This window comes from Rhinatrema bivittatum, chromosome 15 (genome assembly GCF_901001135.1).
Source record: "Rhinatrema bivittatum chromosome 15, aRhiBiv1.1, whole genome shotgun sequence".
Lineage (NCBI taxonomy): Eukaryota > Metazoa > Chordata > Amphibia > Gymnophiona > Rhinatrematidae > Rhinatrema > Rhinatrema bivittatum.
This window is the reverse complement of record NC_042629.1, coordinates 30,838,072-31,126,429: the sequence shown is the minus strand read 5'-3', so window position 1 is coordinate 31,126,429 and position 288,358 is coordinate 30,838,072. Positions and strand designations below refer to the sequence as shown.

Sequence of the window (288,358 nt, the reverse complement as noted above, 5' to 3'; positions counted from 1 at the left end):
TAATGCTCAGCTTTTAGTAATGTGAGATCAGAAACCTTTAATTACCTAGCTTATTACATCAGGCTCTTACTAGCGATGGGGCCCTGGCAAGAATGCTGCTGCTGCTGCTTACCACGTGGAGATCTAGGGCCCTTGGGGGACAGTTACAGTAAGGCAGGAAAGTGAGGCCTGGGGAAGGCACCGCATGCGTCCTACCTGCAGGCTCTTTTCAGGTCCTGGCACTGGGCATGCCAGCAGACGGAGACCTCCATTTCAGGAAGGAGTTTAAAGCTGAGGAATGAAACTTCCAAACTGTTTCGACTGTTGATACTAATACAAAAAATGATATATATATATAAAACAAAACAAGGAGATGTAGTAGCTGTTGTGTAATCTGCACCCAAAGTGGGAGAATTGTTGTGTTTGGAAAAAAAAATGTATTTGCTCACAGACATAAATTAAACTTGTAAAAGTTATCTACAGCACTTCAAACCCCCCCCCCCCCCCCCCCCTCAGCATGAACAAGTGGGCAGGCCTGGATTTATGCACAGGCCTTACCAGTAGGGCAGCCACTGGACAAAATGCCGCCCAGGGCAAGGGCTGCTTTTGGTGCTCACCTTCCTGTCTGGGCTTCTAGGCTCACACAGGAAGGTCTGTGAGCCTAGAAGCCCCCCCCCCCCCCCGGTTTGGCACACAGGGCAGTCACCCTTCTTGCCCATCCGTTGCGACAGCCCTCCCTGCCTGCCTATGGTGGGAAAAATCTAGGTGTAGCAAAGTTTCCGTCCGACTGTGGAGCACCTGTCCCTTTTCTCTTCATCCCCCAGTGCGTCTCCAAAGTCCGATCCCTCTCTTTGTTGCAAGCATCAGGACCCCGGCCACGCTGTCCACAGAAAACAGCGAGTGCAGGGGCAACATTATACATCAGTATAAATAGAAACATGCAGGCCGATACAGAAAGAAATGCGGGAGAACGGGCGAGCGCACAGGCCAGTGCCCTGTGCGCGCGATACAGTAAATAAAAATATGCTAATTAGGGCCTGCAGTAAAAGGAGGCGCTAGGGACACTAGCGCGTCCCTAGCACCTCCTTTTTGACAGGAGCGGCGGCTGTCAGCGTGTTTGACAGCTGACACTCAATTTTGCCGGCGTCGGTTCTCGGACCCACTGACAGCCACGGGTTCAGAAACCGGACACCGGCAAAATTGAGCGTCCGGTTTTCAACCCACGAGCTGATTTTAAATTTTTAATTATTTTCTACTTTTGGGACCTCCGACTTAATATCTCCATGATATTAAGTCGGAGGGTGCACAGAAAAGCAGTCTTTACTGCTTTTCTGTGCACTTTCCCAGTGCCGGAAGAAATTAACGCCTACCTTTGGGTCGGCACTAATTTCTGAAAGTAAAATGTGCGGCTTGGCTGCACATTTTACTTAGTGAATCGCGCGGGTAAAGGGGTAAAGCTAGTGTGTCGAAAACGCGCGTCCAACCCCCCCGAAACTAATAGTACCGTATCGGCCTGAGAGTCAGCAAGAAGCATTGCAAGCTAAAACCTGTCAATGCAAGAGGGTCCCTACAAAGTGAATTCCCAGCCTGGTTCTCCCGCCCGGCACATATAAAGGCTCTCGCAGTGTTCACATCCCTGCTAGCTTTGATGCTTTTCTCCGTCTGCAGTGCCCCATTCTTCTTTTTTTTATTCTTACCAGGAACTTCCGCACTGCCTAGCCTGCTGACGTATGCCTGTTAATTATCATTGGGCAATAATTCACGACAAACTGTTCCTGTGCAGTTTGACCCTAAACTCCACTGCCTCCTTCCACTCAGCCCTTCCTGCTGGACTCTGAGGCTCTGCTCTGTATTACACAACCTTCATGGCAAAGTTATGCAGTCAAGCCTGAGCTGGTATTTAGCAGAAATCAGCGAGAGTGTGTGACGGGGGAGGCTGCTCCACTCGCCCTCTCTGTGATTAATGTCACCCCCCCTCTTTACAGCCTCACACCATTGCTCCCCTGGCCTAGAACTTTTTTTTCCTGCTGAAAAATCCTTCTGCCTTGTACATCATTCATCTCTGAATGTCCCCACCCCAGCCCCCTTCATGTCCGGCAGGAGGAGGGATGTGACAGGGATACTCAGACACCTTCCATAATGCGTACCTATGTCATTGTAGAAGTTATAATACAGCTTGAACCTTTGTGCTACAGCGCCTGCTTGAATCTGACCACGTTTTTCTAATTCCACCTTTTGGCACCGGCCAGCTCCTTCTAAGGCAGATTGCATTCAGCTACTGTAGGCATGTCCCTGTCCCTGGAGAGCTTACAGTCCAAGGGCCAGATTCATTAAGGCTTTTCTCCCTTAGTACTAAATTTGAACCCAAGACAATGGAAGGTTAAGTGACCAGACTAAAGTGGCAAGGCTTGGCAGTGGGATTTCAGCCCTGGCTTCCCTGCTTCACAGCTTGCTACTCCTCCACTCGTAGCCTTAACATAGCAGTTTCCTTTTTGCGTCTTTTTGGGCTGCCATATCAGATCAGAACAGGCACGAGAAGCCTTCATTTTCAGCTACCTGGGGAATTTTTCCCCTATTAATCATTATCCCTGTCCTAGCCCCTTCAAAACAGCAACAGTCCTCGGCAAGGTGCCCACGCACCAGGTAAGGTTGCCACCTGGCTCCATATTATAAGGAACAGGCTAATCCAGTCCTGGTTTTACCACATGGCCTCCACGGACTTGTAGCTCTGATTGTCCTGTTGATCTACCTAAGAAAATCAGAATTGCAGGTCCTTGCATGCGGTAGAGGAAAATCAAGACTGAACGAAGCCAAGTGGCAACCCTGCAGTCATGGGCCCCACTTCCAGCCATTAGGTGTCGCCCTTGTGTGGGACTCCTTCTAGGGACCCATGGGGAACAGAAGAGCTGAGCTGGGAAATGCACATCGGGTCAGCCCAGGACTCTAATATTTCCCATACATTTATTTATTTACTTACTACTTGGCTTCATTACCCATTTTTTGCAGCAGCCTATAAATAAGAGTTCATTTGCATCTTCACGATAAGGAAATGTGTATAGCAAAAATCTCGTTACTACTTGGCAGTGAAAAGGTATCTTAAGACTAACTTATAGAAACATAGAAACATAGAAACATAGAAATGACGGCAGAAGAAGACCAACCGGTCCATCCAGTCTGCCCAGCAAGCTTCACACATTTGTTCTCATACTTAACTGTTTCTCTTGGCTCTTAGTAACCTTATGTTCTAATTCCCTTTTCACCCCCACCATTAATGTAGAGAGCAGTGCTGGAGCTGCTTCCAAGTGAAATATTAAGTTTGATTAGTTGGGTAAGCGGCAGCATAGCTCTCTGCCATGAAGCAGAGGGCAATGCTGGAAATGTGTGAAGTATCAGTTTTTCTTTTCCCCTGTCATTGAAGCAAGGAGTCATGCCGGACATGCACCGAAAGTGAAGAATGCCTTGAAAGTCACATTAACTATCATCAAATATTGAAAAGCCTAATAATTGGTAATACCTATAAGCCCATGAACCCATCCCTGTTTTTTTTTCTTTTTTTCTTTTCTTTTTTTTAATTGGGAGATGGATGCCCTTCATCCTTCTACTCTGTGAAGGTGGACACCTACCACCGGCCACTGGCATCCCGCTCCGTTAATGCCTCTGTGGCTACTGCCGCTCCATGCAGTGTTTTACTACCTGCTCTTTATATGCGTCCTCTAGAACTGATGGATCCCATCCCTGGGTTTTTTTATTATTTATTTAATTGGGAGATGACAGCCCTCCATCCTTCCGCTCCGTGAAGGTGGACACCTACCACTGGCCACTGGCATCCCGCTCCGTGAATGCCTCTGTGGCTACTGCCGCTCTGTGCAGTATTTTACTACCTGCTCTTTATATGGACACCTACCACTGGCCACTGGCATCCCGCTCCGTGAATGCCTCTGTGGCTACTGCCGCTCCGTGCAGTATTTTACTACCTGCTCTTTATATGTGTCCTCTAGACCTGATGGATCCCATCCCTGTTTTGTTTTTTGTTTTTGTTTTTTATTTAATTGGGAGATGACAGCCCTACATCCTTCCGCTCCATGAAGGTGGACACCTACATGAAACTTGAAATAGATCAGCAAACCCTAACTAAGCTCTGCCATCAGCACAGCTGAAATACTCATAAGATTAATATTTTGCCTCATTTGGTTTATGAGTTAGTTAGTCTGTAGCAATATGTCTAAGGCATTTGAGATGATGCCAGGCAGATTTCCGTAGTCAATTAAGCATCTTTGAGTTCCTGGATGGGCATTCAAAGTTTAACAAAAGAGCCAGGCTTTTATTTGCTTCCTGACATGGGAGTAGTCGTACATTTATCAGAACTTTCTGGGAGAGAGTTCCGGAAAGCAGGAGCTGCTCCCAGAACCGGTTTAAGGGTGGGTGTGTTTGGGGGGGGGGGTGGGGAGGGACATCAGGGCACAAACCAATAGGACACTGAAACCTCACTGGGGGAGGGGGGTACACCGAATTACCAGTCTGCTTCTAGGGGCCAAAATGTCTCAGTCCATCTCTGTCTGCTGTGGGTGAATGTTCTTTAGACTTCTTTTGATGGCAGAATTGGCACCGAGGATCCCAGTGAATTTGGACTGATATGGATTCAGCCAGTTTTTATCTGCTAGCCCATCATTCAGTTGTATTAATTTCCCTAGGAAAGGGATATTGGACACCAGATAGTAACTTTATCTTTTTTTTAATTAGTGGCTACACTATGGCTTCTTTTAGATCTGTTGGAAGCAGGCCCTCAGTTAGGGAGGAATTAATAATTTTGGTTGCCTTCACTTGCTAGCTTTACTAACTTGGACAGGCGTGGATGAAGGAAGCATGTTGTTGGACGTAAGATGGCCAGAGTCCTTCCGAGACCTTCCTTGGTGATTTGGGTTAATGATTCCCATACGTCTGGTGTAGTTGGTGGGGTCAAACTGATCTTTGGCGCCTGATGGGCAATGTCTTGTTGGTGTCAACGAAAGTCCTTGATCTTGTTTTCAAAGAAGGAAGCAAGTTCATCTGCTGTTAGTTTAGAGGTGTGACTTTCTGGTGGTGGATTTTAATCAGGCCATTTACTATTTCAGATAGGTTCTTGGTTGGGTTTGGGGCTTGCACGATGAAATGGAAGAAGTATGTTTTTCTTGGCCTTTGTCACGGCCTTATGGTATGTTGTCATGTAATCTGCACTGCAGTCTGGCTTTTTTGGGGACTGTTGTGTGCCATTTCCTTTCTTGTTTCTGCTCTTGAAAGCTATGGATCGTCATACTGGGGAAATTCATAAGTTCGTTTCTAGTCTGTGAGATATCTGCGTGCACAGCTGTGCGGCATTCTTCCAGGAGCCACACATCAGCCCACACAAGACCTGGCAGGAGTTGTGCTACCAGCCTATCCTGCAGTTGTCAACTGCTCTGACTCCTCTTTGCCAGCACGGTAAACAACTTCAAAACTTGTGGGCCGGCACTTAAAGTTGTGTCTTAGTTATGTCAGTCAGTTTCAGACAATGTCCCATTTATTGAATAATAGCAGTTCTTTGTCTCCATATAGGTCTGCAGCATCCATCTTGCGTTGCTCAGATTGGTTCAGTTGGCACACACACGCACACACACACACAGCTCCTTTAAGGGTGACCTGGGCTAGGCCCTACAGTGCTGGCCTGTGGATTTTTAAGCTGCTTGTAGAGTTGGCACAGCCAAGTCGGCAGTCACTGGCCAGGCTCCTTCCGCTTAGAGCTGATGCAGCAGGGAGCAGATCCTGGGAAAGAGTCAGGGAGGAGCAGATACTAGGAAAGAAGGAGCAAGAGGGGAGGAGTGGATGCTGGAGAAAGGGTGGGCAGGAAGTAGGAAGCAGCAGCTAGAGAGAGGGGGACAAGAGGCGAACAACAGATGCCAGCAATGGGTGAAAGAGGCAAGGGGCAGATGCTGGGGAAGAAGGGGAGAAGCAGGGGGACTTGCCAGGGGAAAGGGGCAGGAGGGTGAAAGCTGGGGAAGAGAGAAATGGAGCATTGGCAAAGAGTAAGAAAAGGAAAAGGGGCATTATTTTTTGCTATTTCATCTTTATGGCATTTCACCAATTCAGACACGTAGCATTTGTTCCCGTCAACCCTGCTAGCAAATGTACAGTAATTAATACAAGAATCCAAAACACATTGGAAAACAGACCTCAAATACAAGGGGAAAAGAAAGAGTAAATAAGGAGCTTAAAGAAAAAAGGAAGAGGCATTAACATGCAATCACCCAGACATAATCCGTTCACCGAGATCCTCCGGCTATTTCTCCAGTTGTCTCCAGTGCTCATTGTACAATCAATAAAGAAACAGACAAAATAAAGAAACAGACAAAAAAAAATTGGATATCTAGCTCTAGTGTATTTAACAATACAATTACAGGGGCAATGGAAAAAAAATCTGCTCCAAGAGCTCTAGTGTCTTGGCGATTAGCCAAAACCAATTTTCTTTTTTCTTGAGTAACCTTGGAAATCTATCCAGATTTTCTGACCCAGAAATAATGCTTGTGCTTTATGAGAATACAGATGCATTATAGCATTATGGGCTTGCTCAAAAACAAGAGACACCAACAAGATTGCCCTAGCCAGGCCGCCCCATTCAGACTCCCAAATAAAACTGGGGACTAAATAGGCCCTTCCCACTGACTCCCTCCATCCTTCCTTCCAGTTAGAAAGTAAATCTTGTTGAGTGGTGGGTTAGCCTCTGAGAGAAGCCAGAACCTTAAGGATGGTAGCCCTTGCAGAGGACTCTGCAACTCTAGGGAAGTTCAAGAAATGGAGATTAAGATGTCTCCACTGATTTTTCATCCGCTCAGATTTCCTACGCAGCAACCCTATATCTCATATCAGAGCTGCATCCAAGGATTTTAACTCCTCTATCTCCTTTTCTATAGTCTCAAACTTCCTATTGAATTCCAGTACATTGGCATCCTGTTTCTGAGTCAAAGCATCAGAAACTTGGGCCAATAAGCACATATCTGAAGCAGATACTGAGGCAGTTGGTATCCAATCAGATTAGAGCAGTCCAAATAGCCTCAAGAGTGACCACTCATCAAACTCAGTGCCACCTCCATACAATGTTCTTGGGGAAAAGCCTGAATTCCTCCAAGCTCCTTCTCAACCTTCTCCCAATGGATCTTCAACCACCAAAGCTGGCTCCGCCCTTCCAGGCTGGACGGGTACACCCCCTTTCTACACTCCTCCAGCCCCGAGGACTATGCTCTGCACGCAGACGCGATCAGACAGCATCACTTGCTGAGTGAAACCTCTGCTTTAGGCAGCTCATCTGCTCCTCCCAACGCCACCACCAGGAGCCCTCAACCACAGAGGGTATCCCGGGAGGAAGAATGGGGAGGTCTGGAGGATAGCCCTTCACTTTTCCTTTCCTTTTAGATGGCATCATTCAAGGAAAAAGAACATAAGCGAGGAAACTAGAGAGAGGAAATCAAACACCGCCGGTCATGCCGCCATCTTGTCTCCTCCCTTCAAAGGGGGGCACTGGATAAGGAATGAGGTGGAGGAAGAGGATGGGAGGCAAAGAAGAGGAATAGAGCAACAGGATAAATTAAAATGAAGTGAGAAAAGAGATGGCGATGAAAGGAAGTTGGGGCAGAGAAAGATGGGGGAGAGATGGAGGAAGAAAGATGGCGCTCAGCTCCCTGGAGGGGGCAGCTCGAGGCGAGGGATTACACAAGATGAGGGGACACCCCACCTCCCCCCCCCCCAGAACAGTAAGGCGCACCCAGCAAATATTCGCGGGAACATTGTTCATTTTCCATAAATGAACAATCATGGCATGGGCCTTGCAAGTTTTATTACCAAACATTATACTAAAAAAAAAAAAAAAAGCACGTCACACACATCCTGTTCTGCAGGTCCAAGAAACTGGACTTTGCCAGATTATTATTTGTTTATCTTTGCAGTCTAATAAAAGGTCCAGCCTAGGACACAAGTGAGAGAAAAGCAATATTCAAGGTCAGGGTGTGAGTCTGCTTTTTTACCCATTCATTTCCTTTACTCTCTGATTATGAAATCCCAAATTCCTGCACGCTTCAATCATCCTAAAGCTTTCAGACAATCTGCTCCATTAAACTGCCTATGGCCGCCGGCACTGTTTTCAACCTCTAGACTCTCTGAACTGCTAGCCTAACTCTGCTGCAGACATTGATGATCTCCAGGACTGGTTTTCAAACGGATGGCCAGCACGAGATTGCACTGGGATGAGTTTGAAAACCAGGATTCACTTCCACTTTTATCAAATTGTACAGAACCTAAAGGATCTACTGTTCACAGGGGCAACAGAAGTAGTGATAGTGTTGTGTTCTAGCTCCCCTATGTGGAAGGGTATATGGTAGTGTCCCCAGGGTATATAAAATCCAGGCCATCTTTTTAGGGTGTGGACTCTTTAGGGGCAGCATTTTATTTATTTTCCTAGGGAAGGGCTCGTGGCTCTCTAAGGATGAGTCCCAGGCTAGGAAAAGTAGAGGGGGTTGCAAAACTTTCCATGTCTTTAAGTACCTTTTGGTTTAGGAGAAGGAAGATTTTCCAACCTTCTTCTTTTAAGGATATCGGGTTAAAGATTTTATTTTTCCAACATGCCAGAGTACCCTAGGGCCCCTCTGAGGAATATCATCTCTCAGAGAGCAAACCAATGGACTTCTGTTAGTCCTAGAGAGGGAGAGAGGAATCTGGAGAAGAAGGAAGATCTGTGGTAGCCACCGGTGTAAACCACATCCACATCATCTGGGTACCAACAAGGGAAGGGGTAAAGGAGGGGCATTCTGAGGTCACCGGACCAAGGCATGAGAAACTGAATCTGTTTGCCAGCCATTAGGAGGAAGCTTGAAAAACTACCCCCTTGAGTGGAAAGGAGTATGATTAAAACCTCTACTAGATTTCAATGATTTCCGCTCAGTGTTACAGGCTCTTATATTTTCTGCACTAGATTATTGTAATTCACTACTACTAGGCCTGCCTCAATCCTCGTTACGTCCTCTTCAGGTACTACAGACCTCTACGGCTAGAGTCCTAACTAACTGCAGGAAACGTGAACTCATCACCCCAATTTTGATAAACCTTCATTGGCTTCTGATAACACAGAGGATATGGTACAAAACCTGTTGTATTCTGCATAAGGCCATCTACGGACAAAAAACTGACTGGTTAAACTTCCCAATTCATTTACACACTCCTCACAGATCATTGAGATCAGCAAACAAAGGGCTCCTTCATGTTCCCTCAATAAACACAGCTCATTTGGCCCTAGTCCGGGATAGAGTTCTCTCTATTGCAGGGCCAAGCATCTGGAATACCATGCCGGCAGAAATAAGACTGGAGACAGAGTTCAAAACATTTAAGAAAGGCCTAAAGACCTGGCTCTTTGAGCAAGCCTATACGGACAATCTACAAACAGGTCACTAACTTCAGTGAGTCTACCATACTTGATTTTTCTATGCTGTACATATCTTTTAAAGTTATTGCCTTTTGCCTCTTTTAAGATTACCAATGTTCTTTTACAGTGATGTATTTTCTTTGATTGTTTTAATGTTTTTGTAAACCGTTGTGCTGTAAACGCGAACGACGGTATATAAATGTTTTTAAAATAAATAAATAGCTTAATTGATTTTATCAACAGAACAAATTAATTAGAAGTATAAGGTCTCAAATTTACTGAAGATCAATTGTGTACCAAGACTGTAAGGCACAAGAGCTGTAACTGGATCATCTCATCAACTTTCCATGCTTAATCAGTAAAAGTTAAGTTAAAAAACAATTCAACTTCCAGCATGATTATCATTGCTGTTTACAAGAGATTGGATAGACTATTGAACAATGCTCAGGACCCAGGAAGTAATCTCTCCCCCCCCCCCCCCCCCATACCCCTGACAGGGACTCTTGAATTTTCAGAGGGGGTTACCATCAGGAGGAAAATTAACACATAAGCCCAGAACTTGAGGACTGGTCTTTTGGGTCCATGAGGAAACCCTAGACCAAAGGGTTCCAAAATGTATTAAATATATTTTCTTATTTATAACTTTTACAATATTTTCAAGATAAACATGTTGCAATAATATAACAGAGTAACCAAGAAAAAACATTGACATGAAAAATATGAAAAAAAAAAAAAATTTCAAAATTTGCCACTATTCTGAGATACAAGTTCTCAGTATTAGTAGGAGGTCCAAAAGTAAGGGAAAATTTCCCGATTTAATGTAACTAACCTTTGGTTCAATTAAGGTTAACGGTAAAGTGGTATGTTCCATTATTCCCCTGCCTGTAAACTCCTAGTGGTGTAATCCAATGTGTGGGGTCTGGGATGTGCTAACCAGAAAACCCAACTGACCACATCAGAGAGTGGGAAGGAGAAGGAGCTGTGAAAATAGAGGATTGGGCTAGAGCAAGCAGCCAGCATGGAAGAGGGAGACCCGATCCAGCTCCCATGCTGGGCGAATTGATGTTCCTTGGAAGTTCATGCTGAATGGCACAGTTGAAACCTCCAGCACTTGGTTCCAGTTGAACCCCCTACATTCCAAAGCATGAGTAGCACGGGGTGTCCTTTCAGTAAAGGAATGGAGCACTAAGCTGTCAAGCCTGTAAGACTGGCTGCAGAGTAGTAAGAGGAATTAAGGACAGCTCTGCATAAGTAGATTGCTCCAAAAATCTTCAGTATCTTAGCTTAAGTTCACAGAAACTGAGAACTGTTACAACTCGGTTTCCTGTGACATGCAGCCTGTATGGAATTATGTTTATTTATTTAAGTTTTACTCAGCTTTCCTCAAAGCTCAAGGTGAGGTACAATAATACCAAAGAATAATAAACACTTTGGAGTCACATCCTGTTGACTATGTCTATAATTATTGGGAGTCAAAAGACAGGATTTGCATCTGTAGCCAGAGAGAGGAAAAGTGTCTTTTCTCTGTGTTGCGTCCGTCGGTCACAGTCGGCTGCGACTGCTCTGCCTCACCTGTCTTTTACCTTTCTTCTCCTCCTTCAGGAAGAGGCTGCCTCCGCTGCTGTTTGCCGAACCTCTCGGCGTCTCCGAGCCAGCATGGGCGTCCCCATCCGCCATGCTTCTTCCTGAGGCCTCCTAGGGCACGTGAGCGTACGCTGCTCACATTCTTATGCACGTCATGGCAGGAACCTCGGGGGCGGCCCCACCGCCTGACGTCAGTACCTCCGGGTATTTAAACCTCCGCTCCGCCCCAATACAATGAGTTAGCAAGGACTTCGGTTTTGCTACTCTGACCACTTCTAAGCTGCTCGCTTGGATTCCTCACTACCCTCCGGGGTATTTTGCTACCTAATGAAGCTCTGGGTACCTGCTCCTCGGGGGCCCCTTGCTTTTATTCAGCCTAACCTTCAGGACACCCGCCCCTCGGGGGTCTTATTTGGTTTATTCCAGGTACCCTCTGTGCTCCTAGGTACTCGCTCCTCGAGGACCTATCCTGCTCTGGGTATCCTGCACCTCGGACCACGGGTCCTTCTCTTCACTCGACTACCGAAGGAAGCTATCATTGCTGCTACCCTGTGAGTACTACTACGCTCCAAGCTTTCCTCGCTCCACCCTTCAGGTTCATGGCCTATCCTGCGCTGCGGAACACTACCAGACCTTCACTACATCTGGGTGAGATCATCAACTACATTACTACTGAGACTATCTGGAGCCTTACCGTGATATCGCTGGACTACCGCACTGACTGTTCCTTGGACAAGTATCATCTTCATCTTCATCACAGCAGTATAATAAAGCTTCCTTTCCTGTGTCCGCGTGCAGTCTAGCCTGCTGTTGTGGTTCCCCATGGGCCCCATTGCCACTTTGACCAAGAGTCCACATTATGCCACAAACCCAACAAATTGCTAACTCCATGGAGCTGAGTCCATGGAGTTAGCAATCTGTTGGGTTTGTGGCATAATGTGGACTCTTGGTCGAGGCCTAGCCCAGCGGATCACTGAGCAACAAAAGTCTCTGGAAAACCTGGCTGCCGCTTTCAATCAGTTGCATGCACATCTGAACACTTCGGCAACTCCAGTGAAAGAATTACTCACTCTGGTGGTGACTGTCAAGACTACCGTACCGTTATCCCTGCCTACCCGCTTCACAGGAGAAGCACGGATGTGTAGAGGGTTTGTCAACCAATGCAGTATGCATTTTTCACTGCAGCCTACCCTCTTTCCTACAGAAGCATCCAAGACCACCTATATCCTATCTCTACTTGAGGGGAGAGCCTTGGCTTGGGCTTCACCATTATGGGAACGTGAAGATCCTATCCTGAATGACATATCAGGATTTCTGAAACTTTTCAAGTCTGTCTTCGACAACTCGGCCCACCACACTATCGCTGGATCTGCTCTGCTTCATATCCGGCAAGGTAATAAGCTGCTAACAGACTATGTGATTGAATTCAAGACTTTAATATCTGAACTACACTGGGACCTAGGATGTTTGCATGCTATCTTTATGGAGGGTCTCAACTCTCATTTAAAGGACGAACTGGTACTCGTGATCTGTCTGATACCCTTGAGTCTCTCCTGGAACTGGCCGGGAGAATTGACCGCCGTATTCGAGACCAGACTCAAGAGGCTAAGAGTCTTCGGAAGCCCGTTCCGGGAGCTAACCGTCCTAAACCTGTGCCAATTGCCTCGAGTCTACCGTCTGCTCCCATAGAAGAAGATGAGCCTATGCAACTAGGACAAAGTCATTTAACTTCTAAAGAGAGATGATTCCGCAAACGCAGGGGCTTATGCAGGTACTGTGGCCAATCGGGCCACTCCATCCAAACTTGTCCCATCTGTCTGGGAATCATACAGACCTAGGATCCACAGGAGGACTCTTCCTAGGCCTCACCGCTCCAACTCCTCCATCGTCTCTACCAGTCTCACTTATCTGTGGAAGTCTTGAGTTTCAGACCCTTGCCCTCGTAGACTCCGGGCCAGAGGAAATTTCATCTTAAAACGCTTAGTGGAACATCTACGGATTCCTACCACACCAATAGCTACACTATTGCTATTATCTTCAATCCATGGAGAGCCACTTCCTGGAGAAGTTTTGCTGATTACCCAGGCCATTGGCCTGCGCACTGGAGCGTTGCACTCTGAAACCATTCCCTTCCTTGTATTAGAAAAGGCCATGCATCCGGTGGTGCTCGGACTGCCCTGGCTACAGGATCATATGCCACAGTTTAACTGGGCAATGCTGGAATTATCCTGGTGGGGACCTGGCTGTCAGGGCCGGTGTCTCACGGACGTTTCTCCAATGATATGCATGCCCACTACACCATCTTTACCAGGCCTACCTCCACAATACGCCTCCTTCCAGGATGTCTTCTCTAAACAAGTAGCAGATGTACTTCCACCCCACAGGGTTTTTGACTGTGCTATAAACCTGAAACCCAATTTTGAGCCTCCAAAAGGAAGGCTCTATCCTCTTTTCGCAACAGAGACTAAGGCCATGTCCGCCTATATACAAGAGAACCTTCAAAAAGGATTTATCAGACCCTCCAGATCCCTGGCTGGTGCAGGATTCTTTTTTGTGGGAAAAAAAGATGGCACTTTATGTCCCTGCATCGACTATAGGGGTCTGAATGAGATTACCAACAAGGACCATATCCCCTGCCCTTAATTTCTAAACTATTCGACAGGCTCCAGGGAGCCAAGATATTTTCTAAACTGGATCTCAATGGGGCTTACAACTTGGTGTGCATTCGTGAGGGCGAAGAATGGAAAACAGCCTTTAACACCCGTGATGAACACTTCAAATATCGCGTCATGCCCTTCGGATTAAGTAATGCACCTGCAGTTTTTCAAAATATGATGAACGACATCTTACGGGACTTACTATATCAATGTGTAGTAGTGTACCTTGATGACATCCTGATCTTCTCCCAAGATCTACAAACACATCAAGAGGACATCAAGAAGGTTCTAAGACGCCTGCGGGAGTACCACTTATACACAAAACTAGAGAAGTGCAAGTTCCACAAGGAGTTTTTACCCTTCCTGGGATACATTGTTTCAAAAAACGGGTTTCAGATGGACCCCAAGAAATTAGAAAGCATCCGAGATTGGCCCCAACCTACAGGCGTAAAGGCACTGCACTGCTTCTTGGGCTTCACGAAATACTACCGTTCCTTTATCAAGAACTATTCATCATTGACGGTCCCTCTCATTGCAATGACCAGAAAGGGGGCCAACCCTGCTAACTGGTCTCCTGAAGAAATATCGGCCTTCCTGACTCTCAAAGAGGCTTTTCAAAAGAAGCTGTGCCTTCGCCATCCAGATCCGCATCGCCCATTCATCATCAAGGTCAACGCATCAGACGTCGGCGTGGGAGCGGTTTTGAGCCAGTACAACAAATCCAATGTGCTCCATCCCTGCTCCTTCTTTTCGAGGCGGTTCTCACCTGCCGAAAGAAATTACGGAATCGGAGACAAAAAGAGTTACTCACAATTAAGCTGGCCTTTGAGGAGTTGCGTCCTTGGCTGGAAGGTGCACAACATCAGATAGATGGAATCACCGATCACAAGAACTTGGAGTACCTCAGACATGACTCAATCACCATCAAGCAACATGGTCACTGTTCTTTAACAGATTCAATTTCCTTTTGAAATACCGTCCGGGACAGAAGAACACCCGGGCTGATGCCCTGTCACAATCCTTCTCCCCTCAGGATGTGCCTGACGAACCCCGTCACATTATTGATCCCGAGAAGGTGGTTCTTGCAGCCACTCATGTTGTACCCGTTGGGAAGACAGTCATGGATAGAAGTCAAGGGAAGAAACTGTTGAAGTGGGCGCACGCCATCCTGGACAGAGTCGTACCTTGGCCATGTTACAGCGGTATTACTGGTGGCCAACCATGAAGAAGGATGTACAAACTTATGTGGGTTCCTGCACTGTTGCGCCAAGCAAAAAACGCCAGCCGGACGTCCTTGGAGTCTGTTACAACCCCTGCCAGCACCAGATGAACCCTGGACACATATAGCAACCGATTTCGTGGTAGATTTACCGTTCTCCAACGGGAACAATACAATTTGGGTCACCGTCGATCGCTTCTCCAAAATGGCACATTTTGTAGCCTTGCCAGGATTATCCTCTGCCGTGGAGTTAGCGACTCTTCATCAAACATATCTTCCGTCTTCATGGAATGCCTAAGCCTATTCTGCCAGTCAGAGGAGTACAATTCACTGTTAAGTTCTGGGGCAGCATGTCACTATGCTGTGCCCTGTTCTTAGGGAAGGAATTTTGGGTCTCTAGGGTTGAGGCCTAGGTTTAGACTAGTGGAAAGAGTGTCTTTGCCTAACCTTAAGATGTCTCTTCGGCAACCCTTTCTTTTTGGAATTGGAAGTTTGTCCATCCCTTCCTTTCTCGCTTTTCATTTGCCCTTTTGCTGAGGTTTTCTTTTTACATCCTGGGTACCCTCAAGGCACGGGGCACAGTGTGGTGTAGGGAAGAGGAGCGGTGTCTCTCAGCCAGGGAAGCATGGATGGGGTGTCCTGTGGAGGAATGAATCTGGGAATTTGTCAACATTCATCCATTCTACCTGCGCCTGGGGCAGAAGCCATTTAAGGATTGATCTTATTCAAATAATAACAATGAAACAAGCTTATATAATACTCATCAAGAGGCCATAAGACTTTACACCTCACCAGCCCCTCGCGCTGCGGGGAAACATGGCCATCATCGGTCTCATAAAATTGTGTTATTGCTTTTTTTTATAACTGCGCATAAAACATTTTAAGACCTGTATTTTCTCCATCGCTGCACCTGTCTTTCGGAACACGCTTTCATTTCAGCTCAGGGGAACTGAATGTTCTAAACTTTTTAAAAAAACAAACTATTGAAGCAGGCCTTTTCTTAAGCAGATATTTTCAAGCTTGTGCTTGAGCGATCCTATCTGCTCCGCTCCGCTGATGCTCTTATTTTATTTTTAATTTTCAACTTTCCAACCATGTTTTTATAAGTATATTTATTGTTTTGTCTTATCATCCCTGATGTACTACATTATGTTAACTTTCAAACTGGCGCACGGGTGTAATGTGTGCACGTCCGTTGGCCCGCGCCCAGGGATGCGGCTATTTTATAACATGCGCGCATATAGGGCCAGATTTTAAAAACTACGCGTGGGTGTAGATTTGTGCGCACAACCCGGTGTGCACAAATCTACGCCCGATTTTATAACATAAGCGCGCAGCCGCACGCATGTTATAAAATCCAGGATCGGCGCACGCAAGAGGGTGCACAATTGTGCAACTTGTGTGCGTCGAGCCGCGCAGCCTTCCTCCGTTCCCTCTAAGGCCGCTCCGAAATCAGAGCGGCCTCGGAGGGAACTTTCCTTCCGCCCCCCACCTTCCCCTCCCTTCCCCTACCTAACCCCACCCCCCAGCCCTACCTAACCCCTCCCTTACCTTTAAGTTTTAAGTTGTGCCTGCCTCTGGGCAGGCGTAGGTTGCGCACGTCGGTGACAGCCGGCCCGCGATCCCGGGCACAACGGCAAATGGCTCTGGCCATGCCCACTTCCCGTCCCCTTTTTTCAAGCCCTGGGACATATGCGTGTCCCAGGGTTTGCGCGCGTCGCCGAGCCTATGCAAAATAAGCTCGTCGCGCACAGGAGACTTTTAAAAGGGTTACAAGCGTATATTACACACGTAACCCTTTTAAAATCCACGCCATAGCTTGGCTGCACGTACGTGTGCGCCAAATTTTAAAGTGGCTGCACGCAAAAGGATAAATCAATGGATTTTAAAAGGGGCACGAGTTGACGCCATTTCCAGTTTTACCAGTTCATCCCCAGTTCACCCAGTTAAGAGACAGGTCTTCCAAATCTCACTGGTTTAATAGACTTCACTCCCACAATTATTCCTGACCCTTTAAACCCCGCCGATCCGCCTATTTATCCTTATTTTATAACTTACACGACATCCATAGCAGAAGTATAAACTTGGGCAGCAGGGGGCCTCGGTGTGCGCCAGATCACGTAAGTATTTACGCGCACATCTCAGCCGCACGCCCCAAAACGCCCATGCCCCGCCCAGACCACGTCCTGGCCCCTTCTTGAAAATTTTTCGAGATGTGCGCGCTACGGCGTTTACTACGGCAGCTTTTAAAATCTGCTCGTCGCGCGCCAGCCCGACAGATCCGCGCATCCCCTAAATAGTGCGCATGTCGGGCTTTTAAAAATTCACTTTTCTGTGTGTTTACTTTGCAAGCCGCTGCAGGTCTTGGTATCAGCGGTATTATAGATACCAAATAAGCAAATAAAACTAACCCCTTAATTGGGCAGGATCAGAAATGAGATATCAATTGACATCAGCAACAGAATACATTAACTGGAAGCCGAAAGTCAGAAATGTTTTAGAAGATCTGAAGCTGTCAAAAGAAATGTAAATAACAGGAACTTGTAAAATGTTTATCAAATTTCCATCATTAATCGGTAAACGTTAAGTTGGAAACTACCAAATGCTTCCAGTGTGATTATTACTGCTGTATGCAACAATGTTGGAATAACTATGAAACAATGCTCAGGGTCCAGGAAGTAATCTCCCCCACGCCCCTACAGCAACCTTGGATATCATATTTCACTTAACTTCAGGAGAGGACTTTAGTAGGTTAAACCTTATTTGAGGTGTGGTCCTTGGCTTCTTGTGATGGAACACCAGCCCAGGGGTTACATAAGAAAGGAGCGGCAGCGATCCCATCAGAGTAAATGTACTCAGGTATTTGGGGGATCAGACCTCCTGAGCAGATCTGCGCGGGGTGTTAACGATACGTCTACAAATCTCAAATCTATTTGCTCACATCATGCCAAGAGAGAATGAAAAGTGATTTAAGAAAACTTGAAGAGTGATTGAAGATTTGGCAACTGCAGTTTAATGCCCAGAAGTGCAGGGTCATGCATCTGGGGTGCAGTAATCCAAAAGAGCTGTATGTTAGGTGGGGCGAAAGATTATTGTGCACAGACCAGGAGAGGGACCTTGGGGCATTTGTGTCTGGTGATCTGAAGGCAGCGAAGCAATGGGACATCAAGGCTGTAGTTAAAGCCAGAAGGATGCTGGGCTGCTTAGAGGTATAACCAGCAGGAAAAGGGAGGTGATAATGCCCTTGCACAGAGAAGAGTGACCAAAATGGTGTGGGGCCTGTTTCAGAAAACCTACAAGGAGATGATGAAGGATCTAAATATGTACACCCTGGAGGAGAGGAGGTGCAGGGGAGATAGCCGACAGGATTCAAGGATGCACAAACTTCAAATCTTTTCCACTGGAAATGAAAGAGTAGAACTAGAGCGGTCATGATATGAAACTCCAGGGGCACAACTAACAACCAAAATCAGGAGATTTTTCTTCACAGAGAGGGTGGTGGATGCCTGGAATCCCCTCCCAGAAGAGGTGGTGAGGATGAGAACAGTTAAATTCAAAAAGACATTGGACAAACACTGCAGACCCTAAAGACTTAAATAAGGGTAACCCGCACGGAATGGCAGTTACTACCCTTAACAGAACGCATGGGGGTAACCTGAATGGAGCGACAGTTACTACCCTTAACAGAAACATGGGGGTAACCTACATGGAGCGGCAGTTACTACCCTTAACAGAGCTCATGGGGGTAATCTGCATGGAGCGACAGTTACTACCCTTAACAGAACGCATGGGGGTAACCTGCATGGAGTGGCAGTTACTACCCTTAACAGAGCTCATGGGGGTAATCTGCATGGAGTGACAGTTACTACCCTTAACAGAGCTCATGGGAGTAACCTGCACAGAGAGGCAGTTACCACCCTTAACAGAACGCATGGGGGTAACCTGCATGGAGCGACAGTTACTACCCTTAACAGAACGCATGGGGGTAGCCTGCACAGAGAGGCAGTTACCACCCTTAACAGAACGCATGGGGGTAACCTGCATGGAGCGACAGTTACTACCCTTAACAGAACGCATGGGGGTAACCTGCACAGAGAGGCAGTTACCACCCTTAACAGAACGCATGGGGGTAACCTGCATGGAGTGGCAGTTACTACTCTTAACAGAAACATGGGGATAACCTGCATGGAGTGGCAGTTACTACCCTTAACAGAGCGCATGGGGGTAACCTGCATGGAGCGGCAGATACTACCCTTAACAGAACGCATGGGGGTAACCTGCATGGAGCGGCAGTTACTACCCTTAACAGAAACATGGGGTAACCTGAATGGAGCAACAGTTACTACCCTTAACAGAAACATGGGGTAACCTGAATGGAGCAACAGTTACTACCCTTAACAGAACGCATGGGGGCAACCTGCATGGAGTGGCAGTTACTACCCTTAACAGAACGCATGGTGCTAACCTGTACAGAGCCACAGATACTACCATAAGCAAATTTCTGGGCAGTCTAGATGGACCATTTGGTCTTTATCTGCCATCATTATTATGTAACGATGTATTATTTTTTAGTCGAATATCTATTTTTGTACTGTTTGGCCTTTTCTCGCAGTTCACCCGCAGGTGGCCAAAAATAATGCGAGTGATATTCTGGATGCATACAGTTTTCAATACAATACAGTCACCAGACAACCAGGACTAGATTAATATGTCATGGCACCAGTTTAGGAAGGTAATGCAGGGCTCTTCCGGAGTTTCTGCTGGGGATGTGACAGCAGGAGGGAATGCGTATCTGACTCCCAGAAATCCAGCAGTTGCCTGGGAAACCTCTGCCCCCCCCCCCCCCCCCCCGGGATGCACACATAGTGCAGTGCTGCCATCTAAGGGCTCTAGACAGGATTACACTCGTTGCATCCAGAGCTCCCTAGAAATAAAGGTTAAGAAATACAAATATATATCAGGTGTCAGGTGATAGCTTTTTGTAAACATCTTTTTATTAACAAACAGGGTCACAATATTACTAGGTACCTACAACAAGTACTTCAGAAACAGCCTGGCCATTTATCTTAAATCCCACATTACACATTCAGAACAACATCTAAATAGCAGAATGGAAAGGGACATTATCACAAAAAGATGCTGGAAGACTACATAAGAACATAAGGCTTACCATACTGGGTCAGAGCAAGGGTCCATCAAGCCCAGTGTCCTGTGTCCAACAGCAGCCAATCCAGGTCACAAGTACCTGCAAGAACCCAAACAATAAATAGATCCCAAGCTACTAAAGCCAGTAATAGCAATGGCTATTCCCTATTGATTAATACTCTCCAGGAACATATTCAAATGTTTTTTAAACCCAACTACACTAACTTCCTTAACCACATTCTCTGGCAATGAATTCCAGAGCTTAATTGTGCGTTGAGTGAAAAAGAATTGTCTTTGATTTGTTTAAATGTGCTATTTGCTAAAGAGTAAATAACCATGTCACATTTACCTGTTGAAGTCCTTTCATGATTTTAAAGACCTTTATCATATCCCCCTTAGCCATCTCTTCTCTAAGCTGAACAGCCCTAACCTCTTTTGCCTTTCCTGATAGGGGAGCTGTTCCATCCCCTTTATCATTTTGGTAGCCCTTCTCTGTACTTTCTCCAGTGCAACTATATCTTTTTTGAGATGCGGCGACCAGAACTGCACACAGTTCAAGGTGCAGATTTACCATGGAGCGATACAGAGGCATTATGTAATCCACGATTCTATTCGCCATTCCTTTCCTAATAATTCCTAACATTCTGTTTGCTTTTTTGACTGTCACAACACACTGAGCCAATGATTTCAATGTATCATTCACTATGATGCCTAGATCTCTTTCCTGGGTGGTAACTCCTAATGTGGAACCTAACAATGTGTAACTACAGCAAGTATTATTTTTCCCTACATGTATGCATCACCTTGTACTTGTCCACATTAAATTTCATCTGTCATTTGGACATTCAATCTTCCAGTCTCACAAGATCATCCTGCAATTTATCACAATCTGCTTGAGATTTAACTATTCTGAATAATTTGTGTCATCCGTAAATTTGATCACCTCACTCATCGTGCCCTTTTCCAGATTATTTATAAATATATTAAAAAGCACTTGTCCTAGTACAGATCCTTGAGGCACACCACTGTTTATCTTTTTCCACTGTGAAAACAGACCATTTAATCCTACTCTTTGTTTCCTGTCTTTTAACCACAAAAGGACATCGCCTCCTAGCCCATGACTTTAGTTTTCTTAGAAGCCTCTCATGAGGGACTTTGTCGAACACCTTCTGAAAATCCAAATATACAACATCTACCGGTTCACTTTTGACCATATGTTTATTAACTCCTTCATAAAAATATAGGAGATTTGTGAGGTAAGACTTGTCTTGGGTAAATCTATGCTAGCTTTGTCCCATTAAACCATGTCTATCTAAATGTTCTGTGATTTTATTCTTTATAACTGTTTCCACAGTTTATTCATGCACTGAATTCAGTCTCCCTGGTCTTTAGTTTCCTGGATCTCCCCTGGAGCCCTCTTTAAATATTGGGGTTATAGGCAACCCTCCAGTCTTCAGGAACAATGGACGATTTTAATGATAGGTTACAAATTTTTACTAATAGGTCTGAAATTTCTTTTTTTTTTTTTGTTCTTTTAGAACCCTGGGTTGTATACCATCCGGTTCAGGTACTTTACTACTCTTCAGTTTGTCAAGCTGGTCTACTACATCTTCCAGGTACACCATAATTTGGTTTAGTTCATCTGAATCATCACCCTTGAAAACCGTCGCCAGAACAGTATTCCCCAACATCCTGTTCAGTAAACCCTGAAGCAAAGAATTTGTTTAGTCTTTCCATGATGGCCTTATCTCCCCAAAGTGCTCTTTTAACCCTTTGATCATCTACCGGTACCAACTGACTCCTTCACAGGCTTTCTGCTTAGGATATATTTAAAAGTTTTTATTATGAGTTTTTGCCTCTGTAGCCAACTTCTTTTCAAATTCTCTCTTAGCGTGTCTTATCAATGTCTAACATTTAACTTGGGAAAGATACAAAGGGAGGAAAGCCCACACTCCATGTGCAATAAAAAATACAGAAGAGTGTGGAAACTGTAATCATCCTTTAATTGAATAAAGATGTGCTTTCAAATCAATTATGATTCTCATTTTTAATCAAAGGAACTCCTGAATCTTTAAAACATTCATGTATTCAGATCAAAGTATCCCTCGACATAGACACCATGTTTCGCTGAGAAGGCTGCATCGGGAGGGACAATATGGATGTAGCTCATCCACTATAAAGAAACAAAATAAAATCTACCTTATAAATGGGCTCTGACCGACGGCCCGCAAATGCGCAGTAGAGAACAGCTCTACCGCGCATGCGCGGGCGAGCACATCGGTCAGAGTTTGCTTGTTAACAAAAATGGCGCTGGGAGGACCAATAGCGGCAGCGGCAAGGACCAGTAGCAGCAGCGGCGGTGGCGGCGGCAAGGACCAGTAGCGGCTGTGGCAGCGGCATGCACGAGGGAGGGAGGGGCCTTCCCTCCCCCGGAGATCTTCCGTCTGTTCCATCCAAAGGGGTTGTGAATGAGCTGGGAGAGGAGGGGATTGAGAGAGGGGAGTGACTGAGGGGAGGGGGGAGAGGAGGTGGAAGGGAGAATGAGGGGGAGGTGGAAGGGAGAATGAGGGGGAGAGGGAGCGGGAGGTGGGAGGGAGAATGAGGTGGAAGGGAGAAGGAGGGGGAGGTGGGAGAAGGAGGGGGAGGGAGAATGAGGGGGAAGGAAATGGACCGAAAATTTTTTTTTAATGTAGCCCGTTGTTACGGGCTTAACGGCTAGTGTTGTTATAATATAAAGGACAAAACAAAAGGGTTTAAACACCAAGGGACAACATTACTGTTACAAATGCATTCAATGAGTACCAGGAGCCCTTACAGAAAGTAAACAAACTGGCAAACGAAGACACCAATCAAGGCACTAAAACGTGATGCCCAATCACATAGGGTCATATGGTAAGCTGGTGGGCCAATCAGTATAAGAGAAGTCATATCATGGTTAGAAAACACTGACACATAACAACAAGGTATTTCCGCAATAATAGATAACAGCGATAGATACAGAAGTGCTTACAATACTGTGTCACTTGTCCATATACAAGATCATGTTTAAACTGAAACATATCTAAACAAAATCATGTCTAAACAAAGTGTACCTACTCAATATCCAGACTGAGGCCATTGGGGGACAGCGATTGAAGTATGCAATCTCTTGCAGGATCTTTATCCTGTAGAACTCTATGCCATCCCAGACTTAAAGCATCACCCTGCCACCAAGTTGCTCCTCTCTATCATTGCGATATAATTTGTACCCTGATATAGCACTGTCCCATTGGTTATCCTCCTTCCACCATGTCTCTGAGATGCCAATTAAGTCTATGTCATCTTTCAGTGCTATACATTCTAATTCTCCCATCTTACTTCTTAGACTTCTGGCATTAGCATACAAACATTTCAAAGAGTGTTTTTTGTTTGTATTAACATTATCTCTGACAACTGAAAAGCAGAATTTGGAATCTTTTAGCTTAGGTGATTCTTTATTTATAGGAACATGGACTACTTTTCTTTTTATTGGAACCTCTCTGTTGGGAGTGCCCTAACTCTAATGCTTCATTAGTATCCTTCGAAGATCCCTCTCTCCAAACCATATGCTGATGAGCGACTGTTGGCTTTCCCCTTTGTTCTAGTTTGAAAACTGTTCTCTCCTTTTTAAATGTTAGCACTAGCAGCCTGGTTCCACCCTGGTTAAGGTGGAGCCCATCCCCTCGGAAAAGACTCCCCCTTCCCCAAAAGGTTCCCCAGTTTCTTACGAAACTGAATCCCTCTTCCTTGCACCATCGTCTCATCCACGCATTGAGACTCCCGAGCTCTGCCTGCCTCTGGGGACCTGCATGCGGAACAGGGAGCATTTCAGAGAAAGCTACCCTGGAGGTTCTGGATTTAAGCTTTCTACCTAAGAGCCTAAATTTGGCTTCCAGAACCTCCCTCCCACATTTTCCTATATCATTGGTGCCCACATGTACCACGACAGCCGGCTTCTCCCCAGCACTATGTAAAATCCTATCTAGGTGACGCGTGAGGTCCGCCACCTTCGCACCAGGTAGGCATGTTACCAGGCAATCCTCATGTCCACCAGCCACCCGACTGTCTACATTCCTAATAATTGAATCACCAACTATGATGGCCGACCTAACCCTTCCGTCCTGGGCAGTAGCCCTGGGAAACACATCCTGGGTGCAAGACAGTATCCTGGGTGCAAGACAGCAGGTCCTTCCTACAGGATCATTTCCTGCCACACCAGATTGATGCTGTCCAATCATGAGACCTTCCTCCTCCAAGGAAGCACTAGGGCTGCCAGACTGGAGTTGGGATTTAGCTACTATGTCCCTGAAAGTCTCATCTCTTCCATCTCCCCTTCCTACCTCTCACATTGATTGTTCTCTTTCATCTCTTTCCAAGTTAGATTTCATCACTATTCCAAGTTAGATTTCACTCTTCCTCTCTCACTCTCCAGTCCCAATCTCCCTCTTTACAACTTCTTACCTAATCATCATCTTTTTTCTCTCAGCTCAGCTCCCCATTTTCTCACCCCCTCCACAGTCCTCCCATCCTCCCCCCATTCTCACTCCTTCCTCAGTACGTTTCTTTCTTGGTGTGACAGACCTGACGGTTGTATCACCATTATGACCTGGATATTCCTGTATTCAGAAAGCAGTTTGGTGTAGGTTAGAGATAAGGGGAGGTATTATTCTAATGCATCCTCTCCCTTTGAGGATGCTGAGAGTTAACAAAAGTAAAGCTCTGGGGGCAGTGCAGCTTTGAGTTGAGCTTTTTCTGAGTTGGACTTTTCAGGCCTGGTCAGAAGAGCCAAGCAAACTCTGCCTGGGGAGACTGACCAGGGTCAGGAGTGGTTTCCTTTTCCAGTCCACTCCCTGGCTGCCTAGGATTTCCCCTCTAGGTTGTTTTTGGGTTTTCACTTTTTCATGGTAGGAGCCTTGCGAGAGCCTGAGAATTACCTGGGCTAAGGGCATGGGGAACCCTGGGTCCGAGGCTGCTCAGATTAGGGACAACCTGCCCTTCCCAACCATCAACAAGGACCGGAGGAGGTGGTGACCCGCAGCAAGGAACAACTCAGGTGTTAATATCAGTGTTTGGGATAAAAATAATTTTGTTAGAACATCTGGGAGGAAGATTTTGTCTGTCCCCTTCTTCCTACCCTGATAAAGGAACATCAAGAGCTGCGAGTTCTAGAGGATTCCCCTCCCAACCTGGGAGATTGAGAAAGGGATGAGGAAACTGTGAGCAAGACATCAGAGGGACACCCCCCCCCCCCCCCCCCCACACCTCAGAGCCTTCAGCTCCTGGGAAGAGAGATAAGCAGGGATATTGTGCAAGAGACTGTGTGATCGATTTTTGGGCCAGCTTGAAGGAGATTTTCCATCCCAACAAGGATATCCCTTCCCAATTGGGAACCCTCATTAATTCAAGCCCTGGATGGTGAGTGTGTCCCTTGTCCCTGAACCAAAGTAAAAAGATCCTTGCACAGATAGAAAGAGAAAGACCTGTATCAGCCACCTGTGGAAACTAATGGCATTAAGTTGGATTGTAACAAAACGAATCGATTACTGCCACCACTCAAATCATTCAAAGCAAATTAAAGTAGACGCAGAAGTGATAAATCGGCCATCACACTTTAAGCTCAGCCTTTTTTATAATCATCGGTCAATAAGATTATAAAAGATTATAGTGTATAGTGAACATTACTATGTTTTATTTTTATATTGCAATTAAAATCAATTTTGCAATGTTTAGAGGGAGGTGAGGGGGAGAAAGGCAGGGGAGGGGACAACTGAGACTTTGGGCACGTCACAGAAGATTTCAGGCATGGACCTTATATGCCAAGAGCTAACGACACCCCTACTGGGACTCACAGTTTATATCTATAAAATCTTTGTTTTATTTTATAGCTATAATTTGTCACTTTTTGTCCACATGGATGTCTGCAAGACATGTAATTAACTTCCTTATGACCATTGCTAGGTCTAGGTCTGGATCTGCTCATAGAATAAGCTGAACACTGTCCACAGAAATGTAGGATTTTATGTCAATAGATTGAATCAACTGGGCTAGTGGCCTGAAGTAGATGTTGAAAAGTACTGGTGATAATATCCAATCCTGCCCAAGGCCACGGATGCAGGCGAGGTACTAATAAACTGTACAAACTGTTCTCTGTCAGACAGAAAGGATTTGAGCCAAATTAGGACCTTACCACACAAACTGGCCTCGGACAGTCGTGATAGGATGATTACGTGACCTAGTGTACCAAAACCTGCTGAGAAATTCAGCAACACTAGCTTGGGCTTTGAGGAGATCATTTCCCAGGGAAACAATGACAGTCTCTGTTCTGTATCTGTGTCTGAAGCTGGATTGGCAAGGATTCAGCCGGATTCTTTTTGCCAGTCAATAATTTACTGGAATTCAGACTGTTTGTTCTATGAGTTTTCAGGTTTGTCTTGATCAAAGGGAACATTTTTTGGTAAGGAAAGTACCATGACTCTTTTCAGATCTAATGGTAGCAACCCTTAGAAAGAGGAGTTGACATTTTTGGATATCCATCTTTTGAGGGCCTCCTCCCCCTTGCTAATTTCACTAGCTTAGATGGGCATGGGTCAAAGGAGAAAGATGTTGGCTGTAAAGCAGCCAAAACCTGTTCAAGACCCTTTTTATAATTGGATTATATATGCCGAAGACTTCTGGTGTACTCAAAGAGTCTGTGTTCCACCTTTTTTGGATCACAAGCAGAGGATTCATGTGGTCATTGTGAGTTCCCTGTCAGAGGCCTTTTGATTTTGTTCTCAGAAAAGGAAGCAAAGGCAATGGAGATAAATTTAGATTGAGAGGTAGGGTTCAGTTGAGCTGTGGATTGTAGAAGGCCATTTACTATTTCAAATAATTTCTTGGTTGAAATTTGGGGCCTGATCAATATATCGGGAGACAGTTTTTTGGCTTCTGTTATGGCTCTGTGGTCATCATGTGTAATTTGCATTTTAGCCTGTCCTCTTCGAGGTGAGAGTTACACCATCTACGTTCTAGTCTTTGCCCAAGGTGCTTTAGTGCTTGGGAGTACTAGAAGGGGCATGGAACCTTTTTTTGCAAGGCAATTTTGTCCAAGGTCTATTTTGTATCCCCCCTTCCTAACTTGCTTAGCCCTATCACAGGAGTAACAGTCCTCAGCTCCATCCACTTCTAGAACTCTGCAATCCTGGGTCTTAAATTCAGCCCCTAGGTATTGTCACTGTACAATGACTGGGACTCCCTCCCCACAGGAGCTGTGAGCACTGTCTCTGAAGGATTCCCAGCCTTGGCCGATCTAGAGAGCAAGAAACCTGACCAGGAACCTCTTCCATTCAGCATTAATAAATCACTTGGGGACATTCTCGAGGAGGGTGGACTATGCAACAAAGCACATAGGTTTATATAATCAAAACTATGCTTGTGATTTTCGATGGAGAACTTACCCACAAGAAAAATGGGTGCAAATCGCTGCAGGTAATTTTAACAGAGGCAAAACTATCTGAATAGTTAAAAGTACCCCAGGCAGTTTGATTATTGCCTCTGGGATTCTTCTTATCCTTTTAGAGTGAGGATAGCAGGAGTTGCTTACCTGTAACAGATGTTCTCCTAGGACAGCAGGATGTTAGTCCTCCCAGATGGGCAACATCATCAGATGGAGCCCCAACACAGAAAACTTTTGTCAAAGTTTCTAGAACTTTGACTGGCACAATGATCATACCAACATGCCACTATCTACACGTCCATGCGAGATCCCTCTTCAGTCTCGTAACATAGAATTCACAAGCGAAAGAATAAAATAAAATGCAGGAGAACCCAATTCTACAGGGTGGTGGGAAGGTTTCCTGAGGACTAGCATCCTGCTGTCCTAGGAGAACACCTGTTACAGGTAAGCAACTCTGCTTTTTCCTAGGACAAGCAGGATGGTAGTACTCACAGATGGGTGAATACCAAGCTACAGGCTGCTCCCTGTCACAACCATTACCAATAGGCACTGAACTGGGTGCCACCGGGCACAAAACTAACTGCGGTGCAGTTGGTAACATAGGGAAACAGCCTGAACCCGAACAATGGTCTCTAGGCAGGGAGAGTTAGGTTTAAGCCTGGAAGAGGATGCAAAGGACAGACTGGCCATAGCTATTGTCATGTCGACCGTCCTTGACCAAGCAGTAGTGGGCAGAGAATGTGTGTCAGGAACTCCATGTTGTGGCCTTGCAGATTTCAACAATGGGAACCGTTCACAAGTGGGCAACTGGTGCTGCCATGGCTCTCACAGAATGAGCTTTTATTCGGCCTCCAAGCTAAAGACCCGCCTGTGCATAGCAGAAGAAGATACAGTCCGCCAGCCAGTTATACAGAGTTGGCTTGCCCACCGCATCACCCAGCCTGTTTCTGTCAACAGAAATAAAGAGTTGCGTGGACTGCCTGTGGCCTGCTGTGCGTTCGAGATAGAAAGCTAAAGCCCTCTTGCAGTCCAAACTGTGCAGAGCCCATTCACTTTGGTAAGAATGAGGCCTTGGAAAAAAGGTGGGCAGAATGATGGACTGATTTAGATGAAAATCAGCACCACCATAGGCAGGAACTTAGGATGGTCCTGCATATACACCCTATCATAAAAGAATTTTATGGAGGGCAGATATGTAACCAGCACCTGAAGCTCACTTACCCTGTGCACCGAAGTGACTTCCACCAGGAAGAGAAACTTCCAGGTCAGGAACTTAAGATCGCAGGAGCTCAAGGGGTCAAAAGGCACATGAGCCATGCCAATATACGTTGAGATCCCAGAACACAACAGGAGGCTGAAGGGGAGGCTTCAACTGAAGTATGCCCCGCAGAAACCGCCCCACAATGGATTGCACAGAGATGGGTGTACCACACAAACCCTGATGGTAAGTGCTGATGGCACTTAGGTGTTCTCTGACCAAGTTGGTTTTTAACCCAGCCTCTGAGAGATGCCACAGATAGTCAAGCAACTTCGGAGTGGGGCAGGTGAAGGGATCCAAGCCATGACCCTCGCACCAGACGGAGAGCCTCCTCCACTTCAGTCTGTAAGACTTCCTGGTGTAAGGCTTCCTGGAAGCTACCAGCACTTGAGACTCATCGTCAGAGAGGTCCAGGAGTTGCAGGACTAGGTGCTCAACAACCAGGCCATCAGAGCCAACTCACTTCATGTTTTCCTGCCTCCAGTCCCAGCTGTACTACTGCTGAGAACGCATCCTGTTGCTGATGTGGCAGGCGCTCTGTCAGCTCCTGGACCTGCTTCCACAGGTTCTGGTTATACTGGGCCAAATATAACTGGTAGGAAGCGATACAGGCGATGAGCATAGCATCCTGATACACCTTCTTACCCAGGGCATACAACACTCTGTGATCCCAGCCTAGAGGGGCAGAGGCATGGATGTGGTAGTGCTTGGCTTTTTTTTAGGGCGACCTCCACTACTGCCAATTGGTGCGAGAGGTGGCACCTCTCAAACCCCAATGCCTGTTGGACCAGAAGATGGCATCTGCCTTCCTATAAACTGGAGGAACAGACACAGGATGTTCCCAGATCCTAAGGAGAAGTTCCTTAAAAATATCATGGACTGGGACAGCCGCTTCTTCCTTTGGGGCATCTACGAACTGGAGAACCTCCAGCATTTTATGCCGGGCATCCTCTTCCGTGAGGAGCTAAAATGGGATGGCTTCAGCCATGGCCCAGACAAAGCCTGCAAAAGAAAGATCTTCCGGGGGAGATCTACACCTTTCATCTGGCAGAGAAGGCTCCAAAAGAACATCACCGGAGTCCTCCAAAGAAGACTCTGAGGTGTCATCCCCCCATGGATCATATGGGGTCTCTTCCTCACTAAGGTCCTCTGGGGGCCTGCATGGAGGGTCCCTGCCCAAGCTTCTCAGTTTGGGGACCAAGGGCATCGATGACCCTGAGGGCATTGATGGCACTGAGATCCCTGATGGCCCAGGAATGGAATTGGGAAACTCCAGCTGCAGGACTAGAGGCCCTGAAGGCACCGACAGCTGCAGCAAGTCTTCCTCCTCAGAGGACCCAATGATGGGTATCGCTCCAGAGGAGGACACTGGGAACTGCTGAGGAACCGATGGTCCTCTGGGCACCGGCTGCATCAGAAGGATGCCTAGAAGGACATCCAAATGCTTTAGCAGGGGCACCAGTAGAAAACGGTTCAGGGTCCATCACCAGCATAGAAACTGGTGCTGGTTCAATACCCTGCAGGGCTCAAAGCACCACCATCTGAACCCTGCGGTCCAACTCCTCCTGAAAGTTCAGTGAAGTTAGAACGGACGGAGGAGGTGTAGTGTGAGCCTCCTTGGAGCCCCGAGTACGCTCGGTGCCCAGCACCAACATTAGTGGGGAATGCCTTGGACTCCCGGGTCTGATAGAGGACGACACCTCTTCCCTATGGGGTCGCTTCAGTGGCAGCTGATGCTGCATCAGTTCTGGAGCTGTGCGGTCTTTCCCCGGCGCCGAAGAAGCTGAAGACCCCAATATTTTGGAGTGCGATGACACTGGCGACAGCCTATCACCGGCTCCCCTCTCTCTCGAAACGGGCCCGCTGGGGAGAGTAGAAAGGAACTGTATATCTAATGGTTCCCCTCGGCCTCAAGATATTGATGCCTCTGATGCTGGAGAAGATGAATCAGACTTTTTGGACTCAAAAAGCTTCTTCATTTTGTCCAGCCGAGCACAATAGCCTTTAGGGGTCATTTCACTGCACAGATGGCACCAGCGGACTTTGTGTGACGCTCCCAAGCAGAGTATACAGACCTAATCGGATCAGTGATAGACATGGTCCACCAGCACTGGGGGCACCATCCAAAACTGGATGGTGCCATAAAAAACAGCCGGCAAGCAGTTGATGGCTGGCAGCCACCGAGGAGCGACATGCCAGGAATTGACCGCAACAAAGGGAAATCAAAAACACAAACACCTGCCATGCCGCTGGATGGGGCACCGACCAGAAAAGAGGGACCCGGCGCAGACAGAGAGAAAAACTTTGAAAAGTGACTATAGAGCAGAGCTCCACCACCATGAGGCAATTACTTTGCGGAAAAAAAAAAAGAGACTGAAAAGGGATCCCACGTGGACAGTGGCATGCTGGGGATGCTCAGTGTGCCAGTCAAAGTTCTAGAAACATTGACAAATGTTTTCCATGCCGGGCTCCATCTGATGATGTCACCCATCTGTGAGAACTACCATCCTGCTTGTCCTAGGAGAAAGGAGAGGTAGCAGGAAGGAAAGGGGAGGCCTCATTCTGAACAATTCCTCCCTTCAGGTTGCAGGAATGGCTGGCCCCTAGGCAGTCCTGTAAGAGTGGGTGGTGTAGCTTCAGTTTTGCAAAATTGGAGGGAATAGGAGATTCTTGGTTGGAATTTGGGGCCTCTCTTGGGGGCCAGGCTCCATTAGTCTATATCCCTGAGATGGAAGTGAGGGGGAATTTCTCTACCAGTCACTTCCTGTTTGGCTGGGTGTCCTCCAAAGCATTTTTTGGGACTTTTGATGTCGTTGGAGTTTTTTTCAAGATCCCTGGTTCTCGGCCTGAGAAGAGATTACGAGAAGGTCTCTTTGCCGGGGTGGCCAGGATAGGGAAGACTCTTCCCCCTCCATCCTCAATCCGAGGGTGCTGGCCTTCTGGTGACCTGCTACAATAAACTTCCAGAGTTTGTTTTGAAGGAGACTTCGGAGGAAGGTTTTTGCTGCCACCCTTCTTCCCTGAAGGTGAGACATCTGGAGAGCTGCAGTGTGTTCCAGGCTGGACTTTTCCTAATGAAAATTCTGTCAAGACATCTGATGAGAAGAACTGCGAGTAAGACCTTTTGAGACATTCTGAGGATCCCCATCAGGAATCCTCACTCTAGCAGACAGAGAGAGATTGTGGGGAGTCCGTGCCAAAACTGAGCTTTTACATTTTGTCATCAGAATTTGGAGAGGGGTTTTTCTGCCCAAACAAGGATATCCCTGTCCATTGGGGAACTTTACTTGTCCAAGACCTGGAGTGTGAGAGAGTTTTCCTTGCCCTGGTATTGAGAGAGAGACCCTTGCACAGATATTGAAAAGCGTGAAATCTGTAAATTCCTTCTTTATGCCCAGAACTGATGTGAACAGTGCCAACTATCCATGCACGATTAGTTTTGGATACTCAAACTCCGCATCCAGAGTCATTTGTTTGGCATTTCTAGCTCCTAAAGGTGAAAGAGAACTGAAGCCTCTCCCAGGTTTAGAGATACCCCCTCCACCTGGGGCCTTGGAGGAGAGATCCCTCTCCCCCCCCCCCACCAGAAAAGACCCATGCCCTGAGGTCCAAGAGAACTGTGTGAGAGTGGGGCATCGAACCCTCTGTGCCCCTACACTTAGGTTACACCCCCAAGAAGCATTGATTTAGGGCAGACAGGAGCAGTCTCTCCTGTCACCCAGGACCAACACAAGGTTTCCAAGGACTATAGCAAGATTGTCATTTTGCTGGCCCTCACCTTCCTGCTGGGGACCAAGCCCCACAGCAACTCCTCTCACTCCAGGGCCTCCAGTCCACCGTAACCAGATTGAGAATTACTTACCCTAGTGGGGTGTAAAGCCTCCCATCTCAGCATGTCCACGGGCCCGCGCAGCCTTACCCGGACAATCTCTTTATTTATATTGCACCTTTGGTGACATTTCAGAGTGGATTGCATTCAGGTACTGTAGGCGTTTCCCTGTTCCCAGAGGGCTCACAATCTAAGGGCTCTTTATTAAGCATTTCCCCCACAGATACAGAATGGGAGACAAGCATTAGTAAATCAGGCCCTAAGTTGGTACCTGAGGTAATGGAGGGTGAGGGGACTTGCTCAAGGTCGCAAGGAGCGCCTGCAGGACTTTGTAGTTCACTGCACAGGGTTGGTGCAAAAGTATTAGGTGCCCTAGGATACCTTATAGCCTGGTACCCCCCTTAGCCCCAGACTTGCCCACACACAATTAAAAAATTGTTCACTTTGTCCTCTCTGGGGTACACCAAGGCTTTGCTTTAGCAGCAGCAGCTCTTTTTAACATCTACTTAACCCCTCTGTGCCGACTGCTCGCTGGACATTATAAAATTATATGCCGACGACATTCAATTTCTTTCCCTTAAAATCCACACGGGCACTAACTGAACAGCTTCTCTCTATTTGTTTATCCACTATTCAAGACTGGTTGAAACATAATAAGCTTGCTTTAAACGTCAATAAAACTGAAATCATGATCTTTTCATGTTTTCCGCCTACAAACACCCCTGACAAAATACTTTTCAGTGGTCACAATATTCCCACCTCAACCCCTGTTCGTAACCTTGGTGTCTTTCTTGATTCTATCTTGTCCATGCATGCCAACATTAAATCTCTGACACAGTCTTCTTTTTTCAAATTACTTTACTCGACCCACCTGATGTCCAGATAGTCCTTCAATCATTCCTTTTCTCTGGTCTTGATTATTGTAATTCTCTTTTCACTGGTCTCCCTGATTGCACTATTCATCCTTTACAAATAATACAGAACTCTGCTTCTCCCCTTCTAACTGGCACCTCTATATGAGATCATATTACTCCCATTTTGCTATTCTTCCATTGGCTTCCCATTGCCTATCATGTTCAATACAAACTTACTGTCACTATTCACAACATTTCTTCCTCATGGATAACAGCTACATTAAAACTATATGCTCAATCATGGACACTGAGATACTCAAAACAAGGACTACTGGATGTCCCTTCCCCAAGGCGTGTTTGACTCAATGACACCAGGGAGTGTGCCTTCTCAACAACTGAACCCATGCTGTGGAATTCACTTCCATTAGAAATAAGGTCTATCACTGACCAAAAGGTCTTTAAGAAAGTTGTCAAAACGTTCCTCGTTCAAAAGACATATGCCTCAACCAGCTGACCCTTCTGGCCTGGCAGTTGCCCGCTTCGACTGTTTCTGTCATATACTTGTATATATGCAAGTCTTGTTTTTATTATGGATGTACCTGTGTACCCCACCCTGAACTCTGGAAGGCGGGTAGTAAAATGTTTTAAATAAAAATAAATAAATATGTATTTATAATAAAAGATTGTATATGAAAAAGAACATTCAGATAAAAATACCACATATAATATATAATATATCTGTGACAGGACTACATCAGTCACTAACATTATGCCTATGTGATTTTTCTTTCTAGAGGCAGTAGGAGGGGTTTGATATTTTTTTATTCCTCCCATTGCTTTAACTCCACCTTTTTGGGATATAAAGTCCATTGGCGCATGTCAGTGCTTCAGATGGATTGGGGGAAGGTGACAGAGGAAGAGATAGGAATCACTGCTAGAGATTCCTCCAGGAATTCAAAGCAACTGGATAGGTGGCTAGAGATTCACCTAGAATCTCAAAGTGAGGGAGCTGAAACCTCCCCAGGGTTTCAATATAGAGAGGATTGAAGAAGATCAAGATATTTCCCCAGGATCTCAAAACAAGGTGGTTGGAGAGCTGGAGATTCCACCTGGATCTCACAGAAAGCAATTCAAGCATTTTTGTAAAGAGTTTCTTTGAGGAAAAGCTTTGTGAGATAATTTTTGGATTTTGACTGACCAGTGTCTGAGGTAAGGGCATACCCCCAGTATTCCAAGGGACTGGGATACTGAGATCTTTTGACCTATTCGACCAGTTAACAGATTGGGTGAAGAGAAGAATGTAAACTTTTGAGCCCCCAACTCAAGAGACTTGTGTTTTTAATAGTTGACTTACAATTAAAGATTTCTGACTTGAAACCCTTTTTGGATATTTTTGCTTGGGGATATTTTTCTTCTTTCAACCCAGTTCATGTCAGAACTGGAATTGCACTCTAGTTATCTCACTTTCACTGGTGAGAATATTTTCAATTAGGATGAAGGTACAAGAGCAAGAAGGAAAGTGAATAGAAGGATGGACAGAGAAACCATTTGCTTTTTTATTTATCATTGGATGTGTGATGATTCTTATTTTTGTCATCTTGATTTGGATCCTCAAATTATAGTAAAGTCTATCTTTTATTTGAACATCAACTACAGACTCTAGTGTTTATTGTGTTTTACTGTAAAAGGTTAGGCTGAGTGGTGATATATAATGCCATGGAACACACACTCACACAATCTTGTACTAAATATGGTAAATAATTAGTAGAAAACTGTTAAATCAAAAGCAAATAGCAATAGCACACAGCAGCACATTAAATATTAAGAACATAAGAACATAAGAAATTGCCATGCTGGGTCAGACCAAGGGTCCATCAAGCCCAGCATCCTGTTTCCAACAGAGGCCAAAACCAGGCCACAAGAACCTGGCAATTACCCAAACACTAAGAAGATCCCATGCTACTGATGCAATTAATAGCAGTGGCTATTCCCTAAGTATAATTGATTAATAGCAGTTAATGGATTTCTCCTCCAAGATTAATCAAGACAAATAGTAACAAAGATAGAAATAAAGAAAAATAATCTATACAGGAATTACTTTCTTCATAGGCCTTCCTGTCTACAAGATAGCATCTTCACAAAAAACGGAAGGCTGTTTGAGGCCGGGAACTCCACAAACCAACTATTCATGCTCTGTCTGTGGGCCAAAGAACACTGTCGCTGTAGTTCCTTATATTATTTCCTGGCTTTATTCCAGGGTCTGTAAGTTAGGTGTTCTACTTTGCCCTCATAGCTCTAACATTAGCCAGGCCAGCTGCAACTTATTAAGGTATGCCAATTAAAAAACTTACAGTTTCAATAGATTTAAAGCCTGGCTATGGCTATTAGGTAACGGCAAGATGTTTCCCTAACTCCAGGCATCAGCCTTCACCAACCTTATCTCTTAGAAAAACAAGAGTATCCTGGCTTATCTTTTAGCACATTAGTAACAAGCAACATGCCTAAAGAAAAACAATGATGACATTCTGCACTTTCAGGCCTTTCTCGGGCTAAGCTATATGCAATGTACATATATTGATCCACATTTATCAATTATTGGGGACTGTTTTGATACATAGCTAACCCCACCTTCGCGACAAGTGATCTTCCGGGAATCTAGCTAACTGCCTAAAATAAACTTCTCACATTTACCCAAGTGTGGACTTAATGGAATGAATGGGACCCTTTTGTGAGTCCTGGATTCTCCCTGTTTTGCTGGTTTTGACTTCCCTGCTTTTATTTTTCACTATCTGGCACCTTCTGGAGATTTTTGATATAGAGTGTGAAGTGGTCACAGAGATTGTGATCGATAGCACCAGGGGCCCTTGAAGAGAAATCTTTCCCCCCCCCCCCTTCCCCATCCGGACCTGAACCCAGACCCATAGCACTCCTAGTAGAGGATAAAGTACAGATGCGGAGGCCTGGCTACCTATTTACCCGGTGGTGCCAATCAGAAAACTCTGCCAAAAAAGAAACACTTGAAACCCATATGAAATTAGGTCTATTGTAACACATATTCAGGCTGATGCAATATAGGCACATAGAAGATGGGCACTCCATGCTGAGTGTTACGATCCCCCCTGTTGCTGCGCTACAGGTGGCCTCTCACCTTCCACCGGAGGCTGCTCCGAAGCCAGGGCCTCGCCTGTGTTCCATCCGGGACTTGCTCCAGGGCCTGAGAGGCCTAGCTGTTCCTGTGGCTTGCTTGGCTGTTTGGACTTCCTGGTTTCCAGCCACGCCCGTTTCCCTAGGGGCTGGCCCGCAGCTCTCCACCTTACTCATAGGACCAGTGAGGGGCAGTCCTGGCAAACTCCTCCCAGGGAGTTGCCTACAACCTCCAGTATATAAGGACTTTCTTGTCACTTGCAACTGGCCTTCGGATCGAGTGCTCCAGTTGCCTGTACCTCTTCCTCGATCCAGGTCTTCCGTGGTCTGCCTTGTATTGATGGCTTCTTGTCCTGTCTTACCTTGATGTTTGCTTCCTGATGTTACTGACATCTGCCTTGATGTGTTCCTGATGTCCTGATCCTGTTCCGCTTGTTCTGCCCTACGTCCTGTCTGGCTCCTGAGCCTTCTGGCCTGTTGGGCCCTGGAGTGGCCAACAGGTGGGATTCTTCCCTGCGCTCTGGAGCTTCCCTGCCTGCCAGCCGAAGGGGCTTCGGATGTCAGTATCCCAGCATCGGAGTTCCTGCTCGCCTGGATCTTCCCTGCACCCTCCTTTCCTCAGCGTGGTCTGCGACCAGCCTTCCTGGGCTGTGTAGGGCGCGTCTTGGACGGGGTGGTCCGCGACTCAGTCCCGTGGGTGGGCTGAGTAGGGCGCCCTGATGGACAGTGCCATGTTTCCTTCCAGCCTTGTCTGCAATGTCTGCATCTGCCTTGTCTACGATGTCTTCAGTGTAAAGGACTCTGTCTGCCCTCGCCTCTGTCCGGCCTGCTGCCCATTGCCGTTCCCAGCAGCAGGTCCGAAAGGGCCGGGAACAGTCGGAGGATCGTTCATCAGTCAACTTCCCAGTGTTGGCTACCATGGGCGTGCAGGTCCGGCTGAGGGTCGGACTCCCTGCTTTTGTACCCGCCTGGCTCCCCATGCCTGCTCAGCTCACCTCCCACGGTGTGGCTTTGGGCTCCTCCTTGAGTCCTGCCGTGGCCCAAGGGCTCACCACCCGCTGGAGACGACCGCGCCTGCGCGCGCTCGTAACACTGAGTGCCCGCTTTCCTAACATGCGATCCAATATTTAAATAACGGGTCGTGCTAAAATGGAGGTGCTAGGGAAAATTGTGCAGCCCTAGAGCCTCCTTGGCATCGAGCACCGGGGAGAAGATGCTGTCAGTGTGGGTTAGGAAAACGGACACTTAATACAAGCATCCATTTTCTCCCGCTGCCGGCACAATGCACACTGCACAGGATACATGGTTTGGATCGTGTATCTTCTGCATGTACACTGGGCACCCAGAATTATTTTTTTTTCCCCAAGACTTTTTTTTTTTTTAACCTGGATCTGCTTTCTGTGGCTCCTCCTACTTAGTACCCCAACGACATTAAGAGGCAGAACCACAGAAAGCAGGATTTTTTTGTTTTTTGCCAATGAGCCCTTGAGCACACCAAACCTTTACGCCAGTCCCGGACTGGTGTAACATTTGCCGCATTGCAATGGGCGCATTGGCCACGTGGGAAATGTTTTCAATCGTGGGGATTGGCTAATAGACTCATCTACATGTACTTTTCATGTGATGAGCACTGTTAGCTTCGCGGTGGTTTGGCTGCACGGTTTGGATGCACTAATCCCTGTATTGCATCGGGGGTTATGGACGCACGTCCAATCGTATGTAAAGCAGTGTGCTCAGCTGAGCGCACTATATTGTATTGGCCCGATTGGGTGTACTCAGAAAGTCAAGAGTAAACTGAATTGCAATTATAATATAGTAAATCTCCCATGCCAAACCATCACCAACTGCCAGCACTCAAAACAGTAACAACCCTTCCTGTGAAAAGGTAACACTGCAAATATTACACCAAGCCCTAAACACAGAAAACAGAACAAGCCAGGCTGCTATAGATCCTTTCACAGAAACTACTTGCTAGCAGAATACCTCACCTTCATCACACAGACAGATCTTCCAATACAGAATAAAGAGACCATAAAGAATAAAAAGAAATGTGCAGACAAAAACTGAACTGGAAAACACAACAAGCCAGACTCTGTATGCAGTGCAACAATGGAAAAACAGAATCTTATTCTTTGATAATCTTTTATACTGGTCAGAACATCCTGGATCTAGTAGTCAGAGGGATGTGATATGTTCTATAACACTGGAAATATTTTCCAAAAAGGTAAATATCTTATGTAACAAAAGGTTGTGCACTAGACTTCCTTTTTTTGTCTTGCATTGGTTGCAAAGATTTGCTGTAGTTATGTTCATTTTACAAGCCCTGACAGACTATGATGCAAGATTATAAATTGCTTCACCTTGAATTGTTCATCTAGACACATTTTATTTGCTGCAGTAAAGACATTTCTCACCTCATTTGGCAATGTTTCTTGACTTGGCACTCCCTGCTTATCTCTCTCTTATCATTTCCACTTCTGGGCTATTTGTCTTCCATTTATATCATCAATCAGTTAGATTATATTGTCCAGTTGCCCAATTGGTCTCTGCATATCAACTAAGGTTTACAGGTGCGTGCTGAAGGTGATTCACGTAATATCTCAGCTGCAAACACACCGAATTGTCTGTGTGCTGTCTACTTCAATCTCAGCCGTTCAGAAGAACACATGATATCTCTCCTTTTATCAGCCACGCTAGATAATTTTGCTATTCCTTTTCCTCCCACTCTTGGAATACCAGATGTTTAATTCCCCGTTAGCAGAAAAACCTCTAGCTGAACATTTTGTCCACCACCCTTTAAATCAAGCAGTAACAACGGCATGGGAAGTAAATGGTTGGAGACAGACTGAGCAGAACAGGTCAATCACGTCAACCATGAATCTCACTTAATCTCCGTTTCAGCCATGTGCATTTGGTCCAAAACCAATGGGAATATTCCTCGGTGTGTAACCCCCCCCCCCCCTGAAGGGGCACGTGAAGTGCAAGTGTGCGATGCCTGTTCTGAGGTCCAGCCTTTGCCGTGGACCTAGCACAGAAGCAAGGGGGGTTGACAGGGAAAGCCCCACGGCACACTCCTGACTGCCCCCCACCCTCCCTACCTTGAACTGTCAGAACTCTCTTGAATCCAAACCATGGGATAAAAGGGGGGGGTCGAACACAAAAATCAAAACAACAGGTTTATTTCTGGGGGGTTCCAGCCGTCAGAATTGAGCAATATTGAAATTCACTGATGAAATCAAGGTTACCACGCTCTTGCAGCCTCTCCATCCCGAGTCATTTCCCAGCACCTTCAATCCTGGATCCCCCTTTCCCCTTCTTCTATGGCCTCTTTCTAAATCCTTATTCTCTCACCCATATTTCCACTCCTTGAGCTCCCATGGGCCCCTTCCTCTGACTCCTTTCTGGCCCCTTCCTGGGTCCTTCTATCCCTCTCCCCCTCCACCCCTTCCTGGGTCCTCCTTCTTCCTATCCCTCTCCTCCACAGCCTCTTTCTGGGTCCTTCTCCCTCTTACCCTGATCTTAAGCCTCCCAGAGGACTTCCAGCCCTTGAGCCACACTATGGTCCCTCCTACCCCTCACCCATATCCCCTTCCCTTGTCCTCTCCCTCCTATTCTCTGCAGCCCCTTCCTGGAATCTCCTCACTCCTACCTCTTCCTCCCCCCATGAACCCTTCCTACGTTCTCTCCATCCTCTCCACTTTGCCCCTTCCCTGTTTCTACCACATCCACACTGCCTTTCCTCTCTTCTAAGGTATAGAAATCTTGTCTCATATGGCTTTTGGGACAGACTCGGAACTGTTTTGGTGGCCCTCATTCACTGTCTTCATTCTTTCAGTGATATTGCCTCAAAAATTGTATTCAGTACTCCGAGTGAGATCTCAACAATGACCTATGTGGAGACATTATCATTTTCTTTTTTTCTATTGGTTAAGCCTCTTCCTAGAAAACCTAACATTCCTCTTCCTCTCAGTACTAAAAATATAGGACATGAACATAGGAAGAAAAGATGTGCCATGTTGGGTCAGACCAAAGTCCATCGAGCCCAGCAAACTGTTTCCAACAGTGGTCAGTCCAGCTCACAATTATCTGGCAGATCCCAAAAAGATCTTTCTTTTTTTTTTTTTAATCACTCTCAGGGGTAGCAATGGCTTCAGGGGCGGCTCAAGGCAATCTGCTGCCTGAGGCAAGGGATGAGATGGCGCCCCTCCCCCCTGCCCCAAAGGCAAAGCACAGGTCAAATCATCGAGAGGGTCATGGGGGGCAGAGGGTCCCCTTGGAGTCTGGCCCTTCCGGGGATTGGAAATGCTACAGAAGTGGGAAGAAGGGTCAGAATTTCCAGTGCATTACGGATGATATTTCTTGGAAGCTGGCAGCCCTGCCACGCTCCCAGGAACACTACAGCCTGCCTCCCACATTTCCACAGCATTTGCCCCCTGCACTGACACACACACGCTCACACACGGTCTCCCACACCCACACAGCCTCCACCTAAACACACAGGCTCTCACCCCCCTCCAACACAAACGCAAGCAGCCACCTATCTACCCAGGCAGGCAGTCACCCACCTGCACACTCCCAGGCATACATATATACACACACGCCCACAGGGCCTAGGCCTTTTTCTCAGCCACCGCGTCCTCCTCCTCTCTTAGGTCGATGCGTTTATCCTGACGTCGTCTCCTGCTGCCACAGGGCCAGTCTCATGGCAGCAGGGGATGACGTCAGAATAAACGCAACTCCTGTTGCCATTCAGCGGATCGGGCAGGGGTTTGCTTTATCCCTGCCCGATCTGATGTTTGACTGTGCAGGCAGGGTGAGGCGGCGGCTGCGGTAGAGGTGTTTTGGAGGGGCACTTTTTACCGCTCCAAAATTTTGCCGCCAGAGGCAGCCGCCTCACCCTGCCTCATGATAGAACCACCCCTGGATGGCTTCCCTCAAATCCAGCTTGCTAACAATTGTTTATGGCCTTTTCCTCCAGGAAGTTGTCCAAACCTCTTTTAAACCTCGCTGTGCTAGTCGCCTTAACCACATCTTCTGGGAACAGATTCCACAGCTTGATTGTGTACCGAGTGGAAAACGTACTTTCTAAGATGAAAACCCAGAGGAAGCAATAGAGCCAAGAAGGGGGAATCTAATGCTGCTTTATGCACAGCTTAACTCCCATCCCAGTCTCAGAGGAAACAAGAACATGTCAATATGAAACTCAGAGGCAAGGAAGCCAACTTCATGTTAATTTCCTCTACTGCTTTTATCCTTGTCTTATTCCTGCTTTCGCCTGCAGCCCCTGAATTCTGACCAGGCAGACACAGGACACCACAATTGAAAGTAAAAAAAACAAGGTCACACAGGACACCAGGAGGCGCTGTTGCACAGAGAATTGACAAAGAGCAGAGATTCTGCACCTGCATCTTTCACTTGTAAAACCAGTTCTTGCTGTACAAGGCAGCACAGGTCACTCTGTATTTTATTTATTACAAAATGTATACACCACCCATTTAAAGTTCTGAGCAATTTAAAGATACACATTCACAATTTGATAAAAACATTAAACAAATCCCATAAAGAGTCAGATTAAAATAGTAAAACTCTGTACTGTGGGACCAGGGGATCCCGTCCCAGCCTTTCACCTCAGCATTGGGTTACGGGGAACAGGAAGTGCTGCAGTGCCCTTCACGTCAGATACAATAAGACTGGGCTCCTGAACACTATATACAGAAATGTAATATGTCATGATTATTATTGCCAGCTGTTAGATTTCCAATTATGTAAATAAAATTATAACTTCCCAGAGACTATCTAGGTCGAGGTAGCAGGTTGGTGGTGTCAGGGTACCATTTGGAAATGCCACAGGGCCATAGGAGGTCAGATGCTCAGGCAATAGCCAGATTAGTATTGGTAGCTAAATACATAAGAAGTGCCAGGCTGGATCAGACCAATGGTCCATCAAGCCCAACGGCCTCTCTCCGACAGTGGCCAATCCAGTTAGATTAGGCTCTGTCTGGCAGGCTGCATGTACAGTAGAAACCCAGGCACTTACGTAGCTAGGACTAACTGGAAGGCTACACAGGGGACCTAGAAGGCCAGATATTCAGGTAAGGCAAGAGCCTCACTAGTATTAGTAGCCATTTAGATAGACAGTGATGACAGACAAACTACCAACTACGTCTGTTTGCAGGCTGCAAATACACAATTAATTCGAAGTTCTAGTGGAATACAGATAGCCACATAGCCAGGTCTGTCTGGCAAGCTACGCAGGGGACCTAAGCAGCCGCGTTCTTAGGCAACAACCGCTCTAGCTTTGCTAGCTATTTAGATTATTACAGAGCTTTATGGCAGAATGAGGGAAGGAAGGGGTGCAGGGTGTGAACTAAATGGGGGATCTGTCTAAGATGGCAGAGTACAAATGGGAAAGATGTCAAGAACTGTGCTGGCTAAGGGCTTCCAGTCTCCCATGAGTCTGTGGCTGCAGGAAGGGCCACAGAATCTGCCCCTCTCCGAGAAAAGACTCGCTCAGTCGAGCAGCAGCAGCAGCACTGGTGTCGATCCGTGTATTTCTCACTCTGGCCTCCGACTGCCTATCTGGGTTTGGCAATTTGAAAACAGCAGTGCTTTCTCTTCCCCTGCTGCCTGAACCTGGATGTCACACTTTTAGTCACATGGTACAAAGTTTAGACACTACAGCCCAGACAGCAAAGGAAAAAGAAACCCTGCTGTCCTCAGATTATCAAGCTTGGATCACTGGAGGATTGAAGCGGGAGAGGTATTTGAGTGAGAGGATCTGCAGCAGGGATAGAAAACTGATGATGGCAGAGAGAGTGGAGAGAGGAGATCAGTGATGGAGTGGTATTTAAGGTATGTGTGAGTGAGGGGATCAGGGAGTGTGTGTGTGTATGTGAGACAGGGAGAGTGTGAGAGGATCAGAGGGGCTGTGGGGTGTGTGTGAGTATCAGAGGGACTGTGTGTGTGTGTGTGTGTGTGAGTGAGGGGATCAGAGGGTGTGTGTATATGTGAGAAAGAGAGAGTGTGAGAGGATCAGAGGGGCTGTGGGGTGTGTGTGTGAGTGAGGGGATCAGAGGGTATGTGTGTGTGAGTGTATCAGAGGGGCTGCTTATATGTGACTGAGGGAAGGAACTGGCATTAGAAGGAAGGGTGCGAGAGAGTGGATGCCTCTGCTTTCTCCTTCCCCTTCCCCTCCTGATCCTGGATCCCTCTCTTTCTCTTCCCTCAGCATATGAACACCCCAAGACACCAAGAGAGAAAGGGCACCAGCAACAGTGGCTGAACACCCCAATGCACAGAGTGACAGAGTGAAGGGTAAGGCATCAAAAAGAGTGGCATCAACAGTTCAAGGCAGAGAGTACAGAGTGAGGCTCAAGATGATTGGAATCAACACTGCAAGACTCTGAACCACAAGAGGCACGGCATGAGAAGCAAGAAGGGCAGTGACAGAAAGAGTGGCAACTGGCAATACGGCAAGGCGCAGAGGCCAAAACTTATGGGCATTGGCTCGGTGTAGCCATGCACTCAGTCCTCCTACGCACATGGAAATTCAGAGAAACCCCTGCTGCAAGTAAAAGCACATGCAAAAGGTCAATGACGGAGACAGATGTAGGGAAAGAGGAGAGAGAAGAAATGGCAAATGGACAGGAGAACCTGGAAAGAAAATAGGAGAAGACAGAGGAAAGTGAAAGAGAGAAACTGGGACTAACACAATGAGAAAAATAAAATGCCTAGCATTTCATTTTCAGTTTAGTGATTGAATGTGTCAGCTCTGGGAATGTGCATCTCTGATGTGTATTTTGTGCAGAACAAGAGGAAGTGCATTTCTGCAGCACCACTGAAAATCATAACAATCCACCCCAACTCCTCTAAACCATGCATAGCGGGTCGCCTGTTTTGGTGCTTTATCCGTAACTAGGGGTGCTAGGGATCTGGGTTCAAGTCCAGGCCAAGAAGAAGAATTATCTTCCAGGGCCCACTTCACACTCTAGTTTGAACAACTCCAGAAGGTACCAGAGGGGAAAAACATAAAGATAGGGGAGCCAAAATCAACACCGCAGGCAGAAACCTTGAAGCAAACCAGGGCCCGTCCAACCCTTTCAGATCCAGAAAAGGAGCGTTCCTGCAAGAATCCAAAACTAGGGTTCAAATAAAAAAGCGACTGTACTGTAATCTAAAGAGGATCCACGCCAAAATCACAAAAACAAGAAACAACATACATCCAATGATCACCCAAAGACAAATGGTTTCTCCGTCCACCTCCCTTCCAGCTCTTGCCACTTCATCTGTTGACAAAAAACTCTCCCCAATTAGAGCTGGGAAGCTAAAGTGTAAACTCCACCATCCACCAAAAACAAATGGAAAAATATCACCAAAATCCAAGAAATTATCAGAATGGTTTCCAAACTTTCAAACTTCAACTGTAATCCAATTATCCAGCATTTCAGGCTCCTGATTCTTATTCAAAAGGCTCTTAAATTTCTCTCCACTCTCGCTTTTACTGCACACTTAGGCAAAAAGATCTCTTGATGCCAATCCTTAGGGAGTCAGGGGGTAACCCTTCCCCTCAGACTGCTTTAATGCAAACATTTCTAAAAAGCCAAAACACTTCTTAAATTGAGACTCTGGATGAATCTCTTACTCCCTTCTCCTTCTCTCTTCACTGGGCATGCCCCCAGGGATTATAATCCCCTTAACTTGCCTTTCCCCCCCAAAAAAGGTGGGAATTCCAACCACACTCACTCTGCCTATTACCCCTAGCCTATTACTCTGGTCCCCATCACACATTGTTTTCCTGAAAAACATGAGACGACGATAAAGAATCTGCTGAAAATAGGAAAGAAGATGGAAAAATTCAGGAAAACAAGAAGACAGGGGAGAGAGAGAGAGAGATAGGAAAACCATAAATGAAAGCACAAATTCTTTATTACTCCAGTGCCACACCACCAAACAGCTATTCCGCAATGGCACCTCCACAAGAATGCACTGATAATGCCCAACGCACAGAATACGTCCTTAACAAAATCAGCCAGATATTGGTTTAATCACCCATAAAAGAAGACTATAAGCCCATATCAAACAAAACGATAACAAGACAAAACGGAACCCAGAACTACCCAGCAACCAGAAAAAGATCATCATCATGCCCCCAAGAGGAAAGGGGGGGATAGGTCCCCAAAAAGAAATAGAAAAATAGTTTGCTTGCTTTAGGACTGGTGTCGGTGCAAGAGAGGCCTCCAGCAGGAAAGAAGATAGGATGCCAGAGCAGAGAGGCTGCTGGCCTGTAAGAACAGCATTTACTGGATTGAAAGCTTCCTCGGAGCCATTGGGATGCATTGGGGCATGCATGGGATTCTGGGACAGGGGAGACATGGAAAACCCGCACTGGGAAAGTATTTTAAACTACTTGTTTCAGGCAGGAGTGGTACTGGTCTGCCCTGCACATGTCCCCTAACCTGTGCCAGGGTGGTTTTCTAAGGTTTTGGTGTCTATAAAAGTCCCTGAGACAGCACTCCAGATTCAACAGGGATCCGGTCCTGGTTTTGTCCTATAAAGCACTGTGATCAATTACAGCCTTTCCAAACAGCACTGGCATTCCTCATGGTCTTTTGTAGGCGAGAAAGCCAGTGAAGGGTTACAATTAAGGAGGTAAAGAGACCAGACCCTAGAAAAGCAATGTGAATTAAACACAGCTGGCTGGCGCCTGTGCCATGCTATGGGGAAGCTGGACAGTGATAACATTGGAGAGGATGAACAATTTTAAATCTGGGACTCTTTGTTAAGATGTCAGAGATGTGTTGATCCCTCTAGAACAGGGGTCCCCAACCACCGGTCCGCGGACCAGTACCGGGCCATTGAGGGTTTTTTGCCGGTCCGCGGCACCCTTCTCCCCGGCTGCCGTTCATTGGCTGCCTTTGCTGCGGGGAGGCGGGGCAAGGTTGGAGACCCGCCTCCTCCAAACCCACGACCTGAAAAGCCAATTAGCGCGTCACGACTGAGCGGTTAACTATGTTGCCAGAACCGCGCAGGCAGGAAAAAGGAGCATCAGCCACTGCAGGTGCTCCTCCTACTTCCTGCCCACCCTGCCCCGGAAGAAAAATGTTGCCGGAGCCGCACGGGCAGGAAGGAGGAGGAACTTCAGCTGCGTGCAGAAGAGGAGCAGCATGGCCCGAGAAGACCAGGGCCGCTGCAGAGCCCATCCTGTGGCGACCCATAAAGAAGAGGCCCAGAGGTGAGAGAGAGATATGTGCGTGTATGACATGAGTTGAGAGATTGTGTGTGAGAGTGAGTTGAGAGACTGTGTGTGTTTGCAGAGACAGCATGTGAGAGCCTCTGTGTGTGTGTGAGAGAGACAGCATGTGGGAGTGAGAGACTATGTGTATGAATGATTGTATGAGAGAGAGCATGTGAGAGTGAGAGCCTGTGCTTGAGCAAGACAGCATGTGGGAGTGAGAGCCTGTGTGTGAGAGTCAGACAGCATGTGCCAGTGAGAGACTGTGTGTATGAATGATTGTATGAGAGAGCATGTGAGAGAGCCTGTGTGTGTGTGAGTGAGTGAGAGAGAGAGAGAGAGAGAGAGAGAGCATGTGAGAATGAGAACTTGACTGTGTGTTTGAGGGAAGAAGACAGATGGAGAGAAAAGAAATAGAAAAAAAGGCAATATAAAAGGAACTGGCAAAAAAATAAGAAAGGGAAGGTGGGAAAAAAAGCCTGTGACCAACCAATTAGAAAACTAAGATCAGACAGCAGATGTAAAAAAAAATAAATTACTTTTTACTGATTGGCACATGTAATCTTTGGGAATGTGCAAGAGAAACACTTTCTCTATGCGGATCTCACAATGTACGAGGCAGCAAAATGGGCTTCAGTGCCAGTAGCCAATCAGCACCTCCCCAATAGCCACGTGGCAGCAGTGACAGTGGCAGCAGAGGAATGAGAGAGGCTCTGAGGTTGTGAGGGAGCCAGTGAGAGTGAGAGCATGAGTGTGTATGAGAAAATCCAGGGGAGTAAGAGTGTGTGTGTGTGTGTGGGGGGGGTGTGGATGGGGAGAGAGTATCTTACAGCCTGAGAGTGGGTATAAGAGCATGAATGTGTATGTATGCGACAGTGTATGTGTGAGAGAGAATGGACATGTGAGTATGTGTGACAGAGAGAGGATAACCTCCTAATCTTCGACAATATCAGGGTGACTGGAAATCAAGAGCTCCCATGCATGGGCAGCAGGGGCTTTTTAAAATCCTTATTAGTTTTAATTATTGTTTAATTATTGATATATGTGCTATTTTGAAATATTTTGTTGGTGTTTGGGAAATTGTAAAAAATAACCCCGCCCCTATATGACCAAAGCCACGCCCCTGCTCCACCCCCCATCCTGCTTTGCCGGGCCATGGAAAAATGGTCTTGCTTGAAGCCGGTCCCTGTTGCAAAAAAGGTTGGGGACCACTGCTCTAGAACAGTGGTTCTCAACATTTTTCCCATCGTGACACACCTGATGGACAGTGTAGTTCACATGTGTGACACACTCCTTATTATAATCCACACAGAATTTTAAAAAAGGCCCAAATTATTTTTATTGTTAAGAATGACACAAGTATTCTTCCTGAACAGAAATTACATAAATAGTAAACCTCCCATACCAGAACAGCACCAACTTCCAGTACTCAAACAGTAACCATCTTACCTAAGAAAAGGCAATACTGAAAATATCACACCAGGCCCTAAAACACCAATACTCCTCCTATTAGGAAAATGGACTATAGAGCCCTACACAGAAACTACACGCCAGCAGAATACCTCACCTCAGTCACCTGTGCAGACCCTCACCTAACAAAGAATAAAGAGACCATAAAGCATAAATAGAAACATGCAGTAAAAAACTGCAACAAGACAGAGAGATTTTATGCAGTATAACAAAGGAAAAAGAGAAACATCACCAGTCCTCAAAACAAATCAAGAAATATAAAATCAACAGCAGTAAAATCATAATAATAAAAAAAACAGATTATTTCAAAACAGCAGATGAATGGAATATCCAATAATTAAAATTCATATACAAAATTTATAGACACCAATAAAACATTTCAAAACAGCAAACACAAAGACCAAATAATTAAAAATGATAAGGATAAAAAATATTCTGCTCTCCATATCTGGGAATGTTTAATATCCAGGTGCCCTGAGACTGATATGAATTAGCAGGGGGGGGGGAGGGGGCTTCTTGCAACTTTCTCCTCTCTCAGTTACACACAGACTCTCAATCATGCATATATACACATGCTCTCGTTCACACACAGGCTCTCAATCATGCACATATACACATGCTCTGTCTCTCTCACTTACATAGGCTCTTAATCACATATTTACACACATGCTGTCTTTCTCACACTTACAGGCTTTCAATCTCACACTTACATTAATGGTATCTCTCTTTCTCTCACTTTCACACATAGGGTCGGATTTTAAAAGGGTTACACGTGTAACCGCGAGTACCCGCTCCTGCAAGCACCGAGCCTATTTTGCATAGGCCCGGCGACGCACACAAGCCCCGGGAAGCGCGTATGTCCCAGGGCTTGAAAAAAGGGGCGGGGAGTGGGCGTGGCAGGGCGGTCTGGGGGCGGGGCGGGACTGAGGTCTCCGGCACAGTGGCCATGCTGGCGGATTGCACACTGGCACTCGGCAGGTGCACGCAACTTATGGAACAAAGGTTAGTGGGGGGGGTTTAGGTAGTGCTGGGGGGCGGGTTAGGTAGGGGAAGGGAGGGGAAGGGAGGGGAAGGGGGGCAGGAGGGAGGGAACAGGGAAAGCCATCGGGGCTCCCCTAGGGCTCGGCGCACGCAAGTTGCACAAGTGTGCACCCCCTTGTGCACGCCGACCCCGGATTTTATACATGCGCGTGGCTGTGCACACATGTTATAAAAATCAGGCGTAGATTTCTGTGCGCCAGGTTGCGCGCACCAATCTACGCCCGCCCGTACCTCTTAAAATCCGGCCCATAGGCTCTCATTCTCACACTTACACACATGCTCTCTTTCTCTTTCTCTCACTTATACACATGCTGTCTCTCAGCCACCCAGGTTCTAAATCACACACAGACACACATACTTTCTCTCTCACTTATATACACAGGCTTTTAATCATACATACACATGCTCTCTCTCTCCACATAAGCTCTCAATCACACAGTTACACATACAGATTCTTAATCACAAACTTACATACATGATGTTTTACACACACACACACACACACACAGGGTTTCAAACACACATACTTACTAACTTACTCTTTCATTCTCTTTCCCCCCACTGAAGTACAACTGGCGGTTGCAGCATCCTCTTCCTCTTCCAACCCTCGCCGCCTTAAAAAAGGAGTTCCATCGGCCACAGGGGCTGACATTGTTCCCTTTTTTACTTACCATGTTCTCTTCTTCCTGTGCGCGGCCGCTGCACACCACTTCCAGGCCGCAGGGGCGGGAAGAAGAGGCCATGCTGCTAGTGCCGCTGACTCCGGCTGCCTTGCCACGTTCCTCCCGGGTTTGCATCTGAAGCCTGGGCAGGGGAAGAGCTTGCATCTCGCTGATGCAGGGGGGAGCAGCTGGACCAGCGTGGGTCGGGGAAGCGTGGCGACACTCCTGCGTGTTCTTGGCGACACACCGGTGTGTTGCGATGCCACCGGCTGAGGAACCGCTGCTCTAGAAAGGAAAAAGAGAGATCCTCGTGGACACAGTTCGGATGCAGGGAAGTCGTGAACTTGCTGCTGGAGAGGCTGCTGTTTGCAGCCACAGTGGCCTCATTATGGGACACTGATAGGTGTCTGGTGAGAGCAGGAAGAGAATGTGTTAAAAATGTGGCATAAGGGAAAGTGAAAACTAAGGTTAAAGCACTGAAGAGTGACAATTTTAAAAGTGAAAGAACTGCTGGGGTCCTGGATTTTTAGACCCAGCATAGCGAAGCACAAAAGGAAAGCTGTATAAAAATGTGACCAATATCCATAAGCTATGAGGAGTTGGAAGTGAGACTCAGTCTGACAATTTTCTGCCTGAAAGAGGTTAAGCAGTTTGCTGATCTGTATCACCAGGATCAAGTGAATGAGCGAGGGGGTACGAGACTGTGTATTGTGTCCAGGTAAAATGAAGGCATTTGGGACTCAGAAACAGTAACATTTCTCCTCAGAGTCACTGCATAAAGTGAGGCATTGCCACCCAGCGCTCTGAATTTAAGACGTTTTCATTGTGTAAGCAGCACTGCGGCTCTGGTGCTGAGAGACCTCTGGTAGTGTCCATGCTATTGGAGCTGGATTTGAAGGGACTAAGAGATAGATGTATTTCCTTTCAAGATCCTCACTGATCCAGTTTTGCTGATCCCTCTACATCAAGTAGATAGGGCTTGCTGCAATTACTTTTTTATTTTCTCCCTAAGAGAAGCAAGTTCAAGTAGATGGCGAAGATTGGGGTGATCGTGTAGCCATTTTCACTCTCTTATTTTATTTAAAACACGGGGAAGAATTTTCTTTCTTCAGGAGAGGAATGGCATCTAAAGACGCAGGAAAAGGAAGCGAGAGGGAATGGAGACAAAGGGTCGCCTTCAGTAATTCAGCAGCTCCAGGCTTTAACTGCTAGCCAACGGCATCCAAGTCACCAGAATGAGAGGACCCCACTTCAGTCTGTATCAGATAAGTGGGTGCACTCACTGGGACACAAAAACACATACAAGCCGATACAGTAAAAAAATGCGGGAGAGCCCAGGCCCCTCTCCTGGGCACGTCATTCTGTATTTAAATGAGGCGGTGCGCTAATAAGGAGGCACTAGGAACAATAGCGCTTCCCTAGCGCCTCCTTATTAGTGGTAGAGGTGGCTGTCAGTGGGTCCAACAACCGACGCTCTATTTTACTGGTGTCGGTTTTCGAACCCGCTGACAGCCACGGGTTAGGAAAATGGATGCCGGTAAAATTGAGTGTCCATTTTTTGTAAAACTTTTTTTTTCTACCTTTTTTTTATTTGGTTCCTCCAACTTAATATCGCTAAGATATTATGCCGAAGGGTGTAGAGAAAAGCAGTATTTTGGCCGCACATTTTACTTTCAGTATCCTGGGGACTAAGTAATAGTGTTCTGAATCAGGTAAACATCCATGCTTTTTCCTATTCAGGCAGCTAAACGTTCTCTCCAATCAGTCCTCAAGGCAAAGATTCTTTAAGTTTGAAATTATTTATTGTACAGGTAAATTCTACTTATAATTGTTGCATTTCAAACGTGAGCTCCTAGGCAAAGATCTTTGGTAACTGGAGACAGGGTAGCAGGAAGGAGAAGGAGGTCTCTTGTGTTGCAGGAGTTAGTTTATGGTAGAGGTAGGAAGCATGAGGAATATGAGATTGATTTAGTCTTCAGACGAAGGCAGTAAAAGAGAAGGTAAAAAACCAGATCGTTTCACAGGGTTTTACAGAGCGCTGCTGGCTCAGAAGCACGCAAGGGGTGAACTGAACTCTCGAGAGCTGCTAAAGGAAACGCCTCCACAAGCTGGGGGCAGGGGGCAAGGTCCAATGGCAGCGAGCCTAAGAACCATGTGACACAGGGGGAGCATGAAGGGCAGTCCCTTGAGCCTATAAGGCACCTAGGAAGACTCAAGTTAGATTGAGGGGCATTCAAGCTCTTCCGATAGTGAGAGAAAGTGGAGGGGGGAGGGAGCTTCTCTTAAGGGCAAAGGCTCCTCTTAAAGGCAAAGGCTCACAGGTTTTTATCATGGGTTACAAAAAGTGTTTCAGTATTAAGAATCCTCAGAAGGGAGGACTGCACTAAACACAGTTAAACTACAATATAAACAGATACAAACATGTACCCACTGCTGGGGACAGAACAAATAGTGCTCATCCTATTAGTTTTTGGGGGGTTGGCCGCGCATTTTCGATGTGCTAAACTCCTTACTGTTTAAGGTGTAATAGACGCGCGTTGAAAACGCGCAGCCAATTGCAGGTTGAAGGGTGCGCTTGGACGAGCGCGCCTTACTGAATCGGCCTGAAAGCATAGAGGAAATGGGCAGACGTTAAAGAGAAAGCAAACATATAAGTAAACTTCAAAAAGAAAAAAAGACATAACAAATTACTTACTGTTTCTTACTAATTGCAGTGATTACCTTCTTTTCATTGGTTGAAATTTGATAACCATTAATTTCGTCTGGAGGCAACTGAGAAGGAAAAATATAAAAATATCAAATCCTTGGGTTCACCTTATAGTTCACATATTTTTGCAAACAGTGCAGTGAATGGTAAAAGATGGTTATTAGTCCAATAATATAGATATTAGATACATATCTGTGAGAGTTTATTGTACTGTTCTTGTTTGATGAGAAGTGAAGATCCTGAGATCTCATATATCACTTCTACAATACCTAGAAACTTGTACGATCAGTATTGACAGAATTGTTACCGGCAAATTTGTTTTTTTTTTATTTCTGTTTAACCTCATTTTCTTTTATTTTAAACAATAAATCTTGTTATTCACCAGCAGAAACCATCCGACTTTTTATTACTCCCTGCTTCCCCTCCCAGCCTTCGGGAATATCACTGGCTGGGTGGGGTTTCCCAAGCGGTAGGGAAGAGGGAATATGTAGAGCCCCTCTGGGCTGCAACCTTGACTCCAGTACCACCTGCATTCCCCAACACCACTCGGAACACTTTAGCCACCGTAGCGAAGAGAGTCATCATTATATCGGTTGCTCTGGAAATAAAGAGAGAGACATAACGAGCAGAGCACAGCATCAAAAACAATTGGAGAAGACACAGCCACACTTGAAGAATTCTACAATATAAATCTCAAGGCTACAAAACAACTTACCGAGTGATTAGGAAATGGAGGATCTCTTCATCAGCTCCATGCCTTGCATACCTCCTCAAAGATCTGCCAGACCCGATTCTCTCCTATTTAGTAAAAACTGTAAATACCTCCCTCCAACAAGGCCACTACCTGGATTTACTAAAATCAACCCATGTAAGACCCATGCTAAAGAAACCCTCATTAGATATCTTAAAATGTGCCAAACTGCTGCCCAAACTCCTGGAAACTAATACTACTTAGAAGAGACTTATAGTCTAGATCCAGCTTAATTAGGATATAGTACCGAAACTGTCCAAATTTCTCTACTAGATGACATGTGACTACTGATGGACCATAGAAAATCAGGTTTGCTGATCCTTCTCAACCTCTCTACTGCATTCCCCACAGATGATCATCAAATTATTCTGACCATGATAACTAACATACAGTAGTATGTTGGAGTAAAGTGAAAAATTGGTTTGAATCCCTCCATACTGAAAGAACCCAAGAAATAATCTAGAAAACAAAATACCTCCAAACGGGGGAATACCCGAGATTCTCCACTATCACCTCATGACTATCACTAGACAACATGGACTCCAAGTCTAAGACTGTGCTGATGACATTAAAATTCATATGCCAACATTAGACACGGGAAAAAACAGCAACCCTGGAGAAAGGATGACTAGCAACCAACTTCTTATACATAAAGATCCTATGGATCAGCAGCTCACCATGACCTGATAGTGCTTGCCCACGCATCTTAGATCAATGTTTCTCAATCATCAGTGCATGGACTGGCAGCAGTCCCCAGCAGACCTGCCCTGCAGCTGCACGCATTGCACTGCACCCTGCACCCGAGTCAGCAGAGACCTGCAGACCTTTCTTTCCCAGTCAGGGCTGGTCCTACCTCCGACAGGGAAGCAGCCGCTGCTGAATGCTAATGAACCAGTGTGAGACTGAATCAGGATCTACTCTGCTCTCATGCCCCATCTCCCATGCAGAAGCCAGGGAGGGATGGGACTACTGTGGGGCCTGTCTGAGAGTGGAGCAGATGCTGGCTCAGTCTCATGCAGGCTCATTAACATTCAAATGCAGTTGCACCACTCCCAGAGATCAGCCCCAACTAAAAAAAGAAGTCCATAGGGCAGGGGTTATCAATTGTGCTGCTGGCTGGCAGAGGATGGGGGAGTGATGACTTGGGTGGAGGAATATATCCTTTCCCCCCAGCTCTTTAATTTTATGGGTGATACCCACCATTCTGCTCATTAGCGTTTCAATAGATCCACAGCATACAAAAGGTTCAGAAGCACTGTCCTAGATAAAGAGCGAGGAGTCATCCTAGGCTTCATGCTGACCATGGAAAGCTAAATGCCATCAGTGACTAAGAAAGTATTCTTACGCCTTTGAATGCTGAAATAACTACATCCCTTCTTACAACCAAATGACCTCAAAACAGTCATGTAAGCAGTAGTGCCCCTGCACCTAGACTACTGCAACGCCATCTACACAGGACTACTTAGAAAAAGACAACAAATTGCAGACAACCCAAAATGTGGACCTCAAAACAGTCACAGGCAGCAGAAAATGGGGACACGAGTCACCCACCTTGAACTCTCCTCACTGGCTGCCTGCATCCCTAGGCATCAGATTCAGAGTCCTTACCCTCACATTTGGGGCAGTGAAGAACAATGGCCTCACATCCCTGAGAAGATAAGAAAAAGATACCACCCAGGGAAGAATTCTAGCTCAAGCCAAAAAAAAAAAAATGTGTTGCTCCACCCATAAAAACTCTCCGAGTAAATAAAACCAGCCCCACAGTTATGGAACACACTCCAACCCATACCTACAAGAAATCAATGGCTACATGGGCTTTCGATGCTAACCAAAAACAAGGCTAAGTATCCGACAGACTAACCCATTACCCTCATCAGTACCATCAACTCAAGTAAAGCCTGCTCTATCACACTCCAATGCTGCAAGGATTTATAGCAGCCCACTGGATGTAAACTACTGCTGACTTGCTTGTCCATAATATAATACTTATGGGCACTGGATGTAAATAAGTTTAACTTTATTTTCATCTTCGGTAGTGACATCACACAATTTAGGCAAACTTGCCTGTGATATAATTTAATGCATTGCTTCTGTTTGGACATAATCATTGGTTATGTAAATCCACTCTGAAGTGGTGAACCAGCCATGAAAGGTAGAATAAAAATACTAAATTGAATTACATTTCTCTGCATGCAGAGACTGGCTTCTTGGGATTTTCAGTTCTATTTTTGCCTGCGTGAATTCTGTATTTCATGAAGATCTGTCCATACTCTGTGTGTTGCGGTCTCCACCGCTTCCCCTCTTTTTTCTGAACTCAGAGCTCACCTTCGATGCCGGGAACGCCGCTTCCGCGGCTCTGCTGGGCCTGTGGGGCGTCCGCCATTAGAGTCATCTCGCTGCTGCCACGCGCGCGCAAGGACGCACATTATGGACGCACGGTCGCCGGAAGTCTGGCCCCGCCTGGGCTAACTACGCCACGCCCCAAGCCTGATTTAACCGGCGTTCATCTGCCTTCTCATTGCCTTGCAACGAGGGTCGCTACTGTTAGTAGTTCTTAGTTGCATTTCTGCTGTTCTGCTTCCCGATTGACCTCAGCTTGTTCCTGACTTCGCTTCTGCCTGCCGCCTGCCATTGACCTCAGCTCGTTCCTGACTCCGCTTCTGCCTGCCGCCTGCCATTGACCTCAGCTCGTTCCTGACTCCGCTCCTGCTTGCCGCCAGCCTCTGATCTTGGCCTGCTCCTGAGACTGCATCGACTGGCTGTCAGCCTGACTCGGGTTTGTCTTCCTTACTCTCTGCCTGGTCTGGCTCCTTGCACGCTTCTGACCCCAGTCCTGCCTTCAGCAGGTCACAGCCTACGTTCCACTACAGACTCTGTTCCTGTTTCCTGTCTGCTCCGCTCCGCGGCTTACTGCAGATCCCGGTCCTGCTCTCTACTGCTTGTTCAGCAGGCTACAGACTCTATCTACTGCCCCGCTCTCACCGGGCCTTCCTGTTTCCTGCTGCTGGACTCTGTGGATTACTCTTGCCCAGGCCTTCTCTATAGAGACTGTTACTGTGCTCCTAAGTCCCAAGGTTCTAGGACCCTACGGGCTCCTCCTGGGGGGTTCCTGGTTCCCGGGTGAAGACCTGTGCCTGTGGCTCCGCCTCCCGAGCTACTCTAACCAGGGTAGTTCGATCCAGGGGTTCACACCTGGACTGCAGCTTCCCAGACTGCAACACTGTGTGCATGACAGATGTAAAGAATTTTACTAGTGTTTAATTTCTGTGGAAGGATCTGTAGCGTATGTAGAGGTCCAACTTTATTCTGTTTTCTCAGAAGGAGGTGCATTCTAGGATTTGTTATTCTATTGAATATAGGGATGACTCATCAGTTGGGTAGAGGTTAAAAATTGCAACCATACACAAGAGGATCACACTTTCTGGACCAGCACCACGCTCGTGTCTACTTGTAGCTTATAAATAATAGTGTTAGGTCTTAAATAAAAAGAAAAAAAAAATTTAACAGAGTCTCCAAGCTCCTGGTGTACAGGGTGAGGAAGAACTTTTTCATTTGGCCTGGCCACAGTTCTGGTAGATTGTATTTTCACGCCTATGTGCACATTACTCTCCTTGCAAAATCCACCTGCACGTAATGCAGATGCAGTGGTCCGGGGTATTTTGCGCCTGCAGGAACTTTGAAAGGGAATGTACCTGCAGACCTTTCCCCTGTCTGAAAATTGTGCCCTACACTAGGGGAGGGAGAGGTGGGGTAGTATAGGAATTGTGCAGACTCCTCCTATGTGGCAATCGTGGCTTGTGCCAGAGATTTCAGAATTCTTTTCAAATCCCCAGTCCTTAATCTGTAATTGTTATCTTATTCTCTTTTCCTTTTCTGTGTTGAGTTAGTCAGCTAGAAAACCATCCTGCTCAATGCCAGAGCTTATCCCCCTTTGTTGTTGGTTTCTCAGCTGTCTGGACCTGCTGAATGCTTGGCAGGCTCAGCATAGAAAGGCAAGTTTAGAAGTTCTTAACGTTATTTCACAATTACATTCTGGCGACGATGAACTGCAAAGTCCAGGTTCATTATTATGTGGGACAAAAGGGCTTTTATGAATAACTGCAGAAAGCATCCAGCTGGAATCCTTTGACGTCTAACCTGTAAATGACACTGATCATGTCAAGGCTAAATGCTGAAAAATAAGTCTTGTATTTTTCAGAATCATTCTTTATTTATTTATTTATTTATTTAGAAACTTTTATATACCGGTAATTGTGGGGACATCATACCGGTTCACATAATAACTGAAAGCTTGGAAAGTACATTTCAACAGGGAGAGTAACTGGGCGAGGGGGTAACCAAGAAGCAGTAGGAAGGAAAGAAAACAAGTAAGTCATAACAAGAGGATAATAAATTAACAATTTACAATTTACATTGAGTATCTGCTTGGAATAAGGGGAGGGAGGTCAACTGGGGGGGGGGGGGCGGGCTACGGACTAAGAGGCTATTCTGTGTAGGCATGGTTGAACAGATTCTTTAGCAGTTCAAGTGTGGGCCTGTGTTTTTGTTTTGTTTTTTTCACCCGGTGACTGAACCTGAAAATGTCCTTTTGAGAGGGATCCTGCTATTAAGGTAACCGTAGGGTTTCCTCCTCATCAGCCAGCGGGATGCATTCCCTCACAATGGGCTGAGGTGACAGGACATGTAGGGATAGGCAAGCCAATTGTGATTGAATCTGTAAAATCTCAGAGGCCCTGGGCAGGGCCAGGCATTCGGGACATCTAGAGAGGGGAGTAACATCAGGAAACATTTCTCCACCGCAAAGGCGGTGTAAGCATGGAGCGGCCTCCCAGGGGAGGTGCAGAATTCAAAGAGAGCCCCAGAGAAGCACCAACGTTCCCAGGCTGGGGGGGGGGGGGGGGGGGAGTGAGGGCGATCCCCTACCCCTCATCCATCCAGCCCAGTTCCCTTTCTTGTATCACTTGTTTTGGGGGGCAGAGCTTTACCTTGTTACATAAAAGGAGCCCTGGCGTCGACTAAACTGAACCTATAAACCCACCCTTGAGACACCACTTTTTTTCCCCCTGATTCTCCCCTATACTCGTCTCTTGCGTGTTTATGTGTAGCAGTGTGCACACCTTGTAGCACTATCTCAATATTTAGCTGTAGATCAAGTAGGGAGAGGCCATGGAGGTTGGGCCTGTTATCTGCCATTGCGTTCTATTTTTTTATGTTCCAGATTTTTTTTTTTTTTTTTGGGGGGGGGGGGGGGAGGTTGGGGGATGCCCTGGCAAATTCCTCCTGCTTCTTTGGGCTGCCGGCTCAGCTGGAGCTGTAGCTGGCACTGGGTGCCTCGAGCCTTCATTTGCAGCTTCTGGAACCCTGCAGTCAGGGCCCTAACTCTGGCCAGCGGGTGCCGTGCCTGGGCCAGGACTGGAGCTCCCTCCCCCACATGGGGCTTTGCCTCTGGGGAGCAGAAGACCTGCCCTGAGGTCGCTTCTTGGGACAGTGCATCGCAGTCACTGAGCCATTGTTTCAGATTCTTAAATGGATTCTGAATGAGAGATGAAGGGTTGGAGTTGGGAAATGTTTTGTGTTATTGAGCAAACAATGCAATTTTGCATTATGTGGAGAGTGGATTTGGGTTGGGGTGAATTTTTTTTTTTTTATCTAACACAAGCTGAGGGCCAGGATACTTGCTAGCCCTGCTCCAGTCTCCTGATGGTCTGTGGGGTCTGGGGCCCAGTGCGTTTATGTTGCCATCCTCCTTGAAGAAATGCTTGCGGTCACCCAGAAAGTCACACTAATACGAACCCCAGGAAGGGAATAAACTGACCGATTATTGTGAGCTGCCTATGGGGCTAAAGCTTCCCAGCCCGCAGACAGACCGCCCATAGAGTTTCCTGTGCCCCTTCCCTCTGAGGTTCTGCAAGCAAACAAAAAAAGGCATCTGATAAAGAAGGAGACTGAGAGCCAAGGACGGAGGCTTCTAGGAAAAGTAAAAAGTCATGGGATAGGTGGCGATGTCCTTTCGTGGATTACAAACTGGCTAAAAGACAGGAAACAGAGAGTAGGATTAAATGGACAATTTTCTCAGTGGTAGGGAGTGATCGATCCAGCCTCTCATGAGGAACTTTATCAAACGCCTTCTGAAAATCCAAGTACACTACATCTACAGGTTCACCTTTATCCACATGTTTATTAACTCCTTCAAAAAAGTGAAGCAGATTTGTGAGGCAAGACTTGCCCTGGGTAAAGCCATGCTGACTTTGTTCCATTAAACCATGTCTTTCTATATGTTCTGTGATTTTGATGCTTAGAACACTTTCCACTATTTTTCCTGGCACTGAAGTCAGGCTAACCGGTCTGTAGTTTCCCGGATCACCCCTGGAGTTCTTTTTAAATATTGGGATTACATTAGCTATCCTCCAGTCTTCAGGTACAATGGATGATTTTAATGATAGGTTACAAATGTTTACTAATAGGTCTGAAATTTCATTTTTGAGTTCCTTCAGAACCCTGGGGTGTATACCATCCGGTCCAGGTGATTTACTACTCTTCAGTTTATCAATCAGGCCTGCCACATCTTCTAGGTTCACCGTGATTTGGTTCGGTCCATCTGAATCATTACCCATGAAAACCTTCTCCGGAACGGGTATCTCCCCAACATACTCTTTAGTAAACACCGAAGCAAAGAAATCATTTAATCTTTCCGCGATGGCCTTATCTTCTCTAAGTGCCCCTTTAACTCCTCGATCATCTAACGGTCCAACTGACTCCCTCACAGGCTTTCTGCTTCGGATATATTTTAAAAAGTTTTTCCTGTGAGTTTTTGCCTCTAAGGCCAACTTCTTTTCAAATTCTCTTAGCCTCTTATCAATGTCTTACATTTAACTTGCCAATGTTTATGCATTATCCTATTTTCTTCTGTTGGATCCTTCTTCCAATTTTTGAATGAAGATCTTTTGGCTAAAATAGCTTCTTTCACCTCCCCTTTTAACCATGCTGGTAATCGTTTTGCCTTCTTTCCACCTTGGTTAATGTGTGGAATACATCTGGGCTGGGCTTCTAGGATCGTGTTTTTTAACAATAGCCACGCCTCTTGCACACTTTTTACCTTTGTAGCTGCTCCTTACAGTTTCTTTCTTACAATTTTTCTCATTTTATCAAAGTTTCCCTTTTGAAAGTTTAGCACTAGAGCCATGGATTTGCTTATTGTCCCCCTTCCAGTCATTAGTTCAAATTTGATCATATTATGATCACTATTCTAAATATTCATTGTGTTTATTTTATATGATTTAATTATGTATGTATGGTGTATATGTTTTCTATATGTGACTATATCTGTTTTGCTGTATTAGCCCCTGAAGCAGCTCATTGAGCGAAACTCGGTCTGAGTTGGGCTTTTTATGATGGTTTGTGCAGAATAAAGACTTCCTGGTGTTCACCGGTCCTTCTCATCTCTTGGTCGCTAATGCAGTATTGGATCGGTTTCCGATTTGTTTCTTTGGACACCCCCTCTCGGTACGCCACTGCCTCCCCCCACCCCTCCCAGCTTATCTTTGGCCACGTTTACACTCCCAGATGGCAGCCCTGGTTACGTGGCTCAAGCCCCCTATGGAGGCTGGGCCTTCTCAGGTGGTTTACCTGCAGAGGAAGTGCGGGCTGATAGAACAATAAAGGAACTCACAGTGCTTTATAAATAACTTGTGCTTGGCTGGACTGGGCAACGCTGTGTACAACGATGGTACTTGATATATGAATACTGCTCTGAGACTGTACCGTGCTGTGCACACAGATGGTGCTTTTTAAATAATAAATGTTATCAGATTGCTAGCACAAAGACACCTCAGTACTTTCTTTGGACCCCTGATACAACCACTCCTTACACCACGAGTGCCGCATCCTTTAGTTTTAATCTGCTTGAGGCACCCAGAGCACCTGGATCGATCTCCAGGCACCCATCATCATGGGCACGTGCCCTCAGGAGAGCTACCCCCTTATTAAAGTGGGCGCTGTGCCGGAGCTGCCCTCTGTATGTCTGCCTCTGTGCCTCGACCTGTCACACATCCCATATTTCCTGTCCAAGCAGTTACGCTTCCAGGTGTCCCGCCCTGGTCTATTTCTGCTCCTTGTCAATAACAGCAGTAGTTAAATCCTTGCCACGCCTCATAATATCCCTTCCACCTACTGGAGTTTGTAATCAACATATATCTTTCTTCAGTAAAAGCAAGTGCCTTCCTTCCAAAGGGCTGATCAAACTCAAAACAAACTCCTGCAGCCATGGCAAAAAAAAAAATAAAAAAATGAAAGACAGTTGATTCATTGTTCACATGCCTGGAAGTTCTCACAGGCCCAGGAAAACACCAACAGCAGGTAATAATTAAAAACAGTGCTTATCATGGTAAGTGTTTGGGTCCAGCAGTTATAAATAAAGGTTTGACAGCTGGATCCAAATAGTTAGCCGGCTAACAGGCCGATACAGTAAGAAGCACCGGAGAACGGGTGCTCCGTGTCGAGCGCCCGCTTTCTGAAACGCACGTCCAGCCACCTCTCCTGGGCGCGCGATCCTGTATTTAAATGAGGGGGGGGTCAGGCTAAAAAGGAGACGCTAGGGACCATAGCGTGTCCCTAGTGCCTCCTTACTAGCGGAAACCCAGGAGAGATGGCTGTCAGCGACGCTCAATTTTACGAGCGTCAGTTTTCCGAACCCGCTGACAGCCATAGGTTAGGAAAATGGATGCAGATAAAACTGAGCGTCCGTTCTCCTAACCTGACCGGCCTGCACATCTTTTTTTTTTTTTTTTTTTTTTTTAAACGTTTTTGGTTCCTCCGACTTAATATCGCTAGGATATTAAGTCGGAGGGTGTACGGAAAAGCAGTATTTTCTGCTTTTCTGTAAACTTTTTCAAGCTGCTCGGAAATTAACGCCTACCCAGGGCGGGTGTTACTTTCTGAACGTAAAGTGTGCGGCTTGGCCGCACATTTTTTTTCCGGTATCCCAGGCGCATAACTAATAACCTCATCAACATGCATTTGCATATGATGAGTGCTGTTAGTATCTGGGGGGGGGGGGGGGGGGTCGGACGTGTGTTTTCGATACGCTAAACCCCTTACAGTATACGGGGTAGTGGACGCACAAACACACATCCAACCACGTGTTAAGCAGTGCACTCGGCCGAGCACACTTTACTGTATCGGTCCATAAGTGAGGGGTGGGATGGGGGGCATTCAGGGGGGAGCTATTTGTCTTGGTCTGACCCAGTATGGCAATTTCTCATGGTTACCTATGAAGATAATTTTCTAAGGAGTTACATGTGTAAATGTAACTACCATAGCAATTTTCAAAAGCCCATTTATGAGCTTAAAGTGCACCTATGCAGGTAAAACCTGTTGACAATTCAATGGCATATATTGTAGCAATCTTCAAAAGTCCACTTGCATTTACATGTGTAAAACCCAGTTTTAAACCTGTAAATTCTTTTGAAAATGACCCCCATTGGGTTCCATAGTAGGATTTAACATTCTGGAAAAGGCCTGTGGACAATACACTGCCTTGTGGCAGGAGCTTAGAAACCTGGGCATGACTCCAGTTATGAGACCACCGTACGTTGAGGGAGTGTGTTACGCCTGCTGGCCGCGGCCGGCTCAACTCACCTCATGTCATGCTTGGCCCTCCACTCCTGGTACACTGGCGGCCGTAGCCCATCGCTGCCGCCACGTTCCTCCTGGCTTCCTGTGCTCCCCATGGCGGCTGGGACGCAGTCGACCAGCGTTCCGACCCTGGACCTCCCTAGATGCACGCACGCGCCATCTGTTCTCCCTTTAAAGGGCCAATGGTGGGAACTTCAAGCTCGTCCCCGGCTGATGACATCACTGGTCTGGGATACTTAAGGACTACCTGCACCCACCACTAACTGACTTGGTAACGACTTCCCTGGTTCCTAGCCCGGTGCTTGCTCCAGTACTCCGGACCTGCTGACAACAAAAGCCCCAAGCCCCCTTTGAGCACCCCCTGCCTTCATGAGTCAGCAGGCAGGAACAGGGATGAGAAGGCAAGCCAGGCCCATGCTGCCAGAAAACAGGAGGGCCTGGAAGGGAGAACAGTGACTTTTCCGCTGGGCCCAGGGGTGGGGAGCTGCCGTTGCTGCTGCTGCTGCTGTGCACTATTGGGGGTGGGACAGAGGGCTGGGCAACGGGAGGGGGGACAGGGAAGAGGGTTCAGAGGCAAGAGAAACTGCTGCAGGCAGTAAGGGAGGATGAAGAGAGGGGTTCAGGGCAGAGAGAACTTATGCTAGTTGGGGGGGGGCAAGGATTTGGGGGAAGGTGAACTGGTGCTGGATGGAAGGGAAGAGGGATTTGGGAGAGGGTGAACTGGTGCTGGGTAGGGTGGAAGAGGGATTCGGGGGGAGAATGAAGTGGCATTGGGCATGGAGAAAGAGATGTGGAGGCAGGGAGATCTGGTGCTGAGCAGAGCAGAAAAGGAAGGGGATGTGGATGGAATAGGGGAAAGAGATAGTGGGGAAGGGCAGGGGGAAGGGGGGGGGAGATATTAGGGGATAAGGAAAGTGTACCCACAGAGATAGTAAGCTCTATGGGGCAGGTGCCATGGAACAACTGTAGCTGAGGTCAGAAAGCGCTGTTAGTCGCCTTGAGCATTCCTTGGAAAGGGGATAAAAATCCCAATTTTCCTATCCAGAGAGTGAGAGAGTGGGTGAGGGGGCAGAGAACAAAAGAGAAAGAGAGGGGCATGGGGAAGAGGGAAAAAGAGAGCTGGTTAGGGGACAGAGGGTGGGGGTGTTATTTTTGGGCTGCCAAAGCCCCCTTTGCTGTTCTGGTGGGGTTGGGGGGTGCCGTGATTCGTGTATACGTGGAGGGGGATGTTTTGGAGCCGCTGAGCCCCTTACTACGTGTGAGTGCAGGTGGAGTGCGCCATGAGTGTTTTCAGCGGCAAATGTTTTAATGCTCACTTTTGAAGGGGTCGCCCTTGATGGTTCTAATTTATGAGTGTTTGTGTGTATTTTGGGAATCTCCTCCTCCTCCCCCAACCCAGCTCGGCCAGGGCTGGATTTAGGAATAGGCCATAGAGACACAAATTCTGAAGGCCTTCAACAACTAGGGCTTCCCTGTGGCTCTTTGTTTTCCAGGTGTGAAACGCCCCTAATCCACAGTCCACAACCTCCAGGCAGCATTGCTTGCTGTTGTACTGCACTCTCCTCCAGCTCTCCATCCCTCCTTTCTTGCTCCCCACTTTTTACTTTCTCCCCCCCCCCCCATCCATCTTCTATAGCTCTGCCTACTTCTCCCAAAGGCAGCAATAACCAGCAGAAGAGCTGCAGGCTCTGTCCCTGTGACAGCACCGTGCAGGGGCAGTGCCTCAGCTTTCTCTGGTCTCAGTGCTGCTGCCCGCCCCCCGCCTGCCTGCTCTTTGCTCTGGGGTGTAACAACCCAGCGGAAGCAAGGCTGATCCCACTCAGGTCTGGGAGATGCAAGGATTAGTGGGCAGCCTGGATGTCTCCCAGAAGACACGAGAAATTGCAATTATATACAGTTTCAAATTTTTTTTTTTTTTAGCCAAGCCCATCAGCACCTCACAGGTGCTAATAACACTAATCTTTCACCCTTGCAAAACATCCAAGGTGTGCATCTAGAACAAGTGCACACACCTTCATGTGTTGTTTTTCCCTTGTCTCCTTCAAGTGCTGTATAGTGTATTGGACTTGATAAACTTGATGCCAGACCTGATAAACTTGATGCTGTGCTGCTCCCAGCAGAGATAATAGAGTGTTTGCTAGTAATCCACCAGAAATAATATTTTACTTTCCAGAAGGTAAAAACTAGACAACATTTTATGCAAACACAAAAATCAATTTAAGGAATGCAGTAAAGAGTAAGCACCTTCCATTGTAGGTACCAGGGATTTGCGGCTCATCCTTCTGTATGGGGAGGATTATTCAAGGTTAATCATGGGCACATTAGGTCCAGATTTAGGCATGGCAATGTAGGCGACGTCCTCTGGTGCTAAATTTTAAAAGGTGCTGGAGAGGCACCGCTGCCATGCTACTATCCGGGCCTGCTCCTTGCTGCAGCACCACATTGCAGAGTGGCCCAGCCCTGCAACAGCAGCAGCTCCATGCAACAAGATTCAGCACAGGGCCTGGCTGATAAGCTCAATGGCACTCTGTCCCTTCTATGGTAACGGGAAACTCAAGCCAGAGGAGAAGCCAGGGTTGTTGCAGGGTCTGTCAGCTCCACATTGAATTTTCTGCACAGAGTTGCTGCAGGGCTGGTGCTAAATATTTATTTATGTATTTGATTTGTATTCCATTTTTCAGACACTTCAAAGCAAATTAGGTGAAGGATCTGGGCAGGTGAGATCCAGGTCCCTCCCACCTCCCATGACCTTTGGGTTAGAGAGGGGATCCCTGGATCACATATGATGTTGCACAAGCCTGCACAGTTCAGAAGAATGTTAAGTGTTTATGTATTGCCCTTCTGAGATTTTGAATGAAATGTGTTCATTTATTTCTTTACAGTCTGGCCTATTCTATTGAAGACATCAAGCCTAACCTAATGGTGCTGAGCTATGGGCAGACTTACCATCTGCCTCCTGGTTATAAAAGACAAGCTGAGCCAGTCCTGGTTTTATCGAATGGCATCTATGGGCTTGCCCTTCTAATGTCAGGCAGGACTACCATAAATGTAATAAAGACAGGACTGGCTGAACTGGCTGCTAGTCCCAGTCTGTAAGAAACTGTACACCGATTCAGCTCTTTGTTACCTGAACTCCACAAAAGCATGGCTTCACTCTGGACAAGAGAGCAGAGGTGTCAGTACTTCCAGTTCAATTTCATAATCCTACCCTGAAGCCAAATTAGGATTTCAGCCCTTCCAACCAAGAAGTCACTGCTGATTAAATGAAAAGTCACAAACATTCAGTGCACTCATACTCCAAGTTGGCACCTAAAAGAGACATCGTATTGTCCATGTAAGCAGAAAAATATATATAGTTTGTAAGAGTGGCTAGCACAATCACTGTTGACAGTTTTACTAATTCTGTAGTTTTCTCTCAGTAAAATTAAAAAAATGTTTTAGCATTTCTTTACCTATCAATTTCAAGCTGAAGCATCTTGCGTGTGAACACTTCCAAAATTTATAGTAGCTTAGCCTTGAGACTTTATTAAGCTGCACCAAGCACTTTAATGCGTGAAAAACAGCTCTAAGCTGTAGAACCATTTCTCCTATGTTTCCTGCCATGAGGAATTCATCCATCCATCTAGAACCCTGAGAACACATACATGGGGTTCAAATACAGCACACTTGGACAGGTGTATGTGTGTATTTGTACAACAGCGCATGCCTAGCACTGAGCAGATACAGCAGTGTATTCAGCAAGCACTACCAAGCTGAGCTGGTACATAGCTACAGTGCTTAGACATTGCAGGTCCCAAGAGTCACAATATATTCTACTGTAAAATTATAAAACTACAATATAATCATAATCAAACCATTTTTACTTTCAAGACTCATAGGAGAAGATCAATGTTGAACAAATTGTTTTATTCAGAAAATTGCAAATGAAAATATAAATCCAGGAGACTGTAAAAAAATATAATCTCTATCTTAAAAAATATGTATATTTACTAATAGAATATTTATAGTAACTGCAAATCTTCAGTTACATCTTCAATTCTTAGTTCATTTCCACTAGTACTTTCTGCTAGGGTGGAGATGCTAACAGCTGATAGCTGACTGGTGTCGCTGTTATGATAAGCCTTCTTCGAGCAGGCGCTATTTTTGAGGCTCCTCATGCTAGGTGCTTCTGACATATACGAGTCCTCAGTACTGCTGTCGGTGGCTTCCTCTTCGTCCTCTTGTATAGTTTGCAGTTCATCACTCAGTTCGGCTATTATCATTTTTGCTTCAGGACTGATAACAAATGCTTTCCTCATATAATAATCAGCTATTTCATTTTCTGGTCTCTCGTCTTCCTCAATCATATCTGGGGTTGTATTGCCCATATTACCACAGCCAGCCAGCAGCTTGGACAGAACACTTTTAGAGAGAGGGGGAAAGTCTTTGGTTGAGTAACAGGAGAGACTGGTTCTAGCAGAATCCAAAGCTCCCTCTTGGGTATCAACACTGCAGGACCTGTGGCAGCTGAGGCACTCCTGCAGCAGAGACCTCAGTTTCTCTTCGGACAGAGTTGCAGAGTCAGGTGACCGGCACTCCAAGCTCCTCAGGCGATGATCTATCTCCCTGAGTCGACTAATCTGTTCCCGCTGCTCCCGATTATCCCTTAGGATCTTCTCCCCCGGGACGGCCCCCTGACTCCCATTTATGTTAACCACAGACTCCTGATAGATTTGGCTGGGCGTGCTCGAGGAGGGGCTGCGCACGGCGGAGAAATCCTCCAGGGAGAGGACAGCCTGCAGCTCGGCGTCGATCTTCACTAGCTGCCGCTGCTCCCCCGGCTCTGGGGTGTAGCCTTCTCCTGCCACGATCCGTTCACACACACTCTCCTCCTCCAGGCCCGGAGTATCACTGCCTCCATCCTCGGTATCTTTCAGCAGTTCCAGCAGCCTCTCCTTCTCCTCTTCCAGCAGGATCACCTGGCTCCCTGCCTCTTTCACCAGCTCCACGTTCCTTCTGATGAAATCCGGCTTCTTCTTGCCCCTCGCCCCTTTCCTTTTCCTGCTCGTTGACTGGGGGGAGACTCTGGCCCCCTGCAGACTGAGCTTGCCTTCGCTCTCCTCGTCGCAGGGAACCTGCGTCTGGAAGACGGGGGTGAAGCTGGCTCCGTCCTGCTGGTAGGCGGCGGAGAGGGCCAGGAAGTGACTGGTGTTGGCCGTCTCCTCGGGGCTGATTCTGGGCTCGGTGCCGGGCAGCACGGCGGCCCGCAGCTCTTCCCACAGCCTCTTGCTGAGCTCCCGGCCCTGGGCCTTCACCTCCCTCTCCCGGGCCTGCTTACGGGCCAGGATCTTGTCCAGCCTCCGCATTGTGCGGAAGGCTTGCCGCAGCTGCGGGTCCCAGTTCTCCCGGTCGGCTTCCTCCTCGGGGGTCTGGCATCCTCCTCCCCGGGCGCTCGGAGTCGGGGAAGGCGCTAGCGCTACCACCTCCGAGCCCGCCTCGGGGCTCCCCGGCTCCGGGGCCAGCACCTCCAGGCTGCCCGCTGCCACCCCGACGCCGCCCGCTTTGGCCTTATCCATGCAGGGAGTGCCCAAGACCCGGCTCCCGGGACGGGATCTGCCACTGCAGGCGGGTCTGGAGATTTCGTCCAGGCTCCCCCGGACGATGTCCATGGCGGAGGCCCGGGCGCGGCGTTACCTGTTGTCAGGGAAACCACGCCGCCCCAGACCGCATGCGCAATAGCGAGCGAGCGAGCGGGCGCGTGGTTGGGGCGCGCTGAAGTGCGCGAGCCTGAGCGGCTTACGGTTAAGTGAGAGTGCGCGCGTGGCTCCATTTCCCTACTCCCCTGCCTCATTGCAGGGTTAGAGCAGTTGAGCAAGCGAAGCAGACCTGAATATTAGCTTCGTGCTCAGTCAGGGTGATTAGGAAACTGAAATGGCCCCACAGCTTTTGGGTACGGTAGGATGAACACGTCCGGTTCTTGCACATTAGGCGTAGGATAGGAACACTTAACCTGAATATGGGTGAGAACCCTAAGGCCTATTTAATAAGCTCACATTCATTGCTGTTGAATTTTGGTTTTTACCTATACTTCTTCATAAGAAGAATAGCCCCATGTGGAACTGATTCTTTTCAACATTTCTGTAAGCGATAGCAGGGAAGGTCTATTGAGAAAGTTACGCTTTTTTTTTTTTGCAGCGGATTCCAAAATTTTCAACAGGGCGAATAAGCAGGCCGGGGTAGAAAGCATGAGGTAGGATTATCAAAGCCTAAATAATAATCTAAAGTAAGGCAGCTAGAAAGTGCAAGGCCATACATTTAGGCTGCCAAAACCAGAGGGACTGGTATTGTATAGGGGAGATGTGCTCAATCTTTTTCCCATTGTGACACACCTGATGGACAACAGGCACATGCTTGACACATTGTGCATTACAATCTACATAAATTTTAAAAAGTCCCCTCTTCCTTGCATTATTAAGAATGACACAAGGGAAAGATAAATTCTCACACTGAACAGAAAGTACATGAATAATGACCCTCTAATACCAGAACAGCAACATCCAGTACTCAAACAGTAACCACTTTACCTAAGAAAAAGCAACAATGAAAATATTACAGCAGGCCTTAACATTCCAGTACATCAATTAGGAAAACAGAACGAGCCAGGCTGCTGTAGAGCTCTAAGAACATAATAAATTGCCATACTAAATCAGACCAACGGTTTCCAAGAGTGGCCAATCCAGGCTAAGTACCTGTCAAGTACCTATACACGAAGTTGCGCCCATGCTATTACTGCCAGTAATAGCAGTGGCTATTTCTTAAGTCAACTTGCTTAACATCAGTTTCTTAGAATCCCGTCAGTTGAATCCATAACAAGTGGGTTATACACCTCTACCAACAGAGGGAGACAGACCAAACTGAAGTTACACATATACCCCTTCACAATGCTCAGAATTCCTGGGAAAGATGCCGTGCCTGAGCCAAAGGAAAACACCATTTTGGTTTCCTTGGGTAAGGCTTCTTGTTTTTTCCCCATGCTGGAAGCCATTCAAAAATTATTTGATCTTGAGTGGTGTGCCCCAGAGACTAATTTCAAATGGGTTTGTTTTGGAAGGCCTAAACCCTCTGGATCCAGTGGCAAGAGAGCACTTACGTTTTCCGAAGGTAGATGCACTTATGTGTGCAGTCTCAAAGCGGACCACTATTCCCATGGAAAGAGGAGCAGCCGAAGGTCTGAGACTATCCTTAAGCAAGCATTTGATGCAGTAGCAATGTCCTTGCAGATGGCTTCTTGTTGTTTCCTGGTGGCTCGATCTTGTTTGCTTCTCTCCCAGAAGGTCAATGACTATGGGGTGAACTCTAGGGCAGTTATGGAGCCAGCTGCTGCTTTTGTGGCAGATGCGGGTAGTGATTTGGTCCAGTCAGAGAGGTGGCTTCCAAAGTAGCGGGTAGATGACAGTTATGGCAGAGAAATTGGTCAGCTGATGCGACCTCCAAGGCTGCCCTTAGCAAATTGTCCGTTAAAGGCTCACTATTATTTGGGAGTGAGTTGGAAAAATTGGCCAGAAAGTGGAGTGAATCTTTGCTTCCTCATTTGCCAGAGGATAAGAAGCAGATGCCATGCTCTTAACATGAGGTCGTACTAGAGGATCCAGGTGTTTTCATCCCTATAGAGGAACAACCCTTCAGAGAACTCGACCTTGTGGTAGGTCTCTGTCCTTTCATCTCTGACAGCTAAGAAGGGGCACAGGTTCAGGTAGCAGAACCTCTTGACCCTCCCAATGAAGGTTTACCGACCTACCCTCGGGAACAGGAGAGAAGGAGGCTCCTCTCTTCTATCAGAGGTGGGTCTAGATCACATCGGATCAATGAGTGCTGGAAGAGATACGAGAGGGGTATGCGCTGGAGGTTTGCAGTGTTCCTCTAGACATGTTCATGGTATCTCCCTGCCACTCACCACAGAAGAAGCAGGCACTGGAAACTACACTGGCAAGGCTCTTCAATCTGAGGACTGTGGTTCCAATGCTCATGGCTCAAGAAAATACAGAGCAATATTGCATTGTTGCCAAGGATGGTTCCTTTTGTCCCATCCTGCATCTCAAAAGGTATTAACAGGCATCTGGAGGTGACATTTTCACATGGAAATATTGCGCTCGGTATTAATGGCCATACAGTCAGAGGAATTTCTGACCTCTTTGGATCTGTCTGAGGTGCACCTTCATATTACCATCCGACTAGAGTATCAACACTCTATGGTTCACAGTTCTGGCATTTGCCATTATCCGTTTCAGGCCCTCCCCAAGAACTTTTTTTCCAAGATATTGGTAGTAGTGTAGGCAGAATTGAGAAAAGATGGGATCCTCATACACCCATATTTCAACTGGCTGATTCAAGCCAAGGCACTGGAAGAGAGCTGCAGCGTGACGCACAAGGTGATTTCCCTGTTGCAGGAGCTGGGCTGGGTGGTGAACCTGGCCAAGTGCAATCTTCAGCCTGCTCACTTGTTGGAATACCTCTGTGTTCGGTTCAACACGAAGCAGGGCAAGATTTTCCTGCCAGAAGTGTGGACTCAGAAGTTGATGACAATTCCATCTATTATTGAACACTCTGCATGCAATCGTATGGTCATACTTGCACGTATTTAGGTTAGTGGCAGCAACCCTGGAAGTGGTCCAATGGATGAGGGCACATATGCATCCTCTTCAGCACTCACTGCTGTCATGGTGGAACCCGCAGTCTCAGGCTGCTCCTGAGACTGCGGGTTCCACCATGACAGCTACTCCTGCTGATGAAAGTTTCCTCCTGCTGATGAAAGTTTCCTCCCCACTGCAGTGGTAGCTGCAGGCAGATCATCTAAGGAAGGGAATTTCCCTAGCAGCACCAGACTAGCCAGTACTGACAACAGATGTGAGCCTCCTTGGTTGGGGGATCTCACTGTCAAAAGCTGACAGTGCAAGGGCGCTGGAATACAGAAGAGTCTCTCTGGCACATCAATCAACTGGACGCCAGGGCGGTCTGATGGCATGTTTGCAGTTCAGGGACAGGCTGCAAGGTCGATCAGTCCAGATAATGTCAGACAGTGCAACAATTGTGGCTTACAGCAATTGGCAGGGAGGAACCAAGAGCCAGCAAGTGTCACAGGAAATAGATCAGCTTATGGAAAGGGCAGAAGTGCAGCTCCAGATGATAATCAGCCTCACTCATTAACAGGAAAAGACTCTCAGCGGGGCGAGTCTGGACCCAGGAAAATGGGCTTTATCAGACGAGGCTTTTCAGCTGATTCTGGATTGCTGGGGTCCCCTGTTCCTAGAACTCCTGGCAGGAGAGATCCAAAGTCGTTGGGGATTGATGCCCTAGTGCAGGAGTGACTGGAAGACAAGTTGCTGTATGCCTTTCTTACATGGCCCATGTTGGGCAGATTGATCTAAAGGATCGAGCGCCATAGAGAGATGGTGTTTTTGGTTGCCCTAGATTGACCCAAGAGGTCGTGGTATGCAGATTTGCAGTAGCTCCTGGGGTCTCTCCTCTTCAACTTTTGGCACACAGAAACTTGCTAAGTCAGGTCCAGTTCTTTGCAAAGATCCGATTCTGTGTACATAAGAACATGCCATGGTGGGCCAGACCAAGGGTCCATCAAGCCCAGCATCCTGTTTCCAACAGGGGCCAATCCAGGCTACAAGTAGCTGGCAAGTACCCAAAAACTAAGTATCTCCCATTCTACTGATGCTAATAATAGCAGTGGGTATTTTCTAAGTCAAGTTGATTAATAGCAGGTAATGGACTTCTCCTCCAAGAACTTATCCAATCCTTTTTTAAACACAGCTACACTAACTGCATTAACCACATCCTCTGGAAACAAATTCCAGAGTTTAATTGTGCATTGAGTAAAAAAGAACTTTCTCCGATTAGTTTTAGATGTGCTGCATGCTAACTTCATGGAGTGCCCCCTAGTTCTTCTATTATCCAAAAGAGTAAATAACCGATTCACATTTACCTGTTCTAGACCTCTCATGATTTTATCATATCCCCCTCAGCCGGCTGTTTTCCAAGTTGAAAAGCCGTAACCTCTTTAGCCTTTCCTCATAGGGGAGATGTTCCATCCCCTTTATCATTTTGGTAGCCCTTCTCTGTACCTTCTCCACTGCAACAATATCTTTTTTGAGATGCAGCGACCAGAATTGTACACAGTATTCAAGGTGCGGTCTTCACCATGGAGCGATACAGAGGCATTATGACATTTTCCATTTTAGTCACCATTCCCTTGCTAATAATTCCTAAAATTGTTTGCTTTTTTTGGCTTCAGCAGCGCACTGAGCTGACTATTTCAATGTATTATCCACCATGATGTCTAGATCGTTTTCCTGGGTGGTAGCTCCTAATATGGAACCTAACATTGTTAACTACAGCAAGGGTTATTTTTCCCTCTATGCAACATCGTGCATTTGTCCACATTAAATTTCATCATCCATTTGGATGCCCAATCTTCCAGTCGCCCAAGGGCCTCCTGCAATTTATCACACTCCGCTTGTGATTTAACTCTACAAATTTGATAACCTCACTCGTTGCATTCCTTTCCAGATCATTTATAAATATATTGAAAAGCGCTGGTCCAAGTACAGATTCCTGAGGCACACCACTATTTTCCCTTTTCCACTGAGAAAATTGACCATTTAATCCTACTCTCCATTTCCTGTCTTTTAACCAGTTTGTAATCCACGAAAGGACATTGCCTCCTATCCCATGATTTTTTAGTTTTTTTAGAAGCCTCTCCTGAGGGACTTTGTCAAATGCCTTCTGAAAATCCAAATACACCACATCTACTGGTTCACCTTTATCAACATGTTTAACCCCTTCAAAAAAATGAAGGTTTGTGAGGTAAGACGTCCCTTGGGTAAATCCATGCTGACTGTGTTCCATTAAACCATGTCTTTCTATATGCTCTGCAATTTTGATCTTTAGAAGTTGCCACTATTTTTCCAGACACTGAAGTCAGGCTCACTGGAGCCTTTTTAAAATAGTGGTGTTATATTGGCCACCCTCCATTCTTCAGGTATAATAGATGACTAATGATAGGTTACACATTTTAATTAATAGATAAAAATGAAATTTCATGAGTTCCTTCAGAAGCCTGGGGTGCATACCATCCGGTGCAGGTAATTTTCTACTCTTCAGTTTGTCAAGCTGGCCTACTACATCTGCCAGGTTCACTGTGATTTGGTTCAGTTCATCTGACTCATCACTGTTAAAAGCCATCTCGGGAGCTGGTATCTCCCCAACATCCTCATTAGTAAACACAGAAGCAAAGAATTCATTTAGTTTTTCTATAATGGCCTTATCTTCCCTGAGAGCTCCTTTAACCCCCTAGGTCATTTAGCGATCCAGCTGATTCCCTCACAGGTTTCTTTCTTCGGATATGTATTAAAAAGTTTTTATTATGAGTTTTTGCCTCTACGGCCAACTTCATTTCAAATTCTCTCTTAGCCTGCCTTATCACTGTTTTGCACTTAACTTGAAAATGCTTATGCTTTTTCCTATTTTTTTCAGATGGATCATTCGGGCAATTTTTGAAGGATTTTTTTTTTGTTAAAATAGCCTCTTTCACCTTACATTTTAACATACCAGTAATCATTTTGCCTTCCATCTTTCTTAATGCGTGAAATACATCTGGACTCTGCTTCTAAGATTGTTTAAAAATACACTGTCCATGCCTGTTGTACAATTTTAACCTTTGTAACTGTACCTCATTTTTTTTTTACATTTTCCCTTTTGAAAAGTTAATGTTTGAGCTGCAGATTTACATATTGTCCCCCTTCCAGTCATTGGTTCACATTTGATCATGTTATGATCACTGTTGCCAAGTTGCCCCACCACCCAGAAACTACACGCCAGCAGAATACCTCACTTTAGACACATGTGCAAACCCTCACCTAAAAAAGAATAGAGTCCATAAAACATAACTAGAAACATGCAGACAAAAATTGAACTGAAAACTGCAACAAGCCAGAGACTATGCAGTGCAACAAAGGTAAAAGAGAAACATCACCAGTCCTCATAAAACAAATAAAAAAATATAAAATCAATAGCAGTAAAACCATACTAATAAAAAGAACAGATTATTTCAAAACAGCAGATGAATGGAATTTCCAATAATTAAAAACTCATATACAAAATTTCCAGACACACATAAAATGTCAAAACAGCAGCTACAAAGACCCAATAATTAAAAATAATGATTAAAAAATGGTCTGCTCTCCATACCTGGGAACGTTTGAATTCAAGGTGCCCTGAGATTGTTGTGAATAAGCAGGAGGGGAGAGGGGGTTTGCTTGCAACTTTCCCCTCACAATCACACACAAGCTCTCTCTCTCACATTTACACACACATGCTCTTTCTTTCTCACCCTTATACACACAGACTTTCAATCACACACTTAAATACATGCTGTCTCTCTTTCACTTATACACATGGGCTCAATCACACAGCTACGCACGTTCTCTCACACACCACACAGGCAATGTTCTCTCTAAGGATTGGGTTGCTGTGTGCAAAACGTTTTGCTCGTGAGCACTTTTTTTGATGTAAAAAGCCTATCAATTTTATACTCACAGCAACCGATCCTTAGATGCAACATTGGAGTAGCAAGCACACAAACTTTATCACATACATACACACTAACACACTTGGCTATTCACTCTTACTCTTTCACATGATACACACTCAGCCGAGCGCGCTGTATAACCCGCAGTTGGATGTGGATTGTATAGGCGCTAGGTAATCCCCTTATGCAATAAGGGGATTAGTGCCTCTACAACACGCGTCCAACGTGAAGTGAATCTAATAGTGCTCATCACATGCAAATGCATATGAATGAGGCTATTAGGTATTCACTCCACATGCAAAAAAAAAAAAAATTGTGCATCTAGGACGCACATTTAGCAATCAGAAATTAACGCCTGCCTGGAGCAGGCATTAATAGCTGAGCACACCTAAAACTAGTACAGAAAAGTAGAGAAAACTGCTTTTCTGTATAGCCTATTTAATATCATTGCAATATTAAGTAGGAGGAAGAAATCTTTCAAAACCAATTAAAAAAAAAGTTAAAAAAAAAAGTGCCTGCAGTCAGGTGCAGGAAACAGATGCTCAGTTGACAAGTGTCCGTTTCCTGAACCACTGGCTGTCCGCCATTTAGGGAAATTGACGCCAATAAATTTGGCATCTGTTTTCCTAACTGGACGGCAGATGCTCGCGGGCTTCCGTAATTTAAATATTCCCAGGCGCCCCCAGGAGGGGTGCCTGGGGGCGCGTTAGGAAAGTGGGCGCTGGCTGTTCAGTGCCTGCTTTCAGCGCACAATTATTGCATCGGCCCCTTTGAGAAGTAACACAAACCCCTCGGGACTCAAACAGCAGCAGCCTTATTTTTGACATGGCAGCAATGCAAATATTATAATCATGCCCTAGGGCACTAATACACAACCTATTGGCGTTAGCAGAACAAAGCCCTACAGCAAAGCCCTACAGCCGACGGCGAAAGCGGAAGCTCCCTCGGCCATGGGACGGGTTGACGGTCTCTCTCCCGACGAAGAGGCCGAAAGCGAAACGTCCTTTCCTTCGTAAGGGAGGGAAGCCGGAGGGCTTCGGCGGTGTCACTCCCAGCGAGGGGAAGCCGCGGGGCCTTGGGCTGCTGCAGCCGGGCCCGATGAAGCAGTTCCTCCGCTCCGCCGGGGATTCGCTGCACTGGATCCTCGGGAGCCAGCGGGGAGCAGAGCTGCCTACGAGCTGGCGCGATACGGAGAGCGGCGTCCGAGATCCAAGCCCAGTGCTGCAGAGAGTGTATTCCCTTGTTAGCATTATTTCTACTGTGATGATCACCATTGTATTGATTACTGTGCTAATAGAACTGAAACAGGCCTGCTTGCCAGCAGTTCTCCCCCCAGCCGAGCCGTGTCCTGAAGACTGGATTTATTACCAGAGGCGCTGTTACTTTTTCTCTGAGAATGAAGCTGATTGGGCGAGGAGTGAAGACTTCTGCTCTTCTCAGGGCGCTTGTTTGATTCTGATAGATGACAAGAAAGAAATGAATTTTATAACAACTCAGATGTGGGCACCCTCTGTGTGGATTGGGCTTCACAAGAACGAGAGAGAGATTCAGTGGCTGAATGGCAGTGCCTTTAACAACCAACTGTTTGAACTGCATGGCAAAGGGGAGTGCGTCTACATTCAGTCCAAGATGGCTTACCTGTCCAGCTGCACAGTTCCGAAAAATTGGGTCTGTCGGAAGGAGCCCTATTGAGGAGGGTCCATCCTCTGGAAGAAACTCTGAATGCAAATCCCCACTTTCCCTGTACGTACCAGGATCAGTCGGAAGGAGCCCTATTGAGGAGGGTCCATCCTCTGGAAGAAACTCTGAATGCAAATCCCCACTTTAGTTTTTTCTCAGTCAAAAGTCCAAAACCATGAGTTATAAGACTGTTCAATAAAAATCTAGCACTGTGATGTGTAGGGTGATGGTGTGCTTATCCAACAAAGAGCTAGAAACCACATTGAAAAAAAGCTGATGCGCTTGTAGTTTTCTGCTCCTTTGTGAATTCAGATCTTTACAGAGTTTAATTGCAGTGATCACAAGCAGCACTTGTAATCTTCCTCATGTTGCTCACACTGCAGAGGTCTTGAGAAGGGATTCTCACTTTTCTCAGCCTCGGGAAAGAATCTGCTCTGTGCAATGTGCACAATTTAGCTATGGCAAGGCCTCATGTGTAAAAGGGTATGGCAGCTTTTATGTCTGCAGGGTGAGAGTGACTCCTTCTCTTGCCCTAAACTCTTTATCATTTCATTCCTAGAGGTACAAATTGTAAGCATTAAATTTAAATAAGCCAGTGTGACACAGGCAAAGATTTGAAAATATTTATGGAAACCTTGTGTTTCTTTTAAGAAGGAGGAAGTCTAACAGGTAACTTGTCTAGAACGAGTCTACAATCAATCATCTTCGCAAAGCTGGACTATTGTAACACCATCTTGCTTGGTCTCCCCTCATCACACACCAAACCACTGCAAATGGTCCAAAATGCCTCCGCCCGTATACTCACTAACACCAGGAGAAGAGAACACATAACTCCTATCCTTATGGGCCTCCACTGGCTGCCCATCCACTTCAGAATAATCTACAAGGCCATTCTCACCATATTCAAAAACATCCATCAACTAACCCCAATTGATCTGCTTATCCCTTTCCGATTACACAACTCAACAAGACCGACTAGAGATGCTTACAAAGGATCACTTCAAGTTCCACCAGCCAAAACTACCAGACACATTACGCTAAGAGATCGGGCCTTCTCCACAGCCGGTCCTACCTTATGGAACTCCATTCCCCCAGATCTTAGAATGGAACCCAGCATCTCAACCTTTAAGAAAAGACTCAAGACCTGGCTGTTCACGCAGGCCTTTCCTAACTCCAATATTAGTTAACCCTCATCAATCAACACACGTCGCTAGCAATATCATTAATAACCATCTCCTACAATGTTATTATATGTAATTATCTGATCTTCATTTTCCTTCTTACTCCAAGTTCTATATTTCCTTGTTACATGTAACTGCTCCTTCTGCACTATTGTTCAAGTTGTTAAGTTTTATTATAATTGCACTCCTGTTTCTTGTGAACCAGCATGATGGGACAATCGTCTTGAATGTTGGTATATAAAAAAACTTAAATAAATAAATAAATAAAACTACTTGCCAGCAGAAAAACTGCACTTCAATTACACATGCAGAATATAGACAGTCCTTTACCCAATACAGAATAAGGAACTACAAATTAGGAACAGATACACACAGACAAAAATAAAATAGAAAGCCCGAGGAACTAGACTGAACAGTGGAATATAAGAAAGAACAAAATACAAATAATGTAATGCACATTCCCAATCATTAAAAAATTCAACTTTTTTTTTTTTTTTTTTTTTTTAGTCCCAGGCTTTTTTTTTTCCACGTTCCCTATCTTGGTCTCTTCCCTATTCCTTTTTCAGGGTTTCTTTTTTATTCTAGTTTTTTTCTCTCTTTCTCCACCTGTCTCCTTCCTCCCTCCATCCACACCCACGCAATGACAGTCACACACACAGGCTATCACCCAGCCATCTACTCCCACACAGGCTTTTAAACCCCACAAACACACACCCAGGTTTTCACCACCCAGAGGCCCTTACCCTCCCCCCTCCCCCACACATACACCCCCACCCACAGGATCTCACCCAGCCATGCACACCCTCAGGCTCTCACCTCTCGCACGCACACAGCCTTTCAACCCACCTACCCCATACACACAGATTTTTAACCCCCACATACATTCAGCCTCTCACCAACACATACACAGGATCTCACCCACCGAGGCGGTCATCCATACCACACACAGGCAGTCACCTCCCCCCCCCCCGCCCCCCACAGCCTGGCTCTCACCCCTACATGCAGGTACACATACACACACAAAGGCAATCAGCATGGCTGGGCCAAATGGTCTTTTTTTCTGTTCTTATCACCTATTATGGACCAGAAGTAGTTTTATATATCATTTTTTGAAAATCTTTTCTTAGCTGCTGCTTTCAGTAAGTTCTCAAAGCACCTTTAGAAGAGCACATATTAGAATCAGCTGAGCCTTTTTTGCATGAGAGCCAGCATTCTGCTGCTTTTTCACTGTCTGTCTCATGGGGCCAGGGCCAGACAGGCCCCTGAAGTATTGAACCATTGACAGCTGTATAAATTGTGTGTGTGTGTGTGTATATATATATATATTCAGGATTTGTTAAACCTTTTGGCTTCTCTTTTCTGTTAAATTCGCTGTCTTTTCTGAAAAAAACTAAACCACTGAATTGTGTGTGCTAGTGGTGAGTCTCAGAGGCCCTCAAGAAACCTACAGGTCACATTCTACTGACCTTTTTGAGCCAGCACCTTGCAGGGCCTCTCTGCCCTAGGGCTGGAATGCATGGGAAAGGAAAGGGTACACAGCACGAATTATGACAGAGTATTGGCGGGAAATATTATACAAAGAACAAGATACTCCATATAAACCACCTTACAAGACCAATGCCTTTGTATTGACAGTAACAGAAGATGTTCAATGACATATACCCAGTGCTGATTCCCTGGAGTTGGTGACTGCTCTACTGCTGAGATTCATAGGATGACCTCAGGGAAGTGAGCAGATTTAATTTCACATTGCAACCATATATATACTCTGGTTTTGATTTACTTGTTTCTATGCATATACTTTCATACATCTTATCTTCTATTACATTTGTATTGTTCTCTGGTTTTGAATTACTTGTTCCATGCATATATTTTCTTGCATCTTCTATTGCATTTGTATGTTTTCCCTTGTTTACATTCAGGCCAATACAGTATGGTGTGCTCAGCTGAGCGCACCATTTAGTACGCAATTGGCCACGCATCTATTACCCCTTATACTGCAAGGGGTTTAGCACGTCAAAAACATGCGGCCAACCCCCGAAAATACAAATGCATGTTGATGAGGCCATTAGTTAGTCACTCGGGCTACTGAAAGTAGAATGTGCGGCCGAGCTGCACATTTTATGTTCAGAAATTAACGCCTGGAAAAGTGTACAGAAAAGCAGAAAATATTGCTTTTCTGTACACCCTCCGACTTAATATCCTAAGTCGGAGAAACCAAAATTAAAAAAAAAAAAAAAGACAAAAAACTTAAACTGCTCTCTGTCAAGAGGTTAGAAAAGCTGACACTCAATTTTACTGGTGTCCATTTTCCTAACCTGTGGCTGTCAGCAGGTTCGGAAACAGATGCCGGTAAAATTGAGTGTTGGTTGTCGGAACTCACTGACAGCCACCTCTACGCTAATAAAGAGGCGTAGGGACTCGCTATTGTCCCTAGCGCTCCTTATTAGTGTGACCCCTCATTTAAATACAGAATTGCGCGCACCCATGAGAGGTGGCTGGGTGCACGTTGGGAGAGTGGGCACTCCACACTGAGCGCCCACTCTCCCGCGATTCTTACAGTATAGGCCTGATTATATTTTGTTATGTGCATTGCAATTTTTTATTAGTCCTAGATTATTATACATATACTCAATTTACTGGGACAATAAATGTGAAAATCAGCTAAGTACAGTGTGAAGATATTTTCTGTTTGCATCTGTGGGAATTAAGAAAGAGCCACCTAGTGACCTTAACCACTCCCTGGCCTTTACATTTTGTTGTGCAAAGTCTATGGTAATAGTTATTTCAGTAATAATAGCAGTGTGGGGCACTACACACACTGCATGGTATAGACCAGGGGTGGGCAAGTCCGGTCCTCGAGAGCTGCAAACCAGTTGGGTTTTCAGGATACCCCTAATGAATATGCATGAAATAGATTTGCATACAACTGAGGCAGTGTGTATGCAGGTCTCTCTCATGCATATTCATTAAGGATATCCTGAAAACCCGACTGGTTTGCAGCCCTCGAGGACCGGACTTGCCCACCCCTGGTATAGACTGATGCAGAGTGACCCACTGCATGCATTGTAGAGTTCTGGAGTAAGAATTGGATGGCTCAGGGGAATGGTTGCAGTATTAAAGAGCCTTTTCACCTTTAGGCCACCGCTTCAAACCCAAGCTACAGTGGCTTATGGGTAGGGGCCTTCATTTTTAGTTTTTATTTTGCCTGGGAATTTCAGTGTTAAAACAAAAAAATCAGTGGAAAAATTACTTCCACTGATTTTTCTGTGCTGTATTATATCGAAGTCATTTTCCCCACTGACTTTTATTGTTATAACGTTGAAATTCCCAGGCAAAATAAAATCTGAAAACCAAGGTCCCTGCCTGTAGAAAGAGAGAGGATGGGAGTCCAAATCCAGAAGCTCACATTATCACATTACTGCTCCTGCCAGATTCCTATGAATCCTGCTACACACTCAATGAGATATGACAAGGACATTAGTGTTGCAAAGGGGCACTAATGGAGGGGTGATAGTGTGATTTTAGGAAGAACTGGAGATGGAGAATAGGTTGTTTCAGAGGCAATTTAAAGTGGAGGAGGACAGGCTTAATATAAGAACATGCCATACTGGGTCACTCCAAGGGTCCATCAAGGCCAGCATCCTGTTTCCAACAGAGGCCAGTCCAGGCTACAAGTACCTGGCAATTACCCAAACACTAAGATCCCATGCTACTGATGCCGGTAATTTATTTAAATTATTTTACTATACCGATACTCAAGACGCGGTCTTATCGTACCGGTTTACAATAGAACAGGGGAAACCAATTAACAACTATATAGAAGGTAAAAAAAAAAAAGTAATAGCAGTGACTATTCCCCCAAGTCAACTTGATTAATAGCAGTTAATGGACTTCTCCTTCAGGAACTTATCCAAACCTTTTTTAAAGGAACGTTATAGAAGCAAAATGCACAGAGGTGGTGCAAGTCTTACTTTTCTACCCCCGTGCTCTTTGCTCCTTTCCTCTGTCTTGCAGAATTCAGCTGGGGGTTGGGGTAGGATGGAAGCAAGGAGCAGTTTGTTCCCTCAGAGCAGAGGCCAGCAGCACATGTTCTGGATGTGCTGCTGGCCTCTGCCAGCAGCACATCCAGAACATGGATGTACTGGGGTGTTGCTGCTGAAACCCATGTGATGGGTTTCAGCAGCAACACCCCAGTACAGCCTGCCTTGTGTAAGCAATGTGACTGGCAGCAGAGCCTTTTCCTGGAGCTGTGTGCCAGGCTATTTTTGGAATGAGCCTGGAGCAGTCACTTCAGTTGCCCAATCACATTCCATGTTTTATCTGCCAAAAAATCCAACAAGCAGAAAACCCTACATCCAGAGGTTTGCCTACTCTCTACTCTGCTGTTGCAGAAAGCCTGGTTTAGGAGTGATGACATCTTGACTGCCGCATGGATAAGCTTGGATAAAATTGTGAAATTTCTTAAAATTAAATCTCTTGATCCAGAGTGAATGCTCACTAAGAGATACTTTTTTTTTTCCTCCCATTTTTGTTTCATGTCAGAGGTTCCCAAACTCAGCCCACAAGACCATCAGCCAGGTCTGGTTTACAGGATATCCACAATGAATATGCATGCAATGTATTGGATAGATTTGGCCTGAAAAACAGATTATTTTGCATATCCTGAAAACCAGATCTGTAGTGTTTTGTCAAGAACTGGCATTGGGAACCCTTGCCTTGGGACTAAGCAAAAAAAAAAAAAAAAAAAAAGCAGCTCTAAATTCCCTGCTTTGGCTGGAATTGAATGTTGCACTATAGGGGCTCTCCACCCTAGGTGGGTTGTGAGGAATGGAGAAATGTTTTCAAATGTGCAAGGTGTGGGTTCTTTAGATGGGATAATCTACTAACAGCAGCAGCATAAAGGGAAGTAAAAGGTCTGCTGCTCTCATAACCACAGTGCACAAAGTCAAGCAGGAAACGACGCTAATATGGAGCCTCTAGAAAGCAGACCTGCTTTCTAGAGGTTAGGTCAAGTTCTTGGAGGAAAAGTCCATAACGTTATTAGCCAAGTAGGCTAAAGATAGCTATTGCTGACACTGGGAGTAATGACAAGGGATGGATAATCTACTTTTTGGGATTTGCCAAGTTCGTATAACCCAGACTGACCACTGTCAGACAGGATGCCAGGCTTGATTGTCCTTGGTCTGACCTGGCTTGGCCTTTCTGTTCTTATGGTAGAACTTGTGCACAAGGTCTGGCTATCCCTCTACTGTTTCATCAGTAACTAAACATATCTGTTTGTGGCATTGCTGGTCTTTTCAGAATGAGAAATCTGGAACTTTCAGGAAGAAGACGCAAAAGATGAGAAACTGAATAACCTTACAAAATAATTATGGTGATTAAAACACAGGACATTAAGAACATAAGAAATTGCCATACTGGGTCAGACCAAGGGTCCATCAAGCTCAGCATCCTGTTTCCAACAGAGGCCAAACCAGGCCATAAGAACCTGGCAATTACCCAAACACTAAGAAGATCCCATGCTACTGATGCAATTAATAGCAGTGGCTTTTCCCTAAGTAAACTTGATTAATAGTAGTTAATGGACTTCTCCTCCAAGAACTTATCCAAACCTTTTTTTGAACCCAGCTACACTAACTGCACTAACCACATCCTCTGGCAACAAATTCCAGAGCTTTATTGTGCATTGAGTGAAAAATAATTTTCTCCGATTAGTCTTAAATGTGCTACTTGCTAACTTCATGGAGTGCCCCCTAGTCCTCCTATTATTCAAAAGTGTAAATAACCAATTCACATCTACTCATTCAAGACCTCTATCATATCCCCCCTCAGCCATCTCTTCTCCAAGCTGAACAGCCCTAACCTCTTCAGCCTTTCCTCATAGGGGAGCTATTCCATCCCCTTTATTATTTTGGTTGCCCTTCTCTGTACCTTGGACATTGAACAAACAGAAAAAGCTTTGTTTGAAAGCTTACTTTCCTACTTGTTGTGAGATCATTTCCAAAAGGCTTCGGCCCTAGCTTCACCCCCCTGCCAATTTCTTACTTAGTGTTTATGGTTTAATGACATTCTCTCTTACATACATTCTCTATGTAAATCATAGATTAGGATTCAATCTCTGACCTTCCAATAAAATGCTTGATGCTAGAAAACTGCTAGGGTCTTCTTTCTGCGTGTGGGCAGGTATGGTCTGCTCCTGAGATAAAGTTGGACGGATTAGGGCTTGGGAGGTCCGTTCTAACATCTATGCAGTGTTGCCAGCTCCTAAAGATTGGGTGGAAAGTAGCTAAAACCATGTTGTTGCACTGTGGCAGCATAGCTGGTGAGCCTAAAATTGATGGGGAAAGAGGGGCAAGCTCACATGTACACATACTCTCTTGGTGTCTCAGACACTGACACACATTCTCAGACACTCTGACACAAACAATGCTTCTACTGCTGCTCATGTGTTCACTTAGCAAGTAACCCCTCTGGACTGGCTAACCATGGGCAGTACAGCATCATCCTGTAAAGTTTCTGCCCTTACCAGCCACCTTTATACTTCCTCCTCCCTCTTCAGGTACTCACTGTCTCCATTTGCTCTATCAGTGGCCCACTGCATTGCCCTTCTCTAAGATCAGCCCAGTCAGCTCACCCAGAGGCCTGACTACCAGGGCAGAGAACTTCCTCTGACTCTCAGGAGCACAGCAGCAGCAAAAAAAAAAAAAAAAAGGATTACTGATGATTAAACATAGCCCTTACCTTATGTTCTGTTCTTCTGCTGCTGTAAGGTGATGATAAAGTTGCAGCTTCTGCTTTTTTTTTTTTTCTGGCTGTGATTTGTTCTCCTTCCAACAGAGAGAGCTCATCTGTGATGACTTCATATTACCCAGGGTAGGGGTTGGAGAAGGGAGAGACTGAACCAGCAGGGCCTGTTCTGAGGAGAGAGAGGGCAGGACCAGCAAACATGGCACTCTAGCCAGAGGTGGTCTCACTCTGTTGGACCCTCCTGCAGCACTCTAGCCAGAGGAGGTCTTTTCAGCTTCCAGATATACTCTAAGTAGATGGAAATTTAGGAGAAACGAGAGGTCATTACCAGTAGCAGCCTAAATTTGGGGGGGGCCATGGCCCATTGCCTATGATATAGCAATTTTCAAAAGCCAATTTACATGCGTAAAACCTTTTGAAAATTCAACTCTATGGACTTTTGATAATTGCTACTTTTATGCACTTAACTTGATTAATTTGCATATTTTGATTTTGCAGATTTTCTTTTAATGTGATATAGTCCTCTATTGGCAAGTCTATCGGTTACAGCATGAAAACTTTCTTCAGTGCTCTTTTTCTGGCTTGACATTTCTCTCTCTTCTAGAACACTGCTGAGTGATTTTACTGCCCACAGTGCATTGTAGCATGTGCAGTTCTTAGAAACCAACATGGCCAGCCTGTCTCCATTCCACTGCTGCTTAACGGGAACCAATGCCAAACGAACATACGAATATGCAAGGGAAATGTTCCAAGGTGTGTTTTACCAGCCTGAGTCAGATTTAGTTGAAATACATACTGCAACCAAACTATTATCGGTATTTTATGGATAGATCCGATTTCAAAGAAAAAAATCAGTTCTACAAGTTGCCATTGTGTACACATGTGGTATATTTTTCAAGTTGCCCATGCCCAAAGCACTATGTAGGGAGGCCCAACAGAATAATTAAGACCCGTTTGGTGAAGCATTGGAGCTCACAGAAATTTCCAGCCCGGATTGTGCAACATTTGTATAGATTTGGGACATTGTTTTCAGGATCTGAAATGGTGCATTCTTGAACAGGTCACCACACCCCCACGAGAGGGTGATTGGCAGGCTCTTAAATGTCAGTAAACAATTTTGGATATTTTATTTAAATATGATAGCCCCATGTGGGCTTAAATTTGGACTTTGATTGGTATTCACTCACATAAAAGAATTCTGTTTTCAATGGCGAGCATTGAATTCTGCATGACATAAGAACATAAGAACATGCCATACTGGGTCAGACCAAGGGTCCATCAAGCCCAGCATCCTGTTTCCAAAAGTGGCCAATCCAGGCTATAAGAACCTGGCAAGTACCCAAAAACTAAGCCTATTCCATATTACTGGAGCTAATGGCAGTGGCTAATTTCTAAGTCAACTTAATATCAGGTAATGGACTTCTCCTCCAAGAACTTATCCAATCCTTTTTTAAACACAGCTATACTAACTGCACGAACCACATCCTCTGGCAACAAATTCCAGAGCTTTATTGTGCGTTGAGTAAAAAAGAACTTTCTCCGATTAGTTTTAAATGTGCCACACGCTAACTTCATGGAGTGCCCCCTAGTCCTTCTATTATCCGAAAGAGTAAATAACTGATTCACATCTACTCGTTCAAGACCTCTCATGATTTTAAACATCTCTATCATATCCCCCCTCAGCCGTCTCTTCTCCAAGCTGAAAAGTCCTAACCTCTTTAGTCTTTCCTCATAGGGGAGCTATTCCATTCCCCTTATTTTAGTAGCCCTTCTCTGTACCTTCTCCATCGCAATTATATCTTTTTTGAGATGCGGCGACCAGAATTGTACACAGTATTCAAGGTGCGGTCTCACCATTGAGCGATACAGAGGCATTATGACATTTTATGGTTTTATTCACCATTCCCTTCCTAATAATTCCCAACATTCTGTTTGCTTTGACTGCCGCAACACACTGAACCGACGATTTCAATGTGTTATCCACTATAGTGTTTTATCAGATAGCATTTCTGGGTGAGAGAATTTTCGTGCCCTAATGTGGCAGTGCTGTCAGATGCAGGTCGGCCAATTATTTAATACCTCTTATATCCCACCTATAGTAAAGCAATCATATTGTGTAATTTCAATAAATGAGTAGGCTGATATAGATTATTTTAGTTACCCTTTTAGAACATGAACTAACTTCTAAAAGTTAGATTGGGGGTTCTGTAGAGATTGTAAAGACACCATAGAGAACGTTTCTGAAGAATGGAGTAGACATTGTCCTCATATGCTCAACGATGCAGAAAAGAATCTCCTGATGCATAATATCCATTTGAAATGCAGACTGTGTAGGGATTTCCTAGCTAAAGTGCTGCTGCTTTTTGAGAAAAAAAAAAAACCAGGATGTTGGATTTTATTTGCATACATTACAAATTTAAAAAATGATAAAACTGGATAGTGCATTAAAAGTGAGACATACCTACGTTGGCTGTTGAGTGATACTTGCAACTCATTTTGGTTGCAACTAGTAAAAAGATGCAGAATACACACAAAAAAGTTTCTTATACATTAGGTGCAATATTGTAGCTAGCGTAAAATATTTCACAACCTTTTACAGGTTCTGCCAAAACTTTATACCTTAGCTCCAGTGAACTGTGGGAATGAGCCTTGTCCCAGAGCACAACAGACATACGAGAGAAGCCACCTGTGACGGATATCGAAACTGGCATGGGCCAACTCCAAAAACTGTCTTGAGAATCAAAGCAGCCTCTGAGGTGGCCAGAAATATGCTGCTGTTGATTTCTGGATCTTTTTGTTAAAATTATTTTACGATAGCAAAGTCTGGTTGAGAGCCCTTCGATAAGAAGTTAGTAGCACATCACTGGAAGAGGCCATGCAAAGACCCTGAAGAAGAAAATTGGTCATTTACAAAATGCAAGACGGACAATGCTCGACACACCACACAGCATCAGAGATCATTACAATTTGTTTTATTGATGAGAGTTACTACAATGGTGTACTGAAGGAAGGTGAGCAGGGGGCGTGCATTAAAACATACACAGGTTCACAGCATATTCTGTAACAGAAAATATACGCTGTATACACGTAGACATGCAACAGTCAGAAATCTTATATACACAGTATATCTATATTGACCTGTATCACATAATGAACAGTCCATCAGAAGACTCGCGGCACCACTGGTGAGTGAGGGAGCCAGCTGCAGCGGGGATATTAAAATGAGGTTTAGCTGTGTAACATTTTAATATATTCTTGGGTTATTTTACCATTTCAGATTACTTAACGCATTGTCACAGGCCTGTTTTGTACAATTGCTTCACAGAAGAACAAAAAAACAAAACAGAGTGAGAAATAGCTAACATGTCAAAGTCTATAAAAAGAATTATTAAACTCAGGGCTTTATTTCTCCTCCACCTGCTTGAATTTCCCTTAGTGCCCCCCCCCCCCCAAAAAAAAAAAAACCATGTATCTGGTGCTGCCTCCGCTCGCCCTCCCTGCGCTGAGAAGGACTTTAAGAAGAGACTGCTGCCTGGGTAAAGATGTGGGTGAGAAAAGAGTACTGATGTTTGGTCTCTGGGGAAAGGGGATTTAGCTGCCTGCTGAGGTGACAGACAGAGGACTCCAGGGGACGGGGCAAAGTAGTGCAAGTGGTGTGGGATGGGTTATGTTAGGGCCACCAAGCCTCCATCATTAGCCGTATGTGGGTTTGGGATCTTATGCTGGAGCTGCCAAGCTCCCATGGTCGCTGTGAGAGAGTTAGCGTTATGTTAGGGCAGCGTTTCCCAAATGGCATGCTATGGCTGAAGTGCAGGAGTGCCATGAGAAAAACCCAATAAGAAAAAGGCTGAAGCGCAGATTCGTCTTCATTTTCTGGCCTACAGAATGTCCTCCTGCCAGCAGGGGTAGGGGGTTAGAGAGCGGCTCCTATCTGCTGCTGCCGCTCCCTCTGCAACTGAAACTGCACAGAGCTCTTAGTTTTGTGAAACCTGTTGGCCCTCTGCTGTTCCGATTGCAGAAGAGGAAGCAGCAGCAACAGTGCTGCTCAACCTTCTGCCTGTTCCAGGGGATTGGGGGGAGGGAGTGCAGAGAAGGGACAGCAGAATGTGCCAAGGGGTGTGAGGGAGCGATAGATGAATGTTCCAAGGGAGAGATGGAAGGGAAGGAGATGATGCCAGAAGGTGGGGAGAGAGAGATGATGATGATGATGCCAGGGGGTGGGTGTGAGCAGGGTTGGAGGGAGAGGTAGTGGAAGAATGTGATAATGCCAGAGGAAAGGGAAGATACAGTGATGATGCCAGAGGGGTGATAAGAGAGGGAAGGGAAGAGATGGTGATGGTGAAGATGGAAGTGTGCCTCAGTGATGTGAACCCTGAGCCGGGTGTGCCATGACACAAATAAAGGTTAGGAAGCACTGTTAGAATCCAAAATGTCCAGAAAATAAAGGTAGGGGAAAAAAAAAAAAAAAAAAAAAAGAGACTTCCTTTTCCTTTAGTGATTCACATTCCCAAAGTTGAATGTGCAGCATCTTGGATATCTTTGCATTTTGCACAGTAAGGAGGAAATGCACTGCATGCAGAGTCTAGGGCTTCCAATTCAGTTTTTGTTTGCACATATTTCTATTTATAATTCATGATCACTTGTTTTTTTATTTGCTGAGGGTCTATTCGTGTTCCATCTTTGTGATCAAAGTGAGATATTCTGCTGGCATGTAGTAATCTGTAGCAGTCTGGCTTGTTGTGTTCTCCTAGTACGTGGTGTATTGGTGTTCTAGGGTCTGGTGTAATATTTGCAATGCTGTCATTTCATAGGCTCTGTGGCCAGTTGCAAGGGGCATGGGCCTGGGTGGTTATCCCTTCCCATCCCACTCCCAGGGAGGGTCCAACATGTGAATACTGACACCTTTAATTTCCAGAAAAAAAGCCCTTATTAAACTTATTCCTAGACAATTTATTCCACTGGTAATTTTCTTTACAAAACAAATCTAACAAAAAAAAAAAAAAAAGTACCAGGCTGGGGCCAATAGCACCTTTCACTCTAGTTGCAGTAGGTAAAAGGAAGCAAGTTCATAAAGGTTCCAGGTCCATGATCTGGCAGAAAATCACCACTGACTTTTCACATACGAAATCTTGAGGGATCATGCCTGCATGCAAGAGCAGGGAAATTGGAGATCAAGGTTTTCCTGTCTAGGAAGCACAGCAGGTTTCCAAGCCAAATAACCAGACCACAAAAGCCAGAAACAAAAAAGGCAAGATATCCCATTGTAAGCCTCCATCAGGGCCAAGCAGACATAAGTAGATGAAATTTTTTGCTGGGTTGCTTTCTGTACTTTGTTTGCTGTACAAATGCTAAACAATTAAGCAGTAAATCTTCTGGGAATGGCACTGCAAATGTGTCACATGAATGAACTGGGATTGCAACAACATTCAAAAAAACTTTAATGATAACTGGTGTGGGAGGCACGCAATGGTCTTGTAATTGCTCGTTTCAAATATAATCTCCTCTTGAAATTGCTAAGCAAGGTAAGCCCTTGGCATAGAAAAAGGTGGAATAATGTTTGTGCTTGCCCACTGGACTGATGGTCAGTTTTTGGCTTTTGCCATGTGTGGAATAAGGTAAAGGGAAGAAAACACAGCAGTCTTCTTTCTGTTGACTAATATTTACAATACTTCTGCAATTTCTCACATACCAAAAGGAACCAAAAAACAACTGAGGTCGGTTCTCTTTATCTGCTCTCTACCTCTGCTGCCCTGTTAGAGAAAAATACCTATATTGTTCTGCTAGCTTTTGCTTTGGATCAGCATCATGATGGCAAAGTTGCTGAACTGTTGTGGTTCTGCTCTGTGTCTTGCAGTGGAGCTAGGGGCAATAGATTGCTTGAGTCAATAAAGGCTCCATGTTGTAGAAGAATGTCAACTGTTTTGGAGTATCCACCTCGGATTGCCAACTGGAGGGCAGTTAGTCCTTCTTCATCAAACACATTGAGGTTCTGAGAGCTAGCGAGTTCATTGACTACTGCAGCATGCCCATTCTCTGCCGCCAAATGGAGCGCTGTCTTCTTTAGGGGGCCACTGACATTGACGTTGGCCATTTCTTCAATCAGCAATTTCACGGTTGGTAGGTGCCCATTCCGAGAGGCTAAATGAAGGGCAGTGCATCCTTCTGCTGTTACTGCTTCAATTTCAGCACCTCGATTGAGGAGGAGCCGAGATGTACTGGTGCGACCCATTTCAGCAGCCATGTGGAGAGGTGTCTTTAGCAGTGAGCTACAGATGTTGACATCAGAATGCAGTTCAATAAGAACATGAGCTACTCTATAATGTCCTCTCTGGGCTGCCAGGTGTAACGGGGTTCTTCCATCAAGGGTCTGCACATTAATAGTAGCACCTTGCTGTTTGGCTAGCAGCTTTACAATGGAAAGATGACCTTGCCAGGCAGCATAATGCAAAGGCACCCAGTTGTCTTTCCCCTTGATGCTTACATTGACTCCCTGTCTCAACAGAATGCGCACTATGTTCTCTTGCCCATGTTGGCATGCCACATGCATGGCTGTCCTTCCTTCAAAATCCACTTCATCAAATGACGCGTTCTTGTCGAGCAGCAGCCTCACACTGGCCTCATCCCCATTCTGGGCTGCAAAGTGTAGAGCCGTCCACTGATCTTCATCTTTTGCATTGATGTTGATTTTTCTCCCCAGAAACAGCTCCATAATGGTCTTCATCTTCTTCTCAGCAGCTACATGGAGAGGTGTGGATCCTTTCTTGTTGGTCAGATTGGGGTTGGCATTGTACAGGAGGAGCCACTTGACACACTCTTCTTGGCCAGCCTCCACAGCCAGGTGCAGAAGGCTTGAATTATCATCCAGGACAAGGTCCACATCCTGAGGCTGGAGAATCTTCATCAATTTGTTGGTGTCTCCAGACATGATTGCCTCTGTGAGTTTCCTCTTTTGGAGATCTATCATGCCAATATCTAGGGTGCAGGAAAAAAAAAAAAAAAAAAAAAAAAGAGTCTAGTAGAAGCTTCATTATAAGCAATCAGGGCAGGTTTCACCAAGCATTAATATGCCCTAGGTATACTCAGAAGTCAGTATATTTCCACATCACTGTGGCAACACACTGAATTGTTCACTATAAATATACAGTTAATGGTAAGAATGTTCTGATGGGAATCTCACATTCTGGGAAACTGGGTATTACTAGACAACTGTCTCCTTTTATAATTTACTGGATTATAATAGTGGTAGTGCACTGCCAAAATGTGAGAATTCTACCCTCCTTGAATCATTCCTGAGGACTACAACCAAAAATTGAAAACCTCTACCTTCAAGTGAACAGGAAACCCTGTATTAGTCTGGCTGGTGGTACATTTTGTTTTCATGCTTTCCAACATATAGAATGATGAAAAGAATAATATAAAAAGGACTGGCACAATAACACTCCAAAATGTAACATTCTCCAAATTTGGCAAGCATAAAGAAAACGTGAATCTCTCAGACAAGTCTGAGAAAAACCAGAAACATCAGATCAGCATATTCAGAGAATAAAGTCTTCAAAACAATCCCCATTGCTGTCTGTGAGAGACTCTTAGACCTGTGGAATGTTGAGCACCGCTCCATTCCAAAAGCTCCCCCACCCTCACCCTTCCAGCAATTTGGTACAGAGCAACACAGGAAGAGATAACTGAAGCAGCTGGCAACAGAAGGCACCTAAAAGGGGTTTTCAAAGCCAGTTTTCACACTTCCACACACATACACCACCACATGAGATCCCACAACAGATACACTCTTTACACCCACCCCAACTCTCCATACATCCCCATTCACACATCAAATAAACACACCTCCATCCACAAATGCACCCTATGCACTCACTTAGCTGCCCACTCACACAACCCACAATTTACAATAACTTCACACTCACCAAATGTATACTTTGACACCCACACACTCACGTTCCTACATACCTCCACCAGTCTGTCACCCTACTCCCAAAACCCACACATTCCTACTCACCCAAAGAAATGCCCAAGCTGCACACTCCTACATATATATCCCCACCATGCACACAACCACACCCCTCCCCCCCATCCACAAATCTCTATCGGACAGCATTCCTGAAGCCATGCCTTTGCATGCTCCCAACTTGTTTTTGGTGTCTCAGTAGGCTGTGGGCCTGAATGAATTCTGTCAAAGCAACAGTTGCCAGGAAATGGCCAAAACCAAGATACTTTGCTATTTAAGTATTCTCTATGGGGTCTCAATCCATTAAGTTAAAGTGGATTCATTATGCACACGTACTAGCGATTATAATTATATTGGCCATAAACTATGGGCTACACCATGTTTACTTCTGCTGGCAAAATTGTTTCAAACCCACCCCCTCTCTTTTCAGTGAGGGAACTTACTCTTTTCAATACTGGAACTTACTGAAAATTGCCCCATTATACCACAAGAGAGACTGATTTAAAACATGTAAATAAAACTACTGGTTCTTGGCTTTTCCTGGAGCTTCCCTTTTAACTTCATAATTAGAGAAAGCGGGACCCACCGATAACCAGAGAAATGTTTTAAATCAATTTTCCGTGCTCTCAAACCCGCAGATTCAGAACTCAAAGATTCCAGTTTTCTCTAATATCAAAGGAACTCTGAATACAGTTTGTAAGTAACCTTAAAAAAGCCATCACCAACACAGAGCCGAAATGCGGCAGCTGCTCACTGCACGGAAGCAGGTGCAGAGTACCCATGGAGATTTGAGAATAAGAAGGTCCATATTCAAAAGGATTTAGTCAGCTAACCCAAAAGTTAGCCAGCTATATGAATCTTTGGGCACATATCAGGCTAAATTCTAGTCTGCCAATGTTAGGGGTGTTCCGGGGCCATAACTGGAAGGAGCTGAGTTAGCCAGCTAAGTTAACTGGCTAACTCTGATCGGGTTAAAGAGCAGTCCTAAAGTTAGCCGGCTATATTCAATATGTCTCCAAAGTTAGCTGGATAAGTTTCTAACTTTGCTATCTGGACCGTGTCTGAATACAGACCTCAAAATTTCTGTGCATATTTTCACCCCCTCAACCCAACTCCACCCATTTTTATAAGCAGGTAAGTGTATTTGTATGCATTCAGCTGCATAAAAACCTTTGATTATTGGATAAGAACTTATTCGGTAGCATCAAGTAAATACTTAACATTATGGTGAGTCTGAGGGCTTCAGGGAGTTATCACAGAAAGGGTGGAAGATGCATGAAGCAGTCTCCCAGTGGAGGGAAAGGGAAGAACAAAAACCATGTTGGAATTGATGCAAACATTGAAGATCATTAGCAGGGCTGAAGTGACAGTGAAGACGGAAATTAAGTAGAGTCTGCAATATGGCAGGAGGCAAGAGTCTATTTGCTGTGTCTTGTTCGTTTGCTTCATAAAAATTTAAAAATTGCTGGTCCAATAATCGTGAAGACTTACCACAGCTAGAAGTCTCTTTCTCGAAACTGAGTGACAGGGAGCCCCGGGAGGAAAAGGCAGAATCCACAGAGGAGACCCCAGAAAGCCTCTTGCTGCTAGACTGAAGCTTGGAATCTGAAGTACTCTGGCTGAGATCTTGGGGGTCTTGGAGGCTTTGAGAAATTCCTGAATCCAGCTGGGAGAGTAACTGGGAGAGGCTGCAGTCCTGGTCAAGTGCTGGTACAGAGCCACATTTCTGAGGGGATGGCGTGGACGCCTGCTTCAAAAGATGGACATATGAGATCAAATGTATAACGTGAAGTGAAAAATTAAATGTTGGATGTTGATTGATTTTTGAAAAAAAAAAACAAACTGTATATCAAACTTAATTCAAGTAAACTAAAGATAGATCTAATCTTCAAAGCATTTGCTTTCTTCTGTTTCAAGAATTAGTTTTCTTTTGCTTTTTGCAAATGGCTTTGTAAACCAGTAGACTGTAGGGGAATATACTTTCTTTTCAGGAATTTCTGGATAAAAATTGGTAAATAATGAAATTCTCAATACTATCAACAAAAAATCAAAATTAGTATATGGTCAGAAGTTTGTTTATTCCCAAAATGAATATTCATTTCCAAAGTAAAAAGGAATGCGGTACCTCAAGATCTGATTCCTGCAAATTCCCATGCTGGTCCTGATTCCCTGCTTCTTTCATCCCATCTTCTGGCTTCTCACAGAGGATCTCAGTCTCAGAAGTAATTTCTTTTAAGATATAGAAAAAAAGGCATTCAGCAAAGGGAGTCGGGTCACCTGAGCAATCGATGCTTGCACAACGTCAAAATAAGCCCACAGTGCAATACTGAGAAGAGGCACGCCTTCCCAGAACAGCTCATATGAACAGATCAAAAAAGCCAGTTTGTTTATTATACTCCAGAGGGAAGATAATTACTCTCGTTTGTTACAAATATTCCATTTACAAACATGCCTTCACATAAACCACCCCCCCAAGGTTAATCTGACACCATCGCATCATATCCATGAGACCCACAGAACTTACTCCCCAGGCAGATGCTCTACAGCCACAAAGCAAATTCCAAAGATTAAGAAAAAACACCTCTTAAAATGAAAGGGGGGGGGGAAGAGAAAGGAGAGTACAAAGCATGGGATGTGTTCATCTGAAGCCAATAAACAGATCACCCAGGCCAGCCTGCTGGAAGCACGGCACACGCCAATGGAGAAGACCCGACTCCTGCAGCTTGGACTACAAGAGTGCCCATGGGCCAGGTGCTGGAGGGGACTGTGGTCCCCGCCTCTCAGCCAGGGGAGGACTTGCAAGACCTGGCTTGAATAGGAGGAGGATTGAAATGGAGAAGAAACCCCAAGTAGCCGTCAGTGTAGGCTCATAGCACCTTACTCCAAACAGGGCCAGGAAGCTGTCAGTTGGGGAGGGGGGGGGGGGGCCACCATTTTCAAAAGGGAGTTCTGTGGGTAAAAAGCACACTACTCACAAAAATCTACTTCCCACCCTGCACATGCGTAATTCCACCTGCGTGGTAGCAGCGGCATTCTCATGCCAGGGTTAGGTCACTGTGTGGAGTTTTGATTGGATAAAGTATCCATGGAAAAAGGAGGTGCAAATCTCTGCAGATATTTTTTCCTTAAGCAGTTTTCTGGCTAAACAACAACATCCAACCATATTTCACACAAAGAAATCTCAGATCCACCAACTCAGGTCTCCTCTCCATCCCAACTCTTAAAAATGCTCACCTCAATACAACACGCAAACGAGCCATTACAATAGCTGGCCCTACCCTCTGGAACTCCCTCCCCCCACAGCTCAGAAACGAACCCTCACCGCAAGTCTTTAAAAAACAGCTCAAAACATGGCTGTTCTTGAAAGCATTCCCTCCTGAACCCCAACATCCTATAATAAACGCTCTTGAAAGCCTTACCGCATAACTTCTACTCTGCATGAACGCATAACCCCTCCCCCCTTCTCTATCCTCCCTTTTCCCTGTCCCCCACCCTTCTCGTAACCTCCCTCTTCCCTGTCCCCCACCCTACTCATAACCAAGTCATATTGTACATATTGTATATAGGCTATTTGCCATTTCTATATACCCACTAATATTTAATTTTAATTTTATTCATATGTTACAATGTTCCTTATATTTATTGTTTAATCAACTGTTCTCTTGTTACAATGTAAAATAGGGCAGTTCCGGCTCTATTCAACCTGTTTTCTGGAAACCGATGTGATATCTCGATCGAATGTCGGTATACAAAAGAAATAAATAAATAAAGTAAAAGAAATGCATAAACTTTCCTTTAAAAACGTGCAGACGCAGGTGAAAAGTATCTGCAGACTTTCCAGTAACACAGGCAGTTTTAAAAATTGCCCTCCAAAACCACCTATCATTTGTTGACCAATGACTGCAGCTGATGGGAGTGGAACTCTACAAAAACAACATCCTGAGCTATGTCAGCCATATTACTGTGCAGTAGCATTGCAAAGAGTGAATTCTAAACTAGCAGACTGCACCACCATGAGCTGTCATAGAGCTACAATACACAAGCAACCCAAAGATTTCAGTCCTGCGTTTAGACCCAAAACATAGGAAGATAAAAGTAATTTGCCCTAGGTCCCGGACTGGGAACAGAGAGATAAAGGACACAGAGGGTCAGCGGTAGAGGGGATTCTTGAACTGATGCACGGTCCAACGCTCTATCCATTATTCTTCTTCCCATTTCAATTTTAAGCATTTATTTTTTATTGCCATTTTGACAAGATTTTCATGCCTAGAACCAATTTAGGACCACGAACGCTATGCCGAGGGCTGGCGGTTCTCCTCGGGAGGCATGGTGTCAATGGGTTGCTGCAATTTTCCATTACCGTACCTTGAAACGAGGGTCGCTTCTCAGGTTTTTCCTGCCAGCAGCTCTGCATCAGTTTTATCAGGATATTGCACTCCTGGGGCCGGGGCTTAGGCAGCACCGATAACTCTGGGCGCTGGTTGCTGACCACCTTGACCATGATATGCAAAATATTCTTCTCCTCTGCAACACATTACATTATATTACTTTCCTTTCTTATATCTTGCCCCCTTCCAAAAGAGGACATGGCACTGCTAACATAAAAATAGAACAATATATAAAAAAATACATCAAAAGACAACATCATAGCAATTGCATATCTCAGCATTACAAGAGAAGAGAGAGTCTGTAAAATACACTCATTCCTAATCAAAATCTATTTGTAATCCACTCTTCCAAGTTGCCCAAAGCAGTAACAGCATCAAAATTACAATAAAATAAGCAGTCTTCCTTCTTTTCCATGTTAGCCGTGCCTTCAGTGAAACGTTCCACTCATTCTCAGGGAGCCCAGCACCTTCTCTGTGACCTTTTATCTGTCCCATCCATTAAATGTTTCCTTCTCAGTTAGATCTTAAACTCTTTGGGGCTGGGACCCTCTATTCTATGACTAGGGTCAGTTCTTCACTATAGTTTTAATGACTTATCTACATTTCTGTTGTACAGTGCAGTGTTCATGCCCCGGAAACCTACTGGGTTGGTACCAGCAAGTTGGTGGTTGGCAGGTACTATCCAGCTAGGCCATGGGTACCTAGGAGGCTGGATGTTCAGGCAACAATATCACTAGTTTTGGTAGCTGTTTAGATTGCGACCAAGCTTGGTAGTAAGATACTTGAGAGAAGAGGGCGTTAGGGGTTAGATTAAGTAGGGAATATTGGAAGTCATTGTAATAACTAGAAATCCTAGCTGAAATAGAGCCAGCTACATGAGCAGCTAGCTGTATCTGGCAGGCTGTACAGGAGGCTGGACGTTTGGGCAATAGCCACAATAAGCTATGATGTAAGAGTTCAACTAGCAGCTGGGTCTATCTGGCAGGCTTCAAGTACAGTAAAAACCAGAAGTCCTAGTGGAAATGCAGGTGTTTACACAGTAGCCAGGTCTATCTGGCAGGCTACACAGAGGACCTAGGAGCCTGTATGTTTGATCAATGGCCACGTTAGTATTTGTAGTTATTTAGATTATTACAAAGATCTGTGGTTAGACCAGAGAAAAAGAGGTAAGATGGTTGTGAACTAAGTGGGGAACTGATAGCGTAGCTACCTAAAATGGCAGAATACAAATAAGGAAGAGAAAAACTCTCCTGGTTAAGAAGAGATCTTACAAGTGGTCACACACTATGGCTGGCAAATGGGATATATCCTCACAACATGTACAGGAATAGCTGGATAGACTGGATGGGCCGGTCATCTACCATATCAGGATTCCCCAAACCTGTCCTGGGGAGACGCCACAGCCAATCAGGTTTAAAGGATATCTCCAGTGAACTATTCATGCAATAAATTCTGCACATATTGGAAACCCAAGCTAGTTTCTCTCACGCATATTAATTGGGGATATCCTGATATCCTGACTGGCTGTGGAGTCCCCCAGGACAGGTTTGGGAAGCTCTGTACTGTTACACTGCAAATAATAAAGTAAGATCATAAGAAATGCCATGCTGAATCAGACCAATGGTCCATCGAGCCCAGCATCCTGCCTCAGAGGGTGACCAATCTGGCAGATCCTAATGGGGAGAGGTCCATTCCCTGAAGTTGAGATCCCCAAGTCTGTTTGGCTACCAATAATGAATGGACCTTTTCTCCAGAAAAAAAAAAAAAAAAGCTTGTCCATACCTTTTTTTAAACCCAGCTGTTCTACTAGCTCTGACCACATCTGTTCTGAATGGTTTGTATACAAAAATGAATACAATTTTTTCTCAACTATTTTCCAAACATTTTGGGGGAACTTGGGCATAATTTTGCAAATAAATTTGGTACAAACTTAACACTGCACAATCCTTTCTACATACCCAGGCAGTAAGAGTGAAGAAATACTGCACTTGTCTGCAAATATACAGACATCAGTTTTATTAGGACAGCCTCAGTGTATGTTAAGTTTCTTAATTGCTAAAAGCAACCATCTCATATTGACATCTTCAAAACATTTTACCCTTCAAATAACATGCCAAGCTGGAGCATCTCCAACCTAAACAGTATGCCAAAAAGCTCCACATTCAGAAACACAAAGCAACCGCATCTTGGGCGCAAGATGCCTGGCTCATAACTCTGACTTCCAATGTTCGTGAAGGGGAGGGGAAGACGGCAGCACATCATTTGACCAGAGGCATAGGAGGATGAAGGTGATTCAACCAAGATCACGCTGAGTCAGTGGCAGAGTTGGATTTAGACTTGAGGCACAGGTTGATAAAGTGACTGGCCCCAAGGTCACAACAGAGATTCCGGGGCAGAACTATGTAAGATTTTCAGAATCAGAGAAGATTCCCCAACTCCCGGTTCCTGCTCTAACCAGTACAAATTAAATTCTTTCTAGAATACACTTAAGTTGATAACATGACCTCCTATCCAAAGCAGGAATCGTTCATCATACTGGGGTGAAGAGTCAGCATCTACAGCAAAGCAAGGACTTGGCCATCCTCCACCTCTGTTGTATAAACTTCAAAAGATATATTATAAAAGGAAAAGAAAGATTTTACCTGCAAAAGGCTTCTTCTGGGTAAGAATTCCCCACATTACTATGGCAAAACTGTAATAAAAAAAAGAAAAAAAAAAAAAAAGACAACATTCATTTGAAGACAGTATTTTTACGTGAGCTCTGATGTAAACGTAGTACCAATGAATCTTTCAGAGAGGGTTACAGAGAATAAAACCTGAAAGCAGCTGGTACCTGCTCGTGGCAAAATTAAAAAACTCTCAAAGGCCTGCACAGCAGTAAAGTCTGGGTGAACACGAGTGTTTTCAAAATGAACAGACCCACACAAGTTTGCTTTGAAAATCCTCGTGGTATTGGCCGGGGACACGGCAAATGTTTGCTTATGAAAAGTTTAGACTTTGAAGGAGGAGGGCGGAGCTTACTCGTGCACAGGAACGCCTCTCCTCAAAACTGTGTTGTACGCACACCGAGCCCAGGTCAGTTTTAGGACAGCCACTGGGTTGTGTGCGCGCCATCTAATTCCGAAAGTTACCCCTAAAAGCAGAAAGATTTTCTGAGCAGGGCTCAGAGCAACGGTATTGATACAGTTTGCACTGCAGCTTTGTCTCCATTCACAGTAAATAAATACAGCACCTCTTGTCTTTAAGATGCACAATTCTTGAAACCTGCATGGTGGCAGATTTTGATACAAATGCCAAAGATCATTTGGCATCTGGTTTGCAAATAAGTCTGCAAGTCACGGATTTTTACAGAAAGTCCACAGATTTATTTGCAAACCAATATAATGTAGAAATGTACATGAGTCAGAAGTAGAAGAGAGAGAGAGAGACAGATGGTTCCTTCCTCATTCCCAGCATTATTAATCTGAAAGAGAGACCTAAGAGATCTGGAAAACTCAGAGGCTGCAATATCTTTTCTCTTGGTCCTTTAAAAGGTACTATTTTGAAGTCTTACGCTGTACTTTATCTTTTAAGAAGCTTAAGTTTTTAGAAAGAAGCATTAAATAAACTTTAAAGAGTCATTTATAGAAAGTTGTAAAATTGTCACTGGTGTTTTGTTTGATTGGCCTTTAAAAGGGGTCACAACCTACAAAGATTCCCATTTTCTCCAGGGCTAACACAGCTACAAAACCTCTGCACTTCTAGTTAATTTTCTCTTAAGTATCTTGCTTAAGATGGGACAAGTTTAAGGAAAAAACTATTCTGGTGGGTCCCTCTTTCTGGCTTTGTCTGGCTGTTTGTCACTTTAAAAGCCTGTTCTCTGCATATTTTCTCAGGATTTCATCTGTTTGTGGCCATTAACCACTGTGCCCCTTGCAGGATGTACCCGCAGGCTGCTGGTATTCTGAATGACCAAAGACTCACGGTCTGTTTAGAAGACGTTGAATTCACAAAAAGGTGCACAAGCTAAATTTCAGCTTAAATTCAGGGAGAGATGATGACATAAATGGCGATCAGTGGAGCACAATGGTAACATAACTATTAAATCATCATTAGCTTCACAGGCAGATGAAGCAGAAACCTCAGGAATGGAAAAACTTGATTTTATGTGACTTCTCTCAGTCAGGATCCTTCACAACTGAGAAGCATAGGTAGAGCCTCCAGGAGGAGGTGGGGTAGTCTGACAGCCTTTGTAATGGGAGCAGTGTCAATGCTTAATGTACAGGTGAGTAAGCTGAGGCACAGGGAGACACAGTGAGGTCCTCGGGGGTCACAGAGGCAGAGCTAGGAATTAGAAACAAAGTAGAGTCACTTCCCTGAAGGTGATCAGGGTCTGGGGGTAGAGTTGGGTTGAAGAATCTACAAGTCCAGGCACCTTCCCTAACTCAGTTCTGTGATCTATGTCAGACCTAAGACTCTAAGTAATGTTTTCCCAGAGCTCGCTAAAGGCTGACAGCAGCTATGAGGCATTAAAGCTCCCAGTTACGTAAATCTGTAGGGTGGCGTTCGATTTGTGCTTTTCAAAAAGCAAAATTACTCAAACCCTCCAGGAAGAAATAGCTCAGAATCATTCAGGTCAGGAAGAGAAAACGATTAATCACCAGGGATTCTGGGTTAGTCACATTGGATCTCACATTGCGTGAGAGTTTGCTTATTCCTTTTCCTGCTTCCGCAGCTCAGGACAGGTGCCGGCCTGTGGCAGTGCCACAGCGTGCGGTGAAAGGTTATTCTTTGCATGAAAGAACTCTAACCTGTACACGTCATGCTTGGTGTCGAAGCAGCGGTTCTTCTCCTTGATCCGCTCCGGGGGGAGGTATGCGATGGTCCCGCACAGCCCATCCATGCTGAGGTCGTGGGAATGCGATAGGCCGTTCCACTTGGCCAAGCCAAAGTCTGAAATCTGCAGAAAGCAGTGCCAGGATTAGTTCACAGTGATATATTCTCAACAATGAAAATCTGAATCCTCAGACTTTTCCCATTTGCCTCATTCCCCTCCCCCACCCTTCCAACTTTTACTTCCTAGTGCTGCGTGCCATGGGATTATGCAAACAGTCTGGGGCTGAGGCAGAGTTTGAAGGGGACCCGCTACGCCGATCCTTACAGCTCTAGGCATTATAGTTCCCTGAAGGTTGTCACGATGCCATAGTTTTCTCCACTATATATGAAACAGTCAAAATGGAAAAAAAAAAACAAAAAAACCCCCAAACACACCCATGTAATCCCAGGCATTACAATATCATCCCTCAGTTAGGCTCTACAGACTTTGGCTCCATTTCCAGAAGCTGGGAAATGTTCCCCCTCAGCCCAGTCAGGAGATGATGATGTTCTTAAATGCTTGAGACCCTCCAAGGAGGCCCGGACTGCTGCCTCCACAGCACCTGCAGTCCTTCACGGCCTCACAAGGAGGAGTCTGGTCTAAAACTCAGACTTGGGTCTCCTGCATGGCAGTGCACAGCCAGCACTTGTAGAAAGGCTGCAGCTGCAAGCACCTCCATACACGCAGTTACATGCACGTCAAAGCTGCAATAAGCCAGGTTATGCCAGTGTCATCATCGTCACAAAACATCTTAGTCTTGTAATTAATATAGCATTAGAAACACTGCATCAAGGAATAGAGCTAAGACTTCTTTAACATTCGCTGCAATACATTCAGAACTGCTTTTCAGCTAAGTCTGGATGGAGCCTGTGATGGATGCATTTATTGTAGCTCGTTTCCAGACAAGCCGAGTAAGAAAGTTGAATCTGCTTTGCTTTAAAAGGAGCTGATGGGTATCTAACGGCATCAAGCCATCCTTGCTGTCCTTTTCAGTACTGTAAATAAACACCGGCATGCCCCATTCTAACTGGCAAGATCTGTAGCATAGGAAATGGAGGCCCAGGCTAGCTAGTGGGAAACACTGAGCTGGGTATTAAGAATGTAAAGTGCTGTGCTGAATCAGGCCAATGATCCATCAAGCCCAGCACCCGGTTTTCAACAGTGACCAATTCAGGGCATCTGGAAGTATTCGGCAGATCCAAAGGGAAACATCCTTCCCTGTTAATCACACCCGGAAGTAAGAGATGATGATCCCAAGTCTAGCTGGCTAATAATTGTTATAACAACCTGACCTCCAAAAACATGTTTATTGCTTTATTTGGCTGATAAGACAAATGTATCTCACAGATGCTAATATATCTCAACGTTTTCAAATTTGTCATCACTGTTCGACTGATTATGGCTTCTCTTGCTTTGTTTACTTCTGCTGATATTGGCTGTTATTTCTAAACATTCACTAAAGAAAAGTGCATATACATTTGCATTGCTGACATAACTGAGGAAGGAGCCTTGGAAATCCCCCCAAACTTAACACCAGAATTGCACGGGTCTGGTCCTCGAAGGCCACAAAAAGGCCTGGCTTTCTGGATGATCGAACTGTGTCAACGAACCTGGTTCTCTGACTAAAATGTGTGCAAAATATGTCTGATGAATATTCATTGTGGTCACCCTCAAGGACCAGGTTGGGCACCTCCAGCTCACACCTTTAAGCAGTCATTAAGCCTTATAAAAAGGCACCATTGCTTCCCAATTTCTTTGTGGCTTTAATGTGGAAGGCTGGCAGTAGTACTACTTTGCTGGCAATTGCCAAATTAAGTGGCAGCAAAGCTTCAAGGAGACATTTATTCATTAGCGATCTGGAAAAAGGAGCAACAAGTGAAGTGATCAAATTTCCAGATGACACAAAAATATTGAAGGTAGTTAAAACACTATGAGGTCCATATTAAGTAAGCTGGTTAGCAAAGAATTGGGAGTGTATGAGCCGGTGGCTTGGGCAGTGAGGTGTTGTGCTCTGAGTGCCCAGGTCCGTGAGTTTGGGTCCAGCCTAGGGAAACAGGGAGGGAGGTGGACAGTGGGTACTAGTCAGAGAAGTTATCTAACTAAAATTAAGCCGAAAAATTGTCCCATATGCAGTATTCAGCCAGATAAGTATCATGCTGATTACTCTCGCCTAAAGTTATCTGAGCTACCTAACTGCATATCTGTGGCCAGATTTCTTCCTCTCCCCATCCCCCAAATTACATATAAGCCCTATCAGGTCATGCATCCCCTCCTAAATATAAAAAAATGATCCAGGATCCCTGGCCCCTATCCCCATTTCTATAAAATATTACAATTGTGGAACTGCTGCTGGTAGTCCAACCAAACATGTGGCGAGGCATGCCCTCCCCATAACCCTAAAAATCCCTGCCAGGAGTAGAATCTGCTTGTCCCACGCTCGCCAGCGAGCTCCAGCTCAGCTTCTGTCATAAGCTGCGCTTTAAGGATAAACTACACAGAGGTCTAAAACTTATTCAGCCGGTTATAACGAAAGATTGGCTAAGTTAGCCAGATAATCTAAGTACTCCCCAAAACGCCCCTGGAATGACGACTTATCTGGCTAAAATCTAGCTGGATCTGAATATACAGAAACTTGCCATGAAGACGCAAAACTTGGCTTTGGATATTAACCTGAAGGACTTTTAGGAACTGCAGAAAGATCTTGCAAGAATAGGAAACTAGAAGTCTAAATGGCAGATTACATTTAATGTGGACAAGTGCAAAGTGATACACATAGGGAAAAAATAATCCTAACTATGGTTACACAATGCTGGGTTCTCCATTAGGAATAACCACCCAGGAACAGGATCTTGGAAACACTGTGGACCATGCATTGAAATCCTCAGATCAGTGTGAGAGTGGAATGGTAGGAATTACTCAGCAAGAAACGGAGAACAAAACCATGGCTATCATAATGCTTCTGAAGAGATCCTAGGGTGCAACCGCACCTTGAAGAGTGGGTTCAGTTCTGGTTTCCCCATCTCAAGAAAGATCAAGTGGAACTAGAAAAGGCGCAGAGGAGGGCAACAAAAAAAGGTAACAGAGAAGGCACGGCTCCCTCGTGAAGAAAGGTTATACAGGTTAGGGCTCTTCAGCTTGGAGGATTGTGGTTTCTGAAATCATGAGTGGGGTGGAACAGGTAAATAGGGGATGGTTATTTACGCTTTCAAATAGTACTAAGGCGATGGGGTATGCCATGAAACTAACATGTGGCAGATTTAAAACAAATTGGAGGAGAAGGCATTTTTTTTTTTCCACTTAGCGCACAATCATGCTGTGGAATTTGCTGCCAGAGGATGTGGTCATAGCAACTAGCACAGCTGGGTTTAAAAAGGGGTTTGGTGCAAGTTCATTGAGGATAAATCCTTAAAGAATTATTAGCCAGGTGGGCATGGGGAAAGCCACTGCTTATTCCTGGGGCCTGAGCATCAAGGAATTGGATCTACGCTTTGGCATCTGCTGGGTACTTCCTAATGACTCGGATCAGCCACTGCTGGAGACAGGATGCTGGGCTCAAAGGACTTTTGGCCTGATCAAAAAAAAAAAAAAAAAAAAAGAGGAAATGAACAGAAATTGTGCTATGAGCAGAATCAAATATCACTAAAAAGCCTCCAGGGCAACCTAAACCAATCCATTCCAGAACTACAAGGACCATAAAGTGAAATCAAACGGAGCGAGTCAGCATCAATAGCTGTTTCACAAAAATACATTCCTTGGCAGAGGTGGGTACTTCTGTCAATTCTTCTCACGTATTTTGTATGTGAAACAACTGGGAGCAGATGGCTGGTGAATGCACTCTTTCTGCTGCAAGGCAGTGAATAATTCCTTCACCTCTAGTTACTTGTATTCATAATTATATTTTAGTGTCTCTGTCTCTTGCCCCTAGGCACTTAGCACATCCTGCTACTTTACAGCCACATTCCATCAGGATTATTCTGGGGCAGACTGAGAACTCTGAGAAAAGCAAAAAACTTTTTTTTTTTTGTTTTAGTTTTAAATTTGCTACTTGAGAAAGCCAGGTGCTTTGTTTTGAACATGCAGGGAGCAGACGTGAGACTTACATTCATACAGAGACGAGTCCAGGCCCTAAGCACTAGATCAATGCTCCTCCCTAACAGACCATGGATCTAATACAGGTTCCCTATCCAGTGGTGGGTGAGAATTGCACAGAGGTGCTTTCCTGATACCAGAAATGACGACTTTCAAGGAGGATCAGTTGTAGGATGGAAAAGGCCAATGGGCTGCGTAGAAGAGCAGAGAAGAAAAATGCTAAATTTTCCTTTCAACCACAAAGTGAGCCAGAATTCTCTTCCCAATATAAGGACATCTGGCAACCCTATACAGCAGGGGTGGGCAAACTTTTTTTGTGCGTGGGCCACATTACAAGTTATCTAGTGCAATGAGGGCTGGGGGAGGGAAGGGGTCCCCCTCCTTGGAGCTCCTTGACACAACAATCAAATCCGGCAAGCATTTCAGCATCCAGCAGGCCTTAAGCCCCATCATTTTTAGCATCCTACAATCACGGATCCCAGCCTCTACCAAAATCAGAAAAACCTTCAACCCAACAGCTACAAGGCATTTTCCCGGCTAGAAGACTACCTCACCTGAGTCACAAATGCAGCACCCAGACACAGACCCTCACCAATCAGAATAAAGTGGCCAAGAAGTATAAATAGAAAGGTACAGACAAAAAAACAGAGCTGGAAAACAGTGAAGCCAGACTCGTGCAGTGCAATAATGCAAAGACTGAAATATCACATTCCTCATAAAACAAAATCAAGAAGCACAAAATCAATTATTAGTAAACCATGCTAATAAAAATATTCCAAAACAGATGAACATAATATTTTTTATCCTTATAGTGAAGTTAAATATTTCCCAAAAATTATTTCAAAACAGCAGACATATGAAACACCCAATAACTAAAACTAATACGAACAATCTCCTCCTCTCCATACCTATGATCTTTTGATTTCCAGACACCCTGAGATTGTAGGGGAGGTGTGTGTGTGTGGGGGGGGGGGGGGGAGCACACAAAACATTTTCCTCTCACACAAACTCACAAACCCTTCTACCCTCTCTTCTCACTCCCCTCTTCCACTTGTACCCTTCCTGTTCCCTCTCAGCCTTTCAAGGCAGCCATCCCCTTCCCTCCACTCTTAGTCACTCACCCTCTTCCCTTCCCTCTGTCATTCACTCCTCATTCCCTTTGTGTCACTCATCCTTTCCTCCCCTCATTCTTACCCCCTTCCCTCTCTCAGTCAGTCACTCTCCTTCCCCTCACACACCCTTCTCCCTCCCCTCTTATTTACTCACCACCCTCACCCCCTTCCCAACCCACCATGTGACTCACCCTTCCTGCAGGCTAGGTGCTAGAAACCCACCGGCATGTCGACCTGCAGCCCACCCCCGTGCAGGCCCCTTTCTTGCTGGTGGGAACCCTGCCATCACATTGCTCCACAGTGCTGCGTGGCCTGCTCGTCACTGCGCCGCTGTGCTGCCTCCTTCTTGCTGGTGGGAGGGGGGAACCCTGTCAGCATGTCACAAGCTGCGCCGCTGTGCTGCCTTCTTGCTGAGGGGATGGGAACCCCCACTAGCACCTCACTCACAGGCATCGCCGACACAGCCTCTGACCTTCCTGTCTACACACTCCTGAGCTTTGTCAGGGCCCAACATTGTGCGGGACGCATATAATTTAAATTTTAGAGAGCTCAGCTGGCTGGAATAAAGATGGTGTTGGGCAAACTATGGCCCATGGGCCATAGTTTGCCCAACACTACTGTACAGTACCCACACTCACCAATCCAAAACATGGCATCAATAGAAAAAAAAAAAAAAGTTATGCTTTTTATACTTTTTGGAGGCAGTTTTCAAAAGATTTTAAGCGCGTAAATGGACTGTTGGAAATTGCTACAATATGTGCTACTTTTTCACGCAGAACTCCTTTGAAAATTTGCTCTTTTGTTTTTAAAGCTTTTCTTACATGTATCCTTTTCTACTAAAATGCCCAGCAGACAGTGTTTGTATGCACACATTAAACATGTCTAATGCTATAAAATATACTGAACACATAGGGCTCCATTGTCAGCCACTGTCCAGCCAGCAAAGTTAGCCGGAGAAACTTATCCGGCTGTGCTGCCGAATAACGCCCAACTATCTTAAAGACGGCGGAATAAATTTGTCCGGCTACCTTAACCCCAGTCCAAAATGTTCCTTCTAAGTTATCTGGTTAACTCAGAGGCAGTCAGCCAGCCGGGATCTTCATATCCTGCCCTTTGTCTGACTCAGACTTAACTTAGCTGCCTATCAGCCTCATAGTGCCCAAACTGCAAAGACACACATCTCCTACTGAAAGGATCATTAAATTGCTTGCTATAAGGAGCATATAATATACATAATATGAACAAACAAGAGTGAACAAAAGCTGAAAAGGGTGTGGATAAGCACGAATACCCTCCTTCCCCTCACCCCCACCAGATTAGCTCAGCAGTGGGGTGGAGCACTGTTGGGGAGGGAGGAACTTTTCTTGAGCACAAAAACACTTTCTAGCCCAAGGGGGAAAAAAACCCCAAAAACCCCACACACTTTCAGCAGGTTACAGTGCTCCCTGAAGTCTGGCACCACACAGAGCAGGAAAAAACAAGCGCAGGCAGGCTCCTGCCGCTCAGAACATCTTAACATGTCTAGCAGGCATGGATTTACCCTTTTGTGCAGGGTAGGGCAGTGGCAGCTCCTTCTGGCAAAATGTACAGATGAAAAAAAAATAAAAAAAAAAAAATAGCTGCCTTGCCTTCACAGCATTTAAATGCACCAGAAATGGTTCCCCCAGCTTCCCAGAGAAAGGGCTGCGGCAGAGCGCTGCATCTTCTCCTTTCAAATCTGCAAGCGGCATTCCAGTATGGAAAACCCTACACCCCCTGGTAGTGGCACAGAGTCCTCTACTGCAGGTGTGCAGGACCATCAGAGAATGCTGCACACCCTTTGCAGAAAAAAACAAAACTATTTTGTATTTTTTTTCCTTAAGTTACAGTGCAGGTTTTTTTGAGGGTCTGATGAAACTCTGCATCTGTGGCACTAGCTCTTTTTAGTCCTTGGTTATTTTTTTGGCTGTATATTGACGCTTTTAGTCAGATTGTGTGTTGCTTGGATGTTTTTATACTGGTTTGTTTTGACAGTGTGTTACAGTTATTGTAAACCGCTTTCAGCAACAATTTTCTCACCGGATTAGCCATCTCTAAACCAAGCAATTAAATTACATTTTCAAATTTGAACCCAAAGAACTTCAATGGGGTCTAGTTTTCAGGGGTGCCAGCAATAAAGATTCCCAAGATGTAATTTGCATACTTTGGTTTCCTCTGAAAAGCAGACCAGACGCCCCCCCTGCAGGCAGCTCCTACCTCCTTGGGGCGCGGGCAGTGTTCTAGTTACACACAAGCAGCAGTTCATTATAGCAGACTGCTTTGCTCCTCTGTATAAGCACACTTGTAACACACCAGGCTTTACGAGGGGGGGGGGGGGTAAGAGTCTTTTTTTTTTTTTTTTTAAACAAATGCTGCTTTCTGTACTTTTGGGGGTTGCAGTCTGTGGCATCCCATGCCCCTGCTTGGCCTGTCAGACAGATTTTATGGCTCATTAGGTAATACCTACCTGGTTAACAATTTTGTCTTGATGAGTACACACACACCCCATTTTTTTTAAATGCTTGCTCATTTCCCCCCCCAACCAACTGTAGACCATTTGTTTTCAGCTTTCAAGTCATCAAGTCTTCCAGCAGCTCTGACTTAACAGAGCACCAGCACGGTCTTCCTCACCGATCTTGCAGATGAATCTGCCATGTAAGCCACTAGGTGCAAGTGAAGGGTAAGGATGCTGGCTGAGGGGAAACACTGTATCCAAACCATGTGCAGGTTTCCATCCAGCAGACATTTCCACCCGGAACAATTAATGCCACAGAGTGCTCCCAAGTCAGACCTTTCCACCACTACATATCTCCTGCACATGCTGAAAAACACGGAATCAAACAAACTGGATGGTTCAGCTTCTAAGCATTTTGTTTGGGGGGAGTGCATGTTGAACAAGAAGGATGTGCGTAGCGTTTTTTTTCCCCCGTATTGTACTCAAATGCTACCTCGTAAATTGGCTGCCAGCGATGCAGAGAGACCCACATCCTTCATTCAGAATGACAATCAGCAAGTCACATGGCCTCCATGCTCAAACTGTAAGCTCTATGAGGCAGGACACTAACTTTATGATTTACTTTGCACAGCACCAAGTAAATGAATAGCATGACAAATAATTGATTAAACTGAAGGTTAAATACAGCACTTGGGTTTGAATCCTCAACACACACACACACACACACACACCCCACAGAATCAAGGCTAATGGCAGTCTGAGATATTTAATTGGTTGGATTCAAAAGGAGATCGTTCTACTGCAGTCTTCCTTTTGGTTACGTGGAGTTTAAAATATATAAACCATGCAGATTCTTGCATTAAAAAGATATGCTTGTACTGAAACAGAGCTCGTGAACTTTCAGAGCAGCGATGCACAGTATTTTATGAACTCTCCGGCTTCTGCTGCACACCTCCCTATGTGTGTATCTGCTGAGTTATGCATACTGTTGAAAATTACCTTCCCTCAATAAGGGTACAGTTTGTGTGTGTTCAGAGTAAGTTACCACAAATCAGGCTACGGGACAAGAATAAGCAGCATTGGTAATTCAGGATACAGGATGCACTCACAGAAGATTCTTCCAAGGACCCGGAATTAGCTTCAAGAAAGCACAGCTAAGAGGCAAACCATATTGATTCTTTTGTTCAGAAGGCAGTTTAAAAAAAGCCATGCTAATCTGATGCTAAGTGGCAGAGAGTTCCACAGAGTTGGAACTGATGATTTTTTTTTTTTTTTTAAACTTTTGTTCATTGCTGCTCTTCTTAAGATCTAGGAATAAATAAACAACAATTTTGGTGCTCCTGGTCAGGGAAACACCTTGTGCTGGGGCACAGCTCACACATTCCTAAAGCCAGCTCTGTCTTTACAACATGGCCTTTCAATATAAAAAGACTACAAGAAAAAATCCCAAGGGCCTTCTACATGATGATAGCATCATTCAACCAATTCATCTTTATGGGAGTGGAGTCCATACAGGATAGGACAGAACCCCCAATATAAATCACAATACAATACAGAACACAATTAGGACTCTTCCCCTTACAAATATATTCAGATTTTGATGTCAACTCAGAAACAGCGACACAAACGCCAATATCAAGCTCACAGTGACAACATAAAACTGCCAAAGTCAGAACCTATGTAGCAAACCTGCCATACCAAAACAGCAACAACCCCTGGCTATGAAACATAGTCCTAGAACACCAATACACCTCCTATTGGAAAAACAGAAGTAGGATTGCTACAGATCCCTATACTGTAACTTAATCTAATAAAATCCCTGATCTTTATCACACATGCAGAACATAGTCAGACCCTCAAACATAGTATAAGGAACCACAAAATTAGAAAGAGAAACGTAAATAAAAACTGAAGTGAAAACTCTTAAGCCAGAATCTGTATGCAGTGCAGCACTGAAGAAAGAAGCCAAAATATATTTTGTCCTATACTGAACAAAATATAAAAAGATAAGTAAGACATGCACATTTCCAGAGCAGACATATTTCAATCACAAAAGAATTAAAATATATTTTTCTACCTTTGTCTTGACAAATCAAATTGGTCCTGGTCTCTCTTCTGCTTTCCTCTTGTTGATCTAATATCTTTTCCAGGTTTTTCTTTCCATTCCTTCTTTTCTCCGGACTTGTCCACGTCCTACCCTCCATCTGTCTTTGATACTGATTTTTCCTTCCATCTCTCTTCTCTGCCTTTCTATCCAGTTACAGCTAGATTTTAACTTTTTCTCTCCCTCCTATCCTCATCTTTATGCTTTTCACCTTTCCCACTCTTACGCCCTCCCCAGTCCTTCCAATCCCTACTCCTTCCCAAGCTTCCTATCCCCCATATCTTTCACTCACTCCTTAGTCCCCATTTCTACCCTCTATAATTACCCTGTCCCCTTCCCTCATTAACTTTCTTGGTCCTCATCCCCTCACCAGCCCTTTACCTGTTACTCATCTCTTTTCCTTCGGTTTCTTACCTCTACCCAGCCTCCCATTACTCCTTTTACTTCCTCTCCAGTACCTTTCATCCATTCTTATCTCCTTCACAGACCCATCCCCTCATCCCTCCCCACCCTACTGTGCCTGCTCAATCAGGAAATACCCACTGTTGCTCCCATCCTTCCAGTCCCCATTTTTTACCCAATCCCACCAAAGCTCTTCTGCTTTCTCACCCAATCCCTAAATCCCTGCTAATCCCAAAGTCCCCGCTCTCCCCCCACTACCACTCTGACCCAAAGCTTCTAAGTTGTTCTTCCTGCTTGCTGGTCTCATAGGCCTCTCTTTTTATCCACACCCTCTACTGCTTTCCTCCAGGATGAAGTTGCAGCAGATTCTGCAATCCCCCTGTCTCCTCTCCCTTTCCCAAGGTCTCCAGGGTGTGCCTGGTTTCTGCCATGGACTCTTTCAGCTGCCACATCTGAAGTCAGACAGTTGGCCCTGGTGCCCATGCCCACACCTTTTGTGCTAGGGACAGGATCTTGGTTTCCAAAAGCACTTCCTTTAGCCCTTTCCACATGGGACCAGCCCTGTCTTGCTGCAGAGAAGCCAGGATGGGAGAGGGACAGGGGGAAGAAGGGCTCTTGTGTTGGGAAAGCCCAGAGCTGCTGCTCTGGGCTTCCATTCAGGAAGGCCAGCTGGAGCTCCTTACTTGTTCCTCTTATTGCTGATGCCAGCACCTTCCCCCCCCGTATGATGCTCAGTAAATGCAAACAGCATGCGTGGTTCCTTGTATGCTTTCTATGTCTGAGTACTGCATAATAGGGAAAGATGCCAGTGGTAGCAACAAGAGAAGCAATTAAGAAGTTCTAATTGCCCTACATGTACAGTGCATGGAAGAGGGAGGAAAGGATTTCAGTTAGAATGGCAAGACACTGGGGGGAAGAGAGATGCACTTGCCTCTCTTTCTGCTCCCAAATAGCAAAGCCTATGTCCCAAAAAGAAAGTCAAAGAGGGACTTTGGAAGTAGGAATTAGACTAGGGCTTCATAGTCAACGTGTCGAATGTCACAGAAAGGTTGAAGAGCACTAGCAAGATGGCATGATCACAGTCCATACAGAGGCATGATTCACTAATCTCCCTGCTAAAGTGAGGCCTGAAACTGGATTGAAAGGAGTCAGCAATTTGTCAGGAAGTTAGACAGCTGCACTAGTACAGCTTTTTGTATAATCTTATTCAGTAATGGTATGGTTTGAGACTTCGCAATAATTATGTAGATCATTCAGGTCCAGGTTGGGTTTCTTTTGCATTGATCTTAGTATTACTTTGTTTAAGCCGCCAGGCACTCAATGGCAGTGCTGCTTACTAACATGCGGTAGGACCTTGATGCCCCTTTCTTGGGTTGGCTGGGGATGTAGAGGGATTCATAATCATCATACAAATGTAACATCTAGTGAATAGATTTAGAGCCCTGGTGCATGGTCCCCAGCCAAGGTGTGGACTAAAATAAGAAGGGCGAGGAATATAAAAATAAAATAGAGAAAAAACCTTTGCGAATGAAGGCTGATTGCATCATATTTCAGCTGGAAGCCCAAATGATTAAGGAAATAAAACCTTTGTATTTAAATGATAACCAGGAAATCCAAGCCTGGCATACTGTAAGCAGTGCACCTGCTCGTGCTTGGTAGGAAACTGCATGCCTTGCCGCTTTTGCAGACATCCTCCTCTTCTGGATAGCAATCCACTAGTCCTGCTTTTGCACTGTCACGAGAGGAGGGGCGCAGGACTGAGTTACAATGGGAGGAACGCTCTACCTCCGTGACTCATCTGGACGCACCTGCCAGGTGAGCACATGTTAAGCACCACTGAATCATTGCCCTTTGCCCTGGTTTGGAAGTCTGCCTCGCTAATACCCACCGCAAAAGAATTACAAGTGCCCCAACAATCTCTCTGTGAAAAAGAAGCAATTATGGATGCTTATGAACTACAATGGATTTTAAAAGGTCTGCACAAGAGGAAAAGGATAGGGAGACCTCATTACAAGATGAAAAAAGAGGGACCTGCAAATTCTCTGAAGGGTCATGGAGCCCAGGTTATTTACTTATTTTATCGAATGCATTTCTAATCTGCCTTTAGTGGGCCACAAATTAATACATATAAAATAAAACTCAATACATCCACCAAACATATACCACAGAAGACAATTGCAAGAATCATTTATGCTCTCAAACTAAATGAGCCTAATCACTTAGATCATCAGGTGAAATACATAGAGACTTAGTTAAAACAAATTGCCAAGGGAGAAACCTCATGAAAGAAAAAGGCTTTCAGACGTTTCCTAAATGTAAATATATATCTGGGATTTCTTTTAGTGCTGGGGAAGGCTATTCCAGATTATGGATCCTGCTACTAAAGACGCTCGTGATCAAGATGTCTAATGGAAACTCTTTAATGGCTGGGATTACTAACTGGTGCTCTTTCGAAGACTGCAATATTCAGCTAGCAGCATACTAAGTAAGAGTACTTTTCAGATACTCTGGACCATTTTCTTGCATTGCTTTGCATAAAATCATTATAAATGATAGCGTCTTTCATCTACAGGGGTGCAGCATACAACATCCTTCAACAATTTTAATGCTAACTTTAAATGGTTTTATCACAGGGTAATACAAGTGAAGTGACACAATGGCACATGCAAAGGACTTGGACCCTCCTCAATTCTGGGAAACTTCCCTCAGGTTTCATGCATGTTGGGTACTGCTGTCAGTTCCTCATGTGAGCCATATGGAAGCCCCTGGGGTTGCATGAGCAATCCATCTGAGCTGGCAGCCAAGGGATGCAGCAATGTATTCTACCACTGAGTAATTTAAGGTGCCGAAGACTGTGTCTTAACGAGAGCCATGCAGCTTTTCGTTCAGTTTCCAGGCTACATTTCCACTGGCACGATGACTCAGTTTCTGAAGGCAGGCACAGCACCCTGCCTTAGGAGGTTCCCACAGCATGCACACACAGGAGGGGCAAATGCAGACTACTGCCTCCACCCCACCTCCCCACTGCCAAGCAACACTGCTATTTGAGAAACTGAGAACACAGCCAGCATACTCTGGCTTACAAGTGGGCTTCGTTCCTGTCAGGATATGCACAAACTGTAACCCATTTGGAGACCTCAAAATTCAAGTCTGTAATGACAATGTATCAAAGATAAAACAAGAAGTTCTAGGCAGAAGTAACAGAGCCTACTTTCTATAACATGTATGCATGGCCACACAAGTAGATCTCTCTAAAAAAAAAAAAAAAAAAAAAAAAAAATCCTGTTAGGACCCTTCTGAATCCTTTGATACATCCAGAAAATTTGGTGTTGATGGGACAGCAAACACACACCTTACTAACGGAGGCAGACACACCAGAAGCATCGCTATGGATGGGCAAGTGATAACCCCCCTCCCCCGAAAAAAAAAAAAGAAGACTCCACTCCAAGCCTGGCCTCTTACCTCTTGCTTGCAGTTTGAACCATGGGGTTCTTATAGCTATGGAGCCTGGCACAGTTCCAACATCAGCTATTAGGAGGCTGGGGACTGAGAGATAGAGGGGGAAAAGGGAGATGGAAGACTGGAGTTAGGTGAGAGGTGAAAAGAGGGAGCATGAGAAGTGGAGGGTTAAAGGGGGGAGGAGGAAGGATGAACGTTAGCAGTGTGAAGACAAATGAAGGAAAAAGACAAAAGGAAAAGATCAATGTCAGAGACTGATGTAGGGAAGGAAAGGAAGACAACAGGATGAGTGAGAAGAAATGGAAACTGGAAAGGAGAAAAGGTAAAAGAACATTGGAGAAGACAGAAGAGAGACCAGGACCAACCAACTGAAAAAATGAAATGCCCAGACAATAAAAGCTAAAAAATGTTTTATTTTTGGTTTTTAGAGAGTGGAATAAGTCACCTTTGGGTATGTGCATTTCTTAGATCTTTGCATGCCACTCAGTATAGAAGGAAATGCATGTGTCTCTTTCTCTGGTGTTACATTGCAGGCAGAGTCTGGCTTCTAGGAGTTTCCATGCTTCCGTTTCTCATTTTTTCTCCCTTATTTCGTATTTGTTAAGGGTGGGTCTGTGATCATCGTGACCAAGGTGAGGCATTCTGCTAGTGTGTAGTGCCCTTCTAGGGATCTACAGCAGTTTGGCTGGTATTGTTGTATTAGGGCCTGTAAAAATAATAATCCTGCCCTGTCCCAGGAAGGATTGTTGCTGTTTGGATTTTAGTTGTTAGTGGTGTTATTGTATGGGAGATTTGCTGCACAGGTTCTGAGGGGGTTTTTTTTTCTTTTTACAAGGATTTTTTTTTAAATTTTTTTTTTTAACACACACTTCACATAGGGGTTGATTGTATTTTATTTTTTAAGAGTCCATGCGCACACATAAACATGCCGATTTTATAACATGGTCAGAAAAAATAAAGACCCAAGTGTATAGCAAGTATTAGAGGTACAATATATATTAAACTTGCTATGTAAGGCGCCAGTACATGGTCCTGCACCTCTCTCGCGCCGGTAGCCATCAGAACCTTAAATTTATGAGCGATAGCTACACGCACCGCTTTACATTTGCGGTCAGCAGACTGTTCTCCGCTCCTGGCACTTCAACCACGCAAACCATCCACCTATCGACCACCACCAACAATGCCGTGTCCTTGAAGAAGGGGTTACATGCTCTGAAACTTCCCGATGTCGGACGGCGGTATCAATCAACAAAAGTGGATTTAAATCAAGATAAGTGCAAGGATAACTTCTTCGGAAGAATCACACAATACCATCTAGTCTCAGTGGAGAGATTTTATAAGCTACGTGCGGCAACGCAATTGGGCCTCCCCCAGTTCTCTCCAATTAAGTAGTGGACGGGGAGGGAACTTTCCTATTCCTAACCCTACCCTTCCCCCCTGCCCCCTAAACCTAACCCCAAATGTTTTATTTTGCTATTTACTGCTCCTCTGGAACAGAAGTAATTTCCGTGCGCCGGCCAGCTACTGGCTTGTGCTTCCTCAGGACAGCGTCGAATGGTTCTGTCCTGGCCCGCCCCTTTCTTTCAGCCTGGCACGTCGGCGCATAACAGGGTTACGCCCTTGGCCAGGCCCTTTGTAAAATGTGGCAGCACACACAAGGCCTGGCCATGCACATAACCCCCGGTGGACTTTTAGAATTTACTTGATAGTGTCTGGCAGTGGAAGTTGTTTGTGTTGCTGTTACTGAGTTGACATTAGAATTTGAATATATATGTTTTTTTGAATGATGAGTTGTGAGGGGAAATGTCCTAGGTCAGTAGGGGGACTTTTTGTGGATGTGGATGTGTGAAATAACTAAAGATGCAGGATTTATGTTAAGATGTTGTCCCTTCCTGTACAGACTCCAGACGACATTCTCATTTCCATTTACAAGAATTGGTTGACTGAGGCTATCAAATGATAATGGTAGTTTAGCTGGGTGGGTGAAAGTGGCTGTGTTTTTTTTTTTATTATTTTAATTGCACAGATGGTCCGTGGTTTTTTTTCTTATTGCTGTTTATTTATAAACATTTGATATTCCACCTTTCCCTAAAATAGTCTCAAGGTGTGTTACAATCAAAATTATAATTAGACCTACGATTATTCTTGTGTCATAATTAACAATCATTAGAGAAGCATTGACCACGAAGTAGGGAACACAATCAGAAATGAGTAGAGACTGGAGGTAGATTGCAAGTGACAAAATCACTGATCTTCGATAGATGAAAGAGTAAGAGTAGAGAGAGATGGGGGTGCGGATGCATAAGGCAGGCACTATTCATTAAAGGAAGCCTTGGGGTGGGGGCTTGATCATGGGATCTCACCAGCGAGAGCTCTGGTATCACTGGAATAAGGGGAGTCTGCCATGGAATCTAGGAGAAGGTTTGCCTTGGCTTTTATAGTCATGTAAAAAGACAAGGGGGTGGGCATAATGTGTGCAAATCTCACTTTGGCTTGCCCCCCCCCCTCCATACTTCATGGCATCGCTAGACTATTTGTTTGTGGTGGGGGCATGGTGATCTCATAAGCTTTTTCCTTTGCAGAAGGTAGGCTAAAAAGATTTCAATGGGACAGTCTTACAGAACAGAGCTAAAGAAAACTATTAAAAATCATGCCTCTGGCTTTCTTCTGTTTGATCCTGAGAATGTCCTCCTTACTGCAAGCTTTGCCATGAATAGGAGTGGCTGCTCCTTTAGTCTGTATGATGCCACTAATAACATGGAGGCATGAAATGATGTGGTGAAAGGGATGAGGTTCCACCGACTTCTGAGAAGACCACTGGATCCGCTTGCTGCCAGCTTCCCCCACCTCCTAACAAGGACCCCGTTGGGTTTATGACCCTATGCTTCCAAGAAGGCATTGGGGTATCCTGCACTGCGTGACCGTGGTTAAAACCCAAACTTCAATCGGTAGGGGGAAAGAATAATTTTGGATAATGGCTTTGCTAGTTTTGGTGGCGGTAATAAAACTGAGAAGGGGACCTGGGTGTTGGTCTTGTGAGAATCAGAAAATGTCAAGGCTTGAAATGGCCTCCCAGCAGAGGTGGTGGAGGCCAGTACTTTAATACATTCTGGGCACTGATATGGAGGGAGTTCAAAGCTCAAGTTAAAGACATTGAGAAGGGGTGGGAAGCTGGTGTTGGATGGAGGATGGGAATGTATGTGCTCATCTACCCAAAGTGGAAGAATCACAACTGAGCAGACTGGATGGGCCAAGTTGGTCTTTTTCTAGTGTCATTTACTAGGTTATGTTCCCCCTCCCCCCACATGCTAATCCATGCCTGGATTTATCCCACTGCATGCAGGGATTTGTAGGACTACATTTCCATGTATGCAATGGGGCTATAGGGGAAGGGGGTAAAACCAGGGTATCACCCGATAGAGATTGATCACTGATATTTTGAGTACTTGACTTGATGAAAGCAGCAACTATTGTAGTTTTTGGACTGGTTAAACAGTTAAGAGCTTAACTTACTTTAAGATGAAATGCAATTTAGGGGGCAGTTGCAAACAGACTGTGTATTGGCAAAACAGATGGATGCTTTTAACATATGAGGTGCTGCAAAACTTCAAAGAGAGAGTACCTGTGTGTATTGTTTCTCTTTGAAAATCAGGAAATGCAAAGCATGCACGTTAAAAAAGGCATCAATAGAGCACTCATGCATTTGAAAATCCAATGTATGCAAGCTGCTTTCCTGCCTGACCTGAAGGCTTCTGCAGCAAAGGCTCCATTTAATGCCATTAAAAACACGTGTTGTGGACTGGCCTGCTGGTAGTGTTGCACACCGCCACACAAGATTTCTGGCCCAATCCCCGGTCCAGTCTTCCACTCCCTGGGTTGGCTGGGGCTGCTGAAAGAGGCAGCAATCACAGTCTCTGGGTGGGGGGTGAGTGAGGGAATCATGGTCATCACTCAACGGTGACACCTACTGGCCAGATTCAAAGTCCATGACTGCAGGATTCTAAAGGGGCCCTGGTGCATGACACCCCCCCCCCCCCCACCACCAACAGTGAACACCTGTTGCTGCAATGACCAGAGTAGGGGTGCTTGGGTGGGGCTTAACACATTATGGGCTTAACACCAATGAAAAAGGTGTAGTTATAACTTTGCTCCCTGCTTCAACGGCAGGGGAGAAGAAAAACAACCAATAAGGGCTGAATAACATAGTCTGGGTAAAACAAATAAGCATGGGTGTAGCTTGCTTATTGCGGCGGTTACTTCCCCTACTACCCCTAACTAATCAAGCTAGATATTTCACTTGGATGCAGCTCCATCACTGCTCTCTACATTAATGGTGGGGGTGGAAGGGAAATAGAACCAAAGAGCTAAGAGAAACAGATAAGTATGAGAGAAAAAATGTGTGAAGCTTGCTGGGCAGACTGGATGGGCCGTTTGGTCTTCTTCTGCCGTCATTTCTATGTTTCTATGAGAGGGGGAGATTATAAAATTGAATATTTGTGAATGAAGCCTTATGGCACCAGGATCCTAACCCTGATTCAAAATGAGCTGAAAGCAGAAAAGAGGAGGAGGAGGAGGAGGAGGAAACTGCTGGGTTCAGAATAAAACACACAACCTATGTAACACAAACATATGTTTTGCTGCATTTGAGGCGTTTCAGTCGGGCCAAGTTACCTGGGCAAACACCTTTTAAAAAAAAAAAAAAAAAAAAAAAAAAGAAGGTTAGCCCTCTTACAGACTCCAAGAAAAAAATGTTGCTATTACATAGTTACCAGAAATGTGCTATGAATAATTTGTACTGTGACTCCCAGTGTAGATTTTATGATTAAAGATTAGATACAGCAGAAATGCTATCAGGTATCCAGGCCCAAATCTCAGCCTGCTTGTCTGACAATACTGCCTGGATGTCTCAGTCACCTTAAACTCAACAAGGCAGAACTAATTTTTGGAAGGGGTTAATGGTGGTTGCAGTGTATTTGATTTTCAGAAGGCATTTGACAAAATCCCTCATAAGAGACTCCTGAGAAAATAGAGGATCTGTTCCAGATTTTATAGACCTCTATTATATTCCCCCCCTTCAGAGTTAGCTGAGGGAGGGATATGGTAGAGGTCTATAAAATCATGAGTGGCATAGAAAGAGTAAATGTGAATCAGTTGTTTACTCTTTCAAAAAAAAATACAAAGACTCAAGGACACATTTAAAACAAATCAAAATATTTTTCGCTCACTCAACACACAATTAAGCTCTGGAATTCATTGCTGGAGTATTTGGTTAAGCCAGTTAGCATAGCTGGGATTAAAAAACAAGTTTTGGACAAGATCTTGGAGTAAAAGCCCATAAACCATTATTAACCAAGTGGACTTGGGGAAAGCTACTACTTATCCCAGGGATAAGCAGCATGATCTGTACCTACTATTTGGAATCCTGCTAGGTACTTGTGACCTGGGTTGGCCACTGCCTGAAACAAGATACGGGGCTTGATGGACCCTCAGTGTGACCCAGTATGGCAATTCTTGTGTTTTTATGTTCTCTCCTCAAACCTATTTCCCCTCTTCCACCTTTCTCTATTTCTGTGGATAACATGGTAATCCTCCTAGTCCCCTCAGTGCTTAACCTTGGGGTCATCTTCGATACCTCTCTTTCCTTCTCTAAATACATATCCAAAACATTTTCTATATAACATCACCAAAATTTGCTCCTTCGTTTTGGCACACACTACCAGAACCCTTATCCACTCTCTCATCGCTTCAACCATCTCACTTCACTACATCTATTCAAAATTCAACTGTCAGCGTTGCTACACGAATATATCCCTTCTTCTCCAGTCATTACATTGACTCCCTGTCCATTTCCACATACAGTTCAAGAGCCTTCACTCTGCAGCTCCTCACTCCCTCTCCTCGTGCACTCTGCCAGATTTTAACCACTCATAACCAATGAAATCCCCAGTTTCTTCTGCACCACATGTTTATTTTGATTAGAGTGTAAGCTCTACTGAGAAGGGACAGTCTCTTATGTACAGCGCTGTGTATGTCAGGTAGCACTCTGGAGGTGATAAGTAGTAGGAGGAGATGTGCACCTGGTCATGGACATATGCATGATTGTGAAGGTGGTGGGAGAAGCAGGGTCATTTTCTTAGCGTTTTCAGCAGTTTGTTTTTGAAGGTGGAATACATTCCTTTGCTGAATACTCCTGTCTTTTTTGTGGGTGTATGATTGAGAGGTTGGTTCTGGGGGTTTTTTTGTGACAGTTGATTTTCCACATTTACAACACTGATGCTGCTCAGCTGCTAAGGGTGTTGTACACAAACTGGAACATTATTTATCTTAGTAATACGCATACCATTAAAGGTAGAATTACCAGGTGGCTTCATGTCAGACAGGTCGAGGCAGACTTTCTTATCTTAGTGCATGTGCAGGCCTATTCTTCTATGTTTCTTAAGAAAATTAGAATTACAAGTTCTTACATGCACTAGGGTAAACTTAGGACTAGCTCTTCTTGTCCCCATCGACCTTGAACTGCTTGGAAACTTAGAATTTAAAGATTCCAGGTTTCTTCAAAAGGTGTGTTGTGCAACAAAAAGCCAGAGATCATAACCTCACCACAAAGTGCGTCAAAATTGCTTTTAAAAAGGTATGTTAGTTCCTTAACGTTTTTTGAAAACAATAAAACAAAAAACAAAGAATGATAAAAGTCAGGACAAGACCATGCAACTGTGTCAAGCTCCTTTCATGCACAGTTAACCCGTAACATGGTACTAATCAATGGCAAGGCAGCATTAGCAATGCCAGATCATAATCACGATGTACCCCAGCTTCCCTGAAAATGTCAGCTTTGAAAAAAAAAAAGAATTAAAAAGTAACAAGACTTGCTTTAAAATCCTTTAAAATAGACTCTATGTTATTGTGCAATGAATGCACAGGAGCATACCAGAATCCGCTCTATAAACACTTAAAAAAAAAAAAGCTTAACAATATCAACTTTTTGCTATTTTACTGTACAGTCAGCTATTTCAGGTGACGTCCCCGTGAGGCTCGAGCACACTATGATGTCATCAGGCATTGTTAAAGCTGCCCAGCCATTGGCTGGAGCCTCAAGTGATGACCATGTGCTGAGGAACAATGCACGGTCACATGATGGTCTCTGGCAAATCTCAACCCTCGATTTCCCCCATCCCCCAGACAATTCTATTAAATGTATTAAGGCATTCACAGGATAAAATGCTAGGGCATATAATGTAGAACACATTTTAACAATTTTAAAAGAGTCAGAATCAAATCAAATATGGATACAGTCAGCCAGCACAGACTGTTTCATTTCACTTCGCAGAGAAGTAAAATTGTGATGGGCCAAATAAAATGGGGTCGGCTTATATTAGCTAACATGGTTAGCAGAGCACTACAGCTCCTCATAGTTTTAGCAATACTGTGATCAATAATTGCATATATGTGTGTCACGTTTTATTCTATTATTTTTTTTACTTGCCAGTTTCCTCCTGCTCCTCTGAACCAGAGCAGGGAGCTGGCACCCATGAGCCTTTACTCACAACTGCCTAGGAATTTTTCCCCATTTTATATCTTCCCCCCCCCCCCCCCCAAACATATGTTTAGTCCAGTCATTGCAGTGAAATGTCCTAGAGCAGGGACCATGCACTGGGACTCCTTCTAGAACCCTGCAATGATGGACCCTGAATCTGGCCACTAGGTGTCACCCTTAGGCAAGGACTATGGCTCCCCCCAGGGGTTGTGAACACTGCCTCCACAGCAGCTTTGTTATTCATTAACATTTTCATAGCACATTGCTCTTAACGTCAAAGCAACTAACAAGAAAACAGACAGGCATTCTCGCGTTTAGAAGGGGCGAGGTTGCTTGGCTCGGATTTTATGACTCAGGACTTTGACATGAACAGGATTTGTTCAACTGCAAAACAAAACAGAAGCAGGAATAAGAACCATGCACCTCAGTCAAACTCTTGCAGCTTTGCTTCTTGAAACTAATGCTGGAGAATAAAAACATTTATAAGGATGCTGTGTCCTGTGCAGGGCAGTAGTCACAATGTTTTGACAGAGAAACCATCGATGTTTTAGCACAGGACAGAATTTAACAGAGGAAAACAAAAACACTCTACTAGGTCTCTCTCATCTGCCTTACAACCCAGCTGCAGTCCTGCAGACCCTACCCGATACCACTAAGAATCCCCTGGTGCCTGTTCCATATGTTCAGAAACAGTTTTTGCCTCTACCACCTCTATTGAGAGACTAATCCATGCAGCCACTACCCTTGCTATGAAACAAGAATGCTTCCTTACATTATTCCTGATTGAACCTCTCTTTTTCATGGCTTACATCATGACCCCTTTAGAGATGAGTCAAAACAACTATGACTGTCGCACTGCACATTTCATTCCAATTATAGCAACTGATGACATCGGCTACACTGACCGCATCCCTGATTTGGAGGCTATTTCCTCCTGTGGCTTGCACCACCCTATCAGTTAAAAGTTACTTGTAGAAATAATTAAACGTAAGACCAGAAAATCCTGTGGAATGCTGAGGAAGATGGCTGTGAAAGATTCCATGCTTGCTCTAGTCATAGTCCAATGCTTCTGGCCAAAATTAGCTCCCTGCGTGCAAGCATAGCAGCATTTCCAGCCGATGGGTGAAGCTGGTACTGTGCGTGTACAGATCGGCCTGTTAGTTTACATATTGAAGACGCGCTGAAACAGCACACCAGAGCAAATACAGTCATGAAAGTCATCAGTGTTTAATGTTTCATATACTGACTTGTCAATGCTAAAATTTGCATATGAATGATGCACTGACATAATGTTGCATTAATGAAATTGGTAAATTGTCTCTCTCCATTTCCTAAGGAGCATATGCCACAACACATAAAAAGATGCCAATCCAAAGGATTTCATGCTGTGCTGACAGCATTGAAAAGGTGGCAGTTTAACAAAGAACCTTAAGCTACACCAATTATATTGAAAGGGCAATGGTCCTGCTAGGAGTTCTAAAGTAAGAGAACCACCAAACTCACTCACACCTTCGGGAGTTTTTAGCCCTGGAGTCCATCAAGGTGACCTCCCATGACTAAAAGGCCAGAAAGGTGCCTTCATCTAGAGCTTCTTCAGTCAAGGTGGATCACCTGGCCTTGTTTCTCTCTAGTGGCTGTAAAAGTTGTCTCTGTGGCACCTACCTATTTTAGCCAAAACAGGAACCCAGTGGGCTGTCAGAGTAACCCTATTGATTTCCATCACATACCTTGACATGATAATGGGCATCCAGTAGGATGTTAGCGGGTTTCAGGTCCAGATGGAGCAGAGGTGGCGACATGCAGTGCAGGAAGTTCATGCCCACCGCGGTCTCATGAATGATGCGGAAGCGCAATTCCCATGGCAAAGGCTCAGAGGCGAGCAGCTTCTCCAACGACCCGGTTTCCATGTACTCCATGACCAGGCCAACAGGCTCCCTGCAGATGCCGTACACTGGAAGGATGTAGCGGAACTTGGCCATTTCCATTTTCTTGGCTTCTTCTAGCAGCTCTGTACGCTCCCTAGAAATAAACAAACCCAAAACAGGATTAAAAGGACTATCCCAGATATACCACAGGGGAATCTTCATTTCAAAACTAACTCTATAACTAAAGCACTGCTCATGCTCTCCTTCAAGGATTTTTTTCCTGTCTGCTGTTCCAAATTAGGAAAATTTGTATATGCAACAGTTTCTGATAATTTTAAATATATGTCTTATACTTATATACTGCCTTCTGACATAAATCAAAGTGCTGTACAATCTGTTAATAAAATATCATAATACAATTAGCATCAAAAGTACCAATATTGTGGAATCTCTAGCTGGGTTGTGAATTAGCTTTCCATGTTTAATCTATTTGGAAAAAAAGACAAGGTGCATCTCAATTTATAGTAAGGGACAGGAGACGGTATAGAAGTTATTACATAGATTGTATTGTACATCTGTCCTTTTTACAAAATGTAGTAATACAAGCAAATATTGTTAGCAAGGCTGTGGACAAATTGGGACTTTCATTATATACTCATGTGGTTGGGTTGTGGGGGAAGTACAGTTTTTTGATCAGAAGTGATGGATCGCACATCCCAGATCTGTGGTCAACAATTAGTGGAAGATGCAGAACTGCATCTCCTGGGGCTTTGGCCCAATAGAGGGGTTATGAAGGGAAGAAAAAAAAAACAAACAAAAACTAGTTGGACATCTACTACATGCAGCCGACTAATGATTGCCCAAACTTGGAAACTGATCCCTACCATTGGTGGTTGGGAAGCAAAGGCAGTGGACATAGCATCAGTGGAGAAATAAAATTTACATGCTTCGAGATCAGGCACAAGACAGTGCCTGATCTCTTCCCCCTTTCCAAGTCCTTATTGGACTTGGAAAGGGGGAAGTCCTTAATGAGTGCCTGGTTTCTTTCACAAACCAGTTGATGCCTTTGGGTCAATATTGGTTTCTACCATTTATGTGTAGCTTGGACCTTACTCTGCCAGTTCAAAATGTATATCAGTGTATTATGTCTCAGACGTACTTACCAGATACAGTTTGTAAATGGTTGTTTGATTGCCATGGGAAAAATAAAATAGTAATACTACCACCAATACATAAAAACTCCCTTCCCAATCTTACAACACATCTCAAACCTGCCAGATATCTCCAGAGCACGGTTCTTCCACCATTCCCACCAATAGATTTACCCTAGACCCACTTCATCCTTGGGAAAAAGCCATGTCTCTAATTTTTGGTGGAAAGTCAAATCTACTTCCTGTCCAATGGCCACGTATATCTTATTCCAGCAAGTAGGTGCCACCACCGAGAAGGCTCTTGCCCTTAGAGAAAGTTTAACAACTTCATTAGACTTAAGGTGTATTAAAGAATATAATGATTCATTACAGCGGTGGTATTCATGGGCAGAGTAATGTATTTACAGCACTCAGTAGGGTAAGTTGCTATAGACAACCAGAAGACAAGTATTGGATAAATGCAAACAACCTCTCAGTCTTTTATAATGGAGAGACATTGAGATCCGTGGAGCTGCATACACAAAACACACAGAATAGAATGGCAGATAAGAACCATAAAACCAATCTAGTCTGCCCAATTTAATTCCTGCTACAATACCAAAGAGCTGCATGGATCTCAGATTTTCCCTTTATTTCTTCACCATTAAAGATGTGCTTATGTGGGGAAGAAATATTCAAAGAGGAAAAAGCAGCTGAGATCTAGAGAGAGGTGAATGGCTATGGCTCACCACCCCCGTAATAAGGGGATCTTGAGAGGTATATGCAAGTCTTTATTCAGTCTTCAGCCTATGGGACCAATTTTCTCTTATCTTGCTTTTCAGGAGTATTAAAATAAGTGTTTGCAAAAATAACTCCAAAACGTAAACATGGCTACTGGTCATTTGCTCTCAATATCCCCTGCGTCATCATGAAAGATGCACTCCTTTTGGTACAGGTGGATGGACGCAGGCGGGGCTGCTGACAAGCAGGGCAGAGAGGAACAGAACAATCACCACAACAGAAAAGCCATGGTCCTCACAAGGATGGGGTATAGTAGCGCCTTCTATCTGAGCTCAGGAACATCAGCTGTGAGTAGAGGGCCACAAGGCTGAATCTTCTGCTTGGAAGTGAGGAAAGAGATTTCTAGGTGATATGAAACTGGGGGTCCCAGAATAAGACTGCTGCTCAATCCTAAGAGCTTCTGTATGATTTCTCTGCTCACTGACCCTCACTTTAAGGATTTCTTTACCCAATTGCTAATATGGAGGATAAGTGTCTTCATCAAAGTGGAGATTCTTTCTGAAACCTTTGTAAGAAAGCCATCTCCTCTTACTTCTTGGGCATTCTTCTATTCATCAGCAACATACCCTGCACCCCCACAACAAATATTCATGAAGGAGGCAGAGGCTCTGCACACATTGCTAACCAGGATTTTTCTTTTTTTTTTCCTCCTGCTCTAAGGGCTTATAGTTCAGCTGGAACCAGCCTCTACTGGGCTAAGGGTCCATGTATCATTCACCATTACCCAAGATATTACCTCCCCCCAAGTTAGCCAAGTCACCCTTAGCCAGAAGCCATAGACTGTCTCCTTCCAGATCCAGATATTCGTGCAGGCTGAATCTGGCCAGTAGATGTTGCTGCTGTGTGATGACTTCTCCTCTGGAACTGCCAGCTCTGCCCCTGCAGCATCCCCAGCTCCAGCCATCCTGAGGCACAGAAGCCAAACTTTGGACTCTAATCCTGCTTGGCACCGAGACGATGACCAACAATCCCCCCCCCCCCCATTCACAGCTGGATTTACACACGTGCCTAGGGCGCCAAATTTTGATGGCACCCAAAAACTGGGATTGCCACACTGCTCTCATTTCTAGCAGTGAAATTTCCCAATCCTAATATTCTGCCTATGGGCACCATAATCTTAAATCCGGCTCTGCTGCCCCCTAACCCAGCCACTGCAGTGATAGTCCTCCAACTGAGAGGCAGGACTCCCTCCCTTGTAAAGCTGGCCATAGTTGCTGCTCTTGAGTGATGGCTGGGACTCCCTCCAGGATGGGCAATGAGCACATTCTCCAGACCTTCCCCAAGCCCTGACAGCCCAAGCCAAAAATACATTTTAACTGGATGGAGAATTCACGCTGTATAAACATCGTCTCTCTGCAGATCCTTGCTCCAGGGTGCCTTTGTTCTGCTAGCAGATTTGGATCCATTTGGTTTGATTGCCAATTATTATGGTGTGCGGCTCAGCTAAAAGACAACATTGCACTTCCACCCACCAGCATCTGTCAGGGTCTCCCAAGTAAACAGGAGTTTGATCCTTGAGCTCATTAAACCCTGGTTAAATAATCAAAGATCTGCATGGATTGTACTCCCTGTGAGATATGGGCATTCAGTATCCGAGGCAGGCCCTCCCACTGGGGTTGGCTCAGCATCCTCCTATTCTGCCTGGCGACATTGGTGCAGTTAGCTTTAATGAAATGTATCTCCGCCCCCCCCCCCCCCCCTAAAAAAAAAAAAGTTTCCTAATTCTTTCCTCACCTCAGATTTAGAGCCAGATTGAAGTGGTAAAAAAAAAAAGTGCATAGAGACTGCAAATCACTTCACAGATGCAATTCTGAAATAGTGCACTTTTTGCCCAAGGATTTAAAGTTTCCTGCATTTTCTGTAAAGGAAAAAAATATCTACAGAAATAAAACTGCAAACAAAAACTAAATGTCCAGGAAGCACTAACAGATCTTTTTTTTATTTTGACCTAGTGGTTTCCTCCTGCTCCTTATTCTAGCCGAGCTGGAATCTGGTACCGTGAGCCTCCATTCACAGCTATCTGGGGATTTTTCTCTCCATTTTATCCCCTTGTTCAGCATATTTTAGTCCAATCGTTACAGTGAGAGTCCAAGGCCAATAGCCACACACCAGGACTCTTTCCCGAACCCTACAATCATGGCCCTAAGTGTCTTCATTGCATAAATGACTCTGGCTCCTCTCTTTCCCCCATCCCCAGGACTGTGGACTAGTGTAGCTGGGTTCAAAAAAGGTTTGGATAAGTTCTTGGAGGAGAAGTCCATTAATGGCTATTAATCAAGTTTACTTAGGGAATAGCCACTGCTATTAATTGCATCAGTAGCATGGGATCTTCTTGGTGTTTGGGTAATTGCCAGGTTCTTGTGGCCTGGTTTGGCCTCTGTTGGAAACAGGATGCTGGGCTTGATGGACCCTTGGTCTGACCCAGCATGGCAATTTCTTATGTTCTTATGTCCCTAAACCGCCCCCAGCTCAGGTCATTCTGGGGAATGGAAGACCTGAGTCGGGAATCAAATCCAGGCCCTTCCACTTGGCAGTGCTACTGAGCCACCAGGCCGGTCCTCATCCACTTTTCTTATAATTTACCCTGGATCTTGTTTCATGCTGACTGGCATTATGAAATTTGAGGGAGAGAAATGACTTGAAAAAGGAAAAATGGGAAGAGAACTCAATGTCATGGATCAAGATGGTAGCATAATCTATGTGCTCCCACTTTAATATAGTTTATGGGACTCCAGCTATGGACTCTTGCTTAAAAAAAATTTCTGGTACACACTGCAGAGCATATGGTGACACGCAGGAAAGCAGCAGAAATAAAGAATTTCTTTGGCACAGACAAAACAGCTGTTAGGCACTCTGCAGGATAGACCTTCCTCGTGCTGTGAAGACCAAGCCTATCTCAAAAGTAAGTCAGCTCTGGAGGCAACAGAAGGGCACCCCATGTGTCACGTCTCCGGCCCCAGCATTGAGTTCTGGCATAACCCCTGGCACTGGCTCCTTGTTTGCACAGACTCTCTTCTCTTCCTGGTTTTACAGGCCCAGCATCCTGGACTTCCTGTGGTGCGCCCTGATATCATCACTCTTCCTGCATACAAGCTTGTTCATTCAGCTAAGTGATTCTTGAGTAACAAGCTCTGTCCCTGTGCGTTTTGAGCCTTGGATTCTTGCCTTCAGTCCTGACCTGGGCTGTTCCTGATCTCGCCTTGCCTGCTTATCAGACTTCTTCTGCCTCTTGCCTGGATTGTGCTCATCGTCTGTCGGCTGCCTGCAGGTCTGCTCGCACGGGCCCTAAGGGTTTATAGGTCCACCTCTGGTCAGTCCAAAAGGTCTCCAAGAGTGGCCAGAGGACATGGCTCCAGGTCTCAAAGAAATAGAGCCTCTGTAAAAGGGGGAATTTTGATCATCATATATCTGAGCTGAGGGGTGAAGTCACAGAGATGGGCAGTAGGATTGATGAGGTGGAACAACGAGCTGAGAAGTTATCTGAGCAGTTAATGGAGCTGCAAAGACCTCTAAAATGGAGTTGAGAGATAAACTTGAGGACCCAGAAAATCGGTCACACTGGACTAACATATGGATTAGGGGCTCTGCCAGAGACTAGTGAATATGAAAACTGCATGGAGGTGGTGCAGAGAATAAGTGAGGAGCTTATGGAAAGTGGAGAGAAAGAAGCATCAGAGACTTTGCAAATTAAGATAGAGAAGGTACATGGAACTCTTGGCCCACAATGTTAAAATATGCCTAGGGACATTGTTGTTTGCTTCCGGGATTTCCCAGTGAAAGAGAAACTGGTAGCTAAAGCTAGAGGTCTTGGTACCTCTAGCTTTAGCTATTTGGCAATTTGTTCCTGGTCATTCAAATAGAGAAGGGAATTCAGAGAAATAACTGGAACACTTAGAAGGTGGAATATGAAAAATATGGATGGATTTTCCCTTTTGGACTGAGTTTTACTGTGCATGGCAAAACCTTTAACATTAAAGCTCTCAAGGAGGCTAGAAATGCTTTACAGAAGGCTGGTCTGGGCAAGGACTGTGAGGCTGCACAAGTGGAATCTAGCAAAATGGCTACAGCGCCTCTACCTCGCCGGGACTTTTCAAAACATCAGCGCAGCATCAAGACGGGTAGACTGAAGGAGAGATCAGCGCTTTCTTCTTTCACATACCGTGGGAGCTGTGACTATGATAAGCGGCTGTGGTGACTCTAAACCCGAGTAGCTGTATGGAAAACGGAGAAACGCACTATTGTTTACTGCCACATCTGCTGTGTGGGGGTCATTGCTCCACAGGGATCTTCGCCGGGGGCGAGAGGGCATTAAAGTGTGGTGAGATGGAAGAAAGGTGGAGGGGATTTGAGGCTTTGTGAAAGAGGAAGGAAGGGGCAGGGAGGGATAGGGGAGAAAACAGTGGGGTTTATACTGTTCTTAGTGTAATGGCTGGATTGAATACATTGACATTAAATGTGCCAGTGGAGAGGCAGATACTGTTTGAAGAGGCATCCTGGCTGAAGGGGATGCTGTGTTGGTACAAGAGACATTTGTGGAGGGTGGATGAGCGACTGCTGACACACAAGGATTTTAGCATCAGATTGTGTGAAAAATAAATGCGGGGGACTGGGAAGATCATTTAGGCAAACTCAGTATAGTGATACTAGATATTCAGAAGGATACAGGGTGAAGATTTGCATTCTTAAAATGTGAAGATTGGAAGAGTGATGATATTATAGTAAATCTTTATGCTCTGAATATTTGAGCAGGTAACTTTTTTTTTTTTTTTTTAAATTGATCACAGAGGAAGAGACATCCTTTGCTAACGGGTGGAGACTTTAATTTAACAATCAAACCGGAATTGGATAATTCAGCCCTCCCAGGTGCTGTTCAGAAAAAGCAAAGAAGGAAATTAGTGCCTGAACCTCGTGGATGTAAGGCGAGCATTAAACACTACCACTAGGGACTTACCCTAGGATAGATCAGATATTGGTAGACATGGCCTTGCTAGGACAGGTACTATCAGCTGACAGTTTGGGCAAGAGTAAGGGGTTTTATGACCACAGAGCAAAGAGATTCAGGAGATGAAACAACGCTCTGTTAAGAGATGAACGAGTATGTCGCAGGCCAAAGGCTGAGATTCAGGAATATCGGACACTTATTTATTTATTTTATTTATTTAAATTTCTTATATACCGGCATTCGCGATGGGAGTCGCATCATGCCGGTTTACAAATAACAAGGTGTGACAACAGAATAAATACTTAATAACTTAAAAACATTAACATGTGATAGAAGAATAAGGTAGCAGTTACAATAAAACAGGGATAAAATGCAACTTGGAATGAAGAGAAGGCAAAAGAGAGATTAACACTGAGATAACAAAAGAAATGACAGATGTAGTTAGGTCCAATATGGCATGGGATTGTTTAAAAGCAGTAGTAAGAAGTAAACTTATAGCATGGGCCGCCTCAAAAAAAAAAAAAAAAAGGATGAAACTCTCACTGAATTCAATTAAAATCTTGGAAGGTCAACATAAATGCAGTGGGTCTGGAAGATCTGGACTGAAATGGAAAAACAGTAAGGGGTAAGCTAAAAGATTTGTATGTGGACTCCATTCAATACCAAATGCAACTAATCATGCAAGTATAATTTTCAGCATGGGACTAAAGCTTCTAGACTGTTAGTGATAATGTTTATAAAGAAGATTGCACAATCCCAGATCACACATTTTAGGGATGGGGAGTCTATGACCCTAATAGGATAAGGACAGATTTCAGCAAGTTTATCAAGAGCTTTACTCTTTGGATGGATCTATAATTTGCAAAGTGTAGAGACGCTGGTGATTAATCAACAGCAGCAGCAAAGGCTGGATATGAAAATATAGTGCCAAACTTTTCCAGACAATAAAACCTTTAACAAGTAAATAAGAGGCCAGGAATGATCCTGCTGAAGTCTTTGCTGCATAAATATTCAGATTTTGCAGATTAGTTGCCCCAGGTTTGTTCTGAAGGGTCCTGGTGAGTGGCTGGGACCACGGTGAGGGTGGAGGAGCAGAGCCATTTCAGTCTGGGTCCACAGAACAGCCCTATCTGATCTCAGGCTTTTACTGCTGGTTAAATGGTAACAGATTACCAAGTGATCATTTCCAATAACCTCTAAATTAAAAGCAGGAAACAGGGAAGGCAAGCAGACGTAGCAAAAGAGCCGGTTAATCAACAACCTCGTCTACATAACCTGACAAACAACCTGAAAAATTCCCTTTTATAAATAGCAGATGCTTACAGGACAAGGATTTCCAAAAGCTGCCAGGAACGGATGCTCTTTGCCCATGTAGGAATCGTAGCAAAGCTCAGGCAGGGCTGGATGTAGGCACGTGCCTTGGGCACCAAATTCAGAAGATGCCCGAAAACTGGGATTCCTCCCACTGAACTCCCGGGGGGGCAGAGGAAGGAGGGAAATCTCTTTCCCCATGGGCACCATCATCTTAAATCCGGCCCTAAATTCAGGACAGCCCGTGTTTGACTCTGTACTGCTAGGAGAGTAGTTCACAAGCTCAGACTTGCAGAAATACACATTTTACATCTATACACACACTTTCACTGGGCTTTTTCTACTGTTTTCCTTCAAATACACATGCATACATACTATATGTATAAACACCACTGGGCACCTTTTTTTTTTACCAGATAATGGATCAGGGCCTGGAGCAGTGAATTTGTTTTCCAGATAATGAGCATTTCTGGTTAACGAATCTTCCTATAAAAGTGTTCTATTGCAATGGTATTCGTGGATGATCCCTGAGGGCCACAAACTGGTGACATTTTCAGGATATCCCTAATGAATATGCAGATCAGAGATTTGAATGCACACTGCATCAGTTGTATGTAAATCTGTCTCATATATTCATTAGAGATATCCTGAAAACTCAACCAGAAGTTATTGTATATTTATCCAGAACTTCCACTCTTCTGAAAAATCCATTAAAAATGACTTGGTTCCAACCATTCTGGATAAACTGGACTCTGTCATACATATAATGCCTCAGGCTTAACGCGTGTTCATGGCAACATCACAGGACAGGGTGTCACAGTCACTGGCTGATGTCAAGAGCAGGAAAAGCACAGACAGCTTCAAAATTAATTGATTTAAATTGTTTTTATATACCGGTATTCGAGAAATACATCACATCGGTTTACAAAATTAAAATAGTACACTAAAATACAAATAAAAGCTAAATAAAGAAAATACAACATAGTAAATATATTAGAAATACAGATACAATAAACCTAAAATACTCAAAATTAGATAGTAAAGTAAAAGAATGGTATTATTCAATCAGGAAAAGCTTGCTGAAATAGCCAGGTTTTTAAGTTGTTTTTAGAAGTCCACTTTCACGGCACAGTAACATGAAAAAAGGTGCCAATCGTATTTAACTAGACAAACTGACTAAGTGCGAAGTGAAAGATACAGAGCAGGCCCCAAACACCTACCAGTGATTTCAGTTTTATCACTTATCAGCGATTCTATAACTATGGTGATATTCTAATACACATCTAAATGGGCCAGTTCAAAGGATGCCTCGGAAAAATCACATTTTGCATGGTGTTTTGAGCCTCATGGGCTCTCCTGGGGTGATGAGGATTAGGGTTGGCAGGGAGAAGTTTTACTTCCACCAGCCCAAATCCAGAGGAACTGGAACAAGTTTTCTAGTGAGGGTAGGCAAACTGTTTTTGATCTGTTTGTAATGAAAGTCTGCACCCCCAGCACTAACACCTATGCTCAAATCTCAGAATTCATTCCTGAAATAGACCTTTAATACCTAATCAATACCTATAAACGAAGCTTGACCGACGTGCCGCAAATGCGCAGTAGAGACCAGCTCTACCGCGCATGTGCGGGCGAGCACGTCGGTCTGACGCTAAGAAAAAAAATGGCGGCGTCCAGTGGCAGCAGCGGGCGGCGACGGCGGTAGCGGCCAGTAGCGAGGGAGGGAGAAGAGAGAGGGAGGGAGGGACGGAGAGAGAGAGTGAGAGGGAGGGACTGAGTGGGAGGGAGTGGGACTGGGAGAGAGGGGGAGGGAGTGACTGAGTGAGAGGGAGGGACTGAGTGGGAGGGAGGGGGGAACTGAGTGAGAGGGAGTGAGTGGGACTGAGGGAGAGAGAGGGAGGGGGAGGGAGTGAGTGAGAGGAGAGGGAGGGTGGGGAGGAGTGGGTGAGGGAGGGGGTGGTGAAGAGTGAGGGGAGAGAGAATGAGGGGGAGGTGAGAGACAGAGGGATGTAGCCAGTTTTAACGGGCTTAACGGCTTGTTACATATATTTGACAAAAACAAATTATTTTGTATAGCAATATTAGGACAGTGTCTAATCTCAGTCTAATCCATGTGAACAGAATGAGTCTAGAACGCAACTCTATCTCCCCATCTCAGTGTTCCAACAAGGAGCCAATTCCCACAACTGGGTGACCTGGCGGGATCGATCAGCTTTGGTAGAAGGTGAACAGTAAGCACCACAGGCTGTTCTGTACTGAGAAGTGTACTTTCTTGTTTATTCAGCAAACACTTAGCTAATCTTTCCTGTATTAAAGCATCACAGAACACTTAGCGCAGTTGGATCTTCCAAAATATTTTCACAACATGCTCTCAGCTCTTCTCAGCATATTCAGACAGTCACTGGATTCAGCTCTATTCGGAAGGAAAGCAGATTTTTGCCACATTGAATATCCACAACCTTCAGCTCTCCCTCCCCCATCACTGGAATAAAGACAGGTTTAGATCTGCCACCTCTCCTTGCATATCCAACCCATTCATTGGATTACAATTAGCATTCATACGGGGCTTGATATTTCTTCATGCAATAAACCCAGATTATTCACTTTCATAATCTATGTTCTCCACAGCAACAATCCTGTCCTCCTCACTACCCCCATTAATGCAATCGGATTGCCTGTCAAAAATATCAGGTTCAGGATCAAAGTCCTAGCAAATCCTTGTCCATTCACAGAAAAGGCAACAATTTCCTGTCACACAGGCAAACACTAATCTCGTTCCTATCTAAAGTGCAAGCCAATGGATTGAGACTGGGGTTTGAGCATCTCAATATGGGCTGCAGTTTTGCACCTACCACCTCATAAGCGAGAAAGAGAACATGAGGACTGTACCAAGAGGGGGCCTCCTGCTCCTTTCCCATTCCAAGCTTGGATGCTGACTGCCGTGAGAGCTGCCGTTTGCTCTGCAGGGCTCCCTGGATCATTCCACCTATTACCAGAACCAGCTGAAGCTCCCTTTTCCTTTCCTATTTTTAGCTCACAATCTCTTGTTCGGATTTATAGGTTTCATTATGGCCTATTTGTCTGTTTCTTTCTAGAAGTACTTTCTTCACTCAGTACTTCAGATGTCCACACTGTATTAAGAATGCAGGAAATGTTACCCAGGGTCGGCCCGATGGTCCAGCAAATCCAGCATCCAGGTGTCCGACAGCGGCCAAATTGACTTTACACATATCGCGCGACACCTGCAGGGAGCGCTGATGGAGATCCGTCCTGCAGCTCTCTTTGCTGTAATCGTACACTCCAGGCTGAATGGACGCACATAAAATGGCTGTTCCAAACTAACCCAGGACTCGGATTTGCGGGAAAGCGTACGTGTAACCCGCTTTCACACGTACGTATACGTGAACTGGCAAGAGGCATTCCAGCGGGGGACAGAGCTGGTGTGGAGTTCGGGCCTCTGTGCCAACCTTTTAGATTTAAAAAAAAAAAGAAAGTGTCTGTGAAACTTCACCTGCACAAGTTACGTCCTCAACAGAGCAGGCGCAACTTTGTGTGGGGGTTTTTTTGCACACGCTCGGTCACAAAGCAAAAATAGGTGCATAAATTTGTTTGGAAAATTTGGGGTGAAGTCTACAGGTAAAAGGCAAGTGCAGATTTAACCCCCCCCCCCTAAGTTATAAAATGACTATGTCCATCAGTGGGACACCTTCATGGGGGTCCCAGCACAACAGCCTCTGATTTATTGTCATGATAGAAGTTTGTTTGTTTTTTTTAAATTTATATTCTGCCTTTTGTGACTAGTCAGCCACAAAGCGAATTACATTCAGAAACCGCAGATATTTCCCTGTCCCCATAGGGTTTACAATTTAAGGGCCTGATTTACTAAAGCTTTTCTCCCATTCTGTGTCTAGAGGGAAACAAGATCCTAAGTTTGTATCTGAGGCAATGGAGGGTGAAGTGGCTTGCCCAAGGTCACAAGGATCGGCAGCAGGATTTGAACCCTGGCTTCCCTGTTTCACAGCCCACTGATCTAACCACAAGACTACCCTCTACAGATGAAATAAAAAATCAGAACAGAAAGAGGAATATTAATTGCCATTGTTGCAACTATTCAAGTCTCAATGTAACTGCTTACTGAGTTACATTTTATTAGTAGTATTTAAATTTAAATTTTTTTTTTTTTATTTTTTTTTTTGGAGGGAGAGGAACAGAACTACATCTTTAACTGAAGATTTCTGTCCTCTGCTCTTTGAGAAAGTCCCCGTCCTCTACGCCATATCTGCACCCACTAACTCAGATGTGGAATGGCCCCAGGCCAGGGAGGAATCACACAGGACTCCCTAACCTCTCACGTCCAACATAATATTTCAGGAAACAGATTGGACTTATGCACACTGTCTTTAAAATGCTTCTCCCATTTACAAAAAAACACTAGGGCTTCAAGAGATTAAAAGAAACTCAGCCATTCATTTGTTGAATAATTGGGGGTTTAGAGCAAATTTTAGTTCAGGTAGGGCTTCGAAGCAGTCACAGCACTGGATATAATGAGACTTACCCAAGGCCACAGAGAGTCAGTGCTAGTCCCAAACTGCAAGGAGATAATGTGACCTGTCCAAGGTCATACGTAAAAGCAGGTCTACTCTCTAGATCTGAAAATTTGGGAGAAAGAGGGCGGCAAAAAAAAAAACCAAAACCCAGATGCCACCTATTCACTTTTAAGACTCCAGCATCATACGAGAGATGGGAATGAATGCTGGGTAGATGTAGGGGGATGGAGATAAAGGAAGCAGGGTGGATGGTGAAGTTGCAGTGACAGGATGCTGAGCAGCAGAGAGAGGTGGATGATTGAGACTGAAAAACAAGGGCAAAGTGATTGATGTGGGTGTGTTGAGCAGGGAGTGGAGGGGAGAAAGAGGAGGATGCTGGGCACTATGGTCAGAGAGAGGGGGGATGCACAATATTCTGCCAAGACTGAGAAATGGATGTTGAGTGGGATACTTTGCCAAGATTGCAACTGATAGGCAGTTGTGTAAGATTGACGGTTCACCTAGGGTGCTTAATACCCTTGCACCAACTCTGATGGAGCTTCTATGAGAGGAATTCAGAATTTAGGAATCCCCAATTCTCAGTCACAAGTGCAAACCCCTTAGGCCATACTTCCATGTCACAGGCCTGGTTCTATTCCATTGTATGCAATATGGTTTGTTAGGGAAATCACAACTCCATCTCTATGCATGCAATAGGAGTAAAATCCAGATTAGGTCTTCAGTAAAGTGCTCAATATTTCAAAAGTGCACATGGCAACAGAGATCCTCAGCAGGGGCCCACTGGAGATTGGATTAGTACAAATTAGAGGTAATTAGCAGATCTTAGTCACTCCAAGTACCAGGATTGCTGTGAACAGGATAGACAGTGGAAAATGGTAGAGACTCCCATGGCGAGTCATGGTTCAGTCTAGAGTTTCTTTCAAATTTGTTTCATTGATTTCAGCATATAGGACACAGCACAAAGCATACAATCAGTCAAAATTTTCTGAATCTAAAATAATGCACTCGTTTCTATTCCCAAGTCCATCTCTCCTGCAGGTTTTAAAAAATTGCCTTGAAGGACTAGTACAGATAAGTTAGGCACTTCAAGCTTTCCAACTGATGTAGGAGCAAAGCAAGGGTCAGCTCAGAGTCCTTTCCTCAACTGGATAAAAACGATAAAGGATATTCAGAAGGCACCCCCATAGTGCATGCTGCTAAGTGCAGAGGGCAGGAAAAACTTGAAAAATGCCTGGGTACAAGACATGGAGGGAGGAGGGCTGAAGGTCAGCAGGAAGATGACAGAGTGCCCAGTGAGAAAGTGATGAGATCAGATAGAAAGCAGGAGAACTAGAGAAAAGAAACTGCATAGAGTTGAGGAGCTGGAGCAATCAGAGTGAGGACCACCACTGGAAGATTAACATGCAGAGGAGTGTATGGCATGTGATAAGGGAATCCTGGCCTGATTAAATGTATAAAACAGTAATCAGCACTGGTCCACGGAGCAAAATGTCTGTGTGCGAGACAGAAAGAACAAGCAATGGGTGTGACAGAGGTGTGTAGGCTCCAATGGATGCTTGGGGTGACATGAAGTGACAAGACAGGAATGAAGACATCAGGAAAAGGGGAAGTAGTTGAGATGGCAGAGAAAAAGAAGACTGGTGTGATTTGGACTCATGGAAAGACAAGATAATATAGTTATGTTGGCAGGAAGGTACTGGAAACGCAAGTGGAAGACCAAGAAAGACATAGATCAATACTGTACACTGAGATCTTAAGGGTCATGACTCAAGCAAGAAACCAGAGCTTGACTGGGCAGCATACATAGTGGAGGGCAGTTACAGCTGCAGACCCTCCATGAGTGGGAAACATGTAGGAGAAGAGGACCGATAAGGCAGAGACTGAGGGTCCTGGTTAAAAGTTGGTCCCCGGGTGTGCTGGTGTTGCATAAGGTGCATCGATGGTAGTTCATCTTGGACTGGAAGAACCGTTTGGTTTCTCCCCCGCATTGCTATTAGGACACTTCTTCTATGGGAGGTGATATAGCACGCTGTTGGATTTGCAGGTGACTGATCTGTACACTTCTATGGCTTTGCACGATGCAGGTGGATGATAGTTTTCAAGACTTGCAAACACACATGCACAATGGAGGAAACAAGCCATACCAAATGTATATATTTCTTTAATCGGCACAGCAAGTATTAAAGAACATTTTAATTGTAAGTTGTGGGCTACATTTCAGCAAGAGGTACTTACTAGTTGAATTGTAAATTAGACTGCTTAAGTGTGCTTTTCCAGGGAAAAATATATGTGCGTATATTTTAAGTGTGAAAGTAAACTAGGCCTCGCGAAAGTCTCAGCTTACACGCATAAGTCAGCCGATTTTAAAACATGCGGGTGTCAAGGAAGTTAACCATCTTATCAATTAGCCCACCAGTTCACCCAGGCCTCCATGTCAAGACCCTCCTGATTCATCAGCCTGAACTCCCCCAGTCCATGCAGACCTCCACCCAGTTAGTACTAGACCATAAACACGTTTAATATCACATAGCCAGATAATTAGCAGGTGCAAAACTATGCAGCTACGTTGGAAGACATATGCAGGTATCTATTTAAAACAGCAGCTTACTGGAATGCTCTTATCCAGCCCTTTTTACATGCGTTTATGTGCTCGTGTTAGCGGATATAGGCGCGTATGTGTGATGTTTATAAAATACAGAATGCACACTTAGAAGCTACTTACGGGTGATTATGCTAATTTTTACGTGCATAATGTTTTGAAATTTAATCTTTAAGTTTGTACCTGAGGCAATGGAGGGTGAAGTCACTTGCCGAAGCTCAGAAGGAGTGGTAGAGGGATTCAAACCATGGTTTCCCTGGTTTACAGCCCACTGCTAACCACTAGGCTACTCCGTCATTCCTTCTAACCCCAATTCTGCTGATGTACACAGAAGCAAGTGGCAGAGGGAACAGTTGTTAAATTTGGTAGAAGATTCTCAGTGTAGAAGCATACATTTATTATGTGCTTTTTTACTGAGGACATAGAGAAGAAGACGGCAAGGAAGGAAGGGAGAGAAACTGACAGAGAGCATTCAAAGTCTCTAATCTTGCAGCTTCCCTTTGTGACCTGTTGCTGTGGAAATGTTTCCAATAATGCTTTCTACTAAGGGCTACTGACAATCACAGTGCTTATTCCACACAGACTTGTTTTTTGTTCATGGTATAAAATAGAATAAAGCAATACATCTTCAGCAGATTGCAGTAACAACAACAGGTATCAACTGCTCTCTGTGTCAGCAACAGCAAATTACACTGTAACCTAGAAAAACGATACATCATCTCAAATGTATTCTTTGGTGTGCCACTGTCCAACCATTACACAGCAAGGGAGAGCGACAAGTAACTGAGATATTTGCTAAGGATTTTATATCTACGAAAGTCTGAAAGAGAAGTCAAAGATTAGTTACAAAGTATCCAGGGACTGGATTGCCTGAAGTTATTTTATCAACCACTGCCCATGCAGGATTTGGGGCAATTCTGAGCTCTTGTACAATACATTATATGGCGTTATATGAACAGAAATGCTAAGTGGGCCCATTGTGGTTCTGCAAACAACTGGCAGTTTGGATAACTCAAGAGGGTTCACTTAGGCCAGGCTATAATAAACTCCAGTGCTTCTATGCATGCCGATTAATATCCCATCTTGGTGCGGATGGCAAAGTGTTTTTATAAGGTGGCTGAGAAAAATCATGGACTATGATTGGTTGAATACATCGCACAACCATGCACTGAAATGTGCGCTAAACACACGAGACACCAACCGAAGGGGAGGCAGCTTCAACAGTGCCATGACATTGTAGATAGCCCTACTGAGTCTCTGCTAAGGGGGTTATCCCATATTTGCTGGAGGAGTAGAAGTAGATGTAGGTTGGGTTTTAGCTCCCCCATGTGGGAGGCTGCAATGGTAAAGTCCACTGAATATAAAACCCATTACCACCATTTTACTGGGTGCATTTTTGGTCAGACCTCTGAGGTGGTAAGATGTTCTATTTCTTGCTCCTTAGCTTGTTTTCTTTACAGGGAAAGACCATAGGGCTTCATGGAGTGAAACCAAAGAATGGACTTGAAGGGGGGGGGGGGGGGCCTCCTATTTTCCACCTTCAAAAGAGGTTGTGCCTTGCCCTTCTGATTTTGGGGGAAGGAAGTTTTTAATCCACCCTCAGTTTGGGTTGTATTTTTTGAACTAACTTTATTTTTACTATTTCCCCAAGTTCCCAGTGATCCAGGAACTCCTGTGTTTAACATCTAAAGGGTGTTTATAAGTCTCTCGCCCTGAGAGATCCAGGGACCCTTGGAAGATCAATGAAGGAATAAATTTCCATTCACTTCTAACACCAGATGAGAACTGGGACCTCATCTGGTGTTAACCACTATATTACATCGCCTGGATACTGACGTGAAGAGTCAGGAGGCACCTTCCAGGCGCCAGCAAGAGAATGGATAAGTAAGACGTACATTCTGGAACATCTGGACAAAGGCATGAAATATGGGACTCTATGCCAACTAAGCTGGGTTTCATTATCCTATCTACCAACTTGATTTTATTAATTACAAAATTTATAGAGCACCCATCTAAAAAACTGAGTGGTTTACAGGTACACATTCACAATGTGATAAAAACATTAAACAAATTCCATAAAGAGTCAGATTAAAATCCTAAAATCAAATAGAACCAAGAGGAATGCTTTAAAAATTACCCCAACCACTGGAAGTATCAGGAATAAAAGAACAAATTAACTTTAATTATAAAGTCACAGATTTATTGGAATCTAACAGTGTAAATGGACTATATTGAACGAGGAATTTGAAAATTAAATGATGTAAAAATTATTTTATTATCAGTCAAGTTGGAAATCACTTTCAGCAGGATTATTACTGCTGTATTCAAATTACTGTGTTGACAACGCTCAGGGTCATGGAGAGAAAGGTCTTTCCCCACACCCCCAACAGGGAATTCTGGACATTAGAAGAAACCCATGAATTTAAGGGTGGCCCTTGCAGTCCTGTAGTGGGACACCAACATCATAATATGCCAGAGCCTCACTGTAACTCACACTCTTGTGGGTGTTTGTTGCCTCATTTGTCCAGGCTGTGCCTGGAAGATGTTTTGGGTGCTGATGCCACCCTCTACTTTACCAAACTTGCAACCAATAAGGTGCTTTAGAAAGGACCATGAATAGGTGGCACATACAGGGAGGATAAAATATTTAGAAGAAAAACAAAACCAAAACTTAGGTGCCAGTCAAAAATTAGGAGTCGGAGAAATTTTTTTTCTGTTTTACTTTTAAACTTTCTATATCTTTTGAGTACTTTGGTCTTTATATATATTTTACATCTCTCTCCCCCCCCCCCCCCCCTTCTTCCTTACCCTGCTTCCAGGTTTTATCCTTCTCTCCCAAATTCTTCCCTCTCCCAGCATCTGTCACAGCTTCCCCTCCCCAGCTTTAGCGTCGCCTGTGGCAGCCCCCAAAGCTCCCTCTGCGCAGCTCTGGCCTTGCTGGTGGTGGCTGCCACTGGAACTTCCTGTCTGCCTGCATCTCTTGCTTCCAGTGGGCACCAGACCCTGACTTTTAGGTGCCTGGATGAGAGAGGAGAAGGAAGAGGCAGGGCTCTCTACCTCTGCCCGCCCCCAGCAGCTTCTCAGTTCTCAGTAATTTGAGGGGAACACACATTTTTATCTAAAACAAGATAGCTTTAGAACAAACACACAGACTTGGCAGTTTCCCATGTGTGCCTCAGGCTGGCCCTCCTACGCCTGGCATGTTTTAATTGATCTGCGAGTAGGCGACACTGCTGCTGTACACAGAGCTGTTCTAACATGAAAGGACTTTTGCACGGAGCTCAAATTATTTTTACATTACATGTGTTACCCTGGGGTTGCATTTTCCTAGGGGTGATAATGAGTTGTAGCTATGTGTAATTAATATTTCTCTCAACTGGGCCCAATTTCATAAAGGGTTGGATTTTTTTCTCTACAAATCCAGAACGGAAAAAGAGTAAGTCTTTGCTACAATGGGCCTATTAATCTTTAAAAAAGGCGATTGGAGGCAGAAGACATTTGCCCATCCCTCCCCAGTAAAATGTCATCCTACTTCCCTGGCTCCCATTCACCAGGAACTTCAGTTTCCCCAAGTCTCTGCTTCTATGCTGCGAGAAGGACCAGAGTCTCCTCCGTGGTAGCATGGGGAGGAGCCATGTCCTCTATGAAATTATCAGCAATGCTGGAAAACGCAAACTTTAAAAACCAAGGAGACTTGTAAATATTTCATTTGTCTTCCCTGGGACAGAGGTTAACAAACTAACAAAACTAAGTTGGCTAGCTTTTGGGAGCCGACGCCCCCCTTCCAGAGGTCTGAACTTTGGAAGAGAAATTTGCATACGGTTCTCACTACTAACCTAGCTTTAGAAATATTTGACATCAGAATGTGTTCGGACCTGCCGTAGATTTCCCTGTAGGAAAGAATTCTAAGGGGAGGGGGTTATGACAAGTGTGAGCGGGGGGGGGGGGGGGGGTGTCACTAGGCACTTCTCTTTCCGTGGCAGAAATTGGATGAACAACAGGTTTTGTGGAGTCCATTTGGAGAAAAAAAAAAAGTGATTGACAAAAAAATAAAATCTTAAAATCAATTTTGAAGGAGGAGATGCCAAGAAAGGGGCTGTTGCTCTGCCTCATCCTTCGTGCGATAAGCCATCCCTCAGATTTTCATGTGTTAGTGGATGTGTATAAATTCTTTTTGGTTCTTAAATTCAAAACGGAAATAAGGAAGCCTATATGTGGATCATAAAAAAAAAACAAAAAAAACCCCACACAAAACCCCCTTACTAGGTCCATTAGATAACAGATGAGAGCGACTCTTTCACACTTCATCTTCCAGAAAAGTTACAGAGGATGAATGCATCTGTGCCTACCAGTGATAGGAAGAAGCCCAACCCCTCCCCCCCCCTCTCTCTCTGGTCCTGATACCTAGACCCGGATGCCAGGAGCCAAGAGTTGCAAGATGCCCCCGTCTGTTGCTTGTGACGGTTTATCTGTGTGTGGTTTTTTTTGTCCTGTGTCCCTTCCTGGACTCCTCTGCCTTGCAATCAAGTACCTGTTTACTACCCGTCTGGAAAGCAAAGGCGGGAACACTCTCCTGCCCATGGAAGGAAGTGCACATTCCCCCACCCTTGGCGAGATCCTGCCTGCTATATCGCTGCCTCTGGAGCACTCTTCTTTCTTTGGAGTTCCTATCTTGATGTTTAACGGCAGCAAGAGAATCTTAGCTATGATTGTATTGGATCTGGGGGTACCATTTCCATTTTGCTTCCTTTCTGGATGATTTTTCTGGGACTATTGCCTTGCTACCTCATGCCCCTTTAAAACAACCGCTGGCATGTTATTGTGCTGGTAAAGATTTTAAAAAAGCTTACACAATCCGTGTACATGATCACTGCGGGTTGAAATTTGGTGACTTTTCAAATCATTTATGATTATCTTTGATTCCTGAAAATCTTCCACACCACCCACTTTCAGTTTTTCCTCCACAAGTCCTACACCCTAGAACCCACCGCTGGCACGTTTTAGTCCCGGTCAATGTTCTCAGTTTCCACTCCTCCTGATTCATTATTTGAGGTGATTTCACCTCTGTCTGCACTCTGACACTTGTGTCTGACAGAACATTCATTCACCATAAAAATGTGTTTTCTTTCACTGATAGAGCCTATAATACAGCAGCATAAAAATGTGTTTTCTTTCACTGATAGAGCCTATAATACAGCAGCATAAAAATGTGCAGGCGGCTGTTCTGGGGTGTTTTAAAAGGGCCACCCCAAGAAAGTAGTCAGGCTAACCACGGGCCTGGGTGCTCAGCAGGGGGGGAAGTGAGGGGGAAACCCAGAGATCATACAAGGTCTGTGATACTGGAGTAGGAAAGGGAAACAAGGAAGACAAGACCCACAAGGTCTGCCATATACCATGTAAAAAAATGGCACCAGGCACTTAAAATCCAAACTGGAATGGAGGGAGATTTTATACCAATTCAAGAACTGTCACCAAGTCTTTGTTTCTTTGGAAGGCAGCAGATTTGAACCAAAAGGAGACAGACTCCTCTTTCCATAACTCCGTAATTTGTACTCATTCTGCTGCCCTATGGTTGTGTGCCAGAGCCAGTCCCGATGCCATGGCACCTCTCTCAGCCTCCCACCCCCCCCCCCCATGTCCCTCATCTGATTTCTGAACAACTCTAGTAGCAGAGATGGGTGGTTCCATTCCAGTCTAGTACCCCTCTCAACAGTAATAAGGAAAATAATCTCCCCAGCTCTTAAAAGTTTGTGATTGACACCAAAGTGGTCTTGTGGTTAGCATGACAGTCTGAGAACCTGAAAAACCAGGGTTTGAATCCCACTTCCCCCACTAACAATCTTGTGACCTTGGGCCAGCCACTTAATCTTCCCTTGCTTCAGGTACCCACTTACAGGCCGATACAGTAAAAATTGCGGGAGAGCACCTGCTCTCCTGTGCGCACGATTCAGTAAATTAATTTATTTAAATTAGGGCCTGCGGTAAAAAGGGGGCGCTAGGGACACTAGCGCGTCCCTAGCGCCTCTTTTTTGACAGGAGCGGCGGCTATCAGCAGGTTTGACAGCCAACGCTCAATTTTGCTGGCGTTGGTTCCTAAACCTGCTGACAGCCACGGGTTCGGAAACCGTTCGCCGGCAAAATTGAGCGTCCGGTTTTCAACCCGCGAGCCTATTTCAAATTTTTTTTTTTAAACTTTCGGAACCTCCAACTTAATATCGCCATGATATTAAGTCAGAGGGTGCAGTTTTTTTACTGCTTTTCTGTGCACTTTCCCGGTGCCGAGAGAAATTAACACCTACCTTTAGGTAGGTGTTAATTTCTGAAAGTAAAATGTGCGGAGCGCACTGTACTGTATTGGCCCGTTAGATTGTACATTCACTGGGGCAGTGACTTTTTGTACTGTTTTGAGCACATTATGGAATGATGGTGTAAAAATCCAAATATGATGATTATTAAAGTTTTCATAATATATTCCGACCACTGTCTGCCCCAATGGCCTTACAATCTTAAGTTTCAGCACAAGGAGGTTAAATGGCCGTGCTGAAGGTCTCGGTGTACAAGAGGATTGATGGAGGCTGTCACACTGGTGTGTACTGATTGCTAGTTCTGAAGGCCAATGCTTCTGATAGCACTGTTTGTGATTGCTGGCCATCTCCAAGGTGGCAGAGCACCTCGCCAGCATACTGCACAGGAGTGCCCATAAATATCCCATAGCAGGCAGCTCCCTGCCCCCAAGTCCCACACATCACCGACAAAGCACCGGAAGCTTCTGGCAGCTGGAAGAATGATCGGTGCCACACGTGCCTGGGCACGTAAGCCTGGGGGCCCCTCATATCTTGTACCAGCCGAAGAAATCAACCACAGAACAAGCAGAGACAGAGGGCTCTGCATTTAGGAACAGCGTCGTCACATGACGAGCCTGGGATATAAAATCAGAACCACCAAGTGACCCAGACTCCAGACGTACACTTGGATGATTCCTGTTTTTGTTTTGTTTTTTTTAATTTACATCCCAGTGCATTGTGGGATCTGCAGTCCTGCATCTTCCATGTGTAAAGTCGGCCTCTAGAATTCACTTAGCAGTTTTGATATTTCCAGAAATATGTTCTGTGCCCAGCACAGAAACAACAACACTACAGCCCTGTCACAACTCCCAAGGTCATAGAGTCCCTTCCCCCAGGGAGGTACAAGATCATATAGTGAGCAGTGAATTGTAAACCAGAACGATCAGGGCTTAGAACTGTCAGCCTCAAGGCCAACTTTACCAGGCCCCCCCCCCCCCCCCCCATAGCACCCCTTCTGCAACCCCAGGGCATTTAGCTTTGCCCTTGCATCCCAATCATCAGCTGGGAATTAAACCACTGCACAGCACCATGGATATTTACAGACCACTTTGGCTTTATCTGCCATCATTTACTATCAGGCTGATATCCGACGGAGCGCACTGTTAGCCTGGTCTTGGACGTGCGTTTTCCCTTACCTCTTATTAGGTATGTGCGCGGGATACAGAAAGTAAAATGTGCAGCCAAGCCGCACATTTTAATTTCTTCCGGCACCGGGAAAGTGCACAGAAAAGCAGTAAAAACTGCTTTTCTGTGCACCCTCTGACTTAATATCATGGCGATATTAAGTCTGAGGTCCCGAAGAGTAAAAAAAAGGTAAAAAAAAATTATTAAATTCGGCCCGTGGCTGTTGGGCCGGCAAAATTGAGTGTCGGCTGTCAAACCCGCTGACAGCCACCGCTCCTTTTGCCCGGATCTACCGCCGGCCTCATTTAAATACTGCATCACGCGTACTGGCAAGTGGCCGGTGCCTGCTCTCCCGCGGACTTTACTGTATCGGCCTGTATGTTACTATTACTGGAAGAGAACGGGAAAGGAAGTGCTTGATGGCCTCCGAGTTATCTCCCTGCACACTCTGTCCTTTTTTCACCTAACAGTGTTCAATCCGGCTAAGTGATACCGTATAATCCTTGATGGAGCATGAATGGCGATTCTGTGCTTTTGGATTCCTCCTCTGTTCAGCCCCCATCCCCCAACCCTCCTCTAGCTTCTGCTGGAGCCCCTGGTATATTCAGCACCACAGCCAAATTCTTAAAAGTACACTTTTTCAGTCCCAAGCTATATCTTTTCAATTTTCATGTACTCTTGCCCTGGTATTCTTATTTTTGGCTAGGATAAATCGTTAGTTCATGATGGTAGTTTGCTGTAAGGTTAAAAGGTATCAACTACAACACAAAGTCTAGAGAACTCCTTAATACGTGGTCAATGTGCGGTATCTATTTTTTAGGATAACCCTTTGTGTGGTTATCCTGCAATTTAGACACCGTAATTTATTCTTTATTTTATTCAAAACTGCTTTTTATTTTTTTGTTTCTTATTTTTTAGTTTCCTGTGCTTCTTTTTTGAAGGTTAAAAGGGACATAGCGAGGCCTAACTCAGGATCCCTTGCATAGTAAGATAGATGGTGCATCATGTTCCAACCTGCATCACGTTCCAACCTGAGTAATGTGGCAGCCCTGTTGGTCTGCTTAGGTACATGGAAATAGGTCAACACATAAGTTACAGTCAACACACTTTCACTGGACTAACTAAAAACATTTACCACAACATGTATCTAGTCTCACAGAAGAGGCACAGTTTGTTGACCATGATTTCTGTGTCAACTGAACAAGAATTCTCACTCTCTATATAAAGAGCTTTTCTAACACCAGAGAGTCAAACAGAACATCCACAGTTGATGAGGTCGAAGTGAAACAGAGCAAAGGATTTCAGTCAGACCACTGGAGATGCTGGATACAAAATATGGGCCTCAGAAATTCATAGGCCTGCCAAAATGTATTCAAACCATGCAGGACGTGGAGGTAGGGGTGCCTCATGCCAGGCCCGATCTCTCTCGTGCAAGAAGAGAAACCATCAGTTTCTTTTCACTACATATATTCTTTTTGTAAATGAACAATGAGGCTTTCTAGCCTCAGAACCATTAGCTGGGACATCCTCGGATCCCTGTAGAAATACAGTGCATACTCCAGTAATGTTCAACCTCGGTCATTTCTCCTGACCTATGATGGAGGTTCAGAAAATCCTAAAGCTGTGGAAATGGCCAAATAACCAGAGATATTCGGCCTGCGGTGTTCTTGTTTTCCACAAAACCCAGACAAAACCCCAGGCTAACCACAAATAATCCACAGACAGAAGAACTAATTGAATTAAACGGAGAAACAAAATGCAACAGAGGGAGAGAAAAGTGAACACGACTCATACTAGCCAGCCATCCCCATTGCTATCCTGTCTGGCAGTAAATACAGTATAGAAGGGGAAGGAAGAATTTGTCATTAGGGTGAGAACATACACCTTACAGATCTGGGGGAGAAGCGTTGAAAAGGTTTTCTTCTTCGGCTCTAGAGGTCTGGGAAGGTGCCCCTTTTACCACCTCTTTCCATTCCCAGGGCGTGTCCAGGTGAACTGAAAAGGCAGACATTAAACTGACCTGGTTTTTCCCTTATTACATGCTGGGATTTCTAGTTCTGGATTTCTTTTCCCATTTGTTTTGTTTTTTTAGGAAATCAAACTACAAATTCCAGCATGCCATGAGACAAAAATCAGAATCAGATCAGCCCAGTTGCTTGACTTAGTGCGAGGGAGGGGAGAACAATATGTTTGAGGTCCAAGGGTTGGACATCTGTAGCGTCAGTTTCCAAAAAGCATCTGCCTCTGTCCCAGCTGTTCCCTTAGGGCTCCCAGCACATCTCCAGAGGCTCTGGAGCATTTCCTCTCTCAACATCTGGGACCCAAAGGCAGGCATTGCCACAGCTGGGACCATTCCCTTGTGGCGACCTTTTAACCCAACTGTCAGGATAAGTGAATAAATACATTTTCTATTATCAAGTGTACTAGTTAATTTACAAATTACCTTTACTAGCAAGACACAAATAAAGGGAATTATGCTCCTGTTCAGGCTAACTGGGAGAGACTTACAAATATTGAAGACATACTGGGATCCCACCCAGACCGGAAAGAGTGAATGTGTCTGGTAAGAGTGTTATCAGCTCAATCTCCATGTCACCCTACACCCGCTTTCCTTACTGCTAGCCCAGTGCTTCTGGGTTTGCCAACAGACACCAAGGACAACCCTGTCTTGGGAGGGAATCTGGAAAAACTGGACTGAATCCAAATAGCTGACATTAAAAAGAAGAAGGACTGAAAAAAAAAAAAAACCAAACAAAAAACCCAAACTTCTAGTGCGGCAGAAATTTAAATATCTCAAAATGTGAAATGCTCATTATATCTAAACTAATTTCTTACAGCAAGCTTTTTAAAAGTAAAACAGCTATTACAAACCTCCCAGGCACCCGAGGGAACCGGGAGCATATTAAAAAGACACCGCAGGAGTTTAAACCGAACCAGAAAGATCCAGGGCCTCCACGTCCGAAGCTAACTCTGGCCGCTGGCAGACAGCTCTGAAATCCCACAGCCTGCTTCTGAAGGACACCAAAAGTGCCCGGGGCTGCCAGGAGAAACCCGCAAATGCTCAGCATGACGGACAGAATTAATCCCAGCGCCTTCTAGGAAAGGCCGGTAGCAGCCAGTACCCAGGACTTTCCTCACTGCACTTCCCCTACTTGGGGTTTCTACTGCCTAAAGACTTATCAAAGGCATTTTGAAGCACGGACAAAATTGGATTTAAAATCTCAAGGCACAGCAAACTGTCTGTACTGAAGCTCCAGCACATTTTGCAGATTCTAGGTGCATTTTTAAACATTAAAACACCACTGATTGCGTTGGCAGCTGCAAGGGACCAGAAAAGTCCCATTTTATGAGAAAAGCCCAGCGAGTCGTCCAGGTGGCGCTCACCTGACTTTCGGAAAGGCTCCAGCAGGGGGCGCCCCAGCCAGGGCTGAGCCTAACGCCGGGCGCTGCGCTGCCCCTTCCCCCGTCTGGGGAGCTTCCTGCCGCCCGCCCAAGGCTGCTAAACCTTTACTCTGCAGAAGTGAGCAGTGAGGAAAAACCGGAAAGACATTCCCCGGGTGCGATGGGAAATCCTCCCTGCCAGGGTGCTCTCGCTGCGACCTCTGTGGCATGGGGGGGGGGGGGGGGGGGGGGGAGTAGAAGCACCGACCCCCCCCCGTGTCCTCCCGCTCCCCGCTCACTCACTTCTCGTCCACGTGCAGGCTGGGCGGACACTTGATGGCCAGCCACGTCTTCCAGTGCTGGTGCCGCACCTTGTAAACTTGGCCGAAGCCGCCGGAGCCGATCTTCTCCCAGCTGCCCAGCTCGGGGGAGTCGAAGGTCCTGAGCAGCCCCAGGTCCCCGAGGACCGGGGCCGGGGAGTCCCTGTCCATGCTGCGCGCCCCGAGCACCTCTCGCCTCTTCTGCCTGCCCAGGTGACTTAAGGTGTGTTCCCTTTCCCAGCGGTGAGATCACTTCCTGGCCGCCTCTGCTCCCTCCTCTCTTTTTCTGCTGCCAGCGGGAGTCAGAGCAAACCCTCCCACGCCCCCGCTCCAAGACAAACCTGGGACAGAAGCCTCTCCCTGTTCCGAAGAGCTTCCCCCACCTCATGCAGCCCCTGCCTCCCGTCTGGATGCGTAAGGACGGCTCTGAAGTTTATTGTCAGAGTCTGCCACTTACTCCAAAGGACGCATTTCCTATAATGCAGGCTTTCTTAAACGGAGAGTCTAGCTGTCCATGAATAAACTCGTCCCCGCCTGGATTTACTAGTTCTGCTCGTATTCAGACATTTGTTTTCTGTATGAAAGACACTGGTAGAGCAGATGTCATTTTCAAGTGGATAAAGAAGTAATATAGAGGGAATATTCACCAGCACACGCACAGTACCTGGCTGGCCACTTTCACCACCTGCCCTTTGTAGCTAATCTTCCAAGAAAATCTAGCAAGGCAGGTTTTCTCTGAACTGATGTAATAGGATGGGTTAAAAAAAAATGCTCTCAGAACAAACATTATGCTGTCCTGTCACTTTTAAAGCTGGGGACTTTGTCTTTTAAGCAAAAAGCGGTATCAGCAGGGCTTACACAAGTGGTTGTGGGGGAGAGTAGCTTCTCTGTGCCTGGGACCGGATTCAACAAGAGGAGGAATGCCTGGCCAGCAGCCCTACAGAAAGGTTCCCAGACCCAGTGCTGGCTCATTTACACACACACACACACACACACACACTTGTTTACAAAGCCCTGTAAAAGTTCAGGGTCCTCCGGTGGGAACTTGGAGCCTCACCTGTGCCCTGACGAGTGGCGCAGGATCTTTCCCGTTGAAGCTGTGTGCTCCTGTTTTTCGGTCGCACCGGGGGTTCCCTGACCTGTTGAGTGGCACTGGCAGGATGCTGATAAGCTGTGTGCTCCTGTTTTTCGGTAGCACCGGGGGTTCCCTGACCTGTTGAGTGGCAGGATGCTGATAAGCTGTGTGCTCCTGTTTTTCGGTCACACTGGGGTTCCCTGACCTGATGAGTGCCAGGATGCTGATTAGCTGTGTGCTCCTGTTTTTCGGTCGCACTGGGGTTCCCCGACCTGTTGAGTGGCAGGATGCTGATTAGCTGTGTGCTCCTGTTTTTCGGTCGCACTGGGGTTCCCCGACCTGTTGAGTGGCAGGATGCTGATAAGCTGTGTGCTCCTGTTTTTCGGTCGCACTGGGGTTCCCCGACCTGTTGAGTGGCAGGATGCTGATTAGCTGTGTGCTCCTGTTTTTCGGTCGCACTGGGGTTCCCCGACCTGTTGAGTGGCAGGATGCTGATAAGCTGTGTGCTCCTGTTTTTCGGTCGCACTGGGGTTCCCCGACCTGTTGAGTGGCAGGATGCTGATTAGCTGTGTGCTCCTGTTTTTCGGTCGCACTGGGGTTCCCTGACCTGATGAGGGGCAGGATGCTGATAAGCTGTGTGCTCCTGTTTTTCGGTCACACTGGGGTTCCCTGACCTGATGAGTGGCAGGATGCTGATTAGCTGTGTACTCCTGTTTTTCGGTCGCACTGGGGTTCCCCGACCTGATGAGTGGCAGGATGCTGATTAGCTGTGTGCTCCTGTTTTTCGGTCGCACTGGGGTTCCCTGACCTGATGAGTGGCAGGATGCTGATAAGCTGTGTGCTCCTGTTTTTCGGTCGCACTGGGGTTCCCCGACCTGTTGAGTGGCAGGATGCTGATTAGCTGTGTGCTCCTGTTTTTCGGTCGCACTGGGGTTCCCTGACCTGATGAGTGGCAGGATGCTGATAAGCTGTGTGCTCCTGTTTTTCGGTCACACTGGGGTTCCCCGACCTGATGAGTGGCAGGATGCTGATTAGCTGTGTGCTCCTGTTTTTCGGTCGCACTGGGGTTCCCCGACCTGATGAGTGGCAGGATGCTGATTAGCTGTGTGCTCCTGTTTTTCGGTCGCACTGGGGTTCCCTGACCTGATGAGTGGCAGGATGCTGATAAGCTGTGTGCTCCTGTTTTTCGGTCGCACTGGGGTTCCCCGACCTGTTGAGTGGCAGGATGCTGATTAGCTGTGTGCTCCTGTTTTTCGGTCGCACTGGGGTTCCCCGACCTGATGAGTGGCAGGATGCTGATTTGGTATGTATTATAGTCACAGGAAATGAAGTATGTGTGCTGTAAATAAAGCTATATATTCATTACTGTATATCTCATATCTTGTATCATAGTATATGTGTGTGTGTTTAGTACTGTGCAGGTCTGCCTACCTCCCATTTGGGCATCTTGTTACAACTGAGAACTAGCTAGCATAAAGTACTTGTGCATTTTATGCAGGTGGCCAAGTGGGGCCGATGTAATAAGGCTAAGAGAGAATTTGAAAAGAAGTTGGCTGTAGAGGCAAAAACTCACAATAAAAACTTTTTAAAATATATCCGAAGCAGAAAGCCTGTGAGGGAGTCATTTGGACCGTTAGATGATCGAGGGGTTAAAGGGGCACTTAGAGAAGATAAGGCAATCGCGGAAAGATTAAATGATTTCTTTGCTTCGGTGTTTACTGAAGAGGATGTTGGGGAGGTCCCGTAATGGAGAAGGTTTTCATGGGTAATGATTCAGATGGACTGAATCAAATCACGGTGAACCTAGAAGATGTGGTAGGCCTGATTGACAAACTGAAGAGTAGTAAATCATCTGGACCGGATGGTATACACCCCAGAGTTCTGAAGGAACTAAAAAATGAAATTTCAGACCTGTTAGTAAAAATTTGTAACTTATCATTAAAATCATCCATTGTACCTGAAGACTGGAGGATAGCAAATGTAACCCCAATATTTAAAAAGGGCTCCAGGGGCGATCCGGGAAACTACAGACCGGTTAGCCTGACTTCAGTGCCAGGAAAAATAATGGAAAGTGTTCTAAACATCAAAATCACAGAACATATAGAAAGACATGGTTTAATGGAGCAAAGTCAGCATGGCTTTACCCAGGGCAAGTCTTGCCTCACAAATCTGCTTCACTTTTTTGAAGGAGTTAATAAACATGTGGATAAAGGTGAACCTGTAGATGTAGTGTACTTGGATTTTCAGAAGGCGTTTGACAAAGTTCCTCATGAGAGGCTTCTAGGAAAAGTAAAAAGTCATGGGATAGGTGGCGATGTCCTTTCGTGGATTGCAAACTGGCTAAAAGACAGGAAACAGAGAGTAGGATTAAATGGGCAATTTTCTCAGTGGAAGGGAGTGGACAGTGGAGTGCCTCAGGGATCTGTATTGGGACCCTTACTTTTCAATATATTTATAAATGATCTGGAAAGAAATATGACGAGTGAGATAATCAAATTTGCAGATGACACAAAATTGTTCAGAGTAGTTAAATCACAAGCAGATTGTGATAAATTGCAGGAAGACCTTGTGAGACTGGAAAATTGGGCATCCAAATGGCAGATGAAATTTAATGTGGATAAGTGCAAGGTGATGCATATAGGGAAAAATAACCCATGCTATAGTTACACAATGTTGGGTTCCATATTAGGTGCTGCAACCAAGAAAGAAATCTAGGTGTCATAGTGGATAACACATTGAAATCGTTGGTACTGTGTGCTGCGGCAGTCAAAAAAGCAAACAGAATGTTGGGAATTATTAGAAAGGGAATGGTGAATAAAATGGAAAATGTCATAATGCCTCTGTATCGCTCCATGGTGAGACCGCATCTTGAATACTGTGTACAATTCTGGTCGCCGCATCTCAAAAAAGATATAATTGCGATGGAGAAGGTACAGAGAAGGGCTACCAAAATAATAAGGGGAATGGAACAACTCCCCTATGAGGAAAGACTAAAGAGGTTAGGACTTTTCAGCTTGGAGACGAGACGACTGAGGGGGGATATGATAGAGGTGTTTAAAATCATGAGAGGTCTAAAACGGGTAGATGTGAATCGGCTATTTACTCTTTCGGATAGTAGAAAGACTAGGGGGCACTCCATGAAATTAGCATGGGGCACATTTAAAACTAATCGGAGAAAGTTCTTTTTTACTCAACGCACAATTAAACTCTGGAATTTGTTGCCAGAGGATGTGGTTAGTGCAGTTAGTATAGCTGTGTTTAAAAAAGGATTGGATAAGTTCTTGGAGGAGAAGTCCATTACCTGCTATTAAGTTCACTTAGAGAATAGCCACTGCCATTAGCAATGGTAACATGGAATAGACTTAGTTTTTGGGTACTTGCCAGGTTCTTATGGCCTGGATTGGCCACTGTTGGAAACAGGATGCTGGGCTTGATGGACCCTTGGTGTGACCCAGTATGGCATTTTCTTATGTTCTTATGTGCTAACATTAGCACAGGTTTTTATTCCTGTTTTAGTGTGCACTTTTCTATCGGGACATTCTAACTTACTTGGTTTGCCAGTATCCTTTGAAGATACCTCCCTCCAGGCCATGCACTGCTGAGCGACTGTTGGCTTTCCCCCTGTTCTAGTTTAAAAGCTGCTCTGGCTTCTTTGTTAAAGTTAATGCCAGAAGCCTGGTTCCACTCTGTTAAGGTGGCTGGAGCCCATCCTGTCAGAATAGGCTCCTCTTTCCCCAGAATGGCCCAGTTCTTAACAAACCTAAACCCTTTTCCCTGCACAATTGTCTCATCCATGCCTTGAAAGTGTGGAGCTCAGCCGACCTCTGGGGCCCTGCTTTTGGAAAGGGGAACACTTCTGAGAATGCAGCCCTGCAGATTCTGGATTTCAATTTTCTATCGCAGAGCATAAATTTATCCTCCAGTACCTCCTTTCTGTACTTTCCTATGTCATTGGTACCCCACAAGTACTACAACAGTTGGCTCTTCCCCAGCACTCTCTAAAATCTTACCTAGGTGGTGCCTGAGGTCCGCTGCCTGCGCACAGGGCAAACAAGTGATCCTCATGTCCACCAGTCACCTCGCTATTTCCCTAAACATCGAATCACCAGCTACAATGGCCATCCTAACCCTTCCCTGCTTTGCGCGGGTCCCTGGAGACACATCCTCGGTGCAAGAGGATCGAGCAGCATCTGGAGGGCAGGTCCTAGCTACAGGATCACTTCCTGCTATAGCCACGATGATGACCTTGCTCCTCCAAACCAGCACAAGAGCTGCTAGACTGGAGTGGAGACTTCTCTACTATGTGCCTCTTCCCTCCACCGTGATCCCCCTTTCCTCTCTTGGTTTACCTCCCTTATCAGCCCCCCTCCCCCAGCCCACTTCCACAGCCCATGTTTGCTCTCTCAGCATGTTTCCTGTTCTCCCAGTTCCTTTGCCTTTCTCATAGCCCATGTCCCCTCTCTCAACTCCTCTCCCTCTTCCGCAACTCCATTATCAGCTCCTCTCTTCCCCTAGCTCTCTCCCAGGCAGGATTCCTTCTTTCAGGTCTTTCCCAGACCCTCCCAGCCAATCTTCCCTTTTACAACCAATCTTCCCAGGTCCCCGCAGTTCTCAGCCCCTGTCTCACACCCCTAATCGCACCTCTCTCTCCCTCAGTCCCTCTATCAGCAGCCCTCCCAATCTCCAGTGCAGCTCAGGGCAGACCAAGAGCAGGAAGTCTGTCTGTCCTACATTGCTGCTGCTCTATGATGCCCCTGCGGTCCCCATTGGTCAGGTGTTCTTTAACCACTCAATAGGCTGCAAGGGGAGGTGGAAGCAGTAAATGGAGGCAGAAGTACTTCCCTCCTGCCCTCCTCTAGCCCTACAGCAACGACCTCTGCTCTTGATCCTCAGGAGTAGATAACACAATATTGGGGAGTGCTCAAGTACCCGCCACGTGGCACAGCAAAGACTGCTGTAGATGGGACAGGCACCACACTAGAAGAAGCACTTGTTTGCCAAAGCACAGGTCCCAGTGCATCCATTTATTTATTTATAAAACTTATAGACTGCCCAGTTGCCAGCACTCCTAACATGCAGAGGGTTTGTAGGAGGTTTGGCCATGCCTTCAGTATATCTACAGTGGAAAGAGAGATTCTGGCTGGATCCCAAGAAGTGGTGCATTATTTCCAGCCTGTGCAACTCTCATGACAGAAACTTATGTTATTACCTCTCCATTCTAATTTGCCCTACCCTTCGGACAGCCCTGGCCCTTGCTATGGAATTGTGAGAAATCAGGATTGAGATGGATTGAAGAGCAGTGACTGGCTGGGCATGGCTGTGTTCACAGATGCATTTGTCCCTCCCCTCCCCTCCCCATCCCACTTGACCATTGCCACACTAATCCAGGTTGGATTAGTGTGGCAATGATGATGAGAGAGGCAGGCGATGGGGCTGGGGCATCATCTTCCCTCCCTCCCCAGGCTTGATTGTATTACCTTTGGCTATCATGCCCAACACCAGCTGGCCAAATGGACAGGAGACTCAAACCCAAGACTTCTGTGACATTAGCAACAGCAGGACAGCCTGCGACCCTGGGCTGTTCTGCAGGCCTGCTGTCTGTAGTCTAAGGATGGAAACCATGCCACACTGTGGGGTAGATTTTATAAATGCACGCCTGCGCGTACTTTTGTTCGCGCACCAGGCGCAAACAAAAGTACGCCGGATTTTATAAGATATGCGTGTAGCCGCACGTATCATAAAATCCGGGGTTAGCGCACGCAAGGGGGTGCCCGTTCCCTCTGAGGCCGCTCTGAAATCGGAGCGGCCTCGGAGGGAACTTTCCTTCAGCCTCCCCCACCTCCCCCACCTTCCCCTCCCTAACCCACCCCCCCAGCCCTATCTACACCCCCCTACCTTTATCATGAAAGTTACGCCTGCTCCAGGCAGGTGTAACTCGCACGCCGATTGGCCACCACTGTGCCATTCCCCAGCCCGGGAGCGATTTCGGAGGCCTCGGCCACATCCTCGACCCCCCCCCCCCTCCGGAAAGCCCTGAACGTCATGCCACCCCCCGACATGCCCCCCGGCACCCCCCCCCTAGCAAAGCCCCGGGACTTGTGCGCGCTGCCGAGCCTATGCAAAATAGGCTGCATTTTACAGGAGGAGACAGTAATGTCTCCTCCTGTAAAATGCAGAAGATTGATAAGAGGCTTGGACAAGCCTTCAGTATATCTGCACTGGACAGAGAGATTGAGGATTCCTACAGCATTCAGCCTTCCATCGGTTACCTGCCTGCTTCCCAAGAAATGGTGCATTGCTTCCAACCTGTGCAACTCTCATTACAGGAACTCACTCGTCCATGGAAACATGCACAATCAATCCAAACTCTACAGAAACAATGAAAACAGCTGAGGAGGGCTGCCTTTGCAGCTCCAAGGGTGTCTTTCAGTAGTGTAAGGCGGTTGCTGTGGTGGAGAGTTCAGATAACACCATTATTCACTGTTACAAAGGATGCCCTCGGGGGAGGTGTCCAAGGTAGCGAGAGAAAGGAATCTACCAATGCCAGTTTCCAGCCTGACAAAGGATACTCTGAGAACTGATCATGGGACAACAGTACCAGAGGGAAGTTACAATGCTAAAATGTAAAATGTAGGGTTTATTTACCAGTGAGGTAATTTCCCTTCTAGGAAGTAACTAATGCTGGATGAAATGTTTGTGAACGGAGCTTTGAAGTCAACTCCACAATAGAAGTACTCCACACTTAGGGGTAGTTTTCAAATTGCCTGCATAGTTGTGTGATACACGGGCGCTGTTAGCGTGCAAACTTTATGCTAGAAAGAGAAACTGCTCTTTGAAAATCTGGATAAAATACTCATGCTTAAAAGCACCTATGTGCTTTCCACCTCCTGTTTCGCACGGGTGGTTGAGAAGAGAACATAGCGTAGGCACGTCTGAAAATATCCCAGCCATGTGCTATCTTTCTCCCCTTGGAAACGACTCCTCAGTGAAAAGTCTCTCAAGCTGATGCAATATAGTGCGTTTGGCTGAGCGCACGCTTTACAGGTGATTGGATGCATGTTTTGGACACACATCCAAAACCCCTCATGCAATAAGGGGATTATAATATGTACGTCGTGTTGTAAACCGTTGCGTTCTTTATTTGGAACAACGGTATATAAAAAGAATAAATAAATAAATTAGCATGTCCAAACCAGCGTGAAACTAACAGCGCTCATCACATGTAATTCATGTTGATGAGACTATTAACTATCACCCCTGATGCAAAAAAAAAAAAAAGTGTGCCCGACGCGCATATTTTTACTCTCTAAAATGATCGCCTGCCCTGGAGCAGGCATTAATTCTTGAAGAGCTCCAAAGGTTTACAGAAAAGCAGAAATTACTGCTTTTCTGTAGTTCCTCCAACTTAATATCATGGTGATATTAAGTTTTTTAGGTTCCTCCAACTTAATATCATGGTGATATTAAGTTGGAGGAACCTAAAAAAGGAGAACAGAAACATTTTTAAAAAAAAATGAGTGTCGCTGGCGGTGAGGTTAGGAAAATGGACGCTCAATTGATGATGGATTGATACAGAGACATTATGATAGCTTCTGTTTTCTTTTCTGTTCCTGTCCTTATAATGCCTAACATTGTTTGCTTTTTTGACCACTGCTGCATACTGAGCTGTGGATTTGTTCGCCGTGACTCCAGGATCCTTTTCCTGTGTGGTGATGTCTAATACGGAACTCAGCATTGTGTATCCATAGTTTGGATTATTCTTCTCTAGATGCATTATTTTGTACTTGTCCACATTAAATTCTATCTGCCTTTTTCTTTTTTTTAAAAGCTGGACAGGTAAAGTGGTCATATGGTTTGTGTGTAATGTGTGGACTGAGGGGATCAGCTTCTTTTTCTTTCATGATGTATGGATCAATATTGGGACTCGGGGGACTATGGCTAGTCCACCTGTAAATCTGATGTCCCTTAAAAGGCATATAATTTTGAATTGTCTCATGAAGAAGGGGGCTCAGGTGGCCTTACTGCAGGAAACAACCTCACTGATGCTGAGCTTGCTAACCTGGTCCGAGACTGGATGGGACAGGTGGACCGTGCTTCCTATAGCTCTAAGAGTAGGGGAGTGTACATCCTAATTTACAAATCTCTGCCCTTGACAATTGATTATAAAGATCCAGTGGTTCTATTGGCGTGCTCACTCCATGGGAAGGGATTTGTTTTGGCATGTGTATATGGTCCCAATGTCAATCAACTGGCTTTCTACGTGCGGTTGCTGAAGATGATGCAAGCTCTTTCTATCCTTCCTGTTGTTCTGGGTGGTGATGGGAATGTACGCCTAGACGTGCAGATGAATAAAAGTTCAGCTAGCCAGTCTGGGGGTCAAGCTCATTCTCTCAAGCATATGATGAAATGATTTGGGTTGGTGGATATCTGGACAGAACAAAATCCTTCAGGGAGGGATTATACGTGTTACTCACCATGGCATGGGACGTATAGTCGCACTGATTTTATTCTGTGCTCTGGATCCTTAGTGGTGGGAGTGGGAATGGTGGATATATTGCCTAGCTTTATTTCAGATCACAATCCCATCTTGCCGATGCAGATAGCAATGAGCCTAGGCATGGGCCGTTGTTGAAGACTCAATACTGCTCTGCTTTGTAATCAGCTTCTCTGTGCTGTGATTTGGGAGGCAACTACAGAGTGTTTTGAGATTCATAATTCGGGAGATTACACTCCAGTTGTTTTCTGGGAAACCCTGGGCCAGATTTTCAAAGGGGTATGCGTGTAAGATACGCGCGTACCCCCCGAAAACCTGCCCAAAGTTCCCCCTGCGCACGCCGAGCCTATGTTGAGTAGGCTCGGCGGTGCGCACAAGTCCCAGGATGTGCGTAAGTCCTGGGGTTTTCCTGGGGGGCGTGTTGCGGCATTTGGGTGCGGGGCCATGGGCGTGGTTCCGGCCCAGGGGCGTTTCGGGGGCATGGCCGAGGCCTCCGAAATGGCTCCCGGGCCTGGGAATTGCGTGCAAGTTCCGCTTGCCTCAGGTAGGCGTAACTTGTGCAACAAAGGTAGGGAGGGGTTTAGGTAGGGGAAGGGAGGGTGGAAGGAAAGTTTCCTCCGAGGCCGCTCCGATTTCGGAGCGGCCTCGGAGGGAACAGAGGCAGGCTGTGCGGCTCAGCGCGCACAGCCTTCTGCGCGCCGATCCCGGATTTTAACAGATATGCACGGCTATGCATGTATCTATTAAAATCCCGTGTACTCTTGTTTGCGCCTGGTGCGTGAACAAAAGTACGCTTGTGCGCAAATTTGTAAAATCTACCCCCCTGAAACAGTGTGGAGAGGGAAGATCATTAGTTTTGCCTCTCATCACAAGAGGGAAAGGCGCTAGAGAAATGCAGAGCAGACCTCAGGGCCTGCAGTGAGAGGATGTAGCAAGATCATTGCAATACGCACGGCAGAGGATCTACGAGCATGGTAATAAAACTGGGGCCATGCTGGCCCGTCTGTTGAGGTCCAGAGCCCAAAAGACCGTAATCACCAGTATTAAAAAAGCGGATGGTGCCCTTACCCACTCACCTACTGATATTAATGACAGATTTAAATCCTTTTTTACCCAGCTATATGCTACAGATGACATAGCTACAAGGAAGAGATCCATCGATATCTGAGCAAAGTGCAGATGCATGTGCTGTTGGATAGGCAGAGGGAAAGGCTAGCGGCACCTGTAACTACACTGGAAATACAGGGGCAATGCAGCGATTGCTGGGGAAAAGACCCTGAAACTGGACCGGCCCCTCCTTTATTTGTGTCACATGTACCACACAATCGCTGCCTATATCTTTATTTAATTTATTTTATATTCTGCCTTTCGGCACTTACAAAGCGGATTACATTCAGGTACTGCAGGTATTTCCCTGTCCCCAGAGGGCTCACAATCTAACAGGGAGATTTACTAACCTGCGATAGTTTATCGCAGGAGGGGCTAAATTTCGCAGGGAGTGGTGCGTCCCCCTGATATTTGAACCCTCCCCAACAAACTATCGCAGCAGTCCCGCAGCACAATTTTTTTTTTTTTATCAAGGCACAAATGCATAACAAAACTTCGTGTCGTGGCATGGGGCCTTCCCGTGCTATTGCGGCCCATCTCGACTGAGGCTGCCATTGCTTAAAGGGTCTGAAGCCCAAAAATATTTCACCCCACCCCCAAAGGACACAAATCACCCTGGGGGTCATTGAAGACCTCTAACCCCCCCCCCCCCCCCAGCATCTACCAAGGTGGCTCAGGCCCCCCCCCCCCCCAACAAAATAAATACAAAATATGAGGCCAATCGTTGCAGTGATAGCCTGCTCCCTCCCCCATCCCCTCCCCTTAAACCAAAAAAATGGCCTCTTAGCAAGATTCCTCACCTCCCCCAATTAGGTCCATCCCTTCCAGAGAAAGTTAAATCCCTGAGGTTTAGTGTCCCCCCCCAACTCCCCAAAAATGACCCTGGTGGTCTTGGGGGACAGGCAGATCCCAACCCCCACTCCCCTAGTCCCCTGTACCTCTAAAAGGCCCAGAGTAGCCCCTAGCTCCAAACCTATCGATATCATTTTTCAAAATGTCAATCTGTGTTATTTTATTACCATAGGATTGCCTATGGATAAGTTGCTTTGTGTGATAGTGCAGCAATATCGTGCAATAAACAACATTTAACACATGTTACATGCTGTTGAGTTTGCGATTTTGCCTTATCACAGCTTAGTAAATCTCCTTTTAAGGTTGTAGCTGAGGCAATAGAGAGTAAAGTGACTTGCCCGAGATCACAAGGCGTGGGTGGTGGGATTTGAACCCTGGTTTCCCTGGTCTCAGCCTACTTTGCCTACCATTAGCCAATAAAAGGCATCAGTGGCTGTAAAGAATCCAGCGTTCTGCAGGCTCCTAGAACTCTGTACTACAAATATATCAGCACCGTAACAATATTTATATTTCAGATATGAGGCAAAGTAAACCCTACCTGGAATGTGCAGCCACAATAATAGAAAGCAGATAAGAAACTATTTTTTACTCTTTCATAAGAGAGGAGCTAGGGGGCACAGGCCGTCACTCCCAGGCAGCAGGTTTAACACAAACACCCAACACAGGAGCTTACCCTCTGGAACTCACAGCCACAAGACAGAGGCAAACGGTATAACCAAATTCAAAAAGGGGCAGCACAAACTGAGGATGAATCACAGGCTCTTTGACACAAGTCAGGGAAGTCACCTCCAGTTCAATGTATCTGTAAACCATACCTAGAGGACACAGCTTGTCTCCATCAGCGACATGATACCAGGCTAAATGGACCTTCAGTCTGACCCAGTTTAGTACTTTTTCTGTTTCTTAAATTATTACACCTGACAGATGAGTGAAAATAAAGCTGAGTCACTTTCTTAAAAATAATAAACCACAGAGCATAAAACTTGAACACACTGCGGTTTTATTCCATAGTCATAACAGCTTGCTCAAAGTCACCCCAATGAGACAATCTCGTGAAAGCAAAAGGTCATTGAATCACTTGATTGGCTATCTGCTTCACGTAGTACAAAACATAATTAACACACACTCTGTCACGGAAAGGGTTTGGCTATTTTTGCTGTGGGGATATTCTGTTTTGTGAGGCTTGGTATCTCCCAGGTGGCTCTCATTTATAGATGTTGGTGGCCACCGACTGTGTGCCTGCTAAACTGAGAATAAAAGTTCCTTTGAGCTCATCCACCCACTGAATTTTCAGGGTCCCTGCTGGCTGTGGAATTAGTAGCTCAAAGCCTTCTGAAGCATGGTGGGAGTGAGTACAAGCAGGTGACCTGCCACTAGTTGCCTGGTTGGCCACTGGATTTCTGAAGCCGTGACCAAATCCTCCCAATGTTCCATATTTTAATGTCTGACTTCTCTCTGTCATTGTCACACATGTCAAAAAGCAGCAGAGCAAAAGATGTCCTTGGAGTGTGAAGCCAGGCAAGATTGCCATAGAAGCTGCAGCTACATATTTTGCTATTGGGACCCATGGTCATGTGATGTGCCTTTCTATACCACTCATAGCTCTACTGAACAGAACTGCACCTCAACACCATTAGAGGATATCAACACTGCTACAGGCAGGGTTCTCAAACTAACTACTTATAGTAATCAGTAACTTGCAATCTGATTACTTTTCTAAACAGATCACAACAGGTGGCTAACTCTGGAGCTACTTTCTCATTTTTTCAGCAGTTTTGTTGGTTGAAATGTGACATCTTCCCTTCCTCCTGACAGAAGGGCTCAGGACTGCCAACTGGCCAAAGGATTTTCTCAAGCCTGTGTCCTTGGCAAACTCTTCTGGACAGGGTCTTGTGCGACTCTTGAGAATGTCATGTCCTAATGCATTCTCAGTTCAGACAGTTGTGATCCTTTTTTGGCATTATGGTGATCTAAGAATGGTCAATAATGGATTATTTTCTAAAAAACGTCATCAGTAATCTGTAACCAATTATTAGACAAGAGTAACTTTAACTCTGGCTACGACATGAAAGAAACCATTATGGGCATCTACAACGTTCTTTTGTATTAAGTATTTTTTGAGACTGGTATAGTTTTATCAAATATGTTTGGATTATATCCTTTTTCGCAATCACTATGAGCCTCACAGTAGCACCGTTTAATAAATGTAAATAATAATTTATTCTGCTTTGTGACTTTCTTACCTGTAACAAGAGTTTTCCTAGGACAGCAGGATGGTTAGTCCTTACGGATGGGCGACATCATTGGATGGAGCCTGGCACGGAAAATTTATGTCAAAGATGGGCTTGAAACTTTGATTAGCACACTGAGCATGCCCTATACCATGCGTCAACATGGGGCCCTCTTCAGTCTTATAACGTAGTATTATATAAAATTGAAATAAGGAGAAACCCAACTCCGTGGGGTGGTGGGCGGGTTTCGTGAGGACTAACATCCTGCTGTCCTAGGAGAACACCTGTTACAGGTAAGCAAATCTGCTTTCTCCTAGGACAAGCAGGATGGTAGTCCTCATACATGGATGACTCCCTAGCCTAGATACAGGCTGCTCACCAACAGAAACCAATCAGGTGCCAACGGGCACAATAACCACAGTGCTGTTGGTAACAGAGGGGGAAACAGCCAAAACCCAAACAATGGGCCCTAGGCAGAGAGAGTTGGGTTCTACACCTTGAAGAGATTCCTGAGGACTGGCCGAAGCTACTGTCATGTCGGCCATCCTTGTCCAGACAGTAATGGGAAGTGAAAGTGTGGAGAGAATGCCACTTTGCAACCTTGCAGATCTCCTCCATGGGAACTGCTTGCAAGTGGGCCACTGATGTTGCCATGGCTCTGACAGAATGAACCTTGACATAACCCCCAAGATGCAGTTCCACCTGGGCATAACAGAAGGAGATGCAATCTGCCAGCCAACTGGATAGTGTCTGTTTGGCAATGGCAACTCCCAACCTATTCCTATCAAAAGAAATAAAAAGTTGGGTGGACTGTCTATGGGCTTCTATCTGCTCCAAGCAGAAGGCTAAATCTCTCTTGCAGTCCAAACTGTACAGCGATTGTTGCCTTGGTGCAAATGGGGCTTGGGAAAGAATGTTGGCAGGACGATTGACTGGTTAAGATGGAAATCCGTCACCACCTTAGGCAGGAACTTAGTTTTTTCATGACAGTGTAAGGTGCATAAGTCACTAAGGCCTGGAGCTCGTTGACCCTGCATGCTGAGGTGACCGCCACCAAAAATATGACCTTCCAGGTCAGGTACTTCAGGTCACAGGAGCACAGTGGCTCAAAAGGAGCTTTCATCAGCTGAGCTAACAACACATTGAAGTTCCAAGTCACAGTGGGAGGCCTTAGGGGAGGCTTCAATTGAAGCAGGCCCCGCATGAAATCCTCAACTATAGGCTGTACAGAGATGGGTGTACCATCTACACCATGGTGGCATGCGCCATTTGCACTCAGATGAACTCTAATGGAGTTGGCTTTCAAGCCAACCTCTGATAGGTGTAGAAGGTAATCAAGCAGTTTTTGTGTGGGGCAGGAGAACAGATCCATGACTTTCTGCTCACACCACACAGAAAACCTCTACTTCCAAGACACATCCTCATAGAGATCGAGCAGTTGCAGAATTAACCTCTCAACTTCCAGGCTGTGAGCGATAGAGCCTAGAAGTTGGGATGCCACAACCTGCCTTGGTTTTGCGTGATGAGCTCTGGGGAAGTCCCCAGACCAATCGGTTTCCAAATGGATAACTCCAGAAGGAGTGGAAACTAGACCTGTCTCGGCCAATAAGGGGCTATGAGAATCATAGTCCCTCTGTCTCTATGAACCTTCAAGAGAGTCTTTGCCACTAAGGGAATTGGAGGATACGCGTACAGAAGAGCCTTGCCCCACTGGCGGGCAAAGGTGTATGAGGCTGGTTTGCCGACTGACCTGTACAGGGAGCATAACTGAATCACCTTTCTGTTGCAGGGGAACACAAACAAATTCACATCTGGGCTCCCCCATAGGTGGAAAATCCGGTTTGCTACGCCTTGGTCCAGAGACCACTCATGGGGTCTGAAGGCACAAATCAGTCTGTCCGCTATCACATTTTCCATTCCGGCCAGGTACAAGGCCCTGAGCACCATCCCGTGGTATAGGGTCCAGGACCAGATCTGAACTGCTTCCTGATACAGGAGGTATGAACCTGTGCCTCCCTCCTTGTTGACCACCCACATAGCTTCCTGGTTATATGTTTGGATCAGGACAACTTTGTTGGACAGCTAATCTTTGAAAGCCCACAGCATGTACCTGATCACCCAGAGCTCCAGAAAATTGATTTGACAATGTGATTCCTAGGCAGACCAGAGGCCCTGGGTGTGGAGCCCCTCTGTATGAACTCCCACCCCAGGGTGGACACATCCGTGGTTAGGACAATTTGGGTAGGAGGACTTTAGAAGGAAATATCCTGTTCCAAATTTGAGAGTACCCACCACCAGGACAAAGAGTCCCAGAGAGATGCCTCCTGGAGGCTCTGCGTAGCCTGGTGCCACTGCAACCTCAGGGTCCAATGGGCTCTGCGCATGTGCAAATGTGCCAAGGGAGTAACATGGATGGTTGCGGCCATGTGGCCCAACAGCCTCAACATGAGTCGAGCTGACACCTGCTGTCTCTGTTGAATCACTGCCACTATGGATGTCAAGGTGACCGCCCTGGAACGTGGCAGGAAAGCTTTTGCCTGAGTCGTGACTAGCAAGGCTCCTATGAAGTCAATTGAGGTGACGGACTGAGATGGGACGTCAGATAGTTGAAGATGAACCCTAGTGACTCCAACAAGTGCATGGACTGAGTGGCTCCTGTCTGAGATAAGTTCTTGACCATGCACTCCCAGCCTGTGGAGGTGCGCCCCCACCATACCCAGGCATTTTGTGAAGACATGTGGGGCCGACACTAGCCCAAATGGCAATACTCTGTACTGGAGATGCTGTGTTCCCACCACAAATCTGAGATACTTCTTCTCGATGTGAGTGATTGCATCCTTCAAATCAGGCAGCATAGACAGTCCCCTTTTTGTAAGAGGGGAATCAAGGTGCCTAGGGAAACCATCTTGAACGTTTCTCTTTAGAGAAACTTGTTCAAGGCTCTCAGTTCTAGGATGGGACAGAGTTCTCCTGTTCTCTTTGGTATCAGAAAGTACTGGGAGTAGAATCCCTGCCCTCTTTGCCTTGGTGGGACAGGAGAGCTCCCTTATCAATACCTCCTGATGCATTACTGGCCCCCAAAACAGGCACGGAGGGCAAATTGGCAGGATATCCAATGGGTTTAATTGCTGCCCTTGATGGTCGATGGATAGAACCCACTGGTCCAAGGTTATACTGGGCCACTGTTCTGTGAAGAATCACAGCCTGCCCCCAACTGGGGGATCCAGTGTCTCGGGTACAGGTAGCTGGCTTATGGTCCCTACAATCCAGTTAAAACCCCGTTCCGGGATTTGACTGGGACGCTGGATGGAGCTTGGGAACTCTCTGCTGCCTGGGACGGCCTCGGGAGTTCCCCCACTGTGAGCAGGAGCAAGGGGCCAGAGGATAGTTCTTCCTCTGGTGGTAGAAAGACTTCCTCTGACCCAGTCTTGCAGATCTCCTAGCTGAGGAGCTGGTGGAGAGTTGTTGGAGGGTTTCTTGGTTGACCCGCAACAGGGCTACTGCATCTCTCACCTTATATCTGAAGAGATTCTTTCCCATACACAGCAAGTCATAAGAGTCTTCCTGTACCTCCAGTAGGAGATTCGAGGTCTGCAGCCATGCCATTCTGCGGGCACTGATTCCCGCTGCAGAGAATCTCAATGCCATCTGAAAAACATTGTAGGTTGTATCAACCTCGTGTTTTCCACACTCCAGGCTCTTAAGCACCAGCGACATCAGGGTGTCCTGCTGCTTTTGAAGCAGCTGCTCGGCCACCTCTTGCACCTGCTTCCAGAGGTTCCACGAGTATTGGCTCATGTAGAGCTGGTAGGAGGTGTTGCGAGCAATGAGCATGGCTCCTGGAATACATTCCTCTCAAGAGTGTCCATCGCCCTGTGATCCTTCTCCGGGGGCGCCGAGGCAAGGGTCAGAGAGCGCTTGGCCCTCTTATAGGCAGATTCGACCACCACCAATTGGTGTAGTAGCTGATGTTTCTCAAATCCGGTCACCTTCTGGACAAGGTAAACCCCATCCACCTTCCTGTTCATGGGAGATACTGTGATGGGGTGTTCGCAGATCCTCAGCAGCAATTCCTTAAGGATCTTGTACACTGGGACCGCCACAATCTCCTTAGAAGCCTCCACGAACTGGAGGATTTACAGCATTTTGTGCCTGGCAATGACCTCCATCAACAACAAAGGGGATGACCTCAGCCATCGCCTGCAGAAAACATGCAAAAGTTAAGTTCTCTGGTGGAGACTTCCTTTGTTTCTCTGGAGGAGATGGCTCTGAGGGGAGACCTTCCGAGTGCTCATAGGAGGAATCTGCAGTGTCCTCCCCCCAGGGGGTCATACGGAGGCTCATCCTCGTGTAGTCCACAGGGGATACAACCTTAGGTGCTCAGCTTCATCCAGAGCCATAGGCACCTGGTAGCACCAGTGCCGGCCCCAGCAAAGCTGGAAGGGGGGGCTACAGGCTTCTACATCCCTGCTGGACTCGGTGGAGCTTCCTCCTTGGAGGAACTGGCAACGACAACCATATCGGTTGGAGAAAGCATTGGTGCCCCACTAGACATCAATGGCATCCCATGAACTGGTGCCAGCTGGGACGATAATTCACCGATCTGCACACTGAACCGCTCCAGCACTGGTTCCAGAACAGAGAGTGTGGACATCAGTACTGTCAGTGCCACAGGACAGATGACCTGCAATGCTCGTTCCACTGCTAGCTGGATTCGTCACTCCTCGAAAACTGCTGATGCCAAAACTGACTGGGAGGCAGGAGAGGTGGCCAGATCTTACTCAAATCCCCGAGGTGGATCAGCAACTGGCACCAGGACTGTAGGAGACCATCACGGACCCCTGGTGTCAATGCAGAAATGGCACTCCTCACCACGGGGTCACTTTGGGAGCATCTCGGCATGAGCTGGCACCTCCCCGAGCCCAGCACTGTGCATCAAAGGTGACCGGTGCCAATGTTTCCTTGGCTTCCCTTGGTGCTCGGCCTGGTCTTTCCCAGGTGCCAAGGTCGATGACGATGAACCCGAAGTCCTCGACCTGGAAGAAACCGACTGGGGCCTGTCTCCAGTGCCTCTGTCCACTGGCGGCATTGACGGAGCCGAAGGCCCCACCGATGTCGATGGCGCGGTGTCCATTGATGCGGCTCCTAGGTCCATTGGTGCAGATGCCACTGATGTCGATGGCTCGGACTTTCTCGACCTGAAGAGATTCTCCATCTTATCTAGTCACATGCAACGCCCCTTAGGGGTCATCTGGGTGCACATGTGGCAACCCCAGATGTCATGCGATGCCTCCAGGCAGAGGACACATATCTCATGAGGGTCTGTGATGGACATGGGCCTTGGACATTGGGGGCATTGTCGAAAACCGGATGAGGCCATGACGAATGAAAAGAAGGGAAGTAAAACTAGAGTGGTGATGGCAGGCAGTCGAAGCCAGCAGGCACTGAGGTACCGGTACCACGAGGGGAATGATAGAGAAAAGAAACTTACCGAGAATGCTGAAAAACCTAAGGAACCTATGGGGAGTAAGCGAGAGGGACCTGGCGATAGAAACGCGAAAAAAACAAAAAATAACTGGTGAAAGTTTCCCATAGGTAATTTTCAAGGAAAAAGCCAAGAGTTCATTTAACTGCGAGGCGAAGGCTCTGCGGAAAAAAAGAGACTGACGCAGAACCCCATGTGGACATGTGATATAGGGCATGCTCAGTGTGCCTAGTCAAAGTTCTAGAAACTTTGACATATGTTTGCTGTGCTGGGCTTCATTCAATGATGTCACCCATATGTGAAGACTACCATCCTGCTTGTCCTAGGAGAACCAAACCTTGTTTTCACCCTTTCCATTGTTGCAAAGTTAAAGGCCTTGTGAACGTCACCCCTGTGGTGATCCTACTTCGTTACATCATCAAACCATCCGCCATCCCACTGATCACCCCCTGATCCATCAGAAGCAGGGAGGAGACCAGGCCGAACCTCGGTCACCGTTTTCTGTGCAAAGTAACAGAAGCAGCCAGTAAAGGCATTCTTCTCTCTCTCAGCAATGACTGACAAATGGCCAGAAGAAACAGGTTGTTCACTTGCCCTTGAGTACCACTGGGCCATGGTTAGAGGGATTTTTAGGCTCATTAAATTATCCGAATTCTGGAAAGCCACCTCTTGCATACCTGGAGCTGCTACAAGATGGGAAAGGGCTATGGGGGGTATTTTTTGTATTAAGTGGGTCATTTTGAACCTGCCCGGGAAATTTGCAAGCTCACGGGGCCTGCAAGCACATTGACAAAGGGAAACTCCCTGTGGAGGTTTCCTTTGGAAATGCAGGGGCTGGCAGGGCACGCTGGTACCTCCTGTGCGTGCTTTAGTTCTCCCATTCCTTTTTGCAGTGGCTGACAGCAGACGTGCTCTCATACAGCCCACGTACTTTTAAAAACTGAATACTGGGGGGGGGGGGAACATTCATTAAAACCTTTGAAAATGTTCCCCTATACAAAAATACAAAGGTTCTTTCTTCTTACAGGCAAGTGCTAGCTCCAGAAATGCAAAAAAGGAGCAGAGGAGAGTCCTTTCAAACAAATGCTATTAAAATAAATGTTTCCTCCTCTTAAAGCAGCAGTATCTTCTAGGATCATTAAAATGGCCTCTCTTGCATTCTGAAGAGATTTTGTTTTTTTCCATTCACTCTTAACTTTAGTGAGATTTTAGGGCAGGCCCAGTGGGCAGCGCAGGGCATTGCCAGGTGGAAGACGCGGGTTCAGGTCCCGGACTAGGCTTCTGTTCCTCGGATCGGCCGGGGCTGGTGACGCTGCAGGGGCTGCATTCACAGCCTCTGCGGGGGGAGGGAGTCCTGGTCACAGTGGCTGGATTTAGGGTCTGCTTAATCCAGCTTCCAGAGGGAGCCCTGGTTTGTGGCCCTTGACTGTGGCTTGTTACTGCTATGGTTGGGCTGAGGAGAAGATATACAAATAAGAGACCTCCCCCAGCTAGTTTTGAATGAAGATGCACAGATCTAGCTCACAGAAACTGGTTCTGGTTGGAGCTAAGAGCCCAAAGCAGCAGGAGGAAATTCACACATCGAAAACAAGAAAGGGTTTGCTTTCCCTAGACCGTCACAGAGGTTGCCATATTTTATTCTCTATTAATATCCGGTGCATTTGAGATACCCCAGATCTCTCTCCTTACTATGGCCATTTAGTCATTAGGGACTTGTGTTGGCTCCCTCTAGTGGTGAGAGATACCAATAACAGCTGAGAAGAGGTATCAAAGCTTCTAGGGCAGTGATGGTGAACTCCAGTCCTCGAGTGCCACAAACAGGCCAGGTTTTCAGGATCTCCACAATGAATATGCATGAGAAAGATTTGCATGCACATCACTGCCCTAGAAGCTTTGATACACTGTTTTAGGGCTTAATCTCTCTCTCTAAACCAGGTCGTCGCTGGTTCTTGTCCTGGCTGAGACATTTTCTTGCAAATTCACAGTAGCTGTGGCTGGGAAAATTGTGATACCTGCACTGGTGGCCATATTTGTACTGGATCCTCCAACATCACACTTGGCAATGTATTTCTGGTAATTGTGGGAAAGGCAAGAATGGAAGGACTGGTTGGATTATTCAGATTTGATCAGACCTGGGCACGTAGGAGGCACTGCTGCTTCCTAGTGCTGCAATGTGATTAGGAAATATCCTCTGGCTCAGCCAGACTGCCAAACCCCCTATACAGACCTGATGCTTAGTGCAAGACCTGACAGTGCATAGCGATGGAAGAGAAACACCCAGGCTCTCTCCTCCTCACAGCGGCAGTGATTAGTGTGCACAAGTGCTGGGCTGCTGGGGAGAGGGGAATGGATTTTAGTCAGATGCCAAGTCTTCAGACCCTTCCAGACACTGCTGCCGCTGCCAGTTAGTTTGAGATTAACATTTCCTCCGTTTCATTTTCATTTGGTATTTAACTAATAACGTCCTTCAGTTTCCAGCCCCTTTCTCCCTTCCCCAGCACCCATCGCATCATTAAAAAAAAACAATCCTTTCCGAATGTTCAAAAGAAAACTGCACCCAGTGTGTCTGGTAAAATACACAGATGAAAAGCCCTGGAGCTGAAGAACCTTCAAGTTCTTAATGGCGCCTTCCTACAGTTCGTCAGCTGCTGCCTGAGCTCTCCCCTAAACTCGGCCGCCAGCAACACCATCCATAGCACCAGACACCAGGGTATATGATGCCATTAGGGAATGCTCCCCGGTTCTGCAGGGGAGATGCCAACTGAAGAACTTCTACAAACAAAAAACCCCAATGTAAGAAAATGGCATTTTTTGACCTATACTGGATGAAGACCAACCCTTGCAATGTGAACTTTAGGCACTCTAGCCCTGACGAGTGAGTTTAATAGCTGAACATCTGCTGCTGCTGCTGCTGCTCTGCCTGAGCCTGTGGTTGGGCTGCTGGCTGCGCCTGCGCTGGTGGCTGTACAGGCTCTAGCACCTCTGTCTGGGGCACCGCTCTCCATGCCAGCGGCTGCTCCGAGATCTGGCTCCCAAGGGGCGTGATCGAGTTCACAAAGGTGGCCAAGTTGATGAAGTGGGCCACGGACTGGGGGTTGGCTGCTGCCTCCTGTTCCGGGGCGGCTGCAGGCGGGATGGGGATGTCGCCTGGACGGTTGTGCAGCACGGTGCCGCCGCTGACCGTGTCAAAAGTCACAGTGAGGATGGAGCTGTCGAGCTGCAGCTGGCGGTCCCTTGTGGTGAGGTGGCCCACGGTGACGGGCTGAAGGCTGGCAAACTGGTTTGTGGCAGCCGTGGTGATGGGCGTGACAGTAATGTTGGTCAGTCCTATGGTACTGGAAGGAGCCGTTACGCTGGGGTCAGCCAAGGTCACCACCACCTAGAGGAGACCAAAAAGCTGACAGTAATAGTACACTTTGCAAAGAAAGTTGTATGCTGCTCAGTATTTAAAATATTTCATGCTAGAGTGGGAAATGGCAATTCTACCTATGGATATCTGTTCACCTGAGGAAATGATAATACACTGGAACTGTTATGTATTTTATAATTAGGAGGCAAAACAAAAGTTCTGTATTTGCCTATATGTTTTGTACTGCTGTTCTCATCTCTATTTAATCTACTGTTTGTAAGCTTTACAATATACTGGATAATAAAACATTTTAAATATAAAAAAAAAAATATTTCATGCTGCAGGTAGGGTCGCCTACCCTTTGTTAAATAGGAGTGGGGCGGGGGGTGGGGGGGGGACTACCTCAAAGAGTTATTATAATAATGGGCCCCAAGATTCAAAGCACATTCAGCGCTATTTAGCCAGACAGGCGGAACTTATGTGGCTAAGTAGCGGCCGCTGAATATGCAGCCTCGCTCAGCGTCCACCGCTTAGCCATATAAATCCCTTATACGGCTAAAAGTTACACGCGCAAAAAGGAGGCGGGTACTGGGCGGAGCGAGGGCGGAGTTAGCTGCATAAGTTAACGGCTAAGTTTACACGCGCCGCAGAGCAGATCTAAACTTAGCCGGGTAGCCGTACCCAGCGGAGTGCGCGCAGAGACGCGCACATTCGGCGGCTTCGCCGTGCCACTGAATATACATCGTAACTTAGCCGGATTAGTCAAACCTGGCTTAAGGTACTTAACCGGCCAGCGCTGAATACTGGGCCCTTTATGTTTTAATGTTTGTCTGTATCTAAATATTGTGAATGTTACCTTATTATCCACACTGGACTGTAGTAACAGGAAGAAGCGCAATCTAAGATTATATAAATAAATAAGTAAAAATAGCTGGAGGGGAAAATCTATGGGGCAAACTAGAAGGAGATAGAAGGGCAACCAACCTTTTTGTTAGGAAAGTAAATAAAGGGAAGAGGAAAAAAAAAGGCTGCCATGGTTTTCTAAAGAAGTAGCTGAAAAGGTGATGGAAAAAAGGTTTAGCATTCATAAACTACAAGAGATCGCAGAAAGAGCTGGGAAAGGTAGTCAGGAATGCAAAGATGCAAATGGAAGGAAAAAAAGAAAATACAGTAACATGGGGGGGGGGGGGGGAGCAGACTTTGTTGTTAGTGACAGAAGGAAGTGCAAAAGTGGCCGGTGAGACTCAGAGGGGAAGGGGAGGAATATCTACAGGCGGATGAAGACAATTTTTTCTGTTCTGTGCTCACTGAGAAAGACACAAATGGGATTGGAAGGGAGGTAAAGCTCAGTGACTTTCAGAAAGTTGTGTTTGTGAGGAGCCAGCTACACTTAAATAGATGAAGTGATAGGGCTGGACGGGAGACGTTCTGACAGCTCTGCTGCCTGGCGCTTTCAATGTTTCTTTAAAGTCAGGAGTAGTCCCAGAGGACTGGAGATAGGTGATAGGCTGAGAACAACAGGCCAGTTAGGCTGTAGTAAGAAAATGAATGGAATCAGTGCTAAAACAGAGGAAGCCTGGTTTTACCAAAGATAAGTGGTGTCATATGGGTGACCAGAGAGTTGGATCAGGGGAGAGCGCTAGATGTACTGTACTTGGATTTCAGTAAGGTCTTTGACATGAACATCCTCGGTAAGGGCCCTAAAGCAACTGACTGTATTAGAAACTGGTTGGTTCTCAGATTTCCGCTCTAGCCAGTAGGCTATTCCTCCATGTGTGGTAAAATACCCGCCCCAGCTGGATGGGACCGTACTACCATGCACTTCCCTGCTGGATGCCCCGGACTCATGGGCCCTCACCTGCTGGATGCTCTGTACTGCCGAGTTGGTCTCATCTCCGGCACTTGCGGTGAATTCAGCCTCTTTTTCCGAGAATTCACTGAAGGCAGGATCCTCCGAGATTGATTCGTCCTCTTCTTCTTCCAGCTTTTGTTTCTGCTTCAGCTCTTTGATGACCTTCACTTCCTTTACTTCTGGCACTTCTCCTTCTTCCAGATCTATGTCAGGCTACAGAAGCACACACAGAAATGTAGAGAAAATGTTATCTACGTGTGTGCTATTTACTCCACCCACCCTGTAGGCTACAGAAGCACACACAGAAATCATCAATAACTGTCTCAGCATGGACTGGTTTCTTTTCTAGCAGCATTCTTGGATAAAGCAGTTTGGGAACCATAATATTTTACTACCTGTCACCTTTTGATCACCTTTCAAACCCCGCTCACCCCTTCCCCGCTCACCATTCATCCTGTCATTGAAATGCCTTTGATGATTCACTTACATTTTGCACATTCTCTTCTGACCTGAAGAAGTGTATTAGCTCTCAAGAAATGTATTTAGTCCAATAAAAGGTATCACCTGATATTTATTTTTGTGTTTGTATTTGTTAACCTTTGTATTCTGCCTTTATATACTGTGGTCATATAAAGACAGTTCAGCCTCCCTCCCCAACCCGTTCACATGTAAAGCAGCCTGTCAGCCGCTCCACGTCCAAGAGCTGCACTCCAGGTGCATTCAGTTACCCAGCACACCACACCACTGAGGCCCAGCTGCACCCAGCGTGCCCACTTGTTACCTGTACAATACCAATGGAGGCACCATCGATGGTGGTGGGCTCGGCCAGCTCATCTAAGTCGTCAATTCTGACTGAGAGCACCTACAGAGAAAACACATCTGTGTAAGGCTTCCTGCTGTATACACATTATTTACTATTTAACGCTTTTATATACCGAAGTTCGTATGGAACATCACTTCGCTTTACATAAAACGGATAGAGAGGAGGAAATGGAAAAGGAAGGGAAGAAGAAAAGTTACATAATAACAAATAATTGTTTCAACTTAATAATTAACGAGTAGAGTTTAAAGGATAGAGGTGGACAGGATAGGCAAAGGGGAGGCGAAGTAATAGAGAAGCAGGAAAGATGGATTAGGGGTAATAGAGAGAACTTGTAGGAGAAATATATACAGGGGAGAGTATGTACACTGGAGAGGGGTTGTATGTTGGTATGGGGGGGGGGGGGGGGGAGGGAGAGGAGAGGAGTTACGTGAAGGCCTGCTTAAAGAGCCAGGTCTTTAATTTCTTTTTGAAGGTCTGGGTGCAGGGTTCGAGACGAATATTGGGGGGCATGGAATTCCAGTGATAGGGGCCAGCAATAGATAGCGTGCGGTCTTTGGTGGAGTTGAGGTGTGTGTATTTGGTGGAGGGGACGAAGAGGGTGCCAGTGTGAGCAGATCTGGTAAGTTTGGTAGGGGTATGGATGCATACAAGTCTCACAATCCCCACTGCAATTTTCACTCTGTTTGTTCCTGCTACCTTACATCAGCAGGACCTACCTGCTCTGGTGCTGCTGGTGCTGCTCTCCACTCCAGCGACACTTTCATCGAGGGACCCGAACCTCGAGGCAGTAAGCCCCGCCCACCTGACATCATCCTTTGGGCACTTGGCATTTAACCCAGGGTCAGACACCAGAGGTGTCTGCACTGGAAGGGTGCACGCATCTGTTGTGCGAACGAAGGAGCCTCCCCTTTGTTCACGCCAATTGTGCCAACCATACTGTAACACTCCTTGAACATCTACCATCTGACTATGATTAATGAAGCTGTCAAAGAGTGTATGTTGACTACTCCATCTGATTTGTCTAGGATTCCTACTATCATGGGTCAAGGTCCCTGTAGCCCATTTAATATCATGTGTCCGTGGAGAATGCCACCAACCCGAACCATTTTAAAGACTATTCCATTAAAAAATATTTCATCCCTGGTATTGTCCTCCACCTTTTTAATCTTATTGGTAAATGTGCAATCAATCACAAAAAAATTAGCAGTTATTCATGATTTACTTACATCCATGATCCCTGATTGCTCGCCCTAGACCAAAACTTGGCTTAAGGACTATGATTCTCCAAACCTAAACCATTGTTGCCCTCCGAACTATTCATATTTTTTTTAAATTTAGAGAACTTTGTCGAGGAGGGGGACTAGCTATACTCTTTAAAAAGTATTTGAATTTTACAGAAGCCGACATTTCCATGCCTGTACAATAGGTTATGTTTGAAGTCAGATATGATTAACATCTGTCTAATTTACTGCCCCCTTCTGGTCTTCTCAATTACAATTGTTCTCCCATTATTGAAGCCATAATCAGTTTAAATTTAGATATGAAAAAACCCCCCATACTTTTAGGAGATTTTAATCTCCACTTAGACAAGGCAACTCCAACCCATGCTACACGCATAATCCTTAATATCTTTTCATCATGCAGCTGGCAACAGATAATATCGACCCCAACCCATACAAGGGGGTCACATTCCAGACTTGTTCATTGTAAACAAATCAAATTTAATGTGAAAAACTCTGCAACTTCAGTTAAAAATATTCCTTGGAGTGACCATTCACTCATTTCCATCTCGCTTTCATTACACTCAAAGGTTTCTTTAACTACACATAACCAATCTATAATTAATAAGCATGGATTTACTGATCCACAGGACCTTGCTGCAGAACTTATGCCCCTTTTAGAGAATAAAACATTAGATTCTCCTAATGATTTTATTTTCACATGGGATAATTGTTGCAACCGTTCCTTCCCGTCGGCTTCACTCCGCCCACCTTTCTTTCTTTGCACCTCCTCTTGCTATGGATGGACGCCTGGCTGCCGCGGCGTCTGCCTGCCATCGTCTACGGCGTCCCCGGACTGGCTTGGGTGCTGCCTCCCACCATGCTCCACTGGTACCTTAGGGTGCGCCCACCGCGCGGCCCTCACACTTATTTCCTACTTGGCGCGAACCTCAGGGGTGTCCCCCTGTGATGACGTCACGCTCCCTGGATATTTAAAGCCTATGTTGTTTGCTAGCCTTTGAGTTAGCAAGGGGAATCTTACGGATGAGATTCGCTCTCCGTACCCAGCTACTCTGCCTCTCCAATCTTCTATTGGACTCTTAACGCTAACGGGGTACCCGCTCCTCGGGGGCCTCACTTGCTTTTCAGGTTGCTATCAGGAAACCGGTACTCACTCCTCAAGGGCCCATGTTCCCTGACTCGCTGCCTGCTCCTACCTTCTCTTCTGCCTGGAAGGATTCACTAATCTTCAACATCAGTGAGTACTACCATCTTCACCTCAGAGCTGTTCCCTGGAACCAGGTACTCGCTCCTAGAGGACCTGCCTCCATTCCAGCCCTAGTGCCATCTCCTACGTGGAACCGCTGTGTGAGTACATCACCTTCAAGCATCTCAGCTCTCAGGGATCAGGTACTCGCTCCTCGAGGGCCTGCTCTCCCTATCCTGGGGTTCTCCATACTGGAGCTTTGTGCATATTCCACTGTACTCATTATTCTCAGTTCCTTCCACTACAGCATTGCTACCGGAGGAGTCGCTGTTCCAGTGCCTGAGAGATACCAGCCCAGCTGGGCTACTTCTGCTGCTCACCACTGCCACCTCTGGTGGCTTCACCACATTGTCTAATAAAAGATCAATCTCTGTGTTTGTGTGTCCTAAACTGAGCCTGACCTGTGGCCCCTCACAGGACTTCTCCCCGTGGGCGTGGTCAGCTGCCATAATGTCCAAGGGTCCACCCAAACCTCACTAATTATAACAATAATGCTCTGTTATCCATATTAGATAAATTAACACCTATGAAAGAATTTAAAAAGAAACGACTGCATAATGCCCCATGGTTTACCAATGCACTTCAGAAACAGAAATGTGAATTAAGAAGGTTAGAACGTAAATGGCACTGCTATCCAAACGACATCATGAAAGTTAAAAAGGCTTATATATATTCTCGTCTGGCTAAATCATTTAATAACCCTAGAGAACTATATCATTCCATCAGATCATCAAACTGATGCCAAGCTCCCCGCTTATGCCACCTCTTCCTCTCAAGGAAAGAACATAGCTTTGCAACGTTTTTCACTGATAAAATAGATAATGTCAGAAATTCAATTCAAGCACCTGTTAGCTACATCAATGATGGGGTCATCCCAGATAACATTATCTGGGATGAATTCAACAAGATAACTGAACACGAAGTGATACGCATAATTAGCAATATGAACTCTTCATCTTGCCCCCTGAACATTTGCTCAACAACTTTACTAATGCAAATTAAAACAGAAACTGCAAGTTTCATTAGTTTATTAATACTTCCTTTGAACATGGCTCAATTCCAGAACCATTAAAATGAGCATCTGTTATCTAACTTTGAAAAAACTCACTTCTGATCCAACTCTGTTAACTATCATCAAATCTCTTCTCTACCCTATCTCACTAAAATTCTTGAAGCTATGTTAATTCAACTCAATCCATTTATTGAGTCTAATTATGTTTTAGATCAATATCAATTCGGTTTCTGAAAATATCATAGCACTGAACTTCTCCTTTTATCCAGCTTTGACACCATTAGAAAGGGTTTTGAACATGGAACAACATATATTCTTGTATTCTTCAATGTATCTGCAGCATTCGATACAATCGATCATAAAATACTTTTATCAAGACTGGAATCATTAGGTTTGTCATGTCGTGTTTTATCCTGGTTTACATCGAATCTCTCTCATAGATACCAACAAATCAAAGATGGCAATTCCACATCAAGTTGGTATTTAATGAGCTCTGGTGTATCCCAGGGTTACACGCTGTCTGCGGCACTACTCAACATCTATATTACTCCACCTTGCCTTATACTCACTGACCTTGGGGTACATTACAAAATATTTGCTGATGATATTCAGTTTTTCTTTCCTACAAAAACAACTTAGAACCAAACATGAATTTCTTACACAATGTCTCTTCACTATCCAAACCTGGCTTAACAAAACAAGCTTGCACTGAACCTAAACAAAACAGAAATCATGAGATTGTCCAGATTCACAGCTCCAAATGCGCCAAAACAAGGAAAATTGGTTCTTAATTGCTAATTTTCAATCCTGTAATATGACAGATCAGTCCAGACAAATGAGATGGAGCAGAACACATGCGCGGCCTGCATGCAAGTGTCGGAGCGGGGTTGTTTCTGCTAGGCTACTGTTTCTTCTCTGGGCCTAATAGCTCTGAAATCTTGCATGACGGCTGACAGACGTACGCAACAAATCATATAGCGCCACCACATAAGCCATTCCAGCTTCCAAGCGCGCTGACTGTATGGAGCTGCTGGGATGAGTAGAACTCTGCTCTCGAGCCTTCTGCACCCCAGCATAAGCAGGCCCTCTGCATCAGACTGCCACAGATCGCCATCCGGAGACTTAAGGCAGAAACCTCATACATCCTTTTTTAACTGCATCTCCAGTCTACGATCCCGAACATCAGTCAGAGCGGCTGAACCTGGTACCGGAATAGCTGTTTTCTTGGTGACGGCGGAGACTGCTGCATCCACCTTTGGCAGCTTCAGCAGGTCTTAGGTCTCTTCCATCAGTGGGTATATTTATTTATTATTTATTTATTGATTGATTTTATATATCATCATTCGGTCGAGCCATCATAACGGTTTACAAATTTAACAGCGTTAGTTGATACAATTATTTTCAGTACAGCTTTGCCATTGCCCTGCCCACCTTAAGGCCTGCGTCTGGGGAATCCCAGTCTTGATTAACCAACTTTTTAATCTTCTTAGGCAACGGGAAGGCACTAGGAGGACCCCCTCAGTCTCTCCAGGACCGGATTTACTCCTTTTGAGTGACCTTGATACCAAATTCCTCCAAACCTGATAAAAAAAATAAAGCTCTGGAATTTGTTGCCAGAGGATGTGGTTAGTGCAGTTAGTGTAGCTGGATTCAAAAAAGGTTTGGATAAGTTCTTGGAGTAGAAGTCCATTAATAGCTATTAATCAATTATACTTGGGGAATAGCCACTGCTATTAATTGCATCAGTAGCATGGGATCTTCTTAGTGTTTGGGTAATTGCCAAGTTCTTGTGGCCTGGTTTTGGCCTCTGTTGGAAACAGGATGCTGGGCTTGATGGACCCTTGGTCTGACCCAGCATGGCAATTTCTTATGTTCTTAATCAGGGGATGCAGCTCCTCCTTCCCTAAACAGGCAAATGACTCTCGGCCATCTCCCTCTGTCCGGATCAGGGTCATCCTTGTCTGTATCTGGATCCGCATTCGGGTCCGCATCGGGATCCATCCCACTGGGATCACCCCCATGAAGGGGCATGTGCAGGATCCTCATGAGCATCATCTGAGCCGTCCAAGTTCCTTGGATCACCTTTGACTCCTTAACCATGTCCCAGACTCAGATGTCTGAGCAAACCGCCAGAACTTCTCGAGTCCTCCCTGAGTCTCTTGGAAGCACCTCATGCCCCTTCCATGCCAGAAAGGCCTTATGCAGGAGTAGAACAAAATCCGGTGAAAACTCCTCCAGATCCTTGTCGTCCCAATCAGGGCTGCTCCCAACTGACTCTTTTCCCATGCTAAGGTCCCGCACTGCCAATGGTCTCATGGGAGAAAGAGCCAGAGGAGAGTCCCTGGGTGCCCTGGAGCTCGCAGACCTCTGCCTGCAACCCTCAGATGGCATAGTGGTCCCTTCCAGTCCCCTCAGGACCTCTGCTGAGGGCCCCGAAGATTTGGTGGCCCTCTTGTCAGGGGCTGGATCCGCCGAGGCTCCCTCACCCCCCTGCAGCACATCCTGCAGCACAGGGACGCCGCATTCAGCTGTGCGGATCACAACCCGCATGCCTTACAGGCTGCCATGCAAGGCTTCGGCGTCATTAGGTCCAGGGAAGAAACGGCAGCCTAGTGGAAACAACCCCGCTCCGACACTTGCACGCAGGCTGTGCATGTGGTCTGCTTCATCCTTCTTGACTAGACTGATCTGGGTATGAACAGGAATATTAATTTTAGAAACCGATGTATTATAATCTCAGAGTCTATCCGCAATCTTGGTGTCTTTAATGACTCATCATTAGCAATGAATAATCATATCAAAGCCCTGGTACAAACATATCATCTTAGATTACTAGGGTACCTCACACCATTTCTTGACCTCAATGATCTTTGAACTGTTCTGCAAGCCTTGCTATTCTCTGATATCGACTATTGCAATCCTCTTTACATAGGTCTTCCAATATAAGAATATAAGAAAATGCCATACTGGGTCAGACCAAGGGTCCATCAAGCCCAGCATCCTGTTTCCAACAGTGGCCAATCCAGGCCATAAGAACCTGGCAAGTACCAAAAAACTAAGTCTATTCCATGTTACCATTGCTAATGGCAGTGGCTATTCTCTAAGTGAACTTAATAGCAGGCAATGGACTTCTCCTCCAAGAACTTATCCAATCCTTTTTTAAACACAGCTATACTAACTGCACTAACCACATCCTCTGGCAACAAATTCCAGAGTTTAATTGTGTGTTGAGTAAAAAAGAACTTTCTCCGATTAGTTTTAAATGTGCCCCATGCTAACTTCATGGAGTGCCCCCTAGTCTTTCTACTATCCGAAAGAGTAAATAACTGATTCACATCTACGCGTTCTAGACCTCTCATGATTTTAAACATCTCTATCATATCCCCCCTCAGTCATCTCTTCTCCAAGCTGAAAAGACCTAACCTCTTTAGTCTTTCCTCATAGGGGAGTTGTTCCATTCCCCTTATCATTTTGGTAGCCCTTCTCTGTACCTTCTCCATCGCAATTATATCTTTTTTGAGATGCGGCGACCAGAATTGTACACAGTATTCAAGGTGCGGTCTCACCATGGAGCGATACAGAGGCATTATGACATTTTCAGTTTTATTCACCATTCCCTTTCTAATAATTCCCAACATTCTGTTTGCTTTTTTGACTGCCGCAGCACACTGAACCGACGATTTCAATGTGTTATCCACTATGACGCCTAGATCTTTCTTGGGTTGTAGCACCTAATATGGAACCCAACATTGTGTAATTATAGCATGGGTTATTTTTCCCTATATGCATCACCTTGCACTTATCCACATTAAATTTCATCTGCCATTTGGATGTCCAATTTTCCAGTCTCACAAGGTCTTCCTGCAATTTATCACAATCTGCTTGTGATTTAACTATCACCCGTCCTCTCCAAATCATTCAGAATTCTGCAGCATGCCTTTTAACTGGCATCCTAATCCATGACCATATTACCCCCATTCTACAATCCCTCCACTGGCTCCCAATAACTTAATGGGTCCAATATAAATTGATTACCATTATTCCCTTGCTCACCAATAATTTACATTCCCCCTGGACCATTGCAATTATGAAAATCCACACTCCTTCCAGACCACTGCATTCCTCCAATCAGAACTTGTTAGATATCCCCCCCCCCTCGCCAAAAATTGCTCACCTAGATGAAACTAGGGGACTGGCCTTTTCCTTAGCTGGTCCGACCCTTTGGAATTCTATCCCCAAAGAAATTAGAAATCTGAAAGAGCCTAAGTTCTTTAAGAAGGCCCTGAAGAACCATCAATTTAAGAAAGCATTTGAATGTTAATATAGCCAATACTGCCTCCATCTTGATGACACCATGCTATTTTGTTTTTATTGTTACTTATGATTAATGTTGTTTTATTACTGCTCGTTTAATGTGAATAATTATGGATGTTTTGATGAACCCCGCCCTGAACGTTGGAAGGGTGGGTAAAAAATGTTTTAAAATAAAATAAATAAATAAATAAACCAACCAACCAACCGATGGAAGAAAGATCTTCTTCCTGTGCCAGCCATATGAAAAGCATGAAGGAGTCTGCAACTTGAATTTTCACATCGTGGGAACCTGCTCCCCGAGACACCATGCAGAGACCTCTGTAACAAAGTGCCGTATTCTGGGGGTGGAATCAATGCTCTGCTCCAGAAGATATCCCACATTTCTGCCAACACTCAGCTCTATTACAGCAAGCAGAAGCAAATCATTAACTCAGCAGGAAAGATGGGACATCTAAGGAAGGGTCCTACAGAGCATTATGATCTCTGGATAATTCTTACGCTGTGCAGCTATGGGTATACCTGCTGATGAGCAGAGAGTGTGTGTGAAGAATGGAAGGTCTTCCCAGAAGGGGGAATGATAGTGGCTCCTGAATTTACATTAAAAGGTCTGCCATCTTGGGCCTTCCTGCATTAGAGACACTAGATGTGGGGTTAACTTTCTGCTGCCCGGGCATGGATTAATTGGTCACTGCAGTCTTTAAGCACCCTACTGGCAGACAGATTAATCTAGGTTAGAGAGGGCTAATGCTGAGGAATAATTAGAAAAAAAAAATGTGGGGTGGTGCCTATCTGAGCCACCAGCCCCCATTTACTGCAAGGACAATTTGAAAACCCCAAAAGCTAAGAAACGTACGCTTCATTTCTTTTGGTTTGTTCAAAAGAAGATATCACAAACAACAGACCCTGTGTCTTCCCTGCGGATTGACAGCACAGCAAAGATTTTCATTCAACAGCTGGCAGGGGAAGGCTCCCTGAGGAAGCAGGACGGCCACGCATCATGCAGAGAGCAGCACAGGTCTCTGCAGTTAAGAGACTTAGCCCAGGGAGGAAGCAGGAAAGGCCAGGCCCATGCAGAAGGGTTCACCTGGTCTCCAGCAATGAGGAGCCAGGTCCTGGGCAGAAGCAGGAAAACCAGGCATCTTTTGAGTGGTTCTCCAGCAACAAGAAGCCGAGCCCCAGAAGAAGAAGGGAAACTGCGCCCTATGCAGGAAGCCAGCTGAGCGCAGAATGCCTGTGACCACAAGAGACTGGTACGTCTCTTCACCTGGCATATGCCAGCTCAGTAAGAACGACAGTTTGGCTACTGCATTGTTAAACTTAGGGAGGGTGATTCTGCAGCTTTGTGGGTAACCCATGCAGCAGCTATGTGCCTAAGTCTGCTTTGAAAATTACACAAAATAACCCACACAAACTCACCTGCACAGTTATACCTGCTCTTTGCAGGGCATAACTGGTGTGCATTAATTTATGCACATATGTTATTTAAATCCATGCCTTGAGCCAACTTTGCCTCCTCTGGGCTTCCGTTAGGGGAGGTGGAGCCTGAGTGCATTTTTAGGGTTGCCGCTGGAGCCAAGGTCCGGGGGCGCAATATGTATCTTGGAGGTTTGCTGGGAGGAGAGGGAGGGGAAGAGGGGAAGGGGGGGGGGGGGGGGGGTGCAGCATGACATTGCCACTGAATCAGTGCCTGGGACGATGGCCAATGAAATCCGTCCCTGCATAAATAGCTTTTAAAATGACATCCTAAGAGAAAAGAATTTGGCATAAAGTGCTTAAAATCGCAGGAGGCTTGTGGCTTGTGCCTGTGGCTCAGGCCGAGGATCTCCCGTCTGTCAGGGCCAGTCAGGAATGGGTGTGACGTGCTGGTAGTGGATGGAGGAGACCGCTGGGGTAGTAGCCCCTGAAAAAGGCGCTCCTCAGGTTCAAGAGGGTTCCTGAGTGCTGCCCAAGGAGGGACAGGATTGAAAACGGAGGCAGAAAAAGAGGAAAGGTGGTTTCCAACACAGAAAACAAAATAGGAGGCAAAACCTAATCTGACATTAATTCATGCTGATTTAGTCACACCGCTGCCTGCACGGGCATGTCTCCTGCTTCAGGCTAATCGCAAGACACAACCTGCCGCTTCCTCACCTCTCCTCTCATTTTCTGAGCGGCGGCTGTGCGTGCTCACACGTGGTAAATTATTCCTAGCATAAAGGGGAGTGCTGTGCGTGTTTGCATGAATAACCTGCAGTAGTTTGGCACCATCCCCTACTGTTGTACACATGAGGTCTCTCTACAGATCTGCCCACCCTAGATAACTAAAACAGATCCTCCCCCTCCCTCTTCACTAGGTGCCTTCCATAGGCTACTTTCACTGCTGAAAATAAGCAGGAAGAGGAGTGGACCCCAGAGCCCCGGCCTAGCCACTGACCCTTATGGCTGGAGACCAGCTTCTACCATTTCTTACAATGTTGTGCACCAATAAAAGTTTGGATTCTTTCAACTGGTTTGTTTTTATGTCCAGCAAAGAATTACTTTGCAAATTTTCACAGCTGCATGTGTCCTGGAGGAACCGGGACTATGTGCAGGTTGCGATGACTTATCAGGTTAACATAAGAATTATCTAAAGGTGAAGATGGGCGTAAGCCCAGGCCAGGGGACAGTGAGGGTGAAGGACAGACATATACCTACACCAGCCCTCACCTCGGGGTGCTTGCGTCTCATGTGTCTGCTCATGGAGGCCCTGGTGGACACCTTGGTTCCGCAGAGCTGACAGCTCTGAGCTTCCACCTTGTCGTGTGTCAGCTGGACGTGCTTCTGCAGCATGTACTCCGTCACGTACTTCCTATCGCACACACCACACGAGAACTGCTTCCCCACTGCAGAGGGGAGAGGGGAGCAAAGGAGCAACTGTCAGCGCTGCAACATCGGGTCTCCCCTTTGCCCAGGACTGTGTTGTGAGAGGCACCAAAACAGGACAGCAGAGGCGGCTAGCATGAGAGCAAAACAATGGGCTGTGGGATGCCCTAGGTACATATCACAGGCCAGTAACACAAATATATCATCACATGCCTGGGGCAGATACAACAGGCTGGCAACACTGACATGAGCCATTGAGGCAGATAGGGCAGGCCAGTGACGCTGTGACGGGAGTTGCTCAAGGCTGACAGTGCAGTTCATCGTTGGAGCTGTTCAGGGATTAAGCAGTACTGGAAGGAGTTGGGGTGCTGTGATCCTAGATATGGGGCACTGTCCATCCTAGATCCAGTGCTGCTTGAGGTGCCTCTCTGGGTACCTGCACAGAGGTTCATAGTAAGCACGTCTGTCCAGCTACATTTGGCACTTAGCTGGAGAAACACCGGAATTCAAAAATCCCCCTGGTTTGGCCGTCCCTGATATAGCTGGGTAACTTATTAGGCAAAAACGTTATCTGGCTACGTCAGGGGCTGGCCCGAGAGTCTTCCAGGGTGGAGCGCCGTCATCTAAGTTAGCCGGATAGCTTTAGGACAGCCAGAGCAGTCCTAAAGTTGGAAAGGTAAACTTATCCAGCTAACTTTAAGATCGAGGCAGGCCCACACCATTGAATATCCTGGCTTCGCTGATCTGGCTAACGCTTGCAGTTGGCCAGCAGCTGAATAGGGACCTCGAGTATTTTTGAGAGAATAGGGAGGGGGTTTCTGTAGTCTGTATATTCACTGCTTAAACCATAAACCATTAATTCCTAAAATGTTTCAACCAAAGGGCTGGGGTTAAGAGAATTCCTGACGATTCTGAACTCCTAGTTTTCCTCTTCGCCCCAGTGATTCATGCCCTCCCCCCTTGCTGGTTGAGATCTGGAAGTAAAACTTCTAAGACTGAACCCTTAAAGGGCTCTGTGCCATGTGCAAACATGTGATCGCTTCCCCTGCCGTGGGCAATTACTCCTCCCTGGATGCACAGGGGACCTGAATGCATCACTTTCAGTACCCACTCCCAGTCAAGCCACGGGGCTGGAACAGATCACCTCCAGTTCCCCCCAGTCAACCCATGGGGCCGGAATAAATCATCTCCAGTCTTCCCATATTCAACCCATGGGGCCGGAACCAATCACCTCTTCTCCTATTCAACCCATGAAGATAGAAAGCAATACCTCTTCCCCTATTCAACTCTTGAAGCTGGAACACAGCACCTCCAATCTTCCCCTTTTCAACCCATGGGGCTGGAACACATCACCTCTAATCTTCCCCCCATTCAACCTACGGGGCTGGAATACATTATTTCCAGTCCCTGCCCACCGGGCCAGAATATATCACATCCAGTTTCCTCAACCTGTGGGCCCAAGTGAATCACCTTCAGCTCCTCCAAATCATGGGGCCTAGGTGCATCACCTCCAGTCTCCAATCCACATGCATCATCTCTCTGAAGTACCTCCACCCTGCTGGCTCTCCTGAACAGCAGCACTGTGGCCAAGTTGCAGCTATAGCCAAGCAGCCAGTCTTCCAAACATGTCAATCTCCTCTGGCTTGTCTATGAGATGCAAGTTTGCAGTGATTATCCCAGATAGACAGCATACCGCTCCAGGCACTGGCAGCTTTCTGAAGTGCTGCTCATGTTCTCTCCATGTGTCTCAGGGGTTGATGTGGTCCTCTCTGCAGTGGGCACTGCAGGATCATCGTTGTGTGCCCAGTTAAAGGGGTGCCATCATCTTTCTGCCTGTGCAGTCTTACTGTGCCCATTTCAACCAGCGGTTTATAGTACAATGATTTTATAGGGGTGCCCTGCTTGCTCCATTTTCTTTTGTCTAATGGGCTGGTTCAGTCTTGGTTTTCCCCCCAAGTAGTTTGGATTTCCCTAGGAAAAGCAGGACTGGATCAGCTTATCTGTAGAAGAAAATAAATGGTAACCCCACCCAACAAGCCCCAGCTGCATTTTCTGATCAGTGCCATTTTCTGGTGCGCTCTTCTGAAGTCTGCAGCCTGCCCAACCTGCAAGCTCACGTGGAGGAAGAGAGACTGGGGGACTCCCACCTATTTCCTGACAGCTCTAGAATGAAATACCTCTACTGAAAGAACCAAAAGCAATGGCTTGTGGGAGGGTGGCAGGGAGGGTAATGCTTCAGTGCTCTAGAAAGTTCTAGTGTGGCCCTTCAGACATAGATTAAGTGCTTGCTGCCCTTGTTCTGAAACGTTCTGCTGTGGTGGTTCGGGCATTCACCCGCGCAAATCACCTTCTAGGCTTTCAATAGTTCCAGGATATCCTAGTGTCACATTTCGGCAAGGAGTCAAGTTTGTCTCTCTCTCTCTCTCTCTGTTCTGGTGCCCTTGGGTGGGAATCAGTGTGTGTGTGTCTCTCCCTGTTCTACTGCAGGGTTTCGGAGTAAACAGTTACCTGTGTGAATCAGCTTATGGGTCTCCATGGTATTTTTCTCACTAAAAGTCTTCCCACACAGCTCACACATGTAATCCTTGATCCCTGCATAAGAAGGAGGGAAAAAAGTTTACAGTGGCAGTGGGTTATCTAGCATGACATCCCTCTCCTACAGGGCCTGGCACCTGAGCACCTTTAAGTCACAGCCTAAGATTTCTCCTCTCCTGCCCTAGCTGTGACTTTCTCCTATCTACGCCCAAGTGGAAGGAGGCGGTGCTGGCTGGAGCTTTCCGGCCTGCCTGTACCCTGTGAGTGCTGCAGGAATCCCACAAGCTATCTGCCTCAGGCCGGCCCCAGAGTTTTACACAGTATTGAAGTAATGATCTGATGAATAGGCCATTCACTGCCAGGAAATGCTCCGTGTAAACCCAACTTTTGTTACACTTATACCTTCTGGAAAACGAGGCCACGCAACCATTTGTTTGCAGGTTGTGTTAAGGATAAGCAGACATTTCACACATCCTGAACACTCAAAATGATGAAAAGGAATTTATAGAAGTGGGATTGACGTGCGCAAGGTATCTCTCACTGTGTCATGAGTGTTGCCCCCACTTGTCTGCGTTTCTGGGAGAGAGGACCGTGAGGTAAAGCAGTTGCACTGGAAGCAGCGAACAGTCAGGGGGGCAACTTTCAAACCGTGCACAGAAGTAAAATGGCTGCGGGTGCTTTCACACCGCAGACAACACCCCCCCATGTCAGTTTTCAATGGGAAAAAAATTAATTCCCTTTGAAAACGGAGATGGAAAGAACTATGAGCAGAGGCCATGCTATTTGTGTGAGGACTTTTCCTGGGGGACAATATATGCCGGGACTTTTGAAAGCACACGTGCCAGTGTTAGCTCTTCCCGGGAACGCCCCTCCTCTCTGTGCATAAAGTTACGTGCGCGGCGGCACTGCGTGTGCAACTTTATGCACAGATAGGAGAGGCGGTTTTCAAAGGCCCCGTGCGTAAAACCTTTCTTGTTCCCCATAGAAATGGCTTTGAAAATTGCCCTCGAAGAGGAATATCAGCCAGAGCAGGCGAACGTGTGAGGAAGAACCTACAAATTTCACACACACTGCAGAACCAAAATGATCAGACATTTTTATTTCAGGGAACACAGGGGCTCACCTTGCCAGGTAAAGAACTTTGTTACAATGCAGAAACAAAAAGCTTTAATCTTATATGATTAGATCAGCTAAAAAAAAAAAAAAAAAAAAAATCAAAAACCCCACTGCCCAATGTTACACAAAATAAGATTTAAAAGCCCCCTTCGCGGGGGGGGGGGGGTAGGGCATCTGCCGGATCTCTGGTGGCTGCAGCTTCCCTGAGCTGCAGTCTGTGCTGTGTGCATCACCTGCCCACCATGTCTTGCCTTCTTACAATCCTTTTGGATGTGATTTCTCTGGGCTCGACTGTCACACAAACATTGGGCCTGATTTTCAAAAGCATTTACGCACTTAAAACTGGGTTTTATCCGTGTAAGTGGGCTTTGGAAAATTGCTACAATACAGGCCATTGAATTGTCCATAGCATTTACCTGGGAAAGTGCACTTGTCACGGGTAAGCGGCTTTTGAAAATTGCTACAATAGTAGTTACATTTACATGTGTAAATCCTTTTGAAAATGACCCCCATTATTCTTATATCGCTGGAAAAAGTACAAAGCTCAGCTTCCCAGAGAGATAGGTTGTAAGACAAATATTTCCTGAACCATGGAAGGATTTGTGGTGACTAATGGCCAGTGCTGCACACTGCCATACAGAGATCTGGCTTTGATTTTTGCTCCCCGGGCTTTCCAGGGCTGGGAAAGCAGTAAAGGTAGCACTCGCAGCCCTGGGGATGGAGGAGAGGGGGGAAGGAAGTCCCAGCCATTGCATAATGGCAACACTTACTGGCCAGATTCAGGATCCATGTTAGATGGGGGTCTCCCGATCAAGGACTACCACTGTGATGGCTGGGCTTGACACGGCAGGGGGAAGCAGTGGTGGAGACTATTAAAAGCCCTGGATGACTGAATATGATTGAGCTGGAAGCCCTTGAAGGGAAAAATCTTATTGGTGTGGTATGACTATATCCTAATATGAAAGTCTGGAGCGTTAGGCATTCTGATTGACAGGTGCTTTGACCAATAGGAATTTCTCATTCCTTGGCGTATGGATATGAGGATTGGCAATGAGTCAAAACTAGATCCCAACTATGTTGCTGCAAAAATGTATCCATATGACAAAAAAAAAAAAAACCCTGCTCTCAGCCAATCAGAAAGCTCACTAAGGCCTGCCCATTTTAGAACGGTCACATGATGCCATCTGACAAATCACAATGCTGGATTTTCCACAGGCACTTCACAACATTCGATCTTGATAGTGCATCCAGGAAATTGGGCTGAGACTTCGGTCCCCTCCCCAGACGCCACGGGGGCAGTGTTCCCCTGCCCGCTCTCACCCGTGTGCCTTTTGTAGTGCTTCAGCATGTTGACCTTCTGAGCGAACCTGCGATGGCACTCCTTGCACTCGTATTCCTTGATGCCCTTGTGCAGCTTCATGTGGTGGCGCAGTGCGTGCTTCGTCTTCATTCCTGCATGGGGGAAAGAGAGGGGGGGATGCAAGCAGAGAACTTTAGGCCATGTGGCGTCTCAACCCCTGCCTCCCCTGCAGCACAGCAACACAGGCTGCACGTGTCAGAGCTCCAGGGAATGACTGGGGGAAAGGCCCAATGGGCATAGCAGAATGGGGTGCTGGAGTGCTTTCACAATGCAAAAAGGGAGCACTAGAGGCCAGGCAGAAAGGCCTGAGTTCCATTCCTGGCTCTGGCTCCTGCTCGCCCGTGGACTGGGGGTGCTGCTGCAGCTCTTGCAGTCCCTGGAAGGGTGGCGGGAGAGCAAGGTGTTGCATCTATGCTGATTCCTGGTGGTCAGTTAGACACCAGCACTAGAAGGCCGCTGGGGCCTGCTATCTCACACAGGAGATAGGACTGCTGTCCTCACACAGGAGAGGACAGCAGTCGTCCTATGCATTTAACACAGCACCTACCATCCAAACAAGATCCCAAAGTGCTTTATAGTTTAATACTCTGAAGACAAACATGCGCCGACTCTAAGAGCGGACAGTGCAGGAAATAATCCTGACACCCAGACTACATGAAATCTTCAGGAGAGGAAAAAGAAAAAGGAAAATGGAGACATGGGGAAAAGAGTTAACTTGCCTACGGCTACAGAGTCAGCAGGTGAAGGGATTTACACCAAAAGCCACTATGCATATCTCCTCCCTGCATACAGGAGAACACTGCATGGCCATGATCACTACTGTACAGGAAGCACTACAGAGGGAAGCGATACACGAGGACTTCCTGATGAAAGATGGATGAGGCAGGGACTAGAAAAGCCCTACATGCCGCATTGCTTTAGCACAGACCCTTTGCTCATACTAATCCAAGCCACGAGGAACCAGCCTGGCTCACATACCTTTCCCGCACTCCGCGCACAGGTACTCCCGGATATTGTCGTGCACTCTCATGTGCTCCTTCAGCATGTCCTTCCTGGCAAACGATTTGCTGCACTGGTTGCACGTGTGACTCTTCACACCTGAAAGATTCGGACAGGTAAGAGAGGAAAGCGTGTAGGAGGAAACACTCCCCCTTCCCTCCCCAAAAGTGTCATACTCTGCAACTTCAAGAGCAGAACTGCTGGCACGAAATGCCACCTTTTGCCATGGGAAACTCTGTGCATAGGACCTGCAGTGCCCACTAGAGGAGATCGGCAGCCAGTGCAGGCACAGTGAGCTTTCTAGAAGACAATCCTGTGGTGATGTAGTTCGTGCCCCCTGGGGCCAGCTGATAACGTTCTCACAGGGATTTGGAGATACCGAGACTGCATAACATTGCGCTGTCATTCCCTCATACTCTCCACAGGAAGAAATACGAGAACGGCTACGGCACCATAGAAAGATTATAGTATAATAATGTGGAGTACGTTACGCTAAAATCATTATGAAAGCAGCACTGGAGATAGGTCAGTGAGAACTTTTTAAAATAATCACATTTCAATACACTTAAGCCCTCTCCCATCGCCATTGAGAATGCACTGGCCCAGCTGTCTCAATGGCTTTTAAGCTTCAAGGAGGGATCTGATGTGATAATGTCACAGCAGGGAGACATCACTGGTCTTGATGACCTTGATTGCTCTGTCATGGGCACCTGGAAGAGCCAGAGGTGAGGAGGGATATGGGGTCAGAGGGGGAGATGAAGGGCTGAATGACAAAGTAGGAAAGATAGATGGGTAAGAGATGGAGATGTGGAGAAGAAAGGGCTAATAATATGGAAGGAACGATGGAAAGGAGAGGAAGAAAAAAAATGCTGAATGAGAAAAGAAATGAGAATGAAGGGGTGAGAAACCGCATTATGATCCCGCTTCACTGAATTACTCTTCCAGATTAACATTTTCCAGGAGAGATTTCCAGTTTTGTCTCAAACCCGCAGCGGGTCCCAGAAATGACGATCTGTCCTATAGGGCTGCATGTACTGTACAGAAAGAGGCACTCAGCATGGCCCTGTGAGCAGGAGGGTCACACATAACATCCACCACATTGGACATAAGGTCAGCTGATAAGGGCATAGCTTGTTCCACTGATTTGGAACCTCATAGAGAAACAGCGATTTCAGGCCATAGCTGAGTTAAAAGCTTTTGGCAGTTGAATCAACAGCTAATTGCCCTCTTGTGATCTCAAGGAGTGAGGTGTAATGCATGGGATCAACCACTCAGCCAGATAGGTGGGGGCCCATATTATGCTGAGCAGCCAGTAACCAGTGAGGGTGGTCAGAATGGGCGAACTGTGCCTGGACAAGCAGTCTAGTGGCAGGGTTTTGAAATAGCCGTAAACGTCTTGTACGTTTTGCTACATGAACCAATCAAATGGCAGCCTAGCAGACAATCACTGACTCTGGCGACCACAAGCTGTTTTGGGAATGCAGGGGGAACAACTCAGCATGTCCAGAGAAAAAGAGAGGGCTTCCTTTTCAGAGTTAAAGCTTGCAGAACTGACCAAGCTGAACCTCTCTGCAGTCACCTGTGCTTGTGTAAGAGCTTCATTTTTCTTAATTTCAAACAGCCCAACTATCTCCCTCCTCCACTGGAAAACCAGTGTATTCATCTCCCCCCCCCCCCCCGTGTCCACGTGGATGAGGGATGTGCATTTTAAACCATTACCTGAATGTATAAGTTTATGGCGCTCTAGATTCCCAATGCTGTTGAAAATCCTTCCGCAGTTTTCACAGGGATGAATGTACCTAAAACAGAGCAGAAAACTGACAGAGGGATTCAACTCTCTTCCTCCTTGCCATCCACACCTAATTTCTTTAGCCCTCTCAATCAGCAGGGTCATTCTTTCATAGAATATTTCGGGGGGGGGGGGGGTGTTTATCAGGATATAAAAAAAAGGTGGGGGGCAGAGATCATCAAAATAAAAATTAAGCAAAGTCCACTTGCACTGTAACGCCCCCATCAGAGACACAAACACTGCACTACAAAAAAATGACCATTTATTCATGGGACGAATTCCTGAGCCATGAATATGGCCAAATATCTGAAGGCACGTTTTCTGTCCTGCAGGTGACTATTTGCTTAAATTTTCTGCTTACAGAAGTCTGCATAACATAAGCAGTATGAACCTCTAGCTCAGAACCGCAATCTGGGTGATTGGTTCCTGCTGCTTTTTTCAAGGCCAGAAATATTAATTCACTTGCAGGCAGGGGAACAATCCCCATACTTAGCCACGCACCCCTCCTACTGTTGTCGTATTCTTACCCTGAGCTTTTTCTAAGAGAAAAGTTGGAAGTAGGATACCACAGTGTGGGACGCTGCCGCCCAGTAGGTGGACCTTGGAAATCCTGCAGGGCAGGACTGCAGCAGGAGACAGCGCAGTGCGGAATGCTAGAACGCGACTCACTCACTTCTGCACCTCCGGGTCCGGTAGGTTCTCCCGGTGGATGACCATGTGAGCATGGTACGTGGCCTTCAGCGCGAAGCGGCGGTTACAGATGCTGCAGCCGTAGCCACTCTCCTTGTGAATCTCCATGATGTGCTTCAGGTAATCCTTCCCTCTAGCAAAGGACAGCTGAAAAAAAGACAACAGTAAATGCACGTACGGTGAGAGCAGTCTTCTTGAGCTTAGCAAGAATCACAGTGCCACCAGCAGAAAAAGAAAAATGACAGTGGAGCAAAGCTGGTGTTGGGCCTGGCCGCTCTGGAACCGGGGAGCCTCTGGCATCTGGCCCCACTCCGTTTCCCAGATTCTTCCAGCAAGTTCACCTTTCTGCTAGCACCGCCCTGCTCACAGCTCATTGGTCCAGGAGGCACCAGTCCTGACTAACTGCACTATTTAAACCCCTCTGTAGCACCAGCTGCCTGATGGTACAACAAACCATCTGGACTTTTTTTGTCTTGTTAATTTCTTTCCAGCCTGGTCCTGCTCACCTGGACTTGTGTCTGTTCCTGCCTCCCAGTTCCTCACTTGTACCTGCTTCTTCCACACCTCAGACTGACTCCCTGTCATAGAGATGTTTATATTTCTGGAAATTTTAAGCGAAGGGAAGAAAACAAATTTTTTTTCTTGTTATTTCGTTTTTTTGGGGGAAAAAAAATGAAAATTTGGGGAAAAACTGAAATATACATAGTTTTGTGTAATATTAAAAAAAACTTACTTTATTGTTCTCACGAGACTAAGGGGGTAATTAATTGCAAACTGCTTGCATTGATGCAAAGCCCGGCAATGCTGCCCCTCTATCTGGGTAATGGGTTGCAGGCTGTGGATCAATGCCCATACTCTCAGCTGTGTGGAGGGAGGGCAATCTCCAGGCAGTCCCTCTGACCTGGGTAAACTGGAAATCAGCACCCAGGTAAATACCTCCCATGCACTAGGTACAGCTCAGTTAGCACATAAGATTTTTCTTTTTGTAACAGAAACGTGTTACGTAGAGTGGAGGAGTAGCCTATTAGTTAGAGAAGTGGGCGATGATTCAGGGAGACCAAGGTTCAAATTCCATTACTGCTCCGTGTCACCTTGGATAAGTCACTTTACCCTCTGTTGCCTCAGGTACAGACTAAAAGGTGATTTGTAAAAGCCCGACCCGTGCATCATTTAGGGGATGTGCACGCAAGTCAGTCTGGTGCGCACCCCCCCCCCCCCCCCCCGAATTTTAAAAGCTGCCGAGATGCACGCATATCTCTGGCAGCGCGCACATCTCCCATGAATTGAAAAAGGGGAGGAGTCTGGTTGAGGCATGGGTCTTCAGGGTAGGGCCAAGAGATGTGTGTGCAAATAGCGCCCAGGTCAAGTGCGCGTAAGTTTACTTCTGTTATGAAAAAGGTGTAAGTTTAAAAAAAAAAATTATCCATCCATGAGGGGTTTTAAGGGTCTGGGGTACCTGAGAGGGAGTGTAGGCTATTAAACTAGAGGGGTTTGGAGGATCTAGTTCTTAACTGGGTGAACTGGTGAAACCGGCAATGGCATGGGCACATGCCCCTTTTAAAATCCTCTGATTTCTGAAATTTGCGTGCCTATTTAAAATTGGACGTGCTCAGGCTTATAACATGCGCGCATATTATAAAATGTCTGTGTCCCTGGGCACGCATGCTGGTGCACGTGAGCAGGTTTGAAAGTTACCGTCCCTGACTGTAAGCCCTCTGGGGATAAGGAAATACCTATCATACCTGAAGTACCAAAAAATGGAATATAAATGGAATAAATAATAAAACTAAGGCATTTCTATTTTTGAAGGTGCAATTTCCAAAAGGACTTGCTCGCATAAACCCAATTTCATACGAACAAATGGTCTTTGCAAAGTGGTTTTTATAAAGAGGCCATTCTGGTTTTCTAGAGAAGGAGCAGAAAAGGTAAGGAAAAAAAAGTTTAGTGTTCATAAACTACAAGAAAGAGGAAGAGAAGCGATAATATCTAGCAAAGGTAACAGAAGCTGGGAAAGTAGTCAGGAATGCAAAGAAGCAAATGGAAAAAAAATTGCAAACACTGGAATAGAGGGATAAAGGAAAATTAGTTTCTTACCTGATAATTTTCGTTCCTGTAGTACCAAGGATCAGTCCAGACACCTGGGTTGTGACTCCGCACCAGCAGATGGAGACAGAGCAAAACTTGTCGGGCATCCCTACATATAGTAAGGTGCCACCCACAGCTCGTCAGTCTTACATAATGTCAAAGCACAACATTGAACGTCAACTAACTAACTAGATGGCCCGAAACCCCAGGCCAAATACACAGAACCCCCGGCTGGATCAGAACTACCAGAACCAGAGGCCTCAACAACTTACACGAAAACAAACAGAGTGCCAACCGAGCGGACTCTCTTCTGCAGAACTCCCAACCAAACAGACTATACGGGCGGGATCCTGGACTGATCCTTGGTACTACAGGAACGAAAATTATCAGGTAAGAAACTAATTTTCCTTTCCCTGTACGTATCAGGATCAGTCCAGACACCTGGGATGTACCAGAGCTGAATTACCGAGGGTGGGCACTAGAGAGTCCCGCTCGCAGAACTCTCTCTCCGAAACCCCCTGAATCCAGGCCCCGAACATCCACACGGTAGTGTCTAGCAAACGTATGCAGTGACTTCCAAGTCGCTGCTTTGCAAATCTCTTGTGGCGACACGTGGGAAGATTCTGCCCACGATGCAGCTTGTGCTCACGTCGAGGGAGCCCGAAGACCCGCAGGAACAGACTTCCCCTTCAGAATGTACGCTGAAGCAATGGCCTCCTTGAGCCAGCGCGCAATCGTGGTACGGGAAGCTGCCCCACCACGTTTTGGCCCCGAGCACAAAACGAAAAGATGATCCGAAACCCGAAAGGCATTCGTGACTTCCAGATAACGGAGCAGCACTCTGCGGACATCTAGCTTCTTCAACAGTCTAGCATCAGGATCAGACCGCTCCCCTTCCGGAAAAGCGGGCAGCTCAACCGTCTGGTTCAAATGAAAAGCTGAAACCACCTTAGGAAGGAAGGAGGGAACCGTCCTTAACGAGACGCCTGCCGCAGAAAAGCGCAAGAAAGGCTCCCTACAAGACAATGCCTGCAGTTCGGAAACACGCCGTGCCGACGCAATTGCCACAAGAAACACCGTCTTGAGAGTAAGGTCCTTAAGCGTCGCCCGTCTCAGAGGCTCAAAAGGGGACGAACACAGAGCGGAAAGAACCCAATTCAGATTCCAAGAAGGACATGGCGAACGCAAAGGCGGCCGCAAATGTTTGGCTCCCCGAAGAAAACGCGCCACATCCGGGTGCTGCGCCAAGGACCTTCCGCTCACCTTACCTCTGAGGCACCCAAGCGCCGCCACCTGGACCTTAAGAGTACTGCAAGACAGCCCCTTTGTAAGTCCAGACTGAAGAAACGCAAGAACATCCGGTACGGAGGGCCGCACAGGATCCAACTCCCGAGCTCTACACCAGTCCTCAAACACTGTCCACACCCTAACGTAGGCAAAGGACGTAGACCGCTTTCTAGAACTCAGCAATGTGGCTACCACCGCATCCGAATATCCTTTATCCTTCAAGCGTTTCCTCTCAAAAGCCAGGCCGCGAGACAGAAGTGATCCACGTCCTCCAAACAGACGGGCCCTTGCCGCAGGAGCGCCGCTTCCCCGCGGAACCGGAGAGGAGGTTCCCGCGCCAACTGGAGGAGGTCCGCGAACCACGGACGCCGTGGCCATTCGGGCGCTATCAAGACCACCTCTGCGGGATGCATCTCTATGCGCCGAAGAATCTTGCCTATCAGAGGCCAAGGAGGAAACACATACAGCAGAACGTTTGTGGGCCAGGGGAGGACCAGAGCATCCACCCCTTCGGCCCCCCATTCTCTTCTTCGACTGAAGAACCGCGGGGCTTTGGCGTTCTGAGCGGTGGCCATCAGATCCATGTGTGGCGTTCCCCACCGCTCGCAGAGGAGGTGGTAAGCTCCCTCCGACAGCTCCCATTCCCCGGGATCCAAGCGATGTCGGCTGAGAAAATCCGCTTGGACATTGTCTACGCCGGTGATGTGGGAAGCCGCGATGCTGCTTAGATGTCTTTCCGCCCAGTGCATCAGTTGCCGCGTCTGCTCCGCGACAGCCCGGCTCCTCGTTCCTCCCTGGCGATTGATGTACGCCACTGTGGTCGCATTGTCCGACAACACTCGGACCGCTTTCCCTCGAACCAAAGGGAGAAAGGACTGCAGCGCCAACAAGACCGCCCTGGTCTCCAAGCAATTGATTGACCACTGTGACTGAGCCTTGGACCACTGTCCCTGCACCGAGCGGCCCATGCACACCGCCCCCCAGCCGGATAAGCTGGCATCCGTAGTGACTACTGTCCAGGTGGGCATGAGCAGAGACACTCCGCGGGTCAGATTGCTTGAGCTGAGCCACCATTGTAGACTGGACCTCGCAGGATCCGTGAGTGGAAGTGGCATGTGAAAATCCCCCGACACTGGTCGCCAGCGGGAGAGCAATGCGGATTGCAATGGCCGTAGATGAGCAAACGCCCAGGGAACCAGGGACAACGTCGACGCCATTGATCCCAACACCATGAGATGATCGCAGACCAATGGGCACCGCAGGGACATCAACCTGCGTACCTGGCTCTGAAGCTTGCACACCCGCTCCTGGGACAAAAACACTCTGCCCTGCTTCGTGTCGAATAGAGCTCCCAGGTAATGCAGCGTCTGGGTGGGGACGAGGCGACTCTTGGCGAGATTGACCACCCAGCCGAGAGAACGCAAGAGTTGCAGGACTCTTTCGACCGCCTGTCGGCATCGACTCTCCGTTTTGGCCCGGATGAGCCAGTCGTCCAAGTAGGGATGCACCAGGAACCCCTCCTTGCGAAGCTTGGCTGCCACCACCACCATTACCTTTGTAAACGTCCGCGGAGCGGTGGCGAGGCCGAAGGGGAGAGCTTTGAACTGAAAATGCCGGCCCAGGATACAGAAGCGTAGAAACCGCTGATGGTCTGGCCGAATGCCTATATGCAGGTAAGCCTCCGTGAGGTCCAAGGACGCCAGAAACTCTCCCGGCCGTACAGCGGCGATCACCGACCGTATCGTTTCCATTTTGAAGCGTGGAACGCGAAGACACCTGTTGACCCTTTTCAGATCTAAGATGGGTCTGAAGGTACCTTCCTTCTTTGGCACAATGAAGTAGATGGAGTACCTTCCTCGACGGAGTTGTCCTGGGGGAACGGGTATTACTGCCCCCAGGTCTCGCAGCCGCTCCAGTGTATCCCGGACGGCCGCTTGCTTGCCTCGACCCTTGCAAGGGGAGACCAAGAACTTGTCCGCTGGAATCCTTGCAAAATCTAACGCGCAGCCTTGACTTATCACGGAAAGGACCCACTGATCCGTCGTTATCCTGGTCCATTCCCCGTAGAAGCGCTCCAACCTGGCTCCCACGTGCGGCACAGCCGGAGGAGCAGGCGGCCAGGAACGGACCAGCCTCCCTTCATTGTGAGGCTTTCGGCCCCGATCCGGATCCGGGACCGTCGCGCCTCCCAAATTTTCTGCCGCGAAAGGACTGAGACCACGAAGATGTTCTCGAGGAACCAGAGCCAGCTCGATAGGCGGGCCCAGACGACCTCTGCTGCCGTGACTTCCGTGGACCCCGAAAACGGGCCCTACCAGAGAAGGATGTCCTGTTTCGGTGCCTATCCTCAGGCAACTTGAACGCCCGGTTCTCTCCCAGAGACTGCATCAGGTCGTCCAGCTCCTTACCGAACAGCAGCTTCCCTTTGAACGGAAGGGCACCCAGATGAGCCTTCGAGGACCCATCCGCCGCCCAATTCCGTAGCCACAGTAACCGGCGGGCCGAAACCGCCGAGACCATGGCCCTGGCCGACGTCCGAAGAAGGTCATGCATCGCGTCCGCACTATAAGCGATCACCGCCTCTAGGTGATCTGCTTGTGTCGCTTCCTCTCCCGAAAGCCCTGCGTTGGCCTGGAGCACCTGAGCCCAGCGCAACCCGGCTCGTAACGCAAAATTACTGCAGATAGCCGCGCGGACTCCCAAGGCTGACGCTTCGAAAACCTTCTTGAGCTGCGCTTCAAGCTTCCGATCCTGGATATCCTTAAGAGCCGTAGCCCTGGTAACTGGAATCGTGGATCGCTTCGTCACTGCCGAGACCGCAGCATCCACCCTGGGAAAACGTAACATCTCCAGAGCGTCCTCCGGCAAGGGATACAACTTATCCATCGCTTTACTGACCTTCAGGCCCAATTCCGGAGTATCCCATTCTCGGAACAGAATATCGGTCGCCGAGAAGTGAAAAGGAAAAGCCACTGCCGGTCCCGTTAGGCCTAACAGCACAGGATCCATCTTGGCGTCTGACCTAGCGGCATCCGACCGAGACGCCACCAGGGGGGCATCTACTCCCACTTCATGCAGAATGGCCGGGATCAGCGGAGCCAGCTCCTCCTTCCTGAACAACCGGACGACCTTGGGGTCGTCTCCTTCTACGGCTGGCGTTCCCTTGGCCGTCCCTGGGCCTCCCGCCTCTGGGTCGGCTGGCGCGTCCGGTCCCCTCGGATTCTCATCCGGCTCGTCCCCTGCCGACGAGACCGAATCCGACTCGGTGTCCTGGGGGATCCCCCTCAAGGACCGACGCTCCCTGGGCGGGTCCGCGGGCCTCCTGATGGCCTCCCCCGCCCGTCTCTTTCGATGGCCGGCCTTGCTGGGCTTCCTCTTCCGTTTTGAGCTTTTGTACTTCAGCAACTGATGCAATAATCCCGCGATACCGGGAGATAAGGAGGCCTCCGAATCCGAGGAAGCCTCCTCAGAAGGGCAACTCGCAGGTGATCCGTCCCCCCCCGGGGGAGCCCCCCCGGGGGCCCGCTGCTGCGGGGAAAGTGCAGGCGGCAACGCGGCCTGCTCCACGGCCTTCCTTGTTGCCTCACGAACCGTGTCCAAGATGGCCGCCGTTCCCGCGCTAAGCGGGAACGGCTCTGAGCTGCCTCCGGCATCGGGTCCCTCTCGCGGCGGCGAACGCAGCGGCCGAGTCCGGACTCCCCGACTGCTCTCGGACGGTCCTTCACCCCCCGAGACGCAAGTCGAGCAGAGCCCCTCCCTCGACACTCGCGAGCACGCCGAGCCGCACGAGCGGCAGGAGGAACCACGCGGCATTCGCGCCCTGTGCAGCGGCGCGCGGCCGGACAGCAAGGCAAATAAAAAACCAAGCCTGACACAAAATTTCGGCGATCCGGCGGCCCCCCCTTTACTACCTGCGAACACAAGGAGCGAGCGAGAGAGAGAGAGCGACCGGCCGGCACCGAAAAGAAAGTACAAAAAAAATTTTTTTTTTTTTTTTTTTTACTTGCTGCTGGCCCCGGTCCTGATTCTTCCTCTCCGACGGGGGTGAGTGAACCGGGCTCCCCGGTGTCAACCCCCGACGCTGCTGCCAGAAAGGGCCGGGCTCTCAGCCCTCAACAGCGGCCTCAACCAGGGGGGGATGGTCCCCTCAGAACCTTCCAACCCCCCTGGGAGGCTTGCAGGACCTGGACGGGATCTTCTTGAAAACAAAACCCCTCAACTGCCTTATAAATAAATTCCCTTTCACTTCTTTTTTTTTTTTTTTTTTAAATCTCCTGACTAACTAACCAGGATCACCAGAGACTGTGGGTGGACCTGCTCCATCTGCTGGAGACAGAGTAAGACTGACGAGCTGTGGGTGGCACCTTACTATATGTAGGGATGCCCGACAAGTTTTGCTCTGTCTCCATCTGCTGGTGCGGAGTCACAACCCAGGTGTCTGGACTGATCCTGGTACGTACAGGGAAGAATTATTTTTTTTTTTTTAAATTTGGTGATAGGAGGAAATACAAAAGTGACATTTTGAGCCATAGGGCTGCAGGGGAGGAATATGTAGTGGCTGATGAGGAAAAAAGCGAACTGCATAACAAATATTCTTTTTCAGTATTCACTAAGGAAAGGCTAGGGGAAGGCCTCAGAAAATAGAGAAATATAGGACAGGCAACGAGGTATCGGATCGGTGTTGGGACCGGTTCTGTTCAATATCTTTGAGAGCGGCATTGTGGAAGGGATAGAAGGTAAAGATTGTCTATCTGCAGATGATACTAAGATCTGCAACAGAGTGGACACACTGGAAGGAGTAGAGAGAATTAGACGTGATTTAAGGAAACTTGAAAGGTGGTCGAAGATATGACAGCTGGGATTAAATGCCAAGAAGTGCAGAGTCATGCATCTGGGGTGTGGTAATCCAAAAGAGCTGTATGTGATGGGGGGTGAAGGCTGTTGTGTATGGAGCAAGAGACACACCTTGGGGTGATAGTGTCTAGAGATCTGAGGATGGCTAGGCAATGTGACATGGCGATAGATACAGCCAGAAGAATGCTGGGCTGCATAGAGAGAGGAATAACCAGTAAGAAAATGGAGGTGATAATCTTCTTGTACAGGTCCTTATGAGGCCTCACCTGGAATATTGTGTTCAGTTAAGGAGACCGTATCGCAAAAGGGACAGGGACAGAATGGAGGCTGTCCAGAGAAAGGCAACCAAAATGGTGGATGGTCTCCATCAAAAGACTTATTAGGAGAGGTTGTAGGACCTAAACATGTATAACTTGGAGAGGAGGTGCAGGGGAGATATGATACAGACCTTCAGATACCTGAAAGGTTTTAATGATGCACAATCAACAAAAAACATTTTCCATTGGAAAGAAATCAGTAGAACTTGAGGTCACAAAATGAAACTTCAGGGAGGAAGACTCAGAACAGTCAGAAAATATTTTTTCACAGAGAGGGTGGTGGATGCCTGGATTGCCCTTCTGGAGGAAGTGGTGAAGACAAAAATGGTGAAAGATATCAAAGGGGCAAGGGATAAACACTGTGGCTCTCTAAAGGCTAGAGGATGAGACTGAAGAAAATAGTGAATGTGGGTAACTTGCTGGTGTGGTGGTTACTAACCTAAACCAATAAGCCTTCATACTGTTGATGCAACTCCTTCACTGCTCTCTGCTTCAACGGCAAGGGGAAAAGAGGAAAAGGGGAATTAGATTCAGACAGCAACCAACAAGGACATTGAATTTTGCAGCCTGGTAAAACAAATAAAAATGGGGATAACTTGATGATGCGGCTGTTACTAACATTAACCAAGAAGCCTGATAATTTTGATGAAATTCCAACATTAAACTCTGCTTCAACGGCAAGACGTAATGGGAATTGGACCCAAAAAGCAACCAACATGAGCCCTGACTTTGACGGTCTGGGAAACTGATAAGTTTAGGGAGACTTGTATGATGGTCTTGGAAACTGATAAGTATAGGGGGACTTGATGGCACAGTAGATATTTGTATGGTGCAACAGATACTGCCGTAAGCTTGCTGGGCAGACTAGATGGACCGTTTGGTCCTTTTCTGCCGTCATTTCTATGTTTCTATGTAAATCTCAAATGATTTTCAGAAGACTGTATTCGAGAAGAACTAGCTAAACTTAAAGTAGATAAATCGATGGGGCTGGATGGGATACAGATACAGCAGCTTCGCTGGCTGACCTTTTCAATAATTCTTTAGAGTCAGGAGACAGGCAAATATGGATCATTCTCGTAGAAGTGAAACTAAGGAGGAGGCAGGAAATGACAGGCCAGTTGGTCTGACTTCTGAGTAAATTAATGGAATCACTGCTAAAACAGAGGCTAGTGCAGTTTCTGGAATCCAATGGATTACAAGATCTGAGGCAGCATTGCTGTACCAGAGGAAGGTCTTGTTAAGACAAATGTAATCAATTTATTTGACTGGGTGACTGCTAGATGTAGAGTACTTGGATTTCAGTAAGGCCTTTGACACAGTTCCACATAGGTGAGTGCCAAACTGAGTGCCCTTGCTATGGGTCTTAAATTAACTAACTGGGTTAGAAAATGATTGACTGGGAGGTGACAAAAGGATAGTGGCAAATGGAGTTCACTCAGAGAAGAGTGTGCCACAGGGATTAATCCTTGGACTGGTTCTTTTCAACATTTTTGTAAGTTACACTGCAGAAAGGCCATCGGGAAAGCTTTGTCTTTTTGCATATCATTATTAAAATTTCTCAATCGCCTAAGAAAAATATTAGGCGATATACTTTTATTTCCATTTATTATGTGTAACAGCCTAAGTACATACAAAACATAAAAACATAAAATAATATTACAATAACATAAAACATCAACCAGCCTGATGGAATTACAATGGAGAAATTACTTACCTGATAATTTTGTTTTCCTTAGTGTAGGCAGGTCCAATGGGTTATGCTCCCCTGCCAGCAGATGGAAAGGGAGTCAGATTTCAAAGCCGACGTCACGCAATATACAACCCTGCAGTGACCTCAGCCCTTCAGTATTCTCTTCAAAAGCCACTGAACCCCAGTAAGAATACTGATGCCCCGATCTAGGGACTGAGTGAAGGCTTACCTGCAATCCCTTGGAACCAATATCCACTCCATGGGTGAATCCTTAGCACTGTTCTTGGGAAACCATGGGCGGGATGCTGAGGCCATCTGTCTACACTAAGAAAAACAAAATTATCAGGTAAGTAAATTCTCCATTTCCTAGCGTGTAGCCAGATGGACTCAGGATCAATGGGATGTACAAAAGTTACTCTCAATTGGGGCGGGAGGCTGCCCGCGGTCTGGTTAAACACTGCCCTTGAAAGGCTGAATCCTCTTGGGCCTGTTCGTCCAGGCAAAGATGTGCCAAGAGGACCACATTGCCGCTCAGCAGATATCGACAGGAGACAGCAGTCTACCTTCTACCCATGAGACCACCTGAGCCCTCGTGAAATGAGCTTTAACCTGAGAAGGTAATGGCTTTCCTGCCTCCACATAGGCTCCTGTGATCACCTCCTTAATCCAGCGAACTATGGTAGCCCACGAAGCTGGTTTGCCCCGCTTCCTTCCATCAATGAAGGACAAACAGGTGGTCCAGCTTTTGGACCAGTTCTGAAACTTCCAGATACCATACCAAAAGTCTACCAACATTCAAATGACAGAAGAGGCAGTATTCTTCTGCGTCCTTATGCTTATCTAGGGATGGCAACAAAATGGACTGATTGAAATGAAACCCCAAGACTACCTTGGGCAAGAAGGATGGAACAGTATGAAGCTGCAATGCTTCTGGAGTCATCCGGAGGAACAGTTCCTGACATGACAATGCCTGTAGTTCAGAGATGCGACGTGCTGAGCATATAGCCACCAGGAACACCATTTTCAAGGTTAATAAATGCAAGGAATGACTGCGCAGAGGCCGAAAGGAGGGCCCTGCCAAAAATTCTAATCCTCGATTAAGATTCCACAAGGGAACCAGCCACTGTAGGGGTAGCTGGAGGTGCTTCACCCCTTTCAGAAAATGGGCCACGTCCAGATGAAAGGACAGGTCGGTTCCGTTCACCTTGTCCCTGAAACAGGAGAGAGCCACTACCTGGACCTTCAAGGAGCTAAGGGTCAAACCTTTATTCAAGCTGTCCTGAAAAAATTTCAGAATTAATGGGATTTTGACCACCCGAGGGGGGACACCGCATTCCTCACACCAGGCCTCAAATACTCTCCAGACCTGCACATACACTAGAGACGTAGAGAACTTCTGCATGCAAAGTAAGGTGGCAATTACTGATGATAATACCTGGAAAAGGTGTGTCAGGAGGACCACATCGCAGCTCGGCAAATGTCGACAGGAGACAATAATCTAACTTCTGCCCATGACACTGTCTGAACTCTAGTAGAATGGGCCCTAACTTGACTAAATAAATAGGTAATGGCTTTCTAGCATCCACGTATGCAGCCGTGACTACCTTCTTAATCCAGCGAGCTATTGTAACTTGCGAGGCTGGCTCTGTCTAGTACCGTCATGAAGGACAAACAGGCGATCCAACTTCCACAAAGGCTCAGTAACCTCTAGATACCTGACAATATTTCTCTTGACATCCAAGAGTCACAACAGTTGATACTCCTCTACATCTCTCTCTCTGTCCAGAGATGGCAGAGAGATGGACTGATTCAAGTGAAACTCAGGGACCACCTTTGGTAAAAAGAAAGGAACAGTACACAGCTGTACCACCCCTAGAGTCACCTGGAGAAATGGCTCCCGGCAAGACAAGGCCTGCAGTTTGGAAACCCTACACACAGAATAAACTACCACAAGGAACACCATTTTCAAGGTCAGCAACCGTTAAGGACAGAGTACGTAGAGGTCTAAACGTAGGATCTGCCAAAAATCAAGACTCCATAGGGGCACCTGAAACCATAAAGGTGGATGAAGATGTTTCACTCTTCAGAAAACAGGCCACATTATTGCAGGTTGACATTAACACCTTGCACTTAATTACATATATGTACTTGCTTATTCGTTAAGTTTATTCAACAGTCATTGTTTACATACTATATAACAGTACATTTGCAGATTATCTTCACTACTAAAGTTCCTTGTAAAAAGTTGTACACACACATTCTATTCCAAAACACTAATAATGTTAATTGCCATTTGCTAAATGTTATTTTTACCTTCAATGTTCCTTGTAATAATGTTTAATGGTTGATTGTTATTGTTCAATGTTTAATGTTCTATGTACAAAACCCCGGTCTAACCTCCCAGACCAGGGCAACCTTTTCGTTACTTGTAAACCGGAATGATTTGTATTGCATACAGGAATTCCGGTATATAAAAATTAAAAAATAAATAAATAAATTAGTTTGAGCCGACAAGGATCCACCATTTACCTGACCCCTGAAACAGGCGACAGCTGCTATTTGTACCTTTAAGGAATTGAGAGCCAAGCCTTTATTCAAGCCATCCTGCAAAAATTCCAAAATGAGTGGAATCTTTACCAATGAAGGAAGAGTACCCCTTCCTCATACCAGGCCTCAAACACTCCCCAAACCTGCACATAGGTCAAGAAGTAGAGAATTTAGCTCTTAGCAAGGTGGAAATCACTGCCTCAGAGTATCCACATTTCAGCAAGCGAGCCCTTTCAAGGGCCATACCATAAGACAAAATAGAGTCAGACTTTGTAAAGAACAGGCCCCTGCTGCAACAGATTCCTGTGTGCTGAAAGTCGAAGAGGCAAATCCACCAGAAGCCTCCACAGATCTGCATACCACGGTCTCCTAGGCCAATCTGAAGCAACCAAGAGCACCATCTCTCTGTGACATTCGAATCAATCTGCCCAACATGGGCCATGGAGGAAAGGCATACAGCAATTTGTCTTCCGGCCACACCTGCACTAGGGCATCGATCTTCAATTACTTCAGATCTCTTCTGCAGCTGAAGAATTGTGGAACTTTCGCATTACGCCAAGTCACCAACAGGTCTAGGAACAGGAGACCCCAGTGATACCGAATCAGCTGAAATGTCTCATCTGATAACATCCACTCTCCTGGGTCCAGACTCTCCCTGCTGAGAAAGTCTGCTCTTATGTTGTCTTTGCCTGCAATGTGCGAGGCTGAGATCATCTGGAGATGCACCTCTGCCCATTCCATAAGTTGATATATTTCCTGCGACACCTGTTGGCTCTTGGTACTTTCCCTGCCAATTGATGTAAGCCATAGTCGTTGCATTGTCCGACATTATTCAAACTGATCGACCCTGCAGCCTGTTGCTGAACTGTAAACATGCCAACCGGACTGCCCTGGTTTCCAGGTCATTGATGTTCCAGAGAGACTCTTCTGCACTCCAGTGCCTTTGCACTGTCAGCTCCTGACAGTGAGCTCCCCAACCAAGGAGACTCGCATTCGTTGTCAGTACTAGCCAGTCTGGTGGGGATAGGGAAACTGCGTTCTGTAGAACATCCGCCTGCAGCCACCACTACAGTTGGGATTATACCTACATCGGCAGGTGGAGCCAAATTGAATAGTCCTGAGACTGCAGATTCCACCGAGACAGCAGGGAGCCCTGAAGAGGACATATATGTGCCCTCGCCCATGGTACCATTTCCAGGGTCGCTGAGATTAAGCCAAGGACCTGCAGGTAAGATCATACGGTTAGGCACAGAGTGTTCAACAACAGACGGAGCTGAGCTAGCAACGTATGAATTCAAGTTTCCAGCAGGAACACCTTGCCCTGCTTCGTGTCGAACCAAACCTCCAAGTATTCCAGTGACTGAGTAGGCTGAAGACTGCTCTTGGCTAGGTTCACCACCCAGCCGATCTCCTGCAACAGAGAAATCACCTTGCAAGTCACCAGGCATAAGAACATAAGAACATAAGAAATTGCCATGCTGGGTCAGACCAAGGGTCCATCAAGCCCAGCATCCTGTTTCCAACAGAGGCCAAACCAGGCCACAAGAACCTGGCAATTACCCAAACACCTAGAAGTTCCCATGCTACTGATGCAATTAATAGCAGTGACTATTCCCTAAGTAAACTTGATTAATAGCAGTTAATGGACTTCTCTTCCAAGAACTTATCCAAACCTTTTTTGAACCCAGCTACACTAACTGCACTAACCACATCCTCTGGCAACAAATTCCAGAGATTTATTGTGCGTTGAGTGAAAAAGAATTTTCTCCGATTAGTCTTAAATGTGCTACTTGCTAACTTCATGGAATGCCCCCTAGTCCTTCTATTATTCGAAAGTGTAAATAACCGAGTCACATCTACTCGTTCAAGACCTCTCATGATCTTAAAGACCTCTATGATATCCCCCCTCAGCCGTCTCTTCTCCAAGCTGAACAGCCCTAACCTCTTCAGCCTTTCCTCATAGGGGAGCTGTTCCATCCCCTTTATCATTTTGGTTGCCCTTCTCTGTACCTTCTCCATTGCAACTATATCTTTTTTGAGATACGGCGACCAGAATTGTACACAGTATTCAAGGTGTGGTCTCACCATGGAGCGATATAGAGGCATTATGACATTTTCCGTTTTATTAACCATTCCCTTCCTAATAATTCCTAACATTTTATTTGCTTTTTTGACTGCTGCAGCACACTGAGCTGACGATTTCAATGTATTATCTACTATGACGCCTAGATCTCTTTCTTGGGTGGTAGCTCCTAATATGGAACCTAACATCGTGTAACTACAGCTAGGGTTATTTTTCCCTATATGCAACACCTTGCACTTGTCCACATTAAATTTCATCTGCCATTTGGATGCCCAATCTTCCAGTCTTGCAAGGTCCTCCTGTAATGTATCACAGTCTGCTTGTGATTTAACTACTCTGAATAATTTTGTATCATCCGCAAATTTGATAACGTCACTCATCGTATTCCTTTCCAGATCATTGATATATATATTGAAAAGCACCGGTCCAAGTACAGATCCCTGAGGCACTCCACTGTTTACCCTTTTCCACTGAGAAAATTGACCATTTAGTCCTACTCTCTGTTTCCTGTCTTTTAACCAGTTTGTAATCCACGAAAGGACATCGCCTCCTATCCCATGACTTTTTAGTTTTCGTAGAAGCCTCTCATGAGGGACTTTGTCAAACGCCTTCTGAAAATCCAAATACACTACATCTACCGGTTCACCTTTATCCACATGTTTATTAACCCCTTCAAAAAAATGAAGCAGGTTTGTTAGGCAAGACTTCCCTTGGGTAAATCCATGTTGACTGTGTCCCATTAAATCATGTCTTTCTATATGCTCTACAATTTTGATCTTGAGGATAGTTTCCACTATTTTTCCCGGCACTGAAGTTAGGCTCACTGGTCTATAGTTACCCGGATCACCCCTGGAGCCTTTTTTAAATATTGGGGTTACATTGGCCACCCTCCAGTCTTCAGGTACAATGGATGATTTTAATGATAGGTTACAAATTTTAACTAATAGGTCAGAAATTTCATTTTTTAGTTCCTTTAGTACCCTGGGATGCATACCATCCGGTCCAGGTGCCTTGCTACTCTTTAGTTTGTCAATCTGGCCTACTACATCTTCCAGGTTCACAGTGATTTCGTTCAGTTCGTCTGACTCATCACCCCTGAAAACCAACTCCGGAACTGGTATCTCCCCAACATCCTCACTAGTAAACACGGAAGCAAAGAATTCATTTAGTCTTTCTGCAATGGCCTTATCTTCCCTAAGAGCCCCTTTAACCCCTCGGTCATCTAATGGTCCAACCGACTCCCTCACAGGTTTCTTGCTTTGGATATATTTTAAAAAGTTTTTATTATGAGTTTTTGCCTCTATGGCCAACTTCATTTCAAATTCTCTCTTCGCTTGTTTTATCAATGTTTTACACTTAACTTGACAATGCTTATGTTTTATCCTATTTTCTTCAGATGGATCTTTCTTCCAATTTTTGAAGGATGATTTTTTGGCTAAAATAGCCTCTTTCACCTCACCTTTTAACCATGACGGTAATCGTTTTGCCTTCCTTCCACCTTTCTTAATGCGTGGAATACATATGGACTGCGCCTCTAGGATTGTATTTTTAAACAATGTCCAAGCCTGTTGAACACTTTTAACCTTTGCAGCTGCACCTTTCAGTTTTTTTCTGACTATTTTCCTCATTTTATCCAGTGCCTTTTAGCGCAAATCAGCCAGTCATTTAAATATGGATGTACTAGGAGTCCATCCTTTCTCAACTCTGCCGCAATTACCAACATTAGCTTGGAAAAATTTCTGGGAGTGGTGGCCAGACCAAAGGGCAGTGCTCAAAACTGAAAGTGGCATCCCAGAGCTGCGAACAGCAGGAAGCATTGATATTCTAATCGGATGGGAATGTGTAGATACGCCTCGGACAAATCCAGAAAGGTCAGAAATTCCCCTGACTCCATGGCCATTATCACCAAACGCAATGTTTCCATGCGAAAATGCTTCACTTACAGATGATGGTTGACACCTTTGAGTTCCAGGATGGGACGAAAAGAGCCCTCCCTTCTTTGGCACAACAAAATAAATGGAATATCGCCCTGTATTTTCTTGAGATGTGGGCACTGGGACCACAGCTCTTAGGACTGAGGAGCCTTGCCAATGTACCCTCCACTGCCTGCTTCTTCTGCGAGGAGTGGCAGAGAGACTCCATGAATACGTCCTGAGGAAAACTGTGAAACTCCATCGCATATCCTTCTCGTATCACCTCCAGGACCCACTGATCCGATGTGATTTCGACCCACCTCTGATAAAAGAGAGAGAGAGACGTCCCCCTATCTCCCTGTTCCTGGGGGTGAGTCGGCAAACTTTCATTGGGAGGCTTGGGAGATTCCAGTACCCAAACCTGCAACTCTTCTGGGTTGTCGGGGACGAAAGGACTGAGACCCTACCAAAGGATCACGTCCTCTGAAAGGTCACTCTTCTATAGGATCAAAAACACTTGGATTCTCTAGCATGACCTCTCATGTTAAAAGAGCGCTGCACTTGCTTCCTATCCTCTAGCAAACGAGGAACTAGAGATTTGCCCCATTTCCTGGCTAGTTTCTCCAACTCACTGCCAAACAAAAGCGAGCCATTAAAGGGCAATTTGGTGAGGTTAGCCTTGGAGGTCGCATCAGCTGACCAATTTCTCAACCATAACTGACCCTGGTCACTACTATTGAAGCCACCCTTCTGGCTGAAGTGCGGACCAAATCACAGCCCGCATCTGCCAAGAAGGCAGCAGCTGGGTTCCATAACTGCCCTGGAGTTTACCCCAGAGTCATAAACCTCCTGGAAGAGAAGCAAAGAGAATGAGCCACCAAAGAACAACAAGAAGCAATCTGCAAGGTCATTGCCACTGCTTCAAATGCTTGCTTAAGGATAGTCTCAATCTTTTTATCATGAGCATGCTTTAAAGCCGCTCCTCCTTCCACGAGAATAGTGGTCCGCTTGGAGACTGCACACACAAGTGCATCTACCTTCGGAAAATGTAAGCGCTCCTTCAACTGGATTCAGTGGGTACAGGCCTTCCAAAATCTGACCCCTTTGAAACTAACCTCTAGGGCGCCCCACTCAAGATCAATCAATCCATCACGGAGAAAAAACAAGAGGCTTTATGCAAGGAAACCAACATGGGATTTCTCTTTGGCTCAGACACTGAATCTACCCCAGGAACTCCAAGAATTTTCAAGGTCTGGGAAATCAGAGCTGGCAGTTCATCTCTATGAAAGAACCATAACATAGTTCTATACGGTTCTAATCCGGGGGGAATTTCACCATTATCAAGAGAGGCAGGATCGGTGTCATCATCCGTGCCATCCGGATCTTTACCCAGAGATCCCACTGGCACTCTAGGAGTACCCCGGTGTTTAACAGAAGGTCCAGGCAAGATTCCTACCTGCACCTCTGCTCTAGGATCATTGGATAGGGCAGAGGACTGCGTCTGAAGAAAGGATTGCAAGTCTGTAAAAATTCTACCCATGAAAAACTAGAAGTATCCAGACCAGGAGACACCTGAGGCGTACTCACTGAGCTACCATCCCCTGCTGAGGAACCAGTTAGGGGAGTTCCAAATTCAGTTGCCCCACAGAGTTGTCTTTACCCAGACCAACATCTGGCTGGGAAGAACCAGGCTTAGTGAAATCAGAGAAGATAATTCTCCCTGAGCCTCCAAACAGTACTGGCACAAGTTAGCCAGGAGTGCCTGCTGAGATGCCCGAATATGACAAGCAGTGCAAAGGGAAAGACGCTTAGGCTTCTAAGGTACATGCACCATGATGGTCAACAATGTGCTGAGCAGCAGCCAGAGGCATGCGTCTTATCTGTTTTACTTTTTTTTTTTTTATGCTCTCTCAACTTAGGAGCCCAAAAATTATGCATCCAACACTTAGGCACACACACCTAGGCACCTAAAAAAATAAGCACACAAAAAACTTAAGCGCAGTGCCACTTGTGCACAGAGGTAAGGATGCAGCCATTACTGCATTGCTTAACGTGAATGCACAGACTACAATGCCCAACTGTACATCCAAAATCTGGGTGCACAACCTGGACACACATGCCAGACTGACAATCTTGTAGAGGGCAGCCTTGGAAAGCACGTGAAATGCCGTTGCGGCCTACCACATGGCATACAGTGAAAAGCCTAGGAGCGGGGCCTAGCCTAAAGAAGCTGTTCAACCGACCAGGCTGCCCAAGTCCCTCGACCTCCAACGGAGCAGAACAAACGTTGGACTGGCATGCCAAGCACAGAAACCAGGGGAGGAGGAAGCCCTGCACAACAAACAAAACCTCCTTCTAAGTCTCTGTATAATTTTTTCTTTTAAAACTTACTGGAGCTCAGCCTTACCTGGCTGAGTACAGAGATGGTCTCTGGCTGTGGGGGGAGGGGGGGGAGGGGGCATGCGCTGTCACCGCTGTGCTCGGGCTTCCTGCACCCGCTGCCTTTCAGCTGCTTAAGCAGTTAAGTCCACGCTGGCTGATAAAAACAGCTACTAGACCAAGGCATTTGTCTGAGGGACCACGGAAATCACCTCAGGAATTCTCAACTGTGGGAGAGACCATTTGATATCACCGCAGAGCAGGGCAAATTTATTTCCTTAATTTTCCTTTTCTTTAAAACGAAGCAATCCCCAGTGGGGAGATACACATCCACCATCTGCTGGAGACTCAGAATATTGGCAGGCTGATGTCACTGCAGGGGTATATGTACTGTGACGTCAGTTTGCTCCACCTCCATCTGCTGGTAGAAGTGCATAAACCACTTGTTCTGGATTCACCTGACTGGATGCTAAGAAAAAGAGGAAATAAGTCATTCGCTCGCTTCCTAATTGAGGTTCCTGCATCAGCTGCCCTCTGACCCCTACTAGGCCGGTCGGAGAAGATTCCTTACCAGCTTGGCACTATTGGGTGGGGGACAGAGAGCTTCAGGGAGCTCTGAATTGGAAGAACACAACAGGAAAATTGTCCTTACCTGCTAATTTTTGTTCCTGTAGTACCAAGGATCAGGAAGGAAACAAGGTTTAGATGCCACGGTTTTTTTCAAAACTTTATTGAAGTGGAGACGTGGAGGTACGCTGTAACATTGATTCTTATTATATTATCTGCGATCACTAGTCGGAGTGGAGACGAGCATCTGAATGCGAAACAGAAGCTTCTGGAGCCGCAGTGCATGACCAATGCGATGTCTGAATTGGAGGTCCAATAGACGTATTGCATTCACAATCGCAGATAATATAATAAGAATCAATGTTACAGCGGATTGTACCTGAAAAACAAGTGTGTCATACAAGATTACAGTTGTTTAAGCTGAGTCCAAATATACCTGAGCCCCTGAGGCAGCCGTTTGGTCAACGGCAAAACTCGGCCAGATTCGGGCTATAAGAATATATACGTCTCCACTTCAATAAAGTTTTGAAAAAGACCGTGGCATCTAATCCTTGTTTCCTTCCTGATGGTTTTGTTAGATCGCCTACCTTCGTGTTTTTTGGTACCTCGGATCAGTCCAGACTCCTAAGGAACGAATACCAATAAAACTATAAACCTACCACTAAACTCAAGACTAAAGGTTTTGCACCTCCGCCATCTGCTGGAGACAGGGAAATACTGACAGACTCTAGGTGGCACCTCAGGGGTATAGGACGGAGTCTGTTAATACTTCTCTGTTTCCATCTGCTGGAGGGGAGGCAAAACCCAGGAGTTTGGACTGATCCGGGTACGTACAGGGAATTTTATTTACAAATTCTCTGTTCGAGAGCATTTTAACCTCACCAACACTCCGAATCGGCACAGTCAATGTGTTTTTTTCAGACAACTGGTTTCCCCTTCTTCATCAGGCTTCTGCTCATGGGGCTGGGAGTGCAGCTGAAGTGTCTCTCTCATAGCCCCCAAGAAAAGCTTACGCCAGGCAGTACTCTTAACAGCTACATCTGGTGGCCAAAGTGCAGCACTGGATACAACCAGATGTGGGATGTGGGAACAAATATGGGGAACCAAAGGGATAACAGCAGGTCTCACCTAGTTGATCTTTGGATGGAGATGAGGAAGACTTGATTGGGAAGGTAACAATGGACAAACGTCACTGCTTGATGAAAGCTAACCTGAATTGCATAGGGGCCTAAGTCAAAAGTAAGGGCCTACAGACAACTGGCTGGTCTCCACTGTGATTTAGGACCGTAGCATTCCAGAAGCTGTAAAGCACTCAGTCTGATCTGGCACTGGGTTGATCCTGTCTCAGGCCAGGAGTGCCGGAGGAGTTACCTGGCATCTTTTGCAGCCGTACTTGTGGGGCTCAGAATCGGCGCTCTCATCGGAGTTGTCTTCGTTGTCCTCAGATGAGATCCCAATCTTGCCGATGAACTCCTCCCGCTGCTGGTCGTCCATCAGCGCGATGTCCTGCCGAGATAGGAAGAAAAGGAGACGTGCTCTGTACAGTCCTTTCAAATAACACCCTAATGCTGCTCCATCAGTCGGTCCTAAAGTTTTGCGCCACCACCTGTTGGTCTAAAGGCCGGACCTGCCTGTCAGCAAAATGAAGAGCACCTCCTGTTGGCCAGACAGCAGGTATCTTCATTCAACTGCAGTTCTTCCCTAAACCTGCCCTGGGGGATCCCCAGTCCTTCGCACTTTCAGGATATCCGTTATGAATATGCAGGAGATAGATTTGCATGCAGTGCCACCATTGCATGCAAATTTATCTCCTGCATATTCATTGTGGATACCCTAAAAACCTGACTGGCTGGGGGTCGTCCCCCCCAGGACAAGTTTGGGAACCACTGTACTAGAGCAACATCTGGCCACAGCACAATAGAAACTGCTGTTCAATGCTGTTCCTGCGTTGGTGGCATTGTTCTCTGCACTGTTCTCTTATTGCCAGACGATCCTCAGTGCTCTCACAGGGCACTGCCAGGCTTTCTGGGAAATGTTGCAGCGAGGGCCATTGCAGCAGCAGCACTCATAGCCACTGCACAGTGGCGACGCCTGCGCTGGCAGGCTCAAGAGCACCCTGCTGCCGGGTTCCCGAGGGAGCGTGGTCCCTGCCTCTGTCAGAGATACCTGTGCTGGGTGGGAGAAATCTCCTGGGCCGCCCTGAACGGAGCCTGGTGCTGCTCACAGACCTCAACCAGGACCGGTTCCAACTGAGAAGCCCAAAGGAGCGGGAGCAAACTGCCAGGCCGTGGACTCCCCCTCCTACTCCAGCCCAATACATAAACAACCAAATACATGACAAATCATTCAAAGAAACCTCAAAGGACAGGTCAGGGACGCTATTTCAAACTGTTTTATACTGGCAGAGATCCATCCATTTGCCATTCTTATTAGCAAACAGAATATTAAAAGCATATCCTCCCTTGCAGAAATACATTGGCAAAACACTCATGGAACGCATATGCACCGGAGCCAACTTTTCCAAATGACTGGGGATGTTGAACTCAACACAAACTACCCCTCCCTGGACACAGTGAAGGAGTTTGCTTTATTTTGGGGGTACTCGAGCACCCACAGAGCTGGCACCTAGGTACATATTGTACACTATTTAATATTTTAAAAAGGACATGTGAGAGCAGGCAGTGAGAGAGAAGGCACAGAAACGCCTGCACATGGTCATTACTTCCTGCACTATTTGATAGCAATGAAAGAGAAGGGACAGAAGGGCCCTGGGATGGTCTGCATTCTCTGTGGGGATAGAAATGCTTGGGGATGGTCCTTATTTCCTGCACCATGTGATACACTGAGAACGAGGGGACAGCAGCCCCAGGGGATGGCCCATATGTCCTGCACCACATGACACAGCGAGAGAGAAGGGACCGAAGCATCTGGAGATGGTCTTTGTTCCAGGAAGCCACTGCTGTCTTCCTTTTTTATTTTTTTACAGGAAAACATTTTTGAAACATGAGAAGTGGTAGGAGATTAATCAGAAGATACCTTGAAATGGACGTGGATGTGATCCCTCAGCACGTCGACACGGAAGAACTTGCGGCCACAGATTTCGCAGGTGTACTTCTTATCGCCGTGGGTCAGGAGGTGCTTGTTCATGTTACTCCTGCAGGAAAACATCTGCCCACAGCAACAAGGAGCGTCAGACGGGAGAAACACTGCGACACGGAGCCCTTCTCCCCTGCCCCCAGGTCCTACTCCCAGACAAAGGAGATGCTGCGTGGGGGTTTTTTTCTCATCTGGCCGCATGGATTCTGCATCTCGCTGCCCCGCCGACTGGCCCCCACTCTCTGTGAGAAATGGTGTTCCCGAGTACTGTCCTCAAGGCTACCTTCTCTCAGCCCCACGCGCACGCCTCCCCTCCCTCCCACCCTGGCTCGATCACACCTGACCACAGCCTGTAATAAACATTGGGGTAGGTATTTAAAGATGGCCGTGTACGTAACTCAGCTGGATATGACTAATCCGACTAAGTTACAATGTATATTCAGCGGCACGGCGAAGCAGCTGAATATACGCATATATGTGCGTACTTTGCCGGATAAGTCTACCTGGCTAAGTTTAGACCTGGTCTATGGGGCCCCTAAATTTAGACATAAACTTATCGGCTAACTCCGAATATTGGTAGTAAGGCGTAGAAGTTATACGGCTAACTCACTCCGCCCCGATCTGCCCAGTACACGCCTACTTTCTGCGCATGTAACTTTTAGCTGTGTAAGGGACTTGTACGGCGAAGCAGCGGCTGCTGAACGTAGGTGCAGATTCAGTGGCTGCTACTTAGCCACATAAGCCCCACTTATCCAGCTAAATTGTGCTGAACGCGCTCTGAATATTGGGCCCATTATATCAAAGATCCCCCTCCCACAACCGGTTGCTGTTGCAGGTAACAGTTTAGAAGTGAGAAAGGTAGAGAGATAAAGGGAAGGGGAGGGTGGAGAGAGCTAATAGGGAAAAGGAGTGAGGGGGAGACCGTGAGCCCCCTGCAGAGCCTACCTTGCCACACACAGGACACGACGAGGGCTCCTTTTTGTACCGGATCAGGCTTTCTCCAGTGTTCGGCAACTCCTCCCGTTTCACACGTTTTACCCCTTCCACGACGCAGGAAAATGAAGAAAAAGAATCACAATCCAACGTTAAGCCTTATAATCCAGGGAAGAATTCCCTTAGTGTGCAGTTCTGAAGGAGAGGGACTCAGTGCAACCCAGTGGCGGGAGAACCTGAACTACACTACAGCGTGCAATCAAGGGAAGGGCGGGCTCTCTGCGCTCTCTCTCCACATAACCAGGGGAGGGAGGAATGGTCATTGCTGTAAAAGTGGTCCCTCTGCCTTCACTTCTTACAAGTCATGGAGCTGGGTATCTTGCTCTGTGTAACTCAGAGAGGTGCCCCCACCTTCACCTTAACCATGGTCCCCGTGCTCTGAATGCCTCTGCATATACAGGAGCTCAGACACAGGCTCATCCCCGACTCTCACCTTCTAAGTGCCGCCGCTGGTGGTCCAACATGACGTCCTTTCTGTAAAACATTTTATTACAGATCTCACAGGCAAACTTCTTGTCCCCATGTTTCTTCTTGTGCTTTGAGAGGTTGCTGTTTGTGGAGAAGAATCGATAGCACATCTCGCACTGGAAGCTCTTGTCATCTGTAGATACATGATTGGAAAATGCATGGACAAAGATTGAACTGGAAGTGGGGAAACATCTGGATGTGAAATTATTATTACACTCCTCTCCTTTTATCCAGGAAAGCTTACAGAATCCAAATAGAAAAATTTAAATGTAGACTTTCTTCTTCCAAAAAGTACAGCAATCCCCATAGGGAGAAGTATGTCCACCTTCTGCTGGAGATGGAGAATACTGAGGGCTGAGGTCACTGCAGGGATATATGTAGGGTGATGTCAGCTTTGAAATCTGACTCTGTCTCCATCTGCTGGCAGGAGAACATAACCCATTGGTCCTGAGTTCATATGACTACACACTGGGAAAGCCTTTCTTCATTGCATTATTTTCCAAAGGTGTTTAGCTAATTTTCTTGCAGAGCAGGATGCTGGTGAGTGTACATTGCTGTGGACTTCTCCAGCAACTCCCCAGGCTCACACATAGATTCTAAGGTCTTTAGAGTAGTGAGAGAATTATCTAGCAGAGCAATAGAGGACTAGTCAAATGTTAGCAGATCACCAAGCACTATGCTGTTGCAGCTGTGCCTTACCAGCTCTTGCCAGATGTTTTCTAAGAATTGCCCTTCCAAGGAATCAGTGGTCTGGGTTAGCAAAGGCTGATCTGGTGGATTCTTACTAATAGTACATTTAAAGAAACAGGTCTTCATGTTTTATGTTTCGCAAAGAAGACAGCGACAGATAAGGACCGCGCAGTCTGCCCATTTGTGCCTGCCTTCTGTGCTCTCGATGGTCTTATTTGATCTGTGGTTTTCTCTCACCTTGCTTCTGCCACCAAGGCCCCGGAGATGGTAATTTTCAAAACTTTTTGTGCAAGTAAAAGGAAAATTGGTTCTTACCTGCTAATTTTCGTTCTGTAGTAACAAGATCAGTCCAGACTCTTGGGTTTTGCTTCCCTTCCAGCAGATGAAGACAGTTTCGCAGACACTGCCTCATAACCTGGTGTGCCACCAGCAGTCCCTCAGTATTGAAAAATACCCAAGCCAACGGGCCGATACAGTAAAATCGCGGGAGAGCGGGCAAGCGCCCGCTCTCCTGTGCGCGTGATATAGTATTTTAATTTATTAAAATTAGGGCCTGCGGTAAAAAGAGGCGCTAGGGACACTAGCGCATCCCTAGTGCCTCTTTTCGGACAGAAGCGGTGGCTGTCAGCGGGTTTGACGGCCGATGTTCAATTTTGCTGGCGTCTGTTCTTGAGCCCGCTGACAGCCACGGGTTCGGAAACCGGACGCCGGCAAAAATGAGCGTCCAGTTTTCGACCCTCGAGCCTATTTCAAATTTTTTTTTCTATTTTTTTCACTTTTTTTTTTTTTTAACTTTCGGGTCCTCCGACTTAATATCGCCATGATATTAAGTCGGAGGGTGCACAGAAAAGCAGTTTTTACTGTTTTTCTGTGCACTTTCCCGGTGCCCGGAGAAATTAGCGCCTACCTTTGGGTAGGCGCTAATTTCTGAAAGTAAAATGTGTGGCTTGGCTGCACATTTTACTTTCTGTATCGCCCAGGAATACCTAATAGGGCCATCAACATGCATTTGCCACAGAAAATTTGTCAGGTGGCTACTTGGAAGTCCTTGCACACATTCACCAGGCATTATCGTTTGAATGTCCAGGCCTCAGAGGCGATTATCTTTGGTGAAAGTGTGTTTCGAGTGGGACTCTCGCAGTCCCATCCCATTTAGGAAAGCTTGAGCACATCCCAGGAATCTGGACTGATCTGGGTATGACAGGGAAAGAAAAATTGGTTCTTACCTGCTAATTTTCATTCCTGTAGTACCACAGATCAGCCCAGAGTCCCACCCAGTTGAGGTAGGGAGATTTGGAGAGTTCATTCGATCTGTTAAGTGTAATTAATCTGAATAATGGCACAGGTTTTGTTTAGTCCTTCTTGTTTTAATGTGGACAAGGTTATCTGTTCTAAGTTTCCACTTCCCACTGCCCATTTGTGCCTGCCTTCTGTGCTCTCACAGGTCTTATTTGATCTGTGGTTTTCTCTCACCTTCCCTCTGCCACCAAGGCGCCGGAGATGGTAATTTTCAAAACCCCCGTCCAATCGCGGGTTAACAGTGCGCTCCACCGGAGCGCACTGTACTGTATCGGCCTGCAAGATAGCAACAACACTAATACTAACAACGAAATATCCCCTGAACGAGCAGTGGGAACACCTGTTGACATTCAGCTCAAGAGGCCGCCTGAGAACGCGAGGAGTGAGCTTTTAGCTCCTCCTGGACAGGACGACCCTAACAGATGTATTCCGAACCTATAGCTTTCTTCAACCAACGCGCAATTGTAGAATTTGTCGCCTTATGACCCTTCTTTGCACCACTCCATAGAATAAAAAGATGGTCTGACACCCTGAAGATATTAGTGACCTTAAGATAGCGCAACAACAATGCTCGTTTCACATCCAAAAGTTGCAACTCTCTCATGTGATGCGTGGTAGCCTCCAAATTTGAAAAGGCCGGAAGCTCAACCGATTGGCTTACAAGAAACGATGACACCACCTTTGTTTGGAAGGAAGGAACAGTCCTCAACGAGACTCCCAAATCCGTAATTCGTAAAAACGGGGCTCTACAGAATAAGGCCTGAATTTCCGAGATCCACCTCGTAGAGCAAATGGCCATCAAGAAAACCACCTTAAAAGTGAGATTTTTTCATAGTAGCCCTTCTAAGAGGCTCGAACGACATTGCACACATACCCCTAAGGACCAAGTTAAGGTTCCAAGAGGGATACAACTTCCAAACAGAAGGATGTAAATGCTTTGTGCCCCGGAGAAAACAAACCACATCCGGAAGTACAGCTAGGGCAACCCCCTGCACTCTGAGGGAGTTAAAGGCCAAACCTTTCACCAAACCTTTCTGCAGGTAGGACAGAATATTTTCTACAGATGCCTGAATAGGATCAACCCCCTGCTCCAGCAGCAAGTCTCAAAAACTCTCCAAACCCTCACAAATGCCAAGGAGGTGGAATTTTTCTTAATTTACAAGAGAGTAGCAATGACATCCTCAGAATATCCTTTCTCCCTTAAGTGTTTCCTCTCAAAAGCCAAGCCGTGAGACAGAAGCGAGCCGCCTGATCGGAAAATATGGGACCTTGATGTAGAAGCTTTGGCAGATGAGTGAGCCTCAATGGTCTGTCCACCACTAGGTTGATCAGATCTGTGCACTAAGACCGCCTCGGCCACTCTAGTGCTACTAGAATCACTTCTCCTGGATAGATCTCTATACGCCACAAGATTTTGCCCACCAGTGGCCATGGCGGAAACACGTACAGAAGAATGCCCCTTGGCCAAGGTAGAACCAAGGCATTGACCCCTTCTGCTCCGCGCTCCCTTCTTCGACTGAAGAAGCGCGGGGCCTTGGCATTTTGGTGAGTTGCCATTAAATCCATGTGGGGCATGCCCCTTCTGCAACTGATGAGGCACATTGCTTCCTCTGACAACTCCCACTCTCCAGGATCCAGCTGTTGCCGACTGAGAAAATCTGCTTGTACACCGTCCGTGCTAGTCATGTGAGAAGCCACTAATAGTGCTAGGTGCTGCTCTGCCCAGTGGATTAATTCCTGGGCTTCCTGAGCCACCACCCGACTCTTGGTGCCATCCTGTCGGTTGATGTAAGCCACCGTCGTCGCATTGACTGACAAGATCCTCACTGGCTTCCCTCACAATAGAACGCACGCAGCACCGACCGCACAGCTCTTGTCTCTAAGTGATTGATGGACCACAATGCTTCCTCCGCCAATCACTGGCCCTGCACGGACTGGTCCTGGCATACCTCTTCCCACCCGGAGAGACTGGCATCGGTGGTAGCAATCACCCAGTCTGGAACCTCCAAGTCCACTCCACGTCTCAACTGGTCCCGACGAAGCCACCATGAGAGACTGGACCTGGCTAACTCCAAAAGAGGTAGCTGAAGCTGAAACTGTTCTGATAAGGGATCCTAGTGGGAAAGCAATGCTGACTGTAGAGGCCACATATGAGCAAACGCCCAAAGAACCAGCTACAATGTGGATGCCATGAAGCCGAGAACCTGAAAGTAGTTCCAAACCCTGGGTACCTGCTTCTCCAACAATCCGCAAACTTGCACCAGTAATTTTGTAATGCGCTCCTCGGTGAGAAAAACTTTCCCCACTTTGGTATCGAAACACGCCCCCAGAAATTCCAAGACTTGAGAAGGGGAAAGATGACTCTTGGACAGATTTACTATCCACCCCAGAGATCTCAAGTGCTGCAGCACTAAGTCCACTGCTTGCCTGCAAAGGACCTCTGACTCCGCCCAAATCAGCCAGTCATCCAGGAATGGTTGAACCAGGACACCCTCTCTCTGGAGGGCTGCTGCCACCATGACCATCACTTTGGGGAAAATCCTGGAAGCCATTGCCTGACTGAATGGAAGGGTGCAAAATTGAAAATGCGTTCAGAGGACCATGAATCTTAGATATCTCTGAAGATTGGGCTGGATGCCTATGTGCAAGTACGCCTGTGTCAAATCCAGGGAAGCCAAGAACTCCCCTTTGCGCTCTGCCACAATTACAGAGTGCAGGGTCTCCATCCAAAAACGAGGAACCTCGAGAGCCACGTTCACCCACTTCAAGTCCAAAATTGGGCGGAACTTGCCCTCTTTTTTGGGAACGATGAAATGAAATGAATAGCGACCTGTCCTCCGTTCCTCCAGGGGACAGGAACAATGGCTCCCAGCATCTGTAGATGGCTGATGGTTTGCTGCACAACCCGCCTTTTTTCCTCGTAGGTGCACGGGGAGACCATGAATAAGTCATGCTGTTGGGGCACCAGGACCGCAAGAGCAGTTAGCTGCCTAATCCCCTGAGAGGCTTAAGTACTGCTGCCGACCAACTGGGAACCACTCAAACAAAACTGCACCTTTTTTTTCTTTCTTAAAACTTTACCAGAACGGATAAAAAGGACAGAAGAAACATTTCCCTGTAAACTGAAGAGTGGCAGAAGGCTCAGCATGTCCTCCTGAGGGAGAGGGAACTGGATCCTCCAGCTTTCTGCCCCCGGCGGTAAAAGGGACTGAGCAAGAAAAGGGTCCCCAAGCCCCTGCTTGTCAGCCTCAAAAATCAGGGGGGATGGCCCCACCAGGACCTACCAACCCCATGGGAGGCAATCTTGGAGAGTCTAAATTCCTCTCCTTTTCTGGTTTTTTTTTTTTTTTTTTAAACTAGTCTCATACTGCAAGTTTTGCACCTCCACCATCTGCTGGAGACAGAAATACTGAGGGACTGCAGGTGGAACACCAGGTTATGTGGCAGTGTCTACAAAACTTTCTCTGTCTCCATCTGCTGAAAGGGAGGCAAACCCCAGGAGTCTGGACTGATCTGGGTACATACAGGGAACAGATGTTTACCTGCATAAAATAGCCTTGTGAAAACTGCCTTCCCTTTACCCCCACTGTGGACAAAAGTACGCATTCTGTGAATGGCAGGTGCACTTTTACCTGAGGGCAAAAGGAGCGAGGTCAAGTTGGGGGAGGGAAAATATGCGCATGGATTTCAATGGGAAGCCTTTGTGCGTACTTTGCACCTGCTGCAAAAGTCCACAGAGAAGCTCTCCTTTTGGCCGCTCCCAGAATTTAAGGCAGTGTGAGGGGAAACGAAGGAGAAAGATAACTGCGAGTTCTAGCAGGACAGGGGAGGAACCATAGGGATGGGATGAAACTGCAGGGATAAAAATGTCCCCAGGAAAACTACATTTCCCAAGTTCCTCAGCAAGTAGGGAGACCAATGGGATTCAGAGTGTGCAGCTCCTGAAAGTTTGAAGGGCGGAGTATCCAATCTCCCAGATTCTTAGATGGGGAGGAGAGGAAGTGGAGGTGGAATAACAGAAGCAGAGAAAAGAGGGGGGGGGGGAATGTACAGGGGCTGCCAGAGTCAGAGGATAACATGGCAATTGAGTCAAACCCACTGACAGCCGCCGCTCCAGGCCAAAAGGAGGCGCTAGTGTCCCTAGCGCCTCCTTTTGCCAGTTTCTACCGCCGGACCTAATTTAAATACTGAATCGCGTGCACAGGCGAGTGGCCTGTGCGCGTGCCAGGAGAGCGGCCGCTCTCCCGTGGACTGTACTGAATCGGCCCATTTGGGAGTTAAACAATTAAACTTTGCTGATAAAAAAAACGGTGCACACTAACTGGCCAAATGTAAGCAGTTAAATGCTCAAAGCGTATCAATTTATCCGCATAAAAACGGCGTTCCTGGGGCGCGTTGATGATATTTCAGCACTAACCAGCTAGACCAGCTGGTTAAAATGCTTATAGTCGTTCTACAATTCTTCCCCTTTCATATCCAAGTTATTTTTCCATGTTTTTTGTAACTTTCTCACATCCAAAATATTGTTATAATATTTGTTAAGTTTCATACTATATTTGTTCTTGTATTGGGAAATGTTCTTTACTTTGTTACTCTCTGCCTTTACTCACATTGTTAATTGTAAACCGGGTTGATGTGATTCCTATCATGAAACTCGGTATAATAAAAATAACAAATAAATAAATAAATAAATAGACTGAGGAGAATTTTCAACTAAAACCCTTGCTGGCTAGCTGGCTAAAATTAGCCAATTATTTTCATTTCTCTGTGCCTCCTTAAAAACCCAACCTCAAAATCTGACAGTCGGTAAATTAGGGACTACAGCCACAAAAGCCCCACCCAAAAACAGAGAGTGGGGGCGGGGTCCCTTTTGTGCCGGGGATTACCTGTTCTGCAGTTATGGAATTCCAAGGAGCTCTCAATGCGAAAGGCCTTCTCACACACCGTACACCTGTAGACGTAATCATGGTCAACCTGCGAGATTCAAAACAGGAGATACGGTCAGGCCACAAAACAGTGCCAGCCCCAGGTAGCCCCAGACCCCCAGAACGGAGGAGACAGAAGAGGGGAAGGAGGGCAGCAGAGAGAAAGAAAAGGGCTACTAGAGAGAGCGGAGAGGCCGAAAGAGGATGGAGGTCTGCAGCAGCAGAGGAGCCGGGCCATGTCTGGAATGGACACTGAATGAGTCCCCTCTGTCAGCGAAGGAACAGGAAGGAGAGGCAGAGGAGACAACGAGGAATGGTCCAGAGGAGGGGTAGAGCAAAAGCCCAGAGGAGGAGGCAGGTGAAGGAGAATGGGCAACAGATTGATTGAGGGGTGGCTGGAAGTGGGGAGCAAGGTGACCAGAAGAGGAGGCCGATGGAGGGGGGGGGGGAGGCTGGGCAGGGAACAAGTGGGGTGAGGGTCCAGTCATCCACTACACGTGTATCTGTACAGCGCTGTGCAGGTCTAGCAGCACTTTATAAATGATAAATAATAGTCACGGTGGCCACAGTGGAAAAGATTTGGAGACTGTTGCTCTGCAGGTTTGGACTCACTGTGTGCAGAATCAGAGCAAGAGGCTGCCAGCATCCCCAGCTTTGCAGCAGGGTGCAGCACATGGTGCACACTCCTCAGCCCCAGACTTCAAAGCTGCCCGCTTATGGGCCTTTATTTACAAGACACAATCTCTATTTTGGTTATGCTTGGAAAAAAACAGCAACTCATGATTTGATTATATTCCAAACCTTATTTTTTTTTTTTTATCTATTGAGGTTTAAGATGGGGTTTGACAGTACTGAACATACTCAAGCTCCTTCGTCTGGTGTCTTCAGGTTGGGGGAAGTGGATGTGGACTCCTGCTGTGCCCGAGTGACCTGGTCAGGGCAGTAGCCGGGAGAGCGGTCCCTATTCCACCGCCTGCTGGCTCCTCCCGGGGTGGTGGCAGTCACAGGGCATGGGATCTGAGACCCAGCATGCTCACAGGTCCCTCAGCACCCCTGTCCCCCTTTCCATGGTTTCCTGCTCAGTAAGGAAGACCCTGCAGGCGACGAGGCTACTGCGGAGCCTGTGAGCGCCATATCCTATGCCCCTGAGGAAAGCAGTACCTAACAGCAAGGCTGTGAAGGCACTCACCTCATTTCTGCTGTGCTTGTAGGACACGTGCTGCTTCAGGCTCTCCTTCCGGCTGAAGAGTTTGCCACATTCCTCGCACTTGAACAGCTTGTCTCCTGCAAGGGACCCAAAATACCCGCGTCAGTGACTTTGCACAGCGTTTTGTCGATTCCTGCGGACGTAGGGCGCTGCCTGTCTGTACGTCAGGTCTGGCAGGGCACCAGCCAGGGGCTGTTTGGAGGGGCAGGCTCATGCTCTGGCCGCTAGGGCCAAACCTTTGGCACAGGGAAGGCCGAGGCACTGGAAGAAAGGAGCCCGATGCCAGGGTCAGCCAGCCCACCCCTGAGGAGCCGGACTGGTACACAGGCCTTTGCAAAAAAGGGCTGCTGGGAGCAAAGAAGCCGTTTCCCAGCAAGCTGTCGCAGAAGCCCAGGAATCTTTACCCCAGCCCTGGGCCAGTGGCTGTACAGGAGCCCGATTGCTTGTCAGACCTGTACAACCCCAGCTTGACCTGTCTCTGTTTATTGCTGTTACTAAACTTCCTACTTGAACCTAACACCATACCCTCCCACAGGGTCAAATCCAGGCTTGGGGCACCCATTCCATTTTTCTCCTAATAGAGAAAGATCTCTCTGGCACTGTAAGGAGTGGGATGGGATGAGAATGGGGCCTACTTGCTTCCTTGTCTCCACCCACAACCTGAGTACCTTTGGCTAACGGGAAAAGTCAGTGGAGCCCTGAGGCCTGCTAACAAGGAAATCCTTTGCATGTCTGGGAGGCTTTGGGAAAATCTTTGGAGAAAGCCTTACTAACGGATGTGATCTCGAGGGGGTCTCAGTATAAATGGGGCGCAGGGAGTTCACCCCAGACTGATGGAGCCCCGCTGCGACGTGGGACACACGAAACCCAAGGACCCGGCGAGGTGTGCAGGGAGAGAGCAGCACGAAACCTGCTGTGGTCGTCTGGACTCCTGGCAGGAAGAACGGTGCTGAACAGCACATGCAAAGGTTAAAAAAAGAAAAAAAAGACGATTTCTCCCGGTGTCTCTCTGCTCCCAGAGATGGCAAAGATTTTCCCTCTCCCATTTGAACGTCATCAGGAAGGAGTCAAAAAAAAACAAAAAAAAAACCTTAAGCAAGCACAGCGCACAGTCCCAGAGGACAAACATCAAACTAAACAGTAACGTTTCCAAGACCCCCGACCGAGTAGATGAGGCGCCCCTTGCTGTGGGGGCTCCTGTACTCGGCGATGCCGTGCCCCCTCCCCCCGGCGGACGTGAAAGCCTACCGTGGGAGCGGACATGCCGGCTGAGGTTGCTGCTGTTCTGGAAGACCTTGCTGCAGATGTTGCACTGGTACACCCGCTTGTGCTCCCCCAGCTGCTTCATCAGCTTGCGCCGGATGCCGTGCCGGCCGGAAAGGATCAGACTCCTCTTCAGCGAGCTGGGGCTCTGGTGGAGAATGTACCTGCTGGAGGACCACACACGCACAAGAGAGAACGCGTGACTTCTGAAGAAGCAGCTCAGGTTCAACGGCGCCTTTGGAGAATTCTTATCTTGAGTCAATAAGAGGGGGGGGGGGGGGTCACAGCCTGCCTCGGAACAATAAACCTCCAGCTCACCCCCGTCCCCCTCGCCCAGGAGGAGGTGGAGGGGACCCGGGCGTGACCTGGGGGGGGGGCGGCGATAATCCACGGAGCGAGCCAGGCACCCAATATGAACGTCTTTGCCCCTTAAGGATCGCAATGGAGAGTTCACGGGCTTTTAATAAAGGAGCAGTTCCACCGGCTGAAACGTTCCTCCCCGATCAGACCGGCCTCCTGGGCAGTTCTGGGGCACGTCGGTGATGCTCGGGCACGCAGAAAATTTCCCAGCCGGCGAGGGGGTTAAGAGGCGTCTCTGCGCGGGGCGGACATTAAAACAGCGGCTCCCCTTCCCTAACCAGGAACCGATTGACAGGAAAAGGCCCAGCTCCTGTCAGAACCTAAAACGGTTCATTTTAGGGGGTCGCACAAGTGGTTTTTCTGACATTTAGTCATGTAAGGTAATTAATATGCACGTTCCTAATGGTTAAGTCAGTGAGACAGGAAATTTTCCAGGGGATTAATGCCCTGTGAATCAGCCAATCAGAGCTCTGGGAATGTACCAGAACGTCTTACCTAAATAAGACAACTGCTGGCGTTAGAGGACTTTTCTTTTCCTTTTTTTCTGTAGTATTATATTTTCCTATCTTATCTCATGCATCAGGAGAACAATTCTCAAAGGGATCCAGCCAGGTAATGAAGGGGTTAGGGTGGGTAAATATCCCTGCCTAATAAAATATTCACCCTACGGAGGAAAAGGACCATCTGGGGATGGTTGGGGGAGGGAGGTTTCAAATCTGCACGCGTGTTTTCCTGCTCACAGCTGACCTGGTGCAAGGGCTGGGGATACCTTTTGTACCAGCATAGCTTGAAGCCAGTTTTCAAAGAGAAAAGTTACTTGAAGCAGTGTCCTGTGTGTTTCCAAGTGTCAATAAATCTAATTATTTGGAAGACATATCTGCCCTTGGTAGCCCTGGTTCAGAAGAAAGGGGGTATTTATTTTCCACGATACCCTGCAGGCGATGGTCTGAGTGCGGACGCGGCACTTGGACACCAGCTTCGCCATGCTGGGTCAGACCGAAGGCCCATCAAGCCCAGCGTCCTGTCTCTGCCAGTGGCCATCCCAAAGACCAGATCTAGTTCTTCGTTGCTCTCTCCCAGCTCTGGCTTCCCCCCCCCCCCCCCCGAGTCCACCTGGCTAATAACTGTTCGTAGGCTTTGCTGCAGGAACAAACCCCTTTCACAAGCCCTGCCACGTTGGACGCCTCCACCAAACTCCACAGCTTTATTGTGCGCTGAGGGAAAAACGTGTTTGATATCTGCTACCTGTTAGTTTCCTGGAATCTTCCCTAGCCTCAGCACTATTTATAGGGACCTCTGTGTTCAGTTTTGGTTTTATTTTTACTGGGAATTTATCAGTATTAACTGTAACAAACAACAGGAGAAAATCAGTGGGGAAAAATGACGCTTTTTTTTTCCCCTCCTGGTTTTATTCATTGTAATAAACACTGAAAAATTCCCAGTAAAAAAAAAACAAAACACAAAAAAAACTGAAAACGAAGGTGTCTACCTATCTGAAAGGGGAAATAACCCTTCCCTGTTTACCTGTTCTCCCCACTCATGGTTTTACAAACTTCTAATGCATCCCCTCTCAGCCATCTCTTCCAAGCCCCAGCCTTCACAGCCTCTCATCAGAAGACGGATCTTCCATCCCCTTTTTACCATCTTTCTTGCCCTTCTCTCTACCTTTTCCGGGCCTGCTATGTCTTTTGGAGATGGGGACGACCAGAACTCCCTGCAATCCTCAAGGTGTGGTCGCACCACCCATCACACGGAGGTACTAGGACCTTCGCAGTCTTATTCCCCCCCTCGCAGGCCTCGGCACTTACTTGGTGACGGAGTTGAGGCTGTTTGCGGTACCCGGCAGTTTCCCCAGCACTAGCTCCATGATCCTGTCTTCGGTTTCTTGGTGGAGGGAGACGTCGTCGGCGGGGATTTCGGTAATGATCTCGGCAACGTGTTCACCTGATCGGCGCAGAACATAAGCGATGGCAGCAGTCACCTTCCAAGCCCTACAGCTCGTTTACTGGCCTTTATATTGCTATATATTTAAATGGACTAAGGTGTGACAGCATTATAACGACTCAGCAACTGCAGTCACAAAAAAGAAAGACATTTTCAGCTACAGAGGGGTGAAGAATACCCGAATCCAGCCTGGGATGGGAAAGGCCTGTCCCCGGGATTTCTCCGTGGCAGCGTGGGCAGTAGTGGTGCTTGCACAGGGGTTTTGGGGAGGAGAGCTGTCATCGAGGCTCCTCCGTAGTGGTATGGGCACTGTAGCAGGGGTGTTGTGAGCTATTCCCAGGGATTCTCCCCCTCCACGTGACAATGTGAGCAGTGAGGATTTGGGGGTGGGTGGAAAGAACTGCCCCCAGTGCTTCTCTGACCCTGCATAGGGGTTTGGAAGGAGAACTTCCACGAGGCTGTTTCCATGGCAATAGGGGCAGCAGGGATTCTACAGAAGGGGTTGTAGCAGGACAGAGCTTGCAGCAGGGGCTCTCCATGGCAGCGTGGACAGTAGCGGTCCTGTGGCAGGGGTGCTGACCAGAGCTGCTTTACCATGCAAGACCTAGGTGAGGTTGGTAGCCCTCTGCCCATGCTTTCTCACCTGCAGGATCACTCTCTTCCACTATCACCACAGCTGGCATCTGGGATTTCATGGCCTTGGACTTTCGGCTCCTCCGGGGCTTTCTCTTCGATTTGCTGATCATGCTAGATGTGGAGAGTCCCCCATCATCTGCCGTGGTGTCACCGTCGGTGGCATTGCCATCACTGTAGCAGGAATTGGAGACGCTTTTGGCTTCCTCCAGATGACTGAGCAAATGTTCTGCATAACATGAGACAGATCTAAGAAACGTGGAGCTGTTTCCTGCCAGGGCTGCCGCCCTATCACCCACCACAGAACAACCAGTGCTAACACAACACCTCCCGCTTACTGCGGGCACAGCTTACAGCAGTCATTCTAAAAGCTGACTGCAGTTCTTCCCTGGCAGACTAATGGACCTGTAGCTCTGATTTCTCTAAGAAGAGCAAGGTGACATCTCCCTGCCATAGTGGGCTGGGGCAAAACCTGGACTGATTCATCCTGTCCTGAAAACATGGGGGACCAGGTAGGGGCACAGTGTGACTCCCTAATAAACTTCCCGAACGGGCAGTATTTAATTCCTGGAGTATGCAGTTCTCCTTCTCCTCCCTCACGCTATTCACAAGAAGCAACGCGAGGGAGAGCGGCAGGAAGGCAATGTGGGGATCTGACACTGCGGGGACGTTATGCTGGAGAGAGCTGTGCTATCTTTACATCTTGCTATTGTTTTAATATCACAAGACAGGGAATTATCACATAGTACTATGTAAATGACAAAATGGAGGTAATCTTCAAAACACTGCATGGAGGTTGACCGCATAAAATTAGCATATACACACAAATAGCCTGGCCACGCGTATATGCTCTTTTATAAACCTCGAGTGTATGTGCATACTTTTTTTTTTATAATTTATAATTTTTATTGCTGATTAAACAAAACGTATAGAATACAGTGGAAACCTGAGATTGATGTGAAACAGCAATATACAGTACAGCACATTAGAGATAAAACAAGATAAAGAAATATATTATGAGATGTACAGTTCAATACTTCCCATCCCCCCTCCCCCATCATGCTATATAAATAAATAAAGTGAAATAAAATAAAGCCATATCGTGTGATGTATAATCACTTTAAGAAGTATAAGAAGTAATAAATGACCAGATATCTGTCCATCAGCGCGATTGATGTGCAGCAAAGGTGAGGTGTCTCCAGGATATATAAGGGTCCCAAATAAGATAAAATTTAGATAGGCAATGGTATTTAAGCGCCGTAAGTCAATATAAGGTACAAGTTCTGTCAAGACGTCTCAAAATCTCAGATGAAGTAGGCTTATGTGCATACTTGCACTGTCACAGGTAAATGTTAACAGAAGCACGCGTGCAAGTTGCTATTTTGCAAGAGGTACACGTGTATACATCAAACTTGTCGCAACATGTTTACACAGCGGATTGACTCGCGCCATTCAAATCGGACTTGGCTTTTGCCGGCAGATTTTAGCTAGGGTGAACTGGTGAGGTTTCAGGGTGAAGGGCCAGAGGGCCTGGGCGACCTAGTGAAGATGTGGGCGGGGCTGGTGATTCCAAGTATGCACAAGCATTTTCAGAAGCCGGGTACATGCACACTTCATAAAATGCCTGCCTCTGCATTTAGTTCTGCCTTATTGCATTGTGACAACTTTTCCATGCATTTTTACAAAATGGGTAGAGAACGGTTGGGTGTTCCTGCATTGCAAGCATATGCGCACGCTTTCGGAGCAGAAAAGGTGCAGCACTTTATAACCTGTGCGGCTCCCGCCATACATACATCTCCTCCTGCCCACTTCTGTGCGCAAATAGTGTCTTCTCTCAGTGACCCTATTTAATTCTAAATCCTTGACAAAAAAGACTCATATCCTCCACGACTATCTCTTAGATTGTAACCCTGACGTTTGCGCCATCACAGAAACCTGGCTAAAAAACACAGATATAGCGCTAATCAATCAATTACCTACCCACAAATACGACTTTTTCTCTATCCACAGACACAAAAAACGAGGGGGCGGCCTGTTACTAGCCACCAAGAAAGAACTCAGACTAACATCTCATACAATCAAGACAGAATCCAAACTAGAACTAGGTTTATTCAAATCTAATTATCTGCAAGTCTTACTAGTTTATGCCCTCCCAGGAGTATTGGAAGCAGATGCCTCCCCCCTTATTGAAACCATCGTTAAACATATCAACACTGACTCTCCTACCATAATCTTGGGAGACTTTAACATACACTTTGAAGCCACTCACCATGCACCCAACTGTGAAGCCCTTCTCACCGCCCTCAATGCAATGGGATTCACCCAGATCGTCAACGGACCCACACATAAAGCAGGACACAGCTTGGACCTTATCTTTATCAACTCTAATTTCTCCATTACCAAGGATCCGGCTTGTACCCCCATCCCCTGGTCAGACCACTATCTGATAACAACCACCCTCACTTCAAAAAAACAGACACCCACCACCCAACACCTCTCCTCCATTCACTTCAGGAAATCATGTGCTTCCGACACACTCAGCGAACAGCTCACTAAGGATCTCAAAAATATAGATCTATCCAACCCCAACACAGCGGTGCTCTCCTGGCACAAGATCACTGAAGCTGTAGCAGATAAGCACTGCCCATCTCTCTCGAAAAGAATTAATCCTTTAAAAAAAGGAAATCAACCTTGGTTCTCCAATGAACTCAAACAGATAAAACAAGAACTACGTCATAAGGAAAACAAATGGCGTAAAGCCCCTTCCCCCTCTACACTTTCATCATACAAAGGAACCTTACATCATTACAGGTCATCAATTTTAAAATCAAAAAAAGTTTTTTATGCCAATAAAATACATGATCTCCAATATGACGCGAAGACTCTTTTCTCTTATGTGTCTCAAATCACAAAGTCACTACCACCACCGATCCCAGACGAACAAGCTCAATCCAAGGCAAACGAGCTAGCCATTTTCTTTCAGCAGAAGATATCAAACACACTCTCACTCCTTCCACCCAATAACAACACCCTCGCTTCATTTACCAATACCCATATGCTTAAGGGAGCCAAATTAGACAACTTCGAATTAACTTCATCTAAAGAGATCGAATCCATTCTCAAGAAGCAGAAACCATCCAGCCACCCCATAGACAACCTACCAACCAAGCTACTCCTACTCATACCAAACACAATCTCCGGACCACTGGCCAACATCATAAACTGCTGTTTAACCCAAGGTTTGTACCCAAACATCCTAAAAAACGCCTCTCTCAAACCCCTCCTTAAGAAACACAACTTAGACCCTAGTGAACTAGCTAACTTTCGCCCTATATCGAATCTTCCATTCTTAGCCAAAATCACAGAAAAGGTGGTTAACACCCAGCTCTCAGAGTATTTAGAAGATTACAATATACTATATCCTTCACAGTATGGTTTCCGCAAATCACGCAGCACAGAAACCCTGCTCATCTCCCTAACTGACCATATTATTATGGGACTGGACAAAGGACACTCTTTTCTTCTAATCCTCTTAGACATATCAGCGGCGTTCGATACTGTCAACCATGCCATTCTCCTGAATCGTCTATTAGACATAGGCATCTCAGGACAAGTCTACAACTGGTTCAAGTCTTTCCTTAGCGATAGAAGCTTCAAGGTCAGAATAAATAATAAAGAATCACCACCAACAAATTCATCACTAGGAGTACCTCAAGGATCCTCTCTGTCCCCCACCCTTTTCAATATCTACCTCCTCCCCCTGTGCCAACTGTTAACAAGTCTCAACCTTATTCACTACATTTACGCAGATGATGTGCAGATCCTGATCCCCATAATGGAATCCATTAACAAATCACTCTCGATCTGGAACAACTGCCTACAATCTATCACTAGTCTCCTCAACAGTTTAAATTTGGTCCTCAATGCTAACAAGACTGAACTCCTCCTCATTTCCGCCAACCAAGACAACTACCAGTCACAGACCCAACATAACCACGCCCTCACTCATACTCAGGTTAGAGACCTTGGGGTAATACTTGATAACCGTCTTAACCTAAAGAGTATGATTAACACTATTACCAAAGACTGCTTCTTCAGACTACAGGTATTAAAAAGACTCAAACCTCTCTTATATTTCCACGACTTTAGGACAGTTCTTCAATCCTTGATATTTGCCAAAATAGACTACTGCAGCGCGCTCCTCACAGGACTACCCAGTTCAACCATTAAGCCACTTCAGATGATACAAAATGCTGCTGCCAGAATCCTAACAAGCACCAACCGGAGTGATCATATTACACCCATCCTCCGAAATCTACACTGGTTACCAATCAACCACAGAGTCCTTCACAAATCTTTATCATTAATACACAAATCCATATATGATCTCCTTTATCTCGACCTTGAAATTCCATTAAAACTCCATACTTCTAATAGGCCAATGAGAGAAATATCCAAAGGAACGCTACAAGCCCCTCCAACCAAAGCCACGCGACTCATTGCATCCAGGGACCGAGCATTTTCGACAGCAGGCCCAGCCATCTGGAACAACCTCCCTGCTGAACTCAGGCTGGAACCTTGCCTGTTAACTTTTAAGAAGAGACTCAAAACGTGGCTGTTCCGCCTAGCCTTCCCAGAACCTTAGGATACACATTAGACGTTATCTACTCCTCTGATTACCTGGACAGCATGGATACCAACTCTAACATGTGGACTAACTCTAATCCGAACTATCTCTAGTCCGGAATTTGTTATTTCTCCTTTTAACTTAACATTAACTTTTTTTTCTTCCAGCTACCTAAGCTTCCAAGTTCACGGTCCTCGTTTAATGTAACTTTGTTTCTTCCTTTACCTAGTTATTTTTTACCCCTGTTCGATGTAAACCGTTCTGATATGGTATTTATCCATGAAGGTCGGTATAGAAAAATGTTAAATAAATTATGAAAGTCAATAAACACTGGGAGGGTTTGTGTGTCATTTCTGTGGTCAAAACTGGGCTTTATGTGTGAACATGAGCTTTTACTGAATTGCCTCCCAATATGCAGGTAAAAGGTCATGCATAGGACCTGTCTATGCGAACGTTTACTAGCAGTGACCGGAGGCATTCCTGAAGGTGCAGTTGGGGAGAGCTTTCCATGTATGTGCATACTTTTCCTGGAAAAAAATTACATGCACACACTATGAGGGTAATTTTAAAAAGCTTCTTCCCACTTAAATCGGGCTTTACACATATGAATCCATGTAAGCAGGCTTTTGAAAATTGCTACAATATATGCCATTGAATTGTCCATAGGATTTAATCGTGTAAGTGCACTTTATGCACGTAAATGGCTTTTGAAAATTGCTACGATGTTACATTTACACATGTAACTTCTTTGAAAATGACCCTTAAAATATGCGCTTAAGCACCGATCTCCACTCCTGGAACACCTCTCCTCAGTGATCATGAAACTGGGTTAGGCACATAGTTCTGCATGCACTCAGCTCGGGTCCATTTTAGAACAGCCAGGTTTGATTCATGTAAATGACTCTGAAATTATCCCCATTGTTTAGAAAGAGTGAAGGAAGAGACTGGTAGGGACAAGATGGAGGAGGTTAGGGTGAAACAGAGAGAGACTGGTAGGGACAAGGTGTGGAAGGGGGTAGAGAGACACTGACTAGTGGGGACAGGCAGTACCAATGGTGGTGGCATTGGCCTGTGGTCTGGCACTGGAAGCTTTTGTTGGCAAAAGATTGCCCTGCTTGAAAAAATAGTGAGGACCGCCATCTTAAACCATCAAATTCTTTTCTGAAAAATTTGTGGACCTGTAGGGAAAGAGATCTGATGAAAGGATGCTGTGCAGCCAGAAAATCTTCAACTGCTCTCTCTCCTGTCAGCCTGCTTGAGAGTTGTTCCAACTTCATCAAGTTAAGCCCCGAATCCAGCGGGAGAATCCTCCTATCACTAAATTACGATGCAGCTTTTGCCAATTATGAATCCTTTCTGTAAAAACAATTCTGGCGTGCTTCCCCTTTATGTGGTCATCTACGATAATTGATTTAGCATCTCATTGGACTTCCTGCCACAGCATCGAGCTTACAAAATTGAATATTCTCTTCCAAACGGGGGATATTTTATCTCAGCTCCCAATAACGTGCCCAAATGTCTTTTTGACACTTATCTGAACAATTGCTACCTGCCTTGTGTGCCCAAGCAGGACGCGTGTAGATCCTTTGTACGATCTTTCTAGTGCACTTCCCTAAATGGAAACGTTCTCTGTCAGGTCTTTCATTCTCCTAGATCCTCACTCTAGCGTTTCCCAGGATATGGCGGAATCCGACTCAGTCTGCTACTGAGGCAAAAGAGCTTTGATCTGAACTGACCACACGGTCGATTTTCCAGTATTCTGCGACAGCCGTGTTCGCCTGTTTGCCAACCTTTGCATTTAATATGGTGGGGGGGAGTATTACCGACGAGGGCAAATACAGAGGCCAGTTCACAAAGCCATTCATGCAAGTACGTGTCCACACAGGGTTCCAGAATGCATTTAGGGGAGAGATTTTCCAGGGCGTTTCAGGTGGGGGAAGGAAAGAAAGAATACAGATTGCATTTTCAGCTCTATGCGTGTTATTTCCATGGAAAAATAGCAGATTCTTTCTCCACTAAGATCTCTCAGGAGAAAAGCTGTTACAAAGCTTTATCCTGAGTGATTAAGGAAATGCAGGGGGAAAACCAGCTCATCTGATTCCAATTTTGTGCAGGGTTTCCCCCTTCAGGTCAACAGAGTTTGCCAAATTCTTTAAATCAAAAATGGACTTATATAGGATGGATGTTAATATGAGCTGTGAAAGCCTTCCTGAAAAGACTTCTAAGAATTTCCCCAAACCTGTTTGAGGTGAATTTGAGCCTTTAACAGGAAGTGTGTGTGTGTGTGTGTGTGTGTGTGTGTGTGGGTGGGTGGGGGGGAGAGAAGGTTGTAGATAAGGCAGTTCAAAAATGCTGAACCTAATCCAGCAGAAATGGGATAAACATTATTTAGAACATCTTTAAAAATGGTCTTTCCATTTCGCACCTATGGGAAAAGTTGCTAATTAAGATTTTGTTTTAAGTATTTAAACTAACATTGCCTGGATAAGTTTCAGGCCCATCTGATAATTTCATTGGACTGGATCCGGGTTATCCTATGAAAACGATACAATGACGTTGTAATCTGGGCATCCTGCAGTGCCCCCAGAACTTTCTCTTCCATGTCTGGTTCAGGGGAGGGGGCGATCACCATACTCCCAGGTTTTTCTGGCAGGAGTCGGAGGTAGTGTCCGGTGCTGGTTGTGCTGTGAGACTCGGAGAGCAACTGTGGACATGGAAACACATCAGGTTTTAAAACATGGGAAGTGAGGGGGGGACCTAGGGATCAATTAAATGAAGGTTTTCGCATGTTCATCTACTCAAAAGGGTGAAGAACAAGGAAGGAAAATGACAAAAAAACATTTGGGATGAGGAATGATTTCCTATAAGCAAACATGCTCAATGGCTGGCAGCTGGGATATATCCTTGCAATGTAGCTAGAATAAATGGACAATCTAGATGGATCAGTTGGTCCTTTTCTGCCATCATTTATTGTGTTACTGTGGAAATAGCATCTGCCTTAAAACTGTATAAGTCCAGTAGATGGTTCCCAGATTCATACCCAGAATGGCTTGTTCGATATTCTGGTCCCGCTCCCATTCACTCCCTTACAGGTCTTGTTAATTCTTCATTGGCCTCAGGAGTCTTGCCTCAAAAGCTGAAGGAGGCTGTTATACCCTTGGACCTAAAAAAAATGATCTTAGACCCCTTCGTGCTAGTGAATTACCGATCCATTTCCAACCTGTCCTTTTTAGACAAGCTTGCCAAGAGAGCAGTGGCTGTACAACTGGGTTAATGGCTGGAAGCAAACCAAGATTTTCATCCATGTCAATCAGGTTTTCACCCCAGGCCCATGGAGCATACTGAAAAGCCTAAGGAAAAGTCTTGATCCAGGAAAGAATTCTGTAGCTTTGTCTGATCTCTCTTCGGCCTTTGTCACCGTGGACCATGACATCTTTATTGATCGTCTGTCAACCCTTATTGTCGGAGGCAGAATGAGAATGGTTTATTTCTTTTCTAAGCAGGAAAAACTGTCGATGATATGTCAGAACCTTGAGAATTAAAGTGTGGTGGTGTTCTTCTCCTCACTATTATTCAATATTTATATATAGCCATTTGGGTTATCTGATCAATAGTGGGGACTTGCTTATTTGTTCTATACTGATGCTGTCCAGAGTTTCTGTGAATTAGGCGAGCATCATGCTTAGAAACTAACTCACTGCAGTACATGATAGGACAAACAAAAACAAGCTACTACTCAATCTTCAGAAAACGGAATTGATTTGAGTCAGAAAATCTAACCATTCTATTCCATGATGGGCGCCTGTAAAATCAGAGGTAAAAATCCTAGGGAAAGGTGAAAAGGGCATGTTTATTAGGTTTGTACTGGGGTCTGTCTGGTTCAGGGCCAGGGTTTTGCTCACTGAGCCACAGAATGGTTTAGACATAGCCTAACTCCATGATAAAAACAGCTTGCTATGTGGCCCCACCCCTGAGGATCTGGATTGGTTCTCAGGGGACTCAAAAGGGCGGCTGGGACACCTCTCAGGTGTTCCCATCATTTAGACAGCACGGTGGCCAAGAAATGGTGTGCGATCCCGGAGAAGACCCATGAGTTCTTCTTGAATATAGATTAATGTTAAACTGTATTGTGAAGTCTTACCTTGACTGCAACCAGCCTCAACTATTATTATGGAAGGATCCCTTTGTGAAAATACCTGGACTGTATTTTTGGATTGGAAGGAAGCTTTATCCCTATTTCCTCTACTGTGAACTTTGTTTGATTATCTGAAGTACATAAGTCAGGAACCGTGTTATGTTTGTCATCATTCCTAATTAAACCTTTATCAAGGCAAATATCCTGTATCCATGTGCTGCAAAGGGCCTTCGGGCATGATAATTCAAAGTCTAAAGTCACTCGTTAACTATGCAATCTCATATTAATGTAGGGAAACTATGGGTTTCCTTACTAAAAGGAATGTACTAACAAGCATGGGGAGGTTCAAAGAGAGTGTTAGTGAAAAAGGTTTGGGATTTACTCCCCCTTATAGGAACTGCAGATGGTGTGGTCTTGCTGTTTATCATCCTCAAGCACCATCAATCCTTGTGGATTTTTAGTTAGCCTTTCATAGAGAAAGGAGCCCTCTGTCTCCTGCCCCTGTTTTTTTCTTGATTATTGAAGGGCGTGGTTTCTGGTTTTCCCTTGAGAGTTTGACCCAGTTTGGTGTTACTTAGTTCTGGTAATCCTATTTTTGGAGACTTTCCCTGTAAAAGCCTTGGTGCTCCTTCACAGTCGTTTTGGGCGTCCCTATGTAAGGTTAGATCTAGTGTTAGGGAAGATTCTGGCAGACCTCTATCTCTCCTCCAGAGGATAAAGCTGTCTGGTGACCTAATGCAGAGGAGTTTCCACTTCAAGAGACTATCTCCTTAGTTGGAGGCAAGAAAGTTTTTTCACCCTTCCTGTCTCCCTTTTGCTTTTCCCCCTAGTGAGAAACAAGCTAATTTTATTCCCACCTGGAGTTGAGTGCCTTTGGTACCAGGGACTCAGTATCCATTCTATCAGAAAAGAGGTGCGTCTCACTCTGAAGGAACCTGAAGATTGGAGGAATAGCTCAGGACTGAATCTTTGCCTTTCTCAGAGGCCTTTCTCATTGTTGCTGTGGGTTCAAGTGGGTTTGGCTTGAGAGGAGACTACCCACAGGTACTGCCAGGGGAGAGAGAGAGCTAACATGATCAAGAAGATTTGAGGAAAGGTTTGTGAATTGGGACTTATGTTCTGATAAACTATTGGGACTTTATTCTAACCACTCCACCGTGGAGAGAAACAGAGATAAAAATATTGGAAACTGAACAAAGGATTAAGAAATCTGAGTAATTGGAGTAATTGGGAAAAGAAAGAGACAGAGTGTTAAGAAGTGAGCATCCAGAGGAATTCAGAGACTTTGCTAGCAGAGTGAGGTCACAAGTTTATTGATCTTTCTGCTGTTCTATTATTTATTGACTTTATTCGAAACTCGAAATAAAGCTATAAATATTCTTCAGTCAAAGAAGTTGAAAGCCACATTGCTTCTCAGTGTGCTTTTTACATATAACAGATTGTGATTGCTGTTAGCACTGCTTGCAAGGACGGAAAGGGGCTGGTACAGGGACTACTGTAAAAGGGCCTTGGAACTATTGTCCCCCCCCTCACAGAGAGCACTGAAACTCAGAATATAAAATGCTATCCGTGAAGAGACTGAAAGAACTGTGTACAGAAAGGGTCCTTCTCTCTTTTCCATGTGCCCCTAGGTGCAGCTTAAAGGATCCGGCCTGCCTAGGGGTTACATTAATATGATTAAATCTTCATTTTGGGAAAGCAGATTATCCATTAACTTTGTCCATATTTGACTGTAATTCATTGTTTATAGGACTTCAAGAAAGCAGATCTGTAGACTACAGTATGGACAAAAACAGCTGCAGGAAGGACAAAATATTTGTATGACCATGTGACTCCAACTCTTGTAAGGCTTCACTGGCTTACTGTTATTTCCAAGATATGTTTCAAGCTGCTTTCATTATTATTTAAAGGTCCCAACCCCAGATCTTAAAACAGATTCAAGTTCCACTCACTCAAATACTTTGCTTATCTCAAGATGGTCTATTTTCTCTTCCACCTCTTTCTGATATGAAACAAGTAGAAACTAAGAAACATGCCCCCTTTTACACTGGTCTGTAAAGGAATCTATATTAGGACCCCTTTAAAAGACCAGGACCAGGCATTTAGTCTGGTCCACCTTAAGACGCAACCTAGGAGGGAATCCTAGTGTGCACTATGGCTAACTTATCCTTCCAGCGTGATGGAAATGCCAGGAGTGAGTCTCGTTTGCTATTTTACCTCGCTCCTGGAAGCAGTTTTGTGAGTGTCGTAAGGGGATGGGAGCTCACTGGCTCACTATTATTATGCTGAATGGGGGGATGGAGGGAAAACTGTTTTGTTTTTTTAAAAGTGAATGGGTCGAGGAATGAAGGCCTGATGGTGTCCCCAGTTCTGGGAGAAAATGGCCGCCATGAAGGTGCGGTAAGCGCTGTTTCTACATTAACTGCCATAAACTTGCAAGATGTTATTTTACAAACCATATGGAAGGCCCTACTTTCTTTAGAATCCTCCATAGTGACATTATCAAAAATTATGACGGATACACAACATCATATCTGTCAGCTGGATCCTTTGTTGGTTGTACATACTGAGAAATTACAAGATCTGCAGAATCGTGTATCAGCACTTCAAACTACACAGACTACATTGGTACAAGGAGAATTGATAAATTCCAGAAAAACAGAGAACTCGGAAAACGAAATAAGATCAAGAAATTTAAGAATATTAAATTTTCCACATATAAATTTAATTACCCCAAGTGAGCAATTTAAAAAGTATTTAGTGGAAATCCTACAGATGTCCAGGGAATCGATTCCATCTATTTCCAAGATATACCTTATAAGAACTGAGAAAAAAGATCGGCAGGAGAATTTAATTCAAAATTTGGATACTGGAAACCTTACAAACTTCCCGGAACAACCGTCTGAAGAACAAGTAGATTATTGTGAGATGTTGTTGGTCACTTTTTCATCTGTGGCAGATAAAGATTTAATCCTAAGATTATTTCTCCGGAATAGAGAAAAATTGTATCTAGGATATAAAATATGGATGTACCCAGATCTGACTAAGATAACTCAACAAAGGAGGAAAAGATTTCTAACTGTGTTAGGAAGCTAGGGATATGGGAGCCCAGATAACCATTTGTTACCCCAGTAAATGTGTTTTGAAATTTAACAACTTGAGATATGTATTCTTTGATCCACAGCAGTTAAGATCTTTTCTTGATGCACATAACTCTGTAAATTAGGGTGCTAACTAAACCAGTTATGGGATTACATATTAGAGCTGTCCCTCCCTTGAATATGTAAAGTTTTCTTTTCTTCTGAGAAAAGCTCCTAGTAAATTGATTCTCCCAATTTCTTTATAACGAACCGGAATGTTTGAATAACCTTATGTGAATTTCTTATAAAGGTTTTGCCTTGTTTTCTTATGGATTATTACCATTGTAGCATGTAGATAAATATTGCTTAATGGTTCAATTTAAAGATATGCATGTATTGCTATCAAAGATTGGAAAAAATGCATACATTAAAAAAAAAAAAGAGAATGGGTGAATGGAGAGGGGACCTGATCTGCAGACCCCCAAAGCAATTTTACAATTTAGCAAGGGATATGGGGTGGGGGGGTGAATGACCTGACAGGGCCTTCGATAAAATGTGGTGGGGGATCAGGCCACTGGCCCCTTTTTTCAAAGTACTACTTACCCGGATATCTTTTAAAGATATGAATGAAATTTGGCCAAGTTAGCCAGATAACTAAACCCTTCTCAGAAACGCCTCCTTTTTAATCAAGTTAAATTATAGCCAGATAAGTAATCGAATATGGCAAAAGTAGCCACTTAGATGGATAACTTGTGAGGTGTCTGTCTAAATGGCTTCTGAATATTGACCTCCTTATGACCAGCAACAGCACTCGACCAGCCAGGTCTTGTCGATGACCCCAGCTGGACAAGCCAGCATGGAAGCAGGACTGCTTTCAGGTCTCCCATACCCTATTGTTCTGGGACAGGATTACCCAGCTCAGCACGCAGTGAGGTCTTCCCCGCTGAGAGATACGGACTTAATACATCAGAGGATCTAAGATACCCAATCCATGACAACCACCCCAAAAAAAGAAGCACAGTGGTTGCCAGCATCGAGAGGCCGTCACCGATAGAGAAGCCTTCCGCAGTATGCCCTGATCACTTACTTGACCCTCTCTAGAGGTTGCTGTGGAGAATAATCTGTACAGTTTTGGAAGTACCCAGGGAAAATATAACTTAAGTAAACATAGGGGGGAAATAGTAAGCCAGTCGCTGGCTTTAAGGGCCTGGTTTCCCCCTTCCCCACAATGAAGAAGAAGGGGACGCCTCAAGTAGCTAAAGGGAATCAAAAAGGGAAGTAAGCTTTGTACAGGCAGGGGGCTCGACCTGGGGAGGTCAAGCTGAGGGGGAAGGTATGTAAGAGTCTATATTTAGGACCCCTTAAAAGATCAGGACTTGGCATTTAGCTTGATCCACCTTAAGACCCAAACTAAGAGGGAATCCTGGGCCCAGGGCATTTCCCTTAGCAGGGGGATTAGAGGGAAGGCCAAGAGGAAACAAATGGGCCCCAGGGAGCTGGATGTAAGAGAGAGTATGCCAAGATTGCTTATGCCTGACTGCTACTGTTCTTGGTTTAAACTCTGCTGAGGTAAGCAGGTCTTTTCTTGCTTTCATGTTTTTGCAAATAATGAAAGGATTCTGTGAACCAAGGCCAGTGTCCAGAGAGGTCTGTCCTCCAGCACCCTACCTAAGCTTAGGCCACTACATCACATGGCCTTAACTCTCTGGAATTCAGTTTTTAAGGTGATAAGTTTTACTAGGGACTCCTTGGCCTTTAGAAAGTTGTGGAAGCCTTGACTTTTTTTAACACTGCTTTTACTGATTAATTTCACTGGGAATGTATTTCCTACTTCCAGTACCAGTATTTTATTTGCTGTTTATATTTACTTTAGTTTTGGTTTGTATTTTATTTTTTGCATTGATTGTGGATTATCTGTATGTTTTATATCATGTGGCACACCACTCAGAGCAGCATTCAAAGAATAGGCCGGAGCCTTAGCAACAGAGCCAACTGGGGAACTAGAAGTAAGCAGGGCCAGGAGCCGTAACATACCAAGAGAAAAGATGGTTAAGCCCCTGGGGGACTGGATTGGCCAAAGCCAGGTTACAGGAGGTTGCTGGGAACAGGAAGTTGTTCACAGCAACCGAAGGCTACTTGAACTCTCTAGCCAAGCTCTGCATCTTGCCTCAAATTTTCAATGTATTTACTACAGATCTGTTATGTATTTAACATCTTTCACTTTTATGTAATGTTATTTATGTTAGGTGTTTTGATATCTCCTGTTTTATTTGAAGTCAATATTCTAAACTAAACATTTAAATGGATAACATGGATAACTTGTGAGCTGTCCATCTAAATAGATTTGAATATTGACCTCTTTATGTTTATTGGTTTTTGTTTCAATGTGTTGTAGTGTAATGTTTTGATTTTTTAAACGCCAAAGCAAATATTCAAACAAAAAAAACTGAGCTCCTAAATTTAGACACTTTTTTTCAAACTTACGAGCCTAAATTTAGGGGACTGAAACAGGATCTTGTTTTATTTATTTATTAAAAGTATTTATATTCTGCTTATGTCGAAATAATGCGCTAAGCAGATTACAATAAAAAAACAAAAAAATATACATATAGATCATATTCAAAATAAAACAACAATATATATAGGACAATTAAAAGCAAGTGAAATAATAAAAATTAAACAAAATTGAAAAAAGGAAAAAAAATAATTCTTATTGAGCAGCATAAAACATTAAGTATTTCAGTCCAGTTGAAAGGCCTGCCCAAAAATGTATGCTTTCACTTACATAACATAAGAACATAAGAAATGCCATACTAGGTCAGACCAAGAGTCCATCAAGCCCAGAATCCTGTTTCCAACAGTGGCCAATCTAAGTCACAAGTACTTGGCTAGTACCAAACATTAGATAAATCACAAGCTACTATTGCTTATTAATTACTGTAATAGCAGTTTATGGATTTTTCCTCTAGGAACTTGTAACTGAATTACATTAATTTGTTCATGTCCTTTCATTATTTTGTAGACCTCTTATCATATCCCCCCTCAGTCATCTCTTCTCCAAACTGAACATCCCTAACTTCTTTAGCCTTTCCTCATAGGGCAGCCGTTCCATTCCCCTTATTTTGGTTGCCCTTTTCTGCACTTTCTCCAGTGCAGCTATCTCCTTTTTGAGATGCGGTGAGCAGAACTGCACACAATATTCAAGGTGTGGTCTCAACATGGAGCGATACAGAGGCATTATGACATCCTCCGTTTTATTCGCCGTTCCCTTCCTAATAATTTCTAACATTGTTTGCTTTTTTGATTGCACAGCACACTGAGCTGACGATTTCAATGTGTTATCCACTATGATGCCTAGATCTCTTTCCTGGGTGGTAACTCTTACGATAGAACCTAACATTGTGTAACTACAGCAAGGGTTATTTTTCCCTAGATGCATCACTTTGCACTTGTCCACGTTAAATTTCATCTGCCATTTGGAAGCCCAATTTTGCAGTCTCGCAAAGTCCTCCTACAATTCATCACAATCTGCTTGAGATTTAACTACTCTACATAATTTTGTGTCATCAGCAAATTTGATCCCCTCACTCATCGTACCCCTTTTCCAGATCATTTATAAATATATTAAAAAGCACCGGTCCAAGTAGAGATCCCTGAGGCACTCCACTGTTTACCTTTTTCCACTGTGAAAACAGACCATTTAATCCTACTCTGTTTCCTGTCTTTTAACTAGCTTGCAGTCCGCAAAAGAACATCACCTCCTATCCCATGATTTTTTAGTTTTTTTAGAAGCCTCTCATGCGGGACTTTGTCGAACGTCTTCTGAAAATCCAAATACACCACATCTAACGGTTCACCTTTGTCCACATGTTTATTTACCCCTTCAAAAAATGTAGATTTGTGAGGCAATTCTTCCCTTGAATAAATCCATGTTGGCTATGTCCCATCAAACCATGTCTATCTAAATGTTTTGTGATTTTATTCTTTATAACAGTTTCCATGATTTTTCCTGGCACTGAAGTCAGGCTCACCGGTCTATAGTTTCCTGGATCACCCCTGTATCCCTTTTTAAATATAGGGGCTACAATGGCCATCTTCCAATCTTCAGGTACATTGGATGATTTTAATGATAGGTTACAAATTAATTGAAATAGGTCTGAAATTTCATTTTTTAGTTCTTTCAGAACCCTGGGGTTTATACCATCCAGTCCAGGTGATTTACTACTCTTCAGTTTGTCAATCAGGCCTACCACATCTTCCAAGTTCACTGTGATTTGGTTCAGTTGATCTGAATCATCACCCATGAAAACCTTCTCCAGAACAGGTATCTTCCCAACATCCTCTTCAGTGAACACCGAAGCAAAGAAATTGTTTTATCTTTCTGTGATGGCCTTATCTTCTTTAAGTGCCCCTTTAACCCCTTGATCATCCTCCAACTAACTTCCTCACAGGCTTTCTGCTTCGGATAATTTTTTAAAGTTTTTATTGTGAGTTTTTGCCTCTATGGCCAAATTCTTTTCAAATTCTCTCTTAGCCTGCCTTATCAATGTCTTACATTTAACTTGCCAATGCTTGTGCTTTATCCTATTTTCTTCTGATGGATCCTTCTTCCAATTTTTGAATGAAGATCTTTTGGCTAAAATAGCCTCCTTCACTTCACCTTTTAACCATGCCGGTAATCGTTTTGCCTTCCTTTCACTTTGTTTTCTAAAAACATCAATCTCTTTGGTAACACGAAGGGCCAACTAAGCATTCCAAAGGCCAGGCCTCTCTACAGAGAACAACTTTTGACGTCTAAATGGAAGGAACTAACAATATGTTCTGATCTGAGGAACACAACAATCAACTGGGAGCAAAAGATTGCAACAGGCTTGTCAAATAACTTGAACTAGTGCTTTAAAAATTAAAACTGCTATTTTAAATGTAATCCTGTATTCAACAGGTAACCAGTGTAGGCCAATACGTTTTGGTGAAATATGTTCTCGTATCTGAGTGGACGTTATTAATCATGCAGTGGAGATCTGCAAAACTTGAATTGCCCATAAAGAAATTGATGGTAACCCTAAAAATACAGAATTATAGTAGTCAACAGTACGAAAAACAAATACCTGCATAACAGACCATAATTCAAATCAAAAGAGGAAGATATGCTTATGATGACAAAATTGGCATCACAGAGACTTGGTGGAAGGAGGATAACCAATGGGACAGTGCTATATCAGGGTACAAATTATATCACAATGATAGGGAGGATCAACCTGGTGGGGGTGTGGCACTTTATGTCCGGGAGGGTATAGAGTCCAACAGGATAAAGATCATACAAGAGACTAAATGCTCAGTAGAATCTATATGGGTAGAAATCCCATATGTGTTGGGTAAGAGTATAGTGATAGGAGTATACTACCATCCACCTGGACAAAATGGTCAGACAGATGATGAAATGCTAAGAGAAATCAGGGAAGCAAACCAATTTGGCAGTGCAATAATAATGGGAGATTTCAATTACCCCAATATTGACTGGGTAAATGTAACATCAGGACTTGCTAGAGACATAAAGTTCCTGGATGTAATAAATGATTGCTTCATGGAGCAGTTGGTTCAGGAACCAACAAGAGAGGGAGCTATTTTAGATTTAATTCTTAGTGGAACGCAAGATTTGGTGAGAGAAGTAACGGGGGTGGGGCCACTTGGCAACAGTGATCATAACATGATCAAATTTAAACTAATAACTGGAAGGGGGACAATAAGTAAATCTGCAGCTCTAACACTAAATTTTAAAAAGGGAAACTTTGATAAAATGAGGAAAATAGGAAAATACTGAAAGGTGCAGCTGCAAAGGTTAAAAGTGTTCAACAGGCATGGACATCGTTTAAAAATACAATCCTAGAGGGGCAGTCCATATGTATTCCGCGCATTAAGAAAGGTGGAAGGAAGGCAAAACGATTACCGTCATGGTTAAAAGGTGAGGTGAAAGAGGCTATTTTAGCCAAAAAAACATCCTTCAAAAATTGGAAGAAGGATCCATCTGAAGAAAATAGGATAAAACATAAGCATTGTCAAGCTAAGTGTAAAACATTGATAAGACAGGCGAAGAGAGAATTTGAAATGAAATTGGCCATAAAGGCAAAAACTCATAATAAATATATCCGAAACAAGAAACCAGTGAGGGAGTCGGCTGGACCATTAGATGACCAAGGAATTAAAGGGGCTCTTAGGGAAGATAAGGTCATTGCAAAAAGACTAAATGAATTCTTTGCCTCCGTGTTTACAAATGAGAATGTTGGGGAGATACCAGTTCCGGAGATGGTTTTCAGGGGTGATGAGTCAGACGAACTGAACGAAATCACTGTGAACCTGGAAGATGTAGTAGGCCAGATTGACAAACTAAAGAGTAACAAATCACCTGGACCGGATGGTATGCATCCTAGGGTTCTGAAGGAACTAAAAAATGAAATTTCTGATCTATTAGATAAAATTTGTAACCTATCATTAAAATCATCCATTGTACCTGAAGACTGGAGGGTGGCCAATGTAACCCCAATATTTAAAAAAGGCTCCAGGGGCGATCCGGGTAACTATAGACCAATGAGCCTGACTTCAGTGCCGGGAAAAATAGTGGAAACTATTCTCAAGATCAAAATCGTAGAGCATATAGAAAGACATGGTTTAATGGAACACAGTCAACATGGATTTACCCAAGGGAAGTCTTGCCTAACAAATCTGCTTCATTTTTTTGAAGGGGTTAATAAACATGTGGATAAAGGTGAACCAGTAGATGTAGTGTATTTGGATTTTCAGAAGGCGTTTGACAAAGTCCCTCATGAGAGGCTTCTACGAAAACTAAAAAGTCATGGGATAGGAGGCGATGTCCTTTCGTGGATTACAAGCTGGTTAAAAGACAGGAAACAGAGAGTAGGATTAAATGGTCAATTTTCTCAGTGGAAAAGGGTAAACAGTGGAGTGCCTCAGGGATCTGTACTTGGACCGGTGCTTTTCAATATATATATATAAATGATCTGGAAAGGAATACGACGAGTGAGGTTATCAAATTTGCGGATGATACAAAATTATTCAGAGTAGTTAAATCACAAGCAGACTGTGATACATTTCAGGAGGACCTTGCAAGACTTGAAGATTGGGCATCCAAATGGCAGTTGAAATTTAATGTGGACAAGTGCAAGGTGTTGCATATAGGGAAAAATAACTATTGCTGCAGTTACACGATGTTAGGTTCCATATTAGGAGCTACCACCCAGGAAAAAGATCTAAGCATCATAGTGGATAATACTTTAAAATTGTCGGCTCAGTGTGCTGCAGCAGTCAAAAATCAAACAGAATGTTAGGAATTATTAGGAAGGGAATGGTTAATAAAACAGAAAATGTCATAATGCCTCTATATCGCTCCATGCTGAGACCACACCTTGAATACTGTGTACAATTCTGGTCGCCGCATCTCAAAAAAGATATAGTTGTGATGGAGAAGGTACAGAGAAGGGCAACCAAAATGATAAAGGGGATGGAACAGCTTCCCAATGAGGAAAGGCTGAAGAGGTTAGGGCTGTTCAGCTTCGAGAAGAGACGGCTGAGGGGGGATATGATAGAGGTGTTGAGGATCATGAGAGGTCTTGAACGAGTAGATGTGACTCGGTTATTTTCACTTTCGAATAATAGAAGGACTAGGGGGCATTCCATGAAGTTAGCAAGTAGCACATTCAAGACTAATCGGAGAAAATTCTTTTTCACTCAACGCACAATAAAGCTCTGGAATTTGTTGCCAGAGGATGTGGTTAGTGCAGTTAGTATAGCTGGGTTAAAAAATGGTTTGGATAAGTTCTTGGAGGAGAAGTCCATTAACGGCTATTAATCAAGTTTACTTAGGGAATAGCCACTGCTATTAATTGCATCAGTAGCAGGGGATCTTCTTAGTGTTTGGGTACTTGCCAGGTTCTTGTGGCCTGGTTTGGCTTCTGTTGGAAACAGGATGCTGGGCTTGATGGACCCTTGGTCTGACCCAGCATGGCAATTTCTTATGTTCTTATAGCAAGATGTGAAATGGCTTTAACCAGTGGAGGTGGCGGAGACCAACACATCAACAGATTCAGGGAATGCTTGGGACTGATGTGGAAAGCAGTACTAGGAAAAGATCAGGTAAAAGGGGTAGTGGGGTGAGGGGATTTGGAAACGGCTTATCTAACCAAAACGGAAGAATCTCACATCGGAAAAAACTGGATGGGCCCATTTTGATTGCTTTTGCCATCATTTATAATGTTATTATGATTAAAATCAACACACAAGATGGATGGAAGTGAATGTTATTAATGAAATACATTTGATAATGAATTGGTAAAAAGAACAGTACACCAGCAGGAAAAAAAAAATTGACCAGCAAAAGTACACTGCTCCAGAGAGAGCTCACAAGGCAGGAACCATAAAATATGTTGAAGGAAGAGCAATTTTACCATAGCTCCCGTGTTTCAGCCCTAAAGTGGATTTATGCGTGCCAGCCCACTTTTGAAAATTAGTGGGGTGGACATAGACCTTAATGCAGTGGCCACATGTGCATTCCCGCCCGCTGCCCACTGCAAATGTTTAAGCGCCTCCTTTTCAGAATGGGAAGTGCTATCAGCAAGCAGGCATTCCACTTCAGGACCGTGTAAAAGCACACTCGGTCAGGGCCATGGCGACTTCTGTGGCGCACCTCCGCTCGGTGCCGCTTCCTGATATCACTAGGCAACAATGAAAGTGTTACTGACCTAAAAAGGTCCTACTCTGTAGTATCTTGATGTGCTGAACACGAATATGACCATGAAAAGTTTTTATTGGCTCTCATTGTGAAGATATTTAATATAGTTCACTTTCTATGTTTAGTCGTGTAAATTTATCCAGTAGGACTGTAACAACATCCTAAATAAGCCTAGAATGATGTAATATTGCATCATATTGCATAATACCATCATGCACACATCATCCAGAGTTTATTACATCATTTTCTGATGCAATGCAGTTCTACTGCCATGCTGCTGCTGAGTAAGCTGACGTCAGCAGTGTACTACATGAAGCCCAGTCAGAAAGGGTGAGCATTTGAAATATTCATGCTGGCTGACTACTGCTGGACACTCCGCAGAGATGCTCCCGAACAGGTGTAGAAGAGACAAGCAAAGAAATCTAAGACGTAGTCTATGACTTCATTTTTCAAACGGTATTAACCGTAGGTCTCCTATTGGCATACAGTTCAAGATGTAATTATATTATTGCATATTACAAAAAAACTAGAGCCAATTTTGCATTTTCGCAGTCACATTCATGTTTAGCACATGGAAATGTATAAGAATTGACTAATTTCATTTCCGTAACATGACTTTTGTGAACATTTGTTGCCCAGTGTATTTGCAGGGCTGCTACCTGGAGTTCTCTCCATACCTTCACAGCCCACTATTGTTTAGACAAGGCTGGAAGACAAGATTCCATCTTTGGCCAATCTGTCTTGCACAACCTTTTTGCAACTTGATGTACCAACATCCTTCCGCCTGCCCGTTAGGGTTCAGGATGCCCTCTACCAAATTCCACCCCAGTTGTTGTGCCTGTTGCACGCCGTTGGGTGCATTTGGTGCAAGTCAGGACATCCTCCGCTCGGTACTCACCCATATGTGAGGACAACCATCCTGCTTGTCCTGTGAGAAAGCAAATGTTGCTTACCTGTAACAGGTGTTCTCACAGGACAGCAGGAAGTTAGTCCTCACGAAACCCGCCCACCACCCCACGGTGTTGGGTTCGTTACGTTTTCTTATGTTTATTTTTGGCACTTTCTTTAGCTTTCAAACAAGACTGAAGGGGGACCCCTGCTGGCTGCAGGGTTAGTGCCTTGCTGGGCATGCCCAGTAGGGGCCAGTCAAAGTTCTAGAAACTTTGACAGAAGTTTTCCGTGATTGGGCTCCAACCTGTGATGTCACCCATATGTGAGGACTAACATCCTGCTGACCTGTGAGAACACCTGTTACAGGTAAGCAACATTTTGCTTTTTCCAGGAGAAACAGGGGCAACAGCAGCAATGGCTAGGGACAAGAATTTATTACAAGCCCAACAAATCATGAAAAACTGCAAAAGCACAGGAAACTGTCAGCACAATGCAAAAATGATCGACTGCTTTGGCAGACTGAGCCAGGAAGAAGGGAGGAGGTGATTGGGCCTGGTAGGGCAGGAAGAGGCAGATTGGGGCTGGGGTGGAGGGCGGATCGGGCCCGGGAGTGAGGAAGAAGGCAGCCGCATTGACAGATGAGGGCTAGAGGGGTTGGAGGGAGGAAGTGGCTGAGGCAGAAGCCGTGATGAAATTGGATCCCTGGCAGTGGCAGCAGCGAGAGCAGGCAGGTCTGCTTTCTCACCACCAGATGACAGCATCACTGTGTCTAGATCTAGTTCTCCTTGCGAGCCCCATGAGTAAAAATTAAAAAAAAAAAAAAGTGCATACAAATAGGCTTAGCATTCATAAAACATGATTTATGTGCAAAAAATGGTGTATTCAGCACATAAATCATGAGTACAGGACCCCCACACCATGAACTCCACATTCAGCCCCAAAGATTAAAACTACCCCACCCCTGACAGGAGTTAAAATTTCCAGTGCTAAGAAAACCTGAATTAAGCTTTTGTTCCTCTCTGCACTGGGGAGTAATAGCTCATGCCTTAGATAGCATGGGATTTGCATGGAGCAGCGTTAATCTATGAAACCAGTTTTCATACGCGAAACTTCCCATTAAATACAAAAGTAAAGCTGCACACATAAAAGCATGCACCCAACCATGCGTCAATATGTGCGCATTCCCGAGCACACCTTATTACATTGGCCTAAAAGTTGCATGCACCAGATTGCTAGCGCTGATGATTGGTTCCTTTTCCTGCTGGCAGGAAGCTGGCTGTTGGAAAGAGCCAATCAGCATGCAGCACAGAGGCGGGGGGTGGGAATAGAGCGGCCACGGCACTACAGGAACGAAGCAGAACGGACAACTAAATTCCGTGGCTGGGGAGGAAAGGCGGTGGGTGTTGCTTGACTTATGCCGCGGCAGGCTCAATCCGCGGCATCCCCCGCAGCCATGGAATCTCAGGAGACCGGGGGCCGTGCTCATTTGCCAAACAGCAAGGAACAGCACAGTGGATCCACAGCTGGCTTTGCCCTGTTTCTCTCAGATGCTAATGTTCCTTAGTTCATAGCCTGAATGTTTTCTTTTTTTGTTTGTTTCAAAGCGTACAGACCTGGGAGTGACCCTGCACACTAGCGACAGGCATGGGACCGAAGAGCTAATGCTACAAGCTCTTAGTCTCACTGGCCCTCGCTGGAAAGCGTTCCCTGTCACATCTGTGCGTGCCTCCCAGAACTGTCCAGCTAATATAGTGCTCCTGTAGAGCAGGGCTATGCGCTATGAGAGCCTGTGGCCCTGGGACTCCGGCATGGCGGCAGACACTAAGCCTGAACCCTGAGGGGCAGTTTCAGCTGCTGTAATTTGGGAAACTGAGACATCTGAAGAGAAGGGTGTTTTCCCCCAGTGCTCAGGGCAACTGATGCTGTGTCCCACCACTGCAAAAAGAAAGCAGCGTTCGTAATCCAGTGGCTACTGCAATGACTACGAGCCAGGAAACTTGCTTCTGCCACTGACATTGGCTGGGACCCTGGGCAAATCAGTTTGCTTTCTTGTGTTAGCAATATAAAACAGACAGAAATCCATACCTGTGAGCAGATGCGCTTCCAGAAAGGTGGATGAACACACTTTACAGGTCCACTGGCAGGACTCCACTAACTCCAAAGGACCACTGATCTCTTCGCAACTCCCTGCCACAAGACAAGAGCACAGCGCTGAGCATCTCTTATCCCACCACCTGTCAGACTAATCATCCTGAGGCTGGGTCCTGATCACCGACGGGGCAACGGGCTCACCATGTACTCCTGACGTTACCTCACAGAATACTCCCCCTCCCACTGTTCTGGGTGATATCATTTGTGACATGGGTCCAAACAAGGCCGCCCACTGGCGGTGGCAGGGAGGAGGTGGGCAACAGCAAAATGAAAATTATTTCTGTAATTTTAACTGTTTCAGGCTGGAGCCTAAGGAATATAACAAAGTGACACTTTCTGTGACTGTCTTGTGCTGCAGTATGGAGAGATGTGATGGGAGTCCTACCATGGGAAGTCACCGTGGTCTGCTTTAAGACAGGTTTCTCCATCTTCTTGGCATAGAAGGCCGCATACCAGACACGCAGTTCAGCACCAGCAGGGATGTCTTGTGTAGTGGTGAAGTAGATGTCATCATCGTGCTGGAAAGCCGTCAGGTTCTGGTGCTCATATTCACTAGCCGGTCTCACCATCATCATCCAGTTACAGTCGTCCTCATTGCTGATGTCCATGTGGAGAACAGGCCCATCCTTCTGAAAAACCTGTAACCAGAGAAAGAGGATGGTTTGGTGCAATGTCTTTATTGGGCTCCCCCATCCTGATGTATACAAGTTCAGCCTCGGGCCATGGATAGTTTTCCTTTGTGTCATGCCAGGTTTGCACCTTTCTCTGCGCTTCTGCTGGGACTCACTAAGAAGGGACAACAGGCTCCGGGAGTCAATAAAAAGGTATTGCAGGCTCCTGGGAGCCACACAACATCCGTATCAGGCTCCCAGAAATGACTTTCGTTACCCTTGAGCTCTCGCGGGTGTTCAGGGCTAGCCCCACAAAGCTGAGACCACTGGAGCCACAGACTGTGCTCTGCTACCCGCATACATCTGGCAGGATTTCCCTGGCTAGCCTCTCTATAGCTTTTTATGCCCATCTGTGATATTCAGCTCTGCTGAAGAAGGAATGTGTGATACTCAGAAAATCAATGAGGAACAATATTTACCAGGGTGAAAATTCTCAGCTAGTGTAAGGAGGACAAATGGAGCCTACGTGCTGTATGTGAGCTCGCCAGCAGGTGTCGCTGCAGAGGGACTCCAGATACTCCTTCCAGCCTCTGCGATGTCAGGCGAGCTCGGATGGCCAGCCCCAAGCGAGATGCACAGAAATCCCAGACACAAAGACAATTACCCTGAGCTTCATTTTAGTGCGAGCCACAGCACAGCAGTCTAGTACCAGGTCGCCAAGCCACTGCCACACTGCACCTTACCTTCAGAGGGAAAGAGGACTCGTTCTCCACTTTGGTGACTCTCTTGGCTTCAAAGGGGCCAAACTGAGTGCGTCTGACCAGATGAGTGATCGCAAACACACCCTCCACATCATCTTCCAGCTGCCTGATCTCCAGGTTAGCGGGGAGCGATGACCTAGAGACAAGGTGACCGGATAGGACACTGAAACCCTTGGAAAGGCATGCGCTGCTACTAGCACGAGAAGCAAAAGTTAGCAACCAGCTGCAGCAAAACACCTATTTCCTGGACTAAGATACTACATTTGTGACTGGCCTACATGAATTAGACTCCAATTATCAGGCCAGTTTATTTACTATACACATTTCTAGACTGCTCTTCCCAAGAAGGCAAAATATCAGTTAAAACAAAAATACACATTTAAAACAGAGCAATACACCAAAAACATCTTAGCAGCTTAATTGATAAAAATATTTACAAATTTCTGACAAAGAAAGAAACAAAACATAATAAGTCAACACAATAATATAATAAAAACACATCACAACAACCAACAAAAAAAATTTGTGAAAACCGTTTAGAAATTTCTGAAAAAAAAATAAAATCGAAAGCATTACATTCCCTAATGTTTGTCCTTCCTAAATACTGGTAATGGTGCTTTACAGCAATGTGGAGCAGTCCACCAGGGCTGGTGCCACTCATTTTGCTGCCCTGCTGCCCCCTCCAGTGGCAGTGGTAGCCAGGGACTGCAGGGGCCTGTGAGCCAGCACTAAATCACTGACCCCCCCCCCCCCCCCAAGTGGCCCCTGTCTGCCACTCACATTGCCTTGCTGAACAGGAAGGGCTGGGCGTGAGGAGGGAGTAGACTGAAGGACTTGTTTGCGTGCTGGCTCACAGGTCCCAGGCTATGTGAATGCTGTCGCCTTTTCCAGGGTCTGCCATCCCCGCCCCCTTACAAAAGCCCTGATCAGCTGCTGCCCCCACCTCCCCAAAAGCCCTGCTTTGCCACATCAGAGACATTATTCACATCTGTGGTCTCCAAAGCTTATGTACAAGATTTTTAGATAATTCTTAATTTCTGGGAGCCCGATAATCATGATCCACTTATATCTGTTTTATATTGGAATTTAAATGGAGCCTGGTAAACAAATCCACTAAAAGCCATCACAGCCTATCAAGAATCCAGTTTACTCCAGGAACCAAACAGCTACTAGATCACTGCATTACATATTACTCAACTGAAAATAAAAATGCTTTTTCCCCCTTTTTGTTGTCTGGGTGTTTCCCCCCTCCCCACCTCCCATTCAGTTGCTGCAGTCCTGTTGCCTACTGGCTGTCAGCCAACTTCTCCCATTCTTTGGCGGCACAAGTCCCCAAGAGTTGCCACCCTCTGCTTAAAGCACAGGCTGCAAATCCTGTTACACTGACCCTGGAGACCTCCCAATAGCCAGGCAAGAAAGAAGCCACATAAAAAAGAATTTAAAAAAAATCCCCCAGAAAATCAAAAGTGAGATGATCGGATTAAAAATATCCGCAAGGGAAAAAAACAGATTAAATAAATCTGTATGTATATTAAGGAAGAGTCTGGTCTGGAACAGAAACATTGTTTGTGTAAAGTAATTCATTGCTAATTAAATATATAAAATACATGATTGAGGGTGAGTGACTTTTTCTACTTTCTTGTACTAAGTGGTGTGGATGTGAGTAGATTCAACTGGAACGGACTATGAATAGAAACATAGAAACATAGAAATGACGGCAGAAGAAGACCAAATGGCCCATCTAGTCTGCCCAGCAAGCTTCACCCATATTTTCTCTCATACTTATCTGTTTCTCTTAGCTCTTGGTTCTATTTCCCTTCCACCCCCACCTTTAATGTAGAGAGCAGTGATGGAGCTGCATCCAAGTGAAATATCTAGCTTGATTCGTTAGGGGTAGTAGCCGCCGCAATAAGCAAGCTGCACCCATGCTTATTTGTTTTACCCAGACTATGTTATTAGCCCTTATTGGTTGTTTTTCTTCTCCCCTGCCGTTGAAGCAGGGAGCTATGCTGGATATGTGTGACATATAAGTCTTCTCCCATGCCGTTGAAGCAGAGAGCCATGCTGGATGTGCATCGAAAGTGAAGTATCAGGCACATTTGGTTTGGGGTAGTAACCGCCGTAACAAGCCAGCTACTCCCCGCTTTGTGAGTGCGAACCCTCTTTTCTTCTCCCCTGCCGTTGAAGCAGAGAGCTCTGCTGGATGTGTGAAGTATCAGTTTTTCTTCTCCCCTGCCGTTGAATCAGAGAACTTTGCTGTATATGCATTGAAAGTGAAGTATCAGGCTTATTTGATTTGGGGTAGTAACCGCCGTAACAAGCCAGCTACTCCCCTCTTTGTGAGTGTGAATCCTTTTTTCCACATTTCCTCTTGCTGTTGAAGCTTAGAGCAATGTTGGAGTCACCGTAAGCCTGTGTATGTTTATTTAATAAGGGTATTGACTCCAGGCAGTAGCCATCATTCTGGCGAGTCACCCACTCTTCATTGGCAGCCTCTTGACTTTATGGATCCACTTTATGGATCCAATTTTTTCTTTATGGATCCAATTTTTTCTTTATGGATCCAATGTTTTCTTGGATCCAGTGCTTCGAGAAAGATGTGGAGAAACTGAAGGAAATCCAGATGCGGGCAATAAAATGATTAGATCTATGTGACATGAGAAGATCTGCGTAATATGACCTCCGTGGTGAAATTCAGTCTTACCTGTTCATTTCCTTTCTTTGAATCCTGCTACACCGGCCCAGACTAGTGGAACGTGTCCAAGCCCATTCCAACATGGGAGAAAGATGACAGGGCTGCTCCAAAAATGCCTGCACCAAGGCATTACCTTGCACATCTACTCCACAGCATCCATGAGAAACGTTAAGACCAAGTGGCTGCCATACAGATGTCCTCTAGAGCAGGCTTTGCAGTCTCTGCTGACAAGGAAGTCTGAGCCCTTCTAACATGAGTACGAAGTATATTCGGGAACTGCTGACCCTTCAACCAAAGGCTGAGCAGATCATCTGCTTGATTTAAATGCACAATGAGGATTCTGAGGCTGCCTCTCCCCTATGAGGTCCGTTGAATAAATGTCAATTTTAGCCAAATGGGGTTAGCTATCTCTTAAATACCTGAGGAAGGTTCAAAGAATAAGGGGAAAGATTCCCCTTACCACCACAATCCCCTTTATGGGACTCTGGAAGGCAAAAATGAGCTTGGATAAAAAGTGACCAACTCTGAGGAAACACTAGAAGGGATCGCGGCCAACTAAGATCTGCAATGCTGGGCACTGGCTACCAGGATTACTACCTGTAAGGAATATCATTCAAGAATGGTGACTAAGCATTTTGAAGGGAGGTCACAGGAGTTCTAAGAACCTGATCCAGATCCCATTGGGGTACCCAAGCCCCCAGGAGAGGGCAAATACCCTTAGCACCAAACTCCCTGAATCTGAGGTCTATCCCATGAAATAACTGCAACTGGGACCTCCAGGGAATTAAGAGCTCAGCCCCCTTGCCAAAAACCCCTTTGCAGGAAGTTCAGCAGATGTCCACCCATCAGGGTGAAACAGCCAGATATTTGCAAGAAGCCTCAAGTCTAATGAGACTCCAACAGAAAGAATGGTGGTGTTGGACTGCTGCTCTCCCCCCTCCTGTAGATTTCAACCCCTTCTCCCATCTCAGTCCCACTCTTTTTCTTCCTTTGAAGCCCATTCCATCCGCCTATTCACTCCACTACCTCTCCAGGTAGCTGTCATCTATCAACCGCCTGACAAATCTCCCTCCTCCTAACTCAATGACTTTGATTCCTGGCTTTCCTTGTTCATTGACACATCTTCCCCTTCCCTTAGCCTTGGTGACTTTAACCTCCATGTTGATGACCCCAGTAACTCTTATGCCTCAAGACTCCTTTCTTTAACCTCTTCATTGATCTCCGAATCTGCTCTACCACCTCTACTCACCAGCATGGCCACTGCCTGGAGCTAGTCTTTGCTTCAAACTGCTGTCCCTCAGACTTCTCCACCTCAGTTCTTCCAATCTCAGACCATCACCTGACAACTTTCACATTAAACCACCCTCCCCCACAGACTCATCCAGTCACCACTTACACTTTTAGGAATCTCCCAACTGTTGATCCTTGTATCTTTTCCACTGCTGTTTTCTCTTTCCTTTCCTCCATAACACTGTCTGAATCTGTTGATGAAGAGTTTCTTCTTACAACACTATACTCTCTTCAGCCTTTGACATTCTTGCCGCTCCTCTTACCCATCCAGTAAGGCGCATTAAACCCCAGCCTTGGCTCACCCCTAGAATTCGCTACCTACATTCTTGTGCTAAAATCCCATGCAGACTGCATATACATCAAATTCATGCTGACAACTTTGGCAAGGGCATTAACAAACTGGAAACAAGACTACTATGTCCATCTGACAAATTCTTACATCCAACCCCTGACATCTCTTTGCCAACTCAGTTCCCTGCTTAAGTTTACCTCCCTCCTCCCCTTCACTCTATGCCCAGACTATGGCTGACTACTTCCATTAAAAGATTCACAAAATTAATCTTTAGTTCTCAACTATGTCACCTTTACATGCCTCCCCTCTATCCTTCTTCTAGCCTCTGCCACTCTCTCCTCCTTTCCTGAAGTCACAGTGGAAGAAACTGTTTATCTTCTCTCTTCTTCCAACACCCTACTTATTCCTCTGACCCTGTCCCCACCCAATTCCTCAGCTTCATCTCCATTCCATCTGTCACATCCTCAATCTATCACTCTCCACTGCTACTGCCTTCAAATGTGATGTAATCATATCACTCCTTAAAAAACCCTCACTGGATCCTACCTATGCTGTCAACTATCCTCCCATTTTCCTTCTCCCTTTTGCCTCCAAACTACTTGAACAAGCTGTTTACTATCACTATCTTGACTTTCTTACATCTCAAGTCATTTTTTATCTACTCCAGTCTGGTTTTCGCCCTGAAAATATTAATCTGAAACAACCCTTGCCAAAGTTTCTAATGACCTGTTTATGGCTAAAGCCAAAGGTCTTTACTCTGTCCTTATCCTCCTTGAGCTGTCTGCTGCTTTTGACACTGTTGATCACCACCTACTCCTTGATATTCTGTCCTTGCTTGGATTTCAGGACTCTGTCCTGTTGTGGTTTTCTTCTTATCTCTCTCATCACACTTTTAGTGTTTCCTCTGTGTTAGAGTTGTGGACCCTTGTGCAGTGTGCAGTTGACACAGCCAGATGGGCAAGCCTATATGGCCCACACTGACCACTGGCAGCATACCCCAGATGGGATTGGCTAGAGCTTCAGCTGTATCAACTATCGTTCCTGCAGGTTGAGCCCTTGGTTTGGATGGCCGGCAGATCTTAGGAGAGTCCCTGGGGTAAAGGCAAGAGAGAAAGTCCAAGTCCAGGCAGCAGACAGCGTGTGCCGGGTCCAAAGCAAGGGTCAGATCCAGGAGGCAAACAGGGAAGTCTGAGAATAAGCCGAGGTCAAACTAGGAAGTCAAGCCAAGGGAGACAGGGTGAGACAAGGGCAAAGACAGGTACAAGGTTGAACAGAGAAGATAAGGGCCGGGCAGGAGAGACAGACCAGAACATAGGATCACTGAAGGGGGCAGGAGCACAGGAACACAAGGAAGGAGAACACAGACAGTCAAAGTAAGGAAAAACAACATGCACTGAGGAGCAGATCACACAGGAGACCTGTTACTGAGGCAAGGAACACGGGGCTGAGCAGGTTTAAATAGCCAGAGGTGGGTCACATCATCCAAGAGCAAGTGTAATGGTTTCCCACCTAGGTGCATAGATAATGCACACATGCGACTTAGGTGCCTGTCGCTGGTTCCCTGCTGTGGGCGCATTTGTGAGCACGTACTAGCAGTGTTCTGCCAGGTGGAAGGAGATGGACACCAGTGAGTCAGGGAAGGCAGCTGAGGTCCAAGGGGGTCTAACAGTACCTCACCTCCAACGCCCCCTTCCTAAGTTCCTGGGCTTGGGTTTTGTGGGGAATCGTCTGTGAAATTCCCAAATTAATTGAAGAGCTTGCAGGTTGGAGGCAGGCGCACACAGATTTTCCTCAGGTCCATATCCCTTCCAGCTATGAGGTACTGTAGCTTATTATGGAGCCTCCTTAAATCCTGAATTTCGGCAACCTCGTATTGCGTATTTTCCTCCACGAGGATGTCAATGGGTTGAGGCGGAGGTTTTGAGGGCCAAGAGAGAACAGCAAATGTCAACAAGGATATGTGGAACACTTTATAGATATGAAGCATGGCAGGGTAGCTTCAACTTATAGGCTACATACCCCGCTTTCCATATCACTGGGACGAGTCCAACAAACCGTAGTACAAACTTGAGGGACGGCATGCCTCAAGTTTCTGGTGCTCAACCATGCTAAGTCTCCTGGTTGTAGTTTGGGTGCTGGCTGCCACTTCCTGTACTTTTGAGTGTGCAGCAGCTTGTTCCAGAAGTTGGTGCATGGAATGCCACAGATCATATAACTCCTGCCCTTTTACGTTGGCAGCTGGGAACTTTACTGAGATGGCTAAAGGGCTGGATCTCCGGGGATGCTGTCTATAGAACAGGTAGAAAGGGAAGGAACCAGTAGATATATTGGTGTGGTTATTACGACAGGCTTCTGCCCGGGAAGCAGGGAGGCCCAGTTATCCTGATGTTGGTTTACATAGGAGCGTAGAAAAGACTTGAATGATTGGTTCATCCACTCGGTCTGTTCATTCATCTGAGGATGATAAGTGGACAAGAAATCTAATACAATCCCAAATTTCTTGCATAAACCCTGCCTATAAAAAGTGCAGTGATCTGGACTCCTCGGTCCGACAAGATATGATGAGGGAGGCCGTGCAGTCGGAAAACATGTTGGATGAATAGCTGGGCCAATTCAGCCATAGAGATTCTGTGGCTGGATGGGAAGAAGACAAATTGTTTTTCCCTATACAATCACAAAATATCAAGATTGTTGAATTTGCTTGAGATTTGGGAGTCGTAATTGATTATAATTTAACAATGAAAAAAACACATCAACAGGTTATAATAAACTAAGACTGTTAAAATGTTTAAAACCTCTACTGTCCCAAGAGGATTTTCATACTACATTACAAACGTTAACATTCTCAAATCTTGACTACTGTAATTCTCTTTTATTAGGACTTCCAACTTCTACTATGAGATCCTTGCAGATGTTACAGAATGCCATGGTAAGGGTGCTTTCGGGAAGTAAGAAATATGATGATATTACCCCAGTTCTAAAATCCATACATTGCTTACCCACAAAATTTCGTATCCATTACAAAATTTTATTTATTTATTTAATAACTTTTTTATACCGGCATTAGTATGGACATCATGCCAGTTTACATTTGAACAAAAATACATTATAACAAGGTCTATAATAAACGGGAAGGGAGAAAACAACATAGGATAGCTATGAAGAACAGAACAACTGTAAAATGTAAGGCAATATAAGGCAAGATAAATACATTGCAGCACAAAAAGATAGTGCAAAATTCAATTTAAAAAGGTGTTAAAAATATTGTCAGTTATGCAGAGTGGTATGTACAGGGACTTAAGTGTAAAGTGAAGATGTGACAAAAGGGAGGAGGCTGTGGAAGATGGGTAGACTGTGAAGGATTAGTCCGGATAGGCTTGTCTAAACAGCCAGGTTTTGAGTTTCTTTTAAAAAAAAAAAGATACAGATTGGCTGAGTGCTACACTGCACTTTCACAGCCCACAACGCAACTTGAGGTCTGCGAATAAAGGTTTACTGAGTGTACCCTCACTTCACAGCACCCACTTAAATGAGGTAAGAAAGAGGGCATTGTCAATAGGAGCTCCAAGACTGTGGAACATCATGCCAATAGAACTAAGGGTGAACAAGGAATTTAAAATTTTCAAAAAAGATCTAAAAATATGGCTTTTCATCTAAAAATATGGCTTTTCATCCAAGCCTCTCATCTAATATGGCTTTTCATCTAAAAATATGGCTTTTCATCCAAGCATTTGGAGAGTGAATCAATTAAAGGAGAAAGAGAATCAATTAAAGGAGAAAGAGAATTAGAAAGAGAATTAGAAAGAGTGAATCAATTAAAGGAGAAAGAGAATTAGTGAGAACATTTTTATTATTCTTTGACATGTATTTTGTCTTTTTAGGTTTTTAATATGTGCTAATTGAAAGTTGTGTTTCTTAACTGTTTGCCGTAAACTGCCATGATTGAAAATCACAGAATGGTATATAAATGAAATAAATAGACTCTGTGCAGAAGGTAAATCTGGGAGTGGAATGAAGTGGGCAATCTGAGAGAACCTATGCACTATTACCCAAATGTGGTGTTGCCAGCTGAGGCAGGGAAGTCTGTGATAAAATATGTAGTCAGATGTGTCCAGTATTCTCTGGGAGCGGGCAGTGGCTGTAGCAGACCCCAGCCCCACCTCTGGGACTCTTGTTAGCAGCAGAAGTCGAGCAAGACTCCAAGTAGCTTTTCATATCTTGTTGTAGTTGAGTCTACCAGTAATAGCAGGTAACTCCAGAGTTTACTGAACCCTGGGTGTCCCACCAAATGTTGAGTTGTGGGTCCATCTTAGAACTTGCTCCCAAAGATGCAGTGGAACCACTGTCTTCACTGGTGGCATGGTCATGGCAGCGACTAACCTTATCCTTGCTGGGTCGTCGTCGTGATTTGGCGGGACTGGGCTGAGGAGCAGATTATGCAAGAGACCTGTTATCGAGGCATAGAACATGGGGCGGAGCAGGTCTAAATAACCAGAGGCGGGTAACGACATCCAAGAGCGACTGCACCTGCTTCCTGCCTAGGCCCTTATATAAATGCATGCACGTGAGCGCATTCACGCCTTAGGTGCCTGTTGTGGGTGTGTTTATGAGTATATAATGGCGGAGTTATGCCGGGCAGAAGGAGATGGATGCCGGTGAGTTGGGGAAGGCTGCTGGGTTCGGTGGAGTCTAACACTCTGGTGGTTCCTCCTCTACTGCTATTCCACTATCAGTTGGTGTGCCGCAGTGTTCTGTCCTGGATCCTCTTCTCACTATATACTAATTCCCTTGGTGCTCTGATTTCCTCTCCTGGCTTTCAATATTATTTTTCTGCTGATGACTCCCAGATCTACTTTTCTACACCAAAGATTTCACCAGAAATCCAATCCCGAATCTCAGTCTGCTTGTCTGACATTGCTGCCTGGATGTCCTGCCGCCACCTTAAACTCAACAAGGCCAAGACGGAGCGCCTTATCTCCCCCCACCCCCCCAGCCCACCTCCCCTTTTCCTCCTTTCTCTGTTTCTGTGAATAACACAGTCGTTATCCCGGTCCCATCAGTTCGTAAACTTCGAGTATTCTTCGACTCCTACCTCTCCTTCTCTACGCATATCCAAAACTCTGTTAAAACATGTTTTCTTTCTTTGTAACACTGCCAAAATCCGTCCTTTTCTTCCCAAACATATATCCACTCTCTCATCTCCTCCCACTTATTGAAATCTGCTCTTCACAGGTCTCCTGGCAAGCCATCTCTCTCCACTGTAATCTGTCCTATATTCAGCTGTATGACTTACCTTTCGCCAAAGTCGCTATGCTTACATAACCTCCCTTCTGAAGTCATTGCATTGGCTCCCTATCTGCTCCCGCATACAGTTCAAGCTCCTCTTTCTCAGCTACAAATGCCTTCACTCTGCAGCACCTGACTACCTCTTCTCTCTGCACCCCTCCTCATGCACTCTGCTCATCAGACAAGCTCCTCCTATCTGTGTCCTTCTCCTCTACTGTCAAAGTCCTTGAAAAAAACAGTCAATACTCAGCTGTCAAATTACTTAGACCAGCACCAGATTCTCTTTCCTTCACAACACGGCTTCAGAAAGCGATTCAGTACTGAAACTTTATTACTCTCCCTCACCGACCTTGTCATCAAGGGCTTTGACAAAGGTCACACATTTATCCTTGCTCTTTTAGACATCTCTGCAGCCTTCGACACTATCAACCATTCCATACTACTCGACAGGCTAGCTGACATTGGCATCTCTGGGACCCCACTTCGCTGGTTTAATTCATATATAAGGGATAGACAATACAAGGTAAAAATTGAAAACCATGAATCTGGGCCAATTGACATCACAAGGGGCGTACCCCAGGGCTCTTCCTTATCATCCACACTGTTCAACATATACCTCCTCCCCCTCTGCCAGCTACTCTCAAATCTCGGCCTCCCGCACTTCGTCTATGCCGACGATGTGCAAGTGCTCATCCCCATCACCGACTCCATCTCCAACGCCCTAAAAAGATGGGACTGTGCCCTCTCTTCCATCAATTGTCTACTCACCCAACTCAATCTAGCCCTTAATCCCAACAAGACTGAACTCATGATCATCTCACCGCAACCCATCAACCAAGCACCCATACCCTCAACCAACTCCCCCCCTTCTCTTCCAGTCCTTTCGCAACTTGTAAGAGACCTAGGTGTCACACTTGACCCACAATTCAACCTACAGAAATTTATTTCCTCAACCATCAAAGACTGTTACTTCAAATTACACACCCTCAAAAAACTCAAACCTATTCTGCACCACAATGACTTCAGAACAGCCCTACAAGCTCTCATTTTATCTAAAATAGACTATGCAAACGCTCTACTCTTAGGCCTCCCAAAGAACAGCCTTGCCCCCCTGCAGCTACTTCAAAATGCTGCGGCAAGAATATTGACAGGCACCCACAGGAAAGAACACATTTCACCTATACTCAAACAACTCCACTGGCTCCCCATCACAGCCAGAATTCAATTCAAAACACTCACACTTATTCACAAAGCCATCCACAATCCAGACATGCTCTGGTTCTCAGAACATTTACATATTCGCTCCTCTTCCAGACCTACCAGAGCTCCCTACACAGCAAACATTAACACACCTTCTCCCAAACTCTACCATCTAACAACCACCAAACAACGTGCGTTATCCCTAGCTGGACCCTCCCTATGGAATTTTATGCCCACTCACCTTCACCTTGAAACCTGCACAAAGAAATTCAGACAGAACCTCAAGACCTGGTTGTTCACCCGATCCTACTCATAAACCCAATCCTTTTCATGAGCCCGACCCTACTCATGAGCCCACTATTCCCACCTCACCTTCTTTCCTTTTCCCCTCCCCCTCCTTCTCCCCACCCCTAGGCTCCCTTCCCCTCCCTTCACCCTTACTAGGTCCCCCACCAATTTCCTCTCTCCTTACACTCTCCTCCAAGTACTCTTTGTACTTTATCAATTCTTGTACATTATCTATATTCATATTAACTATAATTATCCTGTACGCTATTTATAATTGTATTTAACTATGTTTTATGTTAACCTATTTGTACAGCCTAACCGTCTTCTCCCTCACACCCTAATCCCACCCCCCTCCTCCCCTGCTCTCCCCCCCCCCCAGTTTATCTTATCAAGTTCATTGCAAAGCCCTGTTGGCTAACTATTGTTCTATGGAAACCGATGTGATGTTTTCTTAACGAATGTCGGTATACAAAAACTTTCAAATAAATAAATAAATAAATAATTCCCGACTCTGTGCTTTCCATCCGGCTGTGCCATGTGCTTGGAATAGTCTTCCTGAACAGTTGAGTCATGCTCCCTCTCTCTCTCGCTATTTAAATCCCAACTAAAGATCCACCTTTTTGAACGCTTTTAAATCTTAGGCCTGATTGTCTGCTTTAGTCTTAACTTGCTTTCTTTTCTTTTCAACCATTGTCTTACTTTATGAAATGCCCCAAGTCTCTTGTCCTGTATGTGGAATTTCTTCCACACCTGACATAAGGCAGCTACCATCTCTTCTAAGTAACTTCTGTTCCTCAGCCTTCTCAACAGCTAGGCCATAAGACAAAATGGAGGTGGATCATCCAAGAGAACCAAACCCTATCTTAAGAGACCTTTGCACTGTGGAAACATCAGGGCTTTCCCAAACTTGAGCCACAACAGATTCATGTAGCAAGGCTGCCTGGTCAAGCCCCAATGAGCCCTTATTCTCTGAAGAACCTTTCCTATCAGTAGCCATGGCGGGGAGATATAGGACTTCCTGGTGAGGCCTAGTTATTTTCTCCAACTAAAGAAATGCCCTACCTTTGTGTTTCTAGGAGTAGCCATGCGAAACATCAGGGATTCGCCCCATCTGCCTATGATCCATGAGAAAGCAGAGCCTTCCAGCTCCAACTCTCCCAGATCTAGCAAGTATTGACTCAAATAGTTCATCTACACATTTTTCACTCCCACAGTGTGCCTGGAGATGTCCTTCTGCCCACTTGAGCAACGGACCCTACTAGTTGACATATGCCACTGTCGTAGAATTGTCAGACAGAATTCTCACCAATCAGTTGCACAACAGCAAGAAATCTAGTAAGGATTCCCCTCATCTCCAAATAGTTGATCAACCATTTGGCTTCTGTTGTATTCCAGTGACCCTGGGCTATCCTGCCATGGCAGCAAGCTCCTCATCCACTCAGACTGGCATCCATGGTCACATTTATCCAAGCAACACCTCATTCTCTAGGGTCCTTCTTTCCATCTTGAAAATATTGAGTCTTGCTGACAAAATGACTACACTGTGGACCAGATCCTTGTCCTAGGTGATAAAGCCTCTTTTTTATGAACTTGGGTTTGCTTTGCCATGCTCTTGAAGTACCTCAAGACTCTGGTAACTTCTGGGTCTTTGTCTCTCCCAGAGCCTTCACCAGCCTCTCTTCACCAGACAAAATGGAAGTTTGCTCGTGAGCATCTTAAAAGTGGCATCTGCTGCCCAGCTGCAGAGCCACAGCAACTGTCTAGCGGACCACTGTGGCTATACCTCTTGCCAAGGTTTTGATAAAAGTTGTAGAGGGCATTTTCCATTAATGACAAACCAGCCTCTAAACAGATGGCCTCCTCAGAATCCATACTTTCTTCCAGGTTCGCCACCAGAAGTTGCTGAACCTAGCACACAAGCAGGCTCTGGATATCTAACCACTATGGACTATAGAGCCAGTGCGGACACTTCAAATGGCTGTTAGAGCACAGCCTCAGTCCTCTTGTCCTGTGAACCCTACAGTGCTGTACCACCCTCCACCTACTTTTGGAACCTTAAGCTTCTCCAATTCCTCAGTCAAGAGGGGATAAAATCTGCCCTAAGGCCAAGCTCCGGAGCATTCCAGTCTACCAAGACCAAGGCCCTAATAATTATAGCCTGATGAATGGGATAGGCTTTTGTAGGATTCTGAAGCCCCTCCAGAGGAAGATCTACCACTTCTTTGCCAACCTCTGTTTGGCTATTCCCAAGGCCACCAAGGCCTGAGAGATCATGGAAGGGAGCACGTCCTTGAATAACCAGACCAGTTACAGATCATCCCCCGTGCCCACCAGGATTTCTTCCACTTCAAAGTCCCCTTCTCTCAGATTGTTGCCCCTGTCCTCCTGCCCGCAAAAGCCTATATGCCAAGAGTCTGATTCCGAGACAATGAACCACACCTCCTGCTCCAAATCAAGCTCCCATCTTGGCTTTTTGGCCTGACATGAGGCTTTGGGCTCTTGGCAGGAGATGGAAGGCAAAGGGGAACTGAAAAATCTGAGAACACTCCCTGCCTCAAGAAAAATGCCTGGTGCATCAACATCACAAACTCGGGGAAAAAAGGCACCGCGGAGCACTGAAAAGCTGAAGCGCTGTAGTCTGAACAGAAGGGAGAGCCATCAACTGCCACAGGTAAAAGGTTAGGAGACCTTGGAGAGAAATCCTCCACTAGGCCGCTGCACTGTAAAGTGGCACTGGGACCCAATGCTGCAGGAGGCCCCTTCCCCCCTACCACCTGAAAGGCCCAGCAGGAAGAACTGGGGCTAGCAGCAAAGGAACCCCATGCCCCGCACCTATCTTACACGGGGGAAGGCGCATTTTCAGCTTCCCCCAGAGGCTGTACAGCGCTTTCCATGCTCAGCTAGGGTTGCCATTGCCACATGAAGCCCGACACCTTCCCCATCACAGCAGGAACTCCTGCTCCTCCGCCCTCCTGGCCTCTGAAATTAGCTGATAGCAGCTGAACATTTGCTTGCTTCCTTTTTCTTTTTTTTTAATACAAAACTTTAGCAAGCAGCACAAGCAGCCTCTATTGCACGGAGCTGGGCCTAACAGGCAGGCTCCCTGCACATTCGGGCCGATACAGCACAGTGCGCGTTAACCCGCGGTTGGACACGCGTTTGACGAGCTAGCTTTACCCCTTAGTAAGGGGCCGAAAACGCGCGTCCAACCCCCCCGAAACTAATAGCGCCTGCAACATGCAAATGCATGTTGCAGGTGCTATTAGTTATTCCCTCGCGATTCAGAAAGTAGTGCCTACCCAAAGGTAGGCGTTAATTTCTCTCAGCACCGGGAAAGTGCACAGAAAAGCAGTAAAAACTGCTTTTCTGTGCACCCTCTGACTTAATATCATGGCGATATTAAGTCGGAGGTCCCAAAAGTTAAAAAAAAGTTAAAAAAAAAAAATTGAAATCGGCCCATGGCTTGAAAACCGGATGCTCAATTTTGCCGGCGTCCGGTTTCCGAACCCATGGCTGTCAGCGGGTTTGAGAACCGACGCCAGCAAAATTGAGCGTCAGCTGTCAAACCCGCTGACAGCCGCCGCTCCTGTCCAAAAAGAGGCGCTAGGGACGCGCTAGTGTCCCTAGCGCCTCTTTTTACCACGGGCCCTAATTTAAATAAATTAATTTACTGAATCGCACGCCCAGGAGAGCGGGGGCGCGCCCGCTTTACCGTGATTTTTACTGTATCGGCCTGATTATTATTAGTTCTACTTATTTTTTTGTAATCGGTGGGGGGGTGGGGGGGAGAGTGGCAAGGGGAACCAGACTTCTCTGGCTATACACCCCCCCAGCAGATCACCGTCAAAATGGAACCTCTGACCCTCGTGTGCAGCCCTGCTGAACCTGGAGAAGGCCCAGAAGGTCTGTCACCCCCAGAAGCAATCTGTCCAGGCTTCTTCAGCTGCTGGAGACACAGAAAAACTGGATGGCTGCAGGCTGCACGGCACCCTCGCCGTACTGCACATTCTGTGTTTGGAAGCTGAGCATTATAAGTCATTAAAGAAATAAATACATCTAGGGGAAGTTCAGCATTTTGGTTGTCTTTTGTCTCCATCTGCTGGTACGGGAGCAAAACCCAGGCATCTGGACAGGTCTGGTGGGATGAAAAGGAATTCAGGGTTTTATACCAGCTTCCTCTTCTCAGATGGCAACTCAAAGCGGTTTATAATGCTTACAAAAGTGTAATCAATATACCATAATGCATCAAATAATATAGTAAAACACATACAAAACATGTAATACAGCCAACTACCTCCCCCAATCTCGTTAGGGAAGTAGAAGGCAGTATCACTAAAAAAAAAAAACCCCAAAAAATAACACTCTCCCCACATACAAATATCAACCTATATAAATTCCCTATTATGAACTGACCCACCCCCAGTCTGGAGTGATAGGCCACATTACAGACTACTACACTATCTTTTTCCCCAGCAAATTCAGGGACACAACTATGGGGCTATCAGGACCCCCAATACTGCATGCCTTTGAAACCCGCTGACTGTGACCTTCAGCCTTTGGATCATTTCTAGCTACCTGATGTTACTCTGACGATATGTTTCTTTTCTGGACCTTGACTGATGTTCACTTCTTTGTGATTTTAGATTGGCTGAATTACTGCAATCCTCACTTGTAGTTTGTCCATGTCTTTTTGAATATTTTCATTTCTATTCCAGCTGGTAATTTTGTGGCCTCCATTTTCAAAAGTCCCACTCATAAGAATATTTTACTACACTATGGTAGGTACCACCATAGATGGCGTCAGGACAATATTCCTGTTGGCCAGTTCTTTACATTTCAGCGACTGTGTTTCTCTCAGTTTGAATTTGTTACACAGGCCTAATAAATGGCACCCTCGCCTGCCCTGAAATGGGCCTCGTTTATTAATCAGGATTTGTTATTCACGTCAGGCTCTTTTTCTGACCCTGCTAGACCCACGTACATTCTTCCCTTACTCTCACCATAAAAGAGCCGTCTGTGCCAAAACTAGACGGCACTGATCTGTTCTTGCTCCTCACTGTGGTCGTGATTTACCCGATACCACGGTGCCTTCAGATATGCGGCCCCACTGGGACACATGCACTACCACAACCTGGTTCAGGTCACTGGCGGCTCTGCGCATCATCACCATCCCTTTCGGGGGTTTTTTTTTTGTGCGCCCTGCTTCATGCGAGCAGCCCCGTCACATTGGACTGTGGGAACTCGGGGGTGGTTTATGTCATTTGGGGTCCCTGACCCCTTTGTTATGTTGGTAAAACCTTACGTCTGATCCAAGCCCAGAGTCTTTGTAGCAGTACCAACCTCCCGTTTCTCATCGGCTGAAGCAACATTATTCAGAATCGGCTCTTGGATCTGTGGCTGTTCACCTTGTACTGGTGGTGGTAATTCTGTGAACAGCGCTGGATCTATAAATTTGAACCCCTTACATCCTGCTGGGCAAAACCAAAAAAATTCAGTGGGCATCGAGCTTCTGACCCTATTCTTGTGGTTTTCTTTACCTCTGTGGCATTGTTAATGTGCTGTAGCTGCATTTTTTGCTCTCAGTTTTGTGTGGCTTTTCACTGGAAAGTCGGATTTCTTCTTGTTCTCATAGGATTCCCTCGTCTGCATGCTGATTAGCTGGGATTTTCTGGTGCCATTTTCCAGTTATTTAAACTCTTCTTGGTGTGTGGGTGTGTGTGTGTGAGGTACCTGAAGGCTGCTTTCGGTTGCTGTGAGTTACAAATGTCTGTTGTATCATGTCTTTGCTTTAATATTCTTTATTTTAGAGATGCTCATGATCCCCCTGAGCCAGGTTTCTGTGGACCATGGCTTGTGTTAGGGGCTGTAGATCTTTTTTTTTTTTCAGATGTTTGAGTGAGTTACCTTTCTCCACAAATTATTTTTGTATTATATTCAGTTTTGGGGTTTTCAGTGCCTGAGGTGATCCTGACTTAGTAGCTGTTACTTGCATGTCACACGATCTCTTACTATTCCCAGCGGCCGATTTACTTTTAAGGTTTCACTGAGATCTGGTCTCTCCTGAGCTAGCGAAAAACGGACTGTGAACACCATTATTTGAAATGTTGTTTCTATTAAGCCAATACAGCATACATTTTGAACAGCTTATAAAGTCTGTGGCCTTGAAGCATCTACCAAAGCATTCTCTGTGCGTGTGATCTCCACCAGGCCCAGCTTCAAGCACTCAGCCATTTTTCAAAGCCACTCACCTTGCTCTGCTTAGCACATAGGAGTCGCTGACTTTAACGACCGGGCCCAGGTCAGGACACTCAGAGTCATGGTACTGCCCACAGTCATCGCACCCTGCAGACACAGAGCACAGCCGGCGTCAGAGGAGGAGGGAGACGAAGCGAGGGGGGGGGGGGGGAGCAGGAGGGAGCAGGCAGCTGCGCGCCCCATGAGCCTGCCAGCAGGACCGGCACAAAGACATCAGCCACCGTCCTCTAATGTTAAATCCACCATGTTTTTATTGATGAATGGGAGGTGATTTATTGTTTTATTTGATCTAGCTCACGCCCGGTAGCTGAAGGGGAGTTACATTCAGGTTCGGTAGGTATTTCCCAGTCCCAGAGGGCTCACAATCTAAGTCCGTGCCTGCCATTTTTAAACATACACTCCCCGAGCCCTGGAAATCCTTTGCCAAGATGGAAACTGAACTTGCTCCAGCCTTCAGCATGGTCGTGTCATGCTGGCAGCTGCTCGCTACCGTCTGCTAGATCACTGCTTGTCTTTATTTTTGTGCACTGACATCTGCTTTGAGCGGGACTCCCAGCCTGAAAAGGCGGAAGCTTTCAATGAAATGAAAAAGGGAATTCATCCCCACATTCTGTCGTTGTTTTAAGCAAAAGTGTGCGCTTGCTGACATAGGCACGTCATGCGAAGAAAACAATTTTACTTTTTGGCCTTATTATTGCAGCCTGGGGCATGCTTCATGCTCTTCTGCGTCCTTTTGATCAAGCCTTGCTCTCCTTAAACGTAACGCAAAGCTGCAAAGGAGCGCTCTCAAAGCATCAGCCTGCTGCGGCAGCATGGCCTGTTCCTCCTCTACCGCATCCTTGCCGGCGTCAAAGGGCACCGTGTAAAACCCGGCCCTGCATGCAAACAGGCTCCAACCAGCGACACCGGCACCAGGAAGCACATCCCGGGTGAGCCTGTGCCCTGTGTGTGGGGGGGAGGGGGATAAAGCTGAGACAGAAGGCACAGGCAACACCGCAGACGTGCTTTAGTGCGACTTGGAGGCACCCCTGACCGCCCTCGATTTCAGGATATCCGTGATGAATCTGCATGAGATGGATTTGCATTCACCGGCGATCCAGTGTATCCAAAGCTGTTTCATGTAAATTCATTGTGGCTGTCCTGAAACCAGACTGGTTGGGTGTGCCTCTCAGACTGAGCTTGGAAACAGTGGACTTATGCTCCAATTTCTGCTGAAGACTTTTGGTCAGTCCTGCTTTTTTCTTTTTTTTTTTTTTTTAACTTGTATCCCATTGCATTGTGGGAGTGGTAGTCCTGCATCCTCCAGATGAAGTTAGCACTGCAGGACCCAGAATGCGTCAGGAGGGGATGTCAGCAAGCCAGGACTCCCTCTGCAGCGGAGCTGAAAGCAGTTTAGCGCGTGTCCTGTAATCCTGCAACAGGAGTTCATGACAGCCAGAAAAAGAGATGGTGGCCCAGCGCGGCTTCAAAGGTGCAATCTACCAATCCCTCCTTGGTCAGAGACAAGAACTGTACCTGCCTGGGTTAGTGACCCCTGTGATGAGAGTGAGGGTTTACCCTACAGGAGCTGAGCAATGGGGAATCCCTTCGGGCAAGCTTAGGCGTTACAGCTTTGAAATGGTCCATGTCTCAGTCCTGGGCGCACCCCACTTGTTTTCCTCCTTCACATACTTACAGATGAACATGGACTCGTCCGTCTCCTCTTCTGCCATCTCTGCGGGGGAGGGGGGGGGAGGGGGAACCTGCCCAAAGGAAGAGAGAGAGAGGTGTGAGCCTGTGCACACTGGTGAGGGGGGAGACATCAGTGCTGAATAAGCTGCATGCCAGACCCAGGACCCTGCAGGAGTCTGAGGGATGGCCAACAATATCGGACGCTTCTGGATGGAAGAAGCTATTACCCGTAAAGGTGTGGATTACAACGGGAACATATCAGCCATGGCAGGATAATGGGCCTGTGCTCTATAGGTAAGAAAGGGAGAACGAGAGACTGCGGAGGGTCTGCAGCAGACTGGGGAGGCCAATAGGTTCTTATCCGCTGACAACATCTATGCGTTATATATTATCTACAGGAAATAAATATCAATGTGAATCCAAGATGTCTATTAATAAAGCATAACCGCTTGTAGCTCTGAGCCCCAGCAGCTAATAAACATTGAGCCTATATGACACACATCTCCGACATGACTACTCCATCTGTCGTCCTACACCAATTAAATGAATACATTGAAGACAATACCATTTTTTCATCCAAACAAACACGGGTTCAGGAGAGGTCACAGCACTAAAACCCTCCTTCTCTCATTCTTCAACTCCATAATTCGAGACTCCGACTCCAACATAGATTATATTCTCATTCTCCTTGACATCTCTGCTGTTTTCCATACCCTAAACCACCACCTTCTCTGCACCAATGTACAAAATATCGGTAGGACCAGTAAAGTCCTTGACTGGTTCAGAGCTTTCTTACATCATCATCCGCAACATATTCATCTCAAACAATACTGCGCCGATTTGTATTACACTGATTCTGGAGTAGCACGAGGATCCTCATTTTCCGCTATCTTGTTTAATATATACCTTCTCCCACTATGCCAACTTCTATCAAGCCTCAATATGAATCAGAAAATCTATGCAGATGACATACAATTTATATCCTCCCATAGGATTCATCATGGAAACACACCTTCTCATTAGCCACAATCTACCTGCAAACAATAAATACATAACCGTCTCACCCTCAATACAGAAAAAACTGAAATCATACACTTGTCCACTATCCCAAACGCCACTTGCGCCCCTCCCACTAAACTTATTTTTGACAAATGCCACATACCCATACGCAGTTAGGCTCGCAACCTAGGTGCTCTTATTGATTCCAAACTATCCATGTCCATAAATATCGCATCTATTACAAGATCATCATTTTATAAACTTCACTTACTCAAGAACTTCAAACCATTACTCTTCCGTACTGATTTTCGATACGTGCTTCAGTCCCGACAAGTCTCGATTACTGCAATTCCTTATACAGAGGCCTCCCCGACTACATAATCCAACCGCTCCAACTGATTCAAAAGTGTCAAGCTAGACTCCTGACCCCCCCCCCCCCCCCCCCCCCCCGCGGGAATCACATAACCCCCATTCTCATGCAACTTCACTGGTTACCCATTAGCCAGCGACTCCAATATAAAATCCTAATGATAATTCAGACTTCGTTCAACAGTACTTCATCTTTATGGGTGTGCTCCACTCTCCGAATTTACCAACCCCCACCCCCGTCATCTACGATCTACCGACAAACTTTTCCTCCAAATTCCTGCAGTAAAAACTGCCAGACTGAATTTAACTCGTACTCGTGCCTTTTCAGTCGCAGGACCTAAACTATGGAATTCCCTAACCAATCATATCCGCCAACTCACCACAAAACACAATTTCAAAAAAGCTGTACACACGTACTTCTTCTGACAAGCCTTTCCTAGCCCGCAATGTTAACCCATTACGTAAAATTGTACTACCCAGCTTTATCAGAGGCTGAAATTTCTATTCTCTATCTAATACGTTATAATTTGTGTTATTTTTTTTTTTACCTCGACTGATTATTATGTTATGTTTCTTTTAATTGCAAACCGCCTAGATCCACTTTGTGTGTGTATTCGCGGGTACATAAAAACCTTTTACATAAATAAATAAAGGACTCTCGATAGATATTAGATACCAGCCCATGTGGCTTGCGAGGAGGCCTCTGTGGTGGTGTTTTTCCCATGAGGGTTTAGCAGTTTCTAGACTATGAGATCACACGTGGGTAAGGCAGACTCGGGGAATGAGGGCCTGGCACAGCCTCTCCTAGTGGAGACGGTGGCAAAAAACGGCATCCAAACTTCAAGGGGATGAGCAGAAATCAGACAGGGCCTGTGTCGTCACGGCAGGTAACAGGAATAGGCTGCTTTTACTGATGATGCGTCTGCAGGGTGGTTTTGGGATACGTATTGCACTATTTCTCTATAGTAAATACATTTCTCAAAGGCTCTGGTTTATGCTGTACTGGCTGTATGTGTGTGTCGATTAGACTGTAAACTCCAGGGAGCAGGCAGCGTCTCTTATGTGTATCTGCACAGTACTGGGTACCTATAATAATGCTAGAGAAACGAGAAGCGGTGGGTGTTACGAAGACCCTTCGTGGTGAATGCTGAACTAGCACTGCGTGCGGTCTTTACCGCATACAGAGAAGTGACTTATTCATACGGGGGGCCTTTCTGGTGAATAATGTATTGCCTTTCTGAATTTGAATTCTTTTGTTTTTCTCTCGACCTCTGCGTGAGAGGATTTTCCTCATTTTCTCCTAAGTGGCAGAAAAATAAGTGTTACTGCACTATATTATTTCTTTCCTTTTCTATTTATTCCTGCTATTGTGGACTATCCTCCATTGTTCGAATCGCTCCCCACAATGACCCAGCCATCACGGAGTCAGTCCCCGTGGCGCCCTCTGAAACCTGCTGTGCACACACCCCGAATCTGGCCAGTAGCAATGGATGGCTGGGAGCTGGGATCGTTGCCCCCTCCCCGTGGCATCCACAGCCCTTGCCAGCAAGCAGAGACAGGAGCCCAGGCTGGGAACAGAACCCAGTGGGAAGGCATGTCACTGCAATATCAGAGAGGATCAACCCCCATTTGGGCCCAAGCATCTAAGGACACCTGGGGACATCCTGCATTAGAGGAGGATTAGGAGATTCCAGGTCAAATCTCCCACCCATTGGGGCTGGCAGGGATAGGGCATGCCAGGGAGGCGAGGCAGGAAGCCGTGGCAACCCCTGCCAGCCAAAGGAGCAGTAATGAGGGCGAATCTCAAAGAAGACTTCACTTCAGCTCTCCTGGCAAGCTCCCTCCCCAATCTATTCCAGGGAAGGAAAAGGAGGAACTGGGCCGTCCGCCTCTGCAGCAGTCCTAAGTCATGGCAGTGAATTGCCCCAGCCCTCACTGAAGTTCAATAGCCATTTGGCCAGCATTTCCATTTCTGCTTGGCAGAGTGAAGCAAGCATTGTAAATCTTGGTGCCTGAAAGATGTAACATGCCCTCTGTTTTGGGAGTCAGCAGGTCAGAAGTTTTGGAAATTGTATGTGTTAATTTGGTACAAATCTGTCACTTGCATGCTCACGGGGGCAAAACTAGGGTTTCACACCGTAAGCCAACACTAGGAGGGTGGCAGCTGGAAAACTTTTATTTTATTTTTTGTTTCTTCAAGCAGCAGTTCTCTCTTTCACCTCTGAGCTTCCAGGGCAGTACAATCCCTCAGCCTTCCTTCACAGCTACCCAGAGCGGTTCCCTATTTTAACCCTCTCCTCCCCATCTAGTCCAGCTCTTGCCACAAGAATCCTTAGCCAGGGCCAGAGAACCCTCTGAAACCTTCTACCCGTGCACCCTGAGCCTGGTCACTGGGTGTTCCTGTTGTGCTGTAGCTGGGACCATTAAAGAGGACTCGGCTTTTGCCCACACGGGCAATGAAGGAAGACCAGACCCGGCTCATATCAACCTTCCTGACATCAGGAGGATTTAAGTGCGTCAACCCAGTCCTTAGCGACCACCCGGCCAGTGGGGTTTTCAGGAGAACCACAATGAATATACATGAGATATCTGCATGCATCCTCTCATGAATATTCACTGTAGATATTTCCAAAACCTAACTGGCCAAGTGGAGCCCCGAGAACCAGGCAGCAGAGGTGAATGGCTTTATGTGCCCCGAGAAGAGGGAAGCTTAACCTGGAGCTACAACCTAGCCAGGCTAAGCCAGTCCTGATTCTCCATAAAGCACTCATACTACCTTCACTCTTTCAGATAACAACTTGCTGCTTTCTAAACTCCACTGTTCACTTTTCATTTATTGATCTCTTACAAATACCTGAGAGATTTACAATTGACAGACACAATTTAAAACACAAACAGATTACACAAATTGTAACCTCAGAACAGAAGATTACGGTTTTTATAATCTTAGTAGCTTCAATACAGTAAATTGGCTAAGTAGTGGCAAACTGTACCAGATAGCCGGATAAGTACTGATGTATCAGGCTATCTGACAGATGCTTCCTGCTGCCAGTTAGACCGATAAATCTGTATTTATCTAAGTGCAGCAGCAGCTTCCACCACTTACCTGGATAAGTCAGTAATTATATGGCTAAGTGGCGGTAGCTGCCGGCTCTTATGGAGAGTTCCTGACTTTTTTTTTTTTTTTTAACTTTTGTCTATTTTTTTTCATAGCACTGGAAATTAACTTCAGCCCTGACCCAGGAGTTAAGTTTCCAGCGCTAAAAAAAATCCGCTGGCCAGATGCAGGGCGCTATGCAGTACTTCCATTTAGAAAGGAGCATTTTCTGCCTGCAAAATTCCTTGCTGCATTGGCAGTAAGGTTTGCGCACAGAAAATGCACATTGAACTGCAGGCAGAAAAGTGCTTTCTACATCGGCCTGTAGAAGTGTTACAGTTCTCCAAATTGTTGTTTGTTTGACTACAAAATCCTTTTTGTTTTGTTTTTAATTTCAAAAGTGTACAGACAAATGTGAGGATATAACAAACCATTCAAAAAAAACAAAAAACGTCACATGAGCATCCAAATCAATTTAAATGACTATGAATATATAGGATGTCACCCAAAAGGAGGAAAAGACCTCAGAGCCGCTGTACCTGTTCTCAATGGAACAACTGGCTCCTTCTTCGAACAAGGTCTTTTTGGCTTTAAAATTGCTTAAGCCATTTACCGGTCACCTATCCGGTTATATTCAACGAGGTTAACAGATGTTTTTCCATCTAAAAGAAGACGGACTTATAACATCAAGATTCAGATAAGTGGTTTTTTAATACACTATCTCATTCAGAAGTAAAGTTTGAAAGAATCGTCGAGGATATACCAAATAATCCACAAATATGTGATATTCTTTTGCTTTTATGGATTTCACTGCCATTGCTGAATTTTCCAAAAAATTTTTTTTTATCTAAAACAAAAAAAAAAAGGAATAAATATGAGATAAAATAGTGTTAAGAATAATAAGAGTAAATCAGGTGGCTGGAGGTTTTTCAAGACCTGTGATTGATACAACCTCTTGAATACCAATTGTTCCATTGAGAACAGGTACAGTGGCTCTGAGGTCTTTTCCTCCTTTTGGGTGACATCCTATATATTCATAATCATTTAAATTGATTTAGATGCTCATGTGAAGTTGTTTGTTTTTAATATCCACAATTCAGCTAGGTGATATTTACAAGGGATTCCAATGAAGATAAGCTCTTTCATGTTGGATGCTTCCATTCGAATCACAGAAATCTGGCCACCCTCAGTCAGATAATAGCCGACATATTTCAGCCATTTATCTCGAGGAATCTGAACTCACTATAAACCGCAGCAAATTGGAGACTAAATGGCAGGCTGATATCTGAAAATGGTAGCTGTTGCATCTCTAGTTCCCAAACCTGTCCTCAGAGACTCCCCAGCCGGTTGGATTTAAAGGCTGTTGACAATGAATAATGCATTAGACAGATTTGCATACAGTGAAGGTCGAGCATGCAAATCGGATGCATATTCATTGTGGAAAGCTGGGGGGACCCTGAGGGCAGGTTTGGGAACCAGTGTGGCTGCTTTATCGGACTACGCTGGCGCCCAGTGCATTTTGCAATCTTTGCAACATAAAGAATTGGAACAACTGCCCACACCAAACTGTCTAAAAAGAGGAAAAAAACCCCAAACAACCCTGCTAACGCGGCGACTTTAAAACCTCTTTGTCCCTTTCTGGCTCTGACCCTCGTACCGCGGGGTTTTTCAGAAAATCAGGACCGGCTCGACCTGTGCACTGACCCGGGTCACTGGAGCCAGACTTCGCCCCCGGCCTGAGAGCAGACAAGGTCCGGCCTCAAGCTCCGGATCGGCTCCTTCTCTCTCGCTCTTAATTTGGTGGCAAGAGGTGCAAATTATTCCGGGAGCGGCAGCATCCCGAAATGTTATAGGGGTCCTGAAAACTGACTTAAAATGCCCCCCACCCCCTGAAAAATACCCAGGACTTGCTCCCGTGCTGTGAGACTAAAATGGCTCCATGCCAGTTCCGTGCTGACAGGTTCCTGTGTTTGCAGATCATATAAGATTATTTGCAGAGTGCAAGCAGCGCTAGACAGGGGAATTCACTATTTTTTTTGTCCCCCTCCGTCGCCCGTTTTTCCTTTCCTCTTACTCCAGGGGCGTAGTCTGAAGCCGCCCTACTTAATCTCTACACCCAGTGCCAGCTGGGGCTGGGGGGCATCCAGCCAAGAGAAATGCGTGCCAGTGGGAAAGAAAGGCGATCTGCTGCCTAAACACTGCAGATTCAAGCAGCAAGATCTTCAGGATTGTCCGCACTGTAACCCACCCAGCCACCAGCCCTGCAGAAAGCCCAAGTCATTAATTAGGTTGCCAAATCACCGGGGTGTCTGGCACTGCCCTTTTCCATGCAAGACGTTGCACGTCTCACTTTTACTATGCATCTGGAATAAAAATACAGGCATGGCAAGATCTAAAAAAGGCTGCTATAATTATATCTCTTTTATGAAATAAATCAAACGAGGGAGCACAAATAAAGCAAGTCAAATTTTATCAAAGGAGAAAAGCTTTGGATGGCTGTTTTGTCAACCCATTTTAGGGCAGGAAGGAGGTAGAGGTGCAGGAGTATCTTCCACACCCCCCCTGAATCATTACAAGGTCACTATATGGAGAAGGGGACGAGGGGCGAACCTTCCTGAAAGGGAGCCTCAGAATTAGTGTTTTTGTGAAAACTCTGCATGCAATGAAAAAAAAAATCCTGGAGCTCTGATCACATCCTATATAAAATCCTGCATGCAAGAATAAATAAATTCTGGAGCCCTCATCACTATCTATATAAAAACCCTGCATGCAATAATAAATCCCTGAGAACTGATCACCAGCTACAAAAGAACGAAAGCGCTGTGTACAGCTATCAGTAAATTTTAACATAAAGAAAATAAATGTAAATGGGGAGAACCTAGCTGGACTAACAATGGAGCACAAGCACCTTTTGTCTCTTATTAATAAAATGGAGCAGCCGCCCTCATGGTGGGGGGTCGTTTTTCTTTAAGGGTGAGGGGGAGCCCCCGGGTTCCCTCCACCCCGGGCTCCGCTCAGGGCCTCCCTCGGCACGGCCGGGGATCGCTCCGCACCAATCCTGCCGGGTTTTGCTCCGAGCCGGAGCCAAAGCTGCCGCCGCCACCGCCGGCCGCTGTGACAAAGACCAGGCGGAATGGCGGCCGGGATCCGGGGGAGGGGAGAGAGCCGTGAAGCTTGCAACCCGCCGACCCCCGTCAGTCAGCCCGCTCTCGGGTCTTTTCGGATGATATTAATGCATTTTCTTTTAATTTCTATTATTATTGGTACCTTCGGCTTTGGGAATCTTCCGATCCCGATTCCAGGTTCCAATCCGCTCCGGAAACTACGCAAGACCGGAAGTGGGGGCGGGATAGAGCACACCGGGAGTTGTAGTTTCCCAGGTGGTGGCGGCGGCCCCGGGGCCTGCAAACGACGCAGGGGCACGGGGGCCTTGCTCCTGTCGGTCATTGGCCGCTGCTTTGTATTGGAGACGTGGGGGCTGGGGGCGCGCGGTCCCACGGAGCCCATCCTGGGACGAAAGGCAGCGCTTTGTCAGGGGCGCATTCTCACCCTCCCATGGGAAAGGGGCTGAGGCTTCCCATACCTGGGCCCGGTCACAGCACGGGAAGAAGCCTGTGAACAACTGCTGAGGATGACTGCGTGGCACAGGCCACTGAATGTCTTAGCCACAACACCCACGCACACCTTAAAGGCTGCAACATGCAACCATCGCATTTCCCAACGCTGGTTACCGTTTGATATCATCGCTGGTGGCGGTTTCGCATATACAACTTTTATTTGCAAAACACAAGGACCATCTAGTTAGGCCAGGAACTTTGCTGCTACAATGTCATAGACGCAGTTGATATCTGCCTTTCCTGCCATTGCTTCCCAAAATAGTGATCCTCTGTACTTGTCCTGTGCTTTCTTGAACTGTTATTGTTTTTGTCTCTATCACTTCCACTGGAAGGTTGGGCTATGCATCTACCCTCCCTTGCTGTAAAGACATTTCTGCTATTACTCCATCTGCCTCTTTGGAATCTCAAATCATGAGCATTAGTTCTATAACTTTTTACTCCAATCCTGGTGATTTTCTGCCATGTCATTGACTTGGTACATTTGTGATCTTACTTCTTTTCTTCATTGTAGCTGGACTGGATGGTGAAATAACTACTGTTCCCCCTTGCAGTTACATCCATGCAGTTAAATACACCCCCCACCCCCTGCTCAGGTGCATGTCAATGCATGGAGATGACAAACCCTTCCACAACCAGAGACACATCTATCCAGAGTTTACACCCACACTCATCCATCCCAACATATTCATCTAGAGAGGAGGCTTCACCCTCCATTCAGACATGCCCATGCAGAGACACCCCCCCCCCCCCCAATATGCCCATGTAGGGAGGCCACCCAATCCCACTCAGTTATATCCATGCAGAGATACCATCCCTCCCAACACATCTATGTAAAACTCAAACACACACCACTCAAGAGACACATCCATGTCCACCACATCTTCACACCTCCATGCAGAGATGACATTCACTCCTCCATTCATAGACATGTCCATGCTGCCACCTTGCACAAACAATCATTCTCATGCAGAGAAAACATGCATACATCCCTCATGCTGATGTCCAACAAGATGACCCCCACACTCTAAGCACATGCGTGCAGAGACCTTGCACTACTGTCCTCCCCCACTCAAGACACATCCATGTACAGAGATGAAACCTTCACACATACTCTGATACATGACACACAATGCATCCTCCTGCATGTAATAGTAAGCTACACATTGATAGTAAGGTCTTCAGGCAGATGTTTGTAGTTTTGATATTTCTCCATCAAAGAAGCACAAATTACAGTGGTTCACTATATGGCTTATAATTTGAGTTGTCCTTAATTTTCAATTTATGAAGATGTGTGCATCGATCTGTTGATGTTCTAAAGCAGTTAATGGCACTGGATGGTCTTCAAGGAATGGGTCTTGGACAAGGTGGTTGGGGGTGTTTATATTGCTTCATTCTGTTCGCCATAGTTCTTGTGGGTCTGGGTGAGACTGTAGGAGGATGGCAGCTTGTTCCCAGAATGGGGACTGAGATCATGGTTGACAGGTAGACTATTGAACACACTGCAGTGACACAGACAGTAAGAGACACACCATAAAGAGACCACAGCATAAAAGAGCAGAGTTTCCTTGTTCTATGATTCAACATCCTTTAGCTTTTCTTCCAGCAGAAGACATTAAGTCAGAGCCCAGGTTACTCACCACAGGACAAAAATGTTTATTGAAGCCATGAAATTTTATGCAACATTTTAATGCAAAAGTTGCCATTCTGATAAACAATGGAAATACATCCCAGAGTATCTGACCCTTAGATTCATACTCTTTTATTGGTACATGGTTTGGAGAGTAACTAATAAAAAACGAACATGCCATTAACCTGCTATCCTGGCAGATCTAGAAGATTTTCTGTATCTAATACTTGCCTTAGACTTAATCTACACAAACTGTTATTGTTGTGTTGGCAGTACAGTTTCCTATATGGTGAGAATTAATACATCAAGAAAGTATGACTATGTTACATTTCAGTGTCATTTATTTGCCAGTAGGCAGAAAGTAAACATTAAAACAGTTTCCTAGTACTGCACGCAGCATAATTCCTAGAAGTAACAAACCTCATCTAGTTGGCCTCATCATGCATTTTAAACCAGTTTCTAAAATTCAGGGCTTCCAAGTGTTTTAAAGATACTTTGTTTTGCCATTTTAAACCAGTACAAAACCAATCTGAAAAATAAAAGCATTTCAGGCTGATTTAAAACTGCAAAATGAACTGAGATGGATGAACCATTGCAGAAATATTTTGAGCAATTTTTTTTTTTTTTTTTAAAGAAATCCAAAGCCACTTCTCAGGAATCACAGTTCTGCTTCAGTTTCTCACCTGATTGACAGGAATAAATGTCAAGTTCAGTGGGTTTCACCAGTGAAATCTTTCCAAACATCACGGGGCACGCTTGGTTAGTTTTAAACTGGTTTTAATTGCACGAGGGAAGGCACGAAGTGCAGGCTGTGCCAAGTTTGCATAAATCAGTGGGGTTTTTTTTTTTTGTTTTAAATATATGGCTAATTTGCAAGGCATATCACACAATCAGAGCAGTTTTATTATTTTACAGCAAGCTTTCCCTATCAGTGTTTCACATCTGATTTCCATTAAAAAAAAACCCCCAAACATGTACCCGCATATCAAACCAGGACCATGCTCTTCTTGCACCTGATTTTAATAATGAAACATGGGGAAGCAGGGCAGTTTTTCTCTCTTACCACTTCCTGCATCTCCCCTGTTTCCTCCTGCCTCGGTGTTACTGTACTGTCCATGATCACACCGAGAATTGCTCCCTGACGTTAACGTATGTTACAGAGCAGCATGTCAGTATTGCTTATGAAAAAGTCAAATATTGATGCGCCAAGGGGCCCAGTTTCTGGAGGGATATTTGGGCCTGTCCTGGGTCTTGACTGTGTCACAGTGCATTATGGGAGGTGTAGTCCTTCCCTTTGAAATCAGCACCACAGGAAAAAAACACACACTGTATGGGTAAGGGGTGGAGAGTAGGGAGCATTCATTAAACCAGCAAGACTAGTCTAACGTCTCCTTCCAGAAACTGGGTCACTTGGCAGCTCTGGAAATGCTCCCCCTATGGGTGTAAACTCTAAAGTAAGTGTGTGTGTGGGAGGTTATATAATATAGCATATTATAAGCTTCAAAGGGATCTAGAAGAGAGGGTTGGTTTTTTTTAACTGAATAGTTTGAGGAGCTGCTAGGATGTGGTCAGCTTGAAGAAACTGATCCAGTCCTAGTTTTGTCCCACTGGATGTAGGGAGATGTAGTCCTACTTTTATCAGAGAACGCAAAGCCAGGACTGGATTAGCTGGGAACTTGCTTCTCTCCCGGCTGGGCT

General features: G+C 45.8%; 4 protein-coding genes across 5 annotated transcripts; 1 reads left to right on the top strand and 3 right to left on the bottom strand.

Moving 5' to 3' along the window:
- Window positions 1–66,925: 66,925 nt before the first annotated feature.
- FSIP1 (fibrous sheath interacting protein 1) lies at window positions 66,926–68,724 on the bottom strand. Its single transcript, XM_029579247.1, has one exon. It carries the CDS (start codon window positions 68,684–68,686, stop codon window positions 67,040–67,042), a length of 1,647 nt encoding a protein of 548 aa, XP_029435107.1. The 5' UTR covers window positions 68,687–68,724; the 3' UTR covers window positions 66,926–67,039.
- A 7,814-nt stretch (window positions 68,725–76,538) lies between these two features.
- On the top strand, window positions 76,539–77,390 carry LOC115077043 (C-type lectin domain family 2 member L-like). The gene is made up of 2 exons (XM_029579191.1): window positions 76,539–76,632; window positions 76,672–77,390. Exon 2 carries the CDS (start codon window positions 76,711–76,713, stop codon window positions 77,302–77,304), a length of 594 nt encoding a protein of 197 aa, XP_029435051.1. The 5' UTR covers window positions 76,539–76,632; window positions 76,672–76,710; the 3' UTR covers window positions 77,305–77,390.
- A 10,790-nt stretch (window positions 77,391–88,180) lies between these two features.
- RIPK4 (receptor interacting serine/threonine kinase 4) lies at window positions 88,181–152,274 on the bottom strand. The gene is made up of 8 exons (XM_029578571.1): window positions 151,948–152,274; window positions 125,330–125,621; window positions 102,365–102,513; window positions 100,217–100,266; window positions 97,552–97,710; window positions 95,312–95,415; window positions 94,678–94,933; window positions 88,181–92,195 (listed from the first exon to the last, which is right to left on the bottom strand). The coding sequence occupies exons 1-8, from the start codon at window positions 152,133–152,135 to the stop codon at window positions 91,027–91,029; spliced, it is 2,367 nt and encodes a 788-aa protein (XP_029434431.1). The 5' UTR covers window positions 152,136–152,274; the 3' UTR covers window positions 88,181–91,026.
- Window positions 152,275–167,002: 14,728 nt separating this feature from the next.
- PRDM15 (PR/SET domain 15) lies at window positions 167,003–284,960 on the bottom strand. 2 transcript variants are annotated; one of them, XM_029578449.1, is made up of 24 exons: window positions 284,684–284,960; window positions 276,956–277,022; window positions 275,274–275,367; window positions 257,957–258,110; window positions 256,988–257,240; window positions 256,537–256,638; window positions 232,986–233,204; window positions 232,207–232,342; window positions 230,024–230,205; window positions 228,758–228,852; window positions 227,530–227,617; window positions 220,620–220,787; window positions 220,139–220,233; window positions 219,134–219,265; window positions 217,469–217,603; window positions 196,359–196,522; window positions 195,616–195,695; window positions 193,876–193,995; window positions 192,858–192,989; window positions 190,395–190,478; window positions 187,731–187,906; window positions 177,191–177,271; window positions 176,416–176,622; window positions 167,003–174,587 (listed from the first exon to the last, which is right to left on the bottom strand). In XM_029578449.1, exons 1-24 carry the CDS (start codon window positions 284,921–284,923, stop codon window positions 174,090–174,092), a joined length of 3,702 nt encoding a protein of 1,233 aa, XP_029434309.1. In that variant the 5' UTR covers window positions 284,924–284,960; the 3' UTR covers window positions 167,003–174,089. The 2 variants fall into 2 exon arrangements, with proteins under 2 accessions (XP_029434309.1, XP_029434311.1); XM_029578451.1 differs by having other exon boundaries at window positions 220,620–220,784.
- Window positions 284,961–288,358: the final 3,398 nt, after the last annotated feature.

Excerpts from the sequence above, each read along its gene's own strand:
- FSIP1 (XM_029579247.1), bottom strand. The coding sequence starts at position 68,686 with ATGGACATCGTCCGGGGGAGCCTGGACGAAATCTCCAGACCCGCCTGC.
- LOC115077043 (XM_029579191.1), top strand. The coding sequence starts at position 76,711 with ATGAAGCAGTTCCTCCGCTCCGCCGGGGATTCGCTGCACTGGATCCTC.
- RIPK4 (XM_029578571.1), bottom strand. The coding sequence starts at position 152,135 with ATGGACAGGGACTCCCCGGCCCCGGTCCTCGGGGACCTGGGGCTGCTC. Across the intron at positions 125,622-151,947 it reads AGCCTGCACGTGGACGAGAA|GGAGCGTACAGAGCTGCTAG; the intron begins GTGAGTGAGCGG and ends GTTTATTTCTAG. Across the intron at positions 100,267-102,364 it reads ACCAAGCATGACGTGTACAG|TTTTGCCATAGTAATGTGGG; the intron begins GTTAGAGTTCTT and ends TTTTTATTACAG.
- PRDM15 (XM_029578449.1), bottom strand. The coding sequence starts at position 284,923 with ATGGGCTCCGTGGGACCGCGCGCCCCCAGCCCCCACGTCTCCAATACA. Across the intron at positions 190,479-192,857 it reads GCACTACAAAAGGCACACGG|GGATCAAGGATTACATGTGT; the intron begins GTGAGAGCGGGC and ends CTTCTTATGCAG. Across the intron at positions 174,588-176,415 it reads CAGTACAGAGCATCCAGCAG|GTGGTGGTGACCTTGGCTGA; the intron begins GTGAGGGCCCAT and ends GGTCTCCTCTAG.